The following is a 288,358-nucleotide window of genomic DNA, read 5'->3' on the forward strand; positions in this document are numbered from 1 at the left end:
GCAGGGTATTCCCTTTAGTTCTCTCTCTGTGATTAGGTGTTGTGGTTTGCAATAAAGGTGTTGCGTGGCCATTGTGTTCAGTCTCTAGTCTACATTCGGCACACATCACCCTTCCCCCGAATGACCTCCAACCACATTTTGTAACTACCTTTTGTCACAAGAATCATCACCAAAGTTTTTCAGAAATGAGTTCACATAAAAATTAAATATTCAAAAGGTGAAATGTTCCTTTCAGCTTTATCGAGATCTTTCTTTTGAAAAGAAATACTTTAACAGTTTTAAAGCAAAGTTGTTTAAGAGTCTAGACAGCTAAATCTATACTCCTGAGTTCAAACTTGTAAGCCTTTTGTAAATAGTGTTCAAATAAAGTGTCCTCCCCTTCCCATTCTCCCACCCCAAATCTTGTATTGTTTCTTACAAAACTTTGGTTAAGAGTAGAAATATACCCAGGCAGATGAATATGCCATTTAGTAGAAAGAACAGTAAAGCCCAACTAATGGCTTTGGGTTTTACAAATAGAAGGCAATTAAAATGTACTCAAAGTTACATTAAGAAAAATCTTTCAGGGGGTAATATTGAAACAGTCACAAAGGTTAAGAAAATACTGATATCAAAGTACAATGACTACAATATTGAAATAGACAAAAACTACTATAGAAGAGCCTCTTTTAAAATAAAAAATAAAGAACACATGAGTCAGGATTCACTTCCTGTTCCATTCATGAATTTTAGTCTTTATATTCAAAAGGTTGGTTGTGTTGACATCTAGTAGTTTTCTTACGAGCGCTGATGAAGCATGATTCCAACTTCAGAAGATGATTCTTTCTTAGGGAACAGCTCTGGGCTCAGGTCACATCTTGGTCACTGTACAATTTCAAAGTAGTGCAGGATCGCCATGATGTGCTGCAGCATGAAGACATATCCTGTGTACAGGGCCATCCCCATGAAGAAGACCAGCATGGAATTGAACACCCTGTGCTCCCAGGGCTCCAGTATGTAGAGCGCCGTGACCAGCAGGTACTGGTAGTAGAACCAGGACATCTGCTTCCAGGCCCGCGCCAGTGCCATCCCGCCGAGCGTCAGTCTGTGGTTTTATTTTTGATGTGCATTTTAATAGGACTTTTCTATGTCTCCAGTGAAATTTTTCTGTTTCTGAGATATCTGATATGAAAGCCACTCTACAAGTATAGCTACTGAACATTTCAGATTAGACTATGCTTTCACTGAAACAATAAACTGCAATAAAAATGTGCAATCAATATAAAATATATATTTATTTCAAAGAATCAACTTGGAAAAATGCAAAAAATATTGACTACAGTTGGAAATTAAATTTTTTTGCTAAATTAGAATCACTGTATCACTGTATCACTGTCATCCTGTTGTTTGTCAATTTACTTGAGCAAGCACCAGTAATGTCTCTATGAACTCAGCCCTGAGATTTTAGCAGCCTCTCTTTATTCGTCTTTCCCAACGATCGGAGGCTCTTTCAGGGTCAGGAGAATGAGACCTATCGTTACTGTTTTGGCATATCGAATACACCATGGGTAGCTTGCCAAGCTCTGCTGTGTGGGTGGGATACTCTCTCAGTAACTTGCCAGGCTCTCCAAGAGATACATATATATGTGTGTGTGTTACTGTATTTGGGATATTAATAATGCCACATGGAGCTTGCCACACTCTCCTGAGAGGGCAATAGACTCTCTGTAGCTTGTCAGGTTCTTCAAGAGGGAGAACTACGCTATTAGATGTCTGGGAGCTTGGTTTTAGAGTCTCTAGATGTTGGCCGTGGATGGGATTACACGGCATCAGGGGCAGTTTCTGGGTCTGACTGCCTAGTTACTGGAAAATGGGGGATCTGGGTGGAAGAGGCTCAGTCCCCATCCAAGCAGCTTTGGAGATCTCAGCCCCGGATCCCGCAGACCTGTGTTCCTCTGCTGGTTCCTTCATGCATGAGGCTTGTCCAAACATGTGGAAAGTGGCCTTGAGCATGGCTGTGACTGGGTTCCGGAGGTCGTCAACTATTGAAGCTCTGCTCAAGGTGGGGAGGGAAACACAACCCGTCCCCTTTGAGAGTCCCTTGTGAAGACAGCCAGGCGTGGGAGCAAGAGACTGCATTGCTCTCTTCCGGGAGCTTGGTTTTTAGAGTCTCTGGATGTTGACCGTTGATGGGAAGAAATACAATTGTATTGTATTGGTAAGTATTGGAATATGAGTTAAATTAGTATGTCATATGCAACAATGATGCATAATCAAATTAACAGGCCAACAGTGAGATTAAGTATTTCAGATACAGAATTCCAAAGAACTGGAAAGTAATTTAAGTATAAGAATAACAGCAAGAAGTTCAGACCTACCTGCTCCAATTCTGTCATTCTGGTCACTTGGGGGAATCTCTGACATCTGTAATTTGTGATGATTTCATTCTTTTACATGTAAAAGATGATGTTAATAACAACTGTCTCTTATTTAACCACTCAGTTGATATCACTTTACAAAATATTGTTCATGCGCTCTCTAGGGCTGGAGCAATAGCCCAGTGGGTAGGGCATTTGCCTTGTACGAGACCGACCCACATTCGATTTCTCCGCCCCTCTGGGAGAGCCCAGCAAGCTACCGAAAGTATTTGCCCACACAGCAGAGCCTGGCAAGCTACCCGTGGCATATTCCATATATCCAAAACAATAACAACAAGTCTCACAATGGAGTCATTACTGGTGCCTGCTCGAGCAAATTGATGAGCACTATCTAGACTAATCCTACAAAGTTTAATAGTCAACATAGGTTAAATGCTGAACAAACATTCAAATATCATCGGCTTAAAAAGAAAAAAAGTCACTTCTTGCTTACATCTAATGAGGGTAGTAAGGGAGTGTTAATAGGCTCAGTTCAAGATTTTTTTTCCTAAATTTTAGATTTTATCTCTCATAGGTCCCTAAAATTCTCTCTAGTTAGTCAAAATAGGAAAGTGAAGAAAGTATACACATGGGGATAGGGGGAATTTACAGGCCAAGTCAGGACATGGAGCAGTCTGTTTTCAACCTGCATTGCATTTCCAGAATTAAGCCATAGATGTGACAAACTACAAGAGAGGTTGAAAAATAAACTGCCTGAGCCTCCGCGTCTATTGACTGTGATCCTGAGGTCTCCTAACCCATTTTGGCACCAGAGCGGATGCTTGAGCCATGCATTTTGACTGTGAACTGAGCTACAACCTCGTGCAGCCCGGGGAGGGATTTTTTTCCTCTCCACCCCATTTTTCTGAGCGAAAATGGCAGCAGCGGCAGCAGCCACGCGGTGAGAGCCACCCTCTAAGACCCCTCCACCAGGAAGTAGGACTTTCTTTAGTGACGTAGCCTGTAGGTGGTCCTGGGAGGGGGGGCGTTCCTGGCGCGCCTTCCGCCCAGAGATGAACCGAGAGCCGCGGCACGAGAAGCAGAGCCTCCGTGCCTATTGACTGTGATCCAGAGGTCTCCTAACCCATTTTGGCACCAGAGTATTGTGCCAAAATACACCAAATACACCAAAATGATGGCTGTATTCTTGCAGCCATCCATTTTGACTGTGAACTGAGCTAAAATATTAGAAACCCAAAACCGTGCGGCCACCATAGCGGCCGCGCGGACTCAAAGTCTTCACTCTTACCAATGAAGAGAAATTATTAGATGATGCCTATTCAGCAGGCCTGATTGTTGGGGAAAATTTCCAATCAATAATAGTGAGTTCTGTATGGAAATATGAAATGTTCTCAATATATAGAGAGAATAATGGGAATATCATTAGCTACTTAGATGGGGGGTGGGGTGGGAGGGGGGTGTATTGGGGTTCTTGGTGGTGGAACGGGTGCACTGGTGAAGGGAAGGTGGTTTAATCAGTATTTGACTGTGACTTAAACCTGAAAGCTTTGCATTTTTTTTTTTTGTTTTCACGGTGGTTCAATAAAATATTTCTTTAAGAAAAAAAAAAAAAAGAAAAAGAAACTGCCTAACTTGCCCAGTCTCCTCAACAGTCACATATACATTACAGATGAAGAAACCGGCTCAAAAACATTAAAATAAATTTCCCAAGGTCATAGATGTAGAAAATTATATTTAACATCAGTTTCCAAGATTCCAAAGTCCAGGTTCCTTCCAGGTAATGACATAGAATTCATAGGAATTATTACATCTGGGTATACTTATTCAGTGGGATAACTGTTCAGATGGTCAGGAGATGGAAGATGATTTAACTGCCTAGCTGTCCTGTCAAAAAATGGGGGGGGAATACTGAGAAAATTATCTCTGTAAGACCTGAGATGAATTTTCACTGTCACTGTCACTATCATTTCGTTGCTCATTGATTTGCTTGAGCGGGCACCAGTAACGTCTCTATTCTGAGACTTGTTGCTGTTTTTGGCATATTGAATATGCGATGGGTAGCTTGCCAGGCTCTGCTGTGTGGGCGGGATACTCTTGATAGCTTGCCGGGCTCTCTGAGAGGGGTGGAGGAATCAAACCCGGGTCAGCCTCGTGAAAGACAAATGCCCCACCCACCATGCTATTGCTCCAGCCCAATACTTTAATGATGGCATATGAAAATCACCCCAAACTCTAGCATTTCAGGTTAAAAGACAAAAAGTTTAAAATAAAGCAACAATTTGAAATGTGTTATTTTATTAATAAAATTCCATAGTTAATTAAATAACACATTAATCTATAAACTATCATAGCTCAACAGGATTAGTAAGAAAACACCAAAATAAACACAAAGGGAAGCCCTGGGATTGGATTCTGCAGTCTTTTGTCCCCAGTCTTCATTCCCTTGCCAGGCCCTGGCCCCTCACTGTGTCCCTCTAACCTCTAAGCCCAAAACAGAGCAGAAAAAATTGCTTCATATGTATCTGATACTGGAGATGGCAGGGAGGGGCATTTCTATTTCACAAACTCTACACTTAGATGTTAGTTAACTCAAGTAAAAAACTTAGCTGACAATTGGGCAGGGTGGGGGCATTTACTCCAACAACATTATACTGTAAGGGAAATAACCTAAACAGCAGATGTAGTATTGGCAGTTGCCTGGTATTAACAACCTAACAGACTGGGAATTTAAATTAACACCCTGAAGAACAATAGGGAACCTAAGGATATCTACTGAAGTTGAAGATAGGGATAGAAACCTAGGTAAGCCCCCAAGCCCACTTGAGCCTGATTCAAAACATTTGAGACTGGTCCATGAAGATCTAAAATCAACACTCACCTCAAGAACTTGCCAGTGATATTAAGCAGTCACTAAAGGATAAATTTAACCAACTGAAAGATTAACTTTTTCAGAAAGAGAGATTCCATACAAATGGAAATGAAGGAGATAAAGAACACACTAGCAAACAATAGTAGCAGAATCTCACAAGGAAAGAAGCTTTTAGATTAATTTGAAGACAAGATAAAGGCCAGTATTGATAAATAGCTAGAAAGAAAGAGAGAAACAAAAGAAAAGAAGAGAATGTATGAACAAAGACAGGAAGAATAATCTCCAAATTACAGGAATACAAAAAGTTGAGTAAAAGGGAAAATGTAGAAGGGTGAGAGAGATAATAAGTGAGAACTTCCCCACTCTCTGTAGGGAGGCAACTGCAAAGATTCAAGAAGCCAAGAGAGTAGCAAGCAAAATAGACCCAAATAGAATGCCAAGACACGTAGGGGTCAAACTAGCAAAATTAAGAGATAAACTTAAAGCAGCAAGAGAGAAGAAAAAATGTAAATGTAATGTTTTTTATATATTTATAACCTTAAATATATAAAGGCTATATATGTTTATATATAACCCGGTTCAGACAAGGTCAGACCTGAATATGTGAAGAATCTGCCGTCAGTACTTGTCAATACACTGGCTCAGCTCTTCACATGCTACCTGTCTGAATACATGGTTCCGTGCCAATGGAAAACCATCAGGACCATTCTGTTGCACAATAAGGGAGACCTCCACGACATCGGCAACTATCGTCGATCTGCCTATTGTCTGTCATCTACAAGTTATTCACTCCAGTCATCCTGAATTGGATTGGCAGAACACTAGATGAAGGACAACCATGCAAGCAAGCCAGGTTCTGAAAAGGATTCAGCATGATCGACCATATTCACACAGTGACCAAGCTCATTGAGGTTTCTCTATGAGCTTGGTTCAGATGCCACTTTGTCTAACGTTCACTGGTTTAAAGAAGGCCTTTGCCCACTCAATACCTCTATTACAAATTACAATATCCAATAGGAGAGAGAACAAAAGGGAATGCCCTGCCGCAGAGGCAGGATAGGGTGGTGGGGGTTGGGATGGGGTGGTGGGAGAGATACTGGGATCATTGGTGGAGGAGAATGGGCACTGGTGGAGGGATATAAACTAAATGCAAACATGAAAGTTCATAAGTTTGTAACTGTACCCCACGGTGATTCACTAATAAATTTTTTTTAAGAAATAAAATAAAAAATAAAGAAGGCCTTTGATACTGTTGAGACTGAAGTGGTCATCAAAGCCCTAGACTGTTAACAGGGCATTCAAACTCAGTATATCAGGATCCTTTGTGAGCTGTATTACGGATCATCACCAGGATCTCACCATTCTACAAAGATGTGATTGTTGTAAAGAGAGGGGTTTGAGAGAGCAATACCATTTCACCAAAACTCTTCAGTGCCACCCTCAAGAACATCATGCAACAACTGGAATGGGAAGAAATGGGGTGAAGATAGACGGTTGTCAACTATACCACCTCTGCTTTGCTGATGACATCATTCTCATGACACCAAATGTCAACCAAGCAGCACAAATGCTGGCCAACTTTGACCATGAGTGTGGAAAGGTCGGACTGCAGCTGAATCTCACAAAGACAATGTTCATGAGAAACGGACTAGTTCCTTATGTTCCATTTGCCCTCAATGAAACAAATATCTCTAAATGTAGCACTTATGTGTACCTAGGTCAAGAACACAACATGACAAATGAGCTGGCACCTGAAGTGTGCAGGAGATAGAGAGCAGCGTGGAACGCCTTCAAGAGCATTGAAGAAGTTGTTAAAAGGACAAAGAACCTCTAGCTCTGGGCATATCTTTTCGACTCCACCGTTCTTCCTGCACTAACATATGCCTCAGAGACCTGGGCCCTACGAAAACAGGATGAGAACACTATTCAGGTACCCCAAAGAGGAATCAAAAGAGCTATGCTTGGAATCTCACGTTTCACTCAAGTGAGAGAAGGAATCTGGAGTTCTGACCTCCATCGATGGTCAAGAATCAGGGATGCTGTCTTGTTTGCCAAGGCATCGAAAATCAGATTGGATGGACATGTAATGTGATTTAGGGATGACCGCTGTACTAGAGCTGTTACCGACTGGATTCCATGGGATGTCAAAAGAATGTGTGGCCGCCCACCTATGAGATGGTTGGACTTCTTCATCAAGACCCTGAATGAATGGTTTGAGGCTCTTTGTGTTCCAGGATCGAGCAAACACCATTGGGCTACACTAGCACGTGACAGCGACAAATGGAGAAGCTATTGATGCCCGCTTGAGCAAATCAATGAACAACTGGATGACAAGTGATACAAATATATAAAAATCACAATAGATCTATAATAGGTAATGGTAGAGAAGAAAAAAGAATGAAATGATATATTCAAATTAGTGAATAAAGAAACTCTTAACCTAGAGACTACCCAGCAAAGCTTTCATTTAGATGGAAGGGAGAAATAAAAACATTCTCAGATAAATAAGATCTGGCGACATTTGTGATAACCAAACTGACCCTGAATGAACTACTGAAATACCACATATCATTTGTATCACTTGTCATCCTATTGCTCATTAATTTGCTTGAGTGGGCACCAGTAGCTTCTCCATTCATTCCTGCCGTGTGCTAGTGTAGCCCAATGGCATCTGCTCGCTCCAAGAGCACAAAGAGCCTCAAACCGACTGGATCCCACCACTTATATAAATAAACCAAATAGTCAATTGTAGAAGTTGAAACCCGATGCTGTATAATAGCAACACAGACCTTAATATCAATAATATCCCTGAATGTCATTGGACTAAACTCCCATCAAAAGACAGAGTGGCCGGTTTGATGAGGAAACAAAATCAATCCATTTGCAGTTTACAGAAACACATCTAAAAATCACAGGACAGATGCAGATTTCCATCCAAATGGATGGAAAACAGTTATACAATCCAATAGAAAACAAACAAACAAACAAAAGCTGGGACCAAATTGCATTCAATCTAAAGAAAGTAACTAGAGACAGAGATGGGCATTACCTATTGATCAAGGGAACAATAGACCTATAATATTGTATGTCTAAAACCTAAAACTCAACTATTAAAACTTTGTAAATCACAGTGCTTTAATTTTTAAAATGTGTGAAAGAAAAAATGTATAAACGGAAAAAGGGATTATACAACCCCCAATTTAAACAAACCCTGAGACACTGAGATGTGATCAAACAAACTGGAAACTGATGAGGCTGGAGAAGGGACCATAGAACAAAGGTGGAATGTTCTTGAAACTCCATAAAGAGCTTGGTGTAATAACACTGCAACCATAAAATAATCCTTCAGTGTCATTTTATACTAGAATGTACCAATAACATTGGGAGGGCATACCTAGTGATGCTCAGGGATTACTCCTGGCTCTGGGCTCAGGATAAATTAAAATTTTTCATCCCACTATAAAAAAAGACCAAAATATATTTTAATCTGAAGGCAAGACTGTCTTATTTAGTCAGAATCTAAAGTCAACCAAGAATCAGATTTATTTATGCAGTGCTATTGAATAACAATTCTTGTTTGTAGCAGTACCTAGGTCACTCAAAAATTTTTAAGTTTATCCTGAATTATTAAGGTAATATTCTCTTAAGATTAATATTATTCTTTAGAATTATTATTAAATAACTCATTCATGTAGTTTTCTTATGTAAAATCAGCCACATTTGTTTCATCTATTCAGAATCATTACATCCTCTAATATTTGTGAACAAACAGAAATCAAATGTATTCAAGCAAAGGGAAAAACATGAGGTGATTAGATGAAAGTGGATTATTTTCCTCATAGGCAGATGACTAGTGCATTGACTGTAAAATGTAGACAAAGTGGTTACGTGTATGTGAAAATCAGTAAGAATTTAGAAATAAGACAAAAATCAAGGCACATAAAAATTGTAGCTAAGTAAAAAGTGTTACAATTCAGAAAGCTTGAAATTCACAGATTTGAAATTTGAATTTGGTTTGAAATTCTTACTCTAAATTAGACTCAGATGCCCATATATGTGCTCAAAATTCTTTGTGTATACTTGGTTCTGCTGAAACTGTCTGGAAGCAAACAGAAAAACTTCCAGAAAGATAACCATGGTAATAAAAAGAAACAAAGCCAGTGATTTACCTTATTTTTATTTATTTTTTACTTATTGCCTCTGATAATTCTAGAATGTTGCTGCATGTACTTTATAATTATTGATATACACTCAAATAAGATTTCTTCCCCAGACACTTATGTATGTGTCATATTCTATTAATTTGTAAATTATTAGAATTTGGAGTTATATACAATTTAGAGGACTAAAATGGTAAAGCTATCTCTAATCAAGTTCTCTCTAAGAAAAAAGCAATCTTTGCCTAAGTGAGAGTTTTATAACTTAAATTTACAAACAAATTTTTTAATATTCCTTATTCTTTTGAATACAAACACTAAATTCGGTAAGATGATTACAACTATTAACTGTTACTATGACTATAGAAAATCATGTCTATAAAATATTACTACACCTCTAAGTAAATGAAACATCCAACACTGCATGAACTATTAAAATGTCAATTATATTATGGAGTCTAACATATGAAAACCAAGAATAATATGCCATGTAATATTAAATAAAACTGCTGATATGGGGTTGGCCAAAAAGCTGGAGCACATGCTTTATAGCCAGGAGGACCTGCTTCCATCTTTGGCAAAAGACCACTGCCCAGAAGGCAACCCCAAGCACCAAGCTGGAGTTGCTTCCAGCGCTTCTAGGTATGACCTAGCCCCCTATACCTCCCCCCACCAAAAAAAAGAAAGAAGAAAATAAATAGTGCTATGTAAAATGGACAGGGGGTAGGGGCTTTAACTAAAGGAACCAAAGATTTAAACCAAAAGCTTACCTGGAAAATGAAATTTCTCAAGATGTCAAGCATAAACACAGTGTCAGGTAGTTTCCGATTCAGCAGCAAAATATAGAGCGGCCAAGCCTGGTGACAAAATGATATGGTGGGAGGCAATCTTATTTTATTCCCTCAGAGAACAGAAATAAACTTAAGTGTTCTTTCTGGATAAATCTGTAACTTTCAAAATAAAATTATAGTCATTAGACTCTGTGTCAGGTGAGCAGAGGAGATAAGTAAATGAACCAACCACAAAAGGACATGTGGGGGTCGAGTGATAGTACAGCCAGCAGGGCACTTGCCTTGCATGAGGCCCACCTGGGTTCAATCCCCAGCATCCTATATGGTGCCCCAGCCACTGCCAGGAGTAATTCCTGAGTGCAGAGCCAGGAGAAACCCCTGAGCATAGCTAGTGTGGCCAAAAAAAAAAAAAAGAACCTGTGGACACAGCATGTCCTGGGTCCCCTAGACTTTTTTACCTGTATCACTTAAGATAGCAAAGATAAGTATCTGCAACTTGTAAACAGGGAACAAATGTAGAAATAATGAGAAAGAGACAGGAAGAATAGCTATGTTCAGTATCTGTGATATTTGTTAGATAAGGTAGGATATTATCTCCTTTCATATCTGTAAAGCCTGGATTGAATTATTTTTTCTTATTTAAGAAAATCACTTCAGGAGTCAGAGCAATAATAAAGCAGGTAGGATAATTGCCTTACATGTGGCAGACCTGTGTTCAATCCCTGGCATCCCATATGGCCCCTGAGCACTACCAGGAGTAATTTCTGAGTGGAGAGCCAGGAGTAAACCCCAAACACTGCCAGGTGTGGCCCCCAAACAAACCAAAACTTCACTTCAGACAATATTAACAAATCTTTCTTATTATTACGACAAGCCTCAAGCATGAAGGAACCAGCAGAGGAACCAGGTGTGCGGGACCTGGGGCTGAGATCTCCAAACTTGCTCAGATTGGGACTGGTCCTTCTCCAGCCAGAAGCCCCATTCTCCATAGCTTGGCAGCCACACCCACAAACTGCCCCCGGCGCTGTGTAATCCCACCAATGGCCAACATCCAGAGACTATAAGACAAAGCTCCCAAAAGACATGTAATAGCCTTGTTCTCCCTCTTGAAGAACCAGAGAAGCTACCAAGAGTCTATTGCCCTTACAGGAGAGACTTGCAAGCTCCCCATGGTGTATTCATATCTCGAAATACAGTAAAAGATATATGCATACCTCTCGGGGAGCCTGGCAAGCTACCGAGAGTATCCTGCCCGCACAGCAGAGCCTGGCAAGCTACCCATGGCGTATTAAATATGCCAAAAACAGTAACAATTGATCTCATTCCCCTGACCCTGAATGAGCCTCCAATCGTTGGGAAAGACGAGTAAGGAGAGGCTGCTAAAATCTCAGGACTGAGTGTAATAGAAACGTTACTGGTGCCCGCTTGAGTAAATTGACGACAACAGGTGACAGTGATAGTGATATTTTTCTTATTAAGTCACCCTTTTGTCATCCAGATCACAATTAAATCATTCTTTAAAGTTCTCTGAAATTTTTCTAAAGTTATATTCAACAAATTTTAGTTATATTCAACATCCTTAGGGTTTTTTAAAATTTTTTAAATTTTATTGAATCACCGTGAAATAGTTACAAGCTTTCATGATTGGGTTACAATCTCCCAATGATTAAACACTTATCCCTCCACCAGTGCACATTCCCCACCACCAATATCCTGGGTATACCCCCCTTTCCCACCCTCCCCCTGCCTTGATGGCAGAAAATATTCCCCATACTCTCTCTCTACTTTTGGGCATTATGGCTTGCAACACAGACACTGAGAGGTCATCATGTTTGGTCCATTATCTACTTTTGGCACGTATCACCCATCCCAACTGGTTCCTCCAGCCATCATTTTCTTAGTGATCCCTTCTCTATTCCATCTGCCTTCTCCTCTCCACTCATGAAGCAGTCTTCCAGCTATGGGGCAATCCCCCTGGCCTTGTATCTACTGTCCTTGGGTGTCAGCCTCATGTGAAACAACCATAGTTTGTTTGGGGATCACACTCAATGGTGATGGTGTTCACCATTGAAAAGCAGTGGCTTTTCTTTCACTGCTCACTCCACAGGGCTCCGGGGATCATATGGCTGCTGGGGATCTAACCTATGTTGGTTGCATGCAAGGAAAGCCCCTTACCCGCTGTACTATCAATCTGGCCCCACTTTTTCCACCTGTCATTTGACATTATTAATAATCTTTTTCTTTTAGAAAATTTTGTATGCTGTGGTTCAGCAAAATTACATTCATTTTCATTATACCACTTTAGGACATCCTTTATTTCTTCATTTATTTATGTATTTTCAATAGCCAATTAACTAGGTGTTATACCAATGTTGAAAATAATTAAATATCTCTTAGTAATTTTGAACAAAACATCAACTTTAAGTTGCTTTAATCAAATGCAAGTCTCTATTTCATGTTTTTACTTTCCATTTTGTTTTATTTTTTGGCCACACCCAGCGGTGCTCTGGGGTTACTCCTCGGTCTGTATTCAGGAATTACTCCTGGTGGTGCTGGGGGTGGGGGACACCATATGGGAATCCAGGGATTGAACCCAGGTCGGCTTTGTGCAAGCAAGCACTTTACTGGCTGTACTATCGCTCTGTCCCTAGTTTTTATTTTTAACCACTTACACACAACATGAAGCCAATTTTAATGAGTAATTTTTAAAAACTGATCTATGTTATATAGTGAAAATAAAATACAGATATTTAAAATAAAAATGTAGATGAATTAAAAAATTAAGTATAGGAGAACCTTTTTCAGAATAATTTCAAAAGCAGCTGCTTTAAGAAAAGCTTTGAAAATCTTAGCTTTATTTTTTTTAAGATATTCCATATTTTAATTCTTGAGTACAAAATTTGTCATTTTGACCAAAATATATATTATTCTGTATGAGCATAGTGTTTATTATGTGAATATTTCTTTTACTTTTTATTTTTTATTTTTTTATTATTTTTTTAATTTATTTTTAATTAGTGAATCACCGTGAGGGTACAGTTACAGATTTACTCATTTTTGTGCTCATGTTTCCCTCATACAAAGTTCGAGAACCCATCCCTTCACCAGTGCCCATTCTCCACCACCAGTAAACCCAGTATCCCTCCTATACTCCCCAATCCCATCTTCCCCTACCCCACCCCACCACTGTGGCAGGGTATTCCCTTTTGTTCTCTCTCTCTAATTAGGTGTTGTGGTTTGCAATAAAGGTGTTGAGTGACCACTGTGTTCAGTCTCTAGTCTACATTCAGCAAGCATCACCCTTCCCCCGCATGGTCTCCAAACACATTATACTTGGTGATCCCTTCTCTGAGTTGCCCTCTCCCCAGAATGTGAAGCCAGCCTCCAAGCCATGCAGTCAGCCTCCTGGTACTTATTTCTACTATTCGTGGGTATTAGTCTCCTACTCCGTTATTCTATATTCCACAGATGAGTGCAATCTTTCTATGTCTGTCTCTCTCTTTCTGACTCATCACTTAGCATGATACTTTCCATGCCGATCCACTTATATGCAAAATTCATGACCTCCAATTTTCTAACAGCTGCATAGTATTTCATTGTATAGTAGTACCAAAGTTTCTTCAACCAGTCATCTATTCTAGGGCACTTGGGTTTTTTCCAGATTCTGGCTATTGTAAACAGTGCTGTGATGAACATATAAGTGCAGATGCCATTTCGACTATACTTTTTGGCTTTTCTGGGATATATTCCCAGCAGTGGTATTGCTGGGTCAAATGGGAGCTCAACATCTAAGTTTTTGAGAATCGTCCATATTGTTTTCCAAAAGGGATGAACTAGTCGGCATTCCCACCAGCAGTGTAGAAGGGTCCCTTTCTCCCCACATCCTCTCCAACAGTGGTTGCTTTTGTTCTTTTGGATGTGTGCCAGTCTCTGTGGTGTGAGGTGGTATCTCATGGTTGTTTTGATCTGCATCTCCCTGATGATTAGTGATGTAGAACACTTTTTCATGTGCCTTTTGGCCATTTGTATCTCTTCCTTGGGAAAATTTCTGTTCAATTCTTCACCCCATTTTCTGATGGGGTTGGATGTTTACTTCTTGTAGAGTTCAACCAGTGCTTTATATACCATTGATATCAACCCCTTGTCTGATGGGTATTGTGTAAATATCCTTTCCCATTCTGTAGATTGTCTTTGTATTCTGGTCATTGTATCTTTTGCGGTGCAGAAGCTTTTTAGTTTAATGTAGTCCCATTTGTTTATCTCTGTTTTCACTTGGTTGGCCAGTTGCATGTCATCTTTGAAGATACCTTTATCTTCAATATCGTGGAGGGTTTTGCCGACCTTGTCTTCAATGTACCTTATGGTTTGTGGTCTGATATTGAGGTCTTTAGTCCATTTTTATCTGACTTTTGTGCATGGTGTCAGGTCGAGGTCTAAGCCCATTCTTTTGCATGTGGTTGTCCGGTTGTACCAGCACCATTTGTTAAAGAGGCTTTCCTTGCTCCACTTCACATCTCTTTCTACCTTATCAAAGATTAGATGATCATACATTTGGGGTTGTGTGTAGGAATGTTCTATCCTGTTCCATTGGTCTGCAGCTCTGCCTTCGTTCCAGTACCATGCTGTTTTAATTGTTACCGCTTTGTAGTAAAGTTTGAGGTTGGGGAGGGTGATGCCTCCCATCGTCTTTTTCCCAAGAATTATTTTAGCTATCCGTGGACGTTTGTTGTTCCATATGAATTTTAGGATTGCTTGATCCATTTCTTTGAAGAATGTCATGGGTATCCTTATAGGGATCACGTTGAATCTATATAATGCTTTGGGGAGTATTGCCATTTTGACAATACTGATTCTCCCTATCCATGAGCAGGGTATATGTTTCCATTTCCTCATGTCTTCTTTTATTTCATGGAGTAGCGTTTTATAGTTTTCTTTGTAGAGGTCTTTTACTTCCTTGGTTAAGCTGATTCCGAGGTACTTGATTTTGTGGGGTACAATTGTGAATGGGATTCCTTTTTTCATCTCCCTTTCCTCTGCCTCATTGTTTGTATATAGGAAGGCCATGGATTTTTGGGTATTGATTTTGTAGCCTGCAACTTTACTGTATAAGTCCATTGTTTCTAAGAGTTTCTTAGTAGAGGCTTTAGGCTTCTCTAGATATAGTATCATATCATCTGCAAATAGTGAGAGTTTGATTTCTTCCTTCCCTATCTGGATGCCCTTAATCTCTTTTTCTTGTCTAACAGCTATCGCAAGTACTTCCAGTACTATATTGAAGAGAAGTGGTGAGAGTGGGCATCCTTGTCTTGTACCTGATCTTAGAGGAAAGGCCCTTAGTTTTTCCCCGTTGAGGATAATGCTTGCCATAGGCTTGTGGTAGATGGCTTCGACTATCTTGAGAAAAGTTCCTCCAAAACCCATTTTGGTGAGGGTTTTCATCATGAAAGGATGTTGGATCTTGTCAAATGCTTTCTCTGCATCTATTGATATGATCATATGGTTTTTATCTTTACTTTTGTTCATATGATGGATTATGTTGATTGATTTCTGAATGTTAAACCGTCCTTGCATCCCCGGGATGAATCCCACTTGGTCATGATGTATGATCTTCTTGATGAGTTGTTGGATCCTATTTGCTAATATTTTGTTGAGGATCTTCGCATCGGTGTTCATCAGGGATATTGGTCTATAATTTTCTTTCTTAGTGGTGTCTTTGTTTTCTTTTGGTATTAGGGAGATGTGTGCTTCATAGAAACTGTTTGGGAGAGTTCCTGTTTTTTTAATTTCCTGGAAAAGCTTGAGGAAAACTGGCAACAGGTCTTTTTTAAATGTTTGGAAGAATTCGCCAGTGAATCCATGTGGGCATAGGCTTTTGTTTTTGGGGAGATTTTTGATTACAGTTTCAATTTCCTTAATATTAATGGGTCTATTCAGGTATTCCAAGTCTTCTTTGTTCAGTCTTGGGAGATTGCAGGAATCAAGGAATTCATCCATTTCTTTTAGGTTCTCTTGTTTTGTGGCGTATAGACCTTCAAAGTAGTCACTAATGATCTTTTGAATCTCACTGGTTTCTGTTATGATGTCCTCCTTTTCATTTCTGATTCAATTTATTAGGGTTCTCTCTCTCTTTCTTTGTGAGTCTTGCTAGCGGTTTATCAATCTTATTTATTTTCTCAAAGAACCAGCTCTTTGTTTCATTGATCTTTCGGATTGTTTTTTTGGTTTTCATGTCATTAATTTCTGCTCTGGTTTTAATTATTTCTTTCCTTCGGTCTGGTTTGGGCTCTTTTTTCTGGTCCTTTTCTAAGGTCTTGAGCCATGAAGTCAAGTTCTCTATGTGGGCCCTTTCTTCCTTCCTGAGGAATGCTTGGAGAGCTATAAATTTTCCCCTTAACACAGCTTTAGCTGTGTCCCATATGTTTTGGTAGCTTGTGTCCTCATTCTAATTTGTTTCTAAGTATTTTTTGATTTCTTCTTTGATTTCCTTCCTAACCCACTCATTGTTCAGCATTGCGTTTTTAATTTCCATGTGTTTGATTTCGTTCTCCATGTCGGTGTGTGGTTAGCTTCTATCTTCAACGCATTGTGGTCTGAAAAGATGGTTGATACAATTTCTATTTTTCCGATTCTATTGAGGTATGTTCTCAGGCCCAGTACATGGTCTATTTTGGAAAATGTTCCGTGTGCACTGGAAAAGAATGTGTATTCTTTCTTTTGTGGGTGTAAAGCCCTGTATAGTTCTATTAGGCCTCTCTCTTCCATTTCTTCTTTCAGAGTCAGTGTTTCCTTGCTGAGTTTTGTTCTTGTTGATCTATCCTGAGGTGATAAGGGGGTATTGAAGTCTCCGACTACTATTGTGCTGTTAGTGATGTCCTCTTTGAAGTCTGTTAGGAGTTATTTTAAATATTTAGCCGGTTGTTCATTGGGTGTGTATACGTTTAAGAGTGTGATTTCCTCCTGTTGTACATAGCCCTTGATGAATAGAAAATGGCCTTCACTGTCCCTTCTGATCTTTTTTCTTTTTCAACCTGAAATCTATGTTGTCGGATACTAGGATGGCCACTCCAGCTTTTTTAAGGGAGTTGTTTGCTTGCAGGATTGTTTTTCATCCTTTGACTTTGAGTCTGTGGAAAACCTTAGCTTTATTTAAGTCAATTTCAGTATGTTAAGTCAAAATTAAAAAGGTGATGGGAAATATTAATTGGGGAAAATATTTTTGCCATTTATTGCAAATGGTAAATAACTTTAATGTTTAGAGAGCCCTTACCAGAAGCAAATAAGGAAAAGAAATAGTATTTAATAAATCCAGAGGCAAACTGTATTATTTCGGCAAGTTGTCCATAATAAAAAATACAAACAACAGAAATTTTCCTCCCAAGGTCAAGGTATTGGCAGGTTTGCAGTCTCCTAAGAAACCTTGACTTGCAGATGGCCTCTCATTGTGTCCTTTAATGACCTTTCCTCCGGGTGCTTGCCTCCTTGGAATTCCTTCCTTTTTTTATATAGATACAGTTTTTCTCAGGTTAGAGTTGAACCCCTTGGCTTCATCTAACCTTAATTTCCTCCTTAAAGACACTGTATGTATAGTCATGTAACCAATTGGCTCTACATTACTATTTCACACTTACATGACTTCTGTTTTTATTATATACTAATAAAAATGTATGCGCCTAAGACTCCTATTGCTTTTAAACAAACCGACAAAATAAAAACAAAAAATAACTCTCTAGACTTGGTAAAAGCTATGGTGATCACTGGTGAGAAAGAAAGCATGGCATGGGAGGGAAGTAGGAGGATGTTTTTGGTGGTGGAGTGATACTAGAACTTTGGTGGGGAGTGTTGTATTATAACAGGTATGTGTGAAGCTAAACTCTTGAAATTCCATAATATGGCATATCAATTATAAATTAAATTTAAAAACACAGGCTGGAAAGATAACACAGTGGTAAGGAGCATGCTTACCACCCTGGTTCTATTCCAGGACTCCCACATGGTGCCTGGAGTACCACAGAAGTGATCCCCAAAATAAGCACAGCTGGGTGTGGCTCAAAATCCAAATTGATCAAATCAAGACCCAAAAAGTTAAAACCTGTTGCTTTTTGCTTATGATTTTCACTCATTCAATAATTCAAGGATTATATTGTTCCACACTTTTCACTAAATAGAATTTCCACATTTTTCATTAGGAAAGTAGAATTTCCACACAAATCAAGAAATATTATTTTGGGTGTTCTTAACTGTAAAAATTATAGAGGAGGGTGCTGGCACAATAGCACAGCGGGTAGGGCGTTTGCCTTGCAGGAAGCCCACCGGCTTCGAATCCCAGCATCCCATATGGTCCCCTGGCACCATCAGAAGTAATTTGTGAGTGCATGAGCCAACAATATCCCCTGTGCATCGCTGGGTGTGACACAAAGAGAAAAAAAAATTATAGAGGAAATGTTTTTAAAGTTAGTTTGCAAGTTACTGTCACATAATACCAAAATAAATATATTCTATTTTGAATTATCTTAGCGACCAAATAAAGGAGAGGGCCCCATCTTGTTTAATTATCTTGCTAATCACAACATTAAGTAAATTTGTTATATTCCTGTATGTTCCTGTTAAGGCAGGCTGTACGGGAGAGGGAGGGAAACTGGGTACATTGGTGGAGGCAAGGTCACACTGGTGGTGGTATCGGTGTTGGAACACCGTATGTCTGAAACAAATGTATTACGAACAACTTTATAAATCAGGGTGTTTTAAAAAAAATTAAAATTTTTTAAAATCTTGCTAATCAAAAAAAAATATGCCAAAGGATAGAACAATGACAGCTGTTTTTTTGTTTTTGTTTTGTTTTGTTTTGTTTTTAGGGGTTTGGAGTACACCTGGCGATGCTCAGGAGTTACTCTGCTCAGGAATTACTCCTAGGGAGCTCCGGGGACCAAGTGGGGTGCCAGGGGTGTAACCCAGGTCGGTTTCTTTCAAGGCAATCGCCCTACGGGCTGCATTAGTGCTCCAGCCCCACCAGCTGCTTTTCTGGTTCCTCTTAAAATTGAACAATCCTTTCAAGACCAGGGGAGGGGGTGGAAATCCAGTTTTTTCCTTCCCATGAAACCATTTTCCATGAAATCACTATTTAGTGCTGAGTAGTAAGAAGAAAAACTACCTAAAGGAATTCGGAGGAAGAGAAGAGACTGGATCTGGTGCCGTGTTCTAAGTTACGGTTTCAGTCAGGTCCAAGCTTTGACAGGGCTTGAGTCTCTCCTAGCCAGGCTGAAGGGAGGGAAGACGAACCTTTCCTCCCATTGCTGCAAGTGCTCCTTCAGTTTCTCTGCCTACCACCGAGCAATCGTGCTCCGTGCAACGGGCACCTCATCAACACCCGGCATAGATTCGGAACCATGACAATGGTCAATAAGGATCAGAATTGCCCAAGACGAAACTGGAAAAAAACTGTGCATTCGAACCGAAATCCCTCGCGAGCCATGACCCTCTGAGGCTCCTCTCGCCTCCTTCTCATCATCATCATACCTCCTCCTCCTCATTATAAACTGAGGTAGAACGGGCAAGGTCATAAAAGACAAAACCTGGAGGCAAATGCAAACCAGGTCGCGCAGACTGGAAGGTGCTGCAGGCGGAGGCAGCAGGTGCTCGCTACAGTGAGTTCTGTTCTCCTTTGTTGGGTCAACGGGGTGGGCCACCCCCGCTCTGCACTCAGGAATGACTCCTGGTGGTGCCCAAGGAACCAAGTGGGACGCCAGGAATCGAACCCAGATCGGCCGCTTGCGAAGCAAAAGCCCTACGGGCTGTAGCATGACTCCGACCACTAACACGGTTGGTTCTTTTTTTTTTTTTTTTTTTTTCAAACTTGGTGTTAACAGCAACAGTCCCTGACCACACACCAGATCGACACCCGCAGCACCGGGGTATCTCGCCTCACAAAGAGAACCACGCGCCCCCTCGCGCCCAGCCGCGCCCGCGGGCCGCAGAACCCGTCCCGACAGTCTTTGCGCCACGCTCCGGCGCGCATGCGCGGCTTGACCCCTGCGGCCGCCGTCCGCTCCGGTTGCTATGGAAACCCAGCCGCCATCATTATGTCTCAGCCACAGGCCTCTCCATCGCGGGTGTTCGTGGAACTAGTTCCCTGGGCTGACCGGGCACGGGAGAACAGTCTGGTTTCGGGCGCAGACGCGCTGCCCGGCGTCCGCCGCCGCCACCTGCCGTCAGCCCCGGCGCAGACTGCGACCCGCGAGGTGCACGTCAGCGGCACCGCCGAGGTTTCTGCGAGTCCCGACCGGGCGCAGGTGGCGGTGAGGGTGAGCAGCACCAAGGAGGCGGCGGCCGAGGCCAAGAAAAGCGTTTGCCGCCGCTTGGACTACATCACGCAGAGTCTCCAGCAGCAGGGGCTGCAGGTACGAGCTCGGCGGGGAGACGAGCGTCCATCCCGTCGGCAGAAGGGGTGGGGGGGAGGGGGGCGCGTCCCGCACCGGCGGCCGAGGCAGGGCCTGGAGCCGGTGCGGCACCTGTGTCGCAGCTCTATTATGAAGTCTGACACGGTGACTTTATTTTTTTTTTAATGGGAGGGGGGAGTAATCCTCCCCTCCCCCATGTGATCACAAGGGCTGGCCAGGGGGATTCGTATAATTTCTCAAATGCACATTGAATAGGCTTTCGTTCGGCGACATTCGCTGCAGCAGTTTCCCTTCATCTTGCAAGAATGAATGGAAGCGGGACTTGCCCAAGAGCGCGCTGAATGCTACGGGTGTTTGTTTCCCCAGGGGGCCACCACCTGCTTCGGCGCAGCCTCGTAGAGCCTCCCCCCTCCCCGTTCTCGAGGCTGCTTCACGCACCCGGCCTCAACTTTTCCCCGTTCAATTTTGATAATAACAGTGATGATGATGATGATGATGATGATGATGGTGATGGTGATGGTGATGGTGATGGTGATGGTGATGATGATGATGATGATTTAGTCTGGAGAGGTAGAATTATGGTACAGTGAGTTGGGCACTTGCTGTGCGCGCCACTGACTTGGGACTTGGTCCCGGGCACCTCACATGGTCAAGATTGGTCCGCCAGGAGTAGTAACTGAGGGTAGAGCCAGAGGTTAAACCTGAGCCTTTCTGGGTGTGGGCCTAAAACAAGCAAGCAAACAAATAAATAAATAAATAAATCGGGTATATTGTTAGATTATATACGAAGTACCTCTCCTTACTTAAGAAGTCCCAGAACCATCACCAAATCTTACTTTATGTCTATTTCTAAGGAGTTTTTTAAAACACTAATTCTCACAACAGTCCTAGTTGGGCAGTGTTTCAGTATTCCTGTTTGCACATTTGAAGAGATTAAGAAATGTCCTAAATGTGGTTTGAATAATGGCCATATTTCTGAAGCCAAATTTTAGGCTTTCCTCTCACTTCTCATCAGGCCAGGCGCCAGCCAGATGATTAGAATGAAAGTTAGAATGTTAGAGGCTAAAGGGAGAGCCTTTTTCCAGTGCAATACTGAACACAAAAGTGCAGAAATTCTTGCTTTTAGACTAGTCTTAGAAATGACAACCACTCACCAAAGCATTTTAGCTAGAAAAAATATTTGTCTTGCATTTATAAACTGTTATGCTATAGGTTAATTGGAAAACATGATTCTAAGTGACTGACAGCTCTAAGAATTCAAATATTTATTACAATGTGAATTGAATATAATATGTTGAAAATATGCCCTAAAATGATTGGTGCTGGATCCTCTTTGAATAATATGATTAATTCATGGAAATAATATAATTAATTTCTGGAAAAATATATCTGTAATTCCTGATATGTGAAACAGTCATAGTAACTATGTTAAAATTGTGTTTAAGGCAAAACGTAGGAAGGTCAGAAATATTAATGGAGGAAGGCAAGCAGTCTTGCATATAATGTGTTTATACCCAATACTGCAAAAATAGTTTTATATTTTTTAATATGTGTGCCCCCCAAAATCATTGTATTACTTTTCAGAATGAATTACAAATATTTTTTCATATTACTCATTTTGAACTTTGGAAGTTTAGGTTTTATTTAAAAAGACTGCTTCTTTGGTTGTATTTTGTTTGTTTGGGGGCCACATCCATCTGTACTCAGGGCTTACTCCTGGTTTTGCACTCAGGAATCACTCCTGGTGGGTTGGGGGGGGACCATATGGGATATCAGGAATCAAACCCAGATTAACAGTGTGCAGACAAGCACCCTACCTGCTAGAATATCACTCCACTCCACTATACTGTCATTATCACCTATCCTTTTAAAGAATGCCTTATATTCATAATTTCTTTGCCTTTGAGTAATAGATGGAACCTAGTCTTTATCATCATTTTCAGTTATCTCTCTCCCCTAGTTAACTAGTTTACTTATAACATTATTGTTAATGAATACAGGGGGAAAAAATGAATGAAGCACTAAATGAATAAACTCAGCTGAGGTGTATTAAAGATCATCTATAGGTTTATGAGCATGTGTTTTCATGGGGAAAGTATTTTAAAGTTCAAAGCACTATTCATTAGTCATCAGACATTTATTAAACATTTCCCATCACTTTTAATTTTTAAATGGGACTTAATATAAAATGTAGTTAAGGGGTTTATATGCATATAAATACATGAAAAATGCCCATTTTTTGGTTATCAAGGAAATACAAATTAAACTCCAGTGAGATAATAATATTTGTATACTACAGTAGCTAAAACCTAGTATTTCTTCACAGTGGCTAGGGTGTTTGCTTTGCACACAGCCAACCTGGGTTCAATTCCTTCGCCCCTCTCGGAGAGCCAGACAAGCTACCGAGAGTATCTTGCCCGCACAGCAGAGCCTGGCAAGCTACCTGTGGCATATTCGATATGCCAAAAACAGTAACACAAGTCTCACAATGGGGACGTTATTGGTGCCCGCTCAAGCAAATCAATGAGCAATGGGATGACAGTGACAGTGATTTTAATTTTTTATTTTTATTAAATCACCGTGAGACAGAGCATTACAAAATTACTCATGATTCAGTTTCAGTCATACAATGTTCCAACACCCATCCCTTCACCAGTGTAATTTTCTATCACTAGTGTTCCCAGTTTCCCTCCCACCCCTTCAAGCCACGCCCCCCAGTCTGCCTCTATGGCAGGCACCTTTCTTCTCTCTCTCTCTCTCTCTCTCTCTCTCTCTCTCTCTCTCTCTCTCTCTCTCTTTCTCCCTCTATCTCTCTCTCTCTCTCTCATTTTAGGCATTATGGTTTTCGATACAGATGCTCAAAGGTTATCATGTATATCCCTTTGCCTGCTTTCAACACTCAGTTCTTGTCCAGAGTGATCATTTTCAACTAATTTTGTCATAATGGATTCTCCTGTATCTTAACTACCCTCCATTTCTCACATCATTCACCAGTCCTCCTGACCTGTTTTCCCTGGCCTTGGATATTAGTTTCATGCGGGTTTTTTTTTTTTATCCCACAAATAAATGCAGTCATTCTCTGTCTATTTCCTTCTGTCTCATTTCACTCAGCATGATACTCTGTCTATCCATTTATACCAAATTTTTTAAAATCCAATATTTTTTTTCTTTTTTCTTTTTTCTTTTTGGGTCACACCCAGCGATGCTCAGGGGTTACTCCTGGCTTTGCACTCAGGAATTACTCCTGGCGGTGCTTGGGGGACCATATGGGATGCCGGGGATCGAACCCGGGTTGGCCGCGTGCAAGGGAAACGCTCTACCTGCTGTGCTATCGCTCCGGCCCCCAAAAAATCCAATATTTCTGATAATAGAAAATGCAGTTGGGAATCCAGAGCAATAGATCATTGCAGTAAGGTTGAAAAATAGTGTAGTCATTTTGGAAAAGTTGTACAGTTTCTTTTCTATTTTAAGTGAAAAAACAGTATTATAACAGTATGTAAGTTTCATAGTATTATATGAAAGTAATATATAATAAGTATCATTATTAAGAATGTACAGGGTCAGTGTATATGTGCATATATGCCCATAAGACATTAAGTTCACTACTGAAAATTCAGGTCTATCCTTCACCATGGGCCGGAGTGATAGCACAGCGGGTAGGGCTTTGCCTTGCACGCGGCCGACCCGGGTTGGATTCCTCCGCCCCTCTCGGAGAGCCCAGCAAGCTACGGAGAGTATTTCACCTGCACGGCAGAGCCTGGCAAGCTACCTGTGGCGTATTCGATATGCCAGAAACAGTAATAAGTCTCACAATGGAGACATTACTGGTGCCCTCTCAAGCAAATCGATAAGCAGTGGGATGACAGTGACAGTGGTGATAGTGATCCTTCACCATGTAGTTGTTACATTCTTTTCCAACATATCCACTGTTTCCCCTTCCTCCTTTTCTTCTGATAACCACTAATTGCCCTTGTATTCTAAAAGTTTGTTTTTGTTTCATTTGTTTTCTCTATATTCCACATGAGGATAAAATCATATGTTTGTCTTTTGACTTATTTCACTACCCTCAGGGTTCATCATATTATAAATGACATGGCTTCCTTTTTAAAACACTATAATATTTAAGTGTGTATATGTTTATATGTATGTATATATACATATGTATATGTATATTTGTTCTTCTTGGTCCTAAATCCTAATCTCTTATGTGAAATTATGCATTATTGGGGTAAACATTTTACAGTATATTTGTGTATCAAATGTTATAGTCCTTAAACACACACAGTGTTACATGTCAGTTTTATATCGCTAACATTTGGAAAATCAATCAAACAAATTTTTTTTTTTTGTTTTTGGTCTAAATTGGCAGTGCTGGGGGGAAACTTACAGAATGGTGCTCAAGGGGGGACCATATGGCACCTGTGCAAACTTTGATCTCCCACATGCACTACAGAACTTTGCACTGTCTCCCCCCAATCCCAGACAAAACATGTTTAAAATGACCAGTCCCAGGAGGAGATACTTCTTGAAGAAAAGGCTACTTCTAAGATTACACTGTGAAGCTGCAATATGAACCTTTGGCAACTTGCACCATAAAGTAATAAGCAAATGCTAAAAAATTAAGGACAGGTATATATCAAAGGTATACAGTGTCAGTCTGATTGAAACCTCACTAGTCAAAGCTAAAACAATAAAAGTGACAAAATAAGAGTATAGAGTGCATATGGGCTGAACTCAGTAACTTAACTTCTATGAATAAAACACTAAAAGGGGAAAATAATAACGTTACAGTGAAAAAAAGTGACAGACATGACCAAATAATCAAGGCTCATACTCTCTAAGTGATTCTATAGAGAGATCAAGTACCCCTTGATATATAACATTCTTTCCTAAAAGTCTATAACTCTGTATCTAAGCATGAGGGGAAAGTAACCCAAATCAAGGAACATTTTACAAAATGTTCAATAAAAAATTTCAAGGTCATAAAAACAAAAGAAAATGGAGACCTTACCAGAGAAGATTAATGAGAAATGATAAATTAATGCAGATTGGCATTGAATCCTGAAATAGTTAAAGAATAGTAATGGAAAATAATGGGGAAACCTAAATTTACTTTTAAGTTCAAGGTAATATAACAGTTCTTTAAAAAATTTAACAGCATATGTAACATAATTCATTTATTAAAAATTGCATATAGACTTATGCTTATATAATTAGCTTCTAGCTTAAAATGTAGATATATATATTAATAATATTAGGAAATAACATGATTAAATCATTATTGGTAGCCAGAGAATTAGCTCAAAACAGGCTGAGCACATCCTTGCATGCAGGAGGCTCCAGTTTAATCACTATCACTGAATAATCCCTCCTACACTATCAATCCCTGAACACTGTTCTAAGAGTAGCCCTTGTGCCTACTCAGCAAACAAAAAAAAAAAAAAGGAAAAGGAATGGGGATATACTAATCATTATATATAAAGTAGAGATTTTGAAAGATACATCATTATCATCACCCCATTGATCATCGGATTTCTTGAGCGGTCTCAGTAACATCTCCATTCATCCTAGCCCTGAGATTTTAGAAGCCTCTCCTTACTCGTTCTTCCCAAAGATGCCGCATTGGAGACTCTTTCAGGGTCAGGGGAATGAGAACCAGCATTGTTACTGGTTTTGGCATATGAATACGCCACAGGGAGTTTTCTAGGCTCTCCCATGTGGGCAGGAAACTCTCGGTAGCTTGCTGGTTCTCCCACAGGGAGAAATAGGCTATAAGAGAGTCTCTGGCCTTAGTGCCTGGCTGTCTTCCCCCAGCCCCTCGGAGGGGATGGGCTCCAGCTTCCCTCCCCATTCCGAGCAGAGCTCCCGTGGCCGAAGACCTCCGGAGCCTTAGCCACAGCCATGCTCAAGGCCCCTCTCCACACGTTCGGACGAGCCTCACGCGTGAAGGTACCGACAGAGGGACCCAGGTGTGTGGGACCTGGGGCTGAGACCTCCAAGCCTGCTCGGATCAGAACTGGGCCTCTTCTGCCCAGATTTCCCATATTCCAGTAGCTAGGCAGTCACATCCAGGGACTGGCCCCTGGCGGCCTGTAATCCCATCAAGGGCCAACATCCAGAGACTTTTGAAAGATATAAAAGTGATAAAATGAGTATTTTACTAAGTGTAAAGTTTTTTGAGACAAATTTTAACATTTTAATCAGAATTATCTGTTTTGTACTCACGTAGAGAATTTAAAAAGCATTGATAATACTTTTCTGAATACAAACTGACTCAGCTTCATTGTTTCAGAAGATGTATCATAAATATATCAAAAGCATGAAGTATGTAAAAGTTTAGATAATATATCCAAAACTATATCATCTTGTTATATAACAATATAATGTATGTAATTTTGAAATAATATTAATTTTACCATATAATCTGCATTTGCTAGGATATAGTATACATTTGCTGAGTGTGCGTTCTGCCATTAAACACTTTACATACAACTTATTAAATCTTCAGAACAATTTAGTGTGGTATCATGGTCTGGCCTAAGTTTATAAATAGGGAAATTAAGTCTGAAAAAATTGAGTTGCGTGCAACTAAAAGTTGCATGTATTTTTAAAACTCAAATTCTCAGAACATTTAAAGGGCTAAAGAATACCTTCTGTATATACTACCTTAAGTTCATACTTTGTTGAAAAAGCTAATTTAAAAGTTGCTACAAATGGAATGGCAGTTATTATATTTTCAGAAAATATTTTAGGATTCTGAATTTTTTGTTACATTTAGGAACTTTTAAAGTATCAAGAAACCAGTGTTCTTTCTGCATACTTAATAGCACTCTGATTTTAATAAGCTCAGGTTTCTACTTTATGTCTTAGAGTGATTTCATTTAGTAGCTAAACATTTTCTAATCATAGTCTTGAATATTCTCTTTCAGGCAGAAAATGTAACTGTGACTAAAGATTTCAGAAGAGTGGAAAATGCATATCACATGGAAGCAGAAGTAGGTTTCTTATCTTAGCAAATAATCAGAAATAGTATGATTTCATGTAGACTGTTTACATTTATTTTTATATGTGAATTGAAATGTATGGGGAAATGCTTTTATAATGTCTGTAAAAGCTTATTTTTCTCGAAATCCTTTTTGGTGTTATAAATCTCACTGGGCTCTTATGAAAAATTTGGTAAGATTAAGGTAAATGCTTTTAGAAATGTAACAAAAAATACAATAACCATTTCTTAGTTACCACTTGGATAGAAATTTTGTTATATTATCATCTAATCAACAGGAAACACTATAGGAAATGTCAGATAAAAAGAAAATAGTCTTAACAACTTTCAACTTTTTAGTTTCATAAGAAAATTTTATTGTACTAAATTATGGTTTATGCTTTGTTTTGTTAGGTTTATAGGTATATAAACATATAAACATATAGGTTTATATATGTAAAACTAAAGGTTTATAGGTATAGGTTTATATAGGTTTATAGGCAGAGAAACACATATATATATATATATATTAGGTATATCGCTGGAGTGATAGCACAGTGGGTAGGGCGTTTGCCTTGCACACGGCCAACCCAGGTTTGAGTCTTCTGCCCCTCTTGGAGAGCCCAGCAAGCTCCTGAGAGTATCCCACCTACACGGCAGAGCCTGGCAAGCTACCCATGGCGTATTCGATATGCCAAAAACAGTAACAAGTCTTACAATGGAGACGTTACTGGTGCCCACTCAAGCAAATCGATCATCAATGGGATGACAGTGACAGTGATAGGTTTATAGTAAAGTAAAAATTAACCTTTGCACAAATTAGAAAGAATAATTTTTTGGGCCAATGATACTTAGTTCCTGTAATTTCCTATTTAAAGATTTTTATGATTAGCATTTTATAAAATCAGAGTATGTTGTAATTAGTACTAGATTAATGAACTGCTGGTTATGATCCTGAGCATTTTGTGGTCTTTACTTAGTCCATCCTCTTTACCTCAGGAAACAACCAGGTATAAGGTTAGAATAGACTCTTGTTCATCTAATCAAGAATGTAGAGGTGGAAAATCCGTCCAATCAATCCCCAGCCTCCCATAAGGCCCCCCAAGCACTACTGGGAGTGATCTGTGTGCATAGAGATAAGAATAAACCCAGAGCACTACTGGGTGTGGTCCCAAAACAAAAAAATAAACAGATATTCAGTATTCTTGTATTCAAATCTCTTAAGAGAGTACCAAATTAATTTTTGTAGAGAGCTCACTAGTAGCCAGAAGTTATAGCTTATCTCATGAACAATCAGACCAGAACTGTGGGATTATGAGGTACAAAAAATGCAAACCTCTGCATAAAGAACATTGTATGACTTTATACTATAGATATGTATTAGACAATTCCTACTGTTTGTGATGCAACACTATCCTTGTGGATAGTTTGAAATGTTAAAGAATGCTAGATGGTAAACATCATCATCATCATCATCATCATCATCATCATCATCATCATCATCCCATTGATCGTCGTATTTCTCCAGTGGTCTCAGTAACCTCTCCATTCATTCTATCCCTGAGATTAAGCCTCTCTCTACTCAGCCTTCCCAATGATGCCGCATTGAAGGCTCTTTCAGGGTCAGGGGAATGAGACCCAGCTTGTTACTGGTTTTGGCATATGAATACACCATGGGAAGCTTACGAGGCTCTCCCATGTGGGCAGGAAACTCTCAGTAGCTTGCCAGTTTCTTCCAGAGGGAGAAGTAGGTTATAAGATATCGCTTCTGGAAGCTTGCTTTTAAGTCTCTGGATGTTGATGGGATTACACACACCTGGGTTCCTCTGCTGGTACCTTCATGCGTAAGGCCTGTCCAAACGTGTGGAGAGGGGCTTTGAGCATGGCTGTGGCTAAGGCTATGGAGGTCTTCGGCCGCGGGAGCTCTGCTCGGAGTGGGGAGGGAAGCTGGAGCCCATCCCCTCCAAGGGGCCCTGGGGAAGACAGACAGGCGTGCGGGCAAGAGACTCTCTTGGTAAACATAATAACTGAAATTTCATCATATTTAGTTAAAGTATCAAACTGTTCTATTAAGGCCTGAAAGAAAGTCTCTCTCCCCAGATGTTTTATGTTGGAGCCCTAATTCCCAGTGTGATATTTTGAGGCAGATCCTGTAGGAAGTTAGTAGTTTTTTTTCTTTTTTTTTTTAAAAAAAATTTCCAAACATTCTCTAATTATGTTTTACACTAGGGAACTTCTTTAGAGACAACTAGCTATGTATTTGGAATTAAATATATCTTGGAGAGGGGAAAGAAATTTACACTCATTATAAATTCATTGCATATAATATCAGGTACCATTGGTTGTTATGCAGTGGCTTGCTGAAAAGTTTTTTTTTTTTCTGAAGTTTATCTTTTATTGTATATATATATACATATTTTTTAATGAATCATTATGAGGTACAGACTTAACAAACTTTTGTGCTTACATTTCAGTCATACAATGATCTAGTACCCATCCCTTCACCAGTACCCATTCTCCCCCACCAATGATCCCAGTATCCCTCTCACCATCCCCACCCACCCCACCTCTGTGGCAGGGCATTCCCTTTTGCTCTTTCTCTCCTTTTGGGTGTTTTGGTTTGCAATAGAAGTATTGAGTGCTGAAAGTAGACTATAGACCGAATGATGGTTATTAGGTTTTTGATTCAATCACGAGATTAGGACCCTTATGACAAGATGGATACCCTTAGAAAAATTGAACAAGATAACGCTCTCTTGTGTGTCTGTCTGTTCTCTCTTTCTTTCTCTCTCTGTCTCTCTGTCTGTCTCTCTCGTTCTCTTGCTCTTGCAAGAACGTGGCTGTTTAAGACCCTGTTAAGTATGTTCTTTTTGCCATGAAGTGATCAGTGATCATTCTGGAAGCCAGAGTATTGCTATCAGAAAGTTCCTTGTACTTCTAGGTGTGTTTAAAATTTGGTGGTGGTGATGGGGCTGGAGTGATAGCACAGCGGGTAGGGCGTTTGCCTTGCACGAGGCCGACCCAGGTTCAATTCCCAGCATCCCATATGGTCCCCTGAGCACAGCCAGGGGTAATTCCTGAGTACAGAGCCAGGAGTGACCCCTGAGCATCGATGGATGTGACCCAAAAAGAAAAAAAATTTTGTGGTGTTGAGGTGCAGTAAATGTATATAAAAAAATAAATATTAATACATGGTAGAAATGTTACCTAAACTACAATAAAATAAATAAATTGGATTTTTAAGTACTTATTAGTATTATATAATTCCATAATATATTAGCAAAATATTAAATGTGGAAAAGATTGTTAAAGTGTCAAGTAGTATCAAATATAAAGTATCAAGCTATTTATATATTCTATAAAATGACACTTTTTTACATCTATAGAAACTTTGAAATGATGTATTATACATGAAAATAATTTTTGAATGCCATTTTATTTGCAGGTGTGTATTATATTTACTGAATTTGGAAAAATGCAAAATATTTGCAACTTTCTTGTTGAGAAGCTAGATAGCTCTGTTATCATCAGTGAACCCCAGTTCTATCACACTCCAGGTTCTGTTGAGAGTCTTCGGTAAGTTAAACACATTGTTAAATTACCAGTAAATTAAAATCTGTAAAGTGCTACTGCTCATTAACTATTGTAATAATAACCTTTGCATTTAATTCCTAAGACGGCGAGCCTGTCTTGCTGCTGTTGAGAATGCATGGCGCAAAGCTCAAGAAGTCTGTACCCTTGTTGGTCAAACCCTAGGAAAACCTTTGTTAATCAAAGAAGAGGAAGTGAAAGAATGGGAAGGCCAAATAGAAGATCACCCATCATCCAGACTCTCAAGTTCATTAACTGTACAACAAAAAATCAAAAGTGCAACTATACATGCTGCATCAAAAGTATTTATAACTTTTGAAGTAAAGGGAAAGGAGAAGAAAAAAAAGCAACTCTGAAATTCTAAACAAAATGTAATGTTTGTCTTTTTTCTATTTTTATACTTTTTGTAATGTTTTTGTTATAAAGTGTAGTGTATATATATATACACATATGTATGTGTGTATACATATGTACACATATAAGGTGTATATAAAGTGTTCTTTCCCCAAAATTTGTCAACCCTTGAATATCATCCAACAGAATACTTATATTTTACTGGCTATTTTAAAAATCTTACTCTGGGAAATATTCTTTGGAAATAAAACGTGTTATATTTGTCTACATATCTTGTTTACTGACAGTAATTATAATTCATTTAATATGTGTAAAAACAATTTTTATATTTCTACTATAAAAATATTAACACAGTTTTGTAGCATGACTTTTAATATTAATAGAAAGATAATCAGCTATATATAGCTTTTGACAATAAAGGTAATCAGGACCAGAGAAATAGTAATGCGAGTAAGGCTCTTGCCTTGCATATGATGACTGACATGGTATCCTTTGTAGGCCCCTGAGCACAGCCAGAACTGATCCTAGAGCACTAAGCCAAAAGTAATCCTGATGGAAGCCAGAAAAAAATTGAAAAGGTAATGAGGTACACTAGGTACACTTGGAAATGAGACACAAAAACCAGAAGGAAAAAGGAAAAAAAAGAAAAGGTAATAAGGTATACATTGGAAATTATTTTGATGCCAAATGTAAGAAAAAATATCTATGAACTGGATATACATATATGTATGTATGTATAGTATGTATATCCGGACTCTGGCCAGCCTGTTTTCACGCGGGGTGCCCCAAAGGGGGGCAGGTGACAACCCTCCCCATCCCAAGGGAACCAGTTCCCGTAGCCGACCGACCTCCACTACCCAACCACCACCACACTCCAGGCTGCTTTCTGGACCATGCGGCCGCGAAGGGGCCGTACAACACATTATAAGACACTTCCTACCATTTTCCATAATTACCACACCATATTTTAACCCTGAAAAAGCTTCCAGTCGTTGGGAAAGACAAGTAAGGAGAGGCTACTAAAATCTCTTTGCTGGGAAGAATAGAGATGTTACTGGTGCCCGCTCGAGTAAATCGATGAACAATGGGATAACAGTGATACAGTGATCACTGTATGAACTGGATCAATGCTCTGGATCTATGAACCAGACTGTTCAGTAAGACTCCTGTCCCAGTACCATTCAACACAATATGATACAAACTACAAATGTAGCTTTAAATATCCTATTAAACATATAACAAAAGCACTGTCACTGTCACTGTGATCTGTTGCTCATCGATTTGCTCGAGCGGGCACCAGTAATGACTCCATTGTGAGACTTGTTGTTACTGTTTTTGGCATATCGAATACGCCATAGGTAGCTTGCCAGGCTATTACCCAGAATATCTACAGAATGTCATTTCAGCCTATAATCAATATTTCAGAAATGACTATGACTTTACCATTTTTGTACCATTTCAGCACCGCACGTGAGTGTGTGTATATATATATGTGTGTGTATTGCAGGGCATCTCAGTTCAGATTCTGAGTTTTAATCAGTATTTATTTAATCTATATTTACATTTCCTAAAATTTACATTGGCAAAAAGTAGCTTCAATCACACACCCAGATTGTTCCAAGCATGCATAAAGAGACTAGTGACTGAATCGTCAGTTGTGTTTTTTTAAAGAATTTCAAATACATTTCTTCAGTGCACTAGACACATTTCAAGTACTTGAAGGACCATCACCAGCAAAAGACCATCAGGGTTATACTGCTCCTTAAGGTTATTTGTAACAGCTATTGATATTCATATTTATCTATAAGTGACCTTAAGTTTGTATGGCATAGGTTTTCTATTCCCTGTCATACAGCTGGGTTCTCCGTTCATATGTCTTAAAGATACTCACATATTTATGTTTTATAACATATTCCTTATGTGGATTCTTTCATCACACATGTTCTTAAGTGGCACTGAAGCAGTTTTACCCATCTTTTTTGTAGTGTCCTTAGCAGGAGGGAGTTTGGAAGCTATGATGAAAACTTTCAAACCCACACTTAACCCTAGAATGTAAACTACTTGAAAATAGAGCCTTTTTTTCTCTTGTTCACAGCTGTCTTTTCAGGACCAGCAGTGTCAGGGCCAACATAAGGCTTTCCAAGATATGCAGGCCAAATGTAATCAGCTGAATAAACTTGGTGAAGCACTTTTACCCTTTATAAGCCATTCTTTCCTCACCAATAAGCTGAGACTAGAAATAACTCCTTGAAGTATAACTAAAAGGACTATAGTTGATAAATAAAAAACAAGGGACTAAAGCCAAGCACATAGCAGTAACTCAGTAAAGGGCCGCTATTTTATCAGCTGTATTCTTTGATCCTTGTCAGTCCATTAAAACTGGCTTTCTCATGAGATCCCAATTTCAACAACCAAACTTAAAATGTGCCTGTCAAGAAGGCACGTTGGGGCAGGGTTGGGGAAGGTGGGACACACACTGGTGGAAGAAAGTTCTGGTTTGGGTTCCAAACATTGTGTGCCTGAAACTTAACTATAAAAACTTTGTAAATCAGAGGCTGGAGTGATAGTACAGTGGGTAGGGTGTTTGCCTTGAAAGCAGCTGACCCAGGTTCAATTCCCAGCATATGGTCCTCCAAGCACTGCCAAGAGTAATTTCTGAGTCCAGAGCCAGGAGTAACTCCTGAGCATCGCCTGGTGTGACCAAAAAAGCCAAAACAAACAAACAAACAAACAATCTTTGTAAATCACAATGCCTTTAATAAATTTTTATTTGAAAAAAATTAGAAATAGGCTTTCCCACTCTTCATAAGATAAATGTTTAAATAAAGCTATCAAAAATTAGCCTAAACATACTGATTTTTTAAATTTCTAAAAAGTATTCAGGTCTGAAGAGAGAGTGTGGCCCCAAATAGTCTCCCCTCCCCCCATAAAAGTAGGTATTCAGTCATATCCTAGTGTTCATATATCCAGACAGGTAGAAAAATATGACTGGCCAAAGGGAACATAATGAGAAAATCGATCCACACAGTTGGGGTGGGGGAGGGGCGAGGTTTGAAAGGGAGGAATGTTGGGGGTCCTTGGGAAAGGGAGAAAGGTTCACTGGTCAGGATGTGGTGTTGGAACTATGTGCAAGAGAAGTCTTTATTAATAGCATTGTAAACCATAGAATCTCAAAACATTTTTAAAAATAAAAATTCCAAAAAAAAGAAAAACAACTGAAATGTGCATCAAGAAAAATAAATATTCTCAAAAATATTGTTAGATGTATTCTTTTCTTTACTGAAAAATTCTGATTCTAATTGAAAAGATTTGGCAAAGTTTTTTTTTTTTCTTTTTGGGTCACACCCGGAAATGTTCAGAGGTTCCTCCTGGCTCTGCACTCAGGAATTACCGTTGGGGGTGGGGGTAGGGGCAGCATATGGAGTGCCAGGGATCAGTTGGAACCCTGGGTCAGCCTCATGCAAGGCAAACACCCAACCTGCTGTACAGTTGCTTCAGCCCCACAAACAAGTATTTTTTTTAACAACATAAAAATACTTTAAAACAATTTTTTTTAGATAGCAAGCACTTGGAATTTGCAAGAATTTTAAAATATCTTGATTTTATTTTTTCTTTTTGGGTCATACCTGACAATGCACAGGGGTTATTCCTGGCTCTGCACTTAGGAATTATTCCTGGTGGTGCTCAGGGGACCATATGGGATGCTGGGAATCAAACCCAAGTCGACTGAGTACAAGGCAAATGCCCTACTACCTGCTGTGCTATCACTCCAGCCTCTATCTTGATTTTTTTTAAAATATAGTAAATAACCCATCCTACAATTTTTTTGTAAGAAAAGAAGTTATTCAAAAACGGAGGAGTGAGCCATAGACATAATTTAGTGTGTAAGGAATTTACTTTGCACACAGCCAACCTAGGTTCCACCCCCACCACCATATAATGGTTCCCTGAGCCCCATGGGGACTGATCCCTGAGTGCAGAGTCGGGAGTAAGCCTTGAGCACCACAGGTGTGGTCTCCCTCACCCTCCCAAAAGGTGTGTACTTGAACCAGGGAGATGGCTCCAGTGCTAGAGTACAAGTCAAGCATGTTGCAAGACCGTGAGATCAGTTCCTTGTAGCCCAAGTGTAGCTTTCATGATCCCCAAAGTAGTGTTCCCTGATGGCCCCAGCACTGTTGGGCCCATACTATTTTTTGGTGTTTCTCGTACACAAATATTAACAGCAGTACTAGTGAACTAAAACTAAGGTTAGTTTTCACACAAAATAAAATGTCTAGTTGTCAATTAAAAGGTACTAGCCTATTTTTTTTCTTTTTGGGTCACACCCAGCGATGTACAGGGGCTACTCCTGACTCATGTGCTTAGGAATTACTCCTGGTGGTGCTCGGAAAACCACACGGGATGCTGGGGATCGAACCCAGGTCAGCTGCATGCAAGGGAAACGCCCTACCTGCTGTGCTATTGCTCCAGCCCCGGTTAAAATTAGCCTAATTTTAATTTATTTTTTTTTGCTTTAGGGGGCTCACCTAGCAGTTCTCAGGGATTATTCCTGGTTATATGCTCAGGGGTCAACCCTGACAGTGTTCCAGGGATCACATGGTGTGCCAGGATTGGTATCGGTTTTGCCCACAAGGCAAGCACCCTTTCCCCTGTACTCTCTCTCCAATCCCCATGCTAGTAATCTAGTTTTATTGGTGATTATGCCTAGCAGTGCTGGGACCAATTGTCAGATCCACTCCCAGTGATGCTCCCTCCAGGCTGATGCTGGTGCTCTGGTCCGTGCTGTATCAAGCGCAGTGGTGCTAATCTGAAGATCCTCAAACAGATGAATCATCACTAAATTTAAATACCATGTGACACCATCTGTGTATTTCAAAAAAAATATGTTGTTGCCTATCCTCTGCTCCTTAATTTCTACAATTTTGAGGGGGAAAAGGTAAAAACTAGGGAAATACTTTGTTTCAGTATGTCATATACATTTGTTTACATTGACCTTATGGAGTGATAGCACAGCGGCAGGGCATTTGCCTTGCACAAGGCCAACCCCGTTTCGAGCAAATCAATGAGCAACGGGATGACAATACAATGACAGTGACCATATTACATCACCTTATGTATCACTATTTCACTGTCATCGTGTTGGTCATCGATTTGCTCCTGCGGGCACCAGTAACGTCTCCATTGTGAGACTTGTCGTTACTGTTTGGCATATCGAATACGCCACGGGTAATTTGCCAGGCTCTGCAGTTTGGGCAAGATACTCTTGGTAGCTTGCCAGGCTCTCCAAGAGGGGTGCAGGAATCGAACCCGGGTCGGCCGCTTGCAAGGCAAACGCCCTACCCACTGTGCTATCACTCCAGCCCACTACTGCCAAGAATGATCCCTGACACAGGGATCGCCCCTGAGCACTGCTGTGAGTGGCCCTTAATCAAAACGGAACAAAATATAGGACAACATATTGCCTAGATAAAGTTGTTCTTCAAATTCTGGTAGAAACTACTATGAAATGGCATCTAATAAATTCGGTTATAACTTAATAAAGAGATGTTTAAATTGAATTTGTTTCCACTAGCTTTATTTTACTTTCAGAGCCTATTTTAGGATATTATCTTTGGACTTCATAGCAATAATAAATTTATAGCTCAGACAGAAAGTATATTTAATCTTATTGAATTAGTCATATTTATTGTAATTCCACTTTTAACAGAATTAGTGTAACAAATCGAGTAAATTTATTTTAGCTCAAGAAAGCAAATAGCATCAAAAGAAAAAATTTTTAGCTTATGCTAAAGTTATTCTAAAAAGGTCAGCGTGATATATGCTATATTTGAATAGGAGTGAAGTGTAATTAATTCAAAGTCTATTTATTGAATGTCAACAAAATTAAGCAAAAAATATATTTGGAGGTTTTTTTTTTTTCGGGGGAGTGTCACACCTGCCTGTTCTTGGGGCTTAACAGAAGGCTTTATGTTCAATGATCATTCTCAGTGGTGCTCAGGAGACCCAATGGGGGTGCCAGGAATTGAATGGGGCTAGTGCATGCAAGACAAACACCTTAACCCCTATATTATCTCTCGACAGTCTCCGAAATTATTACTAAAATATCAGTGTTTTACTGATTTAATTTATGCAGAGTAGGCATACATTTATCTTCATTATACTTATTCATAAAATGATTAAGATTCAATGGTACCGGGGCTTGAGCAGTAGTACAGCGGGTAGGGTGTTTGCCTTGCACATGACCGACCCGGGTTCGATTCCTAGCATCCCATATGGTCCCCTGAGCACCGCCAGGAGTAATTTCCTGAGTGCAAAGCTAGGAGTCAGCCCTGAGCATCACCGGGTGTGACCCAAAAAGAAAAAAAAAAAAATTCAATGGTACAGATTGAGGTAGTATGCAAACTGACCAATATGATCAAGGTAGTTGAAATCTCTAGACTTATAGCCAGATCCAGATAGATGGCTCAAAGGCCTTGTAGGTCCTAAGATCAATTGGTGATATCACATGGTTTAGTTATGTTTCTATGTTGTCCCAAGAATTCACAAAACTATAAATTTAATGAGATAAAATCCGGATCAGATTGGATATTGAGCATCTGAAATAGAATCAGTTAGTGCTAGTGATTTCTTTTCCCCAGAGTCTAAACACCAGCAAAAAGCTGAAAGTAAGATTTTATGTATGCTAGAATAAATAAATGTCAGGTATATATGGAAGATTGAGTAGTATTATTTCCTGAATAATAGTTTATTATCTAAAAAGGAAAATTATAGATAAAGGAGAGTAGAAAAGAAAGTAGAAAAACAAAAAGGTCACTTATCCATTGCCCTTCAGAATAAAAAATAAATACATTTTAGAAACTACATTGTCACTAGGATGACAATAATTCTCCAACATTTTGGGGTCTCCTTTTGCCCATCACTGCTCAACTTCTTAACACTATATTTAAGAAAATTTCCACTTCTTATAGCTAATCACAACTTTGAGGTGTTCAACTTTTGTTGAAGTATTATACTAAACTGAAAGGGCAGACTTATAATTTATTCATCCATACTCCACTATCTTCCAAGGGCAGAGAGTAATGAGGAGATACTGGGTTTCTCCCTACATAAAAGCGTGATCAATCATCCAGAACATATTGAAAGTTCATGCCATCCACAGCGTGAAACAATATGGAGCACACAAAAGTACTAACGAGATTTTAGCTAAGGAATCAACACAGAATGACTGAGTAAACTGCCAGTAAGAAGTATTAATTTAGTGGTAATATTTTTTCAGAAAAAATAATCCATGTCCAGTAGAGTCAGGAGTTACTGTGTGAAGAACTATATATAAGCAGATGAGAGGCAGGTGAAAGGAGGAATGGGATCCTGGAAGATGGCTGGAAGCCTTAAGCTGCTTGCCTGATAAACACATTGTCCCATGTTCAAAACTACACCCATCCCCGTCACATTCCCAAGCTTGCTGATCACCAACAGCCCCTCCCTTCGAGGGGGACCCAGCTCAGTCCCCACAGGAGATACTAAGAGGATCCTAATGGAAAAACAAAACATGTCAAAGAATGGCCTGTGACAATGAGAGGGCAGAGCAACTACAAGAGAGAAATGGCGGAGAACAAAAAACCAAACAAAATCAAATTTCACCTCACAGATGAAAAGCAAGCCCTTCCTCTCCCCTAAATCCTAAAACAAGTCAACTAATTGCACCTATCCCCACCTTCTTCCTCTCCCAAACCCCCAAAAACGTTCCCAGCAGGGTGTTCCTCGATCCTGGTCCCTGTGAGGAATCCAGGTGCGCAGGTCTCTCACCTGACCACACTCCCCAGGCAGAGAGGTGAGTGAGCACACAGCCACACCCCTGCCTGCAGCCTCATCCCCGCCTTCACCCTCCCCTGCAGCCTCATCTCTGCCTGCAGCCTGACCCCTACCACCTCATCTCTACCTGCAATGTCACCGCTGCAGCCACATCCCTGCAGCCTCATCCTTGTCTGCTGCCCACCCCTACTGCCGTACCCTGCCCACGGTGGAAACTGGAGGAGCAGCACACGGGAGATCTCATCCTAGGAAAGTGTACTGGGCTGGAGGAGGTGGGTGGCGGGACAGAACATCCCGGGGGACATTGACTAGAAGATTCAGGACCCTGAGATTAAACCTATGGAAGCCAAGGCCACTGCCAGAGCTCCCTGCCCTGCACCTCGGGAGCGACCGGGAGGGTAGAGGCAAGACTCACTTTCTCCATCCTCCCAGGTCCAGCAGCCCCACCGTCCCGGGTGTTGGTTGCCTTGGAAACGTGGCCGCGCGCCCCTTGCTGGGCATGCATTCAGCGAAGGCACCCTGGCAGTGGCAGCGGGTGAGAACACTTCTTGCCTTGTGGCGTTCAGTATTTTGTCCAACTGGGCAGTGAAGTTCCTCCCTGGGCCACGGCACCTTCTTCCTGTGCCCATAAGCATCAGGGGCACGGTCCAAGATCGCCCCAGGCCCTAACTCTCTGCCTTTCTCTCTTACTGTTTAGTTAGAGAGACTAAGAGAGACTACTCCCGACACCAGGCCAGCCCCAGTCCCCAAGCCACACCAGGAGAGAGAGGAGCTGGGCCACACTCTTCCTAGCGCGAGCCCTTCCTGGGTCCGGATGCCTGGCAGCGGGAAGGTCCAACTATTTTGCGGGATGAAACTCCACAGGTTCCTTCCTCCGCCCCGCGCTCCAGAAGCAAATTCAACCCTCCAAGATTTCTTGCCGCTTCCCTGGGATGTCAGGCTTACTGATCTCCCTGTGAAATCTCAAGTTTGAATCACAATCTTCAAGGGACAGCCATCCCCACCCTGGCGTTTTTTCTTCCACCAGAGGAAAGAGCACTGTTCTTCCTACCTGATTTCCAGCGTTAACTCATCTAGTCCTCCAGTCACTGAAATAAGCGGGTAATCCTCGGTTGTCTTACACTATTAACCTATTATCCCTAGCATGAGTGTGCCGTGCAAATACCTACTATGTCTAAATCACTGTGCCAGGCCCACAGATGCAATGGAAGGTCTTCCTCACAAACTAGAGTCTTGCACAAATACATTCACTGGAGACCATTTGGTTTGTTTAAATGGGAATGGCTGCACCTGGACATGTGAGATGACCCAAATTTCCTAAACTCTTTCAGCCACTGCTACAGGTACCGGGACATAGAAGGGTTTGAATCTCTACCCCATGCTGAAGGGCAGGCCACTTGGGAATAATGGACTCCTTAAACAAACAACAAACAAACAAACAAAAGCTTTAGAGAGAGAGGCAGAAATATAAATGAGTTGATAGTTATGCACATTAGGGCCATGCTTGAAAACTCTTCCCAGGCTTTTAAAATCACAGTTCACTTTTTTGATACAACTTCCTACAAGTTTATATTTTTCCTACAAAACATTGGTGTTCAGGTTTATTTTCACTTCTGAACACATTCAGAGTATCTGTAGTATCAGAGTATAGAGCAGACCAGGACAAAGGTAGTTTCTGCTAATAAAAAGGAAAAAGAAACAAATTCACTTTGCATCATCTCTGTTGTATAGCCTGAAAAAGGAATTGTTTGAATTACTGTAGTTATCTTGACATCATTTTAGAACATCTGGAATATTCTTCTAGGCAGTTATGCCACGCCATCAAGTTGAAGACTTTAAGTAAAAGAGTAATAGTCAGAATTGTTACCACGCATGCATGCACGCAGACACGCGCTCATGCGCACATGCACATACGCACACACACATACAAACAAACCCATACCCCCCCAGGGAATGGGTTGTAATGGGACAAAAGCAAACATAAGAGATAATGTTCATGAAAAGATTGTTGGTAAGAACAAAGGCTGGAAGCAACCGTCATGTTTACTGGAAACCGTATGCTTAGACATGTTATGTTCACATAATATTTTTGTTTATTTGGGGGTCACCCATAGGTGTGCTTAGGGTTTATTACTCCTGGCTCTGTGCTCAGGGGTCACTCCACGCTGTGCTCGGGGGATCTTATGCAGTGCTAGAAATTAAACCAGAGCTGGCCTCATGCAAGGCCTCACATCACTGTCACTGTCACTGTCATCCCGTTGCTCATCGATTTGTTCGAGTGGGCACCAGTAACGTCTCTCATTGAGAGACTTATTGTTACTGTTTTTGGCATATCCAATACGCATGGGTAGCTTGCCAGGCTCTGCCGTGCGGGCGAGATACTCTTGATAGCTTGCCAAGCTCTCTGAGAGGGGCGGAGGAATCGAACATAGGTCGGCCACGTGAAAGGTGAACGCCTAACCGCTGTGCTATCACTCCAGCCCAAGGCCTCATATACAATACATTTTATAGAACAGTGACAAAACAGTTTACCTTCTGTAAAAGCATCACTGTCACTGTCACTGTCACCCTGTTGCTCATCGATTTGCTTGAGCGGGTGACAGTAACATCGTTGTTACTGTTTTGGGCATATCAAATACGCCACGGGTAGCTTGCCAGGCTCTGCCATACAAGCAAGATACTCTCAGTGGCTTGCCGGGCTCTCCGAGAGGGGCAGAAAAGCATACAAAATAAATATGTATACACATTTTATACATGCATATATACATCACAACATATACTACAAATTATTTTATGGAGAAATAAAGAGTATGCTATTAAAGATATAGAAAAAATATATTAGCAAGAATTTAGGTTCCATGTAATATTCATTTTTCTACATGCATACAATATGTGCCTCTTTACCCAATATTTACATATTTAAAATAACATGGCAGATCTGTAAGCACATAAATATATAGTGCACCTTTAAGTTCATTAATAATTGGCATAAAATGAACTCAGAAAGTAAGACTGATAGAACAAAAGATTGTATCTTTAAAAATAGTTCATATTTCCTATGATGACACCTCTGTTTATATATACTATGTATGATATATATATACATAAAAGCTAGTGACCTCTAACAGAAATAAATAGCTTATACATAGAAAGAAAATGAGCTTTTTTTAATTAATATTTTTATTGAGTCACCATGTGGAAAATTACAAAGCTTTCAGGCTTAAGTCTCAGTTTTATAATGCTCAAACAACCATCCCTTCACCAGTGCACATACTCCACCACCAAAAATCCCCAGTATACCTCCCACCACCGCAGCCTCCCCAACCCCACCCTTGCCTTTGTAACTGATAAATTTCACTTTACTTTGGTTAAATTCAATATTTCAACAAAAATCTCACTATTATTGTTTGGAGTTTCCCCCCTAGACCTGAAGAGATATGAGGTCATGCAGCCATGATATCGACCGCGTGGTTTTGGATTTCTGTATTTTACTAAGTCCAGGGAAATTTCTGGAGAAACTGGATCATTGCAAGCTTGTACCTCTCATTAATGGTCCTCATAAACTGGCGGTCACCACACCCTTCGCCCCCGGCAAGGAAAAGGCTAGAGAGAGAAAAACCTTTTCCCCCTGGGCAGACATGGAGCCACGACTTAGTTCGAAGTCTAGAGACATTTCTGCAAGAAGCTGCCGGTACCATAAGTAGTTTAGCTGGCCTTTGGAATCATGTTCGTGCAGCTGCAGAGAGGCCACACACATGCGGCACCGGGGTCACATCTGTGGAGAGGCCCAGAAAATGAGTTTTTGCTTTCAAAATTGTTCAAGTTTTAATAACCCCTCTTTTTGTTTCTCTGTGCAAATTCATTTTTTGCCTTTGACAGATATGATAAATTAATTTATACTTTCTCTTTTAACATGAAAATAGTGTACTAATAAAAATAAAAATAAATAAAATACAATACACAGCATAATGCTAGATATTAATTGGATCAAGGTGTTGATCATTATTCAGATCTTTCAACTAAAGATCTGAATGTTGTTCAGATAGAAAGATCTGAATTTGAGATCTCTATTTGAGTATTTCATTTTTTTAGCATTTATATTTTCATCAGATCCTCCCAGTTCTTTAACCTTTTTGGTATAATTTATCTCTTATTGAATAAAGGGTGTTAAAAATTATAAAAAATTAAAAAATAAAAACAATAGTTTAGCAGTATGAAGATTCCTCAAAATATTAAAAAACCCTATACACCATCTAATAATTTCACTTCTAATATATTCAAAGAAAATTAAATTAGTATCTCAAAGAGATAGTTATTCTTTCATGTTCATTACAGTGTGAAGTAAAATTCATAATATGTAAATATAAAATGTTTATCTTCATATGTATGTATATTACTGCTGATAACAAATTGATGGCTTTCAGTTATGGGATGAGTAACTTCTGGGTTTCTGATATGCATCTTGGTGACTCATGTTAATAATACTCTATTGTATACTTAAAAGCTCTTACCTGTTCTCACTACAAAAAGTAACTATGTAAGGTAACAGATATAGTAACTACCTTAACTGGAGCAATAATTTCATAATGAATATATCAAAGCATCATATTGTGCACCATATATTCAATTTTTATTTTCCAATTAAAACAAAAACATATGGGAAAAGAAGATAAAAATGTGATGAGAACAAATGAATTAATACAAATTAAAAGGACACAACAGAACTCATTTCCTTTTCTAGAAGACAAAAATACAACCTGTCACTGATAATTGCTTCCTAAGCAACAGCAAAGTAAACAATTATAAATATTTTCAAATAAAAATGTAAATATATTACCTCCAACATCTATGAAGTGTTTTGCAGTCAAGCCGGAACAGGAAGAGCTATCTGAACGTCGGTTTTCACCAGGGCTTTCTCCATTGGCGGCACTGTACTGGTCATAGCGCACCGCGCGCTTGGACCCCTTGGTCCAGGCGGTCGCGTACTCCAAGAGCCGCACAAAGCGGAGCGCAGGGGCTCCTCCACCGTGGGCCACGCCCTCTTCTTGCTGCGGAGCCGGCGTGGGTCACTTCATGGGTCACTTCGGAGCAGAGCATGACCGCAGGGCGCGAGCGGAGCCACCTAAAGCACCGAAACAGAAGCAGAAAAAGTGATAACTTAGTCCCCTAAATAACTGTTTTAGAGAAAATTTATTATTGTAGGAGGCAAAAAAAACCCTTGGGGTTGTTTAAGAAAAAGTATTTTGCCTCCAGAACCCAGCCACAGTCATGTTCAAGGCAAACGCTGTGCTGTCGCTCCAGTCCAACGAAGTGTTCCCATGAGTCCCATGCAGTGTCCGAAAATAAACTTTCACTAAATACATAATTTTAACCATTTCTCTCAGTTTAAAGAAGCTTGTGTTAACGAGGTATTAAATGATTTTATTAACTTAAAAATTTCAACAACGTGTAGATCATTGAAAAATGTAACATCAGAAATCCAAACTCAAGAACATTGAAAATCAAGACTCAAGGAACAAGGTGCCTCTAATAATCTTTCAAATGATAAAAATTATGAAGTTAATTCCGTACTGTAACTTTTAAAGTTGCAAATCAATCTAAATCTTATTTTTAAAGATAGGCTATTACATGGGGTTGGAGATAGTACAGCAGGTAGGGCATTTGCCTTGCACATAGTCCACCTGGGTTTGATCCGACATCCCATATGGTCCCCCCAAACTTCCAGGAGTGATTTCTGAGTGCAGAGCCAGGAGTAAGCCCTGAGTACCACTGGCATGGTCCGCCCCCCAACCCCCCACAAAAAAACCCCAAAAGATAGGCCATTACCGAAGTTTTGGTAGCGGAATTATCATAATATAGTACTTCCATGTTTTCAAAATAAATTGTCTTGCTTTTGCACACCAGGATTACTGGTAGAGTAGGAGAAAACTTGTATGAGAGGAAAAAATACAGTTCTCAGGTGGTTTTAATGTGCAGTTGGAATCTGACATTTGTGTTTTATGTTTGGTGGAGCTATACCACCTAAATTCCCTTTTTTTCAGTCCCTACCTTTCTCATTCAAATTAAAGATACTAATTCAATGCAACAACAATTTCAAAGCTCTTGGTGAAATACGCAATATACAAAATTGCTCACAGATTTCCAATAAACCCTCCATTGTCCATATGTAATGAGGAAACAACTGCCTTATTAAAGCACTGTTACATTTGGTTTAATGAGCTGAATTAGGTTTGGGGGGTTATCAATAAACATTAGTAAGTTATAGCTCTACAATTTAGGAATTATAGGCAGATAATGTTATGTTTAAAATGTGATCTCCTGGCCATTCTGTGGATCCCGTATACTTTGTTGCATCGCTGTCACTGGATCACTGTCATCCCATTGTCATGGATTTACTTGAGCGGGCACCAGTAATGTCTCTATTAAACTCAGCACTGAGATTTTAGGAGCCTCTCCTTAGTCATCTTTCCCAACAATTGGAGGCTCTCACGGTCAAGGGAATGAGCCCTACTGTTACTGTTTTTGGCATATCGAATATGCCACAGGTAGCTTGCCAGGCTCTGCCATGTGGGCGGGATACTCTCAGTAGCTTGCCAGATCTCAGAGAGGTGTGTATATATCTGTTACTGTATTTTGGATATGAATATACAACGGGGAGCTTGCCAGGCTCTTCCAAGTGGGCAATAGACTCTCGGTAGCTTGTTAGGTTCTCCAAGAGGGAGAACTAGGCTACTAGATGTCCGGGAGCTTGGCTTTATAGTCTCTGGATGTTGGCCATTACATGGATGTTGGATTACATGGGGTGGGGGTAGGTGGGAGGGTGGAGGGGGAAGTCTCTGGGTGTGACTGCTTAGCTACTTTGTTGCATAATTATGCTAAACGTTGAGACTAGGACTGTGAATCAGCATTTCTAATAATGTAACAATGTAGTCAGAAGCCCAAAACTTGAAAAAAGAATATTTGACTTACAAAAATTCCATGTACATAGAATTCTTGAACCAAGGTTCAAGACAAGAATTTCTCCCTCGTCTCCTTCCAAATCCCTCCTTCCCTCTCCCCCTTTTCTTTCCCTTTTCCTACCTCCATTCCCTTCATACCCTTTCCTGTTCTGCCTTTGTGTCAAGGATCCTCCAATGAACTTCATCATTGAGCCACACTTCTGTGATGCTGTTATTCAGCCTTGCTCCCCTCCTTCCTTTACTCAGGATTGAATATTGCTTCACTTGGGATTGGTTTTATGGATTTTCCAGTCTTTCTGATCCTCAGGCCTCTCCCATCCCCAAGGATTTAAAAAATTTTTTTTAAATTAAAATCCTTATTTCCAGGTTGACTAGGGGAAACTGAACACGTCTAGAGATACATTATTGGAATTAAGCAAAGAAAACATGATCCGTCACACTAGTGAAATTTATTACATACTGTCACTGTCACTCCATTGTGAGACGTTACTGTTTTTGGCATATCGAGATACTCTCGGTAGCTTGCGGGGCTCTCAGAGAGGGGCGGAGAAATAAAACCTGGGTCGGCTGCGTGCAAGGCAACAACCTACCTGCTGTGCTATTGCTCCAGCCCTACATACTATCTAAATTAAAAAAAAAAAAGTTATGGGTACTGGAGAGATAGTACACAGGGTTAAGGCACTCGCTTAGCATGTGGCTAACCCAACTCAACCCTTGGCGCCACAAGATCTCCTTCAGAAGTGACACCAGAAAGCCAGTACCTGAGCATCAGCAGGCTGTGGTGACAATCTTTACCCACCCCAATCATTACTGTAGTGAAAAAAGGACTTCTTGATGGCTTGTATATAGGTATATAAAAATCAACACAGAAAGATGTTTTTAGGGCCAACATTGTAAATAACACATATAAATCATTCACTAATCCAGTCACTCAATTGGGAGTTAGTCTGTTTTGATTTCCAACTATGGACATGTTCCCACCTTACTTTCTTCCTGCAGCCCCCGGGTTACCATTTAAACCTCTAGTCTTCTGCCATAGCCCTATTTATTCAGCTGCTTTTGAGTATCTCAGGGGTCCATAGAAAGGGTTGGGGGCTTATGGTACCTGCTTGAGAAACTGCTTTAATGAATGATGAAATAGTAATCACACCAAATTTCTAAAGTTAGTTGCACTTGCACTGTAGTCCCATTGTTCATTGATTTGCTCAAGTGGGCACCAGTAGCGTTTTCATTGTGAGACTTGTTACTGTTTTTGGAATATCGAATACGCTACGGGTAGCTCACCAGGCTCTGCCGTGCAGGCAGGATACTCTCTAAAATCAGTATGCAGTTTAAATAAATTAGTAGGAATTAAAAGTATGGCTCAATGGACTTAAGTGCTTTTCATGCAGGAAGCCAGAGTTTAACCCTCCAAGACACATGACCCCAAATACCATCAGGAATGTCAGTACTCCCTGGGTACTACCAGATGTGTCTGTAAATGAGAGAGAGAGAGAGAGAGAGAGAGAGAAAGAGAGAGAGAGAGAGAGAGAGAGAGAGAGAGAGAGAGAGAGAGAGAGAGAGAGAGAGAGAGAGAGAGAGAGAGAGAGAGAGAGGTTATTACGACAGGTATTCTATTACTTGGCAGAATTTAATTAGTACAGATTAACCAAAACACTATCAGTATGAATTAACACTTTAGAACAGATGTCTTGTACAGATAGGTAAGACAAAGAAAAATTGTATGTGAAAAGAGCCAGTGCAGTGATCAGTGCAGTTGAAAAGGAGTTGAACTTGGTTTCTACAAAGGTATAGTGGAGGAAAGTGGAGGGAGGTTACTGCTGGGAAGCCTGAGCTGCTCTTTAATTTCCATGTAATCCTCTCCGATTTTCCCTCTCATAAAAATACGGTTATTTTAAATGTCCATGACTTTATATTTAATAAGAAAATGTAAATTCCCACTTGTGAAAGATGTTCCCTTTAAAACCGTTACATTCTACACTTATTTTTTTCTTTTTGGGTCACACCCAGCGATGCTCAAGGGTTACTCCTGGCTCTGCACTCAGGAATTACTCCTGGCAGTGCTTGGGGGACCATATGGGATGCTGGGGATTGAACTCGGGTCGGCCGCGTGCAAGGCAAACGCCCTACCCGCTGTGCTATCGCTCCGGCCCCCTCTACACTTAATTTTAAATATCAATTTATTTTTTGCAAATTGGAAACTAATTTTCATCTCAAGCACCCATAATCTTAGCTGAACAAATGATTACAAATCTTCTGAAAGCTTTTATTTTGCTTTCCCAACACTAGACTAAAAAATTTCAGCATGCTTTTTAACACTGAAACGAAATTTTTCAGAAGCCTTCTAGAAATAAACTAGTATTTTTTTTCAGTAGTAAACAGATTTCAATTTAACTCTGAATAATAGTATTGCCAAAATGCACTCAAAAATTCCTTTCTTCTAAGGAATGAGATTTTCCACCTATTACAACTGGGCTGTAAGCACAAGACACAACTTGCTTGAAAGCTAAACATTTAATAGTACATCTTAGGTACTAAAAAATTCAAGACTGAGTGATGAGTACAAAGGAAAAAGTGCATTTACTTTGCAGATTAGTCATTTTTAACTTTATAGGTGAGGAAAATAATTTCAAAATGATGAAATAACTGCTTTTAATTCATTCCATTACACTATGCTGCTAACATTACCTAGCTAATTAAAAAGTGTTTCCATTATTCATAAAAATAACCAACATAATAAATGTTAAGTGTAAGAGAATATAAATTACTCTATTACAAAGAATATGTTTTTAGCTTTGGTTTTTAATTCTGCCCCTAATGAGGAAACTAAGCCTACAACATGAAGTTAATGTAATTAAAAGAGAAGTCAGTGGAAGTGGTTGCCACGAATAAATTTTTTTGCACTTAGAAAGTACTAAGAAACTTCAGAACTGTGCCCAGGAATATTTACTTGCTCTCCTGACTCAAAATTTGTTTTGTATAGTCAATTATACAAAACTACTTGAGAAATAACCAAGAGCACAAATTCATATGCTTAACTTGAACTGTCATTGCCATTACTAAAAAGTTTCTGGAAGTCTCAAAACATTCATACATGTCAAATAAAATTATTTTTTTAATCTTTTTTAATTTTTTTGCTTTTTGGGTCATACCTGGTGATGCACAGGGGTTACTCCTGGCTCTGCACTCAGGAATTACTCCTGGCGGTGCTCAGGGGACCATATGGGATGCTGGGAATTGAACCCGGGTTGTCCTCATGCAAGGCAAATGCCCTACCCGCTGTGCTATCGCTTTAGCCCCCAAATTAAATTTTAATAAAATAGCAATAACAACAAATCAGTATCTGTACAACTGCCTAACAAGCACATTTCATCATTTCATTAAAATTTCCCCTCAGAAATTGTATTTCCCATTTTTGAAAAACTATTTGTGCAAAGTGTTCCTTTGGAACATACCTTACATAATCAATTGAATATCAAAGTATGTATTACTAGTAGAGTAACTTACACAGAGCAACAATCAACAAACTTGTTTATAAGTACATATATTAAAAAGTAATTTTTAAAACTCTTACTTGGAAAATTAAATTACATTAGGATATCCAGGATCCTTTACTTGGCTAATTTTACATTACAGAAAACAGTGCTGGAAATTCTAACACAATAACATTCATATAATAGGCTTTGTTGAAATTATGTACTAAATATTGTTGCCAAAAAAATCATAAAGAAATCAAGAGCCTCTACAAAATAGCTTAGAAAAACAAGTTTTCTATTTATTTAAAAATAAGTTTGTAGTTACTACATTGCAGGGACAGGAATTCTTACACATACATTCTAGTTCGTATAAAAGGATTCAAAGAATTATGCATCAAAACTAACATAGAAAGTGTCCACATAACAGTAATGAAAGGTCCAATCATTATGTACAAAAAAGAAAGGGCACTGCTATTCTGATGTGAGACTGCCATTTATAACATGATACTCCAAGTTTCAAGAAAGAAAGAAACAAAACCTCAATAAAGCTAAATAATTTGTTTTAAAACTCTGTTATTTATTACATACAACAAATTTGCTTGTGTTTAACAGTTTTCTGTACAAAATAAACATAATTTTAATTTGAAAATGTGTCAGTTTCAACTTTCACCCTCTAGGTCAGTTATTTAAAAAAAAAATTGAGCTACATTCTACATGTCTAGTGACAGGATTTAATAATTTCCTCTAAGATCTTTAGTAAGACCCTGTCTTCTTGTAGTTTTAATATGGTCCAAAATGTAACTGTACTTTGTGGCAATTTATACTTTAACATCATCACTAATCAACTTGCACAATCTTAAATCACAAGCAGATGTATGCATATGCATCATATGCATGTGTACTGTATTATCATCTCAAATCTATTCTCTTAGATCCTTAAATGTAAAACTCAGCTACCCACTTGTATGTATTTGGTTTGTGCCATTTAAGGTTAATTTCCTGATGATTTTATCTGCATATAAAAAATTTCAGAGCTATCAAAACTAAAAATATTTATAGCTCACAAAATTTTCTAATTGGTTTACTGCAGTGTGTACAAGGTATAACTCTGGAGCGTCAAAAGTGGTACTTACAGTCTTCTGACTTCTTCCTATTGTACATAGTACAAAATAACCTTTCATTTGGAGTGCTTAGTGTAACTAAAACAAAAATAATTTCTTAGTAAATCTGAACTGAATTCAAATCACTTGGGAATTTGAGAAACAGAGGGCAAGTGCAAGGAGGAAAGAGTGAATAAAGTTTATTCTTCCAATTTTAGTAGGAAACTAAATTCTCACCTAAATGTAACTAAGCCACTTCACAACCCGTTATGTAAAAAATACTTTGTATGTATGGGAATAATTTACAGCCCATAAAAGTACTTCCCCAATAATGACTTTTAAAACCACTTATTTCCTGCATATAAGGAGAACATTTAGAGCCCTTTAAACAAACATGGTATTTTGGTCCTTTCAACCAACTCAAAAATAAATTTCAGGTGAACAAAACCATTTAGAGTAACAATTTGCTTTTATTAGATATAAAACTGAAACTCAAAATTGTTTCCAGTTAACATTTGAGATCTATAGGTATGTATAAATGGAATGCTAAAATTAAACTATTAACTTTGAGGAATTTATATAATAAGTCATATTTTCAACATATAAATGTTGCTACACCTCAAAAGCTACAAATGTTAATGTGATAAATCACTGCTGGCAAGAGTGTTTTAGGTATAGATGCTGCTTGAGGATGTTTTGTAATTCATTTCTAAGTGATAGTAAATTCAGTAAAAACTCATGTTTCAGATGTGACCTAATGAAGTTTAAAAGTATTCTATTAAAAATTCAAATAAAATATTTTTGTAGTCATCAAATATCAAGATTATTAAGCTATGCAGTAATAAAAACAATGGAAACAATACAACAAAGATTTAGTTTATGAATATATGCAGAAAATAATTAAATATTAAGAGATGGCAAAGGACAGTATTGTAAGATGGTATATTATCTATTGCCCAGAGTTGTGAGAATGAATTAAGATCAATGTTTAAACTGCTTGTGCATATAAATTTTAGAGTATTTGAATTGGGATTCAATGCTGGAGTAGGAGAGATTATTCAAGTACATAAAAGTATGTAAATTGATTTCTATTTTCCATGCTTGTAGTAAGATATATTTCTCAAATGAGTTTTTTGTTTTTTTATTGCTCACCTAAAAGAACTGCCAACATTTCCTATGGCCCATAAACAAGTAAATACATGGTATCATTGTCTCAAACAGGCTATTTTTCCAAATAATGAAACAAAACAGAATGGTGGTGGTTTCAATTTCTCAAATTTTTGCAATGCATAGAAGCTAAATTATAAAAATATAAAAGTATTTGAATAATTAGTATACTTTAAGTATTTCAACTGCCATGAATCTGACCCAAGTAACTGTTTTTTTTACTAAGAAACCAGTGTCTAAGAAAGTCCAAATAATGTCATAAATATACAGTGTCTTCAGAACAAAAGAAATAATAGTTGAAGGTAAGATTTTGCTGGAGGATATATTCTACCCTAAGACTGTGTATGCTCTTCCTTTTTCTGCGCACACCTTAAAACTATACATGTAAATTTTACAAAAATGAATTTTAGTCATATTTTTTCTAACAAGATGCAGATAAGATCAGGAAATTACATGTTTCAAATAGATTGCCTTCAAAAGCAACACATCAATGACTTAAATTTCAAACATATACACTTATTTTCAATATGATGTAACTGAAAAACTCATTTTACTGTACAACCAAGTTATCCATTTCTGCATGATGAAGAGTTTATCTACTGAATTTTAAGTATAGTTATAATTGTTAGAAAAAATATACAAAAAACCTGAAAAATCTGAAATTATCTTCCAACTGCAAAATCACAGCAATCCAAGAAGGATCTGGAAAATGGTTTACTTAATTTCACAGGAGTATTTTTGTACAAATTTAGTTATAAACAATCTAAAAAGCCCAAATGCACCACTTTCCATTTGCCAAGACAATTAAATAACAGCTAACATTGTCCCTACCAGAAATAAGCAAAGAAATAATTGTATTATATATTTTGCCAAGGTTCAATTTAAGACTTTATTTTTCTACATCAGGGTCATGCTGATACATATTTTCTCCATCCTCACGTTTTAAAAAATGTAGTATTTGAAAATTTTGGTTACATTTTTGTACCATACCAGTCCTCAGAAAATACTACATTCTTCATTTAAAAAAATGGACAATAATTTTTAAACAATAGAAATGGCATTTATGTCAGATTTTAAGGTATAAAATAACTAACTGTACCATAAACAAATAAATAACTGCTTTCCTTTTCCATAGCAGTACATATAGCAATACATTCTCCTAAGTCATATAGTTATCATTTACAATAGACAACTTAATTTTACTAATGATGCAAAAAATAATAGAATACAAGGCACAATCATTAAATGGAATTTTTCTTTAGGGTGTATATTGACATACCAGCGTGATAAGGATACCGTAAAAAGTGCAGAAAAAACACAATGTGCAATGAGACCACTGTATAAAACATGATTGCATAAAAAGTGATTTGGCCTATTTTAACCTTTAATAATTGAAAATAACCAATCTTCCCCTTAAAATTAAACTATAAAGTATGACATTTTAAAATTATTTTTATTCTACTACTATCTAAAAAATCCTGAAAAAAGAATTTATACCTGGGTAATAGTATATAAGTATGTGTTTGTATATATATTTATTTATACCCATTTATCAATATATACACATACACACACAGACATATTTCTTTGTAAGTCTGTTTAGCCTATTAGATATGTCTAAAGTTTAGAAATGACATTATTCCAGATCAATAAGTAAACATCAAATCCCATACCTTTTTTCCTGTATTTTCCTTGAATCCTTTAACCACTTAAACAGTTTCTCTAAAACATCTCTGTCAAAGGACCCACCAGTGCATTATTTTCTACTAGTACCAAAAAAGAAAAGATACATCTCAGTGTAGCTTTTTCAATAACTTGCTCTTTAGAATAATATTCCTTTCCAATATTGAAAAGTGTATGCTGTCCTGACAGTCAAAAACAGGCTTTCCACTGCACTGATTCTCAGTCTTTGGCACAATAAACAGAGATTGAGTGATTGATATAAGAATCAAGGTCTGAAAAATTAGACAGTCAAATGTTTTCCAATGTGGATATGTTTCCTTTCATCAGTACATTTTCTCTAAGTTTGGCAGAAATGGAATATAGCAAAAGCATCCTCTAGCTTCTTGGTAGATGAACACTCTACAATTAGAAGTTTATTTTAGAGTATCAAATGATGGGAATCTTATATTTACCTTTAGAGGAAACACAGTTTTAAAATTTCCTGCTACTCTGGTTAACATCTGTCTTCCTAGGGGCATGAGTTCTTTATCAATAGAAATGTGTTTTACTAGGTTAAAAATAATTCATTTTGACATGAATGCTCTATCTTAGGAATCTTATGCTCCTTAAATGTGTAGCAGAACTGTCTTTTCCAGAGATAAACATGGAATTTATTATAGGTCCACAATTTCTTTTGTTTCAAACAGTGAATGAAATGAATGTTGAAATGCATAACCTACCTAAGGGCAATAAATAGCAAACATTTAAAATATATATGTATATATTTATATATATATTCATTTAAAGAAGTGAAGTGTCCTGTGTTTTTTTGTTTGTTTTTTTGTTTGTTTTTATGCAAACCAAACCATAACACTCCCTAATCCACCATAGCAGCAAGGAAGCAGAAGTCTTAAGTTCTACATATTCCTTAACTGTACCTGTTTTATAGATTTTGAAATAAAATATTTTGGTACAAGTTACCAACCAATTAAATTAGCTTTTGCTTTTTCAGTCAACTTTCGGACTCGTCCTCTACTAGAAGTTCCAAAAGTCAAAGAAGTGTCTTCAAACAAGAGTTGCCTCTGTTCCTCTTCAGAGTCATCCTCATTATAGAAAGCTGTCCTTCGACCTTGGTTTCTAGTTCTCATGTGGGTTTCAGAGCCTTTAAGTTCCTCAAATTCTTCTTCCTCATCCATGGGATCATCTGTCTTTTTGCGGTTACTTCTCCTTAGCATTTTAACACTTGTAGGAACTATAAGGTCTGAATCTAGTTTTTGTGTCTTCATCTTTCTTTTGGGTTTTCTGCCTCCACGACTCTTCTTCTGTAACAAATCTTCCTTGACGATGTTAGTTTCAGAAAGAAAATTGCATGTTGAAGAAGGAACTACTTCATCTCTGATGGGATGCACATTATTTTGCTCTAAATTTTCTGGCTTTACATACTGAAGTTTTTTGGGTTTTCTACCCCTTTTCTTTTGTATAACTTCACCACTGTTAGTATTAGCTTCTACCTTAGGCTTCCTTCCAGGTCCTCTCTTCACAAATTTAGATGGCTGCCCTCCATGGCCATTCACTTGAATGCTTCCTGGTATGAGAGCATTATTTTTACAATCTGCAGAAAGAGAACAATACACTTATTATTTAAGTTTTAAAAGCCCAACTTTAAAATATTCAACTGTGTTTTACTTCTATATGACATTTTAGAAGACAAAATGAAGGGACTGGAGCGACTGCACAGCGGGTAGGGCGTTTGCCTTGCATGTGGCCAACCCAGGTTCGATTCCCAGCATCCCACACGGTTCCCTGAGCACCACCAGGAGTAATTCCTGAGTGCAGAGCCAGGAGTAACCCCTGTGCATCTCCGGGTGTGACCCAAAAAGTTAAAAAAAAAAAAGTGAAAATAAGAAAACAAAAATAATATACAATAACAGCATTTATTTTCTATTTAAAATTCAAAAAGCAGACCTTTTAATAAACTTTCTATGACCTCATACATTGGAAACAAAGCCTAATCAATAAAGAACTTTTCTAAACGAAGACTTTAAGTTATGAACTTATAGTCAAAGAATTAGCTCAGGCTTCATACTTAATCTTTACTATACACTCAAAATGTCAGCATTATTTTCATTACCCAAAATGACCTTCTTGTAACAGCTTAGAGCAATTATTCACTTCACTAAATAAAAATTTTTCCCTATTCCAACCTTCAAATATTTCAATTACTGAAAATAATCAACATAAATACCATGTCTTTATAACTTGGAAATATGAATAAACAAGCATATCTCATCTATACCTTTCTTTAATGACTTTTCCACAAAATACAGAGGAAAAGGAACTATCAAGACTGGAGAGGGGCTGGAGAGATAGCACAGCCGGTAGGGTGTTTGCCTTGCACGAGGCCGACCCGGGTTCGAATCCCAACATCCCATATGGTCCCCTGAGCACCGCCAGGACTAATTCCTGAGTGTAGAACCAGGAGTAACCCTTGTGCATCGCCGGGTCTGACCCAAAAAGCAAAAAGACTGGAGTGATTCACAAGATCCCCTTTCGGTTTTGATTATAATCTTTCTGATATCAAAAAGTTTATAGTGTATTTTCTTGTGCTCCTCAGAAGTAAAAGGATATCTTCTGTGTTTCATGTAAGAAGTATATACATCCACTGAAATACTCTGTATCATTTATTTAGACCATGGATTTGACACTCTTCATTTACCTCACCAATAAGACTGCACTTGTTAGTAAGTTCACTAGGTGTGCTACTACTACCAAATAAAAAATCTCATTCTAACAGACTCCAATAGAAAGATCATTATATTTTATAAAATAGTAAAAAAAAAAAAGCTGGAAATCACATTCTAAATAGAATTTATTAAAGTTATAATAAATTATCTTTCATTGGTCACAAATCTGTCCAGGCCCCTTCTTGTAAAAAAAAAAAAAAAAAAAAAAAAAGAGAAGCAATACAGGGATTAAATTCCTTTCTTCTAAATTTTGAATTTATTTTGTTATGATGTGTGATCCACAATACTGTATTAAAAAAAAACTATAAAGAAATGGAAACTTTTTTGTTATTGCTTTTGTTTTTGAGCTACACCCAGATTTCAATGGAGGTAAACATATTTAAAAAGGAATAAATTTAACTACATGTTAAGTGCCACAAAAGGAAATAAACAAGTATTTTGGAAATTGAAAAAAGTGCTTACGTCTAAAGAAAAACCCAAAGTTTCTTTAGAAGAAAGCTTCCTGAAGGATACAACACTTGCAACTCTTGAAACATACATTTAAAAACATATAATGGAAGGAAAAAGGAAAAAAAAAATTAGAGACTTTCAAGGATGACTGGAAAATTAAAGGGATAAGGAAAGCTAGAATTAGAATAACCAAGATCTTATACAGTAGGCAAAAACTTTCTAATCTAATTTTAAGTGTCATGTAAAGATGGGGGGTAATCTTAATTTACTGGACATGTATTATTATCTGCATATATGCCAGAGAGAAATCAGAAAGATCACATGGCAGGGAGTGAAGTGAAGGGATGGTGGAGAGAGAAAACAGGAAGTAAGCCTATTGCTTGCCTGTCCTGCATGCATCTGACCCGAGTTCAGATGCATATGGCATATGGCATAAGGCATATGTTGCATAAGTTGCATATGGCACCCCTTATTGCCTAGAGCCAGCACAGTTTTAGAGTACCACTGTGGGTGGCCACACGTTAACATATTATTGGGGAGTGGAAGGGAGACAAATAAAAAAGATGACTTTGGCTGAATGTAAAAGATGGGCCAGGTACAAAAAGAGTTACAAACTAAAGCAGGGGGGCAATTAGAAAATTAGGATAATAGGCCAGGTGAAAAATTTTGTAGAACTAAATTAAGGCCACAAACTGAAAATAAATTTTAGGAAAAAATAAATTTTAAAGGTATTTAAGAGACAGAAAGAATTAATGACTGCTAGATTTTAAGCATATTACTAGGTAGAGTCAAATGCCATTAACCAAAAATGAGAATGTTTTCATAAAAATAAGTAAATTTGAGTGAGATTTCTGGGGAAAATAGTGAAGAAGAAATGGTTTAAATATTTCTGTACATATGATACAGAAATGTATTAAAAATCTTTGGAATTATGATGCAAAAAGCACATTTTCAAGTTGTTCACTAAGAAGTCAATTATTTTAACACATCATAGGTTGAGTTTTATCAGTTACTTTCTCCAACTTTCAAACAAAAAGGCTTTATAGTGAAAATCTGCAGTTACAGAACATGATGTCTAACTAAAAAATGTCAAAAATTATATACTACAGGTGGGGATATAACCTACAGGTAGAGCTCATGCTTTCCAATGAGTGAGGCACTGGGTTCAATCCCTCAATCCCTAGCACTGTCAAAAAACAGTAGTATACTAGAACTGAGATGAGGCATAGACAACCCAGATAAATTATTTAGTAATAATATCTGTGTGTTGGGTTTCTGAGGTACAGAGTAACTTTTAAATAAGTAACATAAAAAGTAGATACAGGGTCCGAGAGACAATATACAGTTACTAAGGCACTTGTGTTGTAAGTGGGTAAACTTAGTTTGATCCCCAACACTGCGACGTTCCCCTGAGCAGCACACCACCAGGAGTGGTCCCGGTGCAGAGAAGTAGCTCCCAAGCAATGCTGGGTGTGGTGCAAACTCTAAGCCCTCTCAGTTCCCCCTCTTTCACCATCCTGGAAAGCATACATAAAAGCTAACTTCAACAAAATCACCATTTAAACAATGATTTACAGTATTATGAAATATATAAACAGCACTTTACCTTGTTCAATGGCAGCTGATGATTTTGTAAGAGTAGCTGTCTTTGACAGTACAGGTGACTTCATTTTACGCTTAACTGGCTTTTCCTTTTCTGTATTTTCTTTGGCAGAATTATTCCTAGTGCCATGACTAAAACTGGATTGACCAGGGCTTGGAAGAGTATTCAAGGACTTGGAATGTTTCAAAGAATTCTCTAGAACTGAAAGGCAACACAAGAAAGTAAAAGCTAAACTTTATTTAATTCTAACATAAGCAAGGTTGGAATTATTTCTAACCTAAACTATGACTTTACCAAAAGGAAAAAAGATGTAGGGTTCTTAGAACTATCTAAGGAAAAACATAGTTTATGTATATATATTGTGGGGACAGAACTGAGGGTCTCACATTTGAACAGAAGATCAATGAAATCCATTTTCAAACAGGAAAAACATATATGCACACAGAAACAATGAACCATTCTAGCCCCTTTTTTCTTAAAACACTAAGCAAAAAGAAATTGTCAGTATTTACAAATATTCAGCATATTTCACCTTGTAAATAAAAATTTAGCTAAAAACTTATTGTCACTGTCATCCCGTTGCTCATCAATTTGTTTAAGCGGGCACCAGTAACGTCTGTCATTGACAGACTTATTGTTACTGTTTTTGGCATATCCAAAAAAAAAAAAACCTTATTATGTATGTTAATACAAAATTAAAAATGGTACTAAGTAGCTGGACATATCACATGCCTAGAAGTTGGATCCCTGGCACTGCCCTGCACTGCATATTCCCCTACCCCACCAGATATACGCCTGGCTTTGAGACTGCTCAGTACAGCCACGATGACCCTTGGCAGCACTCCTTCACTGTACCCAAGCAGAGATCCATTCAGCCAGTTTGGCTAAGTACTGTTGAAAGCTGCCCCTGGGTGCCCTAAGCACTGCTCAGACCTCTCTGCCCCATGACAGTAAATAAAAATTCTTGCTGATGCTTACTTGTTTTTCCTGGTACTGCAGAAGCATTTGTTTTAGAAATAAAAGTCTTTGCTGCTGAAGAAGTAGATGGTTGTTCAGTGGTAATTGGGTCTACAGCTACTCGGTTGCTTCTGGTTCGAACTACAGAACTGGATTCTGTTTTGCCATTTATCTGAGTGGCATTGTGCCTCGGTGGTATTGAGCGTGCAGGTGCAGAGAATGGAGAGGTAGACATATCTGACTTTACTTGGGGTTTTAGTATTCTTTTTTTCCTTTCAGGGCTGTAAATAAAATAAAATTATTAGTCATAAAGATCTATGTGTATGAATTTTTTTTATAATACCACTGGATTCAATATTTGTGCTATTATGAAGTATGTTAAAATATGAGATTTGTAGTGGATTTCATATGGGTGTGAGCCTTTGAAAAGTGAACATTTAGTGAAGGATCGCCATAAATGCTATAGTTATATGATAGAAAGCATGATGCCATCACTATCCTAAAAATGCTGTTTTACTGTAGAGATTTAGCAGTTTGAATTTAAGCACTTACACTAGTAAAGCTTTAGTTAAAAGATTAAAAATCCTCCACATCATAGGAACTTGCATGTCAATTATATCATTCTGCAATATAGGGAATAGTAAAGGAAGTATTAAAAACCACCAAATTCTATCATTTAGCTGACAAAGTTATAGATCAGTTGATGCTATTAGAAAGAGATCAAATACCTTGATGTAGCACTGCTAGAAATAGAACTGCTTCTGTTTCTTTTTTTCCTCCTTTTGGTTATTGTATTTCTTTTATGAAAACGAAGAGCAGATTTATAGTCTGATAAAACTGAACTAATGTGTTCTTCAAAGAAAGCAGATAAGCGCAAACTCATGCTGTAAATCTATGGTAAGAATAAAACACTGTTTAAACATTTTTTCAAAGAGAAACAGCATGCTTAGCAAATACTGACAATTTGTAAATTTGTAAAAATTTGACAATTTGTAAAAAATCCACTACAAAAAATATTGAACTCTATTAGTTGAAACTATTTAAGGTTTAATATTGTTTTCCATTTCAGAGGTAAAGCTAATATCTATCCATTCTCCCAATGTGCTCTCTTTCCAGTGTCTTGTCTACCTAAAAAGTAGTAACAATATCTGTAACTGCACACTGGTTTTTATCAACAATTCACAAACATGTTCCTTTACCTTAATATGGGAACTAGCTAGAAAAGTAGTCCTAAAACACAAAGTATGTTTTATCCATACAAGAAAAGAAACCATTTCTAAACCTAATTGACATCAATTGTTACTTCACTGAAGAGAACAATGTAAAAAGACATTCTTTATTTTTCCCAGTAGAATACCACCATCCGGAACATAATGCAACACTATTTTATTTCTAAATTTTAAGTAAAAGAAACACCATTTTGCCACTTGACATATTTTTTATTTTTATATTTTGGTTTCTGGGTGAGATCTGGTGGTGCTCAGGGATTCACTCCTGGTGGGCTGCTCATGGGAATATCTCTCTGGCCCGTACATTCCTTATAGCTTCACTTAATTACTCAATTTTAACATAAAAGAAAACTCTCTCTCTCTCTAAATGTAGATACATACCCGAGATCTTTTGCTTGGTGTGTATGCTTTGGAATTACTGAAAATAAGTCTGACATCTTTACATAACTCCATTGGCGATTCATAATTCCCAGCCTCTAAAGTTTCTCTAACAGTAGCAAAATCCATTGGAGTATCAATGATGTCTCTGTAGTCCTAAGAGAAGGAAAACAGTGGTATTAATATTATTGTTGCTATTGTTAATATTTGTACCACAAAGAATTACTTTCTAGTATATGGATTTTGGTGATAAATTCAAATGGTAAAACAAGAATTGTTCCTAGCTTCCTTCGCGAAGGGTCACCTTTCCCCCAAGCAAGTGTTTGTTTTTGCAGGGGAAGGCACACCCTGCCAAGCTCAGGGGTTACTTCTGGCTCTACAGTCAGGAATTCCTCCTGGTATGCTTGGGGGACCATCTAAGTATGCTGAAGATTAAACCACAGTCCACTGCATGCAAGCCAAGTGCCCTAACCCACTATCACTCTGGCTCCAGCAATTATTATTTCATGTCCTCTCTTCTATTGCAATTAGCACGATTTAAACAACATCTGAGTTCAGCTTGGGACAAATTACTTGGGGAACCTGTAGAGCACAAAACTATGCTGGGAAAAGGAACAAAAGAGTACAAAAAAAAACAAAAAACAAGTCTTGAACTACAAAATATACATCTGATGTAAAAATTTGTAACACTGATCTACATATAAACTCTAAAGGTTTTGGATTCATTGAAGTAATTTTCATATTAAAATAAGATTAAGATTAAAAAGCAATGGTATTAAGTTAACATCTCATGTATGGAAGCCTGACTCAACTCCAGTAATTCTACTGGGAATTTTTCACAATAATCAAGAACTATGAATTATAAATTTACTTCCAGAAACCAGTCATTTGTAAGTCTCCTAGTCAACTGTGTATATAAAATATGTACTACATTAAAAGCAATAAAAAGCTGCTGTTACTCTACTGTTGAGGGCTTCCACTGAGTTCTTCATTCATTGCTGGTGGGAATGGTTCAGCCTTTTTGAAAAATCAAATGGCATTCCTCAAAAAACTAGAAATTGAACTTCCATCTAGGGGCTCAAAAACACAACGCAGAAAAGCCATCTGCACTTGTATGTTCTGTGCAGCACTATTCACACAGCCAGAATCTGGAAACAACTTGAGTGCCTGAGAACAGATGACCACATAACACAACCATGGTACATTTACACAATGGGAATACTACGCAGCCACTAACAAAAATTGTTATGAAATCTGCTTATACATGGACAGACATGGAGAGTTTCTGCTGTGTGAAATAAGTCAGAGGGAGAGGGACAAACATAGAATGAGTGCACAAATTTCAGAATATTAAAATGATACAGTATGAGACTAATACTCAAAGACTACAGAAATAAGGGCCAGGAGGACTGGTCCATGACTGAGAGCTGGCCACAAGTGGGAAGAGGGGGAGAGGCAGTTAGGACACAGAAGATGCAGTTAGGACACTCACTATAATGAGTTGGAAATGATCACTCTGGACAACAAATGAGTGCTAAAATGAAGTAACATAATATATATGATAACCTTCTAGTACCTGTATTTCAAACCACAAGGGGGGGAAGAGAATAAAATTCTCTGCTATAGAGGCAGGATTTTGGGGAAGAAAAAGTGGGTACACTGGTGGTGGGAAATATATACTGCTGAAGGTTTGGGTGTTGGAACACTGTATGACTGAAAACCAATCATAAACAACTTCTAATTGTATATTCTCAAGGTGAGCCAATAAAAACAAAATATAATCAAAGCAGAAAAAAAAAAAGCACAAAGACAACTGCAGAATACCAAAGCAGTATCAAAACATGGTTGCTTTTTGGAGGGACAAAAAATACTGCACTTCCTTTTCCAGAGTTCCTGAGTATTTATTTGTAAAAATATGCTTGGCCTTACACTATAAAGTTTAAATATACTTAAATATATTTGACCATAAAGGAGGTAATACTGCATTTTACAATTAGGGGAGATTAATTTTATAAAAATATTGTTTTTTGAGTCATACTTGGAGGTGCTCAGGGCTCTGTACTTAGGGATCACTTCCTGACTGGATTGGGAGGACCATAATTTGACGGCAGGGATCAAAGCCAGTTTAACCACATGTAAGGCAAGCACTCTACCTGCTATTGCTCCAGCACGAGAAACAATTAAAAAAATTATTATTATTTTTTGCCTTGTGGGTCACACCCAGTGATGCACAGTGGTTACTCCTGGCTTTGCACTCAGGAATTACTCCTGGTGGTGCTGGGGGACCATATGGGATGCTGGGAATCAAACTTGGGTCAGCCATGTGCAAGGCAAACACCCTACCCGCTGTGCTATATCACTCCAGCCCTGACAATTAAAAATTTTCCGTAACAATTGTGTGCCTTTTATTTCATTTCCTAATTTTATTCCTTAATAAGTTTATACAACAACTTTCTTTGAGAATTTTTTAGGTGATTCCGTGAGTTTATACAACAACTTTCTTTCAGAGAATTTTTTAGGTGATTCCATGAGTTTAATTTTAGTGATTTTATATTTCACTCCCAGAAACTATTTACATTAAGAATAATCTATCATCCAATTTCCTACTTAAATAAGGTTATTTTTTTTCTTTATACCTTTAGCTTCATCTATAACCAAAACATCAATGGAGGTTTCACAATAACCTATGTTTTCCCTTTTATGGTACACATGTCATATTACAATGAATGAATGATGCTTTGTATTTAAATATATTATTTTGGAATTACCTACTATCTTTTGACGGGGGAGGATGCTAATATTCTGATTTATCATTTCTGTTGTCAAGATATGTGATAGATCATCCCCTCACAGCTTGATATTTTTCTAAATCAATGATTCTTCTTCAGTAAGGATTCCCTCTACTCACCTCCCCAACCCAGTTTTTGGGTCAGACCCTGTGGTGCTCAGAGATTACTCCAGGCTCTGAACTCAGGGATCATTTCCGGTGGGCTAGTGGGATGTTGGGGATTGAACCCAGGTAAGGTCATGAGCAAGGTACATTACTTTACCTAATCTGGAACCCATACTTGGATTCTTGTATCAATGACTAGTGAAAGCTTAGAGATTTCTCTTCTCTTATAGCAGAGGATCTGAGATACCCCTTCCGTGGGGAAAATACATTTCTGTTCTTTTCATTGGCAATGAAATTATTTAAGTCCTGGTCTCCAATTTCCTTACTCCTGGCTCACATGGCTTCACAAAGCACACTACAGTGACTGAATACAGATACTGAGGCTGGAAATATAGTTGTAAGGGATAGAGCACATTACTAACATGCAAGAGGCCCTGAATTTGGCCCTGGTATGATTCCTAAGATCCACCAAGCCTCGTTTTGGAAACTTAGTTTTAACACTGATGAAATCAACCTGCAATGAATTGTTGGGCCTGAACGCTGAAACAGTTTCAAATGAGTTGGCTAGTTACTGTGGGGAGTGTACCTGGGCTTGGAGAATTACTGGAAGACCACACCCCTCTCTCCATGCACACAAAATAGAACCCAGACATTATGTTTATTTCTACTCTTCTGGGGAAAAGTGCACAAGACGAACACATGGAAACTACCGACAAAATTAAATTTTCTAAATATGTGGTCAAACTTGAGAAATAAACAAAAAACTCACAGATTCTAAATACAGCAGTAAAAACAAGAGCATAGGCTAAAGCTCTTTTTTTTTATAAGAGTATTTTGGAAGGTAGGTTTCAAATTAGCCAAGCTTATCACATTAATGGAATTGAGATTTCATGTTTCTTAATTTTCTTTCTTTTTTGAAGAGTGGTGGTAGGGAGGTGGGGTCACAGTCAACTGTGGTCAGGGCTTACTCCTGGCTCTACACTCATGGCTTATTCCTGGCGGGGTTTAGGGACCATATAGGATGCCAGGGATCCAACCTGGGAATGCCGTATACAAGGTAAGCATTGTACTGTACACTTCCCTCTGGCCCCATGTTTCTTAATTTTCATCACTACAAGTTAAACTACACATGAAAACCAGATTTACTGTACCTAACTAGATCTCGGGCTTTTATATAATACTTAATTTTTAATCACCTGAAACCATAAATGTTATCAGCACATTACAAAATACTTTGGCTTGAGGAGTAAAAAAAATAATGCTAAGCTAAATCTAGATTAAGACAATATGCAAAAATAAATACCTGGGTATTTTCTAAACCTTTCACTATGAATTCTCTAAAGATGGTATGTGACATATATAACAATGTCTCCTTAGGAGTATGAGAGAGGAAATCTTGGGTCACTGGTGGAGGGATACTGGCATTGGTGGTGAATTTAGAGCTAGAACACTGAATATCCAAAACCATTATTAAAAGTTTTCTAAGTTGACTGCTGCCACACCAGGGGCAAAAAACAAACCAAAAAAACAAGTTTTGTAAGTCACAGTGTTTAAATAAATAAAGCCTCCTTATATTTGATTATAGCACTTCAAGTTTCAGATTATAGTAGGGGGTGGGGAGATAGTACAGCAGAAAAGGCACATGACTTACAGCCAACACAGGCTCAATCTCCAGGACTGTCAGGAGTGATCCCTGAGCACAGAGCCAGGAGGATGCCCTGAGCATTGTTGGCTGTAGCCCCCAAACAAAATGAAATAATTTACTGTATTTCATTCTGACTTTATTCCTTCTCACAGGAAGGTTAAGTATCATTTCTTAATAATTTACCAAAATAAAATTATGAAATTGATGTGGGGAAGAAAATACTTCTAAAAATTCACACGATTTGTTTAAAGATATATGTAGAACTGGTACGATACAAGAGCAGAGACCATAATCCAATTATTTGGAATCTTAGTTGGGGCTTTTTCTCATTTATCATACTATTTTACTTGGACGCACAGTATACTATTTTACTTGGATGCATAGTATACTTCTCAATGTTTCTGTGACCCTGGCCCCCTACTAACCTAGTTTCCTTCATGTGGGTCCCTAATCTCTTGCCATGCCCTCCTATGTACGTGATTTACACCTCCATGAAATACCCTGGCAACCCACAAGAAAAGCTGCACTTTGTAATCAAGCAAGTGGAAACATGAAATAAGAATGAAAATTACAACATAAAAGATCTAAGCAGAAAGAGTCATGTATAAAACACACAGAAAACTGAGTGGCAAATTAAGTATTTTCAAAAATACTTACTGGATATTCAAGTAGATCTACGGGTTGGCGGAAAGGTTCAGAATCTTCACATTGAAAGATGAGATTTAACAATTCTTGACACTGTTTTTTCCATGCCTGAATATCATAAGACTGTGCTCTATTACGTAATCTCCTTCTAGGCTGATGGTCCTAAAGTCAGGATGTTTATATTTGTTAAACAATACCACACAATTATTCTGTGGTTCAATGCAGGCAGAAAATAGTGATTCAAATAAAAAATATCACAGTTCTAAAAACCATGTAATATTTGATGTGGCAGACATGCACTTATAATCTATTGTTAAAAATATTTATAGTGAAAAATGTTCTTACTGTATTTTACTTCATATGAAGTATAAAACAAAAATCTTATTACCTTTCTTTTTCGGGTAGAAGTTCCTGGAACATCAGCATCTTTCTCTTCTTCCTTTTGAAGCAAGAATTTATCAGATTGGTAAAAGACAATACATTTTACTGTGTTATACTTGTTTAAACACCTTTTTACACTTTGAAAATTCTTCAAGGTACACGATAGAGAACAAAACTGACTCCAAACAATTCTGCAACCCACATTAGAAAAAAAAAACATTAAAAATATTCTGTATATTTTTTAAAAAACAAACTACAGCATTAGAAAAAAGTAGTACTAATAGTATCTTCTGTCTCAAAATTACACTATATACATTTCTTTTTATATGCAAAATAAGACCAATATAAAATAATAATAAAGTAGTAAGTACCTCAGAGTCAGACAAAACTTTCTTTTTCATTGAATTGTAGAGTGGAATGATGTTATAACTAGTCTGATCCCTATAGAGCAAGAAAAGGTAAGAATATAAAAGCAATGACAAATTTTTTTCTCCATTTAATCTGTTAGTAAATTCAGAATCTAAGTAAAGCTTGAAGCTAAAGGTTTTTTCATTTAGTTCATTACAAAACCCAGGGAAGGGGCAGGGTAAGATACACAGGCATCATGCCCTATCACTTCCACTATATGCAGATTAGCCAAAGTTTCCATTCCTGCATATTTTATACCATCAACTTTATTTTCACTTATAAGTCTTTTGGGGGAGTAGCTGTCCTTGGAATACATTGTTAAAAGACTGATGAAAACTGGTTAATCATATTGTACATTCAAGTACAAAACACTTAACAAATTAAAATACTTAACTACTGCTAACAACTCATTTTCTCCTTATGTTGGAGATTTATCTTATAAAATTGTATTATGGGGGCTGGAGCAATAGCACCCGCTGTGCTATCGCTCATGTAACGTTACATGAAAAAAAGCAAAGACTGCACTTTGTATTTTAAAATTTGCTATAAAATATTGCCATTATTATAATAGTCATAATTAAGCAGGAAAATTATAATTAAATAGAGAAAAATAACTCACTTTATAAAATGCAGAAGAAGATCAGTCACAAATTTAGCAGACTTCACAATAGGGCTTCCAGGCTCATTAAATGTTCGTGTATTATGCTCTATGTATCGAACTTCCCACATAAGGGAAGAAACACGCCTTTAAAAGAACAATTATACAGAAGTCTTTATTATATTTAAAACGATATGCACACAATTTAATATCAGTACATTTTTACTTCTGCAATTCAGCCTTAAGTCAGTTCAAATACACACACCTTAAAAAAGGCCAATTCCAAAAAATTTATATAGATAGCCTCATTTCTGTTAGGCAATAGTATGTATTTATGTAAAAAACATTTGGATTACATATACTCTAACAATTAACAGTGTCTTTTTCCAATACAGCATGACTGATAGGAGCAAAAGAAAAATAAAAATAGGAATTTTTAGCTTCTGTTTTACAATTCCTATTATGCATGTTGTCAATATTTGTAATTAAGAGGGGGCTGGAGCGATTGCACAGAGCATAGGGCGTTTGCCTTGCACTCGGCCGACCCGGGTTCAATCCCCAGCATCCCATATGGTCCCCCAAGCACTGCCAGGAGTAATTCCTGAGTGCAAAGACAGGAGTAACCCCTGAGCATCGCTGGGTGTGACCCAAAAAGCAAAAAAAAAAAAAAAAAAAAATTGTAATTAAGCAAATCTAAATTTTATAAAAAGAAAACAAAAAATACAATATAAAAAGGAATGAACACTTTTAGCCAAATTAATTACTGGCACTCAAATGGCATGTATAAATTTAAAAAGCTAATTGAGAGCCTATTTGTGAAAATATAAAAACATGATGAATATGTTAGATTACCAAGGAAATAAAATTATCTAACAATGGACTGGACAATATATTTTTATTTGATTATTGTATTTCTGGAAGTAATGAAAAATTTGAAGAAAACTTTATATATTTCATGCTGGGAAGACAAATTGATAGTTAACAAGAAACTTCCAGAATTATGAGAGGAAAATCATATACGCTGCAGTTAAATTCGAAACCAATAGGTAAAGCTAGCAAAGAAAAAAATCTGTAAACAGTGAAATAGCACAAGAAGATACCATTGTATTAAATAAGAGTGCATATCAGATCTATAACTATTGAAAACAGGCAGTTTCTAATTTACAGTGTTTCAAAACCTTGTTTCCCTAAATTGTTCACCAAACAATATTAATTCCAATGAAACCATTTAAGCTATATCTTTATGTCTGTCTGTCTGTCATCCCGTTGCTCATTGATTTGTTTGAGCGGGCACCAGTAACGTCTCTCACTGAGAGACTTACTGTTACTGTTTTTGGCATATCCAATACACACGGGTAGCTTGCCAGACTCTGCCATGCGGGCTCGATACTCTTGGTAGCTTGCCGGGCTCTCTGAGAGGGGTGGAGGAATCGAACTCGGGTCGACCACGTGAAAGGCAAATGCCCAACCACTGTGCTATTGCTCCAGCCCATCTTTATGTCAATTTATTAAAAACAAATTTAGGCAATACACAAAGGTTGTTGGGTTTTACTCCTGGGTCTGTGCTCAGGGATCATTCCTAGTGGAGTTCAGGGGACTACATGGGGTGAATGGAACTGCATCTACATCAGTCATATGCAATAAGTAGTTTGAAATATAGTTCACTTCAGCAACTATGCTGAACAGTATTTCTGTAAATATATATTTAAAATATAGTGGAATATACCATAAGTTTATCTTTCTATACTATACGAGTGTAGAGGAACAACTCTCCACTTCCTCTTATTTTTCTTTGTCTTGTCATTTTTTCTGAATCACTATGATCAACTAAGACTTAACAACTTATGGGTCTAGGGATAAAGATGAATATAGTTAAATATTTCTTCTCCATGTCCTTAAATCAAAACATGCTATGCTGAAAAATAAAGAGGAGTGCATTGATAACAAGATGGCATAACACATACATATAATAAGCGATTTCTTCTCATCTTTTTGCCTTTGACAAATGAAACAGTAGAAACACTTAAGATCAGAACGAGATCTTAAGTCTAATATCTGGGGTTTCTTGTTCTGATTTCAGTCATGGGTGATGCTCTTCTACAATAGCAGCTAGCAATGCCTAAGGATAGTTTTTTGTTTGCAAAACTAGATGATGGCTATACTGGCACCCACAAAATAGAGGTATAATAAAATGCCTCTCAATTAAGAAGTTTCCAAATTCAAACAAAATGTTTGTGTTGAGTTTTAATGCAGTGCTGTTTAAATTAAAATGCTATTTAGCTTGCTAAATACAAGACATGTAAGAAAAAGAGAAGTTAAAAATATTTCATTATGTGACAACTGTAACTCATTATACTGCAAGTCACTTGAGGTAAGGAACTTACAAAGTCAGTTCAAGATTAGCATTCAACATTTATGAAGAGTGTTAAAAAATAGGTTCAAAGTAATTAATTTTTCTTAAAAAACAAGCTGTATTTTAAGCTAAACTACAACTAATAAAAAATATCCTGAGCTCTTTTAGTATCATTGCTCTTAAGTATGCATACGCATAACATAGCAAAATTAAAAAAATACAATGTGGTGATATTCTAGAAAAAAATTTATAAACACATACATTTAACATGCTACACGTAGAAAATGAAACACTGTGGTTTGCTTTATAAAATACTAGAGGAAGAATATCAATTCACATTAATAATTAAAAAAAAAAAAAAAAGCCTGTCTTCAGATATCCTATTCCAAGTGATGTCAGAAACACCAGTATCACTGAGAACTTGATAAGCAGAATCCCAGGTACTACTATTATAAATCTACTGCATCACCTTCAGCATTTAAAAAATGTTCCATGTGATTAGGAGGCATATTAAAGTATAAGATCAGTAAATGGGTAAGAGGAGCATTTCACTCTCTTTCAGTAACTGCAACATCAAATGATTCGAACCTGTAAAATCTGTTTTCCAGTCTTTGTTTAATCGTACTTAAATCTGTTGGATATGCTACTACAGTGCAATACATGGGGTAGGCTTGCAGATCCACAGGGGCGACAAATGCTGAAGCAATATCTAAGAGAAATCAACAAGTATGTAAATTAATTTTTTTGCTGCTTAAAGTCATAAACAATTAAGGCTTGAAATAAGACTTGTTTTAGTTCACATTACTAATAAACGCCTGTCCTTTCACAAAAAATACATATAGCTTAGAGTTGAAATTTACAATGTCAAAATTGTGCATTTTGCATAAATTGTATAGTAGAAAATTCTACATTCAGATTCCTAAGAAGAGACAACAGGTAATGTAAAAAAATGAATCTGATTTATTAGGAACATACACATGTTTATGCAATTAAAACCTGGACATTCCTATATCTGTGTCATGAATTTGATCAGTATTTGATCATAACACTATTAACTCACTAAACTGCTGAGTTTTCAAAACATAAAGACTTTTTCTCCGTGAAGAAGGCAACCAAAAGGGAAGAAATAAATCCAGAAATGAATCCACATAATAGTACAGCAAAATCCTGAACCTAGTTTGCTCACTCATAAACAGCTGAGGGCAACTTTACATTGTAAAATATTACCAATATCATTTAAAATAATATAAGAAAATTCTTGCAAAAGAGTTCAGATCAAAGTGTCATACAATGTGTCTCAAACTCTTATTCAAATTAAGTTTTGGAGGATCTATATTTTTCAGAGGTAGGCATAACATTTCTGGGAGGCCTCACTTTGAAATTCTGTGACAATAATCCCACATGTAATTACTTAAATCCTATTTAAGACTTCTTTAATCCCGCTGGCATGGATTCAGGAAGAAAGGGACTCTCATTCGTTTTTGGTGGGAATGCAGACTTGTCCAGTCATTTTGGAAAACAATATGGACATTCCTCAAAAAACTAGAAATAGAACTCCTATTTGACCCAGCAATGCCCTGGGGGCCCAAAAACACACAGTACAAACGTCACCTGCACTTTGATGTTCACTGCAGCACTAATCACAATAGCCAGAATATGTAAACAACTCGACTGCCCAAGAACAGATGACTGGATACAGAAACTATGATACATTTACACAATGGAATACTATGCAGCTATTAGGAAGAATAGTCATGAAATCTGCTTATAAATGGACTGACATGGAGAATATCATGTTGAGTAAAATTAGTCAGAAGGCAAGGAACAGGTATAGAATGACTGGACTCATTTGTGGGATATATATATATCCCACATATATATATGTGTATATATATCCCACATATATCACATATCATATATATATAATATGAGACTAACATCCAAGGTGAGGGTAAACGGGCTAGAAAGACAGGCCAATGGTTGGAAGCTTGCCACAAGAGTGTGTGTGTATGGGGAAGGGAGAAGAGAGAGGGGGAGTGGGAGGGGGAGAGAGAGAGAGAGAGAGAGAGAGAGTGAGAAAGAATAGTGGCAGGCGGTGGGATGGGAGAGGTAGTAGGGAAACTGGAACTATTGGTGGTGGGAAAAGCACACAGGTGAAAGAACAGGTATGGAACATTATTTGACTGAAATTCAATCATAAACAACTTTGGAAAATGTGTATACTGTGATTCAATCAATTAAGTAAAAAAAAACAAGACATCATTAAAATAATCTATTCTAAAATCCCCATCTTGGTATGATGTTGGAATTATGTATATGTGTATATGTGCAACCATCATTAACAGTATTGTAAATTATAGTACCTTATAAAAAAATGGCTTTTTAAAAAAAAAAAATTCAAACTATGTCCACCAAACAAATAAATTCCCCATCATAGTAATTTTGATGAAATTCTTCTAGGATCCATAACAAGTATTACTGAAATTTGTATGGAATTATACAACTCCCCAAACAGCCAAAGCAATTCTGAGAAAAAAGATGAGGGTCACTGCAATCACACTACAAAGTTAATAGTCAAAATTTTGTTGTGTTAAAATAAAGGTAGACTCAGATCAATGGACTCAAGAGCCTAGAGATAAATCCCTCAACTCTATGGACAGTTAATCTAAGAACTGTGTGCAGGAATTAGAGCAAGAAAGCCCTGTTCAACAGTGCTAGCAAAACTGGAGAGCCTTATTAAAAACAAAATATGAGATCCTTTCCTCACACCATACAGAACAAATTCAAACTGGGTGAGAGACCTCATGATTAGATCAAACAATGGCTGTAAAGCATTAGAAGGCTGTGGGAGGATGGAGGGTAGTTAAGATTGAGAAGGACCCATTATGACATCAGGTGGAAATGAACACTCTGGACAGGAACTAAGTGTTCAAAGTAGGTATAGGGATACTCATGGTAAACTTTTAGCATCTATATTGCAAACCATAATGCCTAAAATGAGAAAGAGAGAGATGCCTGCCATAAAACAGGCAGGGGTGGTAGGGTGCTTGGAGTGATAGAACAGTAGTGCTGGATAATTACACTGGTAGAGGGATGGGTGTCAGAACATAGTATGACTAAAACCCAATTGTGAACCTAACTTTTACAAACCCAGCTTCAGAAAAAAAAATTTAAAAACAGATGAGACCAGAATCCAAAAAAGAATAAATCTACAAAATATGGACCACAAGAGCAGTTGGCAAAGACAACAAAAGCAATAACGACTACATCAAATTATAAGGTTTTTACATAACAAAAGTAAAATCTAAAATACAGACAACATCCCAAATGAGAAAAAAATATCTGCATACCATATACCATAAAAATCCAAAATAAATACAAATAATTCCATCATAAAATGAGAAGATGATGAGTTACTTTCTCAAAGAATACAGCCAGCCAGTATGCATATGAAAAAGATTATATTATGTGGGAAAAAAAATCAAAATGACGAGTCATCACCTTACACCAGTGAGAATGGCATGTATCAAAAAGACTACAAACAGGCAGTTCGTGGGGATGTATAAAAAAGGAATTCTCATTCACTGTTGGTGGGAATATTATCTGATTCAGCCTCTATAGAAAATACTATGAAGATATCTCAAAAACAAAAATAAAAAAACCCAAGACACCCCACTAAGAAAAAAGCTTTACATATAAACAAGGGATCCCACATCTTGGTATCTACTTCAGGAACACAAAAACATTAATGTGTACAGATATATGCACAACTATGTTCCTAGTAGCCTTAAGTTTAATAGCCAGGATATAGAAGTGATCAAGTACATAACAGAAAGAAATTGTGATATATATATATATACTCTATTGTGTGTATACGTATATATGTGTATATATGTATATATATACACATACATGTATATGTGTGTGTGTGTTATACACACGCACACACACACAACAGAGTACTTTCCAGCTCTGAGAAAAGATAAAATCTTGCAGCTTGCTGCAACTTGGATAGAATTGGAGGGCGTCATATTAATAAAAAAAAGTCAGGAGAAGGGCATATTATTCGATCATCCCACTAATGTGTAGTAGACTGAGAAAGAAAATGGAACAAGACAGACTAATGACAAAACCTTAACCTTAGATTACAAAACCGAAAATTATAGCAGGGGGAAAGGGAGAGAAAAAAGTGGACTAGAAGTGACATAAGGACAGTGGTAAAGATTACTGGCCACTTTGGTGATAGTAAAAGTGCAATAAATTTGTACATCAAAACCATAAAACTTAGCACATTTTAAACTACATTAAAAAAATTAAGCAAGTGTGAAAATTAGTGATAGGAGAGTTTTAATTTTTTTTTTAACTGAACAACAATATTTTTTCTTTGTTTTCTAAGAGCTTTTGCTTATACCCATGTTACTATTATTATTTACCTAATGTCATCAATTGGTTTATTCCTGTGACAATTCTTTCACATTCTTCATCCCTAGGGCTGGACCCCCATTCTCCATCAAGAGGTTTATAGATCAATGATCTACATTCTACATCAGTTAAGGGAACACTGGTACCTAGTTCTTCAGGAAATACAGCTGAAACACACAGAAAAGAAAAAAAGAGCGGGTTTAGTTAAAATAGGGGGAAATTTATTAATATTTAGGTTACCTTTTAAAAAGCAGAGTTAGAATTCATCTTCAATCCCTCTCAACCTCCCTGCCCCCACCGCACGGTCTTGAGCACCTCAGGGTACTACTTGCATGGCCCCCAGTACCACAGGGTCCAAGTAGTACTGCATCACTGAGCCAAAGCACTGAAATATCAGGCATACAGAGGCTAAGTATTGCTAGAATCCAGGGAATCCAGCACACTGCTTGGAGAGACCAGTACCCTCAAAATAAAAAGCAGAACTTTAATATCACAGAATTAAAAGATAGCTTTATAAATATTTGTCAAGTATTCCTTTATTTTACAAGCAGAAAGCATGTTTTCTGGGATGATTGCACTGTTGCACAGTCATCCCACTGTTCATCGATTTGCTCGAGTGGGCACCAGTAACGTCTCCATTGTGAGACTTGTTGTTACTGTTTTTGGCATATCGAATATGCCACGGGTAGCTTGTCAGGCTCTGCCGTACGGGCAGGATACTCTCGGTAGCTTGCTGGGCTCTCCGAGAGGGATGGAGGAATCGAACCCAGGTTGGCTGTGTGCAAGGCAAATGCCCTAGCCATTGTGCTATAGCTCCAGTCTGGGATCATTATAACAAATAATTAAAAAATAACTTTATAAACAATTATATGAATATGCAAATTACATTTAAAAACTATCTCACTATTTCACCATTACCATCAAATATGGTAAAAGATAAATTATTTCTATGAAATGATACAAATTTATATTTTCTGGATAATTATAATACCCTATATTTTTATAAAACATACAAAATAAAACTAAATGAAAGTGTTTTTTCCAGGAATGTGTAAGTTTCATTTCTTTTGTCTTTTTTTTTGGGGGGGTTGCCATACCTGGGGGTACTCAGGTCTTCCTCCTAGCTCTGTGCTCACAGATTATTCTAAGTAATATACAAGGAACCATACATGGTGCTGAGGCTGGCCAAGTGCAAAGCAACTTAACCCCTGTAGTTATCTCTCTAGTCCCTAATTTTCATTTTTAAAAAATGTAGAAAGGGCCCAGAAAGTACCACCAGTAGTGATATCTGAGCACAGATCCAGGATTTATGCCCTAAGCACCATTGGGTTTTAGTTCAAAACCAAACAAAGCAAAATTACAGAAATAGAAAACTGATGACTGATAGATGAGACTTAAGCTTGATGATGGTATGCTTTCTGCTTGCTGAATGCTGAACACTCTATTCAAGAAAATCATGGTGGAACTGACAAAATCTACGAAGATGCCAGGTAACTTTTCTTTTAAATAAGATTTCATCAGAGAAATAATGGGTAATAGGCTATTACTTATATATAATCAGAATTCTTCCTCTTCCCCAAATGTAATTAAACTCAATGAACGCATAATAAAGTAGAACAGGAAATACAAAATCCCCATATATATCAGGATAAGAAAGAAATAGTACATTAGCTTGTTTCTGCCATATACACAACAGGACAATATGAGGTCAAATGATACAAAAGTAACAAAAGCAGAAGATAAATCAAGAGTACAATTTAAAACATCTTTGAGTTCCAAATAACTCCAATTTAGCAGAGAGAAAAATACATTAATAAAAAATGTACATTATTAGTGTTAGATTTTCAGTGATAAGACTTCTAGAAAAAGCTGGTTTTATAAAATCTAAGCATGACTATGTTTTCACTCCTAAGGTTTGCCATACTGCATTTATTTTTTCCAAGTTTTCTCTTCTTGATAATAAGCGACTTCATAATTATTTCTACCATGGTAAAAGTTAATTTATATTTTCTAGAAAAAATTCTATAAAATAGATGAAAGACATTCTATAAAACATCTGATTATCTTACAGATCCTTTAATTTTCAGTTTTTCTTTGTGTATGATAAACCCAGCCATGTTCAAAGATTACACTGAGGAATTACTCCTGGAGGTGCAGAAAACTGAACCGGGATCAGCTGTGCCCAAGGCAAGTGGCTTACCCTCTGTACTATATCTTTGGCCCTCATCTTAGAGATCCTATTTTATAGAGTTATATATTGTTTTAAGAAATGCAAATAATTTGTACAAGTATTCATCACATTGATGCTGGTCATCAACGTGATGAGTACTTGTACATCACCAAGATCGAGAAAGGCAGCAAGGCGGCAGGGGAGCAGCTCCTGGCGGGAGACAAGATCATGGGCATCGACATGGGATTGTCAGGGTCTTGTGGTGAGGTCAGGCACGTCCACCCATGTTCCCACACGGCAGCTGAGTGGGGGCAGAGGCGAGCGCTCTGTGCATGCATGAGTGCATGTCTGTGTACATGTGTGGACATGCAGGCCTGTATCGGACCCCACATGCCTGCAGAGGTACAGATGCTGGCCAAGGACTGAGCTAGGTTTCAAAGTCAAAGACTGCTTTTTGCCCCATCACTTAAGACTACTTATTTAGACCTACTGAGATTTTGGTGTATTTAATTTTTTAAGGACTGGAGCAACAGCACAGTGGGTAGGGCATTTGCCTTGCATGCGGCTGACCCGTGTTCCATTCCTTCGTCCCTCTTAGAGATCCCGGCAAGCTTCCGAGTATCCCGCCCGCACAGCAGAGCCTGGAAAGCTACCCATGGCGTATTCGATATGCCAAAAACAGTAACAACAAGTCTCAAATGGAGACGGTACTGGTGCCTGCTCGAGCAAATCGATGAGCCGTAGGAGGAGAGTGCTACAGTGCAGTCCTACTTATCACATTATTACCCTTTATGATAATTATGAATTATCTAGGATACAATCTTTGTAATTATTTAACAGTCACATGTACTGTATTTCTGTATTTTGCATTTATATTGCTGTTACGGGGGTATAAATGGGCTGTTGAGCAACCCTAAGTAGTAGTAGTTGTCAAGTGATGCTGCCAGGATATAAGCTAAGGCTTCACACCTTTTGGAAAGAACTTGACTTTGAATTGCATCCCTAGTTGATGACCAGCATCAATATATATTGGTGAGCACCATATATCCAGGATTGTGTTAACGTGTTAACTAGCTTGTGTTAATAATATTTTAGGAACTGTAACAAAAATGGCAATCAGATAGAAAATATTCGTCAGGTTTCATCTATACTTCACTGCGTAAGCTAAGTCATACTTAACTCCCAAATGCTAAGACAAAAGTACATGCAAGGGAATATTATTACTGATTTTAACTCCCTCCCCAATGTGTCTAAAATAAGCACATTACATATAAAATATCATTTAGCTCACACAGCAGCACTATAAGACTAAGTCCTAAAATCAGGGGTTTTGAAATTTTAAGGAAACTGCAAAACATTAGCAGATGATGACAGACTTAGAATATATATCTATCTCAACCAGAACTCCAAACTTTTTTTGTTTTCATTTACTTTTGTCTTAGGGCCACACACAGCAGAACTCAGCTTCACTCCTGGTGGGCTCAGATGATAATATGGGGTGCTGCTGACTGAACCCAGATCAGCCCCATGCAAGGCAAGTGCTTTACCTCCAGTCCCTAAAGACGTACAAATTCTTTTTTTTTTTTGTATTATTTTTTATTCATTTTATTGAATCACAGTGAAATAGTTACAAAGCTTTCGTGTTTGAGTTTCAGTCATACACTGATCTAACACCCATCCCTTCACCATTGTACATTTTCCACCACCAATGTTCCCAGTATCCCCCTCACCCTGCCCCCCATCCCAATCTTTCTCCTGTCTCTATGGCAGAAAATTTCCTTCTTACTCTCTGCTTTTGGGCATTATGGTTTGCAATACAGATACTGAGAGGCCATCATGCTTGGTCCTTTGTCTAATTTCAGGACACATCTCCCATCCTGGCGATCCTTCCAAATGTAATTGACTTAGTGATCCCTTCACTATCCCAGTTGCCTTTTTCCCCATCTCATGAGGTAGAAGCACAGATTATTATATGATACTGTTATATTCAAAATACTGTGGAGTCACAAAAATATTGTGGTTTCTGACTGCTCATCTTCTAGGAGTGAATAATTTTAGTAAAACACTTTCATGTTTTGCCGTAAATTCAATCTTTCTGTTAGACTATGAATTTCACATGATTCCTAGTTGGTCCCTGGTAGCACCAAAAGGAAAATAAGTGGGAAAGGACAGATTTATTCTTGTTTATAGGTATGCCAGTCCCACCACACTCTACCAATAGCAGGTGCAATAATAAGTTATTTGCGGAATGACTATTTTCCATTTGATGTTTTCTGGAAATTTACTGTAGTAGCAATTTAGACTTTAAGAAATGAATTCACAAAATCCAATTCACACTTACCATTATTAGGTATAAGCTCCATATCCCAAGGACTCATCTTTTCTGTATCTCCATTGTCCCAGCTTAAAGGAAGAAAAATCTTTATATTAAGAAAATCTAAATATTGTACTATCATTTTTTAAAAATTATATTACAAAAATAGTATTTTTTAAAAACTTTATCACTTTAGTAACAGATGGAAAAAAGATTCAAAGCCTGTCAAGGTTAAAGTAAAAATAAAATATTTACTTACCAAACATTATAGCACTGAAACAAACTATCAGGGTACTCAGGTTGAAGAGGTTCCTGGCTTTCAATTGTTCCAAACCACCAGGCATCATCTATGACTGATCTGAAACGGTCACCTGTACAAGAACAAAAATCATCTTATTACTCTGAAATGTACTGCTGCTACTGTCATTCCCTTTATCCAATGTCTACCTCTAAAATACTTAGAACTGCACATATGATTTCAGAAGACATATTAAGAGTGACCTACAGTCACTCTAGAAATACTGAGGGAGATGATACTTAGTAAATACATCTAAAGTGATTTACTGATTTACAATTTTAGGGCCATTACTTACATTAGGATAAAGAGAAATTCACTCTTACCTTAACTGTTTTATAAAGCAATCTAGCATATAAAATTTATCATCAGGACTAGGTTCAAACTTTTCACTCAAATAAAAATAGATAATTCATATTCAAAAAATATTTAGTCTCTTTCATTTCTTACTTTCTATAAAAGTCTCCCCAGCAAACAAGACTCCAGCTACAAATAACAAAAATATTCTAATCTGTTTTCCTTTGTATCAATCCTACAACACTCATTTTCCCTATCTATTAAAAAAAAAACACCCTAAGCTTTGTAAAAACAGCACTTCTTGTGCTTATTTTCTTACCCAAATGCTTTTAGATAGTATTCTATTACTGAAACTACTTTCTCCAAAAATCCTGAACAAAGTTATTTGTTTTAGCTTCCCTCTGTGTTGAAAACTGAACTACTTTCTTCCTTTCTGTAATGCTTTTTCTTCCTGTTTTTCACTCTACTTAGTAATTTTTATCCTAGCTCATTTAGGGTAGAGTAAGAAAGGCTTTAGAGTTTATGCAAGCTATTTGTTACTTTGAACCAATTTACAGCAAAGCTCATTGTTTTATTTTGAAAAACATAGAGAGAACAATATTCACGTCCTCATTTATACAAAAAATTTTAAAAAGTATAAAGGCAGACAGCAAATTAAAAATTAAACAAAATAAAATTAGTTATTAAACAAGTTTGAACCAGAAGTCAAAAAAAATAATTGTATATGCAGGTAAGTGCCGCACAGAGACAACACTTGGAATGAGTAAATATCTGAACTCAAGTTCAGATACAAGCATCAAATAGCCACTATTAAGAAACATTAATTTGAGTCAGAAGCAAGTATGTAAGCAGTCACTGGTAAGAAGGTATTCATTACTACATTTCAAATCTCTTAACTGCTTCTCATATGTGCTATCAGTGACACAAATCTGAGAAGCTATAAATTTAATAGAGAGCATTTTTGAGACCACCACAACTGAGAGTAAATTCAATGAGTTTTGTAGAGCTATTCAGAAGAACTCAAATTGTGCCTAACCATAATGAATGATACTACAAAATGATAACAGTGAAGCTAAGAAAAGATTCACTATTCAGAGTAAGTCTAAAAATTACTTAGCAGATTAAATTACTGCTAATGTAATTTTTAAAGGAGGCAGGGCAGGCAGATAACATGTATCCTGAGAAATAAAAGATCAACTAGTACTAACTTTAAAATATAAATCTATAAACTTATAGATTAAAAACTGCAAAATCCAAATGAGAAAATTCTGTACATCCATTTTGAAATATCTTTGATTTGTCCAATGCTTGTCATATTTCTTGGCTTAGGTTGTTATCAGTTCAATTCTGGAAAATTCCTGGACTCTGACTGCTAATATCTGTTCTGCAAATTATTGGCAGATGCATGTCCTTAAAAAAATAAAATTTATATTATCAGGTAACATGCTAATAACTTAAAAAAATGTACCAAAGGCTTATAACCCAAACCAAGAAAAACACTTTTAAGCATTTCTTCTTGAATTTACTTACAAATTTCTAAAGAGTATATAGCTATTTCTTCAATTTTAAACATTAAGTATTGATGTTCTTTCCAAACAGCTGCACATAAAAGATATACATTTTACTTACTCCATAATCAAATTTTCTACTGTAACAAGTACTATTTCCTACAGAACTTACCACTATTTTTTATTATTAAATTTGTCTTTCCTTTTTAAAGAAAAAGAAATCTTCTTTAAGCCTCCCCTGACTTTGTATTTTAAGATTTATAAAGAAATCTTCTCTTATTCTCTAAGAGATCAAACTATAAGATCCCCCATTAAAATTTTTCAAAAGGTTAAAAACGCTAGATAATGTAACAGTCCCTTTTTTCTGTTTTTCACTGGTTCTATGAGTACTTCACTAAAGAGTACAATCTTTAGGATTAGTTGCTTTCCATACTTGCTAAGTAGATGCTACATGCTCTTAGTCAATAAACTCTCTCTCTTTAGCCTATGACATATTAACACTTTTGGTGATTAATAGTCATACTGCTGAATTTCCCCATTTCTCTTTTTTCTTTTCTTTGGAAAGGAGTCTTGGGCCATACCCTTCAATGCTCAGGGCTTACTTACTCTTCCCTCTATGCTGAGATCATTCCTGGCAGTACTTAGGGAACACGTGGTGCCAAGGATGGAACCAGGGTCAGCTGCATGCAAGTATAGCACGTTGTTCCTGTACTATTCCTCCCTTCACATTGCCCTCATCTTTCATGTTTAGAGTATACATGTACATTTTTAAGCTAACAAAACCCAAGAAAAGACAAATCATCATGCTAATCTAGTACTTTCTAATGACTCTAAAGGCAGACTAGAATGGCAATATCAATTGATGGGTGTTCTCAAACCAAGTAACATATGCACTATATCCCACTGGAAGATGACAAAGACTGCCCCTCTGAATTTTGAAAAATCAGTGTTCTAATATAACCATATGCATTCAAATGCCAGAAACTTACAAAGATCTTAAAGTTTGAGACTTGACAAAATTAACAAAAAATGAACTAAAATCTAGTAAATTAATTATTTACCAATTAATAATCAGTCCAAATTATTGAAAATGTGGGGCCAGACTGATAGTATTGGCAGGGTGCTTGCCTTGCATACCGCCAACCCAGGTTCAATCCCTAGTATCCTATATGATTCTCTGAGCCTGTGAGGAATGATCCCTGAGTTCAGAGAAGGGAGTAAGCTATGAGCACCAATGGATGTGAACCATAAACAAAAACAAAGATAAAATTATTAAAAATATTCACAAGAAAGACTGCTTCAAATTTGAATTATGAGTACTTTGGGATAAAAATTTTATTTAGCGTGCAGAAGAACTAGAAAAAATAATTTATAAACACTCCTTATAACAGTAACCACATACAGAAAAATGTTGGAATTCCAGTATGAATGAGATTAAAAGTGTTTTCAGTCTTTAAAACAACTCTGGAAAAATACCTAACACAGTATCTTACTTTGCTACTAATTTTTCTCGAAATGACTAAATACTTTCTCTGTTATCTTTTTCTAAGTTACAATAGTAAGTCACTTATATTTAAAATTAACAAAGATCTATGGCTTCTAAGTAAGTTACCCACCTATATTCCACCGCCTATATTTTGCGTCGTCAAATTGTTGTCTCAAGACTAGGAAATCTATAACATCAGGCATATCATGGTATCTATTTACAAATAGAAACATAGTGATTAGGCCACATACCTAAAACTATTTAAAAGATGCTCAAATTTATCTGAATCTTGAAAAACAATCTACAATAATAAGAAACCATTGTCTCTTTCAATAGTCCTTACTTCATGGTAAATGATCCGCCTGTCAGTTTACCAGTATCAGGATCTAGAAAAGCAAGTTTAAGGCAGCAAAGAGTAGGCAATCCCACTTCATATTTTATGCCAACTATTTTCATCAATTCTTGTTCCTGAGGAAGATACATAAAATAAGAAACCAATAAAATGCTATGCATAGCTAAGAAAATAATTGTTTTAAATTTAAGCAGGTGATTACAGTATATATATAAACATTCACTGAGCTTTGTACTTAAGCTTTGTGCACTGTATGGAATTCAGTCATAACTCAATAAAACGAAAAAGAAAAATAAAGATGGGGAAAATACAGAGACAATTTAGCAGACAGGGTGACTTTAAATTTGTACAGTATACATTGTTTCTTTAAAACTTGATACCTTATATTCCTCGTTTTTTTTTTCTTTTTTGGGTCACACCAGGCAATGCCCAGGGGTTACTCTTGGCTTATGCACTCAGGAATTACTCTTGGCAGTGCTCCGGGGACCATATGGGATGGTGGGAATCGAACCCGGGTCGGCAGCGTGCAGGGCAAATGCCCTACCCTCTGTGATAGAGGTATTTAAGTTATAATGATCCCAGACTGGAGCGATAGCACAGTGGGTAGAACATTTGCCTTGCAGATGGCCGACCTGGGTTCAATTTCTCTGTTCCTCTCCGAGAGCTCGGCAAGCTACGGAGAATATCTTGCCCGCACAGCACGGCCTGGCAAGTTACCCGTGACATATTCGATATGCCAAAAACAGTACCAAGTCTCACAATGGAGATGTTTACTGGTGCACGCTAGAGCAAATCGATGAGCAATGAAATGACAGTGCTACAGTGCTACCTTATATTCCTTAGAACTGCTTCAATTAAAACATCATCATGATACAGGTTTTCTTCCCACTGGGGTGTAACTGATGTGTACATTAATTTCAGATGTAAAACACAATTGGATATTTGAATAAATTGCAAATGGTACAGTACTTATAGAAGAAATATTAACAGTAAATATGATTTTTTCCAAACTCTACCACAACTGGATTATTAGACAATGAACATCATACCCGTAGTTCCATTTTATGCCACGGCTGTTTTTTGGGATTGATACTGTAAATTTTATTTTTCCGGGCCATTTCAACATATGCTTCATGACCTTGTCGGAAATAATAAACCTGAAAAATAAATAGTCACATTTAAAAAAGCTTGAAGATGAGAATAGAGAGTACAAGAGAGTAAGGCACTTGCCTTGCACATGCAAGACATATTAAATTGCACATAATCTACCTAATCCCTGGCAACTGATATGGTTTCCCAAGCCCAACCAGGAGTGATCCCTGTGCACCACTGGGAGCAGCCATAAAATCAGAATATAAAAAATAAAAAGGCTTGAAGATGCTTCTTTCAAACTGAATAAACAAAGAATCACTTAAAAACTACAAAGCATTTAAAGTTCTTTGAACGCAAATAAATTCTATTATCTTTTTTCTTTTCCTCCAATCTTCTCTCACTCCATCCCCTCCATGTACAAATAACTGGCAAAATTTTAGGGCCTAAGAGAGCCTAATTGCAAGCTCTCCCACATGCTTTGCATTGTCTGTCATTATATGTGGTTCCATACCCAGCAACACACATTTCCTTTAGCACAGAGCTGTACTAGTCCCCAGCCAATACTAGGTATGGTTCCAATTCAAAAAAGCATACAAAACCCTGCAAAATATTTCAACTAATGTTCTAACTTTCCCTCGATTTTTTTCTTTATTCTATTATAATAACCAAAAATGTAACATAACCTTGCAAATACATTAGAAGTAAGGTAAGTAGGGTTTTGTTCTTTGCTTTAATTTTACCATTTTATTCTTGGATTCTAACTGCAGCGTTTCCTATCCCCACCTCGGCACCCCTCCAGAGAGAGCAGAAGACACAAGGGGTTCTTTCTCTTTGTTCAATTAAGGTAGATTTCTAGGGATTGATTTATTTATTTTCTGGAAAGGGGGCTAAATAAATCTGGGAACCTCTGCTTTAAATCTATATTGCATAAGAAAGTAAAGTAACCAAGAGTCAGGATTAGTCAAGATTTTCATTTACTTTTGTGGAAGTACTTCAAACAACTTACTTTGAAATGTAAAATGTGCATATAACCCATCTATGTTATCTTTATAAAGATAACAAAGAATATGTCCTCATTTTATAAAGGTTAAATTTAAATGACCCTCAATTAAATATTATAAGACTGAGATTTGAATCCGACACATATTCTACATAACTGAGACTTGAACCTTGGTGTGAGACTTAAGTCTGACAAAAATGTTCTTCCCTAAATAGTTCGTTTTAAAATGCCATTAAGTTTTTTAGTGGTACCTACAAGTTCTTAGTATCATATTGGGATATCCCTCGTTCAACATATTTTTAATTCTTACAGTGTCATTGCTCCAAGTGCATAAATCGTTAAATGTAAGATGGACACTGAAAAATGAGAACCTACTTGTTTAAGCATGAACAACTGAAAGAATTTACATTCCAGAAGGAAATTATTCAGGCCAGCAGGTACAGCAGGTAGGGCATTAGCCTTGCACATGGCCAACCCAAGTTAAATCCCCAGCATCTTGTATAGTTTCTGGTCCCCCCAAGCACCACCAGGATTAACTGCTGAGTGCAGAGCCAGGAGTAACCCCTGAACATCGCTGAGTATAGCCAATCCCTCCACCCCCATGAAGATAAATTATTCAAAACGAATTGCACACTTTCACACCATTCCATCCTGACATAATAAATTGCATCTATTCTATCAAGTATCTTACTATACAATGTCAGGATCCATCGCTGCACTGAACTGGAACAATGTAGTAATCCTGTGGGCTCTTTAAATCTTCTTAGATAAGTATTACGTAAAGAAGTTATTTCAAACTGTTTTCTACAGCTCTCTTGCAATGTAATCTTTTCGTTTTCATTTTTTACTGTCATCTGCCACCTGCTACTTTCTAAGGCTAATTAGTTTGCATGACTTAAAAGGTGTCATGCAATTTAATTTAATTTAATTTCTAACTGCTAATCACTGAGATATAATCCCATCTCCTAACATTCAAACATAAAATAAGAAGATGTGAACCTCTCGAGTAAAATGTTTTAAAATTTCTAGGTACACTCTATAAAATCATGAGCAGACTTTCAAAAAAATAATTTCTTATTCTAAGATAATAGGCTTTTTCAAGAAAGATCTAATTATCAACTATAGCTATTTAAACAACTTTCATGAAACAGAAGGAACCTAAAATGCCAATTACATTTTTATTTAAACCTGCAGTTAAGAAAAAATTGTGTATTTTAATTTAGAAAATAAAACCTAATAATACATCCTAGGGTCAGAACTATAGCACAACAGATAGGGCAGTTAGGTGTTTTCTTGTACACAGTTGACCCATATTTGATCCCTGGCATTACATAAATTCTCTCCTGATTCTCTCCAGGAGTGATCTCTAAGTGGAGAGTCAGGACTAGGACCTGAGCACTGCCAGGTTAAGGGTTTAAAAAAAAAAAATAGAAAAAGAAAACCAAATAAATCCAAATCCATCCTATAGCCAGGAAAATAACTCAAGTAAGTAAGGCAATAAGGCACATGTCTGGATAAGCGCTGGCTTTAAATCTAATTCTTGGTAGTACCTGGTCATCAACACACTGGACATGACTAGCTGAGCTCTGAGAAGTGTACTGCTTTGGGTTCAGTACCATAAGGCTCACTAGACATAGTATCTCGAGAGTGGTTCTTGGGTCCCCTCAACGCTGTTGGAGGTCTAACCTTATTTAAAAAGTGAAAAATACATTTCTAGGTATTAAAATGCTAAAGATTTTTTCTATTCTTAAATAATTGCTACTGTAATAACTATAGTAGTCTCAAAAAAAAAAAATTAGAGCTTTTCTCCTACTTGGATTTTTCTCCTAACTATAGCTTGAATGTAATAGGTGCAATTTTCTAAAGATTTGCTTCAAGAACTATTAAAAAATGTTTAAAGTTAGTTACAAGAAATAAATAGAAGTTTTAAGTTTGAAAGTGTAGTTACAATTTCTTAAGTTCTGCTTTAAGATCTATTAAAAATATTAAGGTTAATTGGAAGAAATAAATACAGGATGTTTTAAAAAATTTTAAAAGTACCTCATCACCCATCTGTGGCACAAACGGGCATCTTCGGGGAATAGTATCTGTAATCCAAGTTGAAGGTAACCATTCTTCTAGAGTCAAGCCATTTTCTGTTAGTTCTCCTACAGCCAATCTCTAAGAGTTTAGAACATTATAAAATATTACTATCATAAAAGTATTCATCTGTCAATCTGTCCTTTAACTCTAAATGTAGTTAAACAGGAGAGAGGGAGAGTAGTTTGCACAAAAATGTTCTTAAAACCTTATTCTGAGAAGACGGCATTAGCGGTGACAGAAGTTTCTCAATCTTTTCAAATCACTGCATAAAAAAATTATTAATACTAAAACCCTACAAAATTCACATCAAAGATATCAATATATTTCCATAAACTCCACCCCATATAAAACCTGTATTCTTTGCTAAAAATTCTAGCAGTTCAAGAGGTACGCTGTAAGACTGAACATGATGGCCATTCAAGACTTGCATTGCAGACCACGACACCCTAAAGAAGAGAGAGAGAGTAAAAGGGAATGCGCCTGCCACAGATGGAGGGGGGCGGAGGGGGGCGGAGGGGGGATGGGAGGTATATTGGGAACACTGGTGGTGGAGAACGGGCACTGGTAGAGAGATGGGTACTTGATCATTGTATGACTGAAACATAAGCATGAAAGTTTGTAAGTCTGTAACTGTACCTCAGGGTGATTCATTAAATAAAAACTTTTTAAAAAATTCTAGCAGTTCATTAACACTTTATGTACTAAAACAAGACATAAAAGTTTGCCTAAAATTCAGTTTGGGTCCAGTTCAAAAACAAAAAGTTTTGGTTCAATGTTTGGGCATTAAATCCTAAATTTTATCTTTTATTTCCCTCCTTAAAATAGTCACCATTTTGAGTTAACACAAATTCACTTAAACAAGTTGACATCGGCACATACATCCAACAACACACACTTGAATGCCTTAATTGAAACAAACTGACATGCCAATGTAGACCTGCTCAAGAAACAATGCCACAACTTGACACTAGGGACAATTTGTAGCAACATTCATTTTCTTCTTCCAATTAACTGTTTCTTGCTAATTCTCACACACAGAAAGATCACTCTTTGGAGAGTAGAGTAGGGAATAAAAATTTAGGTATCTTTCTATCTCTCTATACATAAATATAAACGTGTGTGTGTGTGTCTTTATAAACAAGCCATTAGAGAATTTCAGGAATTAAAAAGATTATTCTGGATGCATCAGAGGAAGGAACTGTAAATAATGGCCTATGTCCCAAGTCCAGTCTATTAGTTTCTTGTATGAATCAAAATTTTCTTGGAACACAGTTGTTATTTGCTTTCCTGGCTGTTTGTTTTCAGGTTACCCTGGAAGAGTAGCTGGCCCTCTATAGAAAAACAAGATTTATATTTGTTTTAGAACAGAAGAAAATGATATAACAAAGACAAACAGAAGGCTATATATTTAAAACAAATTAGTGTTCATGCTAGTTCATATGATTATCATAGCAAAGTAAAGACATGTGTTGAACATATTTAGAAAACAGAACTATAAAAATTTCTTGATGACCAGATGCGGAACATGAGAGAAAAGGCAGTTAAGGAAGACTCTAAGGGGTTTGATGGAAACAATTGTAAGGAGTAAAAGGAGTTTGAGAAAAAAACTTACAAAATAAGTTGTGTATAAGAAAGAATTTAAATAACTTGATTTATTAAACTTATTATGTCCAATTAACAAGTAGAATGAGTATACCAGTTACACGCACAGGATTTGTTACCTACATATAGTGAGGTTGAGTTGTTTGAAAAAGTTTACCAGTAATTTATTAAAAATAAAAATGGAATAAAAGTCTAAAAAATGTTATACTATTTTAAAGCATATTAGATCAAATGATGTTGCACACATGGAAAAGTGAAAATATCAAGTAATGATGTAAAACCACATAAGTAAACAGTGTTTCTCAGATAACAAGATTAAGAAATATTTTCTCTACTTTTATATCAACTGGTTGGCTAACATCAAATTATGTAAACAAAATATAAATTGAAAGGAATATTCTATAGTAACTTAATCTTATATTAAAAATTCCCCCCATAAATATAAAGGCAGAAAGAGCTAGCCACATTACTTTAACACAGTGAAACAAAAACATGTCAAATAGTAGTGTAATCAAATGTGGCACTGTATAAAGAAGTCCAAGTTTAGTTTGTGGATAATTATCAAATCAAGGTGAACCAGATCCATCAAAATGCACTCTTATGAAGAAAGATTTTTCTCTTAATGACATGCCATCAGAACTTTAAAGTTTAAAACTGTCTTAACATTTAAAGATAAATTATCTTCTTTAAAAATGGCTAAATTAGTTTTAACTACTCTGTCTACCATAAAACATTAATGTCAGCCTATAAATATCATCACTGAAAAGCAAAACAGAAATGTGGGTAAGCACATGTAATATTCTCTTTGGTTAACCTTCTCTAGATAAAAGCAAAGGTGTTGATAAGAAAATCAGACTGTGGATTCAAATGAAAAAAATTCACAATTAGGACTAATAGATAGCTCCTAGAACTGGAGTACATGCTCTCCATGCTCCTGCCTGGTCCGAAAGTACCATTAGGAGTGTCCTTTGAATACTAGTTAGGAGCAGTCCATGAACACTGGTGGGTGTGGCCACAACCCCCAAAACAAAGAGTAGTTCTCAAGATAGAACAAACAAGAGTTCAAATGATGAACTCAACACTTAAGACCAATGCATTCTTTATTTTTGCAAATCTCACTGGGTAAGAAGACTATAAAGTCTCCCTGGTATTTAATTCTATTAATGAGAACATTTAATATTAAAAATGGTAAAATTAAAAAATAAAACCTTCCTTTCATTGAATCAAATATACTTCCCATTTAAATGGGACAGAATTTTTTGGACAACAGAAATAAATTATGTTCATGTATTTTACTTAAAAGTAAATGTAGGGAGCCTGAGATAGTATAGCCAGTAGGGAGCTTGCTTGGCATGCAGCAAACCCAGGTTCAATCCCTGGCATCCAATGATACCCTGAGCAATGCCATGATTAATTCCTGAGTGCAGAGCCAGGAGTAACCTCTGAGCATCGCCAAGTATGGCCCCAAAACAAAAACCCAAAAAAGTAAATGTAAAATTTCTCATTTAAAAAAAAAAATTGCAATTTCATAAGAACTACTAATTATTTCTGTAACATTAGTTAGTGGTCTCTGATTTAAAATGTACACATCATCTCTATTTCTACAGACCTAAAGATTAACTAACTAATTATAAATCATACATATGCTCTATAAATTAATGAAGGCTAGCTACAATAGTAGTACTTTATTTTTGTATGCATATCTTGTGATATCATGACAAGTTTTTCCTACTTTATTAGATGTGAAGTTTCCCAGTCACATTCTTTTCATTTTCACACTAACAATAAGGATGACTAAGTAATTATTATTTCATCGTATTATGCTTTTATGCATAAAATCCTACCAGATTTCCAAGAAATATCTGCTCCCTGGATTAAGTACTCAATACTCTCAAATGGCTAACAAATAATATAAAACTTGAATATATTGTGGCATACTTGGTAACTACTGTGAACTCCTCAGTTTTTCCTATTACTACTCATTACTACACTCAACAGTATTTACTTATCATCAACTAGTTAAATGCATGCTTTGTTTTCATACAAAACATTAACTTAAAAGAGTGAGGAGATTATTGGTTAGGGTAAATGCTTAGCATGTGTTCAATCTGAGGTTTAATTTCCTGTACTACTAAGTTCCTGAAGCATCTACAAGGTACTGCTGGGTGTGGCAATGAAAGCTCCCAGCACTGGTGTGGTGGCCAGATAATGTCCAGCACCACACAAATAAACATCACATCCTTATACCCTTGTACTGACCCACTAGCACAGGTATCAAGCACATTGCAAGAGGTGCTGAGGCCTCCTAAGCATCAACTGGGAAACCCCTATCTTTATAAATATAATTAGACACTTATTTATATTTATACATACACACACACAAAAAGAATCACCTTCTGTTTTCTTTCTTTGGGCTTCTTTTTCTTTGGTGATATTGGTCCATCTTTTTCTTCATTAATTTTTTTCCTTTCTTTCTTAATCTGTTTTTGCTTCTGTTTTTCATCATCTTCTTCATCTGAACTGCTTTCTGTTTTCTTGGTTTTATGCTTAGGAACTTTCTTTGGTGGCTGCAAGTTAATTCCTGCATCTGCTGTCCAGTCAGAATAATCACTGGAGTAGTCACTACAAGAATTTAATTACACACATAAGATATGTATAAAGTTGTTAAAAGGAAAGATTTCAGATCGGTACATACTAAATTAACTAAAAATCTTTCCCTAACTTTCAACTCATCGACTACTTTTTATTGTTGTTTACGGGTCACACACGCTGGACTCAGGATCACTCCTGATGAAGCTGAGGGACTACAGGCAGTGCTGGGGATCTGAGTCAGTCACTGCAAGGCAAGTGCCCTACCTGCTATACTCACCTCGGGTCCTCATCATCTACTTTACTACTAGGTGTAACTTAAATAGCTAAAAGATTTTTTACAAATACAATATAAAAACCCTTATTAAAAACAAATTAAATGAATCATGATTATATATTATTTCCGTTCAAAAAATACTAATTTCTGGTGCTAGAAATACATTAGAAATATTTTGGGAATATGAAACTAAGAAGCAAACTGCCACTGTCTTAAATTCTGGCAACAGCAAAAAAGAATAGCCTTGCATAACACATATAACATACGAAGCAACGATACCAAGAAGGAAATACAGCGATTACTTTTCTTGGGAAGTAGGGACAGAGTGAACTCTCACTGGGGATCACTGATGCCTTCATGCTGACTGATACTGCACAGGTAAAATCAGAAGTGCTTCTTGTCCAGTGGAGAGTGTACTGGTAAACTTTACTCAGCCATCTACACATGCCTGAGTTAGTATAAGGTAGACCTAAGGTTTCTGTAGATGATGAATAAAGTTTGCAAATACACCTGTGATTCAGAAAATAGAGGCTTTAGTATTTATTTTCTAATTCTTTTCATTTTACCTTTGGAAGAAGTTTTACTAATCCAATACTGCAGAGAATCTGGTTATGCTATCTTCTGTTTACATTTCAGTGTGTAAGACTATAATTTCATAGTTTTATAAATACAAATGTTTGAAAATAATTTAAAATATACTATATAGAACTGGAGCTATAGCACAGCAGGTAGGGCGTTTGTCTTGCACGCAGCCAACTAGGGTTTGATTTCTCTGTCCCTCTCGGAGAGCCCAGCAAGCTACTGAGAGTATCCCACCCACACAGCAGAGCCCGGCAAGCTACCCATGGCAAATTCGATATGCCAAAACTAGTAACAAGTCTCACAATGGAGGCGATACTAGTGCCCACTCGAGCAAATTAATGAACAATGGGATGATAGTGCATATTGTGGCAAGAGTATTTGCCTTGCACATGGCCAACCTGGGTTAAATTACTGGCATTCTATATAGTATCCGTGAGCTTGCCTGCCAGGAGTGATCATCACTGAGCACAGAGTCAGGAGTAAGCCCTGAGCAAGACTGGATGTTGCCCAGAAACAAAAACTAAACCATATATAAACTATAGCAAAGTCAATTAACATGCCTACCTATATGTTACAATGTGTGACCACACTCCATACTGCTGGTAGTTCCAATACCAGAAAGACAGACTTTTCTGGAATTTGAAAATAAAGTTTTCTACCACTGTCACTTCTACATAGGCATTTGTTAACATCTTCCTAAAAGTAATCATTACAACAAGAATCAAATAATGATGGTATTTTCTGGTATGATTTCATGACATTTTGAATTTTTAGAGGTCAGTAGACAGTACAGTAGATAAGGCCCCTGTAGTACTTGTGGCTGACCAAAGTTTTGATCCCAAGGATTGTAAAGAGTAATCCCTGAGCACAAACACAAGAGTAAGTCCTCATCATTCCCCTTTGAGGCCCCAAATACCACAGATTCCCCACCAAAAAAAAAAACAAAATTGAAAATTGAAAAAACAAATTTTCAGGCACTAGGTCTAGAAGCATGGGAATGCAAATGGAGAGAAAAGACCTATTCAAAATATTAACACTAATGCCAAAAGCAATTATTAAAAATGGCAACTGCCAAATACTCTCTGGATAAAAATCTACCAACATCAAGGCCAACCTACAAAACTTAGTCCAGGTTCCCCTAAGTGCTGAAGTCACTCACTTCTGTTCCTTCAATACAATCTCACTGCTGTCTCATAATATCAGACACTCTGTATTACTGAGCTCAAAGATTGAGCTTTTCCTTCCTTATTCTTCTAAATACATAGAACTACCAGATATAACCACAGATCATTATTTCACTATGCTATTGAAAAATTAGCTCTTAATTCTAAATTTGGCTCTTGGTCTTCCTATAGACTCTAACTCATCGTTTCTTCTGACAATTTTAAGAGCTACTGCCAGCAGTGGACTGAAGTATAATATGCTAAGATTACCATTCCCACAAAGTGACACTTTTCTGGCTACTAAGACCTTCCATGCACCCTTTTAATAAATATCAATCAGCAGTATAAAAAGGAAATCTTAATGTTAGAAAATTGCAATTAAAAAAAGAACTTTAAAGAAGGATTAACTTTAAACTCAAAGAGATTATGAAATATACTGCTGATAAGAACCTCTTTTATAAGGAATTCTAAAGGACTTTTTGTTGTTGTTTTAGAGCTACACCCGGGGGCATACTCCTGGCTCTAAACTCGGGAATCACTCCTGGAGGTGTGTTCGGAAGACCATACGAGATGCTGGGGATCAAACCTGGGTCAGTTTGCAAAGGCAAGCCCCTTACTTGCTGCACAGTCTCTTCAGTCCTTCTGAAGTTTTCTAAAACTTTTGTATTACATTTGAAGGAATAAAAATGCATGAAGTTACCTAGAACTGCCATCACTATGCCAAGCTCTCTCTTCCTCTTCTGATGTTCCACCACTGACAGCAACAACTTCACCTTCCTGAAAAAGAGAAATTTTATAGTATTTTATAAAACAAATTTTTTTATTATAAAAACCATCAAACAATGTATGATATGTAATCAAAGCTACATTTAAATAAGTTGTGAAGTGCAGGTCTAGTAGGCTTTTTTATTTAAAAAAAAACCAAATATAATTATTAAATATGTACAAGGTGCAACTCTGATCATTAAAGTTCTATTTAGAGCAATCTGAGAAAATGAACATACTTTTGCTATTTAAGAATCATTATCTTCTAGATTGAATGTAATAAATTCCATGGTTAACAACTGAAATCAATTGGGAAGAAGTCTAAAAATTTGTTTTCGTTTTCAAAAGTTATTTTAAAAATGTTAAAATCAGGAGCATTCTTACTAATATAACATTACTATTACTGCTAAAACAGCCTTAGCGTACACAAAACCCAAAAAACTCTGGTTAATATTTTATCCAAATGGCAGGTGATTGAAAATTATCTGAACTGTTTCTCTTTAGAAAATATTGACTTATCATTATAACATATTACCCTGATAAGTCATAACTTTATTCCTGGCTCCATGCTCAGGAATAACTCCCGTCGGTGATTTAGGGAACCATAGACAAGTGCCGGGGATCAAACTGAGGTCTGCTGTGTTTAAGGAAAGCACCGTACCAAATGTCTATCTCTCCAGACCAAAACATTGGGAGAAGGGGAGACGTGTTCATAAAGTATTATATAAATTTCTTCTGGAAACAAACTAGTAGATTTTATTCAGGAAATTTAATCTCTGCTCAATATAACAAGCTGATCTGAATCTGATCACTCCCAGATTTACTGCAGATTTAAAGGGAAAGAAGAAATACACTTTACTTTCTAAATACAATAAAGACTAAACAGCCCAGAAAGAGACTAAAACACAAAATATTTGCATTAAAGACTTAGGTGTGTCCCAAACATAAATTAAGTGTGCTCTCTCGCGCGCACACAGAGAGAGAGAGAGAGAGAGAGAGAGAGAGAGAGAGAGAGAGAGAGAGAGAGAGAGAGAGAGCCCGAGACTATATTCTGCTCTGATTGCCTTTGTAAAGTTATTCAGCCACACTAAAAAGATGTTAAAGCGGTTAACATGAATGACTCAAATTTTTTAACATGAATGACTTCAAAACTTTCACATATAATAGGAATCTAATTAAAACACAATCCATTTCATGAAAACATTTCAAAGTCACTGTATAAATTTTTCAAATATAAAGTATTTGTGAATAAGCAGCCTACATACATTTTGTATTTTTTGTAATCATGTGTCAATCAGTGTATTTTTCCAGACTGGACACATCATTTTGAATTAAAAACTAAAGCTAATGGAGAATACCCTTTAAAATGGTTGTAAAATAACCAACTTTAGTTAATTTTGCCTTGTTCACAGATAATCAACTCAAAGAATTCCATCTATGTTTAGCACTGCAAACACAAGGTGGCTTTAAAAATTGTATACTAATCAACATTTAAGATCACAGAGGCTCTGCAATAATCAGAGGAAGGGAGAAGGTGTTAAGTACTGTGGAAGGTTAATCTGTGATTGCAAACTGACTTTGTTGAAAGAATATGTAATTGAGTAGGGACAATGATGTTTAGAGATGACACCAATTTAAATTTATACTAGAGACAGGGCCAGAGAGACAGTACAGTGGGGAAGGTTCTTGCTTTATACATAGCTAGCAGCTGATCTGGGTTGGATCCCAGGCACCCCACAGGATCCCCTGAGCCCCTCCAAGAGTGATCCTTGAGTAGAGCCAGGAGTAAGCCACTGAGAGTGCCTCCTCACCACCCCACCAAACAAACAAAACTATACTGAGAAAAGCCAATTTGACAAATGCTTACTGATTTATTTTTATCAGTACAGAATAGAGATTTTGATATTATTACTTTAGCTTTTAAAGGCTTAGCTTTTAAAGTAATAGGAATCCAGGTATAATCCCTGCCTACAATTTAAAATTAGATAATTGTGTAATCCAAACCAATATTAAACAAGAATATTTAACTCATCTGCATTTGTTGTATAAAATTCGGATTCTGAATACATGTATGTGTGCCATGGTTAGAATATACACAGTACACCATATCATTCATTGTAGGATATAAAAATGTATTAGTTAGCATTTAAATGAGAGTAAGTGTGACAATGTTAAAATCAAACCTGAAAACAAATTTATTAATATAATGAATCTTACATCTGAAGAGCTAGTGCCATTTTCTATCTCTTCTGAAGGTCTGAGAGTCTCTTCCAATGCAGATCTTGTACGGTAATTGTGCTGATTTGCCTGTTGCTTTTTGGATTCCCCGAGATCCAGAAAATTCTCATGAACATGATTCTAGAAAAAAGTAAACTCATTTAGTTTCCTTAGAGGTCAAGCTTCGTAGTAAGAAAAGCATGTATTTTAACTATTAACTCATTCACATTTAAAATACAAGTGGAATGTTGTGCCAGCTCAATTATTCTAATAGTACATAAAGTTTAACTATAGGTTTGTATGTTAATTTACATGCTAACAAATGAGTTACAAAAACTTTCCTTCTGATTAGTGACACGGATTTAAGGTTTTACAGTATTATAGATGAAATCAAACATGTCCAATAGAGGAAATTTGATGTAAGGTATATTTGCAGAAGCAAACTGAACACCAAAATGGTGATCATGAACCAACTCTGTTACTAATATTTTAGGACACCAAGTAGCTACCTTCTGTAGATGAATGTTAGAAAAATATTCTGTGGCAGATGAGACTACAAATAGCACTCATTTTTAAAAAGTATGACAAAATAGATGGTACAGAGAAAATGAACTTGAGAAACAAAGGAACTGAGTACACAAAGTCAATATATTTTTTCAAAGTTATTCAATCCAGCTGTATGAACCATAGTTAAACTTTATGATTAAAATAATAATAATTCACACCTAGAAAAAAAGACATAAATAAATAAAGGAAAAGTTATGAAAATTACCTAGTGGCTTTGTACTATGCATGCAATTTATCACATAATAAATCATAACATGTCAAAGAATAAGAATAATCTATAAAGGACTGAGAGAAAATAACTGAAATTCTAATATCTTTATTTTTTGAATTAGTAAATATATTCTCAACCTAAAATATATTCTATTAAATGGCCAGAAAAATAGCACAGGGGTCTAGGTGCTGTAGATCTAGCGCATGGATAAGCCCAGTTTGGTCTCTGGTACTGTGTATGTTCCCCTGAACACAAAGCAAGAAATAATTCTGAACACATTTTTTCCCAAATAGCAGATTTTACATTTTTAGACAACAAAGTAATATTCCATAATACTATTGTGTAGTATGAAAATACTATAGTATAGAAAAGCGAGTTTCTTACTGTAGTATAAAATTACTACAGTTTCTTATTCATTCATCTGTTAATGGACTGACTCCTTGTTTCGAATGATGAGTATCTTTGAAAAATACTCTCTGGATATCCAAATTTAAAATTTCCTCAAAAAGAGCTTCAATCCTAGCTTCACTGTGCATCTCAAGAGATTTATTTCAGTTGTAATGGCAAGCAAAACATGAACGCTGTACTAGATATGAAAATACCAGTCACTACTTGGTCCACAGGGACAGTACTATTCACTACCAAATTTGCAGGATTCCTAGAGGCCAGACACATGGGTTTGCCAATGGGGTAAGGTGATGGCAGGATGCAATTCAGAGCTTTAAACATCATGATTCCGTGGGCTTAATATTTCAGGGGAGGAGCAGGCCCTAAGTGGTTATCAAGAGGCCTAGAGGGCCCACAGTGATTTGTGGCCAATTAAACCTACGTTCAATTTAAGTACCAAACAATGGTCTGACTGTGGTGTCAGGAATTAATACAGCCTTCCCTAGCAGTGCTCCGGAGCCTCCAGGTCCTCTAGAACTGCATCCAGTAAAGCCTAGAGATCAAACAATGGTTAAGGTAAGCACCTTAATCCCTATATATATACCCACAAGACTAAGTTTTACAAAGTAATTTTATTTCCCTTGAACCATAGCTTAATAGCACTTGGCTCTGACACTTTAATCAGCATTCTAACCAGAAAGCAGCAAATATTATTATATATATCAGGGATGCAGCCAATTTTGCTAACGTGGGTCCTGATTCTTTAATGATTATTCTGGTAATATAGTGAACCAATTTAGTTAATATAAAAATCTAACAAATTCATATTAATTTTGTAGTAATTCTCATTTTCTCCCAGAAACTTTAAGAATCTACACTCTTTCAATGTTTAAACAACTTTGTTTTTACTGGTAATATAAGTTCAGTTAAGAACTCAAAAACACTAGAGTTACAATGAAAAAAAAAAGTCTCTTCTCCTCTTCCAGATTATATCTGGTTCTCTTCTCCAGACCAATTTCCTATTATCAAGAGAGGCCTACCTTCCCTGACACAATCTATATATAACAGCTGATCATGAAGGCCAAAGAGATAGAACAGTAGGCTAAGTGATTACTCGCCTTGTATGCAGTCGACCTAAGTCCTATTCCTTACACTGAATATGGTCTCATGGGCATCAGGAGAAATAATCCCTGAGCACAAGGCCTAAACACAGCCAGATTATAGTCCCCGAAATTAACCCCCCCCCAAAGAAAAAACCAAACCAAACCAAACCAAACCAAAATAAAACAACAAAACAATAACAATAAAGGATCACTATATGTAGTTGAAGTTTATAAATACTAAAAAAAAAAGCTGAAGTTAAGTCCAAGATTAGCTTCATGTAAAGCAAGCGCCTTATTCTCTATAATACTTCTTCAGGCTCAAAGCTTAAATTTTTAGGTTACTTTTCCCCTCATGCATCCTTTTTTAACACACTATTTGTTCAGTTAGAACTCTAGTTTCTTATTTTTTATGTCAGATCTTAATATTTGTTCAGTTGGAATTCTAGTTTCTTATTTTTTATGTCAGATCTTTATTTTTCCTCCATCTTTTAAATGAAGCTTACTGATACAACTTACCCCTCTCCCCTTCCATATACACACACACAATACTGAAGAACACAAACACACCTATTCAGAAAAACATATGTGCCCTCTACTAAAGTCTTCTACATTAATTCTACATTCTACAATCCTAAATAAGGATACCTTGGTGTGTAATGGTAAGTATGCACACAAGACCAGACACTTGAGAGAGTATCTATTTTCTACTTTTTCCCCCTAGAAGGTTGGTGGGAAGCCACACACACAGGTGTTCAGGGGAACAGATGTGACGCTGTGATCACACTAGGGTTAACCATGTGCTAGGCAAGTGCCTTAGCCCATGTTCTATCTTTCAACATCTAAGAGATATTTTCAACACCAGGGGCATCATATCATCTGGAGTAAATTTATATGATAGAGGCATAAAATTCTACCTTGTTTCAGTCACTCTAATGTGAGGATCAAACCTACTGCAAAAAACCTACTCTACAGCTGCTTTCACATAGTTTTTGTTTACATACTGCATGACTGAAATCATAAATAAACCAGATAAAACAAAAGTAAACATACTATAAAATCAAGTAAGTGGCTGTCAGAAGGACTGGAAGAAGACGTGACTAAATAGACAAATGTATGGTGAAAAATGAAATAGGACTTTCAGTAATTAATATATTTAAAATATTGATTTGATGCAAAATTGAAAGGTATGCTAATACAATGTTACTTCAAACTGTTTGGGTATTAATTTATACCCAGAAGCAATATTAAGTATCCTTTACTAGATGAAAAAAACCTGCAACTGTGAAATATTATCTCATAATTCATACACTTTGTAATTACTATTATTAAAAGCCTAGAAGTTTATGTCTTCAAATCTTTCAGTAAAATGAGGTATTGTAAATATTATTGTTCTAGTTCTTTTTTCACATACGAAATTATAAACTCTTCTCAATGCAATGGAATGAGCTCTAATGCATTTCCTTAGAGAGCTATATAATAATTTATGTATACATACATGTTATGACCTCTTATCCTCCTTCTACCAATAGATACTACAACTATTTCCAGATTTCATAAAAAGGACACCATAAAGATAGGCATGTAAGTGCGGGCACAAATTAATATGTCTATCCATTTGCAGTGCTTTTCTTCCTAAAATTTTGGAAATTCTTCCAACTATGGGAAGGTATATCCTAAGAAGGATTAACCATATTAAAAATTAACCATATTAAGATTTAACCATATTAACCATTTTATTTCCTTCTTACAATGTTAACATTTTTAAAATACAAAGGAGTCTTAGAACAGTTTTAACACTTATATACAAACATTAAATATTTCAGTATTTACTTAATGTATTTAAAACAGTGATTTCACCATAACTTTGATAAGTCATTAATATTCACCTTTGAAACAGTGGGTATTTTATTCTCTTTTGGGATAGTAAAGTGTTTTCTTTTTTCTTCTGACCTATATGTCTTTACTTCTTCTTCTCCCTTTGCAGTTCTCCATTCTTCTTGCCTACTGAAAAGAAAATCGAAAGTCACACCTATTAATCTACAACTTTTATAACCGATTCCAAGAGGAGCATAAGGTGGCAGAAAGTGACTGTGATTCCTGGTATTTACATATGGAAATCTGTAATTCATCGAGTTCAAATTTAGACTGTACACTCTGAACATGAGGTAGTAAATTACCAGACTAGGTATGTGAACTCAACACTACCAGTTTGCTATAGCATTTAGCAAGCCATATATTAGATTCTTGATTATTCCTAAGGTTAATGTTCCAAGGATTAAAAAATTGAGAAAAATGTTAGTGTGTGGCTAGAGATAGTACAGGGGTTAAGGTATCTGCCTTCCAAGTGACTAACTCTTGTTTGATGCCCAAGACACCACAAAGTCCCCCACGGAATACCACTATGCAGTCCTAGAGGCCAAGTACAATCCCTGGCACTACAGGAGTAGAGCAACAGAACAACCTGGGGATCATGTATTGAACCACCAGCCCATGTGGCCAAGAATCAATGGAAGAGGACTCCAGACCTCTGGAATATTCACTGCATGGTAGACCCATTGGTTTGCAACCCCCTATCCTCAACTCAGTGTACGATTTCATAAAGTGATGATCTTATTTGTCTGATAAATAATTTTTTTAAAGACTTAACAGAACCTAGCCGAATTAATTCCTGAAACTTTGAAAGAATTACATGCTTTCCAGTGGAAGGCCAGTCAGACGTCCGCTGAATAAATTTTAAGTATATCCAGGCATTAGACTGTACTAAGAGAAACATGACTTTTGAACTTTAGTTTCATAAAATTTGAACTCACATAGGCAAATTTGACATTTTAGTTCTTTCCAACAGCAAAGCTTCTGAATCATAAACATACCAATTTTAAACTTTAATTATTTCGTAGAGCAGAACTGGAAAGGAATAAAAATTCAAACTTGGAGCAGCTTTGTAGTATTATTTATTCTTAGAGTATATTAATGTCATTTTACTTTATTGTGGTTGATCATAAATCTCAATGAAAATAAGAGGACTTCAAATCTTTGAAAAAACAAAATTTTGATTTAATTTCTTTATAAAAATTTAGGGATTTTTTTCCTAAAATTTTTGAGATAATTATAGAATCACATATAATTGTACTAAGTTCTTATATCCTATATCCAGTTTCTCATTTATGGTTGCATTTCTCAAAATGATAAAAAATACTATCACAACTGGGGTATATTAATGTTGATATAAACCACTATTCTTATTCAGTATTCCCATTTTATTTTTATGCAATGCATATTTAATACATGGATATTTAGTTCCATTCACATTTATCTAACTTATGTATCTAGTCATATACAGAAACATTCCATCACCTCGAAGATCCATTGTGCTGCTCTCTATCATATCTACCTTTTCCTTCCCTTCTCTTCCTTCCCCCTTCCCTATTCCAGCTCAAGCAATCATTAATATATTCTCTTATTTCTATTTTTGTCATTTCAAATCATCCTTAAGTGGAAGGATACACTTATAACCTCTGAGGCTTATAATCTAGCATAATTCCATCAAGATTCTATTAAATTATTAAATTGGTTAGCTGTTACTTATTATTTCTATGGTGTGGATGTATCAGTTTGTTTAGTCATATACCCAATTTAAAGACATTTGCGTTGTTTCTAGATATTCCAGACTGTTAATAAAGCTATGATCCATTTGTGTTTAAGATTTTGTGTGAACACAAGCTTTCCATTCTTCTGACAAATTCCTACAAACACAATCACTGGAGGATACAATAGTTACACGTTCTGGTTTTTGTTGTTGCTGGAAGGGTGGGGGAAAGAAGACTGACAAGATCCAGCCAATGAACCATGCAGTGTGGGTGAGTGTACCTATATGAACCACATCCTGACCCTACCCTCATGTAAAGTTTATGAAGAAAATGCCAGTTAGGAAAGTGGCTATGTTATTTCTTTATTGTCACCAAAGTGCACGAATTACTCTAAATCCTTTCTAGCATTTGGTGCTGTCACTGTATTCTAGTCATTCTAATAAGTACTATACAAATGATTTCACTGGGGTTTTAATTTGCATTTCCCTACTAGTGATATCACTCGAGAATCTTTTCATGTGTTTACTTGCTTATCTATGTATTTTCTTTAACGAAATTTCTATTCAAATCTTTTCTCATTTTATGATTATTTTTACTAATGACCTTCAGAGTTCTTACAACATGGCTAGTAGCCCAGAGGTTGACTATGAGATTCAAATAATTTTAACCAATGTTCTAGGCTAGACAATTTTAGGGTCTTCCTGGGCTAAGTTATAAACTATCTAACAAAACTGGATAGACCCAAAAAGATTTTAAAAGAATCTTTTTACATGAATATTACTATTCTGTTTTGTTTTTTTCTGCTTTTTAGGTCATACCCGGCGATGCACAGGGGTTACTCCTGGCTCTGCCACTCAGGAATTACCCCTGGCGGTGCTCAGGGGACCATATGGAATGCTGGGAATCGAACCCGGGTCAGCCACATGCAAGGCAAACGCCCTACCCACTGTGCTATATCTCCAGCCTGATATTACTATTCTGCAGGTAAAGTTCCAGAAAGTTGACAAAAACTCTGAAATAATGTCCCTAAGCTCAGTGAAAGATTATTAAATTAGAGAAACACATCTATTCCCTTCTTCATGTTCCTTTCTCATAAGCAGGGCCTTCACTATCAGTCAGCAACCCATTACTTAATAGCCTCTTTTCATCTCCTTATTCTTCTCCTTAAGTCATTAACAATGAACTAACACATTTTGAAAGGAAATAACTTAGTCCCATGTTCTTATTTATAATGTATAAGTTCTCCTCTTACATGTCAAAGAACCCAGTTGTCTTACAAAGGGACAAATATTGGGCATGCATTTGGGATTCATTATAAAGGCCATGCTTTCATGGGGGGGGACAACCACAACTACGAGGACAATCACCAGAACTATGTCAATTTAAGGAAAGACAATCATAATTTTTAATCTATTATTTTTCAAATTCTTTGGAATAGGTTTTTTACAAGATAGGTATTTACTACACCCTCTTCAAATCAACATTAAAAGAGTAAAGTGGAAAAAAATCCAGTAAAAATAAAGTTTGATGTTACTTTTTATTAAGAAAATCTGTGTATGTTTGAGATATGACAGTTATTCAAATCTACAAGTATATATCAAATCCGATCACATTTACATCTATGATTATCTCCCATTTACATATCCTCCTTTTGCATCATTTATATCATTAAGAAAATTATTATACTGAAAATTAAATTTTCCCTGGTCATGAAAAATACTAAATTATGAGAAAAATAGATTCTCTGAACAAAAAAAGAACTGTGGTACATAAAAGTTTACAACTCCTCTTACCTGGCTACACCAGCTGACAGTTCAGGCACTACCACTCTTCGACTCCAAGCTACTAGATCTCGTTCTGTGGCTATTTCACTTCTTGGTGCATTGCTGTGCATTTGTCGTACACCTTCAATTTGTCCACTACGCCTAAGTCCTACATTTGGTGGTGAATGAACCTCTGAGGTAGAACTTACAGAGCCTATATGAAGAAAATTAATATAGGATGTTCTAGTTAAGAACATATCTCCACCGGCTTCTAAAACCAAAAGCCCGTATTTCCACATTAACTTCATATATAGTAACTAGACTACAATACAGGAACTTACAAAAATTACAAAACCCCAGGAAAAGAGTTCAATGCAAATAAAACATGACTATTCAAGTGGTTATATAAATTAATGAATCATAGAGATGACTGGCACAAGCCACAGAGCAGCTGCTGACTTCTCTGAAGGGCTGGGGAAACAATAAAGCTCTGCCTATCAGGTCAAAAAAATTTTAACAGGGCAGATTCATGACAACAGCCAGATTTTTCACACAGGCAGCCAGTAACAACTTCAGAGGGGACAATGGAGTTGCAGAGACCAGCAACAATGCACCAGGTAACAAACTCTGCTATGCTAGTAGCAGCAGGGGGAAAAAAAATCCTTCCCATGCACCCAACACAGAATATAGTGCCTCTGCATCCAGAGTTAAGAAAATCTAAACAAGTAACGACAATCTGGGTTGGAGAGCTTCCACAGAGACCAAAGACAGCACCGACCAGCTGATTCACCTAGAGATCTCCTGGCAGGTGAGAGATACAAACAGTGAGCTGAAGAGGCTCACTTCTGGTCCAGCCTTTACGGAAAACATATGGACATTCCTCAAATAATTATGAATTGAGCTTCCATATAACTCAGCAATTCCACTCTTTAGGATATACGCCAAAGGCTCAAGAACAATATAAAAAAGACATCTGCATTCCTATGTTCATTATAGCACTATTCACAACAGTCAAAATCTGAAACAACCCAAGTATTCAAGAACAGATAGATGACTAGATAAAGAAATTATGGTAAATATACAAAATTTCAGCAGTATGAGAAGATGAAATCATATAATGTGCTGCTCCATGGATGGATCTGCAAAGTATCATGCTGAGAAGTTAGAGGGAGAGAGGCAGACACAGAATGATCTCTCGCCTGTGTGGGAGATAAAATAACACAGTAGGGGAATAAAATGCCCAAAGGCAACAGTCAGGGAAGAATGCAATACAGTATTGGTGAAGGGAAATGGTCACTCGAGGACAACAGAGTGCTGAAAGGAGGTATAAAGTGCCTACCACAGAGTTAGGCTGGGGGGAAGAGAGGGTAACTGGAGATATTAGTGGAGAGAAGTAGACAATGGCAAAAAAATTGGTGTTGGAACATTGTATACCTAAAAACTCAATGAGTAACTTTGTAACTCACAGTCATTTTATTGAATGAAAATAAATCTTAAAAAACTAGCTGAATGAATCAGAACTTAATCACTTCTCTGTCGGAAGTTTAGATTATTTCAACTTTTTTTTTTTGTTTGATTTTTGTTTTGTTTTGCTTTTTGGGTCACACCCAGCAATGCACAGGGGTTACTACTGGTTCATGAACTAAGGAATTACTCCTGGCGGTGCTTGGGGGACCATATGGGATGCTGGAAATTAAACCCAGGACAGGTGCATGCAAGGCAAACGCTCTACCCAATGTGCTGTTGCTCCGGCCCCCTTGTTTCAACTTTTTAACATTTATTGAAAGAATCATTGCTTACCTCTACTTAAACGGCTGGGGTTACTGATACCTGCTTCACCAGAACGTCGTAAGTCTTGCTCCTGTTGTAGTCGTTGAATCATCGTGTCCAGTGGACTAATCTCCTGGTTTGCTTGCTGACTTAAAACTTGGTTCAGTCCTATAAGAAACCCGTCAATTTTAAACTAGAATTAAATTTTTCTTGATTAAAAGATGCAAAATGATCAAGTATATATGATGGGAGTTAAAGGAATCACATGGCTCCTTCAATCTTTATTAAATTATCAGGATTATAATTGCTAGGTATTTATCACAATTTAGGTACTGAATCAGTCCCACATTAATTCAAATAGATATGATGTTTATTAATTCCACTTTACAGATCTGGTAGTAGTTCGCAGGTAAAAAAAAGGTTAAAACCACGGCAAACCAGAGTCAACAACACTAAAATCGTAAGACCAAACTTTAATAACCAAACTTTAATAGATGCCTGTTGAGATTGCATGCTGCGGAGGGGGCAGGACAGGGAGCTTGTTAACACTGGTGGGGGGAAAACACTGGCGTCAAGATCAGTGACAGAGTATCTTATGTCTAAGTCTCAAGTAAGAGTAACTTTGTACAATCACACTGCTTTCATAAAATAAAATTTGGAAAAACACAAAACGAGAACATCTCCAATGCCTTACAATAGTTTCTTTTAAAAAGGAAAATCTGATTACCAACTTTCTCAAAATAAAAAAACTAAGTAATTCATTTACTCAACGAATTCTAAAAACCCTTTGTTCTAAGAATCATGCTAAGGTGGGGTCAGAACAATAGTACAATGGATAAGGTGTTTGCCTTGCACATTATCAGACCGGATTCAATACCCAGCATCCCATATGTCCCCCAAGCCCAGCCAGGAGTGATCCCTGAGTACAGAACAAGAAGTTAATCCCACCACCAGTGTGGAAATCCCTCCACCATTGTTCCCAGTTTCCTACCCACCTTCAAGCCTGCCCTGTTGGCAGGAACAACATGTTGTAACAAGCAATATAAATAAAATCCCAAAGCATTTAAAAAAATGTGTTCATAATTTTTCTGGCCTAAAATAAAACTTGGGTGAAGAGATATAGTATAGCAAGATGGTGCTTGCCTTGCACACAAGACGCCTGTCCTGGGTTCAATCCCAGAGCCCCACCAGTAATGAGCACCACTGAGTGCAACTCAAAAACGAAACACAAAATCGAAAGACTAATAAACTAAACAGCTGATTAAGCCTTCTTTATAGGAAGATTGCCCAAATTTCTATTTAATATAACAGTGCACACATGTGAAAATGGGGAAAGTAGTGTGCAGAACTGTCCCCATTTTAACTCCCACATTCAATCTCCCTCCATGCTTCACATCTCAATATTCTTCATCCCTATCTTATAGACATAAAAGTTAATTACACTTAAAAATAGTCTTCGATGTTAATAGGTAAGCTAGTGTTAATTCTTTCTCACATACCATTATTCTACTTCCAAAGTCACAATTTCTAACTAATTATCAACCTGTAACTATCATTTTTACTCATCTAGTTCATCTATGAAAGCACGGGTCCTATCTAGTTGAAGCACTATTGCACTTATCTGGTTAACAGATATCAGGGACAAACATCACCAATATAAGTTGCTGTATGAATATATAAACAAGTTCATTCATCTGATATCATATTAGGGATTACAAATTAATAATTTTCTAAGAAATCAGAAGGAAAAAAAATCTGTTGATTAAAATGAGCACATACCTGAGGAAGTTACTCCCATTTGAGGGATAAGTTGCTCCTCTCTGCAATTTTCACGACCAGGAACCAATCTTTGATATCTTGATGGATGAGGGTTACCATCAACATCAACCAAAAAGGGAGGGGGCATGAGATGAGGTGCTTGTTGAGTCTGTTCATCTAATACAAAATTATTGGCATCACGGATAAGGGGCCGATAATCACTATGAAAAAACATCTGGTCTGCTATCTGTAGAAAGGTCATTAAAAAGAATAGAAATGTTAAAGTTTATCATCAGAGACTTCTAACAGAGGGCTAACACTTTCATGTAAGACATGACATTAAGATACACCAGTAGAAGAATATTACAGGTATCTTGATTCATTCTTTTCTTGAATCGATTTTAAATAAATCTTGTAGCTTCTACATTAAATTTAACGAACAGAAAAGTAGTTGGATTTTCTTCCTCAATCAGGAAGTTTTATACAAAAAAGCAAATATTAAATAAGTTATATAATTTCTAATTAAATGGTAAAATCAAATTTATGCACTAATCAGTTAAACTTTTATTTAGAGGTACATGTTTTATATTTCTTAATTACTAAAAATTATTTGTCAGCACTTTGCTAACAAATTGTATGCTAAGGAAGTCATACAATTTAGGATTCAAAATAAATTCTTTAAATCTATAATTTAAGATACTTCTTAAGCATACAGTAAGCAACATTTAAAATTAACATGACAAAACTTTCTAAGATTTTCTTTAACTGCTCTAAGCAAGTAAAATTACTGATGTGAGCAAATGCCTGATATACCTAAAACAGAATTTTACTGGTTAATATTAAATTTTTTAAACTTATCTATGAATTTGCATACTTTTATGACTTTATGACTACAGCAAATAAACCATTCAAACCTTTTAGACAGTAATCTCAGATACAGCCTTCTATAATATTCAACACTAGCTACCATAAACAGTTCATATAAGTCTCAAGAACCACAGAAAGCCACAGCTCTATGGCCCAGAATAAAGTACATTATCCATATAAGTAAAACACGTTAGATAATTTCAAAGATTCCCTTTCTGGATCTCTCCCATTGCTAGCTTATAGATCAGTACTTAAGAGCCCTGATCTAGATCATTCTATTCAAGTAAACTCATTACTTCTGAAATATATTCATTAAGGTCTAATTATTACATGATGTAAGGAGATTTAACAACCATCTTCATCCTCTTCTCTTAGACATGTTTCCGAGTTATTGCATTCTGGGGTCACACAGAGCTGTGCTCAGGAGGCCATACTACAGTGCTGCAAACTGAACCAAGGTAGAATGCATTCAAGCAAGTGCTGTAAATCGTGTATTATCTCTGGCCATTCCAAATTATTAAAAATCTTAACAAGATTTATGTTAATCTTATGACAACCTTTATATCCCCAAATATAATCCTACCACACATATGCATTCAGTAAAAAAAAAAAAAAAAAAAAAAAAAGACGAACAAAAACTATAGAGAGAAGAATGTCATAATACTCTACCTTATCATATTTACTACTGGAGCCAAATCCAAAAATTAAAAGATGTCCATGTGAGTCTGTGCATGCAAAATGCTGACCATCAGGAGAGCATTTGCAGTCAAATACTGCACCATGTCCTTGGCCTTCAATCTGAAATGTTTTTAACCAACAGTCAGAAAACTGTCAATAAAATACAGAGTTGGTCGATATAGTCACTAAAATTTATAATAAAAGATTTATAAGGACACATCCTAATGAAGTAAAGTTAGGTATAACAAACGGAATACAGTAACAAAGTAATAGTCATGAAAAGTGCCAGATTAATAACCTGGAAAAACAAAGTGTTCTACTTATCCAGAAACCAGATACAATTCAGGAAATAAAGTAACACCAATATCCCCCACCCACAGAATTCTGCTTCACATCTTTAACCCAGATTTAAAACGTAATAGCACCTCATTCATATTCCATTTAATCAAGCCCTTTCAACAAAGGCCAAGAATGTGTAGTAATGGTAGTGATGTTTTGCTAACTCTTGGAAGTAGTAGCCAGAGATCACTGCTCACAAGACACTAAATTTTTTTCCTGCTTGGTAATAAAATCCCTTGATTGACTCATTTTTTAAATGGTGAATTTCAAAGGTTAAAGAAAAGGTTTTTTTTACCTGATAATTGTTTTCTGTTTTCCAGTTCCATTAATCCAGAACGAATGGGTTTCTCCCTGCAACCTGTCAATCAAACAGAGGTGGCCAATCACCACTCTGAATTTTTTTGCTCTCAGTGCTTCTTCAGACTATGTTCCAGTTGAAAACTTCTTAGCAGTGCTCTGAAAGAGGTAAAAATTCTACCCTATCTAAAGCACATCTAGGGACTGAATTTCAGAAAACAACTAAAAGAGGGAGTTGACTCCCTAACAAATAACAACTAAGGATGATTCCAACAAATGCAATTGGATTTCTGGATTAGCAGAATCGGAACACACATACATTATCAGGTAAGAAAATACCTCCTCTCTGTTCCGGTATCCACTGATCTAGAACAAACTGATTTTCATTAGTAATAAACCCAAACCCCAGAAAATGCTGGAAAAAGAGAAGTGGTATTTTTCTTTCTCTAGTGTTAAAAATATGGGAGAGGAATAGATGTATAGTTTATTGTCAAATAAAGAAGAAAAATTAAAATTTGAAGAATAGTTGATTTATCAAGGAAGGATAGCATTTTGCTCAAGAGAAAATACTGCTCTAAAAAGAAGGATTCTGTGTAAGAACAAAAGAGTTCGCCTCGAAAAGAAAAGCTTTTTCTTTGGGTTGTTAAAAAGGACTAAGTACATTGGTGTTTATCAGTGTTAAATGGTGATATAAAGAAAGAAATGAGAAAAACTTAAAAAAATATTAAAGAAATTTGGTGAACTTATCTAATGTCTAGCATACTTTAAAAAATGGATATTTAAGAATGCAGATGATGGAGTATAATTCAACTCTATTACTACTCAAAATCAAGAAAGAATAAAACTAATTCTCCAGACAGAATACTACTAATATAGCTCACTATTTGCTAAAAATGAAATTTCTGTCAGAATTCAAATCTCTATTTGTCAACGTATTCTAAACATTACATGAACTGTTTTCAGTAACCACATGAACAAGGTCATCTCTAAATAGAATTTCACACAAAAGACAACACTAAGAATTAAAATGGCCTTGGTCATGTGCTATTACTCATCTCAGTTCACTCAAAATTTCACAAAAAACAAAGAGAAAAAAAAGAAGTGCTGTATTAGTTATTAAGTTTAAAGTTGTAAGTATACAACAGAACAGGAGATCTGAAAGACGCCTGACTCAAAAGTGCCATCATGTATTGACACAATACTCCTGTGCACAGCAACTTTCATGCGATGTTTAGGCAATCTTGATCCCTGTGGGTTTTTTTTTTTCCTTTTGCAATACCCAGCAAATTAGTCAGGGCTTACTCCTGGCTCTGCTTACTCAGAGACCACTCCTGGTGGGCTCAGTATACCACATGGAATGCTGGAGACTGAACCAAGGTTGCACATGTGGAAGGTAAGCACCCCATGTGCTGTACTATCATTTCAGCCCCCTTATATTTTTTTGGAAGGGGGTGAGCTTATATCCTTCAAAGACTGTATCAATGATATATATCAGTGTTGCCACTTTTACAGATGGTCAAAAAGCTCTTAAAAGAATTCTTGAGGTGAAACTTTCAAAGCTACATTAGGAAAAAAAAAAGGCAAAGAAAAGACAGAAATCCCATTGAAGGACATTCAAAACACACGCCGCTATGAATATGACAATATGGAACTAATGGTTTCAGTGTAAGGCATCGGTTTTACTTCAAAGAACTTCACGGTGAAAGAATGAAAGTATATTTAAAAAAAAAAAAAAAGGAAAATCATCTTACACGAATTAACTGTTACTCTTTAAAGAAAGCACTGCACATCTGCTTTACTAATTAGAAATGATGCTCATAATTGTCCTAAAATTTTTTGTTGTGGAGCACGTATGGCTGTGCTCAAGGCTTGTTTACTCCTGGCTCTATGCTCAGGGATCACTCCTGAAGTTCCAGGGCATAAAATGCAGTGCTGTGGACTGAAAAGAAGTCTGCATGTACAAGGCAAGTAAATGCCTTAATCCTTGTCCTATCGCTCTGGCCACCTAAAATTCTATGTTTTTCTTTTGAAATAGCTCCTCAAGTAATAAATAACTATACTGGGCTTTCCAACTGATATATATTGCAAAATATTTACTTTCACTACATTAAATATTCTCCAACTTTTCGTAAGTTAATATAAGTCAAATCTTATAGGATTTGATCTTCTTAAACTGGGGTGGAAGTATTTATGTCTAAATACTCTCAAAGATTAAATTTAATTAACAAAGACACTATTGAATATTCATGTGTAACTACAAACTACTGACATCTTAAAAACCAAAAATCAAATGTTTTACTTATAAGTTAATAAATTTTAATATTAGGATAGTACAGTAGTAACCATTGACTGCTGTACTAAATTACAAAACAAATAAGTGGTAGTGACAAATTTTTAAAATAAGTTATTTTTAGATGATCAATTCACCTAATGAAATTAAGTATGCCAACTAACATTATTTGGGACATACATAAAGAACAAATACAACTCATACACATGAATTAACAATAAACTGAGAAAAGTTTATTAATCATTGTAAGATCTCCAAGAGTTAAAAAGAAAAGATAATAGATTACATTAAAGAATTCACTTTAGATAACTTTTTTGAACAAGATGAAAAAGATGAAAGAAATTAAATGACTTGTAGAAAAGCTCTAAGATCAACTAAAGAAACAAAATTTTCCAAGAAATTAGTAGTACAATCTTGTTAACTTAGGTTTAACTCAAAAAAAGATACAATTGGTTTAGAAGTATGACGAAAGAACTGTCATCCTTAATGAATAGAGTACCTGTAACAAGGCCTAACACCATCCACAACTTTTTGAATCTGTGTGCGGTGGATAGATGAAAAACCGAAAGAGACAGAGAAATGAGGCCTGAGAACCAAAGACCCTCTTGTAATGTGCATATCATCTCTCTGTGAAATGACAGAAATCACTTAAAGAATTATCACCAACCTATCCAGTTTTAAAAATTCTAAAATCTAATGCTCAGATGGATTTTTAAGAACTAGATATATCTGGAAATGAGGGATGCTAAAAGCACTAGAATGAAGACTAAAACTACAGTCAGAAAATCGTATTAATTCAAGAGGATTAAAAATACATATATTGAAGAACGCATTCCTAGAGAAATCTGACACAAATGAGGAAGGTTAAAAGTATGCACTACCTAAGCAGAACCACACTTTTAAAATATTCTAAGTCAAAGACCAGAGTAGATTGTCTCTCATTCATTCCCCCTACCCCATACCATTGATTAGAATGGAGCACCTTACCTAGAAAGTACTCAAAAACTTCTAATTATTAATTTATAAAAATTATCTTCATAAGTTTACAATATGCTAAGCATTACCCTCAAAATGTTAGTTTTAGTGATAGGATAAACCAAGATTTATTGATTTGACTGGACAAAAAAATACAAGGCATCTGTTTTTTTACAGAATGAAATAAATACAAGTCAGCTATGGGAAAAGTGATCTTGCCATTAGAACAACGTGGATGGCATTACAGAGAGGATCAGGGTAAACAAAGTCAGAGGACAAATATAAAATACCACCAAAGAAAGGTACAGGCAAAACAAAACCATTGGATTCTAAGTACAAAACTGCATGTAGGGGTATGTGCAAAGGATATAAGTGGTTCAACATGTTGTGACAGAGGGTTGTTATCATTTTGGTGGTGGTTATACTGTGGTAACATATTTGAAATTATAAAACACATTTGAAAAGTATAAACCAGTACTTCTACTACATAAACAATACATAAATATGATGTTACTTTAACTTAAAAATATCAAATGTAAAAAAATGTTTTAAATCAATTTTGGAGAAAACAAATGATTAAAAACGTATGCTATCACAGATAACTAAGTAAATCTTGGAAGCCTAATTATCACAGTTATCATGTAAACAATGATATCTCTTAATGGAAGAAATATAGATGTAAGATTACTCTAAGTGCCTTTCCTATACTGAAAAATCAATGTTGGAATTATTGCTCCAAGTTTAAAAGCAGTTTTCTATTGTTTATCTTCACCTACTTATTTCAGAAATATTTACTGATGTCAACTATGTGACAACAAAATCAAGAGATTCAAAAATAGATATTAATAAATCTTTGGGGATCTGATCATTTCAACATTTGTTATATTTTTAAAGTAAAACTGGAAATTTCTTCCAAATTAAATAGTGCCAGATTTACATAAGAATGAAAAAAGGAAACTAGTAACTGAATTGATAAAATCAGTTATACATGTTACCCCTACCCATACCAGAGATCAAACCCAGGGCTTCACATATGAATGCAGTTTACTACCAAGTCTGTACTTCGAGCTATAGACTTAAAAATAAATAAAGTATAGGTTAAGAGGTACCAGACAGGACTATGTCCAGGGGACTATACAGTGCTGGGAACTGAATCTGAGGCTTCAATATACAAAGTATGTTCTCCAAGTCCTTTTGAGTTTTATCTTTCTAGCCCTACTGTAGACTTTACTCAAAGAGAAAAACTCTTTAGCAAAATAAACAGTAACTGAAAATTTAATAATATTTACCAATATTCTATAACCAAGCCCTCCTTGAAATTTATCCTCCTTTGGGATCTCTGGCCTATTGGCATGGCCTCCTCCTAACTTACTCTTCTCAATTACAGACTGTGCTTGCTCTTCTATTCTCCTAAATGCAACTATTTCTAACATTGTTTTAAATTCTCTATGCTGCTATGCCTCCATGAAGAGTGTGTATAATTCTACCTGGAAGACTTTACAGTTTCCTTCCTTTCACTTCTAGCCCTTTTTAAGCCTTTGCTCTCCAAGTGCTGGCTGGCCATTTTCATTTACATAATTCAATAGTTCAGCCTCAAAACAAACACAAAATTTAAAACATCAGTTTTACTTTACATTTTTCTTACTTCCATTAAGAATACCATTGTTGTCAAATCACTTAGACTTTATATGCTCAATATATCCTGTATAATCTACAGCCCAAATCTTTTATTCAATCAGTCAAAAAAACACCAAGTCCAGTATCTCCCCCTATCGCCACCCCCACCAATTTCTTATCTACCTACTCCTAAAATTTTTCTGTTAAGATTTTGCTGATGAGGGCATGGAGCAATAGCACAGCGGGGAGAGTGTTTGCCTTGCATACGGTCGACCCAGGTTCGATTCCCAGCATCCCATATGGTCCCCTGAGCACCGCCAGGAGTAATTCCTGAGTGAAGAGCCAGGAGTAACCCCTGTGCATCGCCGGGTGTGATACAAAAAAGAAAAAAAAAAAAAAATTTGCTGATAAAAAAGTTCCTGAAACACAAAATAACCTTCCCTCCCCCCAAACTGACTTTGTTTCTTTTTTAATGTTTTACAACATATATCCAGCAATACACATGTCTTACTCCTGGCAGGGCTCAAGAGCCTTGAGTGATGCTGGGGGCAGAGAAGAGGTCTGCCACATGCAACATTAAATATCCTAACCATGATACTAACTCTCTGGGCCTATATTTACTAATGTTTCCGCATATAACATTAAATGCCTTAACCACTATACTCCCTGGACCTATATTACTATATTTACTATATGAACATATTTATGGCCAAAAAATTAATTTGAGGTCATCAATTATCTATTTTAAGTTTTTTAAATATTATTATCCACTTTGCAAATTTTATTACAGATTAATTTAGAATATGAGTATTATCTATAATGTTGCTTACAAAATTTTTCTTATTTGGGGTGTGGGGCAAGGGGTAGGCACTGGGTCTTACCCAGCTGATCTTAGGACTTACTCCTGGCTCTGTGCTCAGGAATCACTACAGGCATTATGTGGTGATAGGAATTAAATCTGGGTCACACTCATACAAAGTAAGTGACAACCATTTTACTATCTTTCCAGCATCACAAAATGATTTTTCTTACTTAATTTTTATTTATCTTTTAAGAGAGCTCCAATTCTCTCCACTCAACAGAATATTATGACCTTCCACCCTGAAATGATTCCTATAGATACAAAAATCATCCTTTTCTCATGTGCTATGATACCATTATAATCTATTAAAATTTATCCTTTTAGGTACCACTGGCTTCCCAACTTCACTACAAATCAGGTTTACCTGATGCTGTCTCACTCTTCCTTGTGATTCCCAGATGTTGTTTGTATAAGATCTCAAATATTTGCTGCAGTATTGCTAATAATAAAAACCTGCATGTTTACAATGTACGTAATTACTATTTTTTCCATGTAACTTTCAAATCTCAAATACTTCTGTGATAACAGTTCTTGGAAAATGCCCACAAAATGTAAGTTACTTATCCTATGACTGCAATAAGCTACAGAAACTCCAATTCATGGCAATAATTTGTAAGGCACATTTTTTTAGTACCAAGATATAATTGAAAAAAAGAAACAAAAGCCCATACAGCAATAAGAAAGTGACATTAACTCGTTTCTAGTTAGAAGACTGAGTTCTTAACCAGAGATGCTAAAAGAACAAGAATCCTATAAATATAATTTGCACACATCATCTAATTTGATTCTGATAAATGATGGGAGATGGACCAACAAAGGATGAAGGAAAAAAGAAGGATCAAAATGATGCTACATAAAAGAGTGCAGTATTAAATACACCTAGTTTAAGCTTCTTTTTTCCCTAACTGAATACATGCAGCTACAGTTGTCTAAAACTAAAATAGAGGTCACACTGAGAACACGTCAATGTCAGAAGTATGCCAAGTGCAAAAATTCTGAGTGGTGGATTGGCAGCCTCTGCTGATTTGGAACGTTGCAAGGAGAAATATACTGTTCTGGATTAGTGGACACTGGAACATTTTTTTAATCTCTTAAGTAAAAGAAAGGTTAAGAGAACAATTATAAAATAAGAAAAAAATAAATGAAAATAGTTATTTGGTATTTACCTATAAAACAACAAAATTAAAAATCAAAAACAATAATTGCTTTTTTAGCAAGACATATTATACTTATAAATTAAAATTAAAACAAGATAGGCAACAACAAACTAGAGCTTTGAAATGTGACAGAAATAGAAAAGATATGAAATATGAGGGTCAGACAAAGCTGGAATGGTAGAGAAAGCAAGAAAAATAAAGCAAAAGTGCCAGACACAGAGATAACATAGGTTCTACAAGCCCCACTCTAAATTCATTTTATTTACAATCTACTAATCCATCAACTGGCCTACTAAAAAATTTGAAAGTTTCTTTTCATAAATTTAATATTCACTTAAACTTGTTAAAATTTGTCTAAACTGTAGTAATAGTAGAAAACTATAAAACAATTTTGTGTTTATGGTTAAATTAAATTTCTAAATCTGTCTACCCTTTTCAGGGAAGTCAATACTACAACACTGCCCAACTTCAATTCAGAGCTAGCACACATTTTCCAATTATTTCTGGAATAGTTTGTATCCCTTTTATCATGGAATTGGAATTCGAACCTTTAAACAACTCCACTAAAGACAAAGCTGTATTATTACCTATTCCTATCACTGTCAAAAATATGTGGGCTTGCTAAACTAAATCTGGACAATTTAGAATAGCATTAATAAGCAATTCCTAATAACCAAATAGTGTTCTTCCCCCAGATAGGAAATATAAGGACTGAAAAAAAGAATAAAATGGAGTTTTTAGATGAATCTAGAGAAGTTTAAAAAAAAAAATAGAATAAAGCACAGCATTTTTCTTTTGGTGGAGGAGGGGCACACCTAGCAGTGATCAGTGGCTACTCCCAGCTGCAAGTGCTCAGGGGAGCTTGCGGTGCTCAGGTGCATGCCTCCTGCATGCAAAGCATGCACTCTTAACACAGTGAGCTATCTCTCTGGCCCTAAAGTTATTTAATGTTTGTAATTACCTCTACAGTTGTTTCAGGTTTATTCTGTAATAAATATTTAAGAGGCTAAAACTTTACATATTATACTTTGCCAGTGAATGCTTTGTTGATTTACAGAATTTTTTTATTTTTGATTTTTAGTACTTTGACTTGGGGAGGTAGTGTATATAAGGACATGTACTGTGTGTTGTATTTCATGTCCTGCATTACATTATCTGTTATTTTATATACTTCTTATAACAACAATAATAAAAAAAACGCAACCAGTCCCCAGTTACTTCTTACATTCTGAACCTCTATTAGGAGAAAAGCTACAAATAAAATTGGGGAAAACTGATTCCGTTTTCCTAGATGATGTGAGTAGGCAAGTAATAATTTAAGATTCTGGAATAAATTAGAGGATTATATAAGCACAAAGGAATTAAATATCTCTTTTCTCAAGTTCAAATCTTTTAAGTTGTTTATAAATCTAGGAAGTCCCGAAAAAAAGAGTAAGATTTTCAAAAGATTAAGTTATGGTTGAAAAAAATTATTTTAAAATATTTATTTAATTAGTATCAACACGCTAAATATCAATCTAATTTTAAAACGTTAAAACAGCATTAAAAGGAATGAAATATCTAACATATAACACAGGATTTCTGACTATCATTTAAATGTCAAAATGCTGTAACAAAATGTTGTAAACCTAAAAAATATATTTATAAAAGGCTAATTAATATAAAAATTTATTACATGAGTTCATTATCATTTGCAAAGGTACTGTAAATCTAAAGTGAAAAATTCAATTATAAAAAAATGTTAAGCCCCATTCACCAAATCAACTTGATTAAGACTTCACTTTTAAGAACTTGTATATTAAAACAATTGGGGGTGGGGGAGCAGCCATAACTGGCTGTGCTCAGGGCTTACTCCTTGCTCTGCACTCAGGGATGACTCCTGGTAGGGCTCAGGTGACCATATGGGATGCTGGTGACTGAGCCCAGGCCGGTCACATGCAAGGCAGGTGCCCTACTTACGTTATTATTTGGTCCAGCCCCCAAACTATTTTTTTATTTTAAAGATACAATTTGCATTCCTTGTTTACATGTTGAAGATAATGATAAATTTCCTTAGAAGTTTGTTTTAAAACTCTTATTACTTGATCTTATTAAAATTTTATGTAAATATTAAACATTTCAAGTGTAAAAATGGAATACTGCAAGAGTTATTAATTTTTAACCCTCTGGAGACACTAAAATTAGTCTCTCTATATGGTATTCAAAAATATTCACCAAGTTGAATTATTTATTATCAGCAATTAGATTTGTTAATTAACTTTTTGGACATTTTAGTAATTCAAGAACTTTGCAACATAAGGCCAGATAGTTAAAATCAGAGTTAAAAAACTCAGATTCATGATAGCAATAGTGAACACAAACTTTTACTTCTCCCTCAAATTGTTTATCTGTTTCCTTAATAGTCAGGTTGGACATAATACTTTCCCCTTTCTCTTATAAACAATGAAATGAAGAGTGGAGACAGTAAAGAAGTTAGGGTTATTAAATAACTTAATAAGTTGAGACAGGAAAAAAGATCTTTGAACTCTGTAGCATGACTTCAGAAAATCTACTCAGTAAATAACATTATAAAACATCACCTACTTGACATATTGACTACTAAGTGAACGTTGTATATACTTGTGCGATGACCAAGCATAGCTAGAATTAGCATTAACACAATAGCAACAGCCATGTGCAGTTTAAATATGGGTTTAAACCCCCAAGTTTCTTCATAATAAGTATGACCTAACCTAGGTAAACCAGACAAAGCACTTCATTTCTGTTACGCAGTTTCTCCATTCATAAAAGTAATGATATTCAATTTTTAAAAATGGCAATAAAGCTATCCTGATTTATTACGTTTCACTGCACACAAATGAGGTATTAAGTAGAAGTTAATTAAAAATTATGTAAAAAATTAAATAAGTGTCTTTCTATTAACACATTAAAGCCTCATTTTGCTTTTATTTTTAATAAAGAACAAATTTTTTAAATCCTTTTAAATCCTTTCTTGGGTGTTAGTATGAAGAATTTATGTATCATATTCTCCTACTTGTTATATCTAAGCTATTACTTCTCACCTTTGGACTTTTGAAAAATCGCTTATTCATTTAAAAAAAAGTCCTTACTTCTGCTTAATGAATGGCAAGGCACTGATGTAAAAAAATTCCTCAGTTAATTTCAAATAATATAACCGAAATATGGTTGACGTTTCCTAATTTAGTAACTAATTTGTAATAACTGTGAGCAAATCCATCTTTTTTCATCTGTTGATAAGGTGGTGTATTATTTTGACTAACTTACCTGATGAAGAAATGTCACCCTTCTAGAAGGTGAAACATTCTACTTCAGAGAAACTTTCCTTATACGCTACTCAATGCCCTTTAAAACTACTGTACTACTAAACAGGGTCACTACTACCTCTATAATATGCTAGTTGTTCTCTTTTGAGAGGTATTAGAGACAGATTTAAATATAACAAATGTCCTTATTTAGCAGAGAAGTTCAAAAAGAGCAAACCAGAAACATAAGGCTTGAAAAAGAGTAAAGAAAAGGTTCTTTATCTGCTTATTTAAGAATGTATCTTTAAAAAATTTCCTCCATTTTAAAAATCTGTTTAATATTGGAAACATGCACATAATCACTAAGGAAATCCATCTATCACTAACTTTAGAAAACTAAGAATTTGACAAATAGTACTTTTTATATTTTATATACAGTAAGGCATTAGATATAGAACGATGATTTCTGTCACTAATAAAATTTTTCCAAACCACATTTAGTATTATTTTTTGTAAAATAACTGACAATGCACACACTACTAGCTGTATTGTTTCATGGTATGCAATATGTATTGCCAGAGAAATTTCTGTAACTGACTATCTGACTATTTAAAGATCTAAAAACGCCAAAATAGTAGAGAAACATTTTTCCTTTTTCTTTTCTTCATTTAAAGGTATATAACATACAGAAAGTTGATTTTGTTAAAAAAAAATGACTATATAAAATAAGTAATTTGAGATATCCATTTTACTTCGGGCAGTATATATAAGGGAATGGAAACTGAACAATAGGCTGTCTGTGGTATGAAACCACTATAATTCGATCCTCAGTAAAGTATACTCTACATTCTACATAGTAAGTATGGGTAACGATGGGAAAAGACTTTAATCCCCCAAATTATTTGGTACTTTATAATTTGATAAAAGGCAAGTTTACCTATTATTTGGTTTTAATTTTAAAATGAACAAATTTAATTCAAACTCTGGTGCACAAGAGGACTGCTGACGAAATACAATTAATGTTAATAAAAACATTTTATTTCTTTATATGGCTTTGCAAACAACTTTTTAGAACTATCTTTATATTGTCAGTTCTCAAGCTTTCACTATTATTTTTAAAACCCAGGCATGTTTACACACAGGTATGATAAAATGTACAATTAATTTTCCTTTAAATTTGGCATCTTAGAAAGTGTAGAATAAATAATATCTTTAAATCTTTAAGTCAAAATATACAATTTTTAAATGGATTTCCTTTGTGATATGCAGAACACCTGTAATTAAAGTTTCCAAATCCTTAACAATCATAAAATAAAGAGATTGATAATTACCATGTTGAAATAAGATCGAATTTTGACTCCTCTTGCGAGATCCCACACAATAACATTTCCATCATGACCAGCAGAAAAGAGAACTCTCGGATCAAATGGGTGTGGCTCAAGAACAAATACCTCATCTTCATGACCCTGAAAATATTTTTGAATTGGCAAAAATTAAAAATATTTTTTAATTATTAGATTATTAAAATAAATTCAACCACATATACCAACATGATTACATCTCTAGAAATGAGATTTTAGTAAGTTATTAAATGGCAAAATACCTCTAAATGTACTTATATAACAATGAAACAGTTATTATTTGGTGAAACCTAAGACTACTTGTAGTCTAAGATTCTAAAATCAAGCAAGAATCTATATTTTAAAGCTAAATTTGTTTTAACTACATTTTAACTACATTTAAAAATTATTTCCTGGGCCAAAGAGATAGTGCTTTGTCTTGCATGCAGTCAACCAAGATTAGAATGCTGGTATCACTAGGTGTGATCCCTGAGCACAGAGCCAAGAGTGATCCCTGAGTAACAACTAGGTATGGCTAGTTCATCTAATATATAAAAATTACTACCAATTAAAATACCCCATTCTATAATAAGTTTTGCTTATACATTAAAATAATCAGTGTTTTCTTTTCTCACCATCAGGACATGAATTAGTTGACCAGTATAAGAATTCCAAACTTTCAGAGTCATGTTATTAACTGCAGTTATAACTGTATTGTCATGTCGATCCCATGCTACCATTGTGACTTTCATTTTTGTGATCTTATCTTCTATTCCTTGAAGGTTTTGGCTGAAAATGGAGGCAATAATTGTTTACAGTGATTTTAGTAAAATACTGGCATGACAAAAACCTAAACTTATTTTCTTATAATTTAGGCTTATGTTCATTAACATGGAAAACTATACTTAAGTCATTAAGAACAGTTTGAAACCACAAAGAATGATAGCAAAAGCTGTATCAAGAGGGAGAAAAAAACAGGATTCAAGCATTCCCAGGCCACTAACAATAGAAAACCTCGGATAATTATCACTATCTGGATCAAGGATTGTACAATGCTGCCCACTCTTCATCTTTTACTGTTGCTTTTATGCTCTTGTCTCTGGTCTGTTTCCCAACAGAGAAAATTACACATAAATATAAATGAATAATATTATAAACTACCCAAAACAAAACAAGTTATAATCTAGAATTTCTCAAGGCTAGAAAAATGACTAGTCGCACGACATTAATACTCTCTGATATATAAAATATTTTACATTGCACTTTCTGGAAAAACTAGTAAAACTGCCAACAAATACTGTTTTATTATCATACCCTTGACAAAACTAAATTAGGAAAAAAGTATACTTTAGAGTCTGGAGACTTAGAACAGGGTTTAAGGTTCTTGCCTTGCATGTACCTGTTTGATCTGTCACCAAGTATGGTTACAGTTACCATCAGGAGGGATCCCTGAGCACAGAGTCAGGAGTAAACCCTAAGCATAGCTAGGTGTTCCTTAAAACTGGAATTCCTGACCCCAAAGAAGCATACTTTAAAAATACTTTTTTTTATTTATGTAATATTTCAAGATTGATCTTTTATCTTACCCTGCTGGACGAGTAGCCATATCCAACAAAATGCTCTTCCATTCTCTTCGTTTAAAATGCCAAATACGTGCAGTTCCATCACGACTCCCACTTACAAACCTGTATTAAAGAGTTCAACCACACACCCCAATAAAAATCATACAAACTACTAAAATGTATTTTCCTAGAATTTTTTATTTACAAAAAAAGGAGAGCACTTATCTTTTATTTACATATTACTATAACAGAGATTTCTCTACTATTCTCAAGAAATCTAAGAATTTTGAATTTTGAAAAATGGATTTCTAAAACTTAGGAAAAAAAAGTTCCAATGTGAAAGCTAGCTCTCAAAACTAAAATTGGGCAGTGATTCAGGCCACTTATTTTACTTTCTAATTGAACAATTAAGGTCTTGATTTCCAGGAAGATTATTAGGCAAGCAAATGAATGCTTTTTAATTGAAAAATACAGATTTCCTATCAATCTTAAAAACTTGAACTTAATTTCAAGTGTCTAGAAATATAGCTTTCATTAAAAAAAAAAAAGGGGAAACTTTAGATGCCATCTAAGTTTATCATCAATAAATAGCTTTGCTCCAAAGCACAATGTGATACTTTCCCATTTCTACTTAAAAGTTTCCTTGCACTCTGTTATGTATAGGTATGTTAAGTAGATAAAGTTCATATTATTATTTTTATGTTGCGTGGGATCTGGGCTACACCTCACAATGCTTTGTGTATTTTTCTTGCTCTATGTACAAGTAAGTATATATTACAATAGAGACCAAAAAAACTAACATTAGAAAATAAAAGGATATGTCTTCCTTTCCATGTCAGGGTTATTATCATGTGTAAACATAATAAAAAACTTGGGTGATAAAGTTGAATATGATTCTAATTAAAACCTTACTACTAGAATCATATTTCTGAATTTAAAAATTGGAATTCTATAAAACAGTATTTTACCTGTTACTTGTGTTGGAAAACTGGATACTGTCAACTTTGTCCTACAGAAAGATGAAAAGGAGGATTGTGAATATAAACTGTTAGACTTAAATTGTACTCCTCTAATTCTTTTCACCAATACTAATACTTACAGTATGAAATTCCAATTCTGATATTTTTTCTGGTTGACCTGCACCAAAAAAATAAACCCTAATAATATGATCTGTGCTTCCTGTGGCCAGAAACATTCCACCTGAGGAAAAACATTGAATACTGATTAGATAAAATTTCAAATTACATGAAAATTAGGTGACAAAAATGCAAGCATCATTACACAGCATATTAAGATCAGAATATACACTATTTTATTCTAGTACTAATATTTATCTCATATCTATATATCTAACCTGAAATTATAAGAGGAGTTAGATCAGGATTAAATTTTTAGTATTTAAAGAGAAGCAAAGTTTTCCTTTAGAACCCCTTTACAGAGTGATCAGATAATTACCTAATAATGAATGAATCTTCCTGGAAATCAAGACTTTAATTGCTATTTTCACCAGATAATACTCTATCCAACTTTCAAAGTATAATTTGCCTAAGTAAACTGCCCATAAAAATTGTAATCAAAAATGCCTGTTCTCCTTGGAACTAGACAGTAATGAGACTGTCTAGCACTTTCATTCCACCTTATATTAGCTAAATGTGTATACAATTTACTCTTACTTTTGAATAAATACTCTCCCCCAAAGTCATAAATAAAGTATATTCAAATATTTTTAATGCACATATAGGTGACCTTATTTGTGTTAAATCTGGAAATAAAGCAGCTTCCCCAGCAGTTGCAGAAGGAACAATATTAAAAATTAAGACTGTTGGATATTACTATAGGAAAAATAGATTAGTAATTAATCTCAGGTTGGAATTATTGTTAGCCACAATTAGGAAATGAGAAAATAAGAGTAAAACTAAAATAAATACGGCAAGAACTGGCACAAGAAGCATGGACTAATAAATCTAATTATTTTCTCAATTCACCTGTACTCTCTAGATCATGTTTTAAAAACTCTTAATATCATCAAAATGTTTCTGTATTACCTCCAAACACAATCTGAGTATTTGCATTTCTACATACATACTTAACAAAGAGCAAACAACAATCTGGAGCACAGTAATAAAGACATATAAAATCAATTTTATTTTAGCTATAAGAACCCCCATAATTTATGAAACTATGCAACAAATTTAAAATACTTTTATTTAATAGGGGCAACCCAGTCCAAGATTAATGATTTAGAAGAGTCAATTTTCAAACTATTCTCTCTTATCAGAACATAACTGTCATAATTTGTTAGTCATGTAAGTATATAAATTAAATTCTGGGAAAGTTAAATGTTTCTAAATAAATTTATTATCATTCCCTGGGGTTTATATTAAGACTATAATTTATGTCACAACAGTAAATATTTTAGAACCCTTCATTTGTTCCACTTAAAGCCTTTTAATATAACATAAAATGGGAGACTAAAAATAAGTAAAGTCTTACCAGCGCTGAAAGAAGAACAGATCATTTGCACTCCTGGTCGAGGGCGCTCGGTAAATTTTGTAGGTCTTGGACTACAATACAAAAAACAAACTGACATTGAAAATATCCTAAATACACTAGAAACACCAAAACTAAACTGCTCAAAATAATTACAGAAGGACAAAATTAACTAAGAAGCAACAGATGGCTCCTTTCCTAAAAACAAGCTGAAACTCGAGGTATTTCCCAGTCCCTGATTACCTATAGGACATAATCCCAGTTAAGACTTTTACTCATATAGGAAGTATTCATATAGTAAAGTAGCAAAGCACACATACATAAGGAAAATTATCACATACCATTAATAACTAATCCTTTCTGGTGTCACACAACATACTAGGTGCCTCCTAATATGAGGATATGTATGTTATTAAGACTACACAATGAAATTGATACTGTGTGGCAAAAATCTGAATACTGTTTAAATCTTATTTCAGCTATAAAGTTCAACCAAAATAGTGGTACACAGAATTACAGGTCACAATTACGTTACAGATGGTATGTCTTCCGTTAATATTACCGACATAAAATATTTAATATAAATGAGCCATAGAGAAAACTTAATTTGAATTCATAACATTTTAATAGCCAACATTATTTTCATAATTGCCAGTTACATGCCACTGTATTTAAAACCTACTCCCTAATATACATTTTGGCCTACTTTTTCTGACAATAGTGAAAAAGCTCCCAGAAATAATAAGCTTCCAATGGAGAGTTTAATGCATAATTTTCATAACCCATAGCAATATAGTTTCACTCTTATAATCATTTATATTTTATTTATTTTACTATTTTTGTTATTGACTAAGGTTCTGTGATTCCATTCTTGCAATCATTTGGAGGAAAAAGTATAAAGTACTCTGACCAGGTATGTAGTTTAGCACTGTTAGCACTGTTATCCCATTGTTCATCAATTTAATCGAGCGGGCACCAGTAATATCTCTATTGTGAGACTTTGTTGTTACTGTTTTTGGCATATCGAATACACCACGGGTAGCTTGCCAGGCTCTGCTGTGCAGGTGGGATACTCTCGGTAGCTTGCTGGGCTCTGAGAGGGACAGAGGAATCAAACCCAGGTTGGTCACTGTGCTATCACTCCAGTCCGTAAAAGTTAAAACAAAAAAAGCGTAAATATATTTCACAACAGCTTAATATTCTCAGATATAGCTGAAAATGATAGGGTTTTTTTTTTGGGGGGGGGAAGAGTGGGGGTACATATGGTGATGCTCAGGGGACCTTATGGGGTACTGGGGATTGAAACCAGGTCAGCTATGTGCAAGTCAAGCGCCTCACTCACTGTACTATTTCTATGGCTTCAAAAATTATAGTTTGGAAACACAAGAGTTGCTTAAGAGTTCCTTTTTTTCCCTCAGTGGAGCAAGATAATAGTTTTTATTTAAACTTACTTAAAGATGTGTGTGTGTGTGTGTGTGTGTGTGTGTGTGTGTGTGTGTGTGTGTGTGTGTGTGTGTGTGTGTGTGTGTGTGTGTGTGTGTGTGTGTGCGCGCGCGCGGGGGGCGGCCGGGGAAGCAGTAAGGAAGTACAGTTTGAAGAGAGAATACTGGCTTCTCCAGAGTGGAGATAAGCAAGCATACAAACATACAGTTAAGGGGCTGGAGCAATAGCACAGCGGGTAGGGCGTTTGCCTTGCACGCGGCCAACCTGGGTTCAATTCCCAGCATCCCGTATGTTCCCCTGAGCACTACCAGGAGCAATTCCTGAGTGCAGAGCCAGGAGTAACCCCCGTGCATCTCCAGGTGTGACCCAAAAAGAAAAAAAAAAAACCATAGAGTTAAGAAAGGGAGATAAGGTGGTTGAGGAAGAACATAAGAATAAAGAGCAAGCCACTTAAAAAATTCTTGAAATCTGAAAACAGAAAAACTAAATTCATTGCAATAAAAAAAAAAATGTTTTGGGCTACAGTCAGTGGTGCTCAGGGCTTACTCCTAGTTCTGCACTTAGGGATTACTCCTAATGGTGCTCAGGGACTATATGGGATGCCAGGAATCAAACAAGGTCAGTTACATGCCAGGCAACTGCAATGCCCAGTGTAGTATCTCTCTGCACCAAAACTTATTGCATTTTAAGTACATTAATTTGAATTATAACATTAACTATAAGCACTGCACCACCTAATAGTTTATGGGTCATAAATCTGTATTTTTGTTAATCTTTTAACACAATCATTGTGTCAAACAACCTTTCAGTTGATACTCATAAGAAGAATATGAAAATCATAAAGACTAACACATTAAACAGGCTTTATTATTTTTAGAAAGAAAAAAGCATAAATATAATGCTTATTTGTGGGAATATTTTAAGATACATCTTTGGGTTCAGAATGAGTTCAGTTCCCATCTCTATCATTTAGCAGGTGCATGAGTTTAGGCCAAGGTAACATTTGAATTTTCATATGGGTTTTAATTACTGAATAATTGATTATTTCAATTAATGCATTAACACAGACTGTTAAAGTCACTTCCTCAAAGTATACAAAAGGCTGGTACAGTCCACACCTCCGAATTCCTCAATACTGAAATTCCAGTAGAGCACATCAAATCAGACAGGTTAGTAACACAAAAGCCACTACACTTAACACACAGAAACTAACAGAGCAGGCTCAACTACCAACAAGCAACTAGTAAACTCTTAGACAAGGACTTAACAACTCATGATGTGATATAATTTCACATAAAAATGTTGATATTTTAAACTAATAGATTTTAATCTAGAGTTTTTTGTCATTTAATCAATTTCAACTCAAGAGTTGCATCAAAATTTGTGCCTTTTGTCATATTAAAATAAAGAGAAGCATTATAGTTCTAAATAATTTTTGCCTTGGCTTAAAGCCTATGTGAAAAAATGTTTTAACAATCTATATCTATCAAAATTTTTAGCAGTTGTCAATAATGTGCAAATATAGAAAGAAAACTAGGTGTACCAAGGTGTAGAATGAAGAAAACACTACTCTCACTTCTGTCTGACTCTTGCTCAAAAGGTTTTGAAGAAAATTGTAATATTAGAGAAGATTATTTATTTACTAAAGAATGAAATGCACCAAATAGAAAAATTATTGAATAAAGTATGTAACAATCCACTGAAATATACTTTAATGACTACAATTATTAAAAATAATTTAAAAAAAACAAAAATCATCAAGTCTCATACTTACATTTACATTAAAATTTGTGAAAGATATTAAATAGTATGTGTAGTGGTAGTTCTATGTAATTGTTTTTGAAAAATCATTTAGATACAGTAATTTACTTTTCAAGAATCCAATAAATATGTTTAACAAAATAATTGGCTAATGAGTTTTTGTAAAACAATCTATGCTAATTAAAAAATTACTAATCACTTTTTTCTCCGGTATTGTAATCATATCCATACACAAGTGAAAAATACTTAAAGAGCAATTATCATTATTGTTTATACAAAGTAGCAAAATGAATATTTAATATTTTAAATATTCAAAAAGCATATAAAAAAGCCAGTGGTTCAATGTAAGGAACATGCCTTTCAGCATAACCTGGCTTCTATACTCAGCAAAACAAAAATCAAAATGCAAAACAAGTGAAATCAATTTACTTTCTCCAAAGAACCATGTTTTTAATTACAATGGTTTTTAATAATTTTATATTACTTAAACTGGCACAATCACTTAAATGCTCCACAATGAGGTATCATTCAGAAATAACTATAAACATTAAGCGTACATTCCTTGTATTACAAGTAATTACCTAGGTACTGCTATTTTAAAATGTATATATAACATATATATATTCTTTTCTTAAATAATTCAACTTGAGTTAAAGTGAGATCACTATTAAATATCCTCTAGTCTAAATAATAACATAAGGGCATAGAGATGGCCATTTCAATAGCAAAATCACCACATACACTTACTTCTTCATAAGCTGTTCATGGGATGAATACAGCACTTCCTCTCCCACTACATTCATTTGAATGTTCACATAGTGTAGATAGAGAAGTTAGTCCTGGTCTGGCTAATTTTTAAAAGCCTTTTAATTACAGTAACATTTGAACTTCGCCTTTTCAATCCAATGACAGCACACACTTGCTAGCTTATTCTGATAAACCAAGGTACTTATTTTGGTGAAAGCACAAATGCAAGATTCTAATATGGGGCATGAGATAGAGCATAGCTATCCAGATACACATTAGCAAAAATGTAATGGTTCCATTTTCCTAAACTACCCTGATCTATTATATAAGTTGAAGTTTGTTATGTAAAGCAAAAATAATTATAATCATAACCATTGAATAAATTTACTCTATAAAATAAAAGAGGAACTGACTTTATTTTAAGGGTTCCAGCATCCCAGAGCCAAAAGCAAATAGTGCCGTCTGCTCCAGTAGAGGATAGGTATCTCTTTGAGCCACTGCACAATGGTGAGAACTGAAAAACAAAAACATTATCTTACAAGATGAATGAAACAGTGCAAATAATAAAATCATTTTTGTCTATATAAACAGTACCAGAAAACAACCTGCATGGACTGTCATAACCACCTTGTTTAAGTCATATAGCTATAAAGAAATTTTTTTCTATAATAGCTGATTGTACAATATAAATTATCAAAGGAACTTCTTAAAAGTTAACTTTAAATTACAATCATAAAGGACTTTACAAAGATGAAAACAATTACCTGAAGTGAAGTTATAGATGCACTGTGGCCCTGAAGAACAGCCAAAGGCGCACATGTTCGAAGACACCAGACTCTGATCATTTTATCACAACTTCCAGCTGCTATCATGGTATTTTCATAGTTCACTGCCATGTCTGATATTTCGGCAGCATGTCCTCTTAAAGTAGCTAATAATCTCCCATCATCTGTTGCCCAGATTTTTACAAGACAGTCATCAGAACCCTTAAAATAAAAATGGGCATTAAAATGAACTATACATGCTAACTTGAATTCTTACCATAAATAAGGAAATCTTATCTGTTTTTGCCCACTTTCAAATACATATATACACATATGTATGTATTTTTCTCTTGCGTGGATCTGGACCACACCAATGGTGTTCAGGTTGGAAAGAGCAGGCACCAGGGCCACACATGACAATGCTCGGTGCGTTGTGATACAAGATATTCGACCACTGAAGCCACACAGCTGGCCATTAACATATTTTTAAATAATAAAGGTATTAAATATTTGTTTAAAATTTTCCTGACAATATTAAATTACTTGTGTATTATAAATATGACTGTGGGGGGTCAGAGAGACCAGTACAGGTGTTAAAGGGCATTCCACACATACAGCTTACCCCTGATCCCTGACACTACACTGTCCTCTGAGCATTGCCAGGTTTAACTCTAAGGGGCCTAAGCACTACTAGGTGTGACTCTTGAAGGCCCAAAGCACCATCATGATGGTCTCGGTAATCCCTTGCACTTTAGAGCGATGGTAGCATTGTAATATTGTCCCTCACATTGAACAGGAGCTACTCTGAGAAAAACAGAATAAAATATAATTGTGCCCACCATCCAACAACTGATATGAGATATCTGCAATAACTAATATTCATCTATGGTCCCCTACTTACAGACCATTATTTGTAATATTGTCAATTTTTTTAAATTTTGAAATAACAAAACTAACTACAAAATAAATGTTTCCAATAACTAATCCTATCTCTGTTTTTTGGTTGTTATATAAAAATGGAAGTAAGGGAAACCCAGTGAATGGCTCAGTGGCAAAAGCATCCACCTTACAAGGATGAGGTCATGAGTTCTATCCCTGGTGTTGTCCACATATGCCAACAGTACTGGCAACTGTTTAGGATTCCTGGGACTGCAACCGAATGTTTGACCTCTTAAATATTGTAGCCAGATATGTGCGAACATGAAAACTGGTGTAGCAACCTCTGGCAAACCCCATGTTCTTAGCACGAATTAAAAACATGTGAACACTGTAGCCAAGAATGCAACCCAGGAGTGTGAACTCCCAGAAAACTTACACATGTACAACTAGAAGTATGTGACCCAGCCAACCACATGGTTAACTGTGTAAGTACTACATCCAGGTATACCATGCTCCCAAACGGATATATGGCCCCTGACATGCACCACAACCAAATGTCCACTCACAGCAACAATAGAAGGGAAGGTAAAAAATAAAAATTTAGAAAATAAAATTAAGTTAATTTGGGGCATTTTCTGTTGAGCAGCTAAAACTGTAACTATGAGTACTTAATCACTGATCTTCAGGCTAATCATTACAAAATGACCAAAATTCAGTCATAAAAATAAGTTTTAACTTTATAAAGTCAATAAAAAATAAACAAATTACCTATTTACTCTTCTACAATATCATAAGTGCAGAAAATATCTATAAAGAGTAAACTTTCCAATGAATATATTTACAAATAAACAGTTAAATTTTACATATCCTAAGTACAGCATAGAACTTATTTCATTTTCTTCTTCACATTTTATATATTTTACAGTTGAAAGTCTACCATTTTCTATCCTATATAACAATCCTCTTGATTCAAACATTAAAACTTTTGCTATACTTTCTAGTGATTCAATAGTCAAAATAGGAAACAAATATGCAATATAAACAGAATGCAGATTACTAAGTTTGCATACCAGATTTTTTTAAATGACATAACAATCGATTTTACGAACAAAAACAAAAGAAACTGTGGTCAGTGATGGTACAGTGGATAAGGTGTTTGCCTGATATGCGGCAAACTTGGGTTTGATCCCCATCACCCTATATGGTCCCCCAGGCACTGCAGAAGTGATCCCTGAGTTCAGAATTAGGAGTAAGGCCTGAGCACCATCAGATGGAGGGAGGGAGGGAAGAAGGAAGAAAGGAAGGAAGGAAGGAAGGAAGGAAGGAAGGAAGGAAGGAAGGAAGGAAGGAAGGAAGGAAGGAAGGAAGGAAGGAAGGAAGGAAGGAAGGAAGGAAGGAAGGAAGGGAGGGAGGGAGGGAGGGAGGGAGGGAGGGGAGGGAGGGCCTGCCCATTTACACATCATAAATTACTCAAGGAATCTACTACGAAGGTACATTTATCTGTTTCATAACACAATATATATATATATAAACACACAGTACTTCAAGATCAGAAAAAATGCTGTACCCTAAATCAAACTGCCAATGTGACATGGAAAACTCAAGTAGCTATAAAACCATTTCTTTGAGGTTCTTTTTTTTTTTTGCAGGGAAGAGGGGAGATATCTCTTAAGTAGTGGTGAGGGGACTCAGAGACCACTCCCAGCAATGTAGTGCTGCCTGGGCACAGTGGCACACCTGGCAGCACTGCAGGGTGGACGTTAGGAAGGGGGCAATACAGTGTTGGTAACAGAATTTGCTGTGTGGACATGAAAGGCTCCAGTCTTTCGCTCTATCTCCCTAGCAGCTGACTGAGATCTAAGACAAATTAAATGGGTCACCAATCAACAAAGACTAATAAAGCTTATTAGTTAGTCTTTATCCATTTTGAATAATTTATTTTGAAATTTGGCACACATTCACATAATCTCACTCATCTGAAAAAGGTGTTTAACAGGATGGGTGATCTCTAAAATTTCCTTCACCTTTAAAATTTATTATTCATGTACCAGACTCATAGTACATTGGGTAGGGCGCTTAACTTGCATGCAACTGATGCAGGTTTGATCTCTGGTACCATACATGGTCCCCCAGTCCCCTATCCCTTGAGCATAGCCGGGTATGGCCCCCAAGCCAGAATTTTGATTATTGTGCATTCATTTATCCATCTATTTTGTGATTAAGTATGTGACAGACACCCAAAATGCAAAGAAACAAAATTCCTGTCCTTATGAAACAAAGCAAAAGAGTATAAATGCAGTATGCCCCAAGTGCTATCCAACTAGTCATCAGAGCTCCAAGTAAGAAAGTCACTGTCATTGTCATCCAGCTGCTCATATATTTGCTCGAGTGGGCACCAGTAACATCTCCATTGTGAGACCTGTTGTTACTGTTTTTGGCATATCGAATACATCACAGGGAGCTTGCCAGGCTCTGCCGCACAGGTGGGATACTCTTGGTAGCTTGCTGGGCTCTCTGAGAGGGACGGAGGAATCAAACCTGGGCGGCCGCATGCAAGGCAAAAGCCCTACCCGCTGTGCTATCGCTCCAGTTCAAGTAAGAAAGAAGTCTGGTTTTATTGAATGTCGAAAGATTCTAGAAAGGAATGCAAAAGTCACAATGTTTGGGCTAGATCTTTATGCATAGAGAGATAAAGATATAGTAACCTAGTATGCATAGTCAAATGCCCGGGTAATGATATAACATGATCATAGATGTTTGATCTTGGGCAAATTGTTCATGTCTATTGTGCCTTATTTTTACCTGTATTTCTGCACAGTATTACTATAAAAAACAAGTAAACCAAAATGTAAAGAACTAAGCCTAGTTCCTTTCTATGTGCATACCTTAAATATTAGTAAGATCAGTAATAAACCAAAAAGTATATAAAACTTATCTTTCAAAAAAGCATGCTTAAGAAAAAAAATTCTGGACAAGGGACAGGAACATTGCTCAGTGGGAAAGCACATTCTGTGCAAGTATGAAGTCCTGGGATGTATAACCCAGGCACATCTCTTGTACCTCTGAAGAATTACAGACATTAAGATGGAAACACCATAAATGAGAAAGGGATGAGAGATCAACCACATAGGAATGGACTGGCCTTGCCAGAAGGAATACAAAGACTTCACATGTAAGGAGATTCAGAAGAATTCAGAAGAATTCTGACAGAAACAGAAATTTTGATATTTGGGGGATTATTTCCCCCTATACCTGGCTGTGCTGAGGACTTACTCCTGGCTATGTGCTCAGGGGACTTTGCAATGTCAAGTTTTCAGCAAAGCTCCAATGCCTATGGAGAAACAAGTCATATATTTTCAGTAACCTTTAGTTGTCCCTAGGGCTGGGGTTTGGCAAGATAACAAAAGTTGCTAGTGCATAGTATCACTGTCCCGCTGGAGCAGGCACCAGTCTCCATTTGTCCCTTTCACGTTGAGGGTCAGGGGAATGAAGCCATTACTGGTACTGATTTTGGCACATGGAATATGCCACGGGTAGCTTGGCAGGCTCTGCCGTGTAAGATTCTGCATCGCTCTCTTCCGGGAACTTTGTTTTATGGTCTCTGGATCTTGGCCGCTGATGAGATTACATGGCTATATGGCGCGGGGGGGGGGGGCAGTTTGTGGGTGTGGCTGCCAAGCTACTGGAAAACTGGGGATCTGGGTGGAGGAGGGCAGCCTCAATCCGAGCAGGCTTGGAGATCTCAACCACAGGTTCCGCATACCTAGGTTCCTCCTACAGTTCTTTCATGGGTGAGGCTTCTCCGAGCCTGTGGAAAGTGGCCTTGAGTATGACGGTGGCTGGGTTCTGGAAGTTTTTGGATGCCAGGGCTCTGCTTGGGACAGGGAGGGAAACTCAACCCACTCCCCTCTGAGGATGAAGACAGCCTGGAGCGGGGGCAGGAGATTCTGCCATGTCCTCCCATAGTATGATCACCTGCTTCAAAATCCACATCTCCAACCAACTTGGGTTTAGCAGTGATGGGATCTTGAACTCTGTTTATTCCCACATTAATGACAACAGCTCCTTCCTTAATCATATCTGCTTTGATAAGATTTGGAATGCCTGCAGCAGAGATGACAATATCTGCAAGAATTGTATGCTTGTTCAGCTGTTCTTTGGGGGTGTATTGAGGAGATATTGTTAAGAGTGGCATCATCTCCAGGTCACTCATGTGCCCCATCTATGTGTAGTAATACTGCAATAGGCATGCCAACATTTTTGGATCTTCCAGCCACAACCACAATTCTTCCCTAAGGTTGGAATGCCAGTTCACTTAATTATTTCCCACACACTCCATGGGGCAGCTGGTAACATGGAATACTGGTCCAAACACATTCGCCCTACATTGATGATGGTGAAAGCCATTGACATCCTTGTCTGGAGAAATAGCATTGCAGATCTTTCTCTCATCATGTGCTCTGGAAGAGGCAGCTGAACAAGAAGGCGATCTACATTATCATCATTATTTAGTTTATTGATTAAAATCAATAGTTTCTCTTCTGAAATTGAAACTGGTTTCAAAATTGTCTCACTGTTGATTTCCACATCCTCTGTTGCCTGCGTTTTGTTGAGAACATAGGAGTGACTTGTATGTAGGATTTTCACTGACCAGAACCACACTCAGGTGAGGCCTGAAGCCAACCACTGCCCAGTAAGATTCTGCATCGCTCTCTTCCGGGAACTTTGTTTTATGGTCTCTGGATCTTGGCCTGCCGCACTTCCTGCTTGATCTGCAGGGCAAGTTTCCTTTCAAAAATGACAATAGCTTCATTTCGAAGGGCCGAGTGGTTGAAGGACTGATAGAAGAAGTGGCATCTCGGTGCGGGCCAGAGCAGCCGAGTGGCCAACACAGGCAGCAGAGAAGCAGCAGCCATTGCTCGCACCAGTGCCTGGACCGGGACCCAGGCATAGTATAAGTGTACATAGTATAAGTGGGAAAAACTAAAAATTAGCTTGAAAGGATTTATCTAAGAAAGATTGAATGACTAACGGAATTTGGATTTTAAGCTGGCTGGATATAGTTATTAAAGATTTTGTTTTACTTCACTATCTGCACTTTATGGGCCTCCAAGTCAGTGCTCAGGAAATCCAAAGGCCACTCCTAGTGAGACCCAGTTAATTGGCTCACTGGTCAATACTAGAGCCTGAGGGTACAGTGCTTCTTGTGCTCCTTGGGCTGGGGGACAACCAGGGCCATATCCCAGAGATGCTATGGGGCCTCCACCACCAAATCCTGAGATGCTTGGGAGGTCATGTGATACCAGGAATCAAACTGGCATGTATTCTAACTGCTGCACCATTTGCTAATGCCTAAGAAAAACATTTTTACATAGGTTAAACATAGTCATTCTAATGTTTTTAGCCCATATGAGTTTTGATATATCTATGAGCTAGGTGCAAAATTTAAAATGCTCCCTTAGAGTTCTTTTAAAATCAAAGTATAGTATCATGCTACTGTTTAACAAACATAAGGCAGGGTAAAGAGATAATGGGTAAGGCACTTGCCTTGAACGCATAAGACTCAGATTTGATCCCCCTACCACATAGGGTACCTCTAGGAATGATCCCTGAGAACAGAGCCAGGAAAAAGTCCTAAGTACCACCAAGTGTGGCTCAAAAATCAAAATAAAAAACTTGAGGCAATAGTAAATCATTAGTTTTATTTTAATAATGTAAAATTGTCATAATTACTGTGCATGAGTATTATTGTCATAATTATTGTGCATGAGTATTAATATGTGTTTATTAACATCAAACCTAGCACAAATGTTAAAACAAATCACAAGACTATATGATCCAGCTGGTGACAGAAAAACAATCCAGAGTATAAGCTTGGGGCAAAGAAATAATATAGAAATTAAGGTGCCTGCTTTGCATGTGGAAACCCTGATTTGATCTCTGCATCACGTATGGTCTCCTGAGTACCACCAAGAGGATTTCTAAGCATAGAACCCGGAGTGATTTCGGAGTATCACCAGATGTGGTGCAAAAACAAACACAAAAACTCAGCAACAAGCAAAAAACGTGCTGTGTTAGCTAGCAAACTACCATCTCCCTCCCCCCAAAAGATGAATTTACACATTTTATTTCAAGATCTTTTGTCAGTGCAAAGATAAAAAGCCTAGAGAACTAAAAGGGTATCTTACTTTAATCCAGGAAATAAATACAGTGTAGACAATATCTGTGAAAAGACTAGATAACAGATTAAAACAAAAACTTAGATTTGCCTAAACATATAGATATAGCTTAAAATTAGCAGTAATTGTTTAGTCCACTGTCATAACAAAAGAAGCCATGTATAGAAAGGTAAAACCATGTACCTTTAAAACAAGCAATATACTTTGTAGCTTACGTTACAGGGAAAAAATTCTGAATCATACAGCTCCAGAATCAGTTACTTAAAAAAAAAAAAAAGCCAGTATTTTAGTAGTGCCAGTCTTTCCAGCATACAACTGGATCTTTTCACACCACAGATACACTTTGTCTATTAAGATATTTTGTGGCCCTTTTGAACACTGAAAAGTTTGTTCCAAATCATGTTTTGTGAGACAAACTTCAGGTAAAAACAAATAAGAACATTCTCCACGTATAAAGTCTAAGTAACTTCTGGTATAGATCTGGCTTGGTATTTTGGTATTAATTACACCAGCCCCTGTGATATCTGGCTTTCTACTCTGCCATGTATACCTGAGCATAGAAATTCTCCTTAAAATTCAAAAAAAATGTCCCACCTAATAACATGAAAATTTCATTAAGAACTTTATCCAAGTCTATATTTGCCCAATTTAAGAGTTTCTAGATGACTTTGGGGTGGGGGGGTAGAAAAAGGGGGCTAAGGCACAATTAGCTGTGTTCAGGGGATTATTCCTTGTGGTACTCAGGAGAACCATACATGGTGCCTGGAATAAAACCAGCAAAAGCTGTGTGCAAGGCAGACACTTTAATCCCCCCACCCCTTTTCCCTGAAAGATTTTTTTAAAGTCTTAAACTTCATGCATTTATTTAAACTAAAAGCAAGAAAACTAGGTGACAGCTATGTGAAATATTCAATATAAACAAATTTACATGACAGAACAGTAAATGATAATGGTTGACATCAATCTATATACAGAAAATAGCATAAAACTGAAAACTGTACACCATGTTACTTTTCTGACAACTTCAAATTAGAAAGCAAATGAATAAACCTTTCCCTTCTAAAAGCCAAGCATTAATCTTACTAAGCAAAGAATATTACTTTGATATGAAAATATTTAAACTTATTTTAAAAATCTGGCATTCCTTGGCAGAATCAACAAATTCTAACTTCTTTTGCTGCTACTACATAGCTTTATGAGTCTAATTTCATGTTGATGGAATCTGAAGAATGTTAAACACATTCATGTTGTCAGGTATACTACAATGTCACTTTTATCAGTTAAATTAAAAAAGGGGCTTGTGGGTGGGAAAAGTAGTATAGTGGGGTAGGATATTTGCCTCATATACAGTCATCCCAGGTTCAAACCCCAGCTCCCTACATAATCTAAATCCTGACAGAAATTAGCTCTCAGTACAGAACCAGGAGTAGGCCCTGAGCATTGTAGGATATGCCCCAAAACAAAAACAGAAAGTGGCTTGCTCTTCAAGGAGCTAAAAACTGCAAATGACATAAATTTAATTCAATGTTTCTTTCAAGAGATCAGAGATTTTCTTTCTTACCAATCTAAGGACATTTCCCTTACAAATTACTCTAAACCTGTGTCAACTGTTTCTACATTTGCTCAGCTTTTTCACTCCTTTATTCACCTACACTGCCCATGATTTACTTTGTATCACCTAATCATCACTTCTTCTGATCCTGCTCCAAAATGTCAGGTATCGTGAGGGAAAAGAAGATAAGCACATTATAAATTCAGGAATATCTTATTAATTTGAGGGACTAATTAGCAACCCTTTTGGTTCTAAGTGGTACCTAATTCATTATTCTTTTCCTGTTGGCAGACAATTTAGTCCCATTTCCTAACCACTACTCTTTGTACTAAAAGTAGAGTATGCTCCATTGTGAACCTAATTATGTTTCTGGACCAAATAAACCTCTTTCACATCTTCATCTGTTCTTAAAGCCCAGTATCTATTAATTAAGACTCTCATTTTTCCAACTGCTCACCTTGATCCGTAGTTCTTCACAAATTTACCCTCTTTTTATAGCTCTTCTCTCCATTACTACCAAAGTTACTGATTATTGTTTCTACTCCCCATTACTTAAACAAATTTTTGATTTTTAAACTTAGAGAATTTTTAAGTTATATACATGTGACATGCTTATAGTACCAGTGTCTGTCTTACCAACATCTTACAGATTCACCAACTATTAATACATGGCATTTTCTCCATCCCCACCTTTCTTAATTGGCTTTCTCTTCATTTCTTTTTCACTCCCTGTCATACACAAACACACACTACCAACTCATTCCCAGTAGTCTTTTGTTGCATTTAAGAGGAGGCTGCAGAAGTTGATACCCTTACTTTCAATGTTTCCCAGTGTATTTTTTCTTTAAAACAAGGACACTCATCTATGTAAATTGAAATATTAAGAAAACTGCCATCCAGTCTATAGGCAACAAATTGTTTACCCAAACCCCACAAACAAAAATGCTAGATTTTACTTTTATTGTCTTCTTATATAAGTCTGCCTAGTGTATCTTCATAATGATATCTAGGCCATAATTTTGGCAAGGAGACCATGATGAGATTTTCTCCGTGTAGCACTTCAAAAGACATAAAAAGTTTCTCTATCCCATGAGTAAAGCTAACTCTGCAATTTTACTATTTTCAAAGTTTCACTACCCACTCCCCTCCCTACACCCCAATTTAATCCATTAGTATTTTGAGAATATACTTCAAACCAAGATCCTCTATTAGGCTTAGCTTCAGTTGAGGACACAAGTCAATCAGCACATGATGGTTCACAAAAGATTATTTCCTCAGTAATCAGCTAGAAGTCTACTGTAAAGATTAGTTTCCCCATGACATTCACTTGCTTCAATGAGTTTAAGTTCATAGACCCCGATTTTAGTTAAGGTAACAGAAAAGTCCAGGTCCCTTTCTGTCCACATTTAGTTTAGTAAGATGATTTAAAAAAAAAAAAAAAAGAACTGTTGACAATCGTACATATTTTAAGAAAAGTATAGCAAAGTAAAGTGACAGACAATGATGAACACTGGGAAAGGAAGGTAATCAAGAAAGCTTCTAAGAACATTGTATGTGAAGACTCAGGGATATATTTGCAAAAAACAATCCTAGGTAGTACATAGGCTCAGTATCATAATGAGCTTTTACAAACCTGAAGTACACAAAAAAGATCAGTAAATGGAGCATAGGCAGAGGCAAAAAAAAAAATTGTCTTGCAAACATCTCTTTATGTCTTCGAGTAGATTCCAAGTGTCTTGCAACACAGAACATTATTCATTTTAAATCTGACTGGCTGATTCATTATGTACTGAATGCCTATAATATAAACTAAACATTCTGTAATGCACTACAGATTTTGACAAAAGTTTGAGAAAAAGCCATTGCTATTAAAAAGCTCACAACTTAATAGACACAAAAAAATTTACTGCAACAGAGTAGAAAAATCTAATAGGTATACACCGTACTCCATAGTCAGAAAATCTATGCCAAATCTCTTCGTTTTTTCGATTTCCATCTAAGTGCATTACAACTTCACTCTTATCCGTAATGCCAAAACTAACTTTTTGTCAAGACTATTAAAAGATGCTGTCCAAGGCAAAAAACAATCTTCAGTTCTAGTTATACCTGAGGTTCTCATCTTTCATTAAACAGTAATCCTTTGATTTTTTTTGAGATCCTCTTCCTATCTGCTGGGTAATGTGGCTTAGTAGTAAAGCATTTGCCTTGCATGTAAGAATCTGGGTTCAATCCCATCACCAAAAGCAAACAAAAACTTTACAAATTTTTCTAGAGATTCTATGGTAGCAGTTTGATTTACAATTTTTTCCTATAGCTTGAATGAACTGAACTGTTTCTAATCTTTAGAAGTTTGTTTTAAGTCTTCTTACATGAGACACATATAAGAGTATATAATTAATTTCCACATTCAATGAGTCCCAAGCTTTCCTGAGCTTCCACTACCTATTAAGCATTACTACTATTTGGCTACCTATATGAGACCAAAAATTCAACAATCACCTTCACAAACCTGCTAGATCCATTCTTCAGTAAATAAAAGGACTTTCTAATCTGTCATACTAGTTTAAAATGTGTCTACCTATATCTTCCTTTTTATTCCTTAAGTGTTCTTTAAAGGTTCTTTTTGTAATCTGTAAATTCCCCTCCACTTTCAGTGTTACTATATTAAAAGTCCCTATGATCTCTTTAATGGAGCAAAGCCAGAATTCTTTAACAACCAACCTTCTACTATGATGCCAAAGGAGTCATTAAAAATATAGATTCTACTCACTGTTCTATTTCATATTATCTTCAGGAAACCTACACTTTAGAATATCACAAGACATTGATTTTTGTCCCGTACCAACACTCATTCTTGCTTAATGTTGACCTATACTTATTCTATGCCTATACAACAATACACAACTGCACCATTAGTTTCCCAAAGTTTGCCCTAGTCTGTACTATGCAGACATCAACTCAATAGATCTTCCATCTCTAGTAATATTTTTAAATCTTCTACCACAAACTGGTCTAGGTATCTCTTTCCTATGATTCCTCAATCTAGTTTATTCACCCTTTACTAAGCTTCTTCGGCAGAGCCTGGCAAGCTCCCCGTAGCATATTCAATATGCCAAGAACAGTAACAATGATAGGTCTCATTCCTCTGACTCTGAAAGAGCCTCCAATGTGGCACCATTGGGAAGGATGAGTAAAGGGAGGCTGCTAAAATCTCAGGTCCAGGACAAATGGATATGTTACTGGTGGCCGCTCGAGCAAATCGATGAACAATGGGATGACAGTGATACAGAGATACTAAGCTTCTAAGCACATTCTATCAATACTGTCTGTTAACCATCTGTGAACTCTTTAGGAAACAGGTGTGGCTCATAAAACATTTAAGGTTATTAAAGGGATCAATAAAGTGCATTTTGGAAATAAACAGACTCTTCTGCCTTATTGGAAAAACAGATCTGAAAAAAAAAGAAGTATGATTTATAGTCTTTAAAATACTTTTGTATTTTAAGCAATCTGCTTAATACTGAAAGAATACATCAGTTGTTTTTGTAGCAAGGTATATGGAGGATGTTTCCAGTGATGGTAGGGAAACTATGAAGGGACTAGAAATGAATGCAAGGCAAAGAATATGCTTCAGTCCTCTAAGTCATCTTTGTGGCTCTAACTCTGCTTTTCTGGAATAAGTACTTTAAAGGTGATGCTTCTGTACTCATGTTAAAAAAAATTAAAAACTAAAGAGAATTAGAGAAATATCAAACATTGTAACTAGGCCACCTCACTTGCTGAATTTTCCTCATTATTCTACTGAAAACACATCTTTATGATATTCTAATACAAAATATTGATACAATTTTCTGATACAGAATTTCACGATCAATTATAATTAGTTTGGTTTAAATCTTTCATAACATTCATAAGTAAGATTTAACTAAATAAGGGCAAAATTTAAATTTATAAATTTACAAGTGCTGCAATGTAATGACTGCTTACACTGCTTACTATGTACTACATGTGTACTATACTACTTATATGTGTTTATCAGATAATCCCACAGAAATCCTGTGTAATTGGTACTTTTTATCAATTCTCCTCCCTTTTTTAAATAGAAAAAAAAAGTAAAAACTTAAAATTAATGGTGAGGTCATCGATTTAAATTGTGATACTAATAACTGGTAAAGCTGCGAGTTGAACCAAACAGAGGTCATGCTTAATTGATGGTGTAAGCTTAAAAGTTCAGTGTTACACCCAACAGTGTTCAAAAAATGGCTATCAAAAGACACGCCATGCATACTCTACCACTTAGTCATATTCCTATTTCCCAAAACTAACGCTTTCCTGACCAAGACTAAAGTGCCTGTGTTCCTTATCAGAAAGGAATGAAGATGAGCAATTCCTTGGAATAAAGGTTTCAAATATATCTATATAAAAACTTTAATAATGCAAGTACAAGGTCTTTAAGTACCAAATACAAAAAATACTGAATGATCTATTGCTGAATTTTTTATTTCTTTAACAATAGGATGTTCTCTTACAGAAACCTTTCACTAGTCAATAATGATCTACAATAATGCTTTTTCTATCAATTTTAAAGACTGATTCTCAAAACATTAGCAGCTATCGTGTTCCCAGTCAGATGAGGGAAGGCCAACTAGCAATCTACTGTTTAAAATAATATGAACAGCGAAAATTATGTATCCCAGGGCAGGAGTAATAGTACAATGGGTAGGATGTTTGCCTTGCATATGGCTGACCTGGGTTCAATCCCCAGCATCCCACATGGCTCCCCCACGCACCACAGGAATAACTCCTGAGTGCAGAGCCAGGAGGAACCCTTGAGTATCAAATGGTATGACCCAAAAAACAGGGAGGGAGGGAGGGAGGGAGGGAGGGAGGGAGGGAGGGAGGGAGGAAGGAGGGAGGGAGGGAGGGAGGGAGGGAAGGAAGGAAGGAAGGAAGGAAGGAAGGAAGGAAGGAAGGAAGGAAGGAAGGAAGGAAGGAAGGAAGGAAGGAAGGAAGGAAGGAAGGAAGGTAGGTCGGTCATCCTATTGCCACCTCCAATGACAAAAACACAAGAAAGATTTAAAGAACAGTGCTTGCTTATCTTTGAATTTCTTATCACAGAGTAATATGTCAAAATGTGTATCTGAAAATCACCTTTAAAAAACTATGAGGGTTGGAGATACGGTTCAAAATGGCAGCACACATGACTAATGTACTGGATGCCCTGAGTTCAATTCCCCAGCACCTCATGTCCTCCCAAACAACGCTATTGTTCCAAAGCATTACCACTGGGTGGGGTTGAGCAACAAAAAAAATTGGTAGACTATGAATTTGGAATAAGTAATAAACTATGCAACCTATTTTAAAGACATCTTACAAGACCACCAAAAAAGTACAGTGACAAGTTTCTTCTGTTTATGTTGCCAACTAAAGGAAAATTATTTAAAACAGCTTCTTCTTCACTTAAGTAGCATTATATTCCATCCCCCTCAGTTCCTGCCAAATAGGAAATAAAGAATCATAGTTGTAACTCACTGGTGGAGAACTTGTTTCACATGCTGTCTGAGGACCTGGGTTCATTCCTAGATAGAACCTTACCAATTCCTTCCCCCAACCACCACCAACAAAGAAACCAGCCCAAAGCAAAAGCATCAGTAAAAAAGACAGTTATCTACAACTGCCACACTCGACTCTGTTTTAGTAAATAAACAACTGAGTAAGCATGTGGTGAATCAATTTTAATTTACAAAAAAAGAGGTGATAGGTTGGATTTGACCTAAAGGTCAAAAACTCCCTAACTCCTTCCTTGAGAGTGTTGCTTTTCTAACTCATACCTACAATTTAACTAAATTCCTACATCAATTGCATTTTCTATCAAACGTCTAAGAGATTACGCATCAAATTCAAATCAAACCATAATGTTTCAAGAACAACAGATGCTTACCATTATCCCTATCATTAAAAAAAAAAGAAATTCATATGAGAAACTCTGCTAACATAAAAATTGCATAACAGGGGGCTGGAGTGATAGCATAGTGGGTAGGGTGTTTGCCTTGCATGCAGCCGACCAGGGTTTGATTCCCAGAATCCCATATGGTCCCCTGAGCACCGCCAGGAGTAATTCCTGAGTGCAGAGCCAGGAGTGATCCCTGTGCATCACCAAGTGTGACACCCTCCACCCAAAAAACAACTGCATGACATATTTATTTACTTTTGGTTTGGGGGCTAAACCTGATGGTGCTTGAAGATCCCTTCTCAAGGTTCTTGGAAAACTATGCCGTGCAGGGAATAAACCCAGATTTCCAGCACACAAATCATTTACTAAGCACATTTAGCTATTCTCTGGCCTCATATATTTCTCAATTTCAATGGCATAAACGTACTCACCCCAAATAAAGTAAAAAGCACCATGTCTTTTCTCATTATTTCAGTTTACTACCACATTTTAAAGATTTTTTTTGAATAGAAATCCTAAACTTATTTGAGTTGAATCTGAGTGTTAGTGTAATAAATTTGAAATGTCTAAATGTAATTTTCAATATTTGAGAACTAATGACTAGTAATGGGGTATCAAGCACTTTAGCAAATATATCTGTTCACTACTCTCAAAATGCAGAACCTCTCAATAAAATATTTAAAAAATTCACTTTTATTTTGCCTCATAAAGATCAATGGGAAGAAATAAGAAGGTGAAAGGGGAGAGTATTATGGAAATAAATGAAAAGGTGAAAGGGGAGAATATTAAAGGTCTACTAATGCCTAGAATGAATTAAAGCCAGGAGAAAGCTGTTTAAGAACGGTTTCTCACATCATGCTGTTTTGTGTTCTACAGATGACTGAGTATACAGATAGAAAAGTAAATTTAAATAGTCTGTTTACAAGCATATTTACTTAAAAGAGGAATTTCTAATCGTCAGAATGTAAAATTAGCAGCTACTTTCTTCAATGACAAAAATAAGAATTGTCACTTCAACTTTCCACTTTCTTATTCTGAAGAAAATTAACAATCTTGTGAATGAATGCACAGCTCACAGAGCATTATTTAAATACAAGCAAAATTGTGTAGTATTACCCCTAGAGGATATGAAAGTCAAAGCATATTAAAGTAAAAATGTTTCCTAACATTTCTCTAAGTGAGTAATATTTTATCTTTATATTAATAAAATAAATAAGTTCAAGAAGTATCCTTAAACACATCAGATAGCAGAAGAATGAGATGCTGAGGATTCAGCTAGTAAGAAAGAGTGATATGCTTAAAACTTTTTCTACCACTATTTGAAGAGAAATTTCCATAATAACCATATACCTAATAGTGAAACATTTAATAATACACTACAATTGGCTTAAAAAAATTTCAAAATACTTGGCTTCAAAATTAAAATTATTTTATAACAAAAAAAATTCCGTATTCAATTTAATATGTGAAAACTACATTAACTCCTGCTATATCAACTGTTAAATGCTACATACATGTCTTTCAGGAACTTTCCAAATTAGAATAAAGCTCTCCCCAAAGTAAAATCTTCTGTTACAATAAACTGTTTTGCATTAATTCTTAATTTGTTATTAAAAGGACAAACATTAATTTGGTTACATGTTCAACTATATGCAATGTATCATATATGAATTAAGATTTTAAAAGCTACTTACAGTAAATATCCGCCTGCCAGTTCGATCAAAAGTTACACAGTATACAGATGATAAGTGTCCCAGAATTCTTTTATGCATTTTCATGTGCTGATAGACTGCAGTTGGGACAAGTCTCTCAAGCCTGTATTTCCCATTCAACTTCCTTGAAAATAAAGTATCAGCTACCAAAAAAAAAAAAGGATAAAAAATTATAATGCAGAAATTAATTTTCTTCTCATCTTTCAACAATGTACATGCACCAATTTCTCATTAGTTAGCAAAAATTTAAATCTTCTCCTAAATATGACTCCTAGCTAAAAATCTTCTGATCAATAAAACCACTTTATTTTACTTAAGCTAGGCAGTTTTCCTCTTTTATCATACAAGACAATTCAGTTAAATAACCTGTATAAAAACCACAATGTAGGTGCTAGAGAGATAGTACAACAGGTACGGTGCTTGTCTTATACCCAGCCGACCCCAAGATTCAGTCCCAGGTACTCTCTAAAGTCCCTTCAGCCACGGAGTGACCCCTGAATTTAGAGCACCCACTGGATATGGCCTAAAAAACAAGAATTTAAAATAAAATTAAAAATTAATTAACGGCCTCTACCTACTTCCATCATTGATCGGTCCCTTTGGCCCTTGTTTTTCCTGGTCTTGGATATTAGGATAGTTAGGCAAGTATGACAATAAAAGTTAGAAATGATCATTCTGGAAGACAGCAGTATGGATGCAGGTGGCCGGGACAGGTGGAGCAGTGGCAGCTCTTGGAACACTGAACTGGAGCGCACAATGGCACAACAACTACATAATTTTGCGGGAATAAATGTGACAATTCTTTTTAAAGGCACTTTTCAAGGCCAGACTGGCACCTAGAATTGCTGTTGTGCCCCAGAAATTCTCTTGCAGAAGCTGTGCCAGTACTAAAAGCCACTGTGGCACCCATGGCTCAGCTACTAGCAGGGCAGCCCCGCAACATTTCTTCCCTGAGCACCAAGTATCTGTAGACCCAGGATGAGGTCAGGCTTTGTTGGTGCAGTGCCAAGACAGAGAATGGTAGCAGCCCTGAACCTGGTCCTGGTCCATGCCAAAGCTCTGGAGCCTAGGGGTTGCAATAATGCTAGCAGGTTAACCTGGATCCATGGGGTGAATGCATCAGCTGCCTGACAGTGCCTCCAGACTTCCTGATACCCCAAAATCACCACTATGCCTCTGACAGGATTCCAATTACTCAGGACTAAGTTTCCAGAGAAATTAAAACTGCTTGAAGTTAGGTATGTGTGAGTCACATGCACAAAACACATCTGGCTCGGCCATATAATCTCATTTATCGAACTTGCTTCAGAAATGCATAAATAAATCTCAAGAGATCAAAAGCTGCAGTTAATCTTGGACCCATACAAGACTGAACAGACTTGGGGTAGATTGGATGGAGGGGGGGTCAGCCTGGTGTCTGCCCAAATAGAGCCACAGCAGCCGCTTGCTTCCACAATCCAAAACTGCCACCATACTCCAGCCAGCTCCACTGTCTCAGGACAAACCTCACTGAGATATTAATCTGCTGAAAATTCAGATATGCGAATTTTGTGGCTGACATCTACAGGCTTTCCATAGGCTACCTCTCCCTACCTCCCTGTACTTCCGGAAGTGCTAGCAGTCATGTCCACACTCCAAAACCACCATCCAGTTAAAAAACTCCAGCTATGCCTTTCTGATAAAAATTACTGAATGCCTTGAACAAACATGATGACCTTTTAGTACCTGTCTTGAAAACCACAGTGCTCAAAAGGAGGGAGGGAAGGAAGGAAAGAGGTAGGAAAGAGGGCAGACAGAGAGAAGAGCAGAGAGCAAGAGAGAGAGAGAGAGAGAGAGAGAGAGAGAGAGAGAGAGAAGACTGGAGTGATAGTACAACGGGCAGGGAGCTTGCCTTGCACACCTGGGTTGGATCCCAGAACCCCACATGGTCCCCTGAGCACCATGAGTTGTGATTGCTCACAACAAAGCTAGGTGTGGCCCTGAAGCAAACAAAAAAGACAAAAATAAAGGAAGAAAAGCATGGACTCAGGGGGTAAAGAGCCTCAAGCTGAAAGCCTCAACTGTCTGCCAAGCACAATATTTATTGCTAAAAAAATTTAATAAAAATCACGCACGGCAGAGCCTGGCAATTACCTGTGGCATATTCAATATGCCAAAAACACTAACAATAATGGGCCTCATTCCCCTGACCCTGCACGCGACAGGGACTAATGAGACATTACTGATGCCCACTCGAGCAAATCAATGAGCAACAGGACAACAGTGATACAGTGATATAGTGAATAAAAAAAATCACAATGTAAGACATGAATCTAGGATTAAAATTCTGACCTCCTTACTAAAAAAAGGGTCACTTTGAGTGGTATTATTATTTTTTTTTTCAAAAATATCTATGAGATATATTAAAGGGCACTAAAAATTGGACCAGGGGCTGGAGAAATGCCATTAAGGCACTTGCCTGTTTTGCAGATCATGGACCTGGTTCAAACCAACCCCAGCATATGATTTCTTGAGTACCCAGCCAGGCGTCAGCCCTAAGCACTGCAGAGTCAATCACACTCCGAACCCCTCACAGACACACGAAAAGGAGGGAGTAACTTGTACTTTGTGTCAACCAACAATTCTTGAATATTCTTAAGTCTGATATTTCAACTGATGTCCAAATGAAGACCAAAGAATAATTTCATTATTAAAAAATATTAAGAAGACACTGCAGAGAACCAACCCAAGTAGGCCAGTCTCCAGGTCAGATTCTGGAGTCTTCTCTGGCTGGGAAGTCCCACTTACATGAGACTTCCATGGGCATATGAACAACCCAGCTCCACACAGATAGGATGCAGCTGAGCTGACCCAGGTAGGCCCTGTTCCCAGGCACAGATCTCTAGAGCTTTCTTGGAATGGTTGCAGACTGAGTACCCACCCTGCTTTGGAAGGCCCAGTTACACAGCTCCCAGGGCAACATCTCAAATTTCACAATACTGACAGCACAGTAGAACACCAGAAAATTAGAAAGGAAAGTTACACAGAATCTCACTAAGCTCAATAAGCAATAACAATAGCACAGAAGGCTCAACTAGCACCAAATAGCATAGTAAATCCTCAGATAATGACATTAGTAACACTATCATGAGACATGTTCTAGGACTCCCTTTCAATATCACATGTTAATTTATCATATCAAATATTTGCATATCTCGCCTACCAGATGCTAACCTAAGATCCTAATGAGCAGAAATTCCCTCATATTCATTTGTCCCATATTCAGGTAAAAAGTTTTAAAATAAATTTAGTTAATAATAAGATATACAAGATATTTGACTTAATTTTGCTCCCTGACAAAGACAACTATTCATGCTGTAAAGAAATGAATAGACTAACTGCATTTTTGAAGAAAAGGAAATGTCTCTAGGATAGAAACTTTCATACTAAACCAGAACAAGAACTGATAAACAGATATGCCGTCACATAGGAATAAGTTCTCTATGTGATATTTTTATAGTATTTCATCAGATTTTACACTGCTCAGTTATACTTCCTATCACTGGGTGAAGACAGGCAGGGAAGGAAAAGAGCAATTCCCAGCCTCACGCCTCAGAGAATCTCAGGGGGATTCCTACAAAGATTCACCCTCAGCACGCAGGAACACAGCAAACAATGGGAAAACAAGAAGCAGCCTAGTAAATCCTCAATAACTTTAGTGACACCATAGTGAGGATGTTTAAGGGTGTTTGATTAACTCAAAGAAACGATGGCACAGGCAGTCCACAAGCCAAGAAAATATGAGAGCCAAAATAAGAAAGCTGTAAGTATAAACGAAGAGCAATGTAGGTGATATGAAAAACTCAATAGAAACACTGATCACCAGAGTAACAGGAGCTGAGCAAAATACCAGGAGCTTTTCTTTTTCGGGGTGCCAGTGGTGCTTGGGAGGCTAGCAATGGAATGGGGGTCCCAAACCCCTTTGCTAGCTCTCCAGTCCCTCACTGCAGTTTTGATTTGCACTTTCCAAATACTGCTGAGTGTATCTCTTCGTTATTTAGTCAATAATTTCTTATCTACTACTAATCTAAATATGGCACATAATATTCACCTACAGGTCAGTTTTCTCTAGTTCACATCCAGCCATTTTTCAAGGATTGTTTTATTTCTCAAATAACAATACTAATTTGCATGCAATGTAGAAAACAGCGTCAACTAAAGCAATCTTTCTCATATACAGCACAAGAAAACTTTTATACATACATACTTTGAAACATGATATATTTCTTAATGTGGACAGCATCATAAGGGAGCTAAGTTTTTAAATTCAACTTACATTTATGTTCATACTGACATGGTGGAGATATTAAGCAAATTAATTTCAACTACATTTCAAGATTTCAACTTTATTATATTTCTGATAATTTTTTCCACAATACACTTGGCTTTCATATTATGCTTTGACATCTCAGTAAGTTTTATTAATACTTCTGTTTTCCTTCATGATTTCCTTTACTGCTTTAAAGAATCCCCCAACCAGCCAACAATATAATAAATATCCATATGCACTTCCCCCTCTTTTATTTTTTTCTGGTTTTGGGGCCACACCTAACTCTGCTCAGAGATTACTCACAGCTCTGTGCTCAGCGATCACTTCTAGTGGGACTCAGGGACATATGGCGTACCAGGGACAGAATCCACATCAGCCACATGAAAGCAAGAGACCTATCTCCTGTACTATCACTCTGACCCCCACATTTTTTCTACTTTTGCAGTTTCTTACTCAACTCCTTACTTTATCTGAAGTTTAAATATATAAAACATCTTAACAGATCTTTCTTCACAAATATGCAACCATTTGGTTCCTATCTTTCTACCTGTTTCTTTTTTTCCCATTAAAGTTTAATCACATTTGGTACTACTTTACTAGGTCAGTGGCATGCATGTTTATTTATACTGTCAGTGTCATAATTTCAAATCAACTTATTGGAAATACATTTTTTTTGCAATTACATAAACAACTAATATCGTTCTATTCAGTGACATGCTTTCTTCTTATAGCCAGACCCAAACTTACAACACAGATGATTACACTAAAATTCTTTGGTTTTTTTTTTCAATATATAAATCCATAGTATTTCAACCAAGTTCATTGAGAAAAATGGATAGATGACAGAAAAGACTTTACAATTTTATTTTTGACAGTAAGAGTAACCTGACAGGGGGGCAGATAAATAGTACGGGGATAAAGTGCTTGCCTTGCACATAGCCAATCCCAATTTGATCCTGGATACACCTCATTTGATCTGTAACCAGGGCTGGGAAGTGATCCCTGAACAAAGAGCAGGAGAAAGCCCTGAGCACCACCAGCTAGGAATCAAAAACATGCAAAAGAAAAAACAAAACCCAAAAGAGACAACGGGAAAACCTTGTAATTGTATTTTTACATTAAAAAATACATAAAAACCCAGAAAACAAGAATCAAGACAGTAGAACTATCAACTCCTTCTGAAATATTTTAGATCATTTATCTCTGCTACTTTGGAAAGCAGACAAGAAAACACAAAGTTCAACTACAGTAAATTATCCAAGATGAAAATTAAGTACTTAAAAAAAACTCGATGAAGAAAACATATATTTAGTTTGAATTTCATACTTTAAAAAAAGATATTGAGAACATACATGTTATGCAATGTTGGTAATGTCTATTCTGATGTAAATAAGGTATCCCCCATGATACCGCATAAAAAAGGGGGCGAAACCTATGCAATTATAGATATATTTTTAAATTTTGAACAACTAGAATGAACTACATCTTCCAGTTCATAAAAAAAAAAAACCTGCTAGAAAAGCATATGGGGTTTTACTTACCAAAACCTAAACAATCAAATTTTGTGACACTAGTAAAATCATAAGAAAAAAAAAATAAGATATAGTTCAGAAGATCTTTCAGTGTAACTTGGGACCTTTCTTGACTCAGAAACGTGTTGGTAAGGAATCATCACCATCATAAGCATTTCACCCGATTATTTAAAAGAATATTTGTAAAATTCATTTTACAAGATTTTGACTAATTTTATTCTGTGGCTTGGGATACAGGAAACATTTGGAAAACCCCCAGTGGCATTGTTAGTAAAACTATTACTGTACTTCTCAGTTATAATAAATAACCACAAAGATAGTAACTAAGTTAAAATAACAAAGCGAGTGAATTCTACTATGCATGCAGCTCTTACAAAGGACAAAGATTATGCAATTTGCTGATGGAACAAAAGGACACCATGCTGATTCAAGTCAATTAGAAGCAGAGATATAGAATGATCTCTCATAGGTGGGACATAAAGATACATAGCAAGGTAACAAGGGGAAAAAGGCAACGCAATGGGAGAACTGATCCACAGAACTGAGTTTTGGGCAACTGGGGGTGATTAAAAGGACTGTGGTGGAGGGCGGTGGATAAACTGGTAATAGGTGTGGTGCAGGAATAATATACATATAAAACATCATTAACAATACTGTAAATCACAGTACCTCACCTCAAGCAATAGAAAAAAATTTAAAGATTTTTCAAAAGGTAAAAGAATTCTGAATCTCAGTACAAACATTTCATCTTCATTGTTAATACTGAGATCTTCCCAATTTAAACTTACTAACTCAAAGCTACAAGAATTTGAGTGTCCCCTTAATTTTCAGGAAAAAAATTTACTCACAGTCCCCTTAGTACCTTCTATAAGCAAATAGAAAGGGGCCCCTAATTGTACCCAAGGTTACTAGTAACACCCTGAGTTGTTTCAGGGCCCTTTGTAGGAGGTATCACCTATAAGATAACATTGGGTTTGTCCTTTCAGCCTTGCCGCAGGGAACTTAGTTTACCTTAAAGCAATGTCCTTTCTTTATTGGACACAGGAAGACAGTTAATATATTATGCTTTGTAACTTGGGAGCTGATTGACTCCAACAATATTTACTCCTGGGCATCTGCTTTCCGACGAGAAACTGAATGGACAGAGGGCAAGCTGTGAGCTACCCTGGCATCGAAATGGGCAAGGCCAAAGCGCCACAATACTCAGCTATAAGTTGAGAACATGGTCACAGACAAATGCTGTCATGACCCAAAAGTAATAAAAAGACTAGGACCCTGCTGGGGTTAGGAAGACTAACCTGGCCTGAGGACTGTGGTATGGAATATATAGTGAATGTCCTCAGGAAGAACCAAACTTTAAGTCTGATATATCTCTTACTGTGCTCATACAGAATGACATTGCTAGAAATATTAGAAGTAGATTTACTACAACTATTTAAGTGGATTACTAGCTGAGGAAGGAAGAAAGCAACACACCCTTGTTTGGATCCCACCCTTGAGCGAATTTCCTAGTAATCTGGAGTAATCTCCTTAGATGAGATTTTGTTAATCTCCTGGAGGAGTGGTTTTACCCCTATTTGTTGATTTGTTAATGTTCAACCCACCTATGTGTCACCACCCTATGTGATTGCTATATAAACTAAGACTTAACAGAAGTGGGGGGAAGACATAGACGCAAAGAGAAGAAACAGAAGCAGAAAGAAGACACAGAGGCAAGACAGAAGAAGAGAGAAGACACAAGAGGAGAGAAGTCACAGGAGCAGAGCACAGAGCAAAAGAGAATCATCGGAGCCAGAAGCAGGGGAAAGGAAGAGCAAAAAGCGAGTGAGAAGTGAGAGCAAGTAGGGCTCCAGAGACTGAAGCAGAAGGGCTCTGGAGAGAGATCGGAAGAGACCAGAGGAGAGACGATAGAGACACAGAGAGGTCAAAAGAGACCAGAGAGGAGAAGAGATAGAGAGCACAGTGGCACACACAGAAGCAGAGCATGAGGAGCCATCCCAATCCGGTCCATACAAAGCAGCTCGAGAGCACCAAATGTTAGCGTCGAGAGAGAGCACCACCTGGAGAGCCCTTGAACAACACAACACACAACACATCACACCCTCCCCGTGCGTGCACTTTTCTATTTTTTACAATCATCCACTTTGAAAAACTATGTACAAAAGTGAGGCATTAAACACTGAATAAATAAATAAAAGACTACGAGGAAAGAGTAGAAAATACCACGGTTGATGCTAGAGAGGTTCTTACCAAAAGGTCCTGTACAAAAAAAAAGCAATAAAACACTATCATGACAGATGGCAGGTTTTGAAAATAATGGCAGGTACTTATTAAATACTTTGTTACATTCTAGGCATTATTCAAGGCACTTTACATAAAATCTAACTTAATCCTCACCATCATTATAAAGTGGGTATCACTACCATTCCCAATGAAAGACATCTTTTTTTTTTAAGCAAGGTAGTATTTATTGAATGAAATGTGCTTAGAAAGATGTGAGGAGCTTGTTCCTCAAGTCTCTGTAGGAAGGGAGGGAAGGAGAAAGGAAGGGAAGCAGGAAGGGAGGGAAAGGAGAGGAAAAGAAATAATGTGTTCAAAAGAAAACACAGGCCTATTTAGAGTGTGCCAAGAAACAGAGACATACATGCTCAAGGGAGAACATGGGCTTGAAGAGCAAGCTGAGAGATGCTTCTTATCAAAAAAAAAGAAAGAAAAAACCTTAAGAATAAAAAGTACTATTTCCAGAATCTAATCGTAATATGGTCTAATTCCAAAGATTGCATTCTTAACACACACTGCTGCTCAAATAGACAAATGTCAGGAAATATGACTAAAGGGAATTTGCAAAGTTGTTCAGAGAAAATAAATCAGTGAAACCGATTTTAGATCTTCTTGTTTTGCCAAGCTTTCTCCACTGAGCATATATTGTTCACTCAGATTAAAATTTTAATTAAAGTATAGCTCAGTCTATCAAGAAGCTAACATTAAAGTAATATAAATTGTCTGAAGAAATTACTTTCAATACAAAGATTAAGAAAAGTAGGCCCAAGGACTAAAACTGCACATAATTCAAATATATTTAATTATAAAAAAAATTTGGGACTGTCGAATAAAGTATATATACACTATACACAGAAAATAACCACTCTCAGGGCTGGAGCAATAGCACAGCAGGTAGGGCATTTGCCTTGCACGCAGCTAACAAGGGCTCGAATCCCAGCATCCAGATTGTCCCCTGAACACCACCAAGAGTAATTCCTGAGTGCAGAGCCAGGAGTAACCCCTGTGCATTGCCAGGTGACCCAAAAGGAAAAAACAAACAAACAAACAAACAAACAAACAGAAAAACACCACTCTCTATAGGACACTAGGTTGAATGATATAACACAAAGAAGTCACCTCTGCTTTGATGATACAAAAAAGATAAAGAGCTGTCAGTTTTTCTCATGAATCTTATTTTTAGAGATTTTAAAGGAAATAAGGCCAAAGGTGTAGTTCATATCCAATTTTAACAGGATTGTATAAAGAGGAAATTTTAACATTTAATTCCCTTAAGAGACAATTAAAAAGCTACCCCAATTCTGAGTTTACTGCTATTAGTAGAATATGACAACCAAAGATGTGTAACTTGAGGGCCAGATATAATTTGAGAAATGATTTAACACAGGTTGGTTAATTTCTATAATACCATCTAGTCTCCATATTACCCTGCACCAGTAATTAGCTACTGAACAAAATAAGTCACTGTAACAATAAAGTTCCAATTTTTAAATCTCAACAGGTTTGTAACTTTCAAAGATAATCTTGTAATCAAATATTTTACATCCACAGAAAAAAGGAGGGGGTAGAGAGCAAGAGATAATAGAAGAGCAAATGGAAACAATCACTGCAATCACAACTTCCATGAGCCCATCACTCTTTTCAACAGATTAGGGTGAACAGTAACTAATCTCCAAATCTCTACATATTTACATCTGATGTTTGTTTGTACCTCGTGTTGAAAGATACTGTTTTTAAAGTTTTACACCACAAAAATAAGTCTGATAATGAACTCAAATAAATTAAATCAAATACTGAAAATAATGCTGATTCCTAAGACTTAAGCAAAAGTTTCATGAACCAAGGATGTAATAAGAGACAATAAAAGAGACAATAGCATTATAATTTATAAGAATTACACAATTACTACATTGTATTATGCTTCCTCTTTCCTAGTTGATGCTATTTCAAACAGAAGAGAGAGTGATATATTATTTTGAGCCTGTCACTGTCACTATCATCCCATTGCTCATCAATTTGCTCGAGTGGGCACCAGTAACATCTCTATTGTGAGACTTGTTACTATTTTTGACATATCAAATACACCATGGGTAGTGTGCCAGGCTCTGCCATGCGGGCGGGATACTCTCAGTAGCTTGCTGGGCTCTCCAAGAGGGGGGGAAGAATCAAATCCGGGTCAGCCATATGCAAGGCAAATGCCCTACCTGCTGCGCTATCGCTCCAGCCCATTTTGAGCCTAAAGTATTAAAATTTTCTTAGTAATTTAAGAGAAATTTTCTTAGAAGAAATTATTTTGAGTGGACTTCATTAGCAGAAAACCTGCATGCGCCAAATATGGGGTAAGAGATGTACAGAAAAGAAGAAAAGTGACTCAGCAGTGAAGAATCCTGGCCGGTGGGCACCACAAGCTGGAGAATGCTCTGGACCCCAGACCAGGACGACAACACAGGGATGCCCCAGAGAGAGAAGGTGCGGTCTCCCCGCCTTCTCCAGATGGAATCCCTTCGACACTGAGCTTCTACTAACATGGCTCTGGTATGTGGGGACCGGGACTATTTCTCCTTTCCCGATATACAAAAAACTGCTCAGGAATGGCTCCTCCATCCCTGAGTGGCCATGATCCCAGAGGCACACAAACCAATCTTGGAATGCAGACGCTGCTAGCAGATATACTCCTGGGCTGTGAACTAAGCTAAGGCCCCGTACAGCCCCTAGAGGGGAAGAGTTTTTGTCCCTCAGCCTTTTCCCCCTTGCGGCAGCATGGTGACTCTCACCTTTCAAAGACAGGTGGACTTTTCAGAGACAGGTAGAAGCTTGCAGTGATGGAGTGTGCGGGAAATCTTGCGATGAGGGGGGGCAAAACCGGCCCTGCTCCCCACCCAAATGAGACCCCGAGCGGCCGCCCACAAACAGCTCCTCCACTCCAAACAGCCATGATTCCAGAGGCATACAAACCAATCTCGGAACGCAGTGGCTGCTGGCAGAAATGCCTCTGGACTTAATTACTAAAATACCAGAATCCCAAAACCATGTGGCCGCTTTTGCGGCCATGCGACATCATATGCTCTTCATTATCAGCAATAGAAAGCAAATGATCTAATGATGCCTTTTCGGCAGGTCTGACTGTTGGGGAAATTCCAAATAATAATAGTGGGTTTTCTGTCGAAAATTGAGTGTAATCAAAGTAAAGAGAGAAATCATCTGCTACACAGACAGGGTGGAGAGTGTGGGTGTGGGGGTATACTGGGGTTCTTGGTGGTGGAACATGTGCACTGGTGAAGGGATGGGTGTTTGATCACTGTATGACTGAGATTTAATCCTGAAAGCTTTCTAATTGTTTTCATGGTGATTCAATAAAAAAGAAATAAATTTAAACATTTAAAAAAAAGAAAAAAAGCAAAGACATAGATATTTCTTACATTAAGAAAAAATACAGTCTATCAGGGAAGACATGATAACAAAGACAACAGTGAAGTACAGAAAATCTTGAAATATGTAGCAAAGAATCCTAAATGTAAGGGGGTGGGTTATCATGATGTCAGATTAGTGTCTTTGAAAAGCTAACATTTAAACTAAGACCTGAAAAATCAATAGCCAGAGAAGGTTGGAGAGATGAAGGAAGGGCATGTGTGCTGGTCTGAGGCTAGGAAGACAAAACATCCAAACACGAACATGTAGCATACTAACTATTAGTACACAGGGCAGAGGGTAAAATGTAAAACAAAAGATAATGAGAAGTTAGGACTCAGACTACAGAGTCCTTTCTTACTTATGTCAGGCATTACATATTTTAAATATTAAGATGAAGGGTTTTTAATGAAAAAAGGAATAATAAACTATAAAATAATTGCAGTTTTATCTCTTTATCATAGTGAAAAATATATAAGAAATTAAACTGAAGCAAAAGTTAATATTTCAAAAGAAATTCTGGACCCAAAAGACAAGATTTCATTTTAGGAAACAATTATCAGTTTGCCACTGGACTCCTAAAACTTCCTCAAATCATTTAATGCTCTCATTCAATTTAAATACTTATCTGACAAGACACAGAAACTTCAAATTCAAAGACTCCTATACTCAAATCAAATAAATGGTACAGGTGGTAGAAGACTAGGGCATAAGTAATTGCAGCAAAGGCAAAAAAAAGTTATTATGTGATACAAAGTGCTTAAGATCAAAAACAAAATAATCAGGTAAATAACTAAGTAAATTACTGTAGTAGCTCTTGTGGCCGACCCAAGCAAATTACTACCTCTACTAATTTTTAGTTTCCTCTTTAAAATGTGTTGTAAACTCGAAGACATTATACATTAGCATCTAAATTGCCCTTAATCAAATCCACATATGCTATAAAAGTAAATCTTACTGAACAATTTTGTTTTTTGCTTTTTTTTTAGGACTTTTGAGTCTAGATTCTATGAGATGGCACAAGGATTAAGATGCTTGCCTTACATGTAGCCAACCCCAATTCAATCCTCAATACCACATACTACCCTCTGAGCACTACCAGACGTAATCTCTGAACAGAGAGCCAGGATTAAACCCTGGGTAACACTGGGTATGGCCTAAATACAACATGTCTCTTCTCCCTCAAAAAAACCATTTGAGTGTTTACTTCTTTGGGATCATGTCTCCTGCATTCTTCTTTCTTAAAGATTAAATTGCTGCTCTGTTTACATTAAGGATCTATTCAGCTGATTATGAACTTCCCAGTTAGTATGTTTAGGAAAATGCTCAAGATTTAAATCCAAACTCAAAATAAGTCAGACTTTATGTAGAAACAGTTTACTTGCCTCACTTAAAATACATACATATAAAATCAACATAAAATCCAATAATCAATCTGGAAATACAGATGATCCAAATTACATAGAGAAATGAATAAAAACCAGTGCTTTCTAACTGCTATTGGAACTGCTTGCCAGACACATCACAAAAGGGAGAAGAGTGTACTTCTCTCATCACACTTAAATCCTGAAACCAAAGTTCATCTAATATTGACAAAAGAAAATGAAACACATATACAAGAGCAACAATCTAAACTAGACCAAGGAAACTGTCAGTTTCCGCTATCTTTAATGTCATTTATAATTTAAAACACCTAAGCAGAAGGAAAAACTACACACATAACATCTATTTCATACTTTGGCATACATCAGCTTTACTTCCTCCAGGGGTTGACTTGATGTGGGGTAGGGTAGAAGAAATACAAACACACCTTTGGAGTCATTCACTCATAAGTACCTTTTCCCTTTTTTTTTTTAATTTGGGGTGGGCTGAGGCTGGGGCCTGGGGCCTATGATTTGGGACACACATGGTGGTGTTCAGGGGCTATTCCCAGCTCTGTGCTCCAGGGATCAGGAAAAGATGGGGATCAAAATGGGTCAGCTAGATGCAAGGCAAGCAGCTTAACTCAGATACTAAATCTCTGGATCACCTGTTCTTAAAAGTCAAAACAAGAATTAACGGAGTTGTAGAAACAGGGAAAACCAAATTAAAGAAACAAAAAACAGCACTAACTGAAAACGTAGGTATCATTTCATTCTAAAGTTTGTTTCAGTTTATAATTTTATCAATAATCTACTGCCTTTTCATTTAATATTTACTGATACTTAGAATTAGAGCCTTACATAGGAGCTGATCTTCAAAGAATAAAATGTAGTTTCTATCCTTCAGGAGCTAACAATTCTTCAGGAAAAACCAAAGTACATGAACATATTTTCCGTAAAAAGCTCAAAGTATAATTCTGCCCAGTGTTACTTGGGTTTTACATTGTAGGCAATACCATTCCTGGGGGTACGGGAACACTGAAATGAGTCAGCAGGGGGGCAGTTGGAGAATGGAGTGTAGACAGAAGTTGTGTTGGTTCACTCAAAGAAAGTAGATTTCTGGGAAGAGAGGAAGAGGAAGCACTGAGTGTTCCGTTGTTTTTCTCTCCGAAGAGGCAGCTAAGTTTACGGCCTCTGTTTTAAAGGATGAATATAGATATTTATGCAATGGACACAAAACAGAGACACTAGTGGCTAATTTTTGTAAAAACTAAAAAGGAATTATACTCAACTAGAGTACAAGGAAACAGATGAGACAAGAAGGGAAAAGTAGGAAAAGATAATTTTTATGAGCTATATTCTAACACTGAGAATTCTCAAAGTTACTGGAGAGGTAAGATATGACATGATCACATTCATATTTTACAAAGATTAGAAGCAGCTATTCTCAATTTTGCACCAGGGACACTTGGGAATGGCTAGAAACATTTTTGGTTGTCATTTACTGATGGGAAAGTAAGGAGGAATTACTATTAGCATTTACTGGGAACAGGCATGAATGTGTATAAACCATCCTATATAATGCATAGGACAAATCCCATCTAAAACAAAGAATTATCTGGCCCAAGATATAAACGCTGACAAGATTAAGAAACCGTGGTTTTGAACTAAATCCACTAATAGAGGAAGACTTCTGGCAGGAATCAGGTGGCCTTTAAGTTCCAGGAAAGCACATCCCGTGTTCTTGTTTAACCAGCAACTCCATATCCTAGCCTGTTCCAGACACAGTAAAGGGACTCAAATTTTACTTGATAAATGGTATAGGCAAGAAGTACAAGGCTTGAAATATGGCCAGGGCAATAGTAATGAGAAATAGTTTCAAGAGACAATGAGAGTAAGTGTAACAGACACAAAATAGATACATTTTTAAGAATTATTTCTCTGGGCTTGTAGTAACAAGTTTGAATCAAAACATAATGTCTTACTACAGACATTAAATTTGTAATCGACATAAGTTACTAAAATATAGTCCAAAAATTAGCAAGTAGTTTGAAAAGAATCTAAGAGGGCAGAATCCAAATTACCAGCACCCAAATCTTAAATGATAGCAACATTTTCAATTAAAAATGTGAGTAATATCCCTATCCGACCATTTGCCCTGTGCCTATCCCTACTTCTAAACTAGCAATCCATCCCCTTGCCCCTGCCAATAAATAAAAAATGCGAAGTGTAGTATGTTATTCTGGACTGGGTCTTGGAAGAAGAAAAAAAATCAGTGGGACTATGTGGTGATATATGAACAAAGTCTGGCATTTATTACGCTACAGAAAACTATAGATTTGATTGTGCATTTATATAAGTGGAATAGTGTAATAAGTCTACTTCTGTTATTGACTTTACTTAGCATATTAAAAGAAGTTTCAAGGTTTATGCATATCTGGCATGCAGCAGTCCTCTTCTTTATATTCCATTATGGATAGGCCATATTTTGTTTCATTATTCATTAAGTAATAGAACTTTTGCATGGTTCACATTTCTTAGTTTCTATAAATACTGGTTCTGTGAACATTTATGGGCAAGGTTGTTTTAATGTTTTGTTTTTTGGGCCATACCCAATTGTGCTTAGGAGTCACTCCTGGTGCTTGGGGAAGAATATGTGGTGATGGGGATCAAATTGGGGCTGGGTTAGTTGCATGCAAGGCATGCACTTTACCACCTGTACTCTCTCCCACTACATAACCTGAAAATTTTTTCATAGGCAGAACTCTTCATTTTTCGTGCTATATACTTGCTATTGAGTTTGCTTCATCATTTATTTGGTAACTCTTAGCCATTTCCTCTCATTTTTTAGGGCTGGAGATTAACCTGGGGCCTCACCCACGTGATCTGTGTGTTTATTTTAACCTTTTGGGTAACTACCGGACTGGTTCCCAAAGTGGCTGTAGCATTTTATATCCATAGTGTATGAGGGTGCCAATTTAGCAACATTCTTGGCAAAATTTATTATTTTCTGATATTTTAATTCTAACCTTCATAATGTGAAGCGGTATTTTGTCACGGGTTTTGATTTGCATTTCCCTGATGGTTATTGATGTTAAGTGTCTTTTTATGAGCTTTCCAGCTATTATCAGATTTTTTGGAGAGTATTCAGATCCTTTTTTCTTAAGAGTTTTACCATTGTAGCTCTTACATGTAGGTCTTGGAGGTCTTTTATTTATTTATTTTTTTTAAGTACCGGAGGTCAAACCCTAGGCAAACATGCAGTCTAGTACCGAGCGAGCCATCTCCTCAGTCATTTGATTCATTTTGAGATAAATGTATATATGTTGTGAGGCAGGGAGTTCAAATTCTTTCTTTTGCATGTGCATATCCAGTTAGCTCAGTACCATATATTTAAAAAACTATTAGTTTTCCATTAAGTTGTCCTATAACTCATGTCAAAGATGAGTTGACCATAAATATGAGTTTGTTAACGGGCTCTCAGTCCTGTTCCATTGATCAAGATGTCTGTTCTTAATGCCAGTGTCATACTGTCTGGGTTACTGCAGTGATGTAACAAGCTTTACACTTAGGAAGCGTGAGTCTTCCAATTTTATTGTATATTAAATTGTTTTGGGCTATTCTGTGTCACTTGAATTTCCATCTGAGTCTTAGTATCAGTTCATCCATTTCTAGGTGAGAGATGATATAGGAGTTGAAGTGTCTGCCCAGTTTGAATCCCTTGCACCATACTTCCTGAGCACTGCAGGCTGTGGCTCCAGAACAAACACAAACCAAAACACTTGTCAGTTTCTTCAAGAAGTCAGTTGGAATTTTAATAAGGGCAGTACCAAAGTAATTTATTTTGTATTGCTTGTTATGAATAATCTGCTAAAAATGATCCAAAAAAGTTTGCTTAGAAGAAAATATGTAAAAATTGTTGTGTTTCACCCAGCAGCTATTAAGACAAAATTTAAAAGAAAAAAAATCTGAATCTTATGATTCAGACTCTGGGATTATATGAAATGATTCATTTATCAATATAAAGGCCAAAAGCTTGAAGAAACCTTTTTCTCATTACCATATCCAATTCACAATTTTACAGCAATGGTAATACATTAAGAATTGTTACATACCGAACTAATGACACTAAGAACTATAATAGTTATATAGTGATTATATAATAAAAATAGTAATATTAATAGTAGGTTAATTTGAATTATTCCACCTTCTTTCAGTAATATTAAGAAGTGCAAATTTTAAAATAACAAGCAAATCTGGTATTCTAGAACTGTTTTAAAGTAAAAAGTAGTATTTTTTCCAGATAATATAAGTCAAAGGGAAAGAAATATTTATCTTAAGCCCTAAAATGAAACAAGTCTTTGTAAAGATACAATTGTTTACTGTGAACTGAATAAAAAGATTTTGCTTATTTTTGTTTTTGTTTTTTGTGGTGCTAGGGATTAAACAGATCATCCACATGCAAAAACTGACTCTTCCATTAATTCACTCCTCTTCCTGTTATCTGAATGTATCCTATACTTCTCTGCTATGACACAAAATACAAGTAATTTTTGTGGTATTTACTACCAATACTATATATGCATGTGTCAGCAATATTTACTAGTCTGACCATCAACAATAAGAATTCTAGTTAACTTTTATTAAGCATCTTTTTCCAAAAACTCGCTGCTACTAAATTTGAGTAAACAAATGTTGCTACTTCAAGGTTTACCTTATTGAGAATAAAATTTAGAATAGAATGAATTTAATCTGGCTTCATGACTGCCTATCATATGGATTATATGCTTATTATCTGCTTATTATATGAATCTATGGTTTTTCAAAAAAAAAAAACCTTCATTTTACCCTCTACAGGAAAGATAATTGTTTATCTACCCTTCTTTCATGAAAACTGCTATCCTCTAGCACAACTGTCTAAGATTAAATATCCTCAAGTGTCTTAACCCATTTTTAATAATAATTCATTATAGCAAAATTATAGAGAAATCACTGGACCAGAATAACTATAAATTAAAAGAAAAAAAGAGGGTTGGTAAAAGTTTAAAAGGATGGACTACAGGTCACACATGTGTGAGGTCCCCGTTAGAACCCAAGACCTGAATGACCACCAAATCCAGGCCAAGCAGCACACAGCAGAGACTGCTGGCCCAAACCTGAGCAACACCAGAGGATAAAGTATTATTCAGAATAGGTCCTTAGTTACCCTGCCATGCACACCCCCTCCCCACATGCAATTCATAGTGATTTTGTATGGGTGATATTTGTGTGGGCACATCACACAAATATAACTAAAGATTACTTAGGAAAATAGGTCAAGATAATCCAGAATACGTAAGAGATACACACAAAAAAGGTATAAAATACCCAAAAACTCGTAATATAAAAAGAGATTATAATAAAGATAAAGGTAGAAGTACACAGCATATGTTAAATTATAATCCCAAAGAAAACATACTTCTAAAAAATGACAAAGTTTGCAATTCCAGTAAAAACATTAGATTAAAGAAATCAAGTAATAAATCTTACACTAGAAAACTAGTTTGGGTAATGTTATAAGGATTTAGGTAGATGGTCTGGTGGCAGTATAGGTAAAGAATAAGTCTGGAAGGCATTTCAAGAGTAAGATCTACTAACATCAATTTTCCTTCTTTAAAATTTTAAAGTCAAGGTGGGGCAAGAAAAAATAAATTTTAAAGGCAGTAAAATTCACAAAGCTTTAAAAATATTTAACCAAGTATCTTTGTTTCCCATCACTGTAATTAATACACATTTTAATAGTTGCACTAGAATCAACCAACCTACCAACAACTAATTAACCTGCATTACGTATAATACATATAATCCAGAATTATATATAATGACTTCTTTACTATTAGGATTAACCAAAAAAATCTGAGTCTGTAGTGTTGGAATGCTGTATACATGAAATCCCATAATTAAATTTACTATAGATCAAGGTGCCTCAAATAAAATTTGAAAAATAAAAATTGAGGGGGGTGGACTTGAATGATAAATAGTACAGGGGGTTAAAGTGCTTGCTTTGCATGCAGCCAACCTGGGTTCAACCCCCAGCATCCCTCATGGTTCACTGAGCACTGCCCAAAATGGCTCCTGAATGCAGAGTTAGTATTAACCTTTGAGCATTGCCAAGTATGCCTAAAACACAAAAAATAAAATAAAAATTTTAACTGGGCAAAAAGGCAAATGCATAAAATGAAATTTTGAGGTTTCTCTACTCAAATGATAGTGTGCACAATACGAATTATTTTTTGTTATTTCATGCAACTAAAAACCATTTGTATTTTCTGAAGCTCTTTGAGAAAGATTAACAACATGGTAATGAATTCAAACAACTCACCAATGCTAGGTGGGCTACCATAGTTAATTGGTGACTCAGGTGGCCTTCCACAATGTAATGCAGCAAGAGCAGATCCTTTCCACACAACATGCTTGCAACCTATGAAGCAAAAGTATTTTTATGAACACAAAGATAGGACATACAAAAAGTGTGAAAGAAGTCTACATTCCATTAAGAAGTTTTCATACTTTTATTTGTGCGAAGCAGGGACTGCCTTCCAGCTCCTAACAAAGTTTGTACTCCAGGAACACTCTGGGGAATTTCTTGTTCCAGAAGCGGTCCTAATCGATGACATATTTGCAGCAAATGATCAGGTGCTAAATGTCTGTAATACTTCACCTATTTTGTGGGGGTGGAAAAAAGAAAATATTTGCTCAAGTGACATAATTCCATATTAGTACATAAAGCATTTTTTAAAAAATAGTATTTTGTTTCACTAATCAGTTCCTGAATGATTTGCCTTTCATTCTGTGAAATTACTTCATTCAAACAATGAAATAGTTACCCCAAACATCATTTTAATCTACCAAGGAAAAATACTAAGAATACAAGAGCTGGGAAAACAGCTCAAACAGCTAAGAAGTAGGCTTTACACAGAAGAGATCTGAGTTAAATCCCTGAGACTACCTGCATGGCCCCTAATATGTGCAAACTCAGGGCCCTGAATGTGCTTTATCATTGAAGTCATCTCCCAAGACCCTCAGAGTGTAACAATCTCCAATAAAATTTAATCAAATTATGATTCTCAGCATTATGAGTATCTAAAGCAGTACTTCCCAAAATTATGTGGCCTACTGCCCCCTTTTCAGGAAAATATAATCACTCATCAGGCCTTAAAAATCTACCTCTTTTAAGGTAACAGACTGGAGCAATAATATAATGGCTATGTGGCCTGCACTGCAGCCAACCCAGTTTCAGTCAACCCGGTTTCACTCTCCAGCACCCTGTATGCCCGCCCTCCCCTCCATTCCTCCCACCCCCTACCCCCCCCCCCCCCATCCTGCCAGGAGCTTCCTGAGTACCAGTGGGTGTGGCCCCAAAATACAAAAGAAATAAAAATAAGGTAACAAACACACCTCCCATCCCCCACATCCCCACTCAAAACACTTTTCTCTCTCTCTCTGTCTGTCTCTGTCTGTCTGTCTCTGTCTGTCTGTCTGTCTGTCTCTCTCTCTCTCTCTCTCTCTCTGTCTGTCTGTCTCTCTCTCTGTCTGTCTCTCTCTCACTGTACACGAAAGACCCCTTTCACATATGAGGACCAGCACCTGTACTGCTTAATGACAGTATAACCAAAGCGGCAGAGCAGTAGTTTTCATCCTTTCTACACCTACAAACTGACAACAGTCCATAGATACCATAGTGGGCTGAGGACCACTGATCCAGGTAAGCCGAGTCTTAGTCCTGGATGAGGTGGAAATTACATGTAAATACAAATGAGACTTCAGTTTGAATAGTGATTAGCTTTTAGACTTATTATTCAGAGTGCAACATAACTAAGTTATATGACTAGGGTAAGATTTTATTTGATTATTTGGTATATGTTGTGTAGTTCCCCGTAAGCAGTGATATAATGTTGTATGGGAAGATTTCAAGATCACAGTGTATTTGTGAAACAGCTTAAAGTCTCCCTAGCACCCAGGAGTGTCACCCATCCAGCCAAAAAACAAAACAAAAACCAAACAAACAACACTGAGCTAGGAGTGACCCCTGAACACAGCCAGATATGACACCAATTTTTTAAGTTGAAAATGTCATGTAGTATGTTTTCTTTGCAATGTTTCATCTGATGCCAGATTAATACCCAGAGTTACACACACACACACACACACACACACACACACACACACACACACACACACCACACACACACACACACACTCCATTTCAGAGCCATACTCCTAGTCAAGCGACATATATGTATATATGTATAATATATATATATTCTAGTTAAGCAATATATATAAGATAATGTATGTATATATTTTGAGTGGTATTTTCCCAGTAGCGCCAAGGCACATACATGTCAATACTTGGCCCAGTTGTGTGTGCAGACAATTTAATTCTGTGGTACTGCCGGGAGCAGGCTACAACCAGTGGTGCAGGTCTGAGAGTAGGGGTGGGCATATGGTACTGGGGACTGAACTAGGTACTTTACACCATGCAAAGTACAGGCTCTATTCCTTTGAGCTATCTTCCAGGCCTCAGCTTTAAGAGAAAAGGAACTCCTACCAAAGTTGTGCTGCACTGGCATTAACCAATCTGCCTTTTTTTGTATGTTAAGGATATGGCAAGCCAAGTAAAATATGAACATATGCATATTCAATTTAACTTGTGATATAGAATACATGTGTAAATTTTTGATTAACTGCTACCTATAGGGCATCCTGCAATATTAGGGTCATGAAATAAAACTTGGTAGAAATACTAATACATGGACCATTTTTTAAGTCAGTCACAACCAATTTAATTAGCATGTGACCAGATTAGATTATCTTTAAACAATGAAACAGAATAAAAAATATTGCATACATTATGTGCCTGCGCATAAACACAAGCAGTTGTTTCCTCCTGTCTACTACTTGTTTTATTTTTCTGATGGGAGAGTTCAGAGGGTTTAGAGCCATAAACTCTCAGGGCTCAGAGGCTACTCCCAGGTCTGTGCTCAGGAGTGACCCTGGTGGTGCTCAGGGACAATATGTGGCACCAGAATTGAACCAGGGTTGGCTGTATATAAGCCTCTAAGTTCTCTCTATAGCCCTACCAACTAAGTACTCTCAACAAGGGGGAAAATTAAAAACAAAAACAAAAACAAAAAAACCTTGAAAAACATTTTAGTAGACTCTTACACAGCACCAACCACACCCTTGAGACACAATATGAAGGTCAGAGTGAAGGAATTTTCCTATATAGGGCTCCTGGTTACCAGAAACACCATTAAGTTGGCAAAATGGAAACTATGGCCATCAACTACCCATCTGTTGACTTCAACTACACACTCTACATGTTCCAGTTTAAGTTCATCCACACCAAGTTCACTCAGTCAAGGTCAAGAAGAAGTCTGTCTACAAGGAGCAAGATTCTGCCAAAAGCAAAGGGATGATACTGGTGATAAATGACACAGTCCACTGGTGTCCTCACTACAATGGAGAAAGCTGGGGCTCACTTGAAGGGTGGAGCCAAAAGGATCGTTAGCTCTGTCCCTTCTGCCAATGCCCCCAGGTTTGTGATAGGCATGAACTACAAGAAGCACAACTCCCTCCAAACTGTTAATGACATGCACCACCAACTGCTCAACCTCCATAGCCAAGGTCATCCATAATTCTGGCATCATAAATAGGATCATGACCGCAGTCCACATCATCACTGTTACCCAGAAGACCATGGAAACTGGCACGAAGGCCAAGGGTGATGCAGAACATATCCCTTTGCCACTGGCAGTGCCAAAGTTGTGGGTAAGGTCTGGAGCTGAGCAGGAAGCTGGCAAGCATGGACTCTCACTTCCCTACACTCAATATGCCAGTCATGGGTCTGATCTGTGGAATGGAAAAAGCTATCAAATATAGCATGAAGATGGTTAAACAGGCATCACATGTGTCCCTCAATGGTATCCTGGGCTACAATGAGCACCACATTGTTTCCTGTAACTTTTAACAGTAACACCCACTCCTCCACCTTCAATGCTAGGGCTGGCAAAACCACTATGTCAAGCTCATATCTAGGTATGACAGTGAGTTTCCCTACAGCAAGAGGATCATGAACCTGATGATTCACATGTCCTCCAAGGTGTATATGCCCCCAGGATCACCAGCACCATAAAAGACGAGGGCCCCAGCAACTGAGGAATCCTTCCCCAACTCTTTTCAACACGCTGAAAATCTCATGACCCAGTAGTTTCCTTCCTAAAACCCCTGAAGAAGGAGGCCATACTTAGAAGTCCTATCTTGTCATGTACCATCAATAAAGTATATTGCACCATCCCCAAATAAAAATAAAAGCTTCCCCAATCAAATATTTAATTTTGATATGAAGTTTTGTTTGTTTTTTGCTTTTTGGGTCACACCTGGCGATGCACAGGAGTTACTCCTGGCTCATGCACTCAGGAATTACTCCTGGTGGTGCTCGGGGCACCATAAGGGATGCTGGCAATCAAACCTGGGTCGGCTGTGCAAGGCAAGGGCATTTGCCTTGCATGTGGCCAACCCGGATTCGATTCCTCTGCCCCTGTGGGAGAGCCTGGCATACTACCGAGAGTATCCTGCCCACACGGCAGAGTCTGGAAAGTACCCATGGAGTATTCGATATGCCAAAAACAGTAACAAGTCTCACAATGGAGACGTTACTGGTGCCCGCTCGAGCAAATCGATAAACAATGGGATGACAATGATACAGCGATAGTGAAAGTTATATATCAAATGATATCACGTTATATGTCAAATATATATTTAAATGCTTCTAAAATTTTTAAGAATCAAAGCTTGGAACTCGTGTTATCGTTACAGAATTTTAAAACATATATATAACATCTTTGCTGATCTTGTAATTTACCAAAATCTTAAGAGAAATGCTAAATTTCAACTGCTAATTAAAAGAATATTATGGGGAAGGGCTCAGGAGAGGCAGGGGTTGGGGCCACACCAGCAGCTTCCTCCTAGCTCTGTACTCAAGGGAGCACTCCTGGAATGCTGGGTGGGAGATGAGGAGACAGGATGGGATGCTATATGCATGCCACAGAATGAACCTGGGTGAGCTGTGTGTAAGGTCCTATCTACTGTAACTATCTCTCTAATCCAAAAACAAATTTTGACTATTTACAACATAAAGTTTGAAGACTTTGGGAGGAATTGTAAAAGTATTGCTTAATTATGCTGGACTCTAAAACCAAACCAAAAAAGTTCTGCTTTTTAAAAATCCATCCTGAAGTTCTTTAGTAAATATTATCTAAACAGTATTCTGAAGAAAACTGGAGCAAATAAAATGTACTATTTTCATTCTCTTTTCCCTGATTATAGAGTTTTCCAGAAAAGACATGACACATGATGTCACTGAATGAATGCAGCAACAGACAAGATCTGTCATACTAAGTCAGACAGAATCTGTAATACTAAGTCAGAAATAAAAGTCCCACCAAAAAATTTTAAAACCTATTTCCACAAAGAATATGAATTTATTATTTAGATATTTTATATTTCTGATTTAATTTTTAGTGCCAATTACAAAGACCAAAGTTCATATAAAGAAACTATTATTTTTTACTGACAGTAGCTTTACTTTTAAGATTAATTTGGGGGAAAGTAAGCAGTTAAATTACTTCATTTCATGTTGCATTATCTGCTTCACTCTAATGACTCTAATGGCATAAGATCATGAGTGATTACTTATTTAAGGTAACTAGATGTCCTTCTTAACTAAGTTAATGAAGAATAGCTATGTAGACAACTCGGGCCATTGTGTCAAATTTTGATAATTTAAAACAAAAGAGTCTGGCATTCAATAGATGGTCAGAAAATATAGGCAGAACTTAGTAATACATGGAAGAGTTTCTAATATAAATATACAACTACCACCATCAGTATGAAGATTTACAAAACACAACAATGTTAAATATAAACAATCCTGAGGTAATTCTATTGAGTTTTGCTTAAGATACATCACATTTCCCAAACTAATTTAACCACAGGCTGTTGTTCCCTAATAATTTCACCTACTTCACTCAAAACTAAACTTTTTTTAACTTTTTAAAGGGGAAAGAAAGCTAGAAAAAGGTTCGCAAAATATAAAAATTTTCAATTGTATTTAAACTTAAATTTTTCATAAAATTATTTACTTAAAATGAAACTAAGAACACAGTCATAGCTCTGCAGTCAGTGACCCAGGTTAATACCCTGGCACCCTATCTCATCTCCCAAACACTGCTGGGTGTAGGCCTCACGGCCTACATACCACTAACCAAAGAATTGAACCTTCAGGCCTGCTTGCCCAGAGCACGTAGGGAGGCCCTCCAAAAATAAATAAAACTCTAAAGAGAAAGAGTAGCATATTTAGAGTATCTTCCAGTTCTCAACTTGTATGTAACTATTCTCATGATTTTGTTTAAATTGATCATATTTTCTTTTGGAAATTTTACTCTAATAAAGCTCATTACTTATTATTAACTTAATTATGGTATTGTTTTAAAGTGTCCTTGCAAAACACATTTAGGTGCTGCCTGGAAATCTTTATTAAAAATATCTGCACCTTTTAAGACAATATAGTTCTACTTTATTGGACTTAATTATCTTTGATTTAGTCTGTTTTCAAGCTTTCAAATTTGATTTTCATGTTAAAGCTACAAAAAAATACTTTCTGTGATTGCACTTCTACTTTGAGAATTTATGAAAGTGTATTCTTTTGAAATTTTTTACTTACCTACCTACCTCTCAAATCTCAATCTAAGTTTCACTGCCTTCCATGGTCTGTTATACCCACTCTGTCCCTTTTTATTGGATTTTGTTTCTAAAGCTTATTATACTCTTTCTGTATGTCCCTTTACCTCAAACTATCCTCCCTCCAGGTCTTTACTATACTTTTATCAATCTGTCTTACTATCTTTTGATTATTTAGACTTAGTAAAAACCTAATGATAGTTAAGATTCCTCTTCCTCCCCTAAAACTCTAGTACAATCTTGCCCTGTTCAAAGCACTCATAAGCCCCGACCCTACATGAAATTACTGATTTACTTCCCTATGTCTTACATAAGATGATAGGGGAATAAATGTCCTTTATCTGTAAAATTAATAACCCATGTGATACTTAAGATATAAGTGTTTAAGTCATCAGTTTAATATATAAAAATATGTAGAAAATACTAAACTTTCCTTCTCTATCTTGCCATTAAATGGTGAAATTACATGAACTTTAGGAACCCAGTTCCAGACCTTATGCCATTCCATAATTACTTTTTTCTTCCTTTTTTTTCATTTTTTTTCTATAATTACTTTTAACAACTCTCATGTCAATGATACGTAAGTTATACTCACAGTTTAGTCTTCTAAGTCCCAAAGCTTCAACACAACACTAAACTGAATTCACAATCCTCACAGCTAACAAAATGCTCCCATCTTGATTACTGTCAGCACCATCCATAAGCAGTCATAATTTTTATTTTGTACATACTTTTACAATGTCTGTTCCTCCTTATTTCATTCCCAGTGGCCAAGAAGTCACCGAAGTGATTTTTCTTTACCTCTAATTTCAAATTATCTTTGAAATAAACAGCAATCATCCCACATTCACTCTATTTTCTACACATTCAAAGCTATTCTGTAAATTAAATACGCATTCCGAAACATCTGATCCTACTAATTAACACTCAGAGGTTCACCTTGCTTTTCCTATTTTTTTCTACATCCTTAACCTAATCTGAGTCTTCTGATACATTTATGGTTTGTTCATGGTTCATTCCTATTTCATCTGCCATTTTCCTAATCCTATACTCCCCAGCATCCAAAGCTCTGCTATAACCGCTTTTATAAAAGTTTCATAAAAGCTCTGTGTTCTACCTGAGCACTGAGCACTCAGAGCTGGGGTGCTAATGCACTAGAGATCTACCCAGCACTACTGGACTGAAAGGTGTGGTGCTAAAGATGGAACTTAGTAGAGCTTTCTACATGTCAAACATGTGCTCCGTCATTTTGAGCCAGTCCCTATGACCAATATTTTAAACCACTGTATCACTGTCATCCCGTTGCTCATCGATGTGCTCGAGAGGGCACCAGTAACGTCTCCATTGCGAGACTAGTTGTTACTGTCTTTGGCATATCAAATACACCACGGGTAGCTTGCCAGGCTCTGCCATGTGGGTGAGATACTGTCAGTAGCTTGCTGGGCTCTCTGAGAGGGGCGGAGGAATCAAACCCAGGTCGACCACGTGCAAGGCAGACACCCTACCCACTGTACTATCGCTCCAGCCTAATATTTTAAATATGAAATAATTTTAAATAGTTTAATTTAAATTAAAAATCAAATAATAGTTCATGGGGGTCAGAGTAGTAATACAGCAGGGAGGCATTTGCCTTGCACATGGCCAGGGTTCAGTCCCTGGCACCCCACATGGTCCCCCAAGCCCCACCAGGAGTGATCTCTGAGCACAGAGCCAGAAGTAAACCCCGAGCATCACTCAGTGTGCCCCCAAAACATAAACAAGGGTAGCTCACGACTGTACGTATTTTCACATTGTAAGACCTTTTGTACATTTGTAAGACCTTCAGTGCCTTTAATAAAATGTAGCTTTTTCATTTGAATTCACTTTATTTACCAGGAATTAAAAGGAACAGCTGAAACTATATCATAATAAAATCCATTATCCAAAATGTTTGTATTTGGGTTCTGAGTGACTGCCTGTACACTATTATCTGGGGGGAATAAAGACAAAACCTGACATTCTCAATTGTAATGTACTATTACTTTCCATGAAATATGCTATTGCTTTCCAGAAAGAGCTACTTTCAAGCTCTTTGGGTACTTATACATTTTTTAAAATGGGTTCTGAAGTACTAGTAACTCTAACAAAACAAATACATATATTAGCTCCACACCAAATGCTAGACCTTAAGATAAATGTGGTAAATTTTACATGTAAAAGCTTGAGCCGCTGCCCCTGTTTTGGTTTGAAGTCGACACCCAACAGGGCTCAGAGCTCAGAGATTGCAGAGGACCTCACAGGGAGCCAGAAATTTAACCCAGCTTGGATGAATGTAAGGCAAATGTCCTGCCCAATGTACTACTATTGGCCCCTAAACACTTTAGATGCAACATTATTATTCCCATAAGAAATTATTCCTAGGGTGACTAGGGTGTCAGTGGCCAGATGTCTCAATGGCTTAAAGCAGTTGTCTGAAAAGTGCAAGGTCAGGAGTTCAAACTCTAGTGCCATTGCATATGCTGGGTTTATCAGGACAATTCTGTTGTTACTGCTCCCCGGGAAAAAAGAGCATAGAAGATGGCTGAGTGGCTTGAAGTGGCTTGAAGTGGCTGACAAATGCAAGACAAGTTTAAGTTCAAATCCCAGTTAAGGCAATCTTCTAAGCTCTGCTAATGAGGATTCCCACCAAGAAAGAGTCCCAAGATGGTCTGGTGAATTAGTTAAGTGCCTGAGCATGGACGGTACTTTGGTAAGGCTCAGTGCCATAGACAGATGGAGGCAATCCTGAATGCCCTAATTCTAGGTCTCCAACAGGGAAAGAAAAAAAAATATTATAGCTCAAAGAGATAAAATAAACTTGCACACAGTTCTAGAGGACGAAAGAGAGGAGTGCTAAACCAAGACAAGCTAACTCCAAAGCACTCAATCATATTGCTCTGCAAATTACCTATGGTCTCAAATATTTATCAATGGATAAGTAAACTATTAAACTAAGTATTTCAAACAATTTTCTACACAAGCATTGAATAGACTCCAAGAGAAAAGCTCTAAAGTTCACTTTCACAATTATACAGTCTAGCACAAAGCATAAATTTCTGTAGGTAAAGGAAACACAACAATCTCAGGACAAAAGTGCAAAGAAGATAAATAAGATTACAATACAGCGAGGACCCTTTTAAATACTTTCTCCCAAATTGGTGAAAGAAATCCACTGCAATCTACTCTACTCAATACTAGTAAGGTTAAAATTTTAAACGCTTTAAAATAAGAAGCAAAGTATTAACATAAAACTAAAAAGCTAATACAATTCTTTATAAGTGAAAATTAAGAATTTAAAAATGCACATTTAGACTTGAAATACAGCTTAGCAGAGCACATGCTTTCCTTGTATGAGGGGGACTGGGTTTGAGTTCAATAGCATAAAAAAAGAAAAAATGCACAAGTATATCAGTAGCATTCAATTTTTTAAATCCACGGCCTTTTGGATGAACAGCTAATTTCCCTCCTGCCAGTATGAATATTCAGACAGTCAAGCATATATGAATATGCTTTATGGATGCAGTACTGATACTGTCCAAAGGTGATTCACTCAATCCCAGATCAGTTTGTTATTCAGAGCTTTTTCAATCTCTTCATATCCCCATTTCTTCACACCAACTGAGAAACACTTGATATGGCAACAGCAATTTGGTTAACTGTTTGTAATCAATGATTAAAATCTCAACTAAACAAAGCTATATTTCTTGTAAATAACATTAACAAAGATCAGCAAACATTTTCTGTATGGTCCAACAAATATTTTAGACATTAGGGGGTCACCATATTTATAGACACAGAGATGCATATACACGTATTTTCAAATTACTCTTTAAAAAGTTTTAGGTCTGAGGATACTGCAAAATTAGGCTTCCTGCACAATTTAACAGCAGCAGCCACTTTACCCTTCCAATCTAACTAACAATCCTTAGTTCTCACTACTTCTCAGAAGCAGAGGCAACAGAATTGTGTGAAACAGGCAATTCTGATCCTTTGTCCATCCTGAGTCAAACCATAACCTTCATCATTCCTTTCTCAGGCTGCACATACAATTTTAAAATCATCAATTGTGATTTCAACAGCAGTATCATCTGAGAAAGTGAATTGCAGCAAGGAAAGAATAATGAGTTGAGTAGTTTGTTTTTCTGTGACTTTGGTTATATCAATAATTTGTATTTGCTTGGTTGCTACTTCAGTATAGTCTTAGTACTTGACAGTCAAGAAAAAAATTGTCATTATGACTGGAAGGTATTGTTAAAAAGTGTTATCAGTGTAACACATTATAAACAGGAAGTCGCTATTTCAACACGCACAATTATTAAATTTTCAATTTTAAAAGTAGTTTTACTTTTATCATTGTTGAGGTAAAATGGATTGCAACAATGCTCAGGTTGAAGTAATTTCAAGTATCTAAAGGCAAATAGTCTAGGTTTACTCTTGCTGAGCTTGGGGTAGAAATTTACTCATCTCCATGTCTTCATGTATAAGACTAGAACTACAATAACATGACTTTCAATGATAACGGCAGTATCTGATATAAGAGCTGGCAGTTAGTTTTACTCCACTTTACATATAATCTGTTGACTTTTAATACTGAAATACTTTTCTAGATCTAATGTTTGTGTATACATATATGTATAACTTTTTAAAATAATCTTTTCAAAGCAAGGTTAGATCAATATAGTCATCCTGATTAAACTGTAAAGATCTAAAATAATTGCCCTTCTAACAAATATTAAATACCAATGAAAGTAAAAGCCACCTAATCTTTGGAATAAGTATGATCCAATTTGACTACTTCATATCTCTAACTTGAATACAACTGATTTTAAAATGTCAATTCGGGGGGAACCAGAGCAACAGTATAGCAGGGAGGGCATTTTGCCTCGCATGCAGCTCCCCCTGGGTTCAATCCCCATCATCTCATACGACTTCTTAAGCATTAGGAGTGATCCCTTGAGTACAGAGCCTCACTGGGTGTGGCCCAAAAACAAAAAGTAAAAACTTAAATGTCATCTTTTTTCGTATGTTTTCAGTTATATCTAAATTAATTACTTCTGTTCTCTACTTCTGCATCCATAAGTTCAGTTTAATGAAATAAAGGTTCTACTTTTATGAACTATTTTAGCATAAACAAAATAATCAACTTAAAAAAAATATCACCAAGTTAGGGCCTAGAGATAAGAGCACAGTGGGTAGGACTCCTGCCTTGCATGTGTCCAACCTGAGCTGGATCCAAAGCATTTCATATAGTTCCCCACTTGCCACAAGGAGTGAACCCTGAGCACAGAGCCAGGAATAAGCCCACGTGGGTGCCACCCCGACCAATATAAATAAATAACCCAATTAAAATAATTGTTCACTATTTAACCACTTAATAATTCCTATTATTAAAGCTGTGTTCCTAAAATTCTTACAACTGACAAACTTAAACTCTTGTAACTGTTATCGTTAAATTATGTCTATAATCTTTGAAATTTATATTTTCTGTACATTTTACTCTAAATAGCTTCTCTACATAAGAAAATATAAAGTGCTTTCTTTGCCAAGTGTTCTCAATATTTTTAACCTTCACAAGAAAGTTAACTTTCCCCCCTTTTTGCAGGTAAAGAAAATTGAGTTTCAAGCTTATTGTCCAAAGCTCTGTATTTAGAAAGTAGAAGAGATTATTTTCTAAACGCAAAGTCAAATACTTAAAGTTTAATACTTGGAATCTTCTGGTTCAAAGTTTATTATCTTTTTTTTCTTTTTTAAAAACTGTCATTATAGTACTGGGAATCAAATCCAGGCCTCCAGCATAGAAGGAAAATGCACAAATCCTTAGAACTATCTCTACATCCCCTCTATTTTAAAATATTTCGTTAGTTTTTCTATATAATTTTAGGCTCCCTTACTATTGCCATACCTGCTTTATGATTACAACTTAATAGAATCAATGACTGTTTTCAAATCATATGCATAGAAGTTTGTATAAACTCACACAGAAATAGGAAAAGTTATGTGTATTATATAAATTAAACTGAGCTTGTGTTTCATTAAAAAAATAAAATGAGGGAGCAGTCTGGGAGGTAAGGGGTGCATGAGAAGATAGCTTGGTACACTAATAGAAGGACAATCTCACTGATGGTACGTACGAACTTAGAATAGTGTATGCCAGAACTACTTTTATAAACACTACTGTAAAGCACAATGCTGAAATAAAAATTGGAAAAATTTGTATAAACTATGATCCAAAGAGTACATGCTTATCATTTCTTTGTAATTAGCAATGTAATAAAATGAACACTCTACTAAACAATGAATTAATCTAGGTTCCTTTTTGGTCTTAAATGTAAATAAACTTGCCCAATCATTTTATATTCACAATTTAATCAACCATGCCAAAATTCACTTAGGTCAACTGAGTATTATTAATACAATTATTCATACAATTTTTTTTGTTAATATCACTTGATTCTTCACAATCTGAATACATTCTTCTAGGAACATATTCTTCTATCCAGAATTACAGTTTCTATAAACTACAAAGGATGCTCTATAAAAAAATTACAACAAAATGGAAAGTTTAACGTTTAAAAAATATGAACTTTGAAGTTTTACTTAAATTAAGTCACATTTGCTAAGCTAATTTTATGTAATAAGAAATGTCTTAAATATAAGGTAGTAAGGTTAAGAGCTTAAAACTCAAATGTAGGGGCTGGGGCAATAGTACAAGGGGTAGGGCATTTGTCTTGATGTCTAGGTTCAATCCCTGGTATCCCATACGTTCCTCATGCCCACCAGGAGTGACCCCTAAATGGCACAGAGCCAGGAGTAAGTCCTGAACAAAGCCAGGTAGAACCCAAAAATCCAAAAATAAACAGAATTCAAATATAGAACAGGGAACATGGTTCATGCCCTACGACTAAAAAAGTCGTCTAAAATTCAATCTATAATTGTTCAAAAGTTCTTGTCTATTAACTTAAAGATGGAAAATTCTTAAATAATTTAAGAATTAATTCTATCAACAATTTAGTTACCCTACATACTCAAATTTCATAAAGAAAAAGATAGCACTTTGCCCAACTATAAATACTTATATGTTCAAATATTACAGCTATTCCAAATGCACTTGTTTCAAAGTAACTAATTTTTCACCAATACAACTCACAATATAAATTTTATTTAAAATTAAATTTATAATTTTAACCTCAATATATATTATTCACCTCTTAGGTGCCTAGTTATTTCTACATAGCAATACAAAAGAAACTTAAATATTCTTTTAAAATCGTCTTTTCCCCCAGTACTAATTTTAATGCTTGACTTTCCTGAAGTTGCTAAGTAGTACATTAAAATAGGAAGTAATTGTAAATGGATATGCTTAGTACTATTAACTAAAAATCACTTAGCATAGTATTAAGCATTTATAATTTCTGAAAGAACTGATACTAAGAAATTAATCTGTTTGCCATTGCTTGTCAAGAATAATCTGTGCAGAATACAATTTTATTTACCAAACTTCTATTGTGACGTGGCAGATGACCACAAAACTTAGAAAGAATAGCTGCAGTGTTTTAAAAAATTTCTAGACAAAAGATAGAAGTACTGGGACCTACCTTACAAAGAAATTCTGAAATGATCAAAAAGTTGACATATATTTAGCCTAAAGTTCATCTAAAGAATAATTTTTTCAAATCACTAGTAAATTCTGCTTAAAACATATCTTTTGGGGCAAGGAGCAGGTGTGTTTATGGTGCCCAGTGAACTACTCCTGGCTCAGGGGGTGTTTCCAGCAATTCTTAGGGGTAAGGGGTAAGTGCCACTTACGGCACTCCATAAAGTGCCAGAGATCTTACCCAGGCCTTCCACATGCATAGTATTTACTCCAGCCATCTGAGCCATCTTCCTGGCCTGGACTGATATAAATATAAAGCCTCTGTACTAACTCCCCAAAATAACACAACTCTTATATGGATTTTTTTTGTTTGTTTTTCAAATCACAACTCCTGGTGCAAAAGCCAGATATTAATATCTAAGCTCTCTTTAGATATTCCTAAGTGTCACCTGAACACCAGAGGTTTCATATCAATTCTTTGTATTTTAACCGCCCAAACATCTCTAAATGTTAACTTCTACACAATCTCTCTTAATCACTATACAGTTTGGCAAGACTTGTCTAGAACTCTCCCAAGAATGCTTAATGATGATATAATGATATTCATTATACTGTATCTTAAGCTTACTTATCTCATCCTGAAATACAAAGCAATTTATAGGAATGATAACTTCTGAAGTTTGAAAGTAACTTTTTAACACTGCAGTTGTCTATGTTGAGTAAAATATTAATACTTATTTTTTGAATAAAACTGCCTTTCTTAACTTTAATATACTACAACAGAAACAACTTTTACTACAACTCCTAAAGTCCTAAGAGCAAACAAAACCCTTCCTATAAAACTTAAATGTACCATTCAATTACAGAATCTTACCAAGTAGGAGCTGTATTAGCCCATGTTATAAATTGGGAAACAGATTCTTGTTCTCTTGCATTATTCTGAACAATTCTTAAACATGATTCTCCCTATGTGTTTAAGACATTTTACAATTATGCAAAATTATGTCTTTAACATTTTACTATGAATTATAAAAATTACAAAGTATTAAGATCCTGGCTTTAGAGACTGCCAAGAAAACTGCTGTTTTTTACTGTTGCTCCATGAGAAAAGGATAGTAATAAACTACCACACATATATTTCATTATGTGCCACTCATCTAATCAAAATTATACAGGGTAAGTTTTGAAAATGCATCTTTAGAATGGGAATCTGCTTCAAAAACATGTTTCACTTTTTCTTAAAACTACTCCTACACTTGATACCTTATCGCTTGCTTGAATGGGAATTTCTGCTTCAAAAACATGTTTCATTTTCTCTTAAAACTTTTCTCCTACATGTGATACCTTAACACTCACATTAGTCACCATACTCTATTTAAACACATAAAGATCTAAACAAAGTAAATCCTTTCCACAGTTCCTAATCATCTCAGATTTAATTTGTGAAAACTGTTAATAGTGAATCACATGCTAATCAGAATAAAGGCACAGTCTATGATGTAGCATCTCAAAAACCTTTATCTTCACATGAAAAAAATTAGACTGTAAGAATAGCATTATGGAAAATTTAAATTTCTTTAAATCTACTGTTTTTTTATATCAAACTCCAAAATTATAGCAGTTGAGATCTCAGAACAATGTATTGTTATTTCTAATCTAAAATGAGATTTTCATGAGAAAATTTTTCATTCATTTCTTTTACAAATGAGGCAACAGAAGCCAGAGAAATTCCAAGACTTGTCCAGGATAACCTACATGTTAAGCAATATTAAGACCACAATCCACATGTTCTGATTCCCAACCATTTATTTTATCTGGATAAAAAGGTTTATGGTAAAGAAGCATCATTTCAAGAACACTGAACACTAGTGCCAAAAAATAAAAAATAAAAAATTTTATCACCTTGTAAGAGAGTAGCACTACTTTAATTCAATTTGTAAAACTGCCTCCTAAGAGGGGAAAAAAATAAGTACCAAATCTTGTAAAAACATTTAACCCTTTTTCCTCAGTATCTCATAAATACGTAATACCATTAAGATAACTAAAATGCATAACTTAATTTCACTTTCACACTAAGAAATAAATCAAGTTTTCTTTAGGCAAAAACTGGATGAATTTTTGTTATTATTTTTAAGTTTGCAATTTAGCCTCGGCTCCATTTTAAAAATGAAATTTTAACAAGAGCTTTAAAATGTTCATTGGTTTTAATAAAGGCTTATTTAAAAATATATGCAATGACTCAGGGTCAAGGTTATCTCAGAAGGATGGAGCGTATGTCTTGCATGTACAGAGGTTCTAGGTTCAATCCCCAGCATCCCACCACCTGTTGACTACAACCTGGATGGCCCTGAGCAACTGCCTATGCACTGAATTGGTAGTCCATACCACTAGGTCCAGTCCTGAGATAAGTGATCCCCAACTCTAAGCACTGCTGGAGGAGTCTCCCTAACATCAACATAAAAATATATGTATATGACTGAACATATACTGGAGCCACCTGTTTGCCCTCCCCTCCTCTCCCGCAAAAAACACAGTGCCCCTAACTTCTTGAAAATTCCGTTTCCTATTCGATTCACTGTTTAAAATGTCTTAAATCTTAAGATAGATTGGTAATATTCACAACCACGTTGTACAGTGTTAACCATGCACTTGGAAATGAAGGAATCACTTTTAATAATACTTTATAAAGATATAAAAATATTAAAAAATACTTTATAAACTTTTTAAACTTATCTTAAAATCCCATTTCCCTCTTGGTCAATACTCAGTATCTTTAAGCTTACTGAAAATGTTGACCAAGGCCTATTTTGCGGCACACAAGCAAAAACATATCCCATCCAAAATAGTTGTAATTTGAGGTTTTGGGGAGTTAACTTACTAATAATAATCCACTTATATTACTCAATTCTTTCAGTTAGCATAGCCACAAATTTCCACACGGAGGTAGACGATACTGAAATCACAAACATTATTTAATATTTTGGCTTCTCAAAACCAAACTAATTTTCGAAACAAGGTAAAATTTTACTTGATAGGCAGCAAAGCAAAACTTTAAGACTCTTAAATCCTAAGAGTACACTAGCAAAATATAGAATACTCCACAAGAATCTTCGCATATGCTCACCTAGACATAAAATTTCAAGATGTTAATACTAAAAAAGAATGTGCTAGATATTTGGTGTTCCAAAATATTTCTAGAGCTAACTAAAAAAAGGGAGAAACAAAAGAAAAAGATACTCCAAGAAAAACAGTACCAGTGTAAAATCGGTGGATTTTGAAAAGTCATAAAGATCCTATTATCTACAATTTAGTATGAGAAACCCCCTCTCAAAAATTAAAAATTAACATTCTCTGCTGTTAATAGAAAAAAATATTTCCATAACTTGACAAGAAAGCATTAGCTGCTTCATTTGAAAATGTATTACCAATAGTCTCAAAGTTAAGAAAACACAGCAATTCAGACTTGAGATTCAGGTTTGTACAAGATAGGTGCAAGAGCAAGTTTTGTTAAATCTGCCTAACTTTAAAAAAGGAAGCTATCATAATAATTAGGTTTTGCAAAGAACACATGAAAAATTCACAATGAAAATGCTTCAAGATTTTATCCAATATTTATGGAAGTAAACACACATTTGTCATTCTATCTTGGAGTTTACTTCAAGCTCTATTCACTGGTAAAACCAGCCTAAATAACTACTTGAACACTAACCAAGTGTGGAAAACACAGTTTCAGTCTTCATTTAATTCACTGGAACAAAGTACCCTCTGCTTGTTCAACAGCTGTGTGCACTTACCAGCACCTATACTAAATCACGAGACTACAACGCTAATGTTAGATGTTCTTTATCTAAATCCGTCTTGTCTTGCCCACACCTCCCAGAAGACATTCAACTCTATGTTAACTGAAACTACCTAAACATTGCAGAAGCCATGGTGAAGTAGCATTCACCAATACTGACTCTGAAAAAAAAAAAAATCAAATGCAAATGTGTCTCGGGAAATCGATGCGCAGCACAGCTTTCAAAGGCTTGATCCACCCTGGGGAAGACTGCTTTAGGGCCCAACACACACATTCCTAGGACCTATGTTCAATCAGCACAGGGAATGGGAATAAGAGACGGCTCCCAAAGACAAGGTACGTTACTTTTTCATGCACAGCAAGTGATGGGTCCACTTACAGAAAGCCAATTTTGAGAAATGAAACTCTTTGAAAACTCATACCAAATTTAGAACCGCGAAATCCTTAAAGTCACTGAACAAAAATGCATCCCGATCTAAACTGGAGAACTTTACCTGACACTCCGTCCCATAGTGCGAATTAAGGCGCAAGAAACTGCAGTGACCTCCTTCCTAAACTCAAACGGGGGAATGACTAAGCCCGCCATTAATAAAAATGCTTTTTTTTTAAAAAAAAAAGGACGTTACAAGCCCTTTTTACACTTCTGCGAAAATGTCTGGTAAATGCAAGAAGTACGGCAGGCCAACTATCATCAGATGTCTGAACCTCTCCAACAACAAAAAGAATCCCACCGAATTCGGAACACTAAGGAGAAAAAAAAAAAAAAAAACGACTGGGGAATGAAAAAAATATATATATTCTCGCCCAAAACGGCCTGGTCCCGGAGGGGCAGCAGCCTTAGAGCCAGTTCGAAATGCTAATGCCCCTCCGGAGCAGTTAGTCACCCGCTATTGTGTGCAGCGAGAGCAAGCCGAGCCGAGCCGGCTGCGCGAGCAGCCAGCGCCGCCGCGAGCAGGGAGCGAGCGCGCCCCCGTCCCCGCGCCGCCGCCGCCTCGCGCCCGCGCCCGCACGGACGCGCGCGTCGGCCCCTCCTCCTCCGGGCCTTGCACTGCACAACACTCATGACGTATCTTTATTTCTAGCACATTAACCAAACATCGCAAATAAATTGTCGGCAGCCCCCGCAGCCCCGGGGTGCCCGTCTCCCCGGCCAATGCCCCCCGCAGCCCCCGCGCCGCCCTCCCAAAGCCGGTCCCGTAGCCTTTTGCAGCGATCACGCTCTGGGGCCAAGTTTTTTTTTTTTTTTGGTCTCTCTAAAAAAATTGCGGGAAATTCAATTTTTATTCGACTCGGGGAAAAGTTTCTTTGCTCGGCGCTGTGAACATCTCACCAGATTCTGGTAGGTCCTGGGGTGCTCCTTGCCCGTCCAGTCGGTGCGCCGGGGCAGCAGCTGCGGGGGGCAGACGACACCCCGTGAGCTCGGCCACCGGCCCCGGCCCGCCCCGCGCCCCTCCCCCGGCCGCCCCGCGCCCCCGCCGGGCACCCCGGGCCCCCCGAGTCCCGCGCGCCCCGCCGCCGCCGGCGCAGCGGCCCAGAAGCGCCCGCGCCGCGGCCACACGCGCCCGCCCGCCGCCGCCCTTACCTCCTTCTCGGCCACCTCGCGGATCAGCACCTGCAACAACAAAGCGGGGCAAGCTGAGCCCCCGCGCCCCGGGCCGCGGCCCCGCCGCCGCCGCCGCCGCCGCCCTCCCCCACGCCCGCGAGCGCCGAGCGCCGGCTCGGCCCGCGCCGCGCGCCGCCGTACCTGAGCCGCCTGCTGACACGGTCCATCTTCCAGAAAGCGGGCGATGAGGAAGTAGAGCTCTGCGCGGGAGAGAGAGGGGGACACGGGGGGAGACACAGGCTGAGCGGCCGGGCGGCGGGGGGCGGGGGACCGCGGGCGGGATCGCCCGCTGCCAGCGGCCCCGGCAGCCCCCCGACTTACCCGATCGCAGCTCCGAGAGGCCTTTCCTCTCACAAGACATGTTTATGGGTCACTTCGGGGCCGCCGGCGGGACACCCCGCCGCCGAAGGGAAGCGGGGACGGTGCCGCCGCCTGCCCTATAGCTGTCACTGTGTGTTCACGAGCCGATCTCCGGCTCCACCATTCAAGCAACGGCGGCGGAGGCGGAGGAGGAGGAGGAGGAAACAACAACTCTCAGTCAGGCAGCCGCTACGGCCGCCGCCTCCGCCGCGGATCCCTCCGCCGCAGAAAGAAGTCCACCGCCTTCGCGGCCCCGGGCTCGGCCCCGTCCCCGTTCCCCAGCCCGCGCCCCCGCCCTCCGGCGCCGGAAAAAAAAAAAAAAGAGTGCCTGGAATCTCGCGCCTTCCGCACCCAGGGCGGTCAGGCTCTCTCCCCACCCCTCTCCCTCGACCGCTCAAGCCGGAGGCGCGATTTATTTATTTATTTCCAGTCGGAGAAGATGTCGGCGCGCGGTGGGTGAAGGCGCTTTCTCTGTGGAGGCCTTTCGGGGGAGGGAGGGAGGAGGGAGGGACGGAGGGGGCCGGGCACGGCTCCGCGGAGGGATCTGACGCACACGGAGCCGCAGCACAGGCTCTATTCAGCGGCGCTGGCTGGGGCCGAGATGGAAGTTAGTTTCTGTGTAGCAGAAATAGGAAACAAATGAAGCCAAACTGCCCAGAGAGGGGAAATGCCTCCACGACGGGTCTCACTCTCACGCGCGCACACGCACACACACGCACACAAACACACACACGCCGAGAACACTCTCGCGCTCAGCAAACTCGGCATCGCTCTGCCCCAGCCCGAGTTGAATGATAGTGTTTGCTCTCTGTCTCTTGCCATGTGCATGTGTATAAATGCTGCGGATTGGCATCTGTGTAAGTCTCGTCCTGCGTTCTTTCTGCAGCCCGTGCAAAGTGTCGTGTAATTTATTAGAGTGCTGTGTATCGCGATAGAGAGAAAGGTTTGGGCGCTTTTTGTTAAGCACTTGCCTTTGCAAGCCCGTTATTTGCTGAAGCCACCTCTGCGTATATCTTTTATTACTGCCATTGCCTTAAGCGTGCATTTTTGAATGTCTTATTACTACTACCACTATTATTATTATATGGGCAAAGCGAACTCCTGATCTGTATTTAAGATACTCTTTTTTTTTTCTTTCCTGATTACGAAAAGGCTAATGATAGCTAATTAGGGATTTGGGATTAAAGAACCTTAAAGCTTTTTTTAAGTGTTTACCAGAAGGAATAATGTAAACCCGAGAGAAAGGAAAGAATGCTAATATTTATCTCTAACTGATCTGGAGGTAATTTACTGGCAGATCGATAACCCACCGAAGGATATTGAAAGAGTATACTACAGTTTAGCCAAGATGATTGGTGATTAAATAATTTAAATTATCTGTGTATCTTGCAGTTGACTTCGTCATGCTAATTAATGGCTTCTAATTTGAGGTGTAAACCATTTCTGTTTGCAGTTAATCACGGGAAGACTTCTTGAAAACTGACGAAAAGAGAAAAAAATTAATCTTTAGTAAATTGGTATGTAATTACCGGTTTTATATGCTAAATCATACATTTGTGTTTTGCTGATGAGGCTAAGGGCCTTGTTTTTTTTATATAAAAAAAAACGAATATGGGTGAAATTAATGGAAACAATGGGGGGGAAAGCCATTTGTTAGAAAACAAGGACACCAAGTGATATTTATCTCCAGATGATTTAAGCACTTTTAAAAATTTTAAAAAGACTGGAGAGTTGGATTTCTTTTCTTCTTTTTAAGGACTGCATTTTAAGGAGAATTAGGATAGTCGTTCTTTTGTTACCATTTAACAAAAGATGCTTAAAATTTTTAGATGGTTAGCTTTATTGTATGGATGTTGTCTAAAGAGGTTATTTGTAGGAAAAGGACCGACCAGGGGAATTGTGGTTTCGTGGATTGTTTCCTCCAGCCTTGTACCCTCCTGGCTTTAGCTAGCTAGCTGCTCGCATTCCTTATGGGAAATACTTGGTGCTACTGCCTGGGGCTGCACTGCAAGGCTGCACCGGTGTCATACCCGATCCTAAAGCCTCCAGAAATCAGGGTACATCACGAAGAAGAAAAAATAAAGCCTTATCCTCTTTGGAATACTAGGATATAGAAATTGCCTTTTATATGACACAGTCCTAATCAAATGAAAACGAGATGTTACTGTGAGTTGTCCTATTGTAGCCTAGTTATCAGAGTAACTTTATTTATTGAAATGGCTGTCTTCCAAATGCTGAAAATATTTGCATTTTTAAGACAGTAATTTCATTCTAGCATAGGTAAAGTAACTAGTTTTTGCATGGTTTTGTACGTTTCATAGCTTTTTTTCCACCCGAATTCTATTTACTTTTATGACATGTTTTCTATTTTATTCTAACTTCAAAATGTATTAGTCTTCAAATAATTGTGATATTTTGCATTATCATGATGTTCTATAAATAAAGATTCTACAGTCTGATGATTACAATTAAAATCTTTGGTTTTGAACGGTTTTTTTCAGTCTTTTTCTTACTAATAGTTTATCCTGTGAGGGAAAATAAAACAAATTATTACATGGGATATAAAACTACTCTTGGTAAAATTTTCCATATATATTTCTTGAGTGCTGTGTAAACATGGAAGGTTAGTATGATTATATTATGTATGCTTACGATTTAAGAGCCACAAAAGCTTTTCAAGTATACTACTAGTGTATAGCTCTTCAAATTTTTTTTCAGGAAGATTTGCCAAGTTTTCTGAACGTGATGCTCCTGTCATTTTGACTAACCTGTGACAATGCTTGTTGCTTCTTAGAAACCAATTTGGAGATCGTTTTAACTCTGCCATTGAACAACTTATAACTGTCAGACAATTATGAGTAAATATAGATCAGCTACTGAAAATTCAAAGTTCTTGTCAGGCAAATTAAGGTTTTTTTTAATAGATGTTAAATTATACTGATTTCTTCATATACTATTTGTAACATTTTATTACCTTTAAACATAAAACATTTCAGATTATAACAAACAAATGAATCATGGTGTTTATTAATTAGGTACTGAGCATATATATGTATACATGTAACACATCAAATAGAAAGGAAATCTTTTTGGAAGTCCTCTATGTTAGACACTAAGGCAGTTTTTTCAGGTGATGTTTACATGTAAGGCATGTGGAGTTTTTATTTACATCTCTTTCTGTTTACTTACACATTTCCATGGACTTTATTTAAAAATAAAGTGTCTATTTGAAAAGATTTTCCATCACTGTTAGATAAGAAAGTTCACAAAAAGTAAAAGTTTGGAAAGTCAATAACTAGTATTTTGTAGTCTGTAGCCCTTTAAAGAAAAATACAAACTTTTCTTGAAATGTAAAAGTTTCTGTAAACTTCATCATGGGCCCCACATAAAATAAAATTTAAGAGTTTATATCGATCTTGTTAGGCTATCATTCAAATGAAATAATCAAATCCAGCCATTCAAGTCTTTTCTTGAACAAAATGAGATGATATTTATTAATTCAAAAATTTTACCATATTTATGAAAATTTGTCTGCTAATATGACAAAATACTAGAATTGTATATCTCAAAATAGTTTTTTTAATCATATTGAATCTTGGTTTTATTTTTATATTATGCTTCCTTTAATAGAAAAAACTTTATCCTATAAAGTGTAGAATTGTACAAGTAAAAAAAAAATACTCTTTGAAAACCTTTTTTAATATTCATCTGCCCTAATAAATACAACTGTCAAGAATCTTGTTTTAACATACCCATCACATTCCTACTTTGGCTTGCTTGTATGTTTTTGTCTTTGTCTGCTTTTTCTTTCTCAATACACATTTCTTTTTCTTCACTAAGGTTGATTACATATGAAAAATAAAACAAAGGATCAGTTATGCTATTTTGCTGCTACAGGAAAAAAACAGATAACTAATTTTAACAAGTCAACCCATTATTTAACAATTTGCATTGCCTCTGTTAACATCTCACTGAGAAATTTTTGTTTAAATTAGAGAACAGTTTCTTTAATCTGTAACAAAAATTAACTGGTTACCAACAATTAAGTAAGTAGTCTCTCATCTGTTTAAAGATCACTAGTAATTTACTACTCATTTTTTTTTCCACTACAAATAAAATAATCCCACCAGTTAAATTTTTTTTTTTATGCTTTAGTTTGCACAAGAAATACATGTCTGCCTGGATTTCGGCATTTTTTAAAACATCACTAGCAACAGTACAATTACAAAGATTAAAGGAAAAAAAACGATTTTAGAACATATTCCCCCAAGATTTTGGAGCAGCACAGTGGGATGAAGTCGAAAAAGCTGTTCCAGATGGCAGGAAACTTAAAGAGAACTCTGTAGGCGTGGTCTATCATATGAAGATATCTGGTGCATCAGGAGTGGGCTCGACTGAACAAGAACAGTGGAAGAAGAGTAGGTAGATACAAGGGAAGGGCAGGGGTGCAGAGACTTGAAAGTTGCTAGTACAACAAAGCATATGATTATCGGTGTGATTTTAAGATGGAATTTGAGGAGAGGAGTGGTGTAGTTGCTTGCCTTTACATGTGCCTGAATTGTTAAACTTTGAGAACCCCAAGGGAAAAATATTTTATTCATGGGGAAAAAAAGGAGGTTTATCTCACAAGTTAGAAATCTCTACGTTATAAAAATAGTCAGAATCAAGAACACCAAAATAGTTGGTGAAAAGAATACCATCTGATTTCCAGAGTGCCCACATATCTGACTTGAGATTAAAATAGTAGACTAAAGAACTATATGAAAGTGAGACCAAACTCAAAAATCAGAATGCAGCCAAGTTAGATTCAAAATGTCTTAATCAAAAATGGCTATCCATTTTCTGAACTCCAGTAGAGAAGTTGTCTACTGGATCTAAAAAAATTTTAGATGTAAAATTACCTTTGTTTTTCTTATGTATTTACTTATTGAAGATCACTTTGACTTATGAATATTATTTGTTGAACTTGTGATTCCCTCACTAGCTCATACAGTATATTCTATTACATTGTTACAAAATTTAAAATGAAACTGATAGCACATAGATCTGTTAACTGAGATGTCTTAAGAATTTAAAATAAGCTTATAATTGGATGTTGAGATTACATATCCCATTGCAATAATAAATTTTATGCTTATATTTAAACATAAAAAACTTAAATGCAGATGAAATGGTTAGAGTGGATCTTTTAAATGCTCATCAAAACTTATGGACAATGCTTTTAGAGAAACCAGACTTTAAAAATATAATCTCGGGGCTGGAGCGATAGCACAGTGGGTAGGGCATTTGCCTTGCACTCGGCCGACCCGGGTTTAATTCCTAGCATCCCATATGGTCCCCTGAGTACCGCCAGGAGTAATTCCTGAGTGCATGAGCCAGGAGTAACCCCTGTGCATCTCCAGGTGTGACCCAAAAAGCAAAAAAAAATAAAAATAAAATAAAAAATAAAAATATAATCTCAAGGGCTGGAGTGATAGCACAGCAGGTAGGGCGTTTGCCTTGCATGAGGCTGACCCAAATTCGAATCCCAGCATCCCATATGGTCTCCCAAGCACTGCCGGGAGTAATTCCTGAGTGCAGAGCCAGGAGTAATCCCTGAGCATCGCTGGGTGTGACCCAATAAGCCAAATATATATATAAATATATATGTATGTATATGTATATATATATATATATGTAATCTCGTGGTCAGGACATGGGTTATTTCCTCTGAACAGCTACCAAAAGTTACATCACGAAACATTAGGGATTATCTTTCTTAGGAATATTTAATAAATGTTATCTTAAGGAAGTAACATATTACCTTTGTATCTTGCCATCCTCCCTCTCTAGTTTGAATGTGTTACCTTTATACTTGTTCTTGTCATTCAGTGTTTTGAATTGTGTGAGTGTGTGTGTGTGTGTGTGTATGTATGTATGTATGTATGTATGTATGTATGAGATTTCCATCGTTTTCTGGTCTTCCTACATTTTCCTTTTTTTCAATGTATAAGATTTTGTTCCCCCCCACTGAAACTATAGTCTTCACAGGTAAATCAGATGTGAGAATTATGAAACTTAATCCAAATATATCCTATATCCTAAAAGTTCTAGAAATACAAAGATAAATCTATTTTGTTTTTTATAATTAAGACTGACACAATAGTAATGTATTTTTTCCAGCTTTCCTAATAATTACACACAAAAAAACTATGTACATGACTGATATTTAAAAAAAAAAAGGGGGGGGAAGAAACTTCTTCCATAAGAAATGAGATACTAAGCAGTATTTCTGTTTGTGATACTACATATATCTAATTTATCAATATATACTGTGTATATATATGGAGCAATAGCACAGTGGGTAGGGTGTTTGCCTTGCACGTGGCCAATCTGGGTTTGGTTTCTCTGTCCCTCTCGGAGAGCCCAGCAAGCTACCAAGAGTATCCCGCCCGAATGGCAGAGCCTGGCAAGCTACCAGTGGCGTATTCAATATGCCAAAAAACTGTAACAAGTCTCATATTGGAGACATTACTGGTGCCTGCTCGAGCAAATGGATGAACAACGGGACAACAGTGCTACAGTGCTATACTGTGTATATACATATGCATCTTTACATTACTGAATTTTTCTCATTTTAACATTTTTGCCAGCATCATTCTAAATCTGATTTATAGTTCATTGATCTCTTACTGATTTTTTAAAATTAATTTTGAAGTGCCCCAAAGATAGTGCAGAGGTTAACACACTTGCTGTGAGTGTAACTGACCCAGTTCCATCCCTTGAGCACAGCTGGGAGTAAGCCCTGAGATTTCCAGGTGTGGCCTCAAAACAAAAATAATTAATTTCAGAATAAACTAATGCATCTTTAAATCTTACTATTAAAATTTCCAGTCTTTACAGTGACATAAGACCACTTGCTTAGGTTAACCTCTTAAGATACTAAGATGGGAAGATCTTTTAGGTTTTAACCACAACATAACCCAAAAATATTTTTAAAAGAATTCTTGTTGGACACACAAACATTTCAGTAGCACAGTAATGATAGTTTCCCCTAAAATCTCCTAGCACAGCATTCTTACAATACTTATTAAAGTAATTTACCCTTTCTATCAGATCATTTCCCATGCAGCCTTTTTTTTATTACTAAAAGAATATTTTTATAGAAACTTATTTTTAAAATGTAAGAAAGAAAAATTAGTAAGAGCTTCCATCGTAAGTTCTAGTATTATAAATTCTAAACTATTTCTGTGAAGCTTTGTGTGTCTGTTAAGAGGTTGGGCCAAAACCCTGCAGTACCCAAGGCTTACTTCTGGCTCTGTGCTCAGAGATCACTCCTGGTTTTGCTGGGGATCAAACCAGAGCCAGTCATATGGAAAGAAAGTTCCTCTATAATGTCTAACCTCTGTAATATCTCTCTGGCCCAAGCAATGCTTCTTTACTAGATAAAATGATCTGAGTTGATAAAAAAAAGACCCAAACTAACCTTTAATAACTTTCCCTTTCTTCAACATGGCATTCCCATTTCTACGGTATTCATATTGCAGCCTTCTTGCTTTTTTTCCATGCATCAGCTGAAGAAACCATTAAAACACTGGCTGAAAGTTTGACCTTCATTATGCACTTTAACCCAACATGTGTGGATGCTCAGTTCACTAGAGACTGATTGTAGTTATGAAGCCTAATCTGTAGCAGCTGAAACCTCCTCAAAAGATTACATTTGGAAAGCAAGTTTCATTTTGGTGAATTTCCAGAAATTATCAATTATTAAAGCCTAACTTAGCAGCAATATCAGTTTATTGAACGAACTGCAAGAGAGATGAATCAATGGCTATATACTATTCAAGTTTAACTATAAAACTCTCTGAAACAATGATACACTTATACATATAGTCTATATTTTTCTCTTACTCTAATTGCTTTACTTTATATAGATAAATGTTATAAATGCAAACCAATAAATTTGAACAAGTTTTTAGTAAGCGTACAGAAACAAATGCTTGTGAAATAATTGAATGTGATCTAGATTAATGTGAAAGCATTTTTTCTAAATTATTCTTTTGAAGGGTACTATTTCCATATTTCAAAGATGTTAATAAATATTTTAATAAATTAATGTAGTTCTGTAATGTAAATTATAAGTTTTAATTCAAGAACTTTTATGCCCACAATTAGATGGTCAGAAAAATTGAAATTTTTCTAACACAGAGGCAAGAGTTGCATTAAGACCCCAGAAATGTTATAGTGTTCAAAGGTTTCCTTTCTGTTTACCTTCTTTATTAAAAATAAAGCATTCCCTAAAAGTTTATTTTTTTAACTAAGATATTTATCCTTCACATTAACATTTTGAATCTAGAAATCAAGTCTCCTTAACTCAGGAACAATTTCTAAAACCTTTATCTGGAAAACATCATTATTCAAAGAGAAAAATATGATCTCTAGGTACACAATTGCCAGTATTTATAGTTATCCACGTATGCACAATTTTATCTATACCTCTAACTACTTCTGTTTACTAAATATTTAAGGTAAGTCTCATTCTTACCTCTGTAAATAATTTGGTTTATTATTAGTCTAGTCTAGAGCAAATGCTAACTATCTTAGTTCTTTCATTGATGTATTGATTTGTTTATTTATTGCCTCATCTATTTAACATTTATATAAAATCTATCATGTTCTAGACACTGTATTAAGCCCTAGAGATTGATTCACTATACAAAGGCTTAAAATCCCTTTTTGAGAAGTTCTCTTATAATGAAAAGTATGAACTGCCCACAAACTATAGTAATCACTCAATTGTTCAAACCCCGTCAATGTTGCTCATAAGCTTCTAGAAAACCCCTAGTCTCTGTGTGAGGTTCCTTATAATCTGCCCACTTTGACTTCCCCAAACTTTACTGGCTTGGACCATAAGTGAGTTTTTAATTCATCCTACAGGAAAATTTTTCTAAGAGTCTTTCTTTATTTGCACATGCTTATCCCTCTTTCTGAAATCTTCATCTATGACTCAGACAAATTATTAATCACTTTTCAAGACACCACTAAGTCATCACTACTTTTATAAACCATGCATGCTTCTCCCAGAAAATAGGCAAGCAAACAAACAAAAAGGCCATGTGTTCAAACTATGTGCTTCTAGAGTGCCTTCTTGTTGTCTCTGCTGGAGCACAATTATCAAATATTTGGACTCACTAAGAAATATTATTAGGACAGTCTGAAATTTGAATTTCTGTATCCCAGTATATGCAACAATTCAGAATACATACAGAATAACTAGGTGTAGTGTTTTTTCCTGAGAATTTTCCAAACTATAGTAAGTTCTGGAGGTACATTGAGGTAAACCCATTAATGACTACATTTTAACATTTTTAGGACTAACAGCTGCACATGTAGCCATTGATCTTCAACTGAAATGAAGGCAACAAATTACATTTTGTACTTAAAAGAAATATCAGAATATTAGGTGACATTTTGATTGGCTTTTTTCTTTTTCAGTATTCCCTCTAGAGTATTATTTGAATAAAAATTTAGGGATTTTGTCACTAGAAGAAAATCACAGAGTACCAAAATAATGGTATAAAAAAGGAAGCCTAACTAAGTGGATAACTTCAAATTTCCCCTCCTTCCCTTAAATTTGAATTTGCCCTTGACTTTGACATGTCATTTTAATATATTTTTCTTTTATGTATTTTAAATCTCTGTATGATATCACATTCCTAAAGAATAAGGAATAACACAAATATAGGTAAATAGTATATTAGATAAATGGAATGGTACATCATCAGGCCTAGAACAAGTGGAAGAGAATCTGGATCATTATATTCATAACTATACACATAATCAAAGGATACTAGAGTTGAATGGTTCCTAGAGATTATCTAACTCCCTTTTCAAAGAAGTTAAATGATTCCTTTAAAACAACATTCCCCTTTCCAAATTTTAATCAGCCCTGAGATCTTTCTGAGGCTATTGGTGAAAGAATAAAGTAGCTGAAGTATTAAAGGCAAATAATTTAATAAGAACAGTCAACATGATTTTGGCTTGGAAAGAAATGAGAAACTTGCTTTGATATTTTTGTTTTGGGGCCACATCAGGCAGTGCTGAGGGGTTACTCCTGGCTCTATGCGCAGGGATCACTCCTGGCAGAATTTTGGGCACCATATGGGGTGCTGAGGATCAAACCCAGACAACCTCATCTAAGACAAGCACCCTACCCACTTGTACTATTTATCTGGCCCAGAGAAATTTGAGTAGTTGACTACATAGACAAGGATCAAATCCAAATTTGGAAGGGTTTTTTTTTTACAGTGTTATTGGGCAAATTAATTTAGCTTGCTGGTAATTATTTGCCAACAAATTATATGTAAATATGATTCTCCCTAGCTCACTGTGGTAATTGCAAGGGTTGAATGAGATAATATGTTGTTTTCTGTTATAAACTATTATTATGTACTTAATATATGTCAGGCACGATTCTGAGTGCTCTAACACTAGCTCATTTAACCCTCATAAACCCATATGAAGAGGTGTAGGTAACTTGGTATAAATAACTTTTCTTAAGTCATTAAGCTAGATTTTTTTTTATAAAGTTGGTATTGAAGTCAGAAAAGGTGTTTCTGGGTTATTACAGTCAATCTTCAATACTAGTTTTATACTTTCTCAGGAGAAATAAGAAATGGAGATTTAATATTAACTTGCCTACATACTTTAAGTAAGAGCTATTTTCTTTATAACCAACCTGGAAGAAACCCTTTGGTGAAACCATGGTTAGAACCCAATATAGATCAGTACTGGTGTTCAGGGAATATTGTCTCATACCAAAGCCCATGTTCTTCTTATTACAGTTCTAACAGGCACTCTTCTTTGGAGTCACACTGGCCATTTGATATTTCTTTTATATCCAAATAGATATACATAGATATACACGAATACCTGCGTACATAAAACATAGCACATGTCCAAATTCATATAATGTTAATGTTTTGCTTCATATAATATTTATACATGAGCAAAATTTAGTGAAGAATTTAAAATTAGCAAAAGAAGAATTTAATGAGTTTCAGAAGAACTTATGCTGATGGTTGTAGGCCATAAAGTCATATGTGGAATCTGCACAATTCATGTTTTTAAAACATGATAGGAGAGACTCATAAATATACCTCAAGAGAGATCAACAAGTTCCAGAAAACTCTCCCGGATGCCAAGCTGCCGACCATTACTCAGGAGAAGCCTCCTCCAGAGATTAACCTGCTGAAAAACTCAGGTACGTGGTTTTAGTGACTGAAATATCCAGGCTTTCACGGAGTTGGGATGGGCTACCTCTCCCACCATCTCCCTGTGCTTCTGGAAGCCCCAACAGTTACAGACATACTCCAAAGCCAACATCCAGTTAAAACTTTAACTCCAGGGGCTGGAGTGATAGTACAGCAGGTAGGACATTCGCCTTGCATGCGACTAACTTGGGTTCAGTCCCCCGCATCCCATATGATCCCCCAAACACTGCCAGGAGTAATTCCTAAGTGCAGAGCCAGGAGTAACCTCTGAGCATCACTGTGTGTCACCCAAAAATTAAAAAAATTAAAATATAAAAAAATAATACATCTGTTAAAAAATAATGTAACCCCATCTGTATCACTCCATTAAAAATTTTGGGCTTCCTAGAGCACAAGGCCGAATACATAGTTGTGCAACACCTCAGACTCTACAACACTAACAAATTGGTAGCATCACACCAGATTGAATGGGATATAACAGAAGGCAAGCAATCTCAGTTAGCAAAATATAAACAGAAGGCTTAACCTGTAACAATATTTTAATATTCTCTTTTACAAGGTCTCTATGACTTCAAGGTAAGATACAACATTCTTCACTAACTTTATTCTAAGGAAACATTTTTTTATCATAGCAAATTATTTATAACAAGCAATACTAAATAAATTATTGAGGGCCTGCTATGGGGGCAGTCTTTGGGGGGGGTTGTGAAAATTGGAGACAATGGTGCAGGTAAGGTGTAATGATGTTAGGATTGGATTTGGAATATTGATTGCCAGTAACAAAAATCATGAACAAGTTTGTAAACACAGTGTTTATATAAAGTATAAGGGGACCATTGGTAAATATAAATTAATTAAATGGCAAAAAATAAAGCATGATATGACATGCAAATGTACATTAAAATTTATTAATTTTCTGTTGACAATAAGCTATACAGGGGAGAAAAGGGCCATGCATAGCAGACTCCTAAGATGAATTGCTATGTAGGGATCTATAGACATTTTAGATTATTTTCTATAAAAGATTATCCTGAAAATCTTCATGCCAAAAATTAATGCAGAATGTTACAGGAAGAGTAGAAGACATGTAAAACTTGATCTTAATAATCACTGTACCTCAACAAAGACTTAAGGCAATAAGGCTGGAAACTCTTCTAAAGAAAGGTAATAAAAATGACATAATGATATGAAAAGTTGAATGCCAGAAAATGGACTAAATATTAAAACCTTTCAAAACCCAAACTAGATATATGATAAAATAGAATAAAAGTAGATAGAATGAATATAAAGCTATTCATCATACTCTACAATACAAGAATCAATAAGTATTTTGTTTTTCTGATTAGCCCTTGAATATTTCAAAACATGTATTACAAGAGGGATAATTTGCAGATCTTAATACATTACTAGTTAGTACATTTCCCATACACATTATTAAATTCATATTAATCATATGTTAATATGTAATACCTGTAATCCTTCCTTGTAGGATAACATTGGGTTTATCTTTTCAGCCTTGTCGCAGGGAACTTCGTTTACCTTAAAGCAATGTCTTTTCTGTATGGACACAGGAAGACAGTTATATTATGCTTTGTAACTTGGGAGCTAATTGACTCCAACAATATTTACTCCTGAGCATCTGCTTTCTCAACTCAGTTGCTCTTAGTTCCTAGCACCCAAAAGCAGGGTCCCGACAAAGGACTGAATGGACCCAGGGCAAGCTGTGAGCTACCCTGGCATCGAAATGGGCAAGGCCAAAGCGCCACAATACTCAGCTATAAGTTGAGTACATGGTCATAGTGAAATGCTGTCATGATCCAAAAGTAACAAAAAGACTAGGACCCTGCTGGGGTTAGGAAGACTCACCTGGCCTGAGGACTGTGGTCTGGAATATATAGTGAATGTTCTCAAGAAGAACCAACTTTAAGTTTGATATATCTCTTACTGTGCTCATACAGAATGACATTGCTAGAAATACTAGAAGTAAATTTTCTATAACTATTTAAGTAGATTACTAGCTGAGGAAAGAAGAAAGTGACACACCCTAGATAGGATCCTGCCCTTAAGTGAATCTCCTAGTAATCTGGAGTGATCTCCTTAGATGAGATTTTGTTAATCTCCTGGAGGAGTGGTCTTACCTTTCTTTGTTGATTTGTTAATGTCACCACCCAACGTGATTGCTATATAAACTAAGACTGTAAGAGAAGTAGAGGGACAAGACACAGAATCAGAGCACAAAGCAAAAGAGAATCAGGGAGTCATCGGAGCCAGAAGCAGGGGAAAGAAAGAGCACAAAGTGAGTGAGAATCAGAGTCAGAGTCAGTCAGAATTGAGAGCGAGTGGAGCTCCAGAGACTGAAGCAGAAGGGATCCGGAGAGAGAGATCAGAAGAGAGATTGGAAGAGACCAGAGGAGAGACTGCAGAGACAGAGTCAGAGATAGAGAGACAGACAGAAGAAAGCACAGCAGCATACACAGAAGCAGAGCACAAAGGAGGAGCCATCCCAATCCAGTCCATAAATAGTGGCTCAAGAGCACCGAACGCAAGAGAGAAAGAGAGAGAGAGAGCCAAGAGCTACCTTGAGAGCCCTTGAACACAACGCACACATCATTGCCCCCTTCTGCTCGCGCATTTGTATTTTTTACACTTAGTTGTCTCAAAAATGTACTTGAGAACTTTCCCTTCTTTTCTTTCTTATTTTCTTCATTAAGTTCTTTTTTGGTCTAGAGTCTATCAGATATCTCATGTTTTATTTATTCCACTTAATTCTTTAGTCTCCCTAAACTTAGCATGTATGCCCAAACTCAATCCAGTAAAATTCTCTTGCAGAATAATACTGAATTTGAATGTTTTTTTTTTATTGTTCCTTCAGGTTAAAGAAAAATGTAATTTTTTCTCAGGAATACTGCAACAGCAATTTTGTGTTCTGTAATTACCTTTTAAAACTTAAGAAGCAACAATTTAGGAAACATCAAATCCTAAATTTTGTATATATTACTACCACATCCCCAGAGAATATTTGTTATTTCCAATAGAAGACAGGGAAGTAATTTTGGCTCAAAATATTTCAAACAAAAGGTCTTAAAATTCATAAAATTTAAATTTAATAAAATAACAGGTGTTTCAGAATAATTTTGTTGACTTTTTGGTAAGTAATACCATAGGTACTATATTGTCTATCTGTGGAGGTCTCTTGACATTGCTTTGAAGAGAAGAATGCTGATGATGCTATAATAATGGGACTAAAGATGGCTCTTTCGAATTTTCCTCGTCACATAACCAAATCTCAGTCACTAGGTATTTGCAATATTTACTCTAAGTTCTCCTTTCATTGTGTCTTTTGAAGAGAGTTTTAAATCTTTGAGAGAAAAGGGAATATATAAATCAAGATAGGCTAACTCCAAATTACCTATATCTATAGTGATCTTGATAATATATTTCTTTAACTTTGCAAAAATCCCATATGATGAACAACACTGATGACAGAATTACTAATTTTTTCACACTATCTTGTAAAAAAATCTTTTTCCTTTAGTTGGTTGTTCTAGCCCACCTAGGTACGCCAGCTGTATAAATTCCATGCACGCTTGTGTGGGGAGCTGTGAAAACTCCCCTTACATGTGAAAGGGTGTTTGTGGGCTTTCTCTCAACACCCGTGTTCAGTGCTCTCAAGCCACTTCTCCACCTGGGATGGCTGTTGCCTTGGACAGATGAAGGAAGAACGAGGGCCAGCTGATTGCTGATTAGTTGCCGTTTATTGAATCTCTTACTTCTCCCAGCTCTCTCCAACCCTCTCTCTCTCTCTCTCTCTCTCTCTCTGTGTCTAACTGTCTCTAACCGCACAATTCTTTCTTCCCACTGTATCCATCTCCTCTATCTCTCTCTCTGCTGTCTAGAGACAACTGTGTCTACTTCAATGCCCCTGCAGCAACCTTCAATCAATCAGTCAATCAATCAACCAACAATCCCTTTCCCCAACCATCAATCCCCCAATCATCAATCCCCCTTTCTCCCCACAGCCACTCTTTTTCATCCTCTCACCAGGCCTCCCCAACCATACCTCCCCATGGGAAGTGTGATCAAAATGTTTTTCCAGACTTCTCAACCACTTGCAGCCCACAAGGGCAAAACAGCCCTTACGGTGTGTTTCTCCTCTCTTTAGACCTGCAACTTATTTATCATCTTTAATTCTCCTTCCTAATATTTACCATTCTATGTAGACACAGTAATAGACAGTTTTAGGCTTATGGACTCTCCTAGGGACATCTTACCACAGACTCAGACAACAGTGCTCAGGCCAGATCAATCATTCCTAACCCCAGCAGAGTCCAAACCTAGTTATTACTTTTGGATCATGACAAAACTTATCCATGACCAAGCTCTTAACTTATAGTTAAGCATTAGGGCACTTTGACCAGGCCCATTTCGGTGCCAGGGTAGTTCATAGCTCATCGCTTGCCCTGGGTCTATCCAGTTCCTCATCGGGACCCTTCTTTTGGGGATCTAGGAAGTAAGGGCAAATGAGGCTTAAGTCAAGAGAGCATATGTCCAGGAGGTATATTATCTGGAATCAATCAACTCCCTAGCCTCAGGCTTGTCTTTTTAACTGTCTTTCTGTATCCATACAAAAAGTGATTGCTCTGAAGTAGCTAGCCACACAAAGTACAGTAAGGAGAAGAGAAATACAATATTTACAAGTCAGAGTCTGATCAGGATACAAAGAAAATTGACAGGTTTGGGGGGGTGGGGAATCAACAAACACAAGCACCTCAGCAGGTCCCAGTAATGTCTCCATTGTGAGACTTGTTGTTACTGTTTTTGGCATATCGAATATGCCACAGGTAGCTTGCCAGGCTCTGTTGTGCAGGCAGGATACTCTCGGTAGCTTGCCAGGCTCTCTGAGAGAGACAGAGAAATCGAACCTGGGTCTGCCGCAGGCAAGGCAAATGCCCTGCTATCTATCGCGCCAGTCCATCCTATCTAAACAAATTCACTTACAGAAGTGTTCATGATAATATGAACTGATAAAAAAAATTACCACTAAATTTGGGTGCAGAGAGAATTTAGACCAACACTAATATTCCTGAGATACCTGTCTTTATGTAGGTCATGAATTTTTTTAAGAAGTATTGTCCATGTGCATAAAAAATTGTATATATATTTCATGTTATACCATATTTAACCACATAGTAGTCACATCTCATTGGTTTTTCGGTTGTTGTTTTTCCAGTCCCAAAACTGTTTCATAAGCTTTTCTCATGTAATTGTCATATGGTATAATTCTGTTTTCATGCCATTTAAAAGATAAACAGAGCAGCATTATATTTGTGAATGGCATATGATTGTATATTTGTCTTCTCACACGCTGAGAGCCCTAGCCTAGAATTCTCCATGCACATGCATTGTCAGTATATTTCTGAAAGCTGATTCATGAAGCACTGCAGTACTAATGGAATTATCATACAACCCAATGAAGAATCGTAGGTGTAAGAAGGGCTAGTGGGTAGAGGCTACCATGAGTAATTCATGTTGTCTTCTGTTGTCACTAAACTTTATGCTTCTGCCAGAAAGACTGAAACAGCCAGCTCTGCTTGTTTAGTTTCTGAGGTCACATTGTGAATGAATTGAAACAATTTCCCTATGAAAATAAGACACAACAGGTAATCATTCCAAGTGGTCTAAGATCTATCTAGCAGCCCGATATGAATGTGTGTGTAAACAAACCTTTTAAAGAATACTTGTGCAGTTTTTACAAACAGATGATGAGCAGTGACAAACAAAGTCTACTGGAAATATTACCTACAGGTCCTTGGAACTTTTATGTACGTGGGCAATTAAGACTTGGGACCTTATCACTGTATCACTGTCATTCCGTTGCTCATCGATTTGCTCAGGCGGGCACCAGTAATGTCTCCACTGTGAGACTTGTTTTTACTGTTTTTGGCATATTGAATACGCCATGGGGAGCTTGCCAGCCTCTGCCATGTAGGCGAGATACTCTTGGTAGCTTGCCAGGCTCTCCGAGAGGGGTGAAGGAACCGAACCCCGGGTCAGTCACGTGCAAGGCAAATGCCCTACCCGCTGTGAGTTACTACTACTACTACTAAAAAAAAAAAAAAAAAAAGTCATGAATTTCAAATAGATGGGAATTTCTAATGCACTATATGAATCTGAAGATGACACACTGTGACAGAGCAACAAAGTAAACATGTATGATTAGCACTGACACAGCACATGAGAACATGAAGCCAAACTATTTAAATACACTCAGTGTTCCCCCTATTCATTCCTTATTCCATCATCTCCAGCCCCTATCAACCACTGATTATATTATTGTGCCATTGGTTTGCCTATTTAAGACTATTCAATAATTGAATTGATATAACGTATATATTTTTTAGAATGACTTAGTTCTTTTGGTTTTATGCATTTAAGTTTTCCCCATTACATTTTGTTTTGATAACTCTTTTTTTTCAATCTCTGAATAATATTCCACTATTGGGATATATCACTCACTCAGTTTGTGCACTCACCTACAAACAGGCATTTATTTGCCTCCAAGTTTTAGCAATACCCATGCTTATGAACATCCATGTGTAGGATTTTTTTTAAAACTCCTTTATGTAAATGTCTAATGGCACAATTGTTGGATCATGAAGTTAGTGTATGTTTAGTTTCATAAAAACCCTTCAAACTCTGCCAAAGTGACTGTTCTATTTTGCATTCCCAACAGCAGCAAATGAGAGTCACTCTCACTCCACATCCTTAACCATCTTTTATGTTTTCAGGGGTCTGGGCTTGTACATTCTAATTGCTGTTAGACTAGAAAGGTATTAATATGTCCATTCTAAATTGTGCAAATGTACTAAAAACCTATAGTAGTTAAGACATCAATAAAGAAGAAAATAAAAATTGAGAGATTTATTTAAAAATTGATCATGAAATTAATACTAAGACAGTGTATTAAAAAGAACCCAGAAAATAGACCTATACATATACAGTCACTAGGCTGTCAATACTGGTGCCAAGTATTCAATGGAGGAAACAAGTCATCCACAATAAATGGTGTTTGCATGAGGATATTTTTTAACAAAAATTATTTTCTATAGATTATTAAATATACATATAAAAGAAAAATGTACACTTAATAATGTAGGAGATGTCTTCATAAAAAGGAGGAAGCAAGAAATTCATGCACAGAAAATACTATGATATACAAGTATAAATTCAATTTTATCTAACTTCACTTCATCAAGAGAAAGCATCAAGAAAGGAAATCAGAGACTATGAGAATAAATTTGAAGCATATATAAATATATATAAACATATATACATACATGTAATATATATATATATATATATGGGGGTCCTATAAATTCTTAGGTCTGAAATAGGTCTTTAAGAAAGCCTTATGGAATTTATAAGCATGTTTTAAGCATTTGGCATATGAATGCCAAATCAAATTCATGTGCCAAAACCAGTAACAATGATGGGTCTCATTCCCCTGACCCTGAAAGAGCCTCTAATGCGGCACCATTGGAAAGGACGAGTAAAGAGAGGCTTCTAAAATTTCAGGGCTAGGACGAATGGAAATATTACTGAGACCGCTCGAGAAATTTGACAATCAACAGAATGATGATGATGATGATGTTTTTAGCATATTTATTTTCAGTTATTAACACTGTTGCTCATGTTCCCTTTAGTTTTGACATTTGGGTTTACTTATAGTCTTCCATTTCTCTGGAAATGTGATTATTACAAAGTTCATAGAAAACAATTCCTTATTTCTCACTTTTCCAATGGTAATGAGTAATACAAAGGTGGGGAAACATTTTTAATTTTCTGAATGCCATTTGGATTTTATTACATCATTCTTGTATTTATTACATCATTCATGTAATATTACATCATTCGTGCAGGGCCATACAACACAGACAGTTAGGTGTCTGAAAGCCGGCAAGAAACATGTCTGTCTCATCATGTAGCAGGGCCAGACCACTTGATTTCACAGGTCTTGTGGGGTCTTCAGGTTGGACATTCCCTGTCCCTGAAGTAATCTTTAGAATTAGAGTATTGTGTAGTTCCAGCACACAAAATGATGCCTATCATCAGTAATTACTAAACCTAAAATGTTCCATAAACATGACCCACAATAAATTAAATTCTGATCATTTATGTCCTCTAGTTATTGCTGTTGCCATAATTTAGAGATAACAGAAGAGAATAGAATATAAAAACTCAACAGTAGCTTATAAAAATAACTTAAATATAGTATTCATAGGCAAATATAACTATATAGACTATTTTATATTAATAAATATTTTATGTATATCTACTTGATATGCTATCAAGATGAAAGTTTCCTCATTTTTGCTACTAATTTTGATAATTCTACTGGCTGCACTTCATATATTCAAATATAAAATTTTTTTCTAATGTATTTTAATGTAACAATTTAATGGAGTATCTCATATACCTTTATAAATTGATCTATTTTCTAGTTTTCCAAACCAATAAACATTGTTTTAGTAACTTTTATGTAATTTCAAAAACATTTTCCAGTTAAGAAACCGTGTTACCTGTGAGTAAAGGCAGTCTTACTCTCTAATAATCTCTATGCCTCTTATTCTCTCTTCTTCTTTCTCTTTTTCTCTTTCTTTCCTTAACTTCTAGTAAAAAACAGTGAGAGCTGATATATTTTCCATATTCTGACATTTGGGGAAAAACATTCTATCTTTCATTATGAAGTCTGATGTTAGCTATCAGTTTTTCATAAATGTTCTTTATGGAACATTTATAGTAGAAACACTTTTTAGCTTGCTGAATTTTTTTTAAGATAGTAAACATTTTACACTTTTATTTTTAGAAGACTATACTTGTTTATGTTTTAGGGTATGTTATTACCATATCCACCACCAATGTTGCCTTGCAAATGGCTGACCCAACTTCAATCCCAGGCACCATAGTGGTCCCCCTGAACCTTCCAAGAGTGATTAATCCCTGAAAAGGAGAAGCTGAAGAAGGATCTATGAAAATATGAAAAGATTATCAACAAGGCAAGGGAAGTAATTATGTAAAAATTATCAATAGTGCAAGGCTTTCCCTGTGAAAGTGCCCAGATCAATTTACATGTATAAGAAAACTCCCGGAAAAAAAATCCCAGTTGGAGAAATTCCGAAACCTACTCCTAAAAACCGTCCTGTGCTTGCCTTCTCAAGCCTGCATTCTTCCTTGAACACATAACTGGGTTACTTTTCTCTGTCCCTTTACTTGCTCTTCAAGTTCATGTTCTCTCTTGAACACTTTATTTCTTTTCCTTCTCCCCCCTCACAAATATCTAAGTATTTTTCATTCAATAAAATAGCTTCACTATTTCCCCTTCTCAGAAATACTATTCTAGGAGGAAAGGCAACAACCCAGACTACTTGTGCCAAGATTAGAACTCACTTTCCTTTCCTAACAAGCAATTTCTTGCTCCAGCCTGAGTTCTGGGTTCCCAGAGTAATTGGGTGGCAAGAATTTTATTTTAAAGATCTCATATCCCAGAACAATGGACTGAAGGTGCAGTGTTGTCCTCTGCATTGTGGGGCTGTTGGACTTTGAATGTCTGTGTGGTGTAGGTGCTTACAGACAACTTTACCAGTACTGAACCCAAGCCAAGTGTTTTCCTGAGTGCTGGTAGTTGAGGTGGCTTGAGTAGAGAGGTGGAAGCACTCTTTTCTTGAGTTTTCCTCCTTCCTTGTTACCCACTTTACTAAGCTCCCCGCAGTAGCTGCAAATTGTGTAATTTTATTTTTCTTAAAGCCAAGTAACATTGTGTGTGTGTGTGTGTGTGTGTGTGTGTATACACCCTTGTTTTTCTTTTATCCAATCAACTGTGCTTGGACACTTAGGTTATTTCCAGATTTTAGCAATTGTGAATAGTGCTGCAGTGAACATAGAAAAAAAAAAACACGCCCTTTTCTTTGTTAATCTCAATCATGCAGCCCAAATGCAGGTGGTTTCATTTGGCTTTGTCTGTTCCCTTGCTTTGTTTCTTCTCTTAATTAAAATATTTTGTTTCATTTCATTTTATAATAGTACTGATGCCATGAAGCTGGCTTTTCTTGCACAATTCCAATTTCTTGAGAATTGTATGAAATGTTTGCACCTGAAACTCAGGTATCTAAGAAGTTAAATTTATTATAGTTCAGATAGGTAAGTTTGGGTCCTTCCCCAGTGTCCAGGCATTTCACTTTACCTAAATTAGTCGCTCATTCTGTCTCACAATACTCCATCCAGTGTTCAACTTCTGAAATCCCATCTCACGCCCTCTGCTAGCTCTAGCCATGCTTGTGAGTGAGACTCCTGTGATCAATAGCTTGTCACTGTCTAGGTGTTCGAACCCTGCCCTGCCTGATTTTGCTGTCTGTACAGGCCTATGAGTCTTGCATGTGTTCAACAATCTGTGTGGACACATAAGCCCTACATGAGCCTTTGAGTATACAAAAAGGTGGTGTGAGTAAACAAAAAGAGAGTCTAGCTTGGGATTCCTTTTATCTGGTGTTAGCCCCCACCCCCAGTTATCCCATTATCTATTTTGATTGGATATCTTATGACGGGTGAGATTTAAACGGACTAAATTAACCTGACACTCCACCCTTCCATTCCTGCTGTATCAACACCAATATCATTGTTTTGTACTCATAGTACTATATGCCCAACACCAGAGTGCTGTGAGTTTTTAATCAAACATGGATCCCAGTTTTCTTTTCTAGTTTGATTAATTAAATTGAGATATATATGTATACATGTATATGTATATATATATATATATTTGCTTTTTTTGGCTCACTCTCATCGATGCTCAGGGATGACTCCTGGCTCTGCACTCAGGAATTACTCCTGGCGGTGCTTGGGTGGGGGGGGGGCATATGAGATGCCGGGGATTGAACCTGGGTCAGCCACGTGCAGGCAAATGCCCTCCCCATTGTACTATTGCCCCAGCCCCTAAATTTATAGATTTTTTTTTAATTTTTATTTTTTTATTGAATCACCATGTGGAAAATTACAATGCTTTCAGGCTTAAGTCTAAGTTATACAGTGCTGAAACAACCATTCCTTCACCGGTGCCCATATCCCACCACCACCAAAAAAAATAGTACCCCTCCCATCCCGCCCCACCCCTGCCTTGTAACTGATAAATTTCACTTTACTTTCTATTTACTTTGGTTACATTCAATATTTCAACACAAAGCTCACTATTATTGTTAGGAGCACCCCACTGGAATCAGACCTGTTGTGAAGGGATATAAGTTCATGCAGCTGTGAAGAGGCCGCACACATGTGCGGCCCCCAGGATCACATCTTAAAATCTATCAAATTAGGGGCCCCTAACTTGATAGATTTTAACATGGTGAACCAACCTTGCATTCCTGAGAAGAGCCTCACTTGGAATCTACTTTACAAAAAAATTAAGTAAAAATTTGGCATCTATGTTTACGATAATTTTAGATTGTAGTTTTCTTTCTGAAATGTGTTAGTCTGGTTTCTGTATCTAGTTTTTGTAAGCTAGCTCCAGAATAAAATTGGGAATTATTTTTTTATCTTAATATCCTTGTAGAAGTTTTGAAATATTTTTATATTAAACATTTGTTAGAATTCACCATAAAATTATAAAGACTTTGGTAAATTCTCTTCAGAAACAATTTTAACTAAAGATGAAGTTAAATCAATTGCTATTCAGCTATTAAAATAATATTTTTTTCTTACATGAATTTTGTTACTACATGGATGATATCCTTTTATACATTCTTTCCTGCATGTTCTGCAAACTCCAGTGACTTTCACCTTCTTTCCTCCAGCTTCTTTCCCAAGCTTTAGCCTCCACAAAAATCTCCATTTTCTGCCATGGCCTAGGAAAATTTTCTAGCAGTAAGCTAAGACAATTCTGGCTCTCATCTAATTTGTCACCTGTTTCTTAGGATAACTACCATGTATTTCCTGATGTCTTGTTTCTTAGTAACCAACAGTTTATGTGTTTTATTCATTAAAAAATTGTTTCAGGCAAGAGATTAAATTCAATACCTGCTATTTCATCTTGTATGGGATCAAAATTTATTCCTCAACTTTTAAAAAGTTTTAATTTTTTTGTTCTTGGGGACCTTTCTGGCTTTGTTCACTCATGGCTTAGTCCTGGGTCTGCACTCCGGGATCACTCCTAGTGGGACCCAGGGGACTATATGCAGTGCCAGGGATCAAACCTGAGCAAAGCAAACACCTTACTACTGAACTGTTTCTCTAGTTTCAACTTTTAAACTATTAAAATATTTATCTCAAACAATAAATGTAATAGGGAACAACAAATGGTCAAAGTCATCACATTGAAAATTTTGTCTATAGAACTAACCTTACAATAGGATAGTGAGAGGCCCTTGGGACACTGATTCTCCACTGGTGGAGAGAAGTGGGTTCTCCAATGATGGGTTTGTGTTAGAATGATGTATCCATGAAAAGTATGGGTAGCAGTATTATAAATCCTGGGACATCAATAAAAATGGTATAAAAATAAAATGAAATGTTTATATCACTCAAATTTTTATTAGCTTATCTTTCTCACTGTTTCTTTATTAATATTTTAAGACTGACACTCTAAAAAATGTGATTTTTTTCCTAAGGGGAAAAAGTTATTTTCACTGCTGTATTCATGTTGATGCATGACTCATATAATTTTCACCCATCAGCATTAAAAAGGTTTTTAGTATAAGTTATTGGGATCAATCTGACAGTAGAATTAATATGATGAATACATCTCTAATTGTAGAAAGAAAGAATTTAAGAAAGAGATATAACTGCAGTGCCTAATTCTTCTTCACCATTTCACTACTCATTGCAGGAAAGCTTGTAAAGTAGCTATAATTTATTTTTTCTGCCATCAGGGTTAGAACATCATAAAGATGTATTTGTTAATCATTTAGAATAGCAAAAAAGGAATTTTTCTATAATTACTTAAGTAAGACATTCATCATCAAATGTACCATAAATTCAAGAGCTAGAATATGAACATTAGACAAATTTTATGTTTGACTTTTTTGGAGATGTCATTGATGACAGATGGTCTAATACCTAATAACTATTCATTCCTTCGTGTGCTGATTTACCCTTTTGGCATTTACCATTGGCAAAACTCTTCTTCTTGCTCTTCTAGCAAACATTCTACATATTGACAAGGAAGAATATCACATGATGGAAGTTAGATAAACTTTAGGGATACACAGCTGCTTCCTAACTCATGTAATGTTATAAAATTGTTTTTCAATCTGGGATTAAGTACACAGAAGCATTGAATAATCTGTAAACATCTTGAAATTGTACATAGGTGTTTGTGATTATATTCATATTTTCTGTACAAGAAATATGTATATGGCTTTTACTTTATACTCCAAAAGAGGCTTTAAACCTCAAAAAATAGATGACATCTTCATACAGAACTTTGCAGAACAGAGCAACAGAACGAAGTCCTATTATCAGATGCTATGCAGTGATAGCTCCATTAAGAAATATCCTCACATACAAATTAGAAATATAGATTATTCAAGTCTTAAAGCGACTTGCCATATCCCAAGAATTTTATGCAATATCCCAAATTATAGCTGACAATTTAGCACTAAGGACAACCAGGTCTTTGGGAGCCTTAAAACTATAACTACTGTATCAGTTTTTTTATTTTTCGTCTTTTATAAAAATCATAAAAACATAAATACATATTCAGCTGGAGCTTTTACTTAAGAATGTAAAATATTTCTAGAAAGCTGGCACTAAAAAATAAACTTAGCCACTTGCCTGGTCAGTCTTTCATGTGAAAGCAAAAAAGTGTTAATTGGTAATGTAAAATTTACCATACTAAATCATAGAGCCCATTTGATAAGATTGATTATTTTATATATCAAGACTTATTTGATTTTTCAAAATCACATTTGTTTTTTATGTAAAACATAACTGTCTACTTTTCTTCTTCCACTGAAGTAGAACTTTATTTCTAAATTAGATCAGTAATTTTAATCATTCCATAATTCATTCCATCATAATTTATATAAGGAAAAGTGTTATTTTTTCTCTCATTACTAACAAACCAGAATCACTAACACACTTTCTGTCAATGAAGAGGTCCACCTCTTTTTGTTTGTTTGTTTGTTTTTATTTTGTTTGAGGACTACTCCTAGCTGTACTTAGGGTTTTCTCTTGGTTCTGTACTTAGAGATCATGTCTGGTGGGTTCAGAAAACCATGTCTGGTTCTGGAGATCAAATTCAGGACACCTGTGTAGAAGGCAAGCACCCTACCTACTGTACTATCTCTCAAGCCCCCGACCAACGTATTTTTAAGTAATTCTTACTAACTTCCACCTATTTACCTAGAACTTCCTGTGGTTTTGTTTTATTTTTCATTCTTGGTAATGATTTGTTGATGAAAAGAGTGATACTGATAAATTAATCATTCAAAATATTTCCATGATTTTTTATATTATTTGCTTTTCATGCCATTTACACATTTGTTCTTTTGACACTTTGCCTTTATATATCATCAGTCCAGAATGAAGCAATATCTATTTATAAAAATTTGTTATATAGGGGCTGGAGAGATAGCACAGCGGGTAGGGCGTTTGCCTTGCACGCGGCCGACCCGGGTTCAAATCCCAGCATCCCATATGGTCCCCTGAGCACGGCCAGGGGTAATTCCTGAGTGCAGAGCCAGGAGTAACTCCTGTGCATCGCCAGGTGTGACCCAAAAAGCAAAAAAAAAAAAAAAATTTGTTATATAGTGAAGTCAGTAACATATCAAAATAAAAATATTTTAATAAGGAGGTATTCATTATTACTGAAGTATTTTACTGCATTATTTATAATTGGGGATGTGTGTGACTTGCCAGTTATTTTACAGAGTAGTGAGTCTGAGTTTTTCTACTTTTTTTTAAAGTAGGAATTGCATTTTTTGTTTATAAGAGTGACTTTAAGAATAGCAAGTCTGTTATAAAAACCCATCCCTTGGGAATGTTTCTAAAGTTTTACTTAAAATTTTCCAGCCCACCCACTATTTTGGGTATTATATTTTTCTCCCCACAAAGAAATTATCATTGATCAATGCAACATTGATATGTCAGTATTCAATGAAAATCCAGATCTTGCGCCAAAAAATGTAACTTCAAAAGTAGCATATGATTGTAGGAAATTATTCTAATCTTAATCTGTAGACAATAATAGTACTAAAATGTGATAAAGTCTGGCCATTCATATATGTGGCTTCCCTTGAACAGTGTAGACAGCTGGTAGCACAGGTGGTAAAAGTGACAAGTTGTAATATCTGATAAGTTGTAATAAGTAATGAGGAAACTATTTTAGGATCCATCTCTGTGGAAACTTAAGTAGATCATAAAGGAACTAAATATGATCACTTAGTATCAACCTACATTATTCCACACTGCTTTTTTTACTAAGATTATGATAAAGATATTCAATTACTTAAAAAAATTTATAGTGAAAATTTTGTTTTAATAAAGGTAATATTATATTAACATATTCTGATATGCTTATTCATATCACAGAAATAGAAAAGATCCACAGAAGCTGTATATTATTGATATAAAATACAAATTTTAGTTATACCATTCAATTAAATGAGAGATTTTACTATACAAAATGCAACACTATTGCAACTTATAGGCAAAGATTACTCCCAATGTTCTTATTTTTTATATACAAAATCAGTATCTTATCACTTACTAAGAAAAGGCTTTGAGTTTGATTATCCAAAAGGACCAAAGAAGTATATTATTGAGAAAATAACACAATCCTTGATATCCAAAGGCCATAGTCTAAATTAAAGATTAAATATGACATATGCATGGCATTGCCTATTCTTAGTCAGGTCAACTCACATCACAAGAAAGCAATATTCAAGTCAATTGATATACTTTAGTACCAATATGTGGCTGGCTGCATTTACTATTTATCTTAAGAATGATGTTCCAATCTCATTTATCACTGGTCTCAAGGCATAATTTAATATTTTTAAGCCAGGTCATTCAAATATTTTTAAATTAAAGATTTCTTATTTAAATGTTTATTAAGTACTAATTTTTGTGATGGACTGGAGCGATGGCACAGCGGGTAGGGCGTCTGCCTTGCATTCGGCTGATTCGGTTTCGATTCCTCCACCCCTCTTGAAGAGCCCAGCAAGCTACCGAGAAGATCCCGCTGGCATGGCAGAGTCTGGCAAGCTCCTCGTTATGTCAAAATCAGTAACAAGAAGTCTCACAATGGAGGCATTACTAGTGCCTGCTCGAGCAAATCGATGAGCAACGGGGTGACAGTGCTAATCTTTGTGACAGTTTAAAAAGAATCATCAAAAATGTTTTTATAGACTTCCTCCTAAAAACCTCTCATTAAATACCTTAAAGTATTTTTCTAAAAAAGGTAAAATTTTCATTAAAAATTTTGCATTTGTGGGTCATACCCAGCAGTGCTTATGGCCTATGCTTGGCTTTATGCTTAGGGCTCATTCCTGGTGGTGTAGGAGATGGTATGCATTATTGAAAATAGAATAGTCCACAAGAGAAGCGAGTACCTTGATTATGGCTGATAATCTGCTCAACCCCTTAAAAAGACTTAAGGAAATGAAATATAGTAGTAAAATCTTATAAAACCTTCAACCTACAATGTGTATTAGTTCATCATGTTCTGAAAATCTTAGAGAATAAAGGACCCAAATGTGTTTAATTCAGACACATTTGTTTGAAATACATGGATAAAAGATCCTTAAACTACAAACAGCAATTTTTAAGAAACAAAGAAAAAAATACAGATAAACTACAACATTTTACTTTTGTAATGTCACTCCTGGTATCACTGTCATCCCGTTGTTCGTCAATTTACTCGAGCAGGTGCCAGTAATGTCTCTATTACACTCAACGCTGAGATTTTAGCAGCCTCTCCTTACTTGTCTTTTCCAACAATTGGAGACTGTTTCAGGGTCAGGGAAATGAGACCTATTGTTACTGTTTTGGCATTTCGAATACGCCACGGGTAGCTTGCCAGGCTCTGCCGTGCGGGTGGGATACTCTTGGTAGCTTGCTGGGCTCTCCAAGAGGTATGTATATATCTGTTACTATATTTTGCATATGAATGCCACGGGGAGCTTGTCAGGCTCTCCCAAGTGGGCAATAGAGTCACTCCTGATAAATTTTTGTTTTTTGCATTTTTGGGTCACATCTGGTGGTGCTCAGTGGTCACTCCTGATGGTGCTGAGGGACCCATATGGGATGCCAAGGATCAAAGCTGATTGGGCCACTAGCAAGGCAAATGTCTCCCCGCTATATTATTGCTCTGGCTCCTATTTTTGTGATGTCAAGGATCATACCCAAGGTGCGTCACTACTTGAAACAATTTTGAGAGATCTCCTCTAATAACAGAAACTGTCAAGGGAGTAAATTATATTAAACAAAAATTAATTTAACTTTCCAATAATAGTCTTTCCTCTACACAGTCACCTAGACTTTTCCTTGTAGCAAAAACTCATATGAAGATTACTCTATTTTTTAACTCTTTTTTTTTTCAATTGAATCACGGTGAATTACAAAGTTACAAAGCTACTCAGGATTGAGTTTCAGATGTAAAGTGTTCCAATACCTGTCCCTTCACCAGTGTCCCCTACTCTCCAACCATGTCCCTTATTTCCTTCCTGCCCCAAATCAAACCCTGGCCAGCCGTATGACATTCATTTTTCCTTTTACCATTGTCTTCTCCACAACTTTCCCTAATTTATGCCCCCACCTCAGTACTATGCTCCCAATTGAAGACCAATTCTGCTCTTCAATCTTATTGCCTTTGGGCATTAGATATCTCCCTATAAAGTTTCTTTATATCCCACATATTCATTCGGTGTCTGTTTCTCTCATTCTAACTGACTTTGAAGAGTACATCTGCTGAATAACTAATATCTAAGTCTTCTAATTTTCAGTTATTGATAATATAATGGTGACTCAAATCTTGACATCCTTAATATCTTAAGATTTGACATAATTTCTAAGTTTATTGTGAGATCATTGTTTTCCCTACACTCTCTGGGTAAAATCATACTTTAAAAAAAATTTCACATAGCTATTTCAAAAAAGCCAGTTGGGAGCACTGAAAGATATTTGATACATTAGTGGAAGGCATTGACTTCACAAAAATAAGATTCCATTTAATTTAAAATTCAATGGCAACTCTCAAAGATCAACAAAAGAAGCCACCTGACAAAAAAAAAAACCCAGAGAGATAAACATATACTTCTTCAATGTTGCATACATATAAAAGGACAACAGGCATATGAAAAAATGTTCATTATTATAATCATCAGGAAAATGCAAAAAAAAGACAGTGAAATAATCACTAATAAGCAATATATATATACATATATAATTTCAGAAACAGTAAGTTCTGGCAGAGATGTGTTAAAATGGGAACTCTCATTTATAGTTGAAGTGTGGTTTTTTTCAGCCTCATCTGAAAATGGTTTGACAAGTTCTTAAAAACTAATAGAGCTTCCTCTGACCCTGTGATTCCACTCCTGGACATCTATCCCAAGAACAGAGAAAGTGTAATTTGAAAGGACACAAGCTTTGTTGATATCAGTATTATTTATACTAACCAAGATCTATAAAAAATACAATACATACACAATGGAATATTATTCAGCTATGAGAAAAGATGAGATCATGTAATTTGCTGCAACTTGGGTGGAATTAGAGAAAGTTATGGTAAGTGAAGTGGGTCAGAAATAAAAAAAAATATCAGATGATTCACTTATATGCAGAGAATACAGAAATGAAGCATGGGAGTAGACAATTCCCACTGAAAACAAACCGTTAAATGTGGCTAATACCTTTGTGATTTGAGGATGCTAAGGGGAATGGAGAAGAGATGTTGGGATAATGGTGGAGTGATCTTGAAACCAATGTTGTACATGGTACAGCAGACCTGCATATATAAAATAATAATATTGGTACTATTTGTGGGAGCAGTAACGGCAAACACCAGGCCTCATGGGATGGGGGATGGGGGCCCTTCTCATGGCCCCTCCCCCCATCCTGATGGAAACCTGAGATGATGCCCATGAACTGCTTCCGGCTATTTTGTGAGCTCCTTAACAGCCATGATCCAGAGACACACAAGAGACACACAAAAGAATCTTAGAACCGAGCAGCTCGCTGAAGAGATCTCTCTAGGCTCTTATTATCTAAAATTTTAGAATTCCAGGAGCATGAGGCTGATTTTTCTGCTATCCGACATCTTATGCTATTCATAACAAGCAATACAAAATAAATTATCTAGCATTGCCTTTTCGGCAGGTTTGAGTGGTGACCGAAAAATTCTAAATAATAATGGTGGGACTGGTGTTAAAATATTGAATGTAATCTAAGTAAAGAGTATTGTAAAAATTGACTGCCACACAGGCAGAGGAAGGGTTGTGGCGGGGGGTGGGGGGGAATACTGGGATTTGGTTGGTGGAAAACGTGCACTGGTGAACGGATGGGTGTTTGATCATTGTATGACCGAAACTCAAACATGAAATCGGGGGCTGGAGTGATAGTACAGCTGGTAGGGCATTTGCCTTACATGCGGCCAACCCAGGTTCAATTCCCAGCATCCTATATGGTACCCTGAGCACTGCCAGGAGTAATTCCTGAGTGCTTGAGCCAGGAGTATCCCTATGCATCGCTGAGTGTGACCCAAAGGAAAAAAAGAAAGAAAGCTCCGTATCTCACAGTGATTCAATAAATAATAATAATAATAATAATAATAATGGTACTATTCTAAAAATAATATAAAAATTAAAAAAATCAACAACAAAAAACCAAGTTGAAATTTCTCTAAAACACAGGATTGCATTTGAACAGATAATAACAATTTACACTTTTCAGATGACTGCCAAGTTTTAAAGAAAAAATCCCTCTAAAATATATTTTAACTTTAGACATATTAAATGTGAAAAGAGAACAACTACCATAAAGAAAATGTAGTTTATTTCAACTTCTTCCTTTTCCACTTTACATATCAGTCTGAGTCCTCAAAGTTTTCTTCCGTTTCCTGTAACACTTTTATAGAGTGTGACTATGGGATCTGAGATGTGGCTCAGTGCTAGAGCCCTTATCCTGCCTTGTATATGTGAGGCTCTAGTCTGATTGCCTACACTGTTTACCCTCTCCCCAATATATAAGCTAATAAATATTATGACAGTGGGAATACATTGGAAGATGTCAAGACTTGAAGCTATGCTAAAGTGAGCAATAATTATACTAAAATCAATGGCAACTGTCAAATAATTTCACACAGTAATAATTTCACACAAATAATTTCACACCTATAGATGCCAAGGTGGTGATCAGATAGTTTCCTTGACTGGTCTTTTAATAGGACAGTGCTGATTCTGATTTTGTACTCTTTAATATTCAGTAGATAAAATTCCTATACTTTTCCAGGCTGCAAGATTTTTTCTTTCTTGCCAGTTTAATATTATTTTCACCTTGAGTTTTATTCCTACTCTACATTTTTCCATTTGACCTCTTTAACTAAGCATATCATCTAGCAGTCATTCTTTATCTGGAAACCCTTGATTGTGGTATTCATTACTAGTTGGATAATGTAAAATTCATGTCACTTTTGCCATGCTAAGGTAAAAGGAGAGTTAAATTGGCGCATGTATTACAAGAAAATTCCATATGTCCCTTATATAAGTAAAAACAAAGTTCACACATTGCTTAAACTTGTCAAGACTTTGTGACATTCTAAGGAGAAAATCTGGCATTATAGTAGTTAGTGTAACTAACTCCTATAGCATTCGAGAAATTAAAGTATTGCAATAGTTGTTCTTCTACACATATTTAAATTTTGCTCCACTATACTTACTTTTACAGGTTCAAAAAGTCATTAGACTTGCAAAGGTTAAAATGATATTAAATGGATTTTTAAAATTGAACTATAGGAACAAAGCAAAAAAAAAATAAAGCAATAGCACTAGAACCTCAGAAGCTGAAAAGAAGAGAGAATGGAGACTAACTTTTGAGACTCGGAAGAGCAGGACAACTATAGCCTGATTTACACCAGGATCCCACCTATGATCCCATCCCCACCCCCGACCTGTGATTCCTCAGGAATGACAGCTCCCCTTGGTGTCTGACACCTCTTGAAGAGGAAGTAAATTCTGGGCAGTAACAGACTCTGGAAGTTTGTTTGAGGATCGACTTTACACTCACAGACACTTTCACCATTCTGCACTGCAGGTTAGGATCTTTCTACTATCAAACAACTGATGGGAAGTTTGTTTTCTGGAGAGGGATTAAGCAGAGAATCTTGATAAGAAAACAAACACATTTGAGGATGGGGATACCAAATGAAAAACAATTTTAGATTAAATCAAAATTATCATTAGAATGCTTAAACGGAAGTATGAAGGAACACCACTTTAAGTTTCTTAGGAGTATAGAGGAAATAAGGGGAAAAAACCCACTATTTTGATGTTTTGATGTGCAGCAATGACAACCGGTGGAACTTGTATATAGGAAGGGAATTTAAAAATAAAGGTGGTTGACATGAAATGTTCTTTATTTCTCAGAACTATATCAAATATTTATTTCTATTTCATTTAAAGTGCATGGATTGTTTGAACATTATCTTGGTACATGAATGCAGACACTTTAGAGTAATTATATTTGTTGTTCCTGAATGGGAAAGAGGTAGAAATATTGATTTCATCTCCTCTATAAAATATGACTGAATCTACCCTGAGTATCATGGCATCACCAAAACCTATTTACTGATTTCCCATGATAGAGCTATATATCTAGGGGGAAAAATATTTGCAGATACAATAAAAGTATCTTGCTTTTAAAATATTACATTTCGATATTTATGCTTTTTGATATCCAATATATTCTTTTAACAGTGAAACTATCTGTTCTTGGAAACCACTATGCTTTTTATTATTCTTTAACTAGAATGTACTTTATCTTATCTTCCAGAAGCATCTCCACTTACCTTTCAAGAACTATCTCAGATAGAACTTCTTTTATTTCTCTTGCTGTTATTGCTCTGCTTCAGCTTGTTTTGGCCCAAACATGTTGGTGCTCAGGGCTTACTCTGGGTCTTTGCTCAGGGATCACTCCTAATGGTGCTCTGGGAACCATATTGGATGCTAACGATTGAACCCAGGTTGGTTGTGTGCAAGACAAGTGACTTACCGACTATACTATTGCTCCAGGCCCTATCTCTGATACTATGTAATATAACACTCTGCTTGTACTTTCATTATGGTGGATTCTGTGCTGTTTCATAATTATATTTATAATTTTAAAAATTATTTTAGTCTTGGTACTATGTCTTATTTGCATTTTTAGTAATTCAATAAATGTTTAATATATATTTGAAATGGTTTTGAGTTTGTTTCATTTGATTTTCCAGGTTCAATAAATCACTATATCCTACTGCTCTATTTATTTTATCTATTCATTTCTTAGATAAGAATGCCAATGTCTACTACTAAGACATTATGCTCTTGATGTTCACTGCTGGGGCTATCAGCATCTTAATTTCATTTGTCCTTCAGTCTAACTTTCTTTCAGCTGAGTATTTTCTTTGCCACTCAAAGTAACTAACTCATAAAGTTTACCATGTGATCTATTCCTAAAAATCCTGAGTTGTCTACATTCATTTCTAGATGTGACAGAGTAAATAAGAGTATATTTATCTTCTTGCTTCATATAATTAGAAAGTGAACAAAACAAGTTTTATGCATTTAAACAGTAGTCAGTGCAATTGACTCTAGAGAAAAGAGATTAATTAAGTAAACTCTTTCTTTGTCCCAGTTTACTCTCTGGAATGAAATTCCAAGCCTTAGCAAACTTAGAGAATATCAGATAAAACCTGGCTGTCCTACTCAGTTGAAGAGACAAATGTTGGAATTCAGAAAGTTGAGGAAAATTAGGATTTCTGAAATCAAATACTAAAATGTGAGTTTAGAGGTGAGAGATACTCCACAAGTCTTGAGATTGGACATTAATCTTTGAATAAATGAGGTGCTTGGTTGAAGACAAAAACTCACAGGAAAAATTAAGATAACAATTCTTGAGCTTAAACAGGTGAATCTCTAGTATGTGTTCCAACTAGCCAGAGTGTAACAACCTCTTAATACAAGGGCATTTAATAGAATTCTCAGGAGGATAATATTTCTTTAAAAGGACATATTAGCTTAGACATTTTATTTCAGATATGTTTCACAAAGCTTAAAAACAAACGTCCAAAGAATGTTGGAATCAAAGTGACTTCAAGCAACAAAGCATATCAAAATTTAATTGTGTACTTAAAATTCTGTCCAGCATTTAACAGTTAAAATTAGGAGCCATGGGGCTAGAGAGATAGTGCAGGGGGTAGGATGCTTACCTTGCATATGGAAAATACAGATTTGATCCTTAGTACCCCATATGTCCCCAAAGTCCACAGGAGTGAGCCCTGAGCACAGAGCCAGGTGAGGAAGCCAGGAGCACCACTGGATATGGCCCAAAAACCAAAATGAAAAGCAAAAACAACTTTAAAAAATTATGTCCAGGACTGCACTCATTTGTGGAGTATAGAATAATATAACATGAGGCTAACACCCAAGAACAGTAGATACAAGGGCCAGGAGGATTACCCTATAGCTGGTAGCCTGCTTCATGAGCGGAGGGGAGAAGGCAGATGGAATAGAGAAGGGATCACTAAGAAAATGATGGCTGGAGGAATCAGTCGGGATGGGAGATGCATGCTGAAAGTAGATAATGGGCCAAACACGATGACCTCTCAGTGTCTGTGTTGCAAGCCATCATGCCCAAAAGTAGAAAGAGAGTATGGGGAATATTGTCTGCCATGGAGGAAGGGGGAGGGTGGGAAAGGGGGGAGGTATACCAGGGATATTGGTGGTGGGGACTGTGCACTGGTAGAGGGATGGGTGTTTGATCATTGTGTGATTGTAACTCAAACATGAAAGCTTGTAACTATCTCACAGTGATTCAATAAATTTTTTAAAAAGCATATAATTATATATTTGAAAAAAATTATGTGCCATACAAAGAGCAGAGTTAGGTCTCTTTTTTTGTGTGTGGGGGGGAGGGGCATCACATCTGGTGGTTCTCAGGGTTTACTCCTGGCTCTGCACTCACAAATCACTCTTGGTGGTGCTCAAGGGACCATATGTGGTGCTGGGGATTGAATCCTGGTTGGCTTCATTCCTGACCAGAACTGAATGTGCTCCCTCCCACCCCTGTCCCCCAAAAGAAAAATTAATAATATCAACATTTAATCAAACATTATTAAGCATTGAAAGTGGAAATGTTCAAGCCATGACCAGAAGAAAAATCAAAGAAATACAGACCCAGTGATAAGACAAATAATATAATAGCTAAAGAGGATGTTTAAAATGATCATTATATTTAAGAAGGTAGGGGAAAACATGTTTTAAAAGATTAGAAAAATACAAAGTATTTAAAAAAATTATCTCTAGGTATGAAAAATGCATGATCTAGGGGAGCTAGATCAGACGTCAGAGGTCTCTTATACATTTTAGGCTCCCAGTTGCATTCTCGAGACTGTGTGGTCCCACCGGGTACTGCTGATATGCAGTCCTGAAGGTTTCTGAGTACCATCATATGTGACCCTGGTGATTTCCACCCACCACTGCATGTTTCTGGTATCTCCAAGCATTGCTGAACTGAGCAACACCATATCTCCAAGCTCTGGCATTGAACCATCCAGCCTGGTTGGTTGAATATTACAGTCCTTAAGCATCCAAGCTTGAAAGTCCCCCTGCCATCTCTACCACTCCCAACAAAAAATACATGATGTGAAATGAAAAGCAGCTCAATGAGACTAGTAACTTTATGCATTAAAGATAAAAAGACTGGTGAACTTGATGAACTAATAATAGAAAGGATCCAAACTGGAGCAAAGAAAATTGATGCATTGGAAAACTTAATAACTTGTGAGACAATTAAGAACAATCTAACATTAAATAAGCAACAACTTCCTTGAAACTCCAAAAGAATACTTTCTGGTTTTTCCAGAACACAGTTCAAGTACTACTGGGAGCTATTTTAGACACAGAATAAATCCATATGACTAGAGGTCTCCTATTGTTGGGAGGGGAGAAGAAGAGGACCCTGGAACAAGACCCTTTAAGCACACAAAGTGAAGTTTTCTTGCTATTGGGAGAAGGGGCAGCATAATGAAAAACTCCATCATAAAGACGTCCAAAAACACTCAGAGAAAAACTAAGGTAAAACTAAGTTAGGCCAGATAACAGAACTTTTCTGACCCTTACCCTAAGATAGAGGCCTGAACAGTAGGCTATCACTGGGTGGAAGGCAAGATTGCAGAGAAAGATCTCCAGTGTGGCATAGTTGCACAGGAAGGTAAAGGCTCTATCAAGAACATAGTGGTGGTGGTAGTGGGAATATCTAGCACAGCGTTCCCATCCCTAACTGCAACATAGGACTGAGATGTTTCCCAAAGTGCTGATAGTTCTTCTGGGGGGCGATGAGGAGCGGGGATGCTGGAATGGTTCGGGGAGGTGGGATTTGGTACAGCTTGTGGACACTTTCAGTTTGTTCACTTAAAGAACGTGGCTTTCCAGGGACGAATAAGTGAATGGTATTTCTTTTCTGAAAAGCGAAAGGTAGGGCAAATAAATTTGTAAACCTCTAGCCAAACTAGAGGAAATTGAAACTGTGGATATTTGTCATCAGAATAAACAAAAGCAAAACCCAGTTCAACTTCTGTCTAAATTGATTCAACAACATCCGAAGCTCAGAGTCTACAAGAGGTGTGCCTAATTCCACATATAAATAATATCTAACTCCCTTTCTACCATAGCACATGGACTATTTCATGTTCGGTAAAAATCACCAGATACACAGAAATACAAGAGAAGTCAATTGACTGTCAAAACAGAAAGCAATTACAGAATCTGATTTAGAGATGATGTAAAGGTTCAATTCCTCCGTCCCTCTTGGAGAGCCCAGCAAGCTACACAGAGTATCCCGCCCACACGGCAGAGCCTGGCAAGCTACCGTGGCGTATTCACTATGCCAAAAACAGTAACAAGTTTCACAATGGAGACATTACTGGTGCCCGCTCGAGCAAATCGGTGAACAATGGGATGACAGTGCTACATTGCAGCAAGGTTGAAAAATCTATCAGAAAAAGAAATTTTTAGTTATTATTAAAGCTTGAACTTGAACATATATAAATACTTGAAGACTATTAGCAGAGGAAAAAACCCACCAAAATATACTTAGAAAATACTCAAAATAATAAAGCAATAAAGCAAAATGTGTCTTAAATGTCTCTCATTTCCCTAGATACAGAAAAAAATCAATGAACTTGAAAATAATTGAATCCAGACTGGAGAGATAGTACAGTGGACAGAGCACTTACCTTTCATGTGTCAGCTGTGAGTTCAATCTCTGGTATCCATATAGTTTCCCAAGTCCAAGAGTGATTCCTGAGGGCAGAACCAGGAGTAAGTCCTGAGCACTGCCGGATGTGACCCTAAAACAACAACAGAAAAACAACAACATCAAAGACTTGAATAAAAAAAATACCTAGATTAAAACTCAGAAAAAAATGAAAACAACAACAATGAAGAAAACCCCAGAGAATCCCCAAACTGTGTTGTAATATAAAAATAGTCAAACAAACATGAAATTGAAATTGAAAAAGGAGAAAAATTGTAATAATGGGAAAAATGCAACTTGGAAAGATAATGGTCAAATTAGTTAAAGAAGACAAAGATATCAAAATCTCAGAGTATACAAAATAGTCCTACAGTATACAAATTGAGAACTCCTTACATACATCTTACTTAGTGACATGACTGAGAGGTATAGCCTTATATCCAAAACACAGTTTCAACATAACTGAAAACATGAGATCTCAGTGCAACCACTGAAACTTTGTAATATGCCTGTCAAGCTGACAGGCATGCATGGAGCAGCGGGGCTGGAGGGGTGCAGTGTGGAGAGATTTTGGGAACATTGGTAGAGGGAAGTTGACACTAGTGGAGGGATTGGTTTTGAATTATTATATTCCTAAAACCCAATTATCAGTAATTTTGTAAATCATGGATCTTTAATAAAAAATTTTAAAAAACCAAAATAAAAAATAATTTGGGGTAACAAAAAAAATCATGTATTATTCAGAGGACTACAAATAATAAAAAATAAAAATTTCATTAGGAGCTATGTAAAGCTGAAGAAATAGAAGACATCCTTAAACTACTGAAAAAACACCCAATATACCTAGGATTTTAAATTTAGAAAAAAGACCTCCAAAACTTAAAGATATTCAGAAAATAAAAGTTAAAACTTTATCCCCAGAAAAAATAAAGTGTTAGCAACAGACTTGAACTATAAAAATTATTAAGGAAAGTTATTAATTCAGGAGAAAAATATTATGCAGAAACACTTATCTATGACAAGAATTTAGGAGTTCCAGAAAAAGTTAATAGTAAATTTAAAAGATATATCCCTATTTTAAATTTTAATTGATGTTTAGACCCAAAATAGTATGCATTGTGGTATATCATATGTAAAGCTATAATGTGTGACAAAATAAAAGGAAGAAAGAAGGAATTCTAAGCAAGTTGAAAATTTCTTGCGCTATATAAAATGAAGCATAATGTAAGGAGAACTTATGATAAGTTTAAGTGGACATGGTAAATCCTCAGAAAATCCCCTAACATTATTTAAAGTTATAAGTACATGCCATTGATGGAGAAAAAGAATAGTACACTAATTCATCAGCAACCAGAGAAAAGGAAGAAAAACATGCAAACAATCAAATTGAAACTAACCATCAAAAATGGGAAAAGTTTAAAAATCAGTATCTTAAACTGTAGCACTGTAGCACTGTCATCCCATTGTTCATCAATTTGCTCGAGCGGGCACCAGTAATGTCTCCATTGTGAATCTTGTTACTGTTTTTGGCATATCAAATACGCCAGGGGTAGCTTGCCAGGCTCTCCAACAGGGTCGGAGGAATCGAACCCGGGTCAGCAGCGTGCAAGGCAAATGCCCTACCTGCTGTGTTATCGCTCCAGCCCAATATGTTAAACTAGCAAGAATAAATTTAATTCAAACAATAAGGAAGAAAGTAATAGTTAGTAGCATAAATAATAAGATAGATAAGAGAAAAACATTTTAAAATATTAAATAATTCTTTTAAAAAATGAGAAAATTGTTTAACCTCTAGCTAGACTGATGAAAATTGATTTCTTTTTCCATAAATCACATGATACCTACTCAGAAACATTAGATAATTATTATATTTGTGAAGAGAATGAGCCTAATCAGCTATCTAACTTAAATTACTTAAGAAATACCTTGTTTTCCCCAAATCAAGTAATTAGCCCAGCATACATGTAGTACATAGTATAGAGCTAAGTCTACTTCATCACTCGTGTATTATAGGATGTGGTCATGAAGGATCTTTTTTACTTTTATTTTATTGAATACAATGAAGAAAATTATCTGGGAAATAAAATCCCTGCCAACTTACATTTTTTCACTTCTGCTGAAAGATTATACTGAAAATTCTATTCTATTCTGTTCAACCTCTTTATAGAGTCTGTATCTAGCATTAGGACTGTCATATGCTTGTATAAAGTCTGGTCTGCAGATATTTACTAATTGTTTTATTCATCATCTATTCATTCATTTTATAAGATTCATTAATACCTGCCATGGTCTAATATTGCACTGCTTAATATCACTGCCTTCATGGTATATGTAGTTTAATGGAAGAAACAGAATATGATAAATGAAGAAATATGTAGAACCCATATGTAGAACCAAATATGTAGATTCCATGAGGGAATCCTAAATATGAACTATGCACTTTTGTTGACTATGATGTCAATCTTGGTTCATAAATTATAACACATGTAGCATTGTTTGGGAGATATTAACATGGAGAGGTTGTATGAGAGAATGGAATGTAGCTGTAGATGATTTTATAACATATATAATACAAAAGTATGCATTAAAATGTAAAACATTGAAGTAGTAACTTCAATGAACAAAATAAGTAATAAGAGAACATATTAAAGTAACTTATTTCATATGTGGATTTGGGGAGGTGATATTTAGGTTGAGGTATGAAGAGCATGTTATAATGTGTGAATGTGTGTGTGCATGTGCATGCACGTGTGTGTGTGAGAGAGAAAGAGAGACAGAGATAGAGACAGATATATAGCCAGTCAGCAGGGAAAATGTTCCTAAAGTAAAGACCATATATAAAAAGAGAAAACACATAAAATCCTAAAACAGGAAGCGGCAAGACAAACATAAGAGGTTGAAAGAAAATAAGAGCTGACATTGGAGAGGTATAGGCATAATAATATAGGACTGAATAAGGACTAAATAAGACAAAGTAATCAGGTGGACTTCATTCGATTAATACAGGATGTCACTGAAGGATTTTCAGCAGGTAAGTAACACAATTCTTCACAGTTGTTCTGTATACTGAAAAGATTAGAGAATGCAACAGCTCAACGGATTCAGATTAAAGCTATCTTCCGTATAACTAGATTTTAATAATAAATAGAGAATAGGTCTTGTAATTTAGGGCCTAATATGGGCACAAAGAAGGTATCCAGTTAGTACCAATTGAACAAATTCATGCTATTTTTATATAATATGATATGGTATACACTTTTTTTTTGTAAATTGTAAAATAGTTACTAAAGTGTGAGTGCATTAAAAAACCTTGCATCATGAGACAAACACTTGTTTTATTTTTACATCTATAACTGCATATAAAATGAAGTCACATTCAGTCAGGCAAAAAAGATGAGAAATATAAAGAGAGATGAAAATGTTTTCTTCTTGTCCATGATCCTATTTCCTTTAACTCATTTCTCTGTGAATGTCTTTGGCTAATTTAAGGAACTTATTCTTGACTACAAGAACCATATGCTGTTTCTAAATGTTATGCCCTTAGAAACAGCTTCAGTTCTTTTTTTTTTTAGGTTACTCATACTTGATCTTTATAAAATTATTATCATAATAAAAAATAATAGAGTATGATCTTTTGAATGTTTGATGGGGATAGCCAAATATTTCACTTTTGCTTATTCAGTAAAGTCATGAAATTATTAACTGTATCACTGTCACCCTATTATTCATCAATTTGCTTGAGCAGGTGCCAGTAACATCTTCATCTGTCCCTGTCGAGTGCTAGTGTAGCCCAATGTCATCTGCTCACTCCAGAAACACGAAGAGCACATTGTTGTTACTGTTTTTGGCATGCCAAATATGTCAAGGGTAACTTGCCAGGATCTGCCATGGAGGAAAATAGGTAAATAAATAAATAAAATAAAAATAAAGAGGTCCAGGAAAAATTGCACTGAAATTTACATGAAATAATTAACATTCACTAATAGGCACAGCAATCCTTGAAAAAAGAAGATAGGAGGCTTCACTTTCACCAATTTCAAACTGTACTATAAGCAGTAGTAGAAATAGAAATTATTAAAAATAATAATAATTACTATAAATTATTAACTATACATATAAAATATAATTGTACTTTCACTCCACACCCACAAATTCAGCAAATGACTCATATGATTTCAGAAGTATTTTTGTGTATGTGTTTGTTCTTTGTCACACTGGTTGTGTTCAAGGCTTATTCCTAACTCTCTGCTCAGAGATCACTCCTGGTGGGGCTCAAGAGACCATATGATGTTTAAGGATCAAACCTAGGCTGGATTAACACAAAGTAAGCACTCTAGAGTCCCCCAATTTCAACAATATTTTATTCACATAAGTTGGCACTGGAAAGATCATAAATATGTTCACCTACTCTAAATTATGGAATCACGAATCACGAATCACAAAATCCCATTAATCACCGATTTCTCAGGCGGGCTCAGTAACATCTCATTTTGTCCTTTTTCTGAGATCTTAGAAGTCCATCTCGACTCGGCCCTCCTAAGAATGTTGCACTGGGGGCTCTTTCAGGGTCAGGGGAATGAGATCCACCTGTTACTGGATTTCGCATATAAGTACACCATGGGAAGCTTGCAAGGCTGTCCCATGTGGGCAGGAAACTCTCAGAAGATTGCCAGTTTCTTCCAGAAGGAGAAGGCTAAAGATATCACTTCTGAGAATTTGCTTTTAAGTCTCTCTCTGGATGTTGGCCGTTGATGGGATTACACACTCCTGCGTTCCTCTGCTGATACCTTCATGCATGAGGCCTACCCGAACGTGTGGAGAGGGGCCTCCAGCATTCCTGATATTAAACAGTTAATCATATGATCTTGCATTTTCCTGCCTTATCTGCTTTGATAATCCTACTTCTTTCGTTACCTGTAAAAGATCTGACTGCAAAATGGTCTGGTAATGCAAGCTGCCATTCACTGGACATCTTTCACATGCTCTGGATTATATTCAGGCCATGTGATGTTACAGAGGTCAACAAGATATCCCTTATTTAAACTATGTAGCTGGAGGCTCTTCTAATGTTTTAACAAGCAACCCAGAGGGGAATTTTTAGGTATTTAAGTTGAGTTGCCCATATTTTTGAGTACAGTAACAACCTACAGAAGAGAAAAAACCTAAGACTGGATGGTTCTTGAACAAAACTACTCTCCAGGGCTTTGTTTCGGCCTCTCCCGAGGGACTCTAACCCCTCATATTGGCCTTGGCCATTCCTGAGAGGACTCTAAGCCCGAGTGTTGACCTTCACTTTGGCCTCTCCCAAGGGGACTCTAACCCCTCATATATTGGCCTTGGCCATTCCCGAGGGGACTCTAACCCCCCGAGTATTGGCCTTCACTCAGAGGCTCATTGTATTTGGACCGTCTCCATCAATGGACTCTGCTTCTACCGCAGGTGTCCCTGCGCAGGCCTGGCACCGGGCAGACCCACAGCACTAGTGCCCGAGCCAAAACTAGTGCTGTGGTCTAAAGAAACCCTGCTCCTTGAAAGAAGTTCTGCCTTTCCTAGCTTGCTAAATCTTCCCTGCTTTTAGAGCTAAACATGCTGACTGCCTTTATTAGCATTACAATCGACCTCTAGCTGATCCTTTGATTATACTGAGACTGGGTGGGGAAAGGATGTTCTACTTGGACATTGATCTGCCTCAGTTTCCAAGAATCTTCCCACTAGTGGGCTTTCTTCCCCTCCCTCCCATAGTAAACAGTGACGCAAGACAAATGAGGGGTGCCTCTTTGCAGAGACCACTCAGATGCTTGCCTGGTCGGTGGAGAACTTAGCCTTAGTGGTTCAGCATTGTGACTTGTGACCGGCAGCTATACCAGGGCCACCCTTGACCGTATGTTCTCCAGGGAATCTCAGGCAGCCCACTTGAGCTCCGTGACTTAGAGGGACTTTAAGAGTGCCAGGTTGTGGAGCCACAAAAATCACGCCTGATAGGAGGACCTACCGGAGTGCTCATGCATGCACACATTCACACAGAGGTTATCACAGTCCTCCCTCATCCCCCACCCTAGAGATTTCCAAGGGAGCATACCTCCATAGCAGATTTTCCACAGATTACCTCCTTCCTCGTGGATTTCTTCACTGCACTCCTGGCTGTCTCGCCAAAATGATGTTGGTGGGCCCCACAGGTGACTTACGTGAAGCAGGTAGGAGAAAGATGGTCACTTTTTCCCCAGCCGCCTCTACAGCCCAGGACCCAGAGTTACTGGGTTCTTGTCTTCGCTCGCAGAAAAGAATTTCAGAAGTAGACAAGCAGTGGAGTAACAGATTTTATTTAGAGGTTTCTAATAGAAGGAGGAAGGGATAAGTGGGAGAGAGAATAGTAAGAATAACGCGCTCAAGAGAGAATGCAGGCTTCTCCAAGGGTGGAGAGAGCTCTACACACATCCTAGCACTGGACACGAAAGCATGAAAGTACACATCTCAAGGGGGGAGATGCAGGCGACACATGTGCTCGGGCACCACATGTGCTTGGCCACGTGGGCACAAGCAGCACATGGGCTTAGGCAGCATATGCGTGCACTTCCATTGTTCAAGGTGGCCTTTTATAGGGTCTCTTCAACCTGCCCCCACGTGGGGCTTCTTCCCAGGTAAAAGTCCGTTGCTAAGGAGGTTACCAGGGAGCCTGGGTCTTCTTTAGGCTGGATTGCATTTTAATCCAAATTATGGAAACAAAGCTAAATTGTACTTATTACATTACAGCCAAATTATTTGCTTACTATTTGTATTGTAGCACTGTAGTAATGTAGACTGTCATCCCCTTGTTCATCGATTTGCTCGAGTGGGCACCAGTAAGGTGTCCGTTGTGAGACTTGTTGCTACTGTTTTTGGCTATACCGAATATGCCACGGGTACCTTGCTGGGCTCTGCCATGTGGGCGGGATACTCTCGGTAGCTTGCCAGGCTCTCTGAGAGAGATCACTGTCACTGTCACTGTCATCCAGTTGCTCATTGACTTTGTTTGAGTGGGCACCAGTAACGTCTCTCGTGAGACTTATTGTTACTGTTTTTGGCATATCGAATACGCCATGTGTAGCTTGCCAGGCTCTATTGTGCGAGTGTGATACTCTTGGTAGTTTGCTGGGCTCTCCGAGAGGGGTGGAGGAATTGAACACGGGTTGGCTGCGTGAAACGCGAATGCTCTACTGCTGTGCTATCGCTCTAGGAATCAAACTCTGGTCGGCCACGTGCAAAGCAAACACCCTAACTGCTGTGCTATCACTCCAGCCCATTTGTATTGTACTGCTTTAATTTTTTTAAAGACATTTTTAGATGAAAAGTTTCTATTGCCAAAATTATGCACAGATCAGAGGTGTGGGATGTTGGACACTCCCTAAATATGTCCAGATTCATAATTCTTAAGGGAGGGACAATGAGCCACCAATGACAGTTTCAATGCACAAGTTCAGCCTCTAATAATGCCTATTCCTTAAAGTAAACAGAAGTGGACATCTCAAAAGCTAGTCAATCATATTTCAGAATCAAATATCTTTGGCAAAAGTCATCATTCAGCTTCATTAGAAAATTGGATCTTACAAAGTAAAACTATATAGAAACTAGGGATACAAAACTGTTGTATTTGAGTAAGTTCACAAAATCTTAGAAAAATAGTCACATATTTTTAATACTCTTTAAAAGCACCATTGCCTCTAATTATAGTATAGGGCTAATATATTGCTTTTGAATGGTATTATATAACTTATAATACGTCTTAATGATTTGTATGTTCAATCTCTTTTTTTTTTTCTTTGCTTTTTGGGTCACACCTGGCGGTGCACAGGGGTTACTCCTGGTTCTACACTCAGGAATTACTCCTGGCGGTACTCAGGGGACCATATGGGATGCTGGGATTCGAACCCGGGTCGGCCGCGTGCAAGGCAAACGCCCTACCCGCTGTGCTATCGCTCCAACCCCCTGTATGTTCAATCTCTTAGCAGAACATTTGTGTTGTATCATTTTATGTACTGCTCACAATAGCACTGTGAACCAAATATGACCATCCTCGTTTTACTGATGAAAAAGGGGAGACTTTGTGCTTTGTGTGTGTATGTGTATATGTGTGTGTGTATTTGTGTGTGTGTGCACATATCCCTTACATATCCCTGAGTTTATAAACATTTTCTTTAAATAATGTTTTGTTGTTGTTTTTTTGATTCATACATGGTTATGCTCAGAGATTACTCATGATTCTATGCTCAGGGATCATTCCTCACAGTGCTTGGAAAAACATGTGTGCTTCCAGGGATCAAACTGGGATTAAAATGGAATCAAACTGGGAATCAAAATGGTATCACCTGAAAGCAAGGCAAATGCCTTATCCCTATATTATCTCTCTAGACCTTCTAAATGATTCTTACAGAAGCAGTGGTTAGAGAATCACACTGTTTTTCCCTTCTTGTGGAAGAGGCAGCCTTATATGTTAATAATTACTTTGAATTTTTTTTCCTCTGGAAAACCTAAGATTGTATTCTAGGATCTGTGTTAGATTAACAAAGTATTTCTACTTTTCTTGACAGAAGAAAAATAAGATTAGGGTCAGATCCATAATTCTGGAGACAGGACTAGGCTTAACATGTGATTGAATAATTCACTAGCATTGCTATCAATGCTAATTAAAAGAATAAATTTAGATAACATTGTTTTATAAGACTGAATGGGGTCCAATTTCATTTTCTTTCTAAATACATGTTACTGCACCATAACCAAAAACTTCCAATATCTTTTTGCTACAATCCACTGCCCCCCTCCTTACTTTTATTTCTCTCCCATCTTCCTCTGGTAACCTCACATTTGTGGTTAGAATTCAATCATTTCTTTTTTGTTTGATTTTGTCCATTTTATTGCTTTGCTTTTCTATGTATGAGTGAGATCATCTGGTGTTTTATTTTCTTTTACTGACCTATTTTGTTTAGCATTGCCTCCTCCTGTTGCATCGATGTTGTGTTGAAAAGGTAAGATTTTTTCTTTTCTTTATAGCAAAATCTACTGCAAATATATACTACATTTCTTTATTCATTCATCAATTATTGAGTCCTTGTATTACTTTTATGTCTTGGCATTACAACTAGTACACTTCAATGAGTATAGGCTTATTTTTTTGAAGTAGTGTTTTGTGTTCTCTGGATAGATATCTAAAACTGGTATTGCTAGAAAGTTTGATTTTAATTTTGTTGAGCTATTTTTATTATTTTCATAGAGGCTGAACTTGTTTACATTCTCATGAACAGTTAATGAGAGTTCCTTTTTGTTCCGGTGTGGGGGGCTGGGGAGCTATATCTGGCAGTGCTTAGGGCTTACTCCCAGGGCTCAGAGGTAGCTCCTGGTGATACTTGGAGGACCAGATGCAGTGCAGGGGATTAAACTGTGGCCAGCCACAAGCCAGGCAGGCATTTTATCCTCTATTCTAGCTCTCTAGCTCTGAGGGTTCCTTTGTTGTTGTTGTTGTTGTTGTTAATTAGTTGATTTATTTTTTAATTGGATCGCCATGAAATACACAGTTACAAAGTTGTTCATGATTGTGTTTCAGTCATGCAGTTTTCCAAAGCCTGTTCCTTTACCAGTGTACATTCCCACCACCAATGTCCCCGGTTATCCTCCACCCACTGCCCCACCTGCCTCTATGGCAGGCACTTTTCTTTTGTCTGTCTGTCTCTTCTTTGGGGCATTATGGCTTACAATACAGATAACTTTACCTACTTTCTGCACTAAGTCCTTGTCCAAATTAGTCATTTCCAACTAATACTGTCATAGTTGTCTGAGGGTTCCTTTTTTGCCATCCCCTTCAGCACTTGTTTCTGGCATAAAAAAGAAAAAAAAAGTTCCACATCTACAGTGCTCCAGAGCCTGAGTAATGTTGTACCTAATGGTGCTAACCTGACTACTCGGCACTTAGCAATTACAGCAAAGTTCAGGGGACCTTTCAGTACCAGGGCTCAAACCAATGTCTTATATGTACTAGGAACGTACTCTATCACTTGAGTTATTTCCCCAACCCTATTTCTGACTTTTTGTATATAGCTTCACTAATGTAAAGTTACATCTCACTGTATTTTTATTCGCATTTCCCTGAAATGACAATTTTTTCCTTTTAAATTTCCTTTACGTTAAAAAAAGTTCTTTATTTTTTTACATTTATTTTTTATTAAATCACCGTGATATGCACAGTTATAAAGTTGTTCATGATAGGGTTTCAGTCATATAGTGTTCTAACACCCATCCCTCCACAACACAAGAACACATTTCTCACCTTTGAGTTTCCCTTCACCTCCCCCAGCCTGCGTCTATGGTCTATGGCAGGCATTTTCTTCTCTCTCTCTCTCTCTCTCTCTCTCTCTCTCTCTTCCCCCACGCACACCCCCCGTATCCCTCTTAAACATGATAACTTCTCAATATCTGTACTGCAAACTATAATGCCCAAAAGAGGTGGGAGGGAGGGAAGGAGAGAGAGAGAGAGAGAGAGAGAGAGAGAGAGAGGGAGGGAGGGAGGGAGGGAGAGAGAGAGAAAGATAGAACTCTCTTTTTATATGTATCTGTGATCATCTGTATGTCTATGTCTTCTTTGGAAAAGTGTCTGTTGAACTCTGCATTTTTTGACAAAGTTGTTCCTTGTTGAGTTTTGTGAATTCTTAATATATTTAATTTGGATGTTTATATTTTGATTTCCAATCTGTCACTTTACTGTATTGCAATAATATTGGGTCTAATAATTGTTAGTGGAGTTTGTTAGTGGAGTGTTTTCTATATATATTATGGTCTGCGAATAGTGATATTTTACCTACTCTTTGACACTTTGGATCCCATTTTTTAAATTTCTTTTATTTCTAATTGCTGTGACCAGGATTAGCAATACTATGTTGAATAATGCCTCTAACAGGGGGCATCCTAATTTTCTATCTGATCTCAGAGGAAAACTTTAACCTACCTGATCAAAACTTTCAGTTCTTTACCTTTGAGAATGTTAGTGAAGTGACAGGTTTGTTGTATATGGCCTTTATTTTGTTGACATACATTTCCCATTTTTTTTAGTTTTATTTTTTCATAAGTAGAGTTTTATCAAAAACTTGTTTTTGATTTATTTATATGTGATCACATGACTTTTATCTTTGCTTTTGATAATGTGATATATAACATTAATTGATTTGTGTATGTTGAATCATTCTTGCATCCCTGTAATCAATTCCACATGGTCATGTGGGATATATGGTCATTTTTATGTATTGCTGAATTTGATTGGATAATATTTTGTTAAGCTTTTTGTGTGTATGTTCATTAGAGATATTGACCTATGTAGGGCTTTCTACTTTTGTGAGGTTGAGGTCATTGCCCGGTTTTAGTGTAAGGTTGATGCCATGCAAAATGAATTGGGAGGTATTTCTTCCTCTTTATGTTTTGAGGAGTTTGTGAATGATAAGTAATATATATTTACTAAAAATTTTGTCAGATTCATCAGTGAAGCCATCTGGCCCTTGGTTTTTGTTTTGAGGAATTTTTTTTGTTGTTGTTGGGCTATTCTCTTTGCTTATAAAAAGTTTCTATTCAGTTTTCTATATTTTCCTGATTAAGTTTTGGGAGATTGAATACTCTAATAATTTGTCTATTTTTAGAGTCTTTACTTTGGTGACAAAAGGTTGTTTGTTTGTTATGATCTTTTGTATTTCTGTAGTGCCTATTTAACTTGTACCCTTTCATTTCTAATCATGCTTTGCTCTTGTTTTTTCTTAGTGAGCCTATCTATGCCTTTTAAAATCCTTTAAAACCAAAAACATTTAGCTTCATAGATCTGTCATATTTTTGGTTATATTTTATTTCTTTCTGTTCCAATTATTATTTTTTTCTCTTCGACTAAGTTCAGGTTTCATGTGTTTCTCTGTTTCTAATTCCTAAAGCTATAAGATTAAGTTATCTATTTGGCTTTCCTTATTTCCCGATATAAGCTTATATTGCTATGAACTTCCCTCTTAATATTGCTTTTGCTATGTCTCATATGTTTTGGTAGTATATCAATTCCTTTCTTTGTATCCAGGAAGTTTTATTGTTTCTTGATTTTATTTTTGACTGACTAGTTATTCAGTAGCAAGTTGTTTGATCTTTATATATTTGGGACTTTTCCAATTTCATTGAATTCTAGTTCTAACTTTATTGCATTATTACCTGAAAATAATTATTGATTTATTGACATTTGTTTTGCATCCCAATGTGATTTATACTGGACAGTTTCAGAGCACAGGTTTGCATTAAATATCTTTTTAGGAAAAAGAGCCTTGTAAATGTGTATTAAACACACCTGATGCAACTATTCATTTAAGACGATAGTTTTCTTGGATCAGGAATGTGGCTCAGTGATAGAGCACATGTTTTGCATGTATGAGTCCTTGGGATTATTCATCTGGTACTTAAAAAAAAATGCTTCTTGGTTGATTTTCTGTGTCAATGTTTTCTTGTTGGTGAGAATGAGGCATTAATTTCCCGTAATTACAGGGGACCTTAGTAATAAGTGTGTTCCTGTCAATCTCTCTCTCTTCAAGTCTGTGTGTAGTTGTTTCATCAATCATTTACTACATATAAATTGACTGTAAATTCTTCTTGAGAGATTTTAAGCATTACAAATCATTTCCCATATCTTGTTACATTTTTCTAGCTGGATGTTTTATTCCCTATAAGGATGGCTCTTTCTGTCTATTTTAGGCCACCATTTGTCTGTATGAGTGTTTTAGAATCTTTTGCTTTATCATTGAAGCACAAATGATCTCCTGTTTGGCTATGTTTATTGTTGGAGGTCAGATGGATTTCCTGTAGTCCATAGAATACTGGGTTTTATTTTCCGATTCTTCTCATTACTGTGTACCTTTTGAATTCAGCAAGTTCAGATACTGCTGTTCTGTAAAAAATATTGATATAAAACGATTTATGGGGATTTTTCTATTGTATGCTGGGTATTATTGTAGTTTATCTGTTAATTTTTACTTCCTTGTACTTTTCCAAAAGCCTATTATTTAGATCAGTTTCTATTTAACTCTTCTTGTTTTTTCTTATGAATACTTTTATTTTGAGGTTACCATGAAGTTAATATATAAGTTAATATGTAATAACGTAAGTCCTACTTAAAATTTAAAGTTACAGAGTTACAAAGTTATTCATTATTAAATTTGAGGTATAGAATGTTCTAACCCCGATCTTTCACCAGTGACCACTTCCTCCACCTGGGCCTTCAGTTTTTCCCTTCCACCCCCTCAACTCTGTCTCTGTGTTTGGCAGTCTCCCCCCCTACCATTTTTCTAGTGTTTCTTTTCCTAACTCATCCCAACTCTGCTCCCACTCCCGTGGCAGGTAGGCTTCCTGCAGAAAACTGAAGACTAGTTCTCCTGATCTTCATTTCTATCGTCTTGGGCCTTTGTTATTTCCACAAAAAATTTCTTTATATCTCATGTAGGATAACATTGGCTTGCCCTTCCTCCATGGCCTCACGGAGCTTGGGTTGGTTCATTGCCCCCTCAATTACCTTTATCTCCTGATAAGACTCTGTTGACTTGCAAATATTGTTTGTCTCTTCTCTTTAATATCTTTTGCATGGTTAATTACTTCAGAGCAATTACTTTTTGTACGGACACAGGAATACAGTTAAAAAGACATGCTTTTCGATGTACCTTATGGATTGTGGTCTGATGTTGAGATCTTTAATCCATTTTGATCTGATTTTTGTGCATGGTGTCAGGTCAAGGTCTAAGCCCATTCTTTTGCATGTGGTTGTCCAGTTATGCCAGCACCATTTGTTTAAAGAGACTTTCCTTGTTCCACTTCACATTTCTTGCTCCCTTATCAAAGATTAGATGATCATACATTTGAGGTTGTATGTAGGGATATTCTAACCTGTTCCACTGGTCTGCGGCTCTGCCTTTGTTCCAGTACCATGTTCCAGTAGCATGTTTTAATTGTTACCGCTTTGTAGTAAAGTTTAAGGTTGGGGAGGGTGATGCCTCCCATGATCTTTTTCCCAAGAATTGTTTAAGCTATCCGTGGGCATTTGTTGTTCCATATGAATTTCACAATTGCTTGATCCATTTCTTTGAAGAATTTCATGGGTATTTTTATAGGGATCATGTTGAATCTGTATAATGCTTTGGGGAGTATTGCCATTTTGACAATGTTGATTCTCCCTATCCATGAGCAGGGAATATGTTTCCATTTCTCATGTCCTCTTTTATTTCATGGAGTAGCGTTTTATAGTTTCCTTTGTAGAGGTCCTTTACTTCTTTAGTTAAGCTGATTCCAAGGTACTTGATTTTCTGGGGCATGATTGTGACGAAGATGGGTAAATTTGTAACTGTACCCTCATGGTGACTCACTTATTAAAAAATAAATTAAGAAAAAAGACATGCTTTTGTAACTTGGGAGTTAATTGACTTCAGATAATGTTACCTCCTGGGCATCTGTTCTCTCTACTTAAGCCTCATTTGCCCTTACTTTCTAGATCCCCCAAAGCAGGGCCCCAATGAGGGACTGGATGGACCCAGGGCAAGCTGTGAGCTACCCTGGCATCAAAATGTGTCAGGCCAAAATGCCATAATACTTAACTATAAGTTAAGAGCATGGTCATGGACAGATTCTGTCATGATCCAAAAAGTAATAACTAGATTTGGACCCTGCTAGGGTTAGGAATGATTAATCCAGCCTGAGCACTGTAGTCTAAGTCTGTGGCGAGATATCCCCAGGGAGTTGCCCTACAAGCCTAAATGAGTCTATTACTATGTCCATACAGAATGGCAAATATTAAGAAGTAGAATTAATATGTTAATTAAGCTACTGGTTAAAGGAGAGGAGAAACACCTTAAGTGCTGTTTTGCTCTCATGGGCTGCAGGTGGTCAGGTGGTCAGGAAGGCTTGATAAATATGTTGATTGTACTTGGCGGTGTGGGGAGGCATGATTCGGGAGGCGTGGTGAGGGAAGAGGGTTGAGGAACTGCGGGCAGAGCAAGAGGTGAGACAAGCCTCACGCATGAAGGTACCGGCAGAGGAACCCAGGTGTGTGGGACATGGGGCTGAGACCTCCAAGACTGCTCTAATAGGGACTGGGCCTCCTCCACCCAGATTTCCCATTTCCCAGTAGCTAGGTGGTCACACCCAGAGACTGCCCCGCCCCTGCCCCCCCCCCCGCCCCCGTGCCATGTAATCCCGTCAACAGCTAGCAACCAGACTTAAAAGCAAGCTCCCAGAAGATTATACACATACAATTTTTAAAGTTCTTGGTGTAATAGTCTCTAAAAAGTAGGGTGAAAAAGTTGTAGAGTATATGTTGCCAAAATTATGGGCATAAAGATGTAAAGAGCTAATCAGTGTATATAGAAAGGAGGAAAAATATAAGAAGGGAGATTAGGTGAACCATAGATGATTATATATATTCTCAAGGTACTAAAGAAAAACAAAGAGAAGATTTTACACTTCCTAAATTAATGTAATCATATAAAATAATGAGTATGAGGATGGGAAAGGAGAGTGGCATAAATATCGCATAGACTTCAATATTGCTTTATTTTATGAAGGTTGTTTCCCCTTTCAACTTGTGGAGACAGAGTGCATGAGAAAACAACAACCTTTAAAGAATTTTCAAGAAGTTTATTTTTAAAATTTCATCATATCAATGCAGGGTGAAGAAAGAGAAGTTTGTTGTTAAACAAATCATGACTATAAATGAATGATGTGTCTTTCAGTCACCCCAGAAGGTTTTGGCTTTTGATTTCCAAACTGTGATCAGGGGGTGTAGCTCAAGAGATGGAGGACATGATGACTACTTAGAACCTGTGGTGGGTACCAGGAATGCCTGGACCACCCCCTACTGGGGACCCTGCACTGGGGGCACTCCAGGGCTTTAACTGGTGATACTCTGTGGAACCAGGCAGTGTTGGGAATCAAAGCCCCCACTGTACTGTTTCCTGGCCATCAGGCACTGAGGATTTGTTGTTGTTGGTGGTGGTTTTAAAGAAGAGTCAGTAGGACAGAATCTGAGAAAAGAAAGTTATGTTTCCTGAAAGGGAGGGTGGCGTGGGAGTGGAGGAATAGAAAAATATATTGAATCATCACAGGGAAGACTGGGGAGCTGTTATTTTTGATTTTCACTTACCTCAACTTGATATATCATTTTGTTTTCTGTTTTGACCCTTTAAAATATTTTCAGAATATATGTACTCTCAGGTGTAATGAGGAGCTGAGGAAGGACTCTTAGTATAAAACAAAATCTAAGTATTTATCACATTTAAGCTACCGAGGAGTAAATAATTACAATATTAGTTAAGTTATTCCAAATCAGAGAAAAAGATGACAAGTTTTTAAAAATACATTTTATGAAGCTAGCCAATGTTGACACTAAAATTAGATACAAAGATAGGAAAACATTAGTAGTCAAATTCCATTTAAGAATATACAAATTAATTTTAAAATTAGCAAATAAAATCTAGTAGTATCCTAATGTTGTATATTGCCAAGATGCAAAAATTATTTCATGCAAGAACTCTTTCAACAACATAATTACACAAGTATATTAATGAATTAAAATAATATTAATAAGTGTTAAAAAGCCTTCTGGTTAAATTCATCAACCAATTCTACTAAAACACAATCAACATAGGAATAAAAGGAAACTAATTAAATATAAATACCAATTATACAAAACCAAGAGTAAATATTCTTGTCACTTACCTGAGCTTCTCTATTAAAGTTGTTATAAGGCGTCTCTAGAGTCTGCCTATGGTTTCCATGATGCAATCTGTGGGTCTAATATTGAGGCTTTGATCCACTTTGAATTAAGTTTTAAGTATGGTCTAAGATAGTGATCCAAATTTAATATTTTGCAGTGATCCAAATTCAGTTTTTTGCAAGCTAATCAGTTTTCCCAACACCGTTTGTTCAAGATGTTTTCCTCGCTCCACTTCAGACACTTAGGTCCTTTGTTTATTGCTGAGAGTCTATCTGTATTCCTTATCATATTATCTTGATTACTATAGATTAATAATATAATTTAAAATTGGGGAAAGAAAGCCTCCCATCATTTTCCCCCAGGATTTCCTTAACTACTAAAACTACTCTGTCAGTTTTATTACTCTCTATAAATTTTAATAGTATTTGATCCATGTCCTTAAAAAATGCCATGGGATTACTGGGGACTGCATTGAATAGTGCTTCAGGTAGGATGGTAATCTTAACAATGTCAATCCTTCCAATCTCTGAATCAGGAATATGCCTCCATTTCCTTGCGTCTTCCATTTATGTTAATAGTGACTTATAATTTTCCTTGCATAAATCTCAATATTCAATCTGAATTCATAAATTGCATCAAGGAAAATGTAGGCAGAACTCTAGATGATATTGACTCTAGAGATATCTTCAATAACTCAACTACAGTGTACAAGCAAACAGAAGCAAATATAAATGAGTTAATATCAAATTAAGACACTTCTGCATTGCAGAAGAAACAATGACTGTAATAAAAAGACACCCTATGGACTGGGAGAAAATATTTGCCCATCACACATCTGACAAAGTACTAATAATCAAGATACATATAGCACTCACAAAACTTAACATCACAAACCTTATTAAAAAAGTGTGAATTGAACAGACATTTCCTCAAAGAAGACAGACATACAGGTAAGTGAGAAACTACTGTGCTTTTTTGTGATGTTCCCATCACTTATTATCAGGGGGAAAACGCAAATCAAAACAACAAAGAGATATTCACCTCACTTCACACCAATGAGATCGATACAATCTAAAAAAAAAAAACCGTAGAACCATTCAGAGCTAGAAGGAGTATGAGGTAAACGAACCCTCATTTACTGTTGGTAGCAATGTTGTCAGGATCAACCTGTATAAAAAAACAGTGAACATTTATTTAAAAAAAAAAGAATTGACATATGTGAACCATCAATTTCACTTGGGGTATATGGCATGTACCCCAAGGCCTCAAAAACACTATTTCAAAAATGCATTTGAACTTCCTTGCTCATTTCAATGTTATTCAAAATACCTGTGATCTGAAAACAACCTAAGTGCTCAAGAACAGAGGAGTGGATAAAGAAATTGTGGGTTACTTACGCAATAGAACCCTACTCAGCTATAAGAAAAGATGAAATCTTGGAGAATGTTCCGTGTACACTGGAGAAAAATGTATATTCTTTCTTTTTGGGGTGTAAAGCCCTGTATAGGTCTATAAGCCCTCTCTCTTCTATTTCTTCCTTCAGGGCCATTGTTTCCTTGCTGAGTTTTGTTCTTGTTGATCTATCCAGAGGTGATAAAGCGGTGTTGAAGTCTCTGACTACTATTGTGGTGCTAGTGATGTCCTCCTTAAAGTTTGTTAGGAGTTGCTTTAAATATTTAGCTGGTGGCTCGTTAGGTGCATATACATTTAAGAGTGTGATTTCTTCCTGTTGTATGTATCCCTTGATGAGTAGAAAATGACCATCACTGTCCCTTCTAATTTTTTTCAGCCTGAAATCTATGTTGTTAGATACTAGTATGGCCACCCCAGCTGTTTTGAGGGAGTTGTTTGCTTGTAGGATTGTTTTCCATCCTTTGACTTTGAGCCTGTGTTTGCTCTGACTGTTCAGGTCTGTTTTTGGTAGGCAGCAGAAAGTTGGGTTTAGTTTCCGAATCCAATCTACTACTCTGTGTCTCTTGATTGGTGCATTTAGCCCATTGACATTGAGAGAGATTATTGTCATGGGATTATGTGCACATCTTTCTGTAGGGTTTGTTGTTCTTGTTAGAGTTTTCCTTTGTCTTACAGCAGCCTCTTCAGACCTTCTTTTAGGTTTGGTTTTGAGTCTATGAAGTTCTTGAGTTGTTGTTTATGATCATTTGATCCTTGATAAGAAGGCAAGAAATGCGAAATGGAACAAGAAAGCCTCTTCAACAAATGGTGCTGGCATAACTGGACAGCCACATGCAAAAAAATGGGCTTAGACATCGTCCTAACACCATGCAGAAAAGTCAGATCAAAATGGATTAAAGACCTCAACATCAGACCACAATCCATAAGGTACATTGAAGACAAGGTTGGCAAAACCCTTCACGATATTGAAGCTAAAGGTATCTTCAAAGATGATACGGAACTAAGTAATCAAGTAGAAAAAGAGATCAACAAATGGGACTATATTAAACTAAAAAGCTTCTGTACCGCAAAAGACACAGTGACCAGAATTCAAAGACAATCTACAGAATGGGAAAGGATATTCACCCAATACCCATCCAATAAAGGGTTGATATCAAGGGTATATAAAGTACTGGTTGACCTCTACAAAAAGAAAACATCCAACCCCATCAAAAAATGGGGCAAAGAAATGAACAGAAACTTTCTCAAGGAAGAAATATGAATGGCTAAAAGGCACATGAAAAAATGCTCTTCATCACTAATCATCAGGGAGATACAGATCAAAACAACTATGAGATACCACCTTACACCACAGAGACTGGCTCACATCCAAAAGAACAAAAACAACCACTGTTGGCGTGGATGTGGGAAGAAAGGAACCCTCCTACACTGCTGTGGGAATGTCTACTGGTTCAGCCCTTTTGGAAAACAATATGGTCGCTTCTCAAAAAATTAGAAATTGAGCTCCCATTTGACTCAGCAATATAACTCCTGGGAATATACCCTGGAGAAGCAAAAAAGTATAGTCAAAATGACATCTGCACCTGTATGTTTATTGCAGCACAGTTTACAATAGCCAGAATCTGGAAAAAAACCGAATACCCGAGAACAGATGACTGGCTAAAAAAACTTTGGTACATTTGCACAATGGAATACTGTGCAGCTGTTAGAAAGCATGAAGTCATGAAATTTGCATATAAGTGGATTAACATGGAAAGTATCATGTTGAGTGAAATGAGTCAGAAAGAAAGAGACAGACACAGAAAGATTGCACTCATATGTGGTATATTAAGTAGCAGAGAGGTACGAGCTAGCAATGATGCAACCTCTGGCAGAAAGCCCTCTGGACTTAGTCACTAAAATACTAAAATACAGAAATCTAGAACCTCACGGCTGTTACTGTGGCCATACGACCTCATATCTCCTCATTCTCAGCAATGGAAAGCAAATTACCAAATGCTTCCTTTCCAGCAGGCCTGACTCGGGGGGGGGGGGGGGAAACTCCAAACAATAATAGTGAGTTTTTTTTTTGTTTGTATGTAATCAAAGTAAAGAGAAAGTAAAGTGAAATTTATCAACTACACAGGCGGGATGGGGGGGCTGGGTGGCAGAGGTGGGAGGGAGGTTTACTGTGGTTCTCGGTGGTGGAATATATGCACTGGTGAAGGGGTGTGTGTTCGAGCAGTATGTAACTGAGACTTAAGCTTGAAAGCTTTGTAACTATCAACATGGTGATTCAATAAAAAATAAATTATAAAAAAAAAGAAAAGATGAAATCATGCAATTTTGTACAATGTGTATAGGACTATAAGAATGAGTGGAACTAGTCAGAGAGGGAAAAGCACAGTTATCTCTCTCACATGTGGAATATCAAGAAACAATAAGGGAATAGAAATTACATGATGATAACAGACCCTGAGAATCAAAGTATAGAACAGTGTCAGCCAAATGGGAATCAGTCAAATAAGTAGGGCTAAGGGACCTTGAGATTAGAGGAGGGACACTGAAACACAAGGACTAGATATGGTGGTGTAATACTGTATCTATCACTGTTACTGTCATCCCGTTGTTCATTGATTTACTTGAGCGGGCACCAATAATGTCTCCATTGCGAGACTTGTTGTTACTTGTTTTGGCATATCAAATACGCCATGGGTAGCTTGTCAGTCTTTGCCGTGTGGGCAGGATACACTTGGAAGCTTGCCGGGCTCTCCGAGACGGATGGAGGAATCAAACCTGGGTCGATCACTTGCAAGGCAAATGCCCTACCTGCTGTGCTATTGCTCCAATCCAATACTGTATCTAAAATTCTATTATTAATAGCATTGCAGATAAAAGTGCCTCAATAAAAAATTTAAAATAAATATAAATAAATAGAATAATGTTTTTATAAGGCAATTTGGTATCGTCAGTATGTACAATGTCTATTTTAAAAGAGTATAGTGTGGAACTATATAAGAACTAATTGCATATAAATAGAAAAAATTCACATAAAATTATACAAAAAGATTAACACACAGTGAAGTAAACCTAATAGGAAAGACATAGAGCTATATAAGAAGAGAACCATAAAATTTTATTGTCCTAAACAAATGGAAGAACAAACCCAATTTTTAATGGGAAGACTTTTAATATGTCATTTCTGCCCATATTGTTATGCACATTTAATGAAATTGCAGTTAAAACCTCTCCAATCTTAGACTAGGTTTGAATGATCTCAGAAGAGTAATGACAAAATTCCTAGCCAGATATTAAAATGCTATTAATTCAGCATAATAAAGAAATGTTGGGTATCAATATAAAGAACAGACTAATTAATTAGTATACCCAAGAAATAGCAGAATAGATAAGATCTTAAATAGGATTAGAGTGGTATTTTACTTAAAAACCACTTATTTAAGTGAAATAAAGGCAAAAGGATAATTTCTAAGTTAGTAGATTTTATATATAAAACTACATTCTTCCCTAAACGTTTTGTAGTTACCATGATTTGCAATACAGTTAATGATACTTTTATGCATGCATTGTCCCAGTACCCTAAACCACAGTGCCTGCTTTCCTCTCCCAATGTCCCAAGAACCAATCCCATCCATCTCCTACATCCAGGAAAGTTCAGTTGTGTAGAACAACTCTTCAGTTCTGTTGTCTTTCTTCCTTTATAATTATTTTTATTGGTATAACCATAATGTTTCAGGTGTTCTTTTTTAACTCAGAAAATAGCTTTATTATTTATATATGCACACTAATGACTCATTCTCTTCTTTCTTCTATCTTTAAAATTTTTTATTTAATCACTGTGAATTACAAAGTTATTTATAGTTGGACAAACAATTTTTCACCATCAATTCCTTCACCAGTGTTCACTTCTTTCTACCTGTGTTCCCCCTCCCCTTCCTGCATTTGCCTCCCACTGACCAGTCTGCCTGTCTGAGAGACACTTTTCATAGTTTCGGGCAGTGGTTTACTGTGTTGCTACTGGTAGAGTTTCATGCATAACATTCTACTACCTTTCAGCTTCCTCTCTTTATGTCTGAACACTTCCTTCTACCATTGTTGTAGCTCCTCTTGCCCCATCCCCACACCCCACCTTCAAGTGGCATGCTTCTTACTAAAACAATGGTCCATTTTTAAGTGGACCTTTCAACAAGTCTCTTCTCACATCTCATTGGCTCTAACTGACTGTATTTCTGAATCCTTGCAACTAGGAAAATTAATTGATTGGTTTAAGCTTAATTATATATATATATATATATATATATATAAGGTTGTTCATAAAAACCTTTTTTTCTCCTTATGAGCAATTATACTTAATCTTTACGTTCATCTTTATAACATATTGACATTTTATTATCATTAATATTTTTTTGCTTTTTGAGTCACACCCGGCGATGCACAGGGGTTACTCCTGGCTCTGCACTCAGGAATTACTCCTGGCGGTGCTCAGGAGACCATATGGGATGCTGGGAATCGAACCTGGGTCGGCTGCGTGCAAGGAAAACGCCCTACCCACTGTGCTATCGCTCCAGTCCCACATATTAACATTTTAGAAGTAAACATATTACTGCTATAATGACAATATTTTTGTATGGAAACAGTTATTTCACAGTAACAGAAAACTAAGACTATGGAGACAATGGATAGACTTATATTTTCTCTGCATTGTTTGATTTTATCTTTGTTCTGTCAGGATGTCTCTCCTTTGAAAAATGCAATTTTGGGTATTTTTTTTGTCCCGATAAGGTAGTGCTCTTGTCTTATTCCTGATTCTATGCTCAGGAATCATGCCTAGGTAGGTGCCTGACAGGACCATATGCAGTACTAGGGATTGAATTGGTTTTGGCTGCATGTAAAGCAAGTGCTTTAACCTCTGTACTCTCGCCAGCTCCTAAAAAATGCAATCTTTCTTTTAAAGTGATCCCTCACATATTATGTTCTTATGGGAAAGTTTTTTTCTTCCAATAATTTGCATAGAGTTTAAATATTTTGTTAACCATTCACTGTTCAACTAACATTTATGTCTTATCAGGCTTCTCTGCTTAACTGAAACAATGGTATGGTTAAAAGTCTTAAATGGTATTTCTGCCTCAATAATTACACTGAATTATGCCTTTGAAACATTAAGTTATACTATAGGCATCTGAGAAGAGGAAACACATTATTTCCTTCTGCCATGCCTTGTGTAAGAGAAACAGACTAAACTCTTACTGAAATCTGAGAATCTTAGAAGAGTACAGTGGAGAGGCAGAGGGTTTTCTCCGTGTTCATTTCCAAAATTTGGTCATCTCATCTCACCCCACCAGTTGTTCTTTTTTTGTTTGTTTTTGTTTTGTTTGAGGGCCACACGGGGGGTGTTCGGGGCTTACTCCTAGCTGCTCTGGGAGTGCTCCTGGCAGGCTCGGGGGACCCTACAGGGTGCCAAGGACCTAAGCACTAACCAGATCTGCATGCTACCTTCTGTACTATTTCTCTGCCCGCCTTTACCAGTTGTTCTTAGTGGAACTCTCCTACCCAGGGTACGTGCCACCTCTGCTACCATGCAGAATAGGCTATTTTTAACTCTGGGCCTGCCTGGGGAAACCGGAGAACTTGAACACTCACTGACAAGGAAGTCGAAGAGAACACGGACTTAAGAGGGAAAGATGAGATGCTTTATCTTTTCCTCCTGTGATTTTATTTGGCAGCTAGCCCTCCAGTTAGCATAGTCTATGAGATAACAAAGAGATCAAGTGCTGAGTAGTGAAAGATCACTGAGAGAAGGTAAATAGTTGGCAATGGGAAGGAATAGGCAGTGTTTTTTAAGTGGCAAGGAAAAAAAGTTATAGAATTAAGTTACTTAAACAAAGAGCAAATTACAGGGAGAGAGGTGGTTTCTAGAGAAGAGAGTCAAGACCTAAAGTGAAAATCTTTACATTTTCAGTGTAGCTTTAAAAAGTCAGACATGACTTATTAGGCAAATTACTTAAACCTCTCTGAACCTCAGGGTTCTTATTTATAAACTGTGGGTATTAAGTATCTACCTCACAAGGGTATGAGATTTAAATAAGCCAAATGCATGATTTTTGTAACACAGGAAGCACTTAAAAAGATGGGCTGTTCTTGTTAGCACTTTGTTTTAATTTCCATATTCTGAATAAAATTGCTCTAGTGCTCCTATAGAGGCAAAACAACATCAAAAACAATTGCCACCACCTCTTTCATAAGGGTGACAGTCTTTTTGCTAAAGTCATATTAATTTGAGAGTAAACTAAAGTAAACCAATGTATCTTTTTTAGGTATTGTGCTAAATAAATGTAATAATTTACAGGGGCAAAATTAAGCAGAAAATATGAAAATGTATCAGTATCAACATAATAAAAGAATAAGAACAAGACATCTTATTATTAATAAAATGCACAAAACCTCACATTGATATTTACTAAAAGCTATTAATAAAGACAAAAACCAAAAATATAAATCTAGTATCAGCAATACAACTTTATGTTCTGAAACTAAGTGATAATAATCTTGTATTGTGTAGAATTTGAGACTATATGACTTCTGAAATACTTCTGGCTCTCAGGGGAACATTATTTCTTTCCATTTGAAAAACAATGAATTTTTTTTCAACTTGCCTTTCTTTGTTGAGGATTTGCTTTTCTTCTAACTTGATTTTTTTTAACTTTTCCAGTGAAAAGCAATGAAATATTTTGAGATTATTTTTTGTAATCTCATAAAAAGCTCTACTTTTCAATATTACTTAAATTATTTTGATTTTCAGGACATCTTATAAAATGTTATGATATTTATTTTAAAACTACCAACTTTTGGGGCTGGAGCAATAGCACAGCGTGTAGGGCGTCTGCCTTGCACGCGGCCGACCCGGGTTCGATTCCCAGCATCCCATATGGTCCCCTGAGCACTGCCAGGGGTGATTCCTGAGTGCAGAGCCAGGAGTAACCCCTGTGCATTGCTGGGTGTGACCCAAAAAGCAAAAAAAAAAAACAACTACCAACTTTTATTTAACCTTCTTTCTCATTTTTAATTCAACAACTTTCCCATTATATTTAAATATACTGGTTTTTCCTGTCATCCAAAATTAGTCTTTCAATACAACTTCTCATAAGCTGAAATGGTGCACGGCAAGGAATTGGTATTAATGTATATGGGAAAATGTCTGAACATTGTATACTTATGAACTAACCTACTAATCATGCTAAAAATTTCAAAAAAATGCATATGATAACACAAATATCACTATAAGTATGAGAGAATAAACATACAGCTTGTGTGAAGTAGATCCCAGGAAAAGAGCTTTGTCATGCCACTTTGCTGCTCTGGTGCTAGAACTTCTAGAACAGTTGTCATGAAACAAATGTTAAATACTTTAAATGAAAACATTACCCAGAATATGCTATTCAGCTAAATCATTATTCAAATTTGAAGAAGTGACACAGCTTCCCCTACAGGCAATAGTTTAGGAAATTCATAGCCTTGAATCTGTCTTGCAAGAAGTGCTACAGGAGCTTACAGTGAGGGGCTGGAGCGATAGCACAGCGGGTAGAACGTTTGCCTTGCAAGCGACCGACCCGGGTTCCATTCCCAGCATCCCATATGGTCACCTGAGCACCACCAGGAGTAATTACCGAGTGCATGAGCCAGGAGTAACCCCTGTGCATTACTGAGTGTAACCCAAAAAAGAAAAAAAAAGCAACAGGCAAGTGAAACTCCTCACTTAGTATTGATTATGGTACTCACTCATGGCACTTGTGGCTTTTCTTAATCTCTACAAGATTAAGAAAAGTTTGCTTACTTCTAGCTTTCTAGTTTGTTTACTTCTGTGGAAAAGGGATTTTACATATTTGCAACAGCAAATTAACATTTCCTTTATATTGAATGTTCTATAATCTTGATCAGGTGGGGATTTTGCATCCATAGAGATTTTTGGTATATTCTTTTACTTATTAATAAAGACATGTAAGCAGTATCTATAATATAATATTATCTAACAAAGCCAATATCCCCTTTATTAGAATAAAATAAACTTTTATACTTTCATAGGTCTTTTCAGATTTTCCTCTTAAATTTTTTTTTCTTTTTGGGTCACACCCGGCGATGCACAGGGGTTACTCCTGGCTCTGCACTCAGGAATTACTCCTGGTGGTGCTCAGGGAACCATATGGGATGCTGGGAATTGAACCCGGGTTGGTCGCGTGCAAGGCAAATGAGTTACCCACTGTACTATCTCTCTAGCCCCTCTTAAATTTTTTTTTAAACTTTTTATTAAATCACAATGTGGAAAGTTACAAAGTTCTCAGGTTTATATGTCAGTTATAAAATATTCAAACACCCATCCCTTCACCAGTGCCCATATTCCACCACCAAAAACCCCAGTATACCCCCCGCCCCCACCCCTACCCCCTACTGTATAAGTAATGAATTTCACTTCATTTTTTCTTTACCTTGATTACATTCCATAATTCAACACAAAACTCACTATAGTTGTTGGAGTTTCCACCCAAGAGAGACAGACCTACTACATTTGATAATTAGTTTTTCATTGCTGGAAATGAAGAGATATGTAGCCCCACTGCTACAAGTACATAACTCTCTCTCTCTTTTTTTTTTCTTTTTCCTTTTCCCTTTTTTTTTTTCTTTCCCCCCCTCATCCCCCTTCCCGCGCCTCATAGTATGGTGTACGCCATGCCGCGTCGGCCAGCGTGGGGCTTTTGCTTAGTTCACAGTCCAGAGAGGTGGCTGCTACATTAAAAACCTTCAATATTTCAACAAAAACTTACTGTTATTATTTGGAGTTTCCCCCCCCCCAAGTCAGACCTGTTCAAAAGGAACCGTTTCACATTGCTGACAATTATAAATGTTACGTCTGCACGGTTTTGGATTTCTGTATAAAGTCCAGGGAAAATTCTGCCAGAAATTACATAGCCCAGCTCACAGTCCCAGTGCATTGCTGTAAGAAGTCTCTGAATTCAAAGTCTTTAGGTGCAGAGGGTCCGATTCGCGCTCAGCGGCTCCGGATTTATCTGGGCCGAGGGCGTGCCAGTTACGCCCCCTTCCCATGAGTTCCTGGGAACCCCAAAAGTAAAAACCGAATACCTGTGGGTTTGGAGTCACAGAAGATGGCGCCTGCCACGTGGGAGCCGCCAGTCCGCCACTTTCCGTGCAGGAAGACAGGGTGGGGAGGAAAAAAATCCCCCCCCTGCAGCACAGAGTTGTAGCCCAGTTCGCAGTCCCAGTGCATTGCTATCGGATGCTGCGCTGGATGCCCGAATGTGTTAGATCTCTGGAATCAAAGTCTTTAGGCGCAGAGGGTCCCTCTTAAATTTTTCTTAATTCACTTTACTCTTACTAAAATTTACATTTGTAGGATATTCTATGTTACATAATTTGTTTAATTATTAACACAGAAATGTTCATAATATTAGTTTTTATTTCAGACTTCTATAAAAAAGTTATTTTTGAAAAAAATTACCTTATCAATTTATCATCAATTAATAATTTTGTGGAATTCCATACTAGCTCTGTTCATCTCTATGTGTATAGGTGTGTATGTGTGTATTTATTTTACAATAAAAATATCATAAAGAGATCTCTCTCATGTGCAAGATAAAAAAACATAGTAAGGAAACAAAAAATGGTCAAAGTCATAAAAAGGAAAGATTTTTTTCTATCGGACTGAACTTATGTGAGTGTAGAAGCTGGTGGGATAAAGCAGACCCCCTGGTGATGATGCTTTATTACAATGATATATTCATGACAAGTATGATTAACAGTATTATAAATTCTTGTACTTCAATAAAATAGTTTAAAATGTTTTCATTTGTCATAAAACTGAAAATTTTCTTTGGATGTGTTTTGGTCAGCAAGAAGCAAATACTTACATAGTTCCTTTATAAAAGCTAAATTGTAACAACTCAAATTTTTAAAAAGTGAGGGATTCCCATAATCATTCCCCTACTGTTTAAGAAAAAAAGTACAGCATTTTTGTCTTCCTTGTATTGTGCCTTTGCTAAAATTAGCACAAAAAAGTTATCATTCTTTTGTATAAAGAAAGACTTGTTTAAAGACAGACCCCAAGCAATCTAGAATTTACCCACTATTTTCATATCTCTTAAACTGGGAGATTTTTTGATGGGGAAAATGCATCATAAATAGAAGTCTAAAGGTGATTGTTGCAGGACACATCTCCTAAGAAGCAGACTCTGAGACAAATATTTGTATGCAGAAAATTTATCATGTACTCTTTTGGGGATCAACATTTACAAGAAAAAAGAAAGATGCAAGATGGAATCAAGGAAAGATTGGCTTTAATCATTTTTAATTGGCTTCAACCAACTCCTGGAAAAACATTATGCAAATAGGTCAAACTTTATATAGGATAAAAATGTCTAAGTAACAAGACTCAACTGCAAGTCCAGAGAATGCTGAAAGTTGATCGCTGTCAGGTAAAATTCCTAGTTCCTATAATAATCCGACTAAATGTCTGATTATAGGAATTGATAGCAATGGAGCACAACATCCAGAAGTCAAAAAATGGGGGTATGGTGCCGATAGCAGGTCAACCTGTACCTGTGGGACAAGTGCATCAACAGCCTAATGGTGCCTTCAGACTTCCAGATACCCCAAAATTGCTGCTGTGCCTTTGGCCAGACCCAAACAACTTGGGGCCAAGTTTACCAAGAAATTAAACGGCCAAAAAGTTAGGTATGTGGGAGAAACCCACAAACCACCTCTGGCTCAGCTACTTAAGCTCATTTATTGGCCTTATTTCAGAGACCCATAAATCTCAAAAAAGATCAAAAGACGGGGCTAGGGCCTGTAGCACAGAGGTAGGCGGGAACCCGTGGACTAAGAGCACTTGGCCCACTTGGATCAGGACTGGGCCTCTTCCCCCCAGGTCCCCAGTTTTCCAATAGCTTAGCAGTCATACCCAGAAACTGCCCCCAGCGTCATGTAATCTCATCAACTGCCAAGACCCAGGGACTATAAACTAAAACCCCCAAAAGAGAGCTCTACAGAATGTCCTGACCTCAAGCCAGGCTGTCTTCACTGGGAAGCTCCAGAAGGGGGTGGGTGAGAATCCTCCCTGCTCCAAGGGACCCAGCTCCAGCAGCCAAAAACCTCCACAACCCAACCACCACCATACTCAAGGCCGCTCCTCACATGCTCTGGCCCAACCTCATGCATGAGTGAAGTCATACAAAACCCAGGTAATGCTAAACTTTGTGACCTTGGACTCTGGGTTCAATGGGACCAGGAACGGAGATCCTCTGCCTGCTTTCCCCAGTCTCCGGTGACCCAGGGGTCACACCCATAAGCCACCTCCTGCCGGCCCAGATAATCTCATCATCAGCCACCATCTAGACTACACGGCTGCTTCTCCCGAAAGGGAGCATAACATGAGGCCCCATAACCATGCCACTGGACTCCTGCCAGGTTGTTTCACATGGGGTGCCCCAGAGCGGGGCAAGTGAGATCCCTCCTCACCCCAAGGGACCCTGCTCTGGCAGCCAAAAACCTCCACAACCCAATTACCATGCTCAAGGCTGCTCTCGACCTGCTTGGGCCGAGCCTCACATATGAGTAAAACATACTCCTGGACCACTTTTGCGGCTTTTGCAGCTGCACGGCACATCATAAAACACTCCTTATCCAATCCATTCCCCATAATTACCACACCACATTTGATGGGGTTCACATGATAGACAACAAATCATAGAGGCAAATATATAGAAACATCTTGAATTTGATGGTGGGAAGGTGTAATAAAGGTGGGATTGGTGCTTGAATATTGAATGTAATCAAACATTGTGAGCTAACTTATAAAATTAAAAAATTAAATTGAATAAAGTAATGTGAAGTTTATGCCTAATTCAATCAGTTTAATCAATGGCTGAATAAATAGCAGTGCTCCTACATTAAAAGAAGTCAAAAGAAAGGATATCTTATTTTGGATTAGTGATAGCTATGAATGTAAGGTGGATTGGCAGTTGAGATAAATTGTTAATCAGACCCTCTGCCACATGCATATTTCTTAAGTCTATACTGTTCACCCATTTCTTCTGCTATTGTCGTGGTAGAGGGGTGACATAAAAGAATGAAGAAAACAAGGAATCAATTCCTTGCCTTTATTTTCAAGCACTGTGGCTTTGGCCAAGACAGAATATTTGGAAGAAAACAGTAGTGAGAGAAGAGAGATTTTTCTCAGTCCTTCACAGGCTAGATAAAGATTACTGGGGCCATGTATAGGAAAGCAAAAATATTTTATTTTTATTTATATATTTATTTATTTTCTGGTTTAATAAAGTTCTTGAATTTTAATAAAATGTATAATTGGGACCTGCTTACTCATCTTTCGCTGTAGCTGAACTGTCCTCACCCTCAGTGTTTCTGGTGTAAATTACTTAAACTCTGTGATTTGAAATCAGTTTAATAATTTCCTTACTAAGGAGTTCCTGAAGTTCCTTCTGACCAAGGACCCCTGAATCTTCAGTTTCTCAGACTCAACAGCAGGGGTTATAAGAAGTTGGGGACTTTCTTGCAGAGCTTGTTGTAAACAAGACTAGGTTTTTGAACTTGTCCTGAACTTTGACGAACAAAAATAAGGTTTTGTCAAACAAGACTAGGTTTTTGAGCTTTGTCTTTGTACCACTTCTTTTCACCTTGCCCCCAAATTTGTTCACCGGGTCTTTTTCTTGGCTGACTTTCCAGCTTCTTTCTTGTTGTTATTGTTGGGAGGCATCGAGAATCCTGTTGGTCAGTAAAGAGATTTTAGAGGCATCTGAATTCCTGGGATGCTGATGATCAATTTGGGGTTGGTTGCATGCAAGGCAAGCAGTCTAACCACTGTACTATTGTGCTGACTCTCATATTAGAATGAAATCTGTCAAAAATGCTTCCCTTCCACTTACATCTTCCATCCTCTGATCACTTTCAAATACAAATCTTCCTGTTTCTGATGGATCAAGTACTGCATCAGTTGTTTCAATTGCTTTTTCTGTAGAGTCTCAAAGAACACATGTGGTGTGGGGAGAGGATCTCTTTTGTTTACTAGGCTTTTTAATTTTATTTTTTGTGCCTCCCAAGTGGTGCTAAGGGGATGTGGGGGTACCGATTTGAAGGTCCAAGTGTTCTTTGAACCATGTGGTGTCAGTGATTGCCCAGGCCATTTCAGCACTACTTAGGGACCTCCAGGTCACACCCAGCAGTGCTGGGTTCCCCTAGGGCTGTATCTGGCAATGCTCAGGAGACTACATGGTGTCTATATGGGTGGAACAAGGGTCTACCTCATGCAAGGCTTGAGCCTTAACTTCTGTCTTATTTCTATGATTCCTCTCTTTTAGATTTTTGTCCCTTTCCTTAGAAATGATAATGCTATTAGTTATAGTGCTAATAACTATAACATCTCCTATATTGTCCTTATGTAAGGCATCATGAGTCTTTCAATGAAGAACTACCTGCCAGAGGTATGGTAACAGCAGATAGGGTATTTACCTTGCACTTGGCCAAATTGGGTTTGATTCCCAGGACCCCAGTATGGTTCCTCGAGCCTGGATGTGGTCCAGGTGTGATCCATGAGCATAGAACCACAAAGTAAGTATATCCTGAGTATTATTAGGTGTGACTCCCCTCCTCCCAAAAAGCAAAGTGAAAAATAATTAAAGAAAAAAATTTAAATGAAGAACCACCCTTATTGCTTGTTGCTCGAGAGAGGAGACTCCTTGACTCATCTCTATTGGCTTTTTTTTTTTTTATTTTGGGTCACAACACCTGGCGATGCCCAGGGGTTCCTCCTGGCTCTGCACTCAGGAATGACTCCTGGTGGTGCTCAGGGGACCATATGGGATGCTGGGAGTCCAACCCGGGTCGGCCTCATCCAAAGCAAATGCCCTATCTGCAGTGCTATTACTCCAGTCCCTGTATGGGCTTTTTAGCAAGCTCATAGTAGTTCACAGATATTTATGTACGTAGTTTTTGATGTATGTACTTATGAGTTTGGATATTGTTTGTTCTTTTCTAACCTTTTCTATATCAAGGTAATAATCTCTGGTCTTTCCTGTTCTGTACTCTATTCTTCCCTTCTTCCTACCAGTTTGTCTTTTCCCTGTCTTTTCCTCTCCTTACTGAGGAAATCATTATAGGAAGCAGATATCCATGGAAAACCTTGCTGAGCAGTTGAACTTTACATTTTAGGTCACTGAAATGCTGAAGAATTCTGTTAGAAAAATGAAACATTGCAATTAGCTAATTCAGTCATTTTCTGGGTATATGATTTTAGGTGAGTTACTTCTCTAGGCTTCAGGTTATTACATAGATAATAAAACTAATATGTGATTGATGAGTGAAAATGGATTTATTAGAGAACCTATGAAGCTTAAACCTCAAGCCCTTTATCCCTGTGAAGGACTATGTTAATTTTGCATTATTTTCTAAAAGATCTGTTCTTTCCCGAAATCATTTCAATTTCAATTCCCACAAAACTTAGCTCTGCCTCTGTGGATAAAGTTTTGTGAGAGCAACTAAGCACAAGCCCAGGCAGTATTGCTACCAACCTTGTCATTATTAATAGTCTTTAACTATTTTTTATAGAAAGAATTGCAAAGAATTTACATAATTAAAAAATTAAATTTCAGAATCTTGGATGAATGAAAAATGTATCTCCCCATATTTTTGATATAATTTTGTGGTCATTATATTTTTAAACATTTCAAATTCCTTTTTAAAAAAAATGTTTAATTAGTGAATCACCATGAGGGTATAGTAACAGATTTACACATTTTCGTACTTGTGTTTACCTCATACAATGTTTGAACACCCATCCCACTAAACATTTCAAATTCATTATACAATTATAAATTGTTTATTAAAAATTTTTAAATGATTTAAAATTAAAAAATCTGCTTTCTCTCCTTTTCCTTCCTGACCTTTGACCTTCTTTCCTCAAACCCATTCTTCCCACAAGCTAACTATAAATGAACAATTTGGTGTCTTTTTTCTGAGTTTTAATATGTACTTTACATTTAAAACTAAAATCTTCTCTTGCAAATGAAAGACCAATAATTTTTTCTTATCTAATTTTTACCTCTTTTGGAAACTAGTCCTAAAAGAGGCAATACAAAACAACCAGAAATTCTCTCTCTGTAGTTTTCCATAAATAAGCAAACTAGCCAAAATTCGAGGAAACCAGAACTCTCTTGTTAAATATTTCACCAACTTTCACACCAAATGCTCTTTGATACCAAAGAACATTTTACTGTTATCACTTTTACAAAAACAATATACACATAGTCTCCTTAAGACCTTGCTTAAGACAAGGTTGCAGCCTCTTCTGCATAAGTCAGGGTGTGAAAGGCAATGGGAAACAATCTTAAAAAGGGGGAAAGATGGGTTAGTAAGAAAGTATAGGTAGGATATAGAGAGTAGTATAGTGAGTTAGGCACTTGAAGACATTTCTCATATTTATATAATCATTCTCTATAATATATTCTCCATATACAATAAAGATTCTATATAGAATATAATACATCTTCTTTATATAATATACTCTTATATGATATATACTTGGACTGGAGGGATAGCACATCGGGTAGGGCGTTTGCTTTCCATGCAGCCAACCTGGGTTTAATTTCTCTGCCTCTCTCGGAGAGCCCAGCAAGATACCTAGAGTATCTCGCCCATACAGCAGAGCCTGGCAAGCTACCCATCGCATATTCAATATGCCAAAAACAGTAACAAGTCTCACAATGGAGATGTTACTGGTGCCTGCTTGAGCAAATCAGTGAGCAGAGGGATGACAGTGATATAGTGATTCAGTGATGATATATACTTTTCAGGTAGAATATTCTGTATACTTTAAGAGTAAGGTTCTTGGAGTATAGAGAGTAAGATAAGTACAGAGAGTAAGGTGCTTCAATCCCTGCCACTGTATATGGTCCCCTAAGGCAGGAAGAGCCTTGAATACTGTTTAGAGTGGCCAGTCCCTCCCCAAAATAAATTTTTTAAAAAGTGAGGAGAAGGGGCTGGCATCGCTATATTTTCTTTGTCTTTCTGTTCAGTTGAAAATGTTATATAGATAGCATATGTATTGGAGAAGCAAATAAAAACCTCTGTTAACTTTTGTTTGCACTTATTTTTAAGCTCAAGAGAATACAAAGTGCAGAAGAAGGTTCTTGTATGTAAAAAATAAAAATGCACGCGCATGCGGAAGGGGGAATGTGATATGTGTTGTTCGTGGGCTCTTGAAGTGGTGTTCTCTCTCTCTCTCTCTCCCGCCTGCCCCCACCCCACTTGAATTCGGTGCTCTCAAACTGCTGTGTATGGACCAGATTACTAGCTGAAGAAAGAAGAAAGTGACACACCTTGGATGGGATTTCGTCCAGGGTGTGTCACTTTCTTCTTTCCTCAGCTAGTAATCCACTTAAATAGTTGTAGTAAATCTACTTCTAATATTTCTAGCAATGTCATTCTGTATGAGCACAGTAAGAGATATATCAAACTTAAAGTTTGGTTCTTCCTGGGACATTCACTATATATTCCAGACCACAGTCCTCAGGCCAGGTTAGTCTTCCTAACCCCAGCAGGGTCCTAGTCTTGTTACTTTTGGATCATGACAGCATTTGTTTATGACCATGCTTTCAACTTATAGCTGAGTATTGTGGCGCCTTGGTCTTTCCCATTTCGATGCCAGGGTAGCTCACAGCTTGCCCCTGGGTCCATTCAGTCCTGCTTTTGGGGTGCTAGGAACTAAGGGCAATTGAGTTGAGAAAGCAGATGCCCAGGAGTAAATATTATTGGAGTCAATCAGCTCCCAAGTTACAAAGCATAATATTAACTGTCTTCCTGGGTCCATAGAGAAAGGCCATTGCTTTAAGGTAAACAAAGTTCCCTGTGGCAAGGCTGAAAGGACAAACCCAATGTTATCCTACACTTGTAAACTACAGAAAATTTGTGTAGTTACATAATTCTTATAGTTTCTGAAAGTTACCTCATATGTATGTGTATTTCCTGAAAGCTAAAATTCCGTTAGTTCCCGAAAGTTACTTTCATGTGCATTATATAAAAAGTGTATTATAGACATTGTAAGAATTTTTTGCTAGATTTTTAAGTAATCATGCTACTATTATAAATATTGCCTCAGAATTATTGAGTGCTTGACACAGCTTCTGTTTACAACATATATACTTGCCTTAGAAAGAGTTAAAAAGATTATATTTTTTTTAAAACTTGTAATCAAAAGGATAATAGGAAAAAAATCTTTGAAAATTTATTATTGAGGAACTTCATATCACAACTTTTCCAAAATTAATTACTTTTTAGTGATAATGTAGATAATTATTCTTATAGGTTAATTATTAAGGACTGTTATAAATTAAAATCTTTTATTCAGTTTCTGGTTGAATTTATTAAGTGAAATATAAATGAAAGAGTAACTATGTTTTATAGTAAAATCATTAACATATGATTTACATGAAATTTTGCTTGTGTTTTTGTATTCATAAAATGTAAGGTATTTACAGCTTCATATAAAATATGAATAAATTAAGGTACAACTATAATTATGTTCTATAACTTATGAATTTTATTTCTTTATTGTTCTACTCTTATATAAACGAGACAATTTAATTTAAATATTACATTGTAAGGGAAATATGTCAGGTGCATTAACAAAAACCAAAAAAATGCATACTACATAAAAAGTTGCTATGCTACATAGCATCTTTTTTAATAAAAAAGAAACAAAAAAGTGAAACAAAAATTTTAAACATGAAAGTAAAGCTCTTATTTGAGTGATTAAAACATGGTAAAAATCACAGTTGATGCATTTTCCCTCTGTACCTCTCTATGTATTGTAGCAGAAAATCTGTTTCTCTTTTGCAGTTATATACTTAGTATATCCTACACACACATGGACTTTTTGGGGAGATATTTGTTTCTTTTTCTGCTAGTTTTATGTGCACTCAAGAAACATAACTAAAGTGAAACTTATAGTTTGAGCCATTAATTAATATAATTTGACTGCAAACAATGGAAGAAAATGCTGACTCGTTAGATAGAAAATTCATTTCTTGCAAGGTTATGGGTTGTTAGTTTATATAGTATATAGATGAGCAGTGCTGGGAATGGCAGATGCTAGAGCAGCTTTAAGAATCTCAGGAGGAATCAATGGCTAATATTATTAGAAAGCTCTTTGGAATAATTCCGGGTTCACCATTTTCTATTTCTGTATAACTTGGTTAAGGACAGAGTATTCAGATTGCTTGAGAGAAAATCTGCTTTGCTGAACTAGATTCCCAATGTCATATTTTGACTGGGGTGATCTGAACATCATAGCTGAAGAATCATGAAAGATGCTGGTAGTTAATAAGACAGAGGTCCCCAAATGAAGGTAGGGATGTGGTTACCAAAGAAGGGCAGGCAGGAGCTGGAGTGATAGTCTAGCACATAGGGTATTTGCCATGCATGCAACTAACCAGGGTTAGATCTCTGGCACCCCATTAGGTAAGTTTGGGCTGGAGTAATAGTATACAGCAGATAAGATGCTTGCCTTGCATGTAGACAACCTGCATTTGGCCTCTCTCATCACAAATAGTCCCCTGAGCTCTTCTAGGAGTGATCTCTGATGGCAAAGCCAGGAGTAAGTCCTGAGTACCACCAGGTGTGGCCTAAAATCAAAACACAAGCAAAAGAAAAAAGATTTCTTTTAAGGGCAGGCAAAAGCAAGACATATCTTACATTCTAAAATAGCACTGTAGCACTGTCGTCCTGTTGTTCATTGATTTGATTGAGCATCCACCAATAATGACTCCATTGTGAAACTTGTTGTTACTATTTTTGGCATATTGAATACACCATGGGTAGCTTGCCAGGCTCTGCTGTGCAGGTGGGATACTCTGGGTAAAACTTGCCAGGCTCTCTGAGACGTGCGGAGGAATCAAACCCGGGTCAGCTGCATATAAGGCAAACGCCCTACCTGCTGTGCTATTGCTCCAGTTCACATTCTAAAATAATAAGTTATAATATTTATTGCAATTTAAATATAGCACTTAGGTCATTAATAGTTAAAGCATTCACGTGGAAATACATTGTAACTAGCACAGCTTTTATTTAGAACAGTAAAAAGGATAGAAACATTTCTTATTTATTCTATTTTCCTCTAATCTATTTGTTAATAAGTTTTCTGTGAAACGTGTAAATCTTTTTTGCTTTTTGGGTTACACCCAGCGATGCTCAGGGGTTACTCCTGGCTCTGAACTCAGAAATTACTCCTGGCGGTGCTGGGGAACCATATGGGATGCCAGAAATTGAACCTGGGTCTGCCACATGCAAGGCAAATGCCCTACCCGCTGCACTATTGCTCCAGCCACAAAATGTGTAAATTTTATGTGGAAAATCTCTGCATTTGAATATATCTATCCAGGGAATCTAAACTTTCTCTGAAGTACTAGATGATCTGGGCTAATTGAGCTCCCATCTTTTTTCTCTAGGAATAAGTTTATTTATAAAACAAAGGTGCCAGAGTGACATAAGATTCAGCAGCATCTTTATTCTGTGGTCAAATGATATTCAGCAGATTGTCTGATTTCTGCCTTTTTTTTTTAACCCAGGTCAGATCATTCTTCGGAGGAGCTGTGGGTCTCTGCCTAAAATTCCTGGAGGAAGAATATTTAGTCAACACCACAAGGAATTGTGATGAGTTCATAGGTATATATTCACTGATCAAATCAGTCATTTGCTAGCTCCATGGTATGTCATGCATTAAGGGTTACAGGTAATAGCCACTTCCCTCAAGAAGCTTAAAGATTCTGCTTCATATTAATTGCTAAGCAAGAAGCAAGATTTCATAAATTTGAAGAAACAAAGGAAAAAGTGAGTCATATACAAATGAAACTACTACAAATCACTAACTTAGATGTTGCAGGTTTATAAGGTTTTATGGAATATGGGATGGAGCCATCTTCTCTACTAAGGGAGATGATCTGAGGGGACTGATGGTTCTGAGGGAAATCTAAAAAGTAAAAAGGGTTCTTTTTTAAAAAATTATTCATTCAACAGTTACTTAGTTTACTCTCCAGGCAATAAAGAAAATAGCCCCAGACTTTCAGCAATTCAAAAAAACAAAACAATATTATTAGCTAGCACTTTTAAGGACTTGTTATTCCTAGGCACAATTTTAATAGCTTTTTTTTTTTTTTTTTTTTTTTTTTTTTTGCTTTTTGGGTCACACCCAGCGATGCTCAGGGGCTACTCCTGGCTTTGCACTCAGGAATACTCCTGGCGGTGCTTGGGGGACCACATGGGATGCCGGGGATCGAACCCGGGTCAGCCGCATGCAAGGCAAATGCCCTACACGCTATGCTATCGCTCCGGCCCCCCAATTTTAATAGCTTTTAAAATATCAATTTATTTTATTTTTGAGACCAGTTAAATTTTTAATCCTAATTTTTTTTGAGACTCACACTCATCTGTGATCAGGAGCCACTTGTGACTCCGAGCTCAGGTTACCATTCCTGATGGTGCTCTAGGAACCATATGCATTACCTGTGATTGAACTGGGGTTGGCCAGATTCAAGCAAGGGTTTTAGCTCTGTGCTATCTATTTGGGCCCTATTATAATTCCTAATTTACATTTATAGTTAAAAAGTGATAGTTTATGAAGCCAAGGTAATGCAGTCATAATGAAGCAGCTTTGGGATTTGGACTCAGAAAAGTCAGGATCTAAAGTCTCCACTATTTAAGCTACCATGCTAGATTACTTCTCTTCACATATATATGGCTGAACAATCATTTAATAGAAATTTAATGGGCTTGTCTATTTTAGGCATTTTCAAAATACTGAGCCAGTTTAAAGGAATAAATTAGTGCCAATAGCTATAAATATTCTTCTTAAAATTACACTATCATTTCGTTTATATAGCTTGTTTTATTTTATTCTTGGACAAGCCCTCCTCCAAATCTAGCCTTTATAATAGAACTTTTGGCCAGAAATAAATACTTGCATGGAACTAAGAACAATTTGATCTGAGTTTTCTTGGGTTAGAAAATAACTTCTTTTGAAAAATTTAAAAATGTTTGTTACTTTATTTATGTAAAAACAACAATTATGATTTGTAATTATTTCTAAATAAGAAACAAGATCTTATGAAAATAAACAAAAATCTAAAGGGCAATAAATGATTCATTACTCTAAGACAAATTTGTCACATTTTACCCCTCAGATATAAGTTGAAACATTTCATTAAGAGCTATAAAATGTTTTAATCACGGGGTCTTTTTACCCTCATTTTTATAGATCACTGTATCACTGTCACTGTCATCCCGTTGCTCATCGATTTGCTCGAGCGGGCACCAGTAACATCTCCATTGTGAGACTTGTTACTATTTTTGGCATAGCAAATACACCACAGGTAGTAAAAATTTATATTTATATAAACACATTATTGGGAGCTATGTAGTTATATAAGTAGTTTTGTTTAGTTTCTTTAATGGTTTTAAATTAATAACTGAAATAATTTAGGAGCTAAAATCACTAAAAGTTATATGGCATTACTACACAATCTTATAGTAGATTCATATATGTAAGTGATAAGATTTTGATCACTATAGAATTATTTCCCACTTAAAAAGGAAAATCTTGGAACTAAGAAAACTATTTAGTAGGGAGAATATGTGCTTGCATTCTAGTAAGATCATAGCAAATTCTACATCAAAATTTGAATTAATTTACACTGAAAGTAACCTGAAACCTTGAAAACATATTTCACAGTAAGGTACAGAAGAAGAGCACTTCAATAGACACTGAATACAAAAGACACTCTTTTTCTTTTTTTTTTTTACTTTTTTATTGAAGCACTGTGAGATAGACCCTTACAAAGTTGTTCATAATTGGATTTCAGTCATACAGTATTCCAACACCCATTCCTCCACCAGTGTACATTTTCCAGCACCATCCCATCCATTACCCCAACCTCCCACCGCTGCCTTGCCTCTATGGCAGGTGTTCCTTCTTCTCATCCTCTCCTTGTCCTCGTCCTCGCCCTCCTCATCATCTTCATCCTCATCCTCATCCTCGTCCTCGTCCTCCTCCTCCTTTTCCTCCTCCTCCTCCTCCTTTTCACTCTCCTTTTGGGCATTGCAGTTTGCAATGTCGATAGTGAAAGGTTATCAAGAATATCCCTTTACCTACTTTTAACACTAAGATCTTGTCCAGTGTCATCATTCCCTGCTATTATTGTCATACTGGTCTCTTCTCTATCTTATACCCTCAGCCCCCTCCACACACACTTGTGGTTAGTGCAAAGGACACTCTTGTCAGGAAAGAAAACCTATCCCAGAACAAAATCTACCCCAGAACAACGAGCTGCTACTAGGAAGAGACAACTAAGGGTATGTAAGTCACTTTGGATTTACACCAAATACCTAGCACCCCAATTCCACAATACTATACAACACAAGAATAGGAGGCAAGCATATATGAGGTATAAACAGGGATCAGAGTCACTTAAGATGTACCATCATGGTCCTTTCTCCCATGTTTCTTTTCTGGTGGATGCTAGATTGCATCTCTGGGATATCACTTCTATAGTTACAGATCTTGAGAACAAATTCCTGAGTGTGCCCCTTCTACTCCAAGCTAAATCTGAACTAACTGGGAGTTGAGAGATTCTGTGGTTGATTCTACCAAGCAGATAAACAAATATGTCCCCTTCCAGTCCATCTCTAACTGCTAGAAAGTAAGTAATATTCCTATAACCAGAAAGCACCAAGTGACCTTCCTGAAGCAGAACCACTAGGCAAGGGGACCCCCACTGTCTACTGTGCTTCCTGGCAACCCTGGAGGATGTGCTGTAAGACTGAGGTCCCACCTTCCTCTCAAGTCTGTCTCAGCAGGGGTTGCTCGGTAACTGCTCAGTCAGTGGGACCTGAAAAGCTTTAAGTCTACTAACAAAAGGCAGCTCTTTGAATGCCTGGTTGCCTCTCAGGCCCTTCTCAGTGCACAGGTAGACACTGATCTTGATTCCCAGCTTACCCTGAGGCCTTTTAGAACTTGGGGACACAGTTGCCACTGGCCTCTACTGACAGGACACTCCTGGTTGCCATTTGGACCTGCTCAAACTTAATCCCCAGGAGCCTTCAGGCACTTGCAGTCTTGAACCCAGATTGTGCCCCAGGCCTGTTTGTGCCCATGTGTTCCCAGTAAGCTGCAGTCTTGAACTTGATTTGCATGCCAGGTCTACTCAAATTTGATCAAGAATAGGCCAAACACTCCCAAACTCAACCCACAGCATGTTGTCTAGTGTACTTGACTTTGGCATTACCACTGCTGCCAGGCACTTTTGAATGATTGCCATGAAGGACTGGTCAGTGCTATAGCTGCTCTTAAGCCCCGATGACTGTCAGCACTAGTCACTGCCTAAGCCCTCAGGATTTTCAGAAGCAGAGTTGTTGCCTTGCACCAACAACTGTGAATCCTGAGTTGCCACTAAGGCCTGCTTGACACCAGTCCTTTTCAGAGCACCAAGAATGATGAAGAAATGAAGGAACTCACTCAAACTGATGGATGAAAACAAAAAGCTCTGGCAGGGTTGTGGATCAAAAGAATCCCTCCTTCACTATTGGTGGGAATGAGTGTAAACTGGTTCAACCTTGAAGGAAAAATTGTATGACGATTTCTCCAGGAATTAAAAATAGAGCTCTAGAGCACTGTGTTGGCAAAACCACCTCAGTTTCCCACAGAGCTAGCTGTTCATCTGGGAGGTGGGGTTGAGTTTCCTGTCCTCTCTGGAGTGGCTGCATCTCAGCCTATCTGTCTAGCCTGATCATGGCTTTATCCTTGGAAGAGCTACAGAAAGATTTAGAAGAATTGGGCTTGAGAGATAGTACAGCAGGGTAGGGCACTTGCCTTGCAAGCAGCCAACCCAAGTTTTATCTCTGACATCTTATATGGTTCCTGGTGCATCATCAGGAGTGATTCCTGAGTGCAGTGCCAGGAGTAACTCCTGAGCATCACTTGGTGTCACCCGAAACTTAAAAAGAAAAGAAAAATATTCAGAAGAGGTTAAGTCAAAGTCACTGCTGGAAAACACCACTGGAAAAAGACTATGAGATGTTCTTAGTTTAAAAATCCAAGATTAGTAGGAATCAAGAACAACATGCTGCAGAAATTACAGAAATAAAATAGAACTTCTTAACAATGAAAAGCTTGCTGCCCTGGTTGCCTCCATGACATACAGAGCGGCACAGAGAAACTCAGTAATTTTTGATGGGGTCAGTCTGATGAGTTGTGAAATCTGCATTACCTTAACTGGAATTCACCAAGTTCTGCTTGATAATGTGAAGAGGCATTTCACAGAGAATCAAGAGAGATTTGGGGGGGTTGGGAGCATGTTTGACAGGAACTATTTCTGGCTCCGTGCTCAGGAGTGACCCCTGGTGGTGGAGCTCATGGTGCTGACAGTTTGTTAGGCTGGCTGCATGCAAGCAAACGCCATACCTCTGTACTAGCTCTTTGACCCCATTTACAGATCCCATCTCATGTAGAAAGAAAGCAGAAAACGCAGCGGGACTTCTTGATTCAAGATGAGAAAGATTAAAAAGGGGAAGAAAGACCCTCCTATGACACTGAGGCAGATCCTAGTGAAGGATTAACAAATGATTTAAAGAAAATTTATGAAGATCGAGCTGATGGTACAAAACTAACCCTTAATAAAATTTGGGTTGAATCAAGACAAAGGAGACAGAATTTTGAGACTCCAAAGTCTAAACTTTGGGAAGTTTAGCATGGAAATATTGATACCTTCAATAAGAAAATGTTGTTGAGCTGTATAAAACATTTGACAGCTTCTTACATGGATTTTAAAGTAAAATTAATGAATTATATTTTGCTTCTGGAGAGTTTATTTAAATAGGAGGCTTGTTCAATACTTCCTCCAAAGATGATTTCCTATATGTTGTTCAAGGAAGGAATATCTTGAATTCTTATGGGAAATATAAATAAGCAATTACATAAGTCCTCACTAATAAAAAATAAAATAAAACCAGCCATATTACACAGTAGTTACATTCCTAAATATTTATCCCCCAAACACAAAAACACTAATTTAAAAATGCGTGTAAAATACAAACATGAAAGTTCATAAGTTTGTAACTGTATCCCACAGTGATTCACTAATAAAATTTTTTTAAAAAACCAAAAAATAAAAATGCAAGTGTACTTATGAAATCTTTTTTACTTTCAATAAAATAGATAAAACTAAGGAGGGTCAGATTAAGCAGGTCAGAGAAAGGAAAGTACCAGATTTTCCTTTCCTTTCTCTTTGTAGTATTTAAAGAAAGAAGTCAATGAAATGTTCAATGTCTAATAAAAACAAACCTTTAGATTCTCTTATTATAGGTCAGAGGTGACGTAAGAGGGTGGCAGAGGTTCTGAAGGAAGGATCCTGTGGGCAGTGGTGGGATGGTAGAGTGACATTGGCACTTTAGTAGAGAGTGTTAATCCTAGTAAAGGATTAACTTTATACTTACAAAGCTTAAAAATGTTTTAAACACTTGTAAAAGAATGTTACACAAATAAATAATAAAAAATTTTAAAACAAACATAAAAAGACCTGGGAAGAATTTCAAGCACATAAGAGTTTTGAAAAGCCCCCATTGATGGCTTCAAAGAAATAATTCTTATTTTTCTCAGTGAAATTAGGAAATAATGAAAGAGAACTTTAAGAGAAAAAGTAAATGAAAAATTAAAAATGAAATTATTAAACTAAAGAATATGATAGCTGAACAAAAGAAATGATAGTCAGAATAAAAGACAACCCCACAGAATGGGAGAAAATATTTGCTCACTACTACTTGACAAAGGATTAATACCCAAGATATATAAAACTTGCAAACAGAAGAAAAAATCTACTCCATTAAAAAATGGGAGGCAGAGAGAACAAAAACTTCTTCAGGAAGATATTGAAATGGTCAATAGGTATATGGGAAATGCTCTTCATTCTTTACCATCAGGGAAATGCAAATCAAAACAACAAGATATCATCTCACACCAATAGGACTAGCACACATCACAAAGAAAAAATGATCAGTGTTGGCATGGATATGGGCAAAAGTATCCCTCACCCACTGCTGGTGGGAATGTCAATTCCAAATATTTTTGAAAAAAAAATATGGATACTCTTCAAAAGAGTCAGAATTGAGCTTTATTTCTGACTCAGCAATTTCACTTCCTGGCATCTACCCCAACCATCCCAAAACCCTATTCAGAAAAGTCAGTTGAAGGCCAATGCTCATTGCAGCACTATTCACAACAGCCTAAGTCTAGAAGTCCAAGTGTTCAAGAACAGGTGATTGGATAAAGGAATTAAGGAATGAAATATACAATGACTACTACTGGGCTTTAAGATGAAATCTTGCAGGACTAGAGCAATAGCTCAGCGGGTAGGGCATTTGCCTTGCACGAGAGTCACCTGGGTTTGATTCCCAGAATCCTATATGGTCCCCTGAGCACTGCCAAGGGTAATTCCTGAGTGCAGGGCTAGGAGTAACCCATGAACATCACCGGGTGTGACCCCTCCAAAAAGATGAAACCTTGCAATTTGCTTCTATGTGGATGAATCTGCCAAGTAGATTGAATCATGTAATCATGTAGATGAATCATGCCATGAAGTATCATACCCAGTGAAGTTAGTTAGAAGTACGGAGACAGACAAAATGACATCTTTTGTCTTGAATACAAAGAAACATGGTAAGGTAATAACAAATGGGCAGAGGAAACAAAACATGATTACTGTTGTACAAAGCTGAATTTACCACAGAAGGGGGATTGTGGTTGAATTAATGGTGTTGGGGGGGCAGGAAGAAAATGGGACACTGAGACAATGGTGGAGGGAAGTGGACACTGGTGGAAGGTACGGAATTGGAATATTATATGGTGTTGCAAACCTCAAATAAAATCCTGAAACATAAAATATAAATTAATACAGACAAAATATAGAGTTGGAATGATAGTACAGCTGGTAAGGTGCTTGCCTTGCACGTGCCTACTTGGGTTCAATCCCTGACATTCTGTCTGTTCCCCCCAAGTATTGCCAGGAGTGATCCTTGAATGAAGAGTCACTGAGCACTGCCAAGTGTGGCCCCAAAGCCAAAATAAACGAATAAAAATAATATGGGAACTGAGATAAAAATTTCATTGGAGGGAATCTCAACAACAGAATCATAGAAGTCAGAAACTGAATCACTACCCAAAGACAGTATAGTATAATAAAAAAAGAGAAGAATTAAAGATAACAAAAAATAATAAAAATAGCATAAGAAATTTACAGAACAACATCAGGAGCAAAGTATACTCATTTTAAGTATACCAGAACAGAATAATGAAAAATGGTAATACTCTTATTTGAGGAAATAAAAGAAAAACTCTTTGAACTGTGAAAGAGATAGATACCCACTCTCGAAAAGCTCAGAGTGATTCAAACAAAATAGACCAAACACATACTTCCCAAAATAAATTATAATTAAAATGACAAAAGTCAAAAGAAGAGAATCCTTAAAGCAGCAAAAATAAAACAAAGACTTACATATAAGTAGAACCCCTTAAGACTATCATCATTATTTCTTAGCTGAAACTTCATAGGACCGAAGGAACACAATGATACATTCAAAGCATTAAAAGCAAACAACCTCTGACTAAGAATACTCTATTCAGCTAGTTAACATTTATACTTATAGAGTGATCAAAAGCTTTTCAGATAAACAGTAGTTAAAGAATGTGATAGTCACTATAGTCACTATAGTCACTCTTTGAGAATTCCAAAAGTGGAGGGTGGTATGTTTATGTTAACCTGTACCTGTGGGGCAAGTGCATCACCAGCTTGATAGTGCCTTCAGGCTACTTGACACCCCAAAATTGCTGCTGTACCTTTGGCAAGGTCCCAAAACCAGGGACCAAATTTACCAAAAAATTGAACGCCAAAAGTTAGGTATGAGGGAGCCATGACCAAAAACCACCTCCAACTCAGCTATAGAAGCTCATTTATTGGCCTTACTTCAGAGATCCATAGATAAATCTTGAAAGAGACCAAAAACCACAATTACTCTCAGACCTGAGCATGGCTGAATAGACTGGGGTAAATCAGAGGGGGGCAGGTTGGCCTGTGCCTCCCCAAGCAGAACCCCCAGCAGCCGCTTCCTTCCACAATCCAAAATAGCCACCATACCCCCGTACTGACTCCACCATCTCAGGACGGACCTCACCAAGATATAATCTGCTGAAAATTCGGGTATGTGGGTTTTGTAACTGAAATCTCCAGGCTTTCATGGAGTTCAGGTGGGCTACCTCCCCTCACTTCCCAATACACATGGAAGCACTGGCAATCACCCCCATGAACCAACTTCAGCACCACCCTGTAAACTCTATCACTGGCCTTGCTTCAGAGACCCATAAATAAATCTCGGAAAAGATCAAAAGCCAGAGATACAGCAGCAGGTCCCGAAAGACATCATAGAGCCAGAGATTTCTCTGGGCCCCATACTGAGCCAATTTCACCAGGGCACTCCAGATGGAGCAGATGCAGTCTCCGCACCTACTCCAGATGAAATCCCAGCAATCTTGACCTTCCACAAGCAAAACCCAGGTATGCAGGTTTCAGGACTAAATCTCCATGCCACATGGTGGCAGAGGCACCAGGCTGTTCCTTCTCAGATCCCCACCCACTCATCAGCCTGACTGTCACCCCTACAATGTGCCTCTGGGCGTCATCTTAGCACACCAACAGTCCCGGTCCAGAGACACAAATGTCTCTGGAACCCAACCATTTACAATCTAGGATTACAGAAGTGCGTGATTGTGGCACCCATGATATTCAAAGCGAACAATGGACAATAAATGATCTAGCATCTGCCCCTGGCAGGCAGGCTTAAATGGTGGTAGGAAAATCTGAGCAAAACATAATGCCCAAAAGGAGAGAGAGAGAGTATTGAGGAAATTGTCTGCCATGGAGGCAGGGTCAGGACTGGAAGGGGGGGATATACTGGGGACACTGGTGGTGGAAATTGTGCACTGGTGGAGAGATAGGTGCTCAATTATTATAGACTGAATCTCAAACATGAAAGCTTTGTAACTGTTTCTCACAGTGATAATTAATTAAAAAAAAGTAATGTGGAGTTCATGTCCAATTCAATCAGCTTAATCAATGGCTGAATAAATACCAGCACTCCTACATTAAAATAAAATAAAGAATTCCTAAAGCATTTTCTATAAAGAAAAAGAAACCCATTAAGAACTATGATGCTTATAAAAATAAAATGTGGGAGAAAAAATTGCTATTAGGGTCTTTTAAAGAAAACTTAAGACTTACTATTTTTCAATTACAAATAGGACCTAACTTTAGGAGCTTAAATGTAAAATTCACAATAACCTCAGAATAAAAGTCCATATAGAAGACCAATAAAAGGCAAATGAAACATGATAGCTACACTAAAGGGAGATACCAAGTATAGAGACAATAAGAGAAGAACAGAGAAATAGAAACAAACTCCAGTACATCTGAAATGCAGCTAGAAAAATGATAATAATTTCTTTTCTATCAATAATTTCACTAAACCACTACAAGTTGATGGCCTGAATGCACCAATCTAAAGGCACAGAATGGTAGTATGGCCCATGAAATAAACGTAACATCCTTCTGCTTTCCTAATACCCACTTGAACTTCAATGGTAAACATGGTCTCAAGTAGATGGTTGAAGACCAACCATAAAAACAAATAGTAGACTGGAAAAAATATGAAAGGAAAAGAAAATATTAGAGACAGTCATATTTATATGATTGTCTTTAGTTAGGCTTCCAACTAACGGTAAGAAGAAATGGTTACAGACATATGATTAAGGAATCAATAAAGCAAGAAGAATTAACACGGGGGGATGTGGCAAGAGGGAAACTGGGGTCATTGGTGGTGGGAATTGGACACTGGTGGAGGGATGAGTGTTGGATCATTGTATGAGTGAAACTCAATCATGAACAGCTTTGTAACTGTGTATCTCATGGTGACTCAATAAAAAAGAAGAATTTAAAAAAATTTTTTTATTAGTGAATAACCGTGGGGTACAGTTACAGATTTACAAACTTTTGTGCTTGCGTTTCAGTCATACAATGATCAAGTATCCATCCCTCAATCAGTGCCCATTCTCCACCACCAATGATCCCAGTATCCCTACCCCCACCCCCACCACCTCTTCCCCCATCCAACCCCGCCCCAAAAGCAGTACAGCTGGGTGAAATGGGAGCTCAATTTCTAATTTTTTGAGAATCATCCATACTGTTTTCCAAAAGGGATGAACCAGTCAGCATTCCCACCAGAAGTGAAGGAGAGTCCCTTTCTCCCCACATTCGCATCAACCACAGGTTGCTTTTGTTCTTTTGGCTGTGGGCTAGTCTTTGTGGTGTGAGGTAGTATCTCATTGTTGTTTTGATCTGCATCTCTCTGATGATTAGTGATGAAGAGCATTTTTTTCATGTGCCTTTTGGCCCTTCAAATATCTTCTTCGAGAAAGTTTCTGTTCATTTCATCGCCCCATTTTCTGATGGGGTTGGATGTTTGGATGTCTTCTTTTTGTAGAGTTCAACTAATGCCTTGTATATACTTGTATCAACCCCTTATCTGATGGGTATTGGGTAAATATCCTTTCCCATTCTGTTGACTGTCATTGTATTTTGGCCACTGTTCCTAAAAGAAGAACAATTAATATTGGAGTATTTGCACTAAACAAAGAAACATTAAATAAATAAATAAAAATAAAAACAGGAGCCAGAGAGCTAGTTTTTTTTTTATGTCTTGCACATGGCTGGTCTGGGTTCAATCCATGGCACCACACATGGTTCTCTGAGACCACGAGGAGTGATTTCCTGAGTTCAGAGCCAAGAGTAAGCCCTGAACGCCGCTGGGCATGCCTCCCCCAAATAAACAAATAAATAAAATATATGTAAAACAACCACTAAGACACCTGAAGGGAGATATTGGCAGCAGCACAATAATATAAGGGCATTTAAACATTTTCCTCTCACCAAGGAACATATTAGTCAGAAGATTTACAAAGAAACAACAGATTTATCTGAGACATTGGAAGAGCTGGGTTTATCAGACATTCACACAGCTTTCCAACCACAAACAAACAAATATTCTTATCCAATGCACATGGAACATTCTACTACAGACTAGGCCATGTGCTGAGAGACAAGGGAGAAAAAATATTGTCAATAAAGTCATGGAAATTGAAATTATATGTTTTTTTTCAGACTACAATAGAAAGACAGTATCTGAATATACTGTTCATGAAAAAGAAAGCTTTAACTACTTTGAGTAATGTTGGATTCATAAAATGTGTTCAGAAGAATTCCCTTCTCTTCAATTGTTTTTGGAAGAACAACTTAAGGATTTATTTCTGAAGGTTTGGTAGAACTCATTAGTTCTTGGGTTTTTGTTTTGGGTGATAATTTCAACTATTGTTTTGATTTCCATTCTATCTGACCAAGTTTTCTGTTTCTTCCTGAATTGGTTGTAGAAGATTGTATGATTCTGAAATTTGTCTTTTCACCTAGGTTTTCCACCTTAGTAGTATAAAGTTTTTCATAGTAGTATCTATTGATTCTTTGAATTTCTGTGATATCTGTTGTAACTTCTGTTTCATTCATATTAATTAGGGTTTTATTTTTTATTTTATTGGCTTTTTCGGGTCACACCCGGCGATGCATAGGGGTCACTCCTGGCTCTGCACTCAGGAATTACCTCTGGTGGTGCTCAGAGGACCATATGGGATGCTGGGAATCGAACCCGGGTTGGCCGCATGCAAGGCAAATGCCCTACATGCTGTGCTATCACTCCAGTTCTAGGGTTTTATTTTTTAAATCTTAGTATCTTAGTAAGTCTAGCTAAGGGTTTTCCAATCTTTTTTACCTTACAGAGAATTGCTTTTTTAATTTCATTCATCTTTTATAATTTTTTAATTTTTGTTTAATTTTCACTTTAATATTTTATTCTTCATATTGATGGTGAACTTAAAAGTACTGCTTTTGGGTCACACTCAGTGGTGTTCAGGGTTTACTCCTGGCTCTGAGATCAGAAATTACTCCTGGTGGCCATAATGAATGCCAGGAATTGAAACTGGGTTGATTGTGTGCAAGGAAAGCTCCCTATCTGCTCTATTTCTTTGGCCTGATGGTGGGTATTATTAGTCTCTTTCTAAATCCTTAAGGTATGAGATTTGTTAGTTTTTTTTTTTTAAAGATTTTTCTTATTTCCTGATGTAAACCTGTTTTAAGCTTAACTTCTTATTTTTCATATTATCTGATAGCTCATGTCTATTTGTTTTCAGGAATTAATAAATTATTTTTGATATTCTTATTGACCCAATATTTATTCAATAACATGTTGTTTAGTCTCCAAATGTTTAACATTTCCTTTCACAATTATTATTATTTTTTTTTAATTTATTTATTTTTAATTAGAGAATCACCGTGAGGGTACAGTTACAGATTTATACACTTTTGTGCTTATACTTCCCTCATACAAAGTTTGGGAACCCATCCCTTCACCAGTGCCCATTCTCCACCACCCGTAAACCCAGTGTCCCTCCCACCCTCCCCAATCCCATCTCCCCCCCACCCCACCCTGCCACTGTGGCAAGGCATTCCCTTCTGTTTTCTCTCTCTAATTAGCTGTTGTGGTTTGCAATAAAGGTGTTGAATGGCCGCTGTGCTCAGTCTCTAGCCCTCATTCAGCCCGCAACTCCCTTCCCCCACATGGCCTTCCACTACAATGTAGTTGGTGATCGCTTCTCTGAGTTGCCCTTTCCCCGGAACGTGAGGCCAGCCTCGAAGCCATGGAGTCAACCTCCTGGTACTTATTTCTACAGTTCTTGGGTGTTAGTCTCCCACTCTGTTATTCTATATACCATAGATGAGGCTTTCACAATTATTTATAGCCACTCACAACCTACAAATACATTTTCTTTTTTTGAAACTCCACTACATTCACTTTCAAAATACTCTGCCCTTATCATATCTTTTCTGAATGAAAAATGGCTGTAGTTTATGTATCCATTATTGTCTGCTGTAGTATGAAGTTTTCCAAATAAGGATGGTGATTCTAATTTCTCGGTATCCTTTAATTTCCCTGTATCCTAGCACAACCCATCTAGAGTTTTGCCCGCAGTAAGTATTAATGAGATACTAAACTAATATCTCATACCACATAATTCAGGCTAAAATTTTTGAGAAAATTATTCAAACAATCTAACAGTCTACAGTGAATTCAGTGGGTGATTTCAAAATTCTATTTCACATCAATTTCTCTATACACAAATATATCTAGTTAAAATGCATCCAAAAAGTCATTTTTAAATCAACCTGTACTATGAAGCAATGAAAAACATATGGAGCATCTTTCTATTTCTTTATATATATTTTTTCAGCATCCAGTTTATTCTGGAAAAGCCCAAGTGATACTTGTAGTTTTGTATATGTATACATGACTACAGTTTTGCAAGTGTTCTCTATCATTGTTTTCACAACTGTAATTTGGTCAGTTTCTACATCTCCTTTAATTACTCAATTTTATATAAATAACTTGGATTAGAAAGACAATCAGCTATTCAAGTTAATTTAAGAGATCAAAACAAAAATTTGTTTTTGGTAAGTCACATTTTCAACACATCCATAATTTCCACTATCTTTAGGGACTGTTTTCCTGATTTTTAGAGTTATATTAATATAGCTACTGGACTTAAAGTTATAAAATTTGCCAATAACAATATTCAACAATTCAAATGTTTCTCTAGTATCTATATTTAAAATTTAAACTTTAGTAGTATTTTTATCACATTTTCATAAGGAAGAGTTTCTCAAACTCACCTTTCACAAGTGACAAGCACACTTAAGAATCTATACTCTATGGGATTCTGCCAAATCATTAATATGTATAGCAGACGGGAACTTTGGATGCTATCTGGTAAGCAGATTTCAAAAGCTTAGTTTGTGACACAATACCCTTGGAAGGTTTGTAACATTATGATAAGACATAAACTAATACTTGGCATGACAATTGTTATATAAATAGGCTCTAGGTCTAGCTCCAAGGAATTCATTTGCATATAATGAAACAACCAGAGAGAAAGGAATGGTAGTGTAAAGTGTTCAGTAAAAGCTTAACCTTGCAGTTACTGTTTTCACAGTCAAGCATTATCAGGTAGGAGGAAAAGCAGTAATTGCACTAGTCTGGCAGGCTCAAGACTTAGTACCAGCTCTTCTATCCACTTGGTTTTGTTGAAAGAAGGCACTGTAGCACTGCCACTGTAGCACTGTGATCCCATTGTTCATCGATTTGCTAGAGCAGGCACCAGTAACATCTCCATTGTGAGACTTGTTGTTACTGTTTTTAGCATATCGAATACATCACGGGTAGCTTGCCAGGTTCTGCCATGCGTGCGGGATACTCTTGGTCGCTTGCCAGGATCTCCAAGAGGGACAGAGGAATTGAACCCAGGTCGGCCATGTGCAAGGCAAACATTCTACCCGCTGTGCTATTGCTCCAGTGTGGCTTAAAAGAAGGAAGATGATTAAAACCTAACTTTTCTGGCAAGAGAGATAATACAGTGGACAAGGTATTTACTTTGCACACTGCTGGCACCACATTTGATGTTTTAAGCCCTACCAGGAGTGGTCCTAGAGTGTAGAGCCAGAAGTAAGCTCTGAGCATGGCTGGGCCTGGCCCAACATTCCTTTCCTCTAAAATAAAATAAAAAACATTTTTTAGTGGCAGTTTTCTGGACTGAATACATAAGTTAATACACAGAGCTATAAATTAGGATGCAGTCACAATAATCAAGCTTTTTCAAGAAGGTATTTTCCAAACTAAGCAGCAATGGCAGGATGTAAAAATGTTCATTCTTGGGCTGGAGCGTAGCACAGTGGGTAGTGAGTTTGACTTGCACATTGCTGGCTGATCTGAGTTTGATTCCCAGCATTCCATATGGTCCCCAGGAGTAATTCCTGAGTGCATGAGCCAGGAGTAACCACTGAGCATCAATAAGTGTGACCCAAAAAGAAAAAAAAAACAAGTTCATTCTTATGTATGTTTCTGTACATTGTGAAAAAAATTACTTTAAGCTTAAATTCACTTTTTAAACTTAACTCAATTGTATCTCAACAACAACAAATACAAAATAAAATTTTAAAAATGAGCTCACACACAAATGAATTGAGCTATTTAATAAACAATTAAAAGTTGATGTGTGGCTTGAAAAAAAACTATGCCCAGATTCTAATAATAATAATTAGAAATTAAACATTTTAATGGTAAGAGTGAAGAAATAATATATAAGTAAAAGTTAACATGCATTTTATTATTTTGTTAGAAACAGTATGTTTTATATTACGTGAAAAATACCAATTCATCATTTCTAATGGCCTGTTTACTATTAGGAATAAAATTACTGATTAATATGTCAAATATATTTTAAAACTTCATTTTTATGGTATGAAATTTGAAAAACAAACATCTCTTATAGTTCTGTTTAGACAGAGGATAGAAACAGCATTTTTATATAATCAGGCATCTTGAATCATGCTGACCACTTGCAAATTCGCGTCTCCAGCCCAGATTTTATTTTTGAACTCCAGACTCAGTCAGCCTCTTCTCCAGAGTGCCAACTGGAATCCTCCTGAGAATTTCAAATTCAGTTTGTCCCAGCTGACCCCTGTGAATCTCACACCTGCTGGCTGTGTCTCAGGGGCTAGTTTCTGTAGGTAATAGCATCAATGGCTGTTCAAGCTATTTACCTGAGTTGGTTCTGACTTCCTCTGCCTCATCCCTAAGCCCTGTCACTTTCACCTTCCTCTCCGGCTTCCTTTGGTTTGCTTCACTATCTGACCTTTTCCACTTGTCTTCAGATCACTCTGAACCCGCTGTGACCCCTCTGCCTTCTCCCTCTGCAGCATCTTTGCCCACATGTTCACATAGCTACCAATAATAGATTATACTCCTTTCAGGAAACCTCTTCTAGCATCCCAATTTACTTCTAATTCTTCTAGTATAACCTAGCACAGGGTATGGTGTTGGTAAATAAGCAATACTGAGACATGTGAAAAGCCAACTATTGTGGCCTAATTCCAGCTGAAAAGCGGCATTTTCCTTCTGTTGCACTTCATATGGGTATGAAGTGATGCGGGGACTCTCATCATTAACCACTGTTACTCAGTTTATTTTAAAGATCTATGAATTTGTCTATGTTTTTACTGAAAATTAAGAAAAGTGTTCTTTATTACTCAGCAAAGAAACTGGCCTCTGTTATGTGTCATAAATAGAAAGGAATTACCATAGGTCTCATCAGAATGTCTTAATTAATATTTCTCCATAATTATCCATTTTTCTCATAATTTTTTGCTAGTTATTTATGTTTTGGGCTACATCTCACAGTGCTTAGGTTCACTCCTGGCTCAGGGGATCATATGGAATGCCAGGATTGAACCCAGGTCTATCCATGTGGAAGGCAGATGCCCTGACCACTGTATTATATATCTAGCCCCCTTTTTCATACTTCTTTGGTGGGAACTGTTGAGAAAATTGTTCTGCATCATTTAGCCTGGTATTAATAAATAGCCTTCATTTTATCAGTTGATCTCCTATCTTTCTACATAGCAAAACAATTCTTCATTATATTTAAAATTTTAATTTTGTTTATTTATTTATATTTCACAGTCATGAATTACAAAGTTACAGAGATGTTTTTGATTGAGTTTTAGGCATACAGTGTTCAAACACCTATCCCTTCACCAGTGTCCTCTAACCAATTGTTGAAAATTTTAATGAATTATTTATTATTTCTCCTCTTCTTTTATTATTCTTGTTTTTCTTGTAACGAGCACATGTTGTACACACTTGATTGTGGGCTGAGAATCAGAGTTGGCATAGGGATGACACCTGCTTCTTTGGCTGTGGTGCTTGCCAGGGGTTGCTGCTAGGAGCACACTGGCATGTGGGGTAGTGTTCAGGATCCAATTCACAGGGATTGAGCCCACAGCATCATTGCAATGCTGGTACTCTCCCACTGAGCTATTCCACGACTCTGGTTTTTCACTATGATTCAAATCTCCTTCGAGGGGACTAAACGGTTTCAATCCATTTCATACCTTCAATGGAACTGCTCTTTCTCAGGCATACAGTATTTTGCATTAAACATTTGATTAAAAAACCCAAACAAAACACTTGTTCTTTCTAGATTCTGTGTCATGCCTAGAAAATGAGCCGAGTGTGGAAGTTGTATGCCAATCTGGTACTCTGTTGCTGTTTAACTCCCCTTCCACAGCTATTCAGATGAATTAGCTGCTATTGACTCCTGGTTTCTCTACCTGAGACCTTAACATTGACCTGGACTTGGCTTCTGTCTGTGCCTTCAGTCCTGGCTTAATGCTGAAATGTACCTCCTGCATATCTGGTCCAGATCCCAGTAAGCTCAGGGCAAGTCTGCAGATGCTGCCATCATTGGTACCTGCAGTGAGTGCTCTCACTTTCCAAAGTCTTCCCACCAACTTTGCCCTCTGATCCTTGCAGCAACCAAGAAAGGAAAGACATTCATAATTTTCAAATTGTTCTACACTTGCAGCAACATTGCAAATTGAACAACTGTGTATCTCATAACATATTTACTCTTTCAAATGGAAAATTCATGGTAGAGTTTTAATTTTTACTGCACACTTTTTTATTCTTTTTTAAATTTATTTATTTTTTAATTAGTGAATCACCATGAGGTGATGAGTTACAGATGAGTTACAGATTTATACATTTTCGTGCTCATGTTTCCCTCATACAATATTCGAGAACCCATCCCTTCACCAGTGCCCTTTCTCCACCACCAATAAATCCAGCATCCCTCCCACCCCCTAATCCCATCTCCCCCCACCCCATCCTACCTCTGTGGTGGGGTATTACCTTTTGTTCTCTCTCTCCAATTGGGTGTTGTGGTTTGCAATAGGGGTGTTGAGTGGCCTTTGTGTTTAGTATCTAGTCTACTTTCAGCACGCATCACCCTTCCCCCGAGTGGCCTTCAACCACATTTTACATGTTGTTCCCTTATTTATCTGAGCTTCCCTATCTCCAGAATGTGAGGCCAGCTTCCAAGCCATGGAGTAAAACTCCTGGTACTTATTTCTATGATTCTTGGGTGTTAGTCTCCTACTCTGTTATTTTATATTCCACAGATGAGTGCAATCTTTCTATGTCTGTCTCTCTATTTCTGACTCATTTCACTTAGCATGATAGTTTCCATGTTGATCCACTTATATGCAAAGTTCATGACTTCATTTTTTCTAACAGCTGCATAGTATTCCATTGTATAGATGTACCAAAGTTTCTTTAACCAGTCATCTGTTCTCAGGCACTTGGATATTTTCCAGATTCTGGCTATTGTAAACAGTGCTGTGATGAACATACATGTGCAGATGTCGTTTCAATTATACTTTTTTGCCTCTCTGGGATATATTCCCAGCAGTGGTATTGCTGGGTCAAATGGGAGCTCAATATCTAATTTTTTGAGAATCGTCCATATTGTTTTCCAGAAGGGCTGAACCAGTCAGCATTCCCACTAGCAGTGTAGAAGGGTCCCTTTCTCCCCACATCCTCTCCAACAGCGGTTGCTTTTGTTCTTTTGGATATGTGCCAGTCCCTGTGGTGTGAGGTGGTATCTCATAGTTGTTTTGATCTGCATCTCCCTGATGATTAGTGATGTAGAACACTTTTTCATGTGTGTTTTGGCCATTCGTATCTCTTCCTTGGGAAAGTTTCTGTTCATTTCTTCACCCCATTTTCTGATGGGGTTGGATGTTTTCTTCTTGTAGAGTTCAATCAGTGCCTTATATACCCTTGTTATCAACCCCTTATCTGATGGGTATTGGGAGAATATCCTTTCCCACTCTGTAGATTGTCTTTGTATTCTGTTCACTGCATCTTTTGCGGTGCAGAAGCTTTTTAGTTTAATATAGTCCCGTTTCTTTATCTCTGTTTCCACTTGGTTGGCCAGTTGCATGTCACTTTGAAGATACCTTTATCTTCAATATCGTGGAGAGTTTTGCCGACCTTGTCTTCAATGTACCTTATGGTTTGTGGTCTGATGTTGAGGTCTTTAATCCATTTTGATCTGACTTTTGTGCATGGTGATAGGTCGAGGTCTAAGCTCATTCTTTTGCATGTGGTTGTCCAGTTGTACTGCACACTTATTTTTTTGCTCTTATGGGTCACACCCAGCGATGCTCAGGGGTTACTCCTGGCTTTGCACTTAGGAATTACTGCTGGCGGTGCTCAGGGGGCCATATGGGATGCCAGGAATCAAATTTGGGTTGGCCATGTGCAAGGCAAACACCCTATCTACTGTACTATTGCTCCAGCCCCAAACACAATGCATTATAAACTTTTTTTTCTTTTGGGTCACACCCGTACATACACATGGTTTACTCCTGGCTCATGCATGCAGGAATTACTCTTGGCGTTGCTTGGGGGAACATATGGGATGCAGGGAATTGAACCCGGATCTGCTGCATGCAAGGCAAATGCCTTACCCACTGTGCTATCGCTCCAGCCCCTTTACTGCACACTTTCTGTAATCACTTGTATCACTTTTTTCACTTGTCATCCCATTGCTCATCAATGTGCTGGAGCGTCTCCATTCATCTCTGTCACGTGCTAGTGTAGCCCAATGGCATCTGCTCGCTCCAGAAACACGAAGAGCCTCAAACGGTTCATTTAGGGTCTTGACAAAGAAGTCTGACCATCTCGTTGGTGGGCAGCCACACATTCTTTTGACATCCTGTGGAATCCAGTTGGTAACAGTTCTAGCCCAATGGTCATGTCTAAATCACATTACATGTCTGGCCCATCTGATTTTTGACATCTTGGCAAACGAGACAGTATCTCTGATCCAGATCAGAGACGGAGGTCAGAACTACGCATTCACTCTCTCACTTGAGTGAAATGTGATACTCCAAGCATAGCTATTTTGATTCCTCTTTGGGAGACCTGAATAGCATTCTCATCCTGTTTTCATAGGGCCCAGGTTTCTGAGGCGTATGTTAGTGCAGGAAGAATGGTGGAGTCAAAAAGATGTGCCTGAGCTGGAGTTTCTTTATCCTCTTAACAACTTCTTCAATGGTCTTGAAGGTGTTCCACGCTGCTCTCTTCCTCCTGCTCAGTTCTGGTGCCAAGTCATTCATCATTGAGTTCTTGACCCAGGTACACATAACTGCTGCATTCGGAGATGTTCATTTGGTTGAGAGCAAATGAAACGTCAGGAACTAGTTCTTTATCATGCAGACTTTCTGTAACACTAAACATAATCTCTTCTTATGATTCCTCCCATTTTTTTCACTTACTCTAGGTAATTTTCAGTGATAAGTGTCAAAATATTGAGTTGATCTATTAAAAGCACAAAGTCCATGGATACTTATCAGCACTTCACCAAATAGCCACTTGAACTGATTGGATTGCTGCAGACAAATGGGAAGTTTCATATTCTGGATCTGTATGTAAATTATTTGCTTGAAGTAAAAAGTTTTATATCCAATACAGAAATCTTAGACTAAAATTGACTTCTGAAAATTTCAACAACATGAGTGAAAATTTTTGAATAAATTATAACAAAGATTATTTAACACTTCTAGAGCAAAAAGTAACAATGAAAGAATAATTTCCAGTATGTTTTGTAAACTTGGTACTCATCGACCACATTCCAGACCTCACAACTGCTTCTCCCTGAAGGGAGAATAAAATAAGGCCTCCATAACTATGCCACCAGACTTCACACCAGGCTGTTTTCAATCAGGATGCCCTAGAGGGCTGGTGAGATCCCTCCCCACCCCAAGGGACCCAGCTCCAGAAGCCGACCTCCACAACCCAATAACTACCACGATCCAGGCCACTTTCCACACACTGTGGCCAAGCCTCACATAAGAGTGAACATATTCCTGGACTGCGTGGCCACTTTTGTGGCTGTACAATACATCATTAGACACTTTCCACTCATTTTCCATAATTACCACACCATATTTTGATGGGGTTCAGACAGTAGGCAACACATCTTAGAGGGAAGTGTACATATACATATATACATATGTATACATATATACATATATATATATATATATGATTGGGAACACCTGTAAAAGTGAATAGAGGCTGTCCCAAAAGCCTCCATCCCTCTAGGAGAGTCTGACAAGCTATGCGAGCATCCTGCCTACATGGCAAAGCCTGGCAATCTACTCGTGGCATGCTCAATATGCCAAAAACAGTAACAATGACAGTTCTCATTCCCCTGACCCTGAAAGAGCCCCCAATACACCATCAGGCTACACTAGCACTCGACAGGGACTAATGGAGACATTATTGGTGTCTGCTACAGCAAATCAATGAACAATGGGATGACAGTGATACAATGATACAGTGAAACTTGGTACTTAAATTTTGGTTTCTAATGCCACTCTTCAATAAAATAAACCAGGAATCCTGAGAAAAATGGTTGACTCTAGAATGGGAGCAAATAATATACATAATGATCTGAAGTATCCTAACAGCCATAAAGGAAGTACTTGAACACACACACATACACACATGCACATACACATATGACAGGAGTATGGCGAAGAGACATAGGAACTAAAAGAAAGAACTCATAGTAGTTCAAGTTAAAACTGAGAGCAAAATAAATTAATAATCACATTGTAACTCAAAGCAAAAATTCCAAGAATCACATAAGTAAACATAAATTATTGATTCATGCTTAATGAAATAAGCCAGATGAAGAAAGACACATACTATATATGATTTCGCTCATATGTAGTACATGGAGAAAACAAGCAAATATATGAACTAGATGAAACAAAACCAAACTTTTGGTCTATAAAATCCAATTACAGATTGCCAAAGGGAAAAGAGGAAGATGGTGGGTAAATCAGGAGAAAAGGGCAAATGCCTGGTGAAGAACAGATATGGACTTTTAATGGTGAACTTAACAGTGTGTGTGTGCATGCATGTGTGTGTGTTTGTGAGTCTAATTTTCATTGATGCACACCTGGAATGGAGAGCTCACATTCAGATTTTCTGTTACTAACATATGCAATTAGAAGGGTGCATTTAAAAATAATTAATAAATATTGATACACTATTAATAATTAATATCCATAGCTTACTTTGACATTCTTATTTTTTTAGCCAATTTTTTTTCTTGTTGTCCTAGAATCCCTTCCAAGATAGTATGTTTAGTTGTCATATCTCCTTATGCTCTTGGCTGTGACAGTTTCTCATACTTTGTCTTGTTTTCTATGACATTGAGAATTTTGACTACTGGTGAGAGTACTGGCAGGTATTCTTTAGAATGCCCCATACTTAGGATTTGTCTGATGTCTTTCTCACAATATGATGGGAATAAAGCCTTTGAAGCAGAAGATCAAGCAGTAAAGTGCCATTTCATCACATCATCTCAAAGGCACATGCTATATTCATGATTTATCTCTACTGACATTAGCCTTCATCACCTGACTGAAGTTGTGCTTGTCAGGTTTTCCTATTACAGAGTTATTATTTCCCCCTTTTTCCTTACAATCCCCTTTGGAAAGAAAACAGTATGGAATAGAGATTTTTGCTTCATCTTATTAATTAATTAATTAATTAATTTTATTGAATCACCATGTGGAAAGTTACAAAGCTTTCAGGTTTATGTCTCAGTTATACAAAGCTCGAACACCCATCCCTTCACTAATGCACATATTCCACCACCAAAAACCCCAATATAACTCCCACCTCCCCACCCCACCCCGCGTAGCTGGTAAATTTCACTTTACTTTCTCTTTACCATGATTACATTTCATATTGCAACACAAAACTCACAATTGTTGTTGGAGTTTCCCTCCCCAAAACAGCCCTGCTGACAAGGAAGCATTTGATAATTAGTTTTCCATTGCTGAGAATGAAGAGATATGAAGTCGCGCGGCCACAATAGTGGCTGTGCGGTTTGGGAGTTCTGGATTTTAGTATTTTAGTAACTAAATTGAGGGAGATTTATGTTAGAAATTGCATCATTTCCCTTCCTGGGGCAGCATGGGGCTATGGCTTAGTTCACAGTCTAGAGACATTGCTGCAAGCTGCTGGTACCAAAAGTCGTCTAGCTGGCCTCTGGGTTGTGATCGATCAGCAGCAGAGAGGCCACACAAAAGTGTGGCCACCCAAGTCACATCTTGGTGGAGAGTGCTTCATCTTCTTTAGGTGTAAATTTTACATAGATTATTTGGAATTCTCTGCAGGGGATATTTGTTTCTTCTCTTCCATTTATTGATTCATTCATCCATTTTCCCTGTGAGCTCTCTGTACTAGCTTCACTCCACACTTTTTTGGTAAATCAAACTGTTCGAAAATAAAAATTTCAATTTTATAAAGAAGCTACATCTGGTTGTCATATTGGAGGCACAGTTATATGTCCAACTACTGTTTTTCAGGAAGCACATAGGATAAAATAAATACATCACTTCAGAGAGTCCTCGTCAAAGCCAGGTCATGGAAAAGGCCACTTTTGGCAAATGACTCCATTTCTGCTACAGATGACTGCAGTGGAGAGGAGGATGAAGAAGGAAGGCGAAGTTTAAAACAGAATTATGAGACATATTACTCAATTAAAACATACAGACCTTATTTAAATACTGACTGGGATTAATTAAAATGAATTGCTATATTACAAATAAATTAAAAATTTAAACACATTGAATATTTGATGATATTAAGGCATCAATTTGGTGCGAGCCTCAGGCAACCACAAGCTAACGTCTGAGCTCGCAAAGCTGTTCAGAGAAGCGATAAAGGAAGACCTCAAAGAGAGAAAAGCAGCAGTGTTGGCTGATGTGGCAGAAGCCCGGAAAAGTATGCGCAACGCTCACTTATCCTTCGCCAACTACAAGACCAAGATGACTGCCTTCCAATGTCCTGATGGATCTATCACATCTTCCAGAAAGGGAATGGAGAGGATTATTCATGACTTCTATTCAGATCTCTTTGACAGCCACGTCCACCTGCCCACATACCAAATTCTGCAGGATAGATATGTCATTCCCAGCGTTCTCCCTTCCAAAATCCGACACACCATTTCTTCAGTCAAGACACATATAGCACCCAGACAAGTGTAGACCAAATATCTGAAGAACCTGCCACCAGTACTCGTCAATACACTGGCTCAGCTCTTCACATGCTACCTGTCCAAATGCAAGGTTCTGTCCCAATGGAAAACCAGCAGGACCATTCTGTTGTACAAGAAGGGAGACATCCATGACATCGGCAACTGTCGCCCAATCTGCCTGTTGTCCGTCGTCTTGAATCATCCTGAATAGAATAGGCAGAACACTAGACAAAGGACAGCCATGTGAGCAAGCTGGGTTCTGAAAAGGATCTAGCACAATCGACCATATCCACACAGTGACCACGCCCACTGAAGTTTCACAAGAGTTCAAGATGCTGCTCTGTCTAACGTTAATCAATTTAAAGAAGGCCTTCAATTCTGTTGAGACTGAAGTGGTCATAAAAGCCCTAGCCAAATAGGGTGTTCAAACTCAGTATATCAGGATCCTTTGTGAGCTGTATTACCGATTCACCACCAGGTTCTCACCATTCTACAAGGAAGTGATCATCGACGTAAAGAGAGGGGTTCGGCAGGACAATACCATTCACCGAAACTCTTCAGTGCCACCCTTGAGAATGTCTTGCGACAACTGGAATGGGAAGGAATGGGAGTGAAGATAGATGGTTGGCAACTACATCACCTCTGCTTCACTGATGACATCGTTCTAATAACACCAAACATTAGTCAAGAGGCACAAATGCTGGCCAACTTCGACCGCGAGTGTGGAAAGGTCAGACTGCAGCTGAATCTCACCAAGACAATGTTCATGAAAAACAAACTAGTCCCTGACATTCCATTTGCTCTCAATGGAACAAACATCTCCGAATGCAGCAGCTATGTGTACCTGGGTCGAAAACTCAATGACGAATGACTTGGCACCAGAACTGCGCAGGAGGAAGAGAGCAATATGGAACACCTTCAAGAACGTCGAAGACCACCAGGGGTAATTTGAATGCAGAGCCAGGAATAACCCCTGTGCATTGCCAGGTGTGACTCAAAAAGATAAAAAAGACACACACACACAAAAGGGGCTGGAGTGATAGCACAGCAGGTAGGGCATTTTCCTTGCACGCGGCCAACCCAGGTTCGATTCCCAGCATCCCATATGGTCCCCTGAGCACCACCAGGGGTAATTTCTGAGTGCAGAGCCAAGAGTAACCCCTGTGCATTGCTGGGTGTGACTCAAAAAGAAAAAAAAACAAACCAAATAACAAGAATGTCAAAGAAGTTTTAAAAGGATGAAGAACCTCCAGCTCTAGGCACATCTTTTTGACTCTACCATTCTTTCTGCACTAACATACGCCTCAGTGACCTGGGCCCTACGAAAACAGAACAAGAATGCTATTCGGGTATCCCAAAGAGGAATCAAAAGAGCTCTGCTTGGAATATCACATTTCACTCAAATGAGAGAAGGAATCTGTAGTTCTGACCTCCGTTGATGATCAAGAATCAGGGACGTTGTCTTGTTTGCCAAGGCGTTGAAAATCAGATGGGCTGGACACATAATGCGATTTAGAGAGGACTCCTGGACCAGAGCTGTTACTGACAGGATTCCACGGGACATCAAAAGACCACATGGCTGTTCATCTATGAGATGGTTAGACTTCTTTGTCAAGACCCTGAACAAATGGTTTGAGGCTCTTCCTGTTCCTGGAGCGAGCTGATGCCATTGGGGTACACTAGCATGCAACAGGGACAAATAGAGATGTTACTGGCACCTGCTTGAGCAAATCAAAGATCAAAGGGATGACAAGTGACAAGCCATCAGTGACAATATTTTTACAGTGTGATAATATACTATTGTGGTTATCTTTTTTAAAGCCCTGTCTTGTAGGACATATATATTGAAAAGTTTAAATATTAAATTATGTGATTTCTGATATTTGTTCCAAAATAATATGTGGCTGGGAATGGTTAGGTGGGGGTATAGGTGAAGCAAATTGAATTTGAGTGTTGTTAATTATTAAAGCCAGTTTAGTTATGTTGAGGATTCCTTATTCTATTTTATATGTTTATGCACATGTTTAAAATTTCCCATCATAAAAAGCAAAATGAAATAAAAATCTACATTAAACTAATAAATTTTACTGTGCAGTACTCTATTTCTAAATAGTGTTCCACCTACACATAACCAATTCTCAAAATAGCAGCTTGAAGAAAGAGAGACATTTAAGCTGTGTCTATAGAAAGCCAAAAATTCACTGGCTGATTTGATTAATTCAGGCAGAACTAGTTAGTTTAAAAAAGAGGAAAAAATTAAACTGCTCATTTTGCCAAGTGTACTAGATAATACACTTGTACTTATAGTATACAAGTACTTGTGTAATATAGTAACTTGCATAGTGCTATGCACATATTAAGTCCTTACTATTTGCTGTTCAACAAATCAGATTTAAATCTAAAATTTGTCATGGTAACTTAATGAAGTCATGGTCTAGCTATGAACAAAACATATAAGAGAAAGTAAAAACTAAAAGTAGACAAAAGATAGATAAGTGAAAGTAAAAACTAAAGTTACACAAAACTTTTTCTGAAGGAAAAATCTCAAGGCAAAACTGTTGAGAAAGCAATATTTATTTTCCAAATACCTTTGTGCAATGGGCATTATTCTAAACACAATACTTTTGTATGTATGTTGGCGATCAGCAAGCTGATCACAAAGAACCAGATCAGGGGCTGGAGCAATAGCACAGCGGGCAAGGCGTTTGCTTTGCACGCGGCTGACCTGGGTTTGATTGCCAGCATCCCACAAGGTCCCCTGAGCACCACCAGAAGTTATTCCTGAGTGCAGAGCCAGGAGTTAACCCCTGTGCATCACCGGGTGTGACCCAAAATGCAAAAACAAAACAAACAAACAAAAAGAACCAGATCACAAAACTATTAGATTAAATTTTGATAAAAATTCTAACCCAAAATTATAACAATACATATTTGTATTGAATTGGGATTTCAATTATTTATGTATGTGTAGTGTGTTTTTAAGCAAAATGTAAGAACTTAAATATAGAGCCCTTTAATATTTGCAAAGCACTTTTATTCTACAGTATATCGCATTACCTCATTTTATGGATCAGACAAAATAGGTAACATTATCTCTGTTTTTCAGGTAGGCTCCGGGAGACCTCCTATCACTGTCAGTGCCAG

General features: G+C 36.9%; 3 protein-coding genes and 2 pseudogenes across 7 annotated transcripts; 1 reads left to right on the plus strand and 4 right to left on the minus strand.

Annotated features, from left to right (window-relative positions):
- Positions 1–386: 386 nt before the first annotated feature.
- LOC129404312 (serine palmitoyltransferase small subunit A-like) lies at positions 387–1,081 on the minus strand. The gene has a single exon (XM_055136575.1). The coding sequence runs from the start codon at positions 1,066–1,068 to the stop codon at positions 862–864; it is 207 nt and encodes a 68-aa protein (XP_054992550.1). The 5' UTR covers positions 1,069–1,081; the 3' UTR covers positions 387–861.
- A 19,132-nt stretch (positions 1,082–20,213) lies between these two features.
- Positions 20,214–32,948, plus strand: IRAK1BP1 (interleukin 1 receptor associated kinase 1 binding protein 1). 2 transcript variants are annotated; one of them, XM_004610114.3, is made up of 4 exons: positions 20,214–20,568; positions 27,498–27,563; positions 30,996–31,126; positions 31,227–32,948. In XM_004610114.3, exons 1-4 carry the CDS (start codon positions 20,251–20,253, stop codon positions 31,495–31,497), a joined length of 786 nt encoding a protein of 261 aa, XP_004610171.2. In that variant the 5' UTR covers positions 20,214–20,250; the 3' UTR covers positions 31,498–32,948. The 2 variants fall into 2 exon arrangements, with proteins under 2 accessions (XP_004610171.2, XP_054991853.1); XM_055135878.1 differs by lacking the exon at positions 27,498–27,563.
- Positions 32,949–42,683: 9,735 nt separating this feature from the next.
- On the minus strand, positions 42,684–185,318 carry PHIP (pleckstrin homology domain interacting protein). 4 transcript variants are annotated; one of them, XM_055134740.1, is made up of 42 exons: positions 185,050–185,318; positions 184,870–184,928; positions 184,708–184,737; positions 184,456–184,515; positions 165,481–165,631; positions 165,293–165,391; positions 146,024–146,184; positions 129,767–129,988; positions 129,416–129,516; positions 125,055–125,125; positions 123,661–123,761; positions 123,530–123,570; positions 122,586–122,684; positions 121,635–121,788; positions 120,991–121,125; positions 108,851–108,979; positions 107,336–107,561; positions 105,587–105,724; positions 103,817–104,000; positions 100,323–100,440; positions 96,169–96,309; positions 93,887–93,963; positions 90,969–91,197; positions 86,932–87,051; positions 83,849–83,956; positions 82,791–82,915; positions 82,578–82,660; positions 79,121–79,232; positions 78,889–78,950; positions 74,389–74,544; positions 70,544–70,664; positions 67,624–67,749; positions 66,968–67,037; positions 66,604–66,654; positions 66,228–66,377; positions 61,036–61,188; positions 60,154–60,317; positions 59,447–59,706; positions 58,472–58,669; positions 54,657–55,283; positions 44,145–44,429; positions 42,684–43,082 (listed from the first exon to the last, which is right to left on the minus strand). In XM_055134740.1, exons 1-41 carry the CDS (start codon positions 185,087–185,089, stop codon positions 44,386–44,388), a joined length of 5,496 nt encoding a protein of 1,831 aa, XP_054990715.1. In that variant the 5' UTR covers positions 185,090–185,318; the 3' UTR covers positions 42,684–43,082; positions 44,145–44,385. The 4 variants fall into 4 exon arrangements, with proteins under 4 accessions (XP_054990715.1, XP_054990717.1, XP_054990718.1 ...); XM_055134742.1 differs by having other exon boundaries at positions 42,685–43,082; positions 55,183–55,283; positions 185,050–185,308; XM_055134743.1 differs by lacking the exons at positions 42,684–43,082; positions 44,145–44,429 and adding an exon at positions 47,696–47,740 and having other exon boundaries at positions 55,183–55,283; positions 185,050–185,308.
- On the minus strand, positions 134,369–135,687 carry LOC105943055 (bifunctional methylenetetrahydrofolate dehydrogenase/cyclohydrolase, mitochondrial-like; annotated as a pseudogene).
- Positions 185,319–253,364: 68,046 nt separating the features above from the next.
- On the minus strand, positions 253,365–253,762 carry LOC129404355 (40S ribosomal protein S25-like; annotated as a pseudogene).
- Positions 253,763–288,358: the final 34,596 nt, after the last annotated feature.

The sequence above is a fragment of the Sorex araneus genome, chromosome 4 (genome assembly GCF_027595985.1).
Source record: "Sorex araneus isolate mSorAra2 chromosome 4, mSorAra2.pri, whole genome shotgun sequence".
NCBI lineage: Eukaryota > Metazoa > Chordata > Mammalia > Eulipotyphla > Soricidae > Sorex > Sorex araneus.

Bases quoted from the DNA above. Each gene is read 5' to 3' on its own strand.
- LOC129404312 (XM_055136575.1), bottom strand. From the start codon at position 1,068: ATGGCACTGGCGCGGGCCTGGAAGCAGATGTCCTGGTTCTACTACCAG.
- IRAK1BP1 (XM_004610114.3), top strand. From the start codon at position 20,251: ATGTCTCAGCCACAGGCCTCTCCATCGCGGGTGTTCGTGGAACTAGTT. The intron at 20,569-27,497 runs GTACGAGCTCGG...ATTCTCTTTCAG, and splicing joins TCCAGCAGCAGGGGCTGCAG to GCAGAAAATGTAACTGTGAC. The intron at 31,127-31,226 runs GTAAGTTAAACA...TTAATTCCTAAG, and splicing joins GGTTCTGTTGAGAGTCTTCG to ACGGCGAGCCTGTCTTGCTG.
- PHIP (XM_055134740.1), bottom strand. From the start codon at position 185,089: ATGTCTTGTGAGAGGAAAGGCCTCTCGGAGCTGCGATCGG. The intron at 123,762-125,054 runs GTAAGACTTTAC...GTTTTTCCTCAG, and splicing joins CTGTTCTTCTTTCAGCGCTG to GTGGAATGTTTCTGGCCACA. The intron at 83,957-86,931 runs GTACTTTTAAAA...TTTATTTTTCAG, and splicing joins TGCCACAGATGGGTGATGAG to GTTTATTATTTCCGACAAGG.